Raw genomic sequence first — 227678 nt, forward strand, 5'->3', positions numbered from 1 at the left:
GCCAAAAAGTTGTATTTAACACTCTCCAGTCTGTTCCCCGCTGATTGATGGAGAAGGGGCTAGACAAAGGTAGCTTATATGCATGCCCAGTAAGGAGTGAGTGACATGGAAACAGGTCATTGGCCAGGATGGGCATGGCCACTGCAAGCTCAGGGTTACCTAAATATTTAAACTTCCAAACAAAGGAAGTTCGGCCCTTCTCTCTCTCAGGTGCCGGCCCTCTGGGGACTCCTGCTGCAGGGGGGCTTTGCTCCTTTGTGCCCGCATGATGCACTTGGCCGTGTTGGAGTCCACACATGGACTGATGGATTTGAATCTGGCCTGAATGTTGAACCACACCTGGTTGCAACATGGAACAGAAACTGATGCTGGCCTGTTTCTGACTCTGAACACCCAACTGCTCCTCTTCCAGGACTGGCATAGGGGGCTTTAGGACCCAAGAAATGTAACTTTACACAAATACAGCCTTCTTCCATATTCCATCCTCCCGTGCGAATCTCAGAAATTCATTTTCTGAAGACATCACAAGAGCCTCATTCCCACTCATGTTCTGGCATCAATTGTGATTTGATTTTTATTTTATTAGAAGAGTCTGGTTCTAACAGACTCTTTAAACGACTCTTAATTTTACCAAGACTCTGTAATGTTTGTTTTTGCAATGTTCTATAGGATTGTTTATTATTTCAACATTTTCTGCATGTTGGACCAAGGGGTTATAAAATACTGTCTTTCTTCCGCCCCCTCCCCTCCCTCCTCCCATCTCCCCCGCCCCCTGCCCCCCGCCCCGCAAGAAGCGCAGTCTCTTGGGTATACAGAAGAGTAAGTAAAAAGTTATGTTGTCAAATCTTTTAAGTGATATGCGTGCCCTGATAGAGGTATGCACAAAATTGCCTGAAAGAGGGCAGTTAGGAGGATGACACATGGACTTGTCACTCAAACCAAGATGTAAGGCTCTATAGGAATTAGCCAGAACAAGCTGCCATTGCTCCTTCTTGATCTTTCAGCTGTAAGAATGGTCCTTCAGTTTGCCCTGCGGGAAGATAAGGAGTCAGCCTTCTTTCACCCCTTACATATGCACTGTCCTTCCCATTCTGCCATCCCCACTGAGAGAACCACATCATCATTTGGTTAGATCAACTTATTTATTTACATTACAGTTACAATGCAAATGCTATTCATACTTGAACCATTAGGCATATCATGATAACTTTTCCTTTCTTTTCTTATTAAATATAATTTTCCTTTCATCTACTGGGTTTTAAGTCACAGATTCTCTAAGTCTCTAAATGTCTACTTTTTGATATATTAACTTTTGTATTGATTTATCTTCTTCATCTGTCCTAGAGCCTTATGGCCAGTGCCAAGTTCAAACTGGTAGCCCTTCATGCTGGTGCCATCAGCCTGCAATGCGGCAGACCAGGGGCTGGGTTTCTCTTCACTCTCCTGCCAAGCATGGCTCTTTCTTTTTTTTTTTTTCTTTTCTTTTTTTTTTTTTTAATAAATCTTTATTCAGATTATTACAATTATTTCTCCTTTTCCCCCCCATAGCTCCCCTCCACCCAGTTCCCACCCCACCTTCTGCCCTTACCTCCCCCCCACTGTCCTCATCCATAGGTGTATGATTTTTGTCCAGTCACTTCATGAACCCCCCCCATACCCCTTTCCCCCTGAGAATTATCAGTCCACTCCCTTTCTATGCCCCTGATTCTATTATATTCACCAGATTATTCTGCTCCTCAGGTTTTTAATTCACTTGATTTTTAGGTTCACTTGTTGATAGATATGTATTAGTTGTTCATAATTTTTCTCTTTACTTTTTTCTTTTTCCTCTTCTTTAAGAATACCTTTCAGCATTTCATATAATACTGGTTTGGTGGTGATGAACTCCTTTAGCTTTTTCTTATCTGTGAAGCTCTTTATCTTCCCTTCAATTCTGAATGATAGCTTTGCTGGGTAGAGTAATCTTGGTTGTAGGTTCTTGCTATTCATCACATTGAAAATTTCTTGCCACTCCCGTCTGGCCTGCATAGTTTCTATTGAGAAATCAGCTGACAGTCATATGGGTGCTCCCTTGTAGGTAATTATCTGTTTTTCTCTTGCTGCTTTTAATATTCTCTCTTTGTCTTTTGCTCTTGGCATTTTAATTATAATGTGTCTTGGTGTGGTCCTCTTTGGATTCCTTTTGTTTGGGGTTCTGTGCACTTCCTGGACTTGTAAGTCTATTTCTTTCACCTGGTGGGGGAAGTTTTCGGTCATTATTTCTTCAAATAGGTTTTCAGTATCTTGCTCTCTCTCTTCTTCTGGCACCCCCATAATTCTGATGTTGGTACGCTTGAAGTTGTCCCAGAGTCTTCTTACACTATCTTCAACTTTTTGTTTTGTTTTTTTTTGCTTTTTGCTTTTTCGGTTGAGTGTTTTTTGCTTCTTTGTGTTTCAATTCTTTGACTTGATTTTTGTGTTCCTCTTGTCTGTTTTTGGGTCTCTGTATAATATTTTTTATTTCAGTCAGTGTATGTTTAATTTCTAGTTGGTCCTTTTTCATATCTTCGAGGGTCTCGTTATATTTATCGGCCTTTTCTAGGATATTCTTAAAAAGCCTTATAACCGTGGTTTTGAATTCTATATCCAGTCGTTTGTTTTCCTCCATTTCTTTCGTTTGTGATCTGATTTTTTGACGCCACATTTTCACTGCTTCCCTGAGTTGGTAAGGTAGATTTGTGTGCTAGGTTTCCAATATGGCCCAGTGGGTCGGCCTCCCCAGTTAACCTGAGGTGGACACTCTTGGTGCACCCCTTTGTGGACTGTGTGTACAGCCTGTTGTAATTAAGTCTTGATTGTTGTTGGTATCACTGGGAAGAATCGACCTCCAGGCCAGTTGGCTGTAAGGATCAGCTGTGTCTATGCTGGGAGGAGTTCGGTGCTGGAGACAGCCTTATAGGATTAGACTTGCCAAATTGCAATAGCCTCTGTGCTCAGCTTGGATGGGGTGGAGTCTCAGTCTTGGCTTCCTGTCAGCCTTACCCTTGCGCGCATGTGCGCGCCTTCAGACCTCCACCTTCCCTGGCTCCTGAGTCTCTGCCCGAGAGTCCAGACTCCCCCCACAAGAGCGTGGGTCACCAGGGGCTCGCCTGGAACCGGGGTTCAGTGCAGTCAGGAACCTCCGACTCCCTTCCACTAGGGAAAGCCTGTGGCAACCTCCGCAGCCTTTGTGCACACTGGTGTGTGCGCGCGCACTTTCAGTCCTCCGCCTTCCCCAGCTCCGGAGTCTCCGCCCGAGAGTCCAGACTCCCCCCACAAGAGCGTGGGTCCCCAGGGGCTCGCCTGGAACTGGGGTTCACTGCAGTCAGAACTGGGGCTCAGTGCATTCAGGAGCCTCTGACTCCCTTCCACTAGGGAAAGCCTGTGGCAACCTCTGCAGCCTTTGTGTGCACTGGCGCGTGCGCACTTTCAGTCCTCCGCCTTCCCCGGCTCCCGAGTCTCCGCCCGAGAGTCCAGACTCCCCCCGTAAGAGCGTGGGTCCCCAGGGGCTCGCCTGGAACTGGGGTTCAGTGCAGTCAGAACTGGGGTTCAGTGCAGTCGGGGGCTTCCTTCCCCCTTCCGCCAGAGAAAGTCAGCCAGGCTCTCAGCCGCCCTTCCTCTCTGCGCGCACAAAGACCCTTTGCCGTACCTCCAATTCTCTGTGAGCTTTTCTCTTTCCTTCTAGTTGTAGAATTTTCACTCAGCCAGCTTTCCTGTGTTTCTGGATGGTGTCCGTTCTGTCTTTTAGTTGTAGTTTTGAAATTGTTGTGCGAGGCAGCAGTTTAGGTGCTTACCTATGCCGCCATCTTGGTTTCTCTCATGGCTCTTTCTCTCTCCTGGATTCACTATCCTGTTTTCTTTTCTCTTAATTAAAAAAAAATGTTTAATATGTTTCATTGATTTCAGAGAGAGGAAGGGGGAGAGAGAGAGAGAGAGAGAGAGAGGGATAGAAACATCAATGATGACAGAGAATTATCAATTAGCTGCCTCTTGTATGATCCTACTGGGGATTGAGCTTGCAACCTAGGCATGTGCCCTGACCTGGACTGGAACTGGAACTGTCTGGTTCATGGGTCAGTGCTCAACCACTGAGCAACACCAGCCAGGTCTTTCCTCTTAATTTTTTAAAAAATATATTTTATTGATTTCTTATAGAGAGGAAGGGAGAGGGATAGAAAGTTAGAAACATCAATGAAAGAGAAACATCAATCAGCTGTCTCCTGCACACCCCCTCCTGGGGATGTGCCCACAACCAAGGTACATGCTCTTGACCGGAATCGAACCTGGGACCCTTCAGTCTACAGGCTGACGCTCTATCCACTGAGCCAAACCAGTTAGGGCTCTTTCCTCTTAATTTACTCCCTCATGCTAGGTATCTCCTGATACCCCAAGAAAGTACAATTGTTGAAACCTCTCATGTTTGGAGATGGAATTAGAGAGGGAAAGTTAGGTTAGTTAAGGAGCACGAGGACACTCTGCGGTCAGAGGGATGTATTCGTTATCTTGATTGTAGAGATGGTTTCATAGTTGTATACATATGGCAAAACTCATCAAATTGTGTGCACTATATTGCATGTCAATTATATCTCAATTAAGCTGCAAGAAAATAAAAAGAGGAAAAAAAGATATGCATATAAAATTCAAAAGTTTATTAACTTATATTAGCAAATCTGTGGGTAAGCAGGTACTCATATACAGTGCTGGTGGGAATGCAAATTGTACAACCTGTATAGAAAGGAATTTGACAATATCTAGCCAAACAGCAAATGCACTTAACCTTTGGCCCAGCAATCCACCCCACTTCTAAGAATCTGTACCAAACATACATTGGCAGAAATACAAAATGATGTCTGTTCCACACACTTCGTTGAAGCACTATTTATAATAGCAAAAGATTGGAATCGATCTAAGTATCCATCAGCAGAATGCTGATAAATGAAGGTACAGCTGCAAAGTGAAGCACTACTCAGTTGAAAGGAAATAAGGAAGGTCCCAATATACTGCTATGGAGTGATCTTCAGGATGTATTGTTACATGAGAATATCAAGTTATGAAACATTGAGGATATTTGTACTTTTTGTTCCTGAAAATGCTCTATATCTTGATCTGAGTGGTATCCATATGGGGTGTATAAATATGTAAAATTCCATTGAATTACACATTAGCATATGTATGTTAAATCTCAATTTAAATTAGAAAAAAAATAAATGGGAGCAGATTAAATAAGAGTGGGAGAAGAGGAATGGAAACAGTGGGACTTGGCCATGAACAGGCAGCACTGGTTGGAACAGACTGTAATGCCACGGGATAGTTTTTCTCTCCCTCCTTTCTTCTTTCCTTTCTGCCTGCCTTTGTTCCTTCCTTGTTATAATGGGAAAGATTTAAGCATATGTAAAAGCTGATAGTTGATAAGAAAGACCAGTTGAAAAGTAAGGTTGACTCCATATAAGAAAAACAAAGAATAGTCTTTAGTGCAAGGTCCTTAGAAAGTTGGGATTGCCGAAACCGGTTTGGCTCAGTGGTAGAGCGTCGGCCTGAGGACTGAAAGGTCCCGGGTTCGATTCTGGTCAAGGGCATGTACCTTGGTTGCGGGCATGTCCCCAGTAGGGGGTGTGCAGGAGGCAGCTAATCGATGTTTCTCTCTCATCGATGTTTCTAACTCTCTATCCCTCTCCCTTCCTCTCTGTAAAAAATCAATAAAATATATTAAAAAAAAAAAAAAAGAAGAAAGTTGGGATTGCCCTTAGAAGAGAGACACCATCCCAATGGGAGGAAAAGAGGCTAGCATGGGCGCAACTATAGGAGAGTTGTAGGACTGGGAGCACCAGGCACACGGATGCTCTGTAAGGGAGCGAGCTAAGTAGGGCATGCAGTGGGAATGCATAAAGCTGATTGTAGAATCCAAGAAGTAGAAAGGGTTTGGAAGAGAAACCAAGATGGCGGCATAGGTAAGCACCTAAACTGCTGCCCCGCACAACAATTTCAAAACTACAACTAAAAGACAGAATGGACACCATCCAGAACCACAGGAAAGCTGGCTGAGTGGAAATTCTACAACTAGAAGGAAAGAGGAAAGCTCACGGAGAAGGAGCGGCAAAGAGCTGAGGTACGGAGACACGTGCACGCAGAGAGGAAGGGCATTGGAGTGCCTGGCTGGCTTTCTCTGGCGGGAGGGGGAAGGAAGCCCCCAACTGCACTGAACCCCAGTTCCGGGCGAAACCTTGTGGACCCAGGCTCATACAGGGGGAGTTTGGACTGTCAGGTAGAGAGAAAGGCACACGGAGACTCGGAGACTCAGGGGAGCCGTGGCGGCAGGGGTCTGGAGGCGCGAGTGTGCACAAAGACTGACTGCGGAGGTTGCCACAGGCTGTCCCTGGCGGAAGGGAGTCGGGGGCTCCTGACTGCACTGAACCGCAGTTCCGGGCGAGCCCCTGGGGACCCATGCTCTTACCGGGGAAGTCTGGACCCTAGGGCGGAAACTCGGGAACCGCAGAGGGCGGAGGTCTGAAGACTCGCGCAAGGGCAGGGCTGGCGGGAAGCCAAGACTGTCTGCCCCACCCTGAGACTCCACCCTTTCCAACCTGAGACAGAGGCTTTTGCAATCAGGCAAGGATAATCCTATAAGGCTGTCTCCATCACCGAAAATCTCTCAGTGTAGACACAGCTGATCCTCACAGCCAACTGGCCTGCAGGTCAATTCCTCCCAGTGATACCAACAATAATCAAGACTTAACTACAGCCCTAACTGGTTTGGCTCAGTGGATAGAGCATCGGCCTGTGGACTGGAAGGTCCCAGGTTCGATTCTGGTCAAGGGCATGTACCTTGGTTGCGGCACATCCCCAGTAGGAGGTGTGCAGAAGGCAGCTGAATCGGTGTCTCTCTCATCGATGTTTCTAACTCTCTGTCCTTCTCCCTTCCTCTCTGTAAAAACAATAAAATATATTTAAAAAAAAAAAAAAAAGACTTAACTACAACAAGGCTGTACACACAGTCCACAAAGGGGTGCACCAAGAGTGTCCACCTCAGGTTAACTGGGGAGGGCGACCCACTGGGCTATATAGGAAACCCTAGCACACAAAGCTACTCTACCAACTCAGCAAAGCAGTGAAAAATGGGGAGACGAAAAAACAGATCACAAACAAAAGAAATGGAGGAAAACAACCGACTGGATATAGAATTCAAAACCACGGTTATAAGGCTCTTCAAGAATATCCTAGAAAAGGCCGATAAATATAACGAGACCCTCGAAGATATGAAAAAGGACCAACTAGAAATTAAACATACACTGACTGAAATAAAAAATATTATACAGAGACCAAACAGCAGACTAGAGGAACGCAAGAATCAAGTCAAAGATTTGAAATACAAAGAAGCAAAAAACAACCAACCAGAAAAGCAAAAAAAAAGAACAAAGAATCCAAAAAGTTGAAGATAGTGTAAGAAGACTCTGGGACAACTTCAAGCGTACCAACATCAGAATTATGGGGGTGCCAGAAGAAGAGAGAGAGCAAGATACTGAAAACCTATTTGAAGAAATAATGACCGAAAACTTCCCCAACCTGATGAAAGAAATAGACTTACAAGTCCAGGAAGCGCACAGAACCCCAAACAAAAGGAATCCAAAGAGGACCACACCAAGACACATCATAATTAAAATGCCAACAACAAAAGACAAAGAGAGAATATTAAAAGCAGCAAGAGAAAAACAGATAATTACCTACAAGGGAGCACCCATATGATTGTCAGCTGATTTCTCAACAGAAACTATGCAGGCCAGATGGGAGTGGCAAGAAATATTCAAAGTGATGAATAGCAAGAACCTACAACCAAGACTACTCTACCCAGCAAAGCTATTATTCAGAATGGGAGGTCAGATAAAGAGCTTCACAGATAAGAAAAAGCTAAAGGAGTTCATCACCACCAAACAAGTGTTATATGAAATGCTGAAAGGTATTCTTTAAGAAGAAGAAGAAGAAAAAAGTAAAGATAAAAATTATGAACAACTAATACGTATCTATCAACAAGTGAACCTAAAAATCAAGTGAATTAAAAATCTGAGGAACAGAATAAACTGGTGAATATAATAGAATCAGGGGCATAGAAAGGGAGTGGACTGATAATTCTCAGGGGGAAAGGGGAATGGGGGGTGCAAGAAGAGACTGGACAAAAATCGTACACCTATGGATGAGGACAATGTGGGGGGAGGTAAGGGCAAAGGGTGGGGTGGGAACTGGGTGAAGGGGAGCTATGGGGGAAAAAGGAGAAACAATTGTAATAATCTGAACAATAAAGATTTATTAAAAAAACATTAAAAAAAATAAAGTATTACAAAAAAAAAAAAAAAAAGAAAGGGTTTGAAATAGTATCTCAGGGAGTGGGAGAGTCAGAAATGAGCTGGACAGGAAATGTCAGGTATTAAGGCGTGTCAGATATTAAGGGTCTATTTGAAGTTCATGAGCACATGGCTTTCTCCAGAAGGGTTCAGAGGAAGCAGAAAGTTGGATCCATCCAAAGTTGGATTTTGCCAGCTAGTTACAACTAAGACATAAGGGGGTTTATATAATTGGCCAAGCATGTTATTAAAATGATGAATCATTCAGTCTGAGGTGGATAAATGAGGAAGTAAAAAAAGTAGAGGGCTGATTGATGAGAAGTAAACAGAAGGCTGAGAAGATGGGCGTTCAGGTGAGGTTGGAAAGTGATTGCGGGAGCTGGGGGATTGAGCAAAAAGAGAGAGAGTCAGCATTTCTCAAAGTGTTTTCTGAAGAATATTGCCAGATAAATGGCTCATACGCTAATAATGCACCATTAAGATTCTGAGACATCTTGCATCACAGAGGCCTGTACTGTGTTTAACAGAGCACTTTCCGAATCCTGGAATTACTAAGCCTTTTCAGTGGAACATCTATTAACATTCTTCTTAACTAGTGTTCTTCCAAAATCTTTTAGCAACTCTGCTTTGTCACATGCTGAAACTCTTACATTAACAGGATGAAGTGAATAATTATCACAGCATGTGATCATTATTTTTATATCTGCTTTAATGTATGTCAATATGAAAAGGTTGTTTTTCTATTAAAAGCATGTATAAGAGTAGAACATATTTTTAAAGGTTAAAGGGGGTATGGTTCATGAAGTTAATACTGTTAGGCTTACCTCATTCTGCTATAAAGGTGAATAAAAGACAACACTATTGTGTTGGATAGAGTCCAGATTTAACCACTAAGATTATCTTCATCTGCATTAATAAACCTCATTGAACAGTAAGCGCCTCTCTTAAAACCAATTACATCATAGCTGCAGAAAGACTTTGAATATAATAAAGGCCCTATGTTAATCACATCAAATATGTATTTCTATTTTTTAAACTCTATAATAAGATTTCTACCATATATAGTAAAAAGAATAAAAAATAGCCATTACAACATATAAGTAGAAAAGGTCTCCATTTTCTTTCACTCCATTTCTGAGGCATTTAAAAACAATAAAAAAGTAGACACACAGAGAGAGAGAACGAGAACGCTGTGTAAAAAGAATGGAGCTATGCTGCCACAAGCCAAGGAACTAGCAGAAGCCAAGGAACTAGCAGTGCCCTTGACCGGAATCAAACCCGGGGCCCTTCAGTCCACAGTCCGGTACTCTATCCACTGAGCCAAACTGGAAGGGCAATAACTTCCTTTTATTTGCTGATAAAGGGAGAAAACAAATTGTTTCTATCAGAGCAATCACAGAATTCCTCCTCAGGCAGAGACTGTCTTTGTTAGAAATATCTTAAAAGGATGTTTTAGTTATTAGAATGGCTCTCTAGGCCAAGTCTGGATGGTTTGTGGAGAAAGGGAAATAGCTAAACTTTTGCTTTGGAAATGTGCAGTAATTGTTGGAGTTGTCACTGAAGGAACTGGGAGGAGTTAGGGAGAGCTAAGGAAGAGGGACAGGAGGTTCAACACCATGGCTGGAGGCTGGGTGAGAGACAACCCCAGGAATTCCCCTGGGGATGGAATGGCTGAGGGACTTCGAAATGAAATGCTTAAATATTCCGTTGCAAGTGTTTTGCCCTTCTATGCTTTCATGTGACATCCCTAACAGTAACACACATACCCACTTGTTATGGGCTGACCTGCAACCCTCCCCCCCCCCAAATATATATGTTGATGTCCCAATACCCCTCATACTTCAGAATGTGGCCTTATTTGGGAAAAAGGGCTGTTGCAGTTGTAATTAAGACATGGTCATAACTGGAGAAGGATGGACCCCTAATCCAATATAACAGTGTCCTTATAAAAAGAGGAAATTTGAACACAGACACACACACACACAGAGAGAGAGAGAGAGAGAGAGAGAGAGAGAGAGAGAGAGAGAGAGAGAGAGAGAGAGAGAACGCTGTGTAAAAAGAATGGAGCTATGCTGCCACAAGCCAAGGAACTAGCAGAAGCCAGGAGAAAGGCCTGGAACAGGTCCTGTCTTGGTGCCTTCCAAGGAAGCACAGCCCCACCAACACCTTGATCTCAGACTTCTAGCTTCTAGAACTGTGGGAAAATAATATTCTGTTCTTCAAGCCACTCTGTGCTACTTCGTTATAACAGCCCCAGGACACACCATAACACACACAAACGTGCGCGCACACACACACACACACACATACACACACACACACACTCTCTCTCTCTCTCCACTGCCCCAGTCTTTAGGAAAGTCTGCAGCATGCACACAACCGTGAATGGGTGAATGTTGGCACAGGGCATGCAGGAAGCAGAACACGAAGTGGAGACCAAGAAAGCAGTGGAAGCAGAAACGGTGGCAGAGGGAATACAGGCTCCTTCCGTTCATGCCGGCAAGAATTCTCAGAGCTATTGGGAAAGAATCTGGCCTACTTATGAGGGATAGAGATTTGAGGCATTTTTTACTAAATGATAAAGGGCCAGATGAGCTCAGCAAGCTGGGGAAGTTAGAAACACCTAGTGGCTGACATCTGGCCCACACGACTAATGATGTCAAGTGGGTGTCTCTGGTTCATACTGTCAGTGAGTAGTATGTAAGTCATGAGCAATTAAAGGGGAATGGCTCACTGCACCATCCCGGAAAAGAGCAGTCCCTGCCACAGCCCAGGCTGCTCTGTCCTTGGCCTAATACTCATTATCCCCTGCACTGCGATAATGAGTTTGCTGCTTTGTGGGCTTTAGAGCTGAGCTTGGTTTAATGCCTGCTGATTCATAAGACACAGGGGCCCTGGCCTGCCTGTGATGCGATGTGTGCATTTGAGTTGGGAAGGATTTCTATTTCATACTCTCCAGCAAAATGAGGTTGGGTTGCTAAAGAAGGCCAACTAAGCACCCAGAGACAGAGACCTGAGAACTCTACCGTGGGCAGGGGGGTGGGGATAAGGAAGGAGCAGGCACACTGCCTCTTAGCTCTCCCCCTTTTAGCTCCTCTGCAAGCAAGCTGTTGCCAAAAAGCATTAGAGCTGCTGCTGAATCCTATCAGATGGGAATGACTCTGAGCAGAGCGAGTGTTTGTGAAAGGCGGCCTATCCCACGTTAGGCACTAACTGGACACAAAGGTGATTCAACAGGAGTTGGTAATCCGGAAGGAAGTGTCAACAATGAAATACAGGACAAGTTTCAATGAAATATTGGCCAAACTGGGCAAACATGACATGGTATGGGTATGCAGAAGAAACACTGTCTTAGCTGTTCCTTGTGAGATCAGGGAGGGCTGCACGCAGAAGGTTGCATCTGCCTTCCAGGGGCAGGGAAGCTGGAAGAGACATTCCAAACGATGGGACTGCAGGAGTTCTGATAACTTAGTGCTTTTTCAGAGCCTGGAAGTGCAGTTTGGAAACTGTAGACGGAGAGGATTTATTATTTGTTGTTGTGTTAACTTTTCTTTTTTTAAATGCCATGTTCAGGAATTTGTACTTTATTCTAAACACAGTGGGGAATGCAGATTTTGCAAGGTGATCTGTGTTCCAGAAGTGTATCTGCAATTTACAGACTCAATAAAAAATGAACGCCCTTCTTGTAGGCCCAGCACTCTGCCGGGCACCACAGGGCCAAAAGGAAGACCACAGTCCTTACTCTAAGAGGATGCAGACAAAGAGAGAATGCACAGACCCAGAGTCCGAGAGAGAGCGGGGGAAGAGCTCCGGTAAGCGAGTGGGCTGCAGGAACCCAGAAAAGGAAAGCCAGTCAGGAGAGACTTAATGAAGGGAGTGAGCTGGGGCTGAGCCATGAACAAAGTTTAGGATTGGAACTGCAGAAAAAGGGGAGATGTGCATTCAGGGGTTGAGCAGGAGGAAGGTGGGACAAAAGCATCATGAACAAAGGCTGGTAGGGCAGTGGGCGTGGGGTCCTGGGGATATTGGCCTGCGGGAGGAAACTAGAGAATGTGAACGAAGCCCTAACCTCATAAGTTTTGCAGACAGTACCACCCAGGATTCTGTATCAGAGCCCTTGCCTTTCCCCAAACCAATGTAGTGATCAAGGCTACATAAGAGGACCCATGGTTGTCACTCTTTCAGTGCAACCAAACCTAGAGATGCAACCAGAAACTGCAAAATGCACCTTGACGCGAAAACACACTTTGTTCTTTTGGGAAACAGCACAAGTTCATCAGTCTGAAAAGTCCTCAAACATTCTTGAAGCTGATGCCCAGGAAGTTCTAGGTCAGTGCCTGGGCTCTAGCAGGGACCAGAGAATAAATGTTCATACAAAATCACGACACAAAGTAAAAAGCCAGCATGCACTAGGCCAGTGGTCGGCAAACCGCGGCTTGCGAACCACATGCAGCTCTTTGGCCCCTTGAGTGTGGCTCTTCCACAAAATACCACGTGCGGGTGCACACGTACAATGCTATTGAAACATCGTGGCCCATGCGCAGAAGTCGGTTTTCGACCTGGGCAAGTCTATTTTAAAGAAGTGGCGTTAGAACACTCAAGGGGCCAAAGAGCCGCATGTGGCTCGCGAGCCGCGGTTTGCTGACCACTGTTCTAAGGGATGAGGTTATCCTGCAAGCAGTGCTCAAAATCTAGACTCTGGGCCTGCAACTGGGGCAAAGCAGGCAGTAATATATGTACCAAGGTAATCAATTTTTTCCATAAAAACTCCATGAATTTTACACTAACTGATTCCCTCAGTTGCACACCTCATTCCCTCAGTTGATCATAATGGAAGTTGAGCAACCTTTTCTCGACTGGAAATACAATATAATGATTTAAACTGTTCTTTCCATTTAAATTTCAATAACTTTTTCCTGTTGCAAATTCACATAACTAGAACGTTTTCTGGCCTCTCCTTTGACTAGAAGGAGTAACATGGAGTCCCCAGTGGAGCCTTGATTAGCATTCAAGCTATATCTTAGACTTCCTTTCACTTATTGGTATTTATTTATTTATTATATTTTATTGATTTTTTACAGAGAGGAAGGGAGAGAGATAGAGAGTTAGAAACATCGATGAGAGAGAAACATCGATCAGCTGCCTCCTGCACACCTCCTACTGGGGATGTGCCCACAACCAAGGTGCATGCCCTTGACCGGAATCAAACCTGGGACCTTTCAGTCCGCAGGCCAACGCTCTATCCACTGAGCCAAACCAGTTAAGGCTGGTCTTCTATTTAAAATATGAATGTAAAATTAAAAAAATATTTAAATCAACTAAAGTTTATAATCAATTTGAGGGGTAGAGTTAATCTATTCTCTGCAAACTACACATAATCTACAGCAGTGGTCGGCAAACTGCAGCTCACGAGCCACATGCGGCTCTTTGGCCCCTTGAGTGTGGCTCTTCCACAAAATACCACGGCCTGGGCGAGTCTATTTTGAAGAAGTGGTGTTAGAAGAAGTTTAAGTTTCAAAAATTTGGCTCTCAAAAGAAATTTCAATCATTGTACTGTTGATATTTGGCTCTGTTGACTAATGAGTTTGCCGACCACTGCGCTAGGCAAATCCTGCACATATGCCAAAAACGGAATTCTTCCACCTTGGTAGTACTGAAAAAAAAAAAAAAAAATCTCTGATGCCCAGCCAGTGTAGCTCCATGGTTGAGCATCAACCTTTAAACCAGGAGGTCGCCGTTTTGATTCCCATTCAAGGCACATGCCTGGGTTGTGGGCTCGATCCCCAGTAATGGGGGTGCAGGAGGCAGCTGATCAATGATTCTCATCATTGATATTTCTATCTATCCCTCTCCCTTCCTCTCTCTGAAATCAATAATGATTTTCAAAATCTTCTATGTAGGAGGTGGTGTGGAATCTGGGAAAATCCCAAGGTTGAATCCTGGAAGCACTCCTCACCGTATGACCTCATTGTTTTCAGATTCAATTTCCTCATCTGTAAAATGTGGGTAACAGCACCTGCCTCACCGTTCTGCCATGAAGATGAAATGAGATGACATAGGCAAACACCTCGCAGGATAACTGGCATCGCCTAAGCCCTGGGTGAACCCTGGTTCCTCCTCTTTCCTCCCATTGGTCTTGGGTTATGAAGCCAGATCCAGAGAGTTGGTGTGACTTCTGAGAAACCAACCAAAGGATCGTGATGCTAATGAGGCTTGAAGCCTCAGACCACATTAAAGGTCTCGGGGGCATTGGTAATGTGCCACATCTGACATGGCTCTAAGATTTGCGTCTGTTCCAGATGCCACAGCTTCATCAATGCTGCCTCTCCATCACACTTTGGCATCGAATGACAAGATAGGATCTGTAACAGGACGCTGGAGTGAGGCCAGCCCAGCAACCCTGAAACCCTGCCCCCTGCCCCCAGCGCAGGCAGGACAGGAGCCAAGAAGAGGTGACTGGGGGTACTGAAACAGCCTCCAAAGGTTTAGCTCACGCAGGGGGGACGGGAGCAGGGAAGGCAAAAACAACGCTCCTGAAGATTAGTAAAGGAAAGTCCTCCGTGTAGAACACAGCCTGGCTGTCAGGAAGCCCAAGCAAGTTAATAATCCAACTTGATGGCAGCCAGAAGACTTAAGGAAGCTCAATCAAAGTGTGGGGGCGTTATGCAGCCCAGAAGACGAAGACACATAAACAACAGCAGGTAAAATGTGAATCAAGCGATTTAGCAAGTCAGATTGAGAATCTATCGCTTGCCACGTCTCAGATTCCTAATAGATAACTTTCCCTCTGTCCCTTCTCTTCATCCCCGCTGCCCTTGCCCTCATTCAGGCCCATATCACCTCCTGCCAGCTCAGGGACACCTTAATTTTCCATATATACAACTCTCACCAAGTTCCTGGTGGCTCACCAAATAAAAGCTAAATTTCCAAGCCTGACATTCAAAGCCCTCCATAAGATGACCCCCGTCTTACACAGCCCGTTTCCTTTCAGGGCCCTTACGTTTCAGCCCAACCAAAACAGACTCCCGCAGACCTCGATGTTTTTCGTTTCGGTGTCTTTGCTTGAGCTGTTGTTTCCCAGGGATTCTCACATGCCCTTGGTGCGCGTCCCCAGGCTGCCGTAACAAATGATCACAACGTGGGCGGCTTAAGACAACAGAGATCTATTCCCTCACAATCCTGGAACCCACAAGTCCGAAATCAAGGTATTAGCAGTGTTGGTTCTGGGGGAGAATTTGCTCCATGCCTCTCTCCTAGCTTCTGCCGCCTGCAAATAATCCTCGTCATTCTTCGACTTAGGTCTGCCAACCTCTGCCTGTGTCTTCAGATGGCCTTCGTCTCTCAGGCTATCTGGGTCTCAAACCGCCCTCTGCCTTTCTCTGAGAAGCACACCTCTCATTGGATTTGGGGCCCACCCTAACTCCAGGATTACCTCATCTCAAGAGCCTTAACGTAATTCCATCTGCACAGGCCCTTTTCAAAACCAGGTCACATTCACAGGGTTCTGGGTAGATAGATGTGTCTTTTGGACGGACCACAATTCAACCCCCTACATTCTTTTTGATAATTTAACTTTTTCCCATCACCATTTATCCGCTCTGTGCCCTCTTTCACCCTTCCCACTTGCAATCACCACACTGTGTCCATGTCTAGGAGTTCTCTCTTTTTTTTCTTTTTTGCTCAATCCCTCCACACACCCCTCCCCACCACCACCACCAGAGCTGCAGCCTGCTCTCGCTATATGAGCCTGTCTCTATTTTGCTTTGTTTGCTCATTAAATTCCACATATGAGTGAAATCGTATGGTACTCGTCATTCTCTGACTGGCGTATTTCACTTAGCATAATGTTCTCCAGGTCTATCCATGCTGTCACAAAGGGTAAAATTTCCTTCCTTTTTACGACAGAGTAGTATTTTATTGTGTAAATGGACCACAGCTTTTTTATCCACTCATCCACTGATGGACACTTGGGCAGCTTCCAAATCTTGGCTATTGTAAATAATGCTGCAATGAACACAGGGGTGCATATATTCTTTCATCAACCCCCCACACTGTTTAAGACTTGGCTCTATCGCTGCCTCCTCTGTGAAGTATGCCCTGATGCCTATCCTCAGGAAGTATAATCTTTCCCACCTATAACCTGCCAAGACATTTGATTGAATTCTACTTGGGGTCACTGTGTGTTTTCATGCAGGACTTTGAGTGAGTTGCCTAACTTCCACAGACCTCGGTTTCCTCATCTTTGAACTGAGGTGGTAATTACATCTACTTGTAGCATTGTTTTGATAAAAAGACATTTTTGGGGACTTAAGTGCTATATTATCATTACCTTGATTATTGCTGTTGTGTTATCTTCTCACCTACTATATTGTAAGTTCCTTAAAGACAGGCCTGAACCTCTGTGGAATTTAAGGAGTGTCTTGCACAAGTCACGGATGAGTGGCCATGTGAGGGGGAAAATGATGTGTACGTTATCTTGAAATAAAACAGTGCACACAGAGACATAGTGGGAAATGTTATGAGGAGAGGGAGCCCTCTAGCCAACTCTCCACCAGCAGTGAAGTGCCCGGGTCTTCCCCACCAATGCCGAGTCTCTTCTTAGTCACTCCTAAGATATTTCTGCCAGCAGTTACTCCCTTTGGCTTACAAGAAGCACAACTTGGAGATTTGCCACTCAGGGGCCCTTCTGAGCAAGTACAGCATATCTAAAGGAGAATTCATTTTCATAAAGAACCTCGTTTGTGGATTTGTCATCATGGCAATTATGTCTTGTTATTTCCATGGTTCCTCTTAGCACCGGCTTGACTAAGAAATAGAAAGGAGAACAGGGGAGGGGAGGAGGCTGACTCCTGGTTCAAGGGAAGAGTGACTCAGTGGCCCTAGGCCCTAGGGAGCCTTGTCTCAGGAACTGGGTAGGTGTGCTGACTCACCTTGGCCTCCTCCCAAGGGCTGCTCCCTCAAGGGCTCTCGGGAGGTGTGGCAGCCTGTGGTGGTGCTGCTGCCCTTCCCCACACAACCCCAGGGGCTATTTGGCAAAGTTGCCTTCTGAAGGGCCAAGACTCTTGATGGATGGTTCTGTGTTTTGTTGAAGGATACTCTGAAATGTTCTGAAAGATTTTCACTATTAGAAATGAGGGCTGGTCGTCATTCCCATCTGGCGGCAGATGGTACTCCCAGCCAGCCCACCACCACTGACCGGGCGCTTGTCGTGTGCCAGGCACTGTACTAAGCGCTCGAATGTTATCTCATGTGACCCTACCACAGCTCTAGGGCAGACCTATGATTAGCTCCATGTCACCGGGGAGAAAGTGAAGGCTTACGGATATGAAATCACTTGCCTAAAATCACGATCCTTGTGTGCAATTAAGCAAGTATTCAAAGTGAGGTCTAACTCTCATGCTCAGTCTCCCAGCCACTGTAGCCCACTGCCTCCTACCTGCATCCACACAGTGGGAAAGGCAGCTCTCTCCCAACAACTGCGAAAATGAGGTTCCCTGGATACTGAAGTAGTGAATGAAATTCATAGTCTTCTTCTGACATTTCCCAGGTTAGGAACATTGAGACAGACCCTTCGCAGATGGGTAAACAGCTGAACTCATAGAAGTTACACTTGATTTTGCATAATAAATGTAAACGTGTTTCAAGTTCCCACAGAATGTCTACCAGAATTCCATTTTTAAATGCTAACTCTTGGGGAGGAAAGATGGTGCTGGAGAGTCATTCCGGCCTGACTCTAATTACACAGCATGCAAGCGCAGACACGTAGGAAGATTCACATCATAGCGCACAAAGTGCAGTTCAGTGGGAAGACGGAAGCTGAAGTCCTTACATGTACTTCCCCAAACAAATACAGTAAAACCTCATCTGCTGAGTGTGGCAGGGGGCAGGGAGCCGTCATCCGAGATCAGACCTCCCTGGAGGTGTTCAGTGTGGGAAACGGCAAAGCCACTCTCTCCTGCCCAGAATCAGTGCTGACGGATTCGGTTCTGTTTCCACGGAGCAGTTGCCCAAACTGTGCTCATCAATAACACTTCCTATTTATAATATGCTTTTAAAAATAACGTATCCTTGCGTGTTGAAACTCTCTGATGGTAGATGTCCACCTGGAAAGAAAATAATAGGGATTAAGTCAAAAAGAGAAAAAAGGAACTTGCGAGGTTTTCATTCTTGTCTTTAATATTACATTAAATTGAGCCATGCTCCAAGGAAAATTAAAATACAGTAAGTCTTCTTTATATCCAGTGTACAGTGCCACCTGAGAAGGAAGGTGGTGGCATTATTGGGGAGGCTCTGTGGGGCCACTGCCATTCAAGCTTCTCAAAGGACTGCGGTTGGAGAGGCAAGGCTCCGGTGACTAAGGAGGTTATTTTTGACAGTGCTCCTGTGCCTTCTCGATTAAGCCATTACACAGGGTCCTTCCCAGATGCTGACGTCTATGCTCCACGGCCACTGAAAGGGGAAGGATGAGTTATTATGAGATCTTTTTTTTTTTTCAAATGATTACTGAAAGGACAAGCATTCATCAAATTTTGATCTAGACAAGACCTTCAAGCCATGCTCAAATCCACCTCCATAATCTTTTGTTTGAAATCCCTGTCAGGAAACTGACAGCTCAGTGTAGAGATTAATCACAATGAATGTCCATGGCTCCTAAGAGAAAGAGAAGGCTGCATCTAGCAACATTGCCACCAGATTTAAAAATGTTCTCTCCTAACGTGGCCTCAAGAAATCTAATCACGTTTACGCAAATTCTTGCCTTTCAGCTTTTCCCTAGGCAGCAAAATTGCCCTTCACATATAACACCAATCAAGGTAGTAACAAGGTGGATTACCATACAAACGCTTTCAGCTGGCTTACCCACTATAATTTGAATCTCTTTGTATAAATATGTACAAATGTATTTGCATGGATTGGTTCAGTGACTAATCCTATTTACTTTTGGAAGTACCTCCTGATCTCCAGTCACAGAGAAATTGCCGCTTTTTATTTTAACATCTGAAGGGTGCACAGACCCCTTTGTTCACCCGCTCCAAAAGCAGTTTGCTCCCCAACCCAGAAGATAATTTCCTTTATGGAGAGGAACGAGCGCCCCCTAGTGAAACAATGTTTCCCAACATTTCTTCAACACTGACTCCATCTCAGTGTTTCTTTTATTTTTATTTTTGAAACATATTAGGGTTTTATTATTATTTTTCAATATTATTCTGTATTAGTTTCAGGTATGCAACATAGTGGTTAGACAATCGTATACTTTACAAAGTGGTCCCCCTGAAATTTCAAGTACCCCCCTGGCCCATACATAGCTATTACAATATCATTCCCCCCCGCACCCCACGCCATTGACCTCTCCCCGGCCACTCCCACCCCCCAGCACATGCCCTCACCCCTCTAGTGTCTGTGTCCATTGGTAATGCTTATATCCACGCATACCAGACCTTTGATTGATCTCATCTCAGTTTTTCTTGCCAGAGAACCTCCTGGACCGACAGTGGTGCTGAGGCCCAGTGCCCAGGGCCTATGAGCTTTTCAAGGGCCAATAAAATTGAAAGCTGAGAAAAACCTACTGGCTCCAAGAAATGTTTTAGTTCCAAAACTGAAATTAGTAAATTTGATTAAAATGTGACATGTCAATTAGTCACAAACAATTCCACTTTTAAATAATTATATATAAATTACATTTGATGTGGGTTCATTTTAATATTTTCTTTGATGAGAGACAGGGCCTCTTAAAATAAGAGTAAAAACCTCTTTTCCATAGAGTTGACCTCTCTTATAGTAAAGACTTTATGACCATTAACACGGTCCAACTATGTCTTGATATTACTCTTTAAAGACATTAAAAACAATACTTTATATGTGCAAAGTGCCTGGTAGAAGTTTACATATACTACCATTCAACTCATTTAATCTTTTTAAAAAATGTATTGATTTGAGAGAGAAAAAATAACATAGATTGTTGTTTCATTTATTTATGCATTCATTGGTTGATTCTTTTTTAAAAAAAAATCATTTTAGAGAGAGTGAAGAAGGAAGAGAGAGACAGAGAGAAACACTGATTTGTTGTTCCACTTATTTATGCATTCATTGATTGCTTTTTTTAAAATAAATCTTTATTGTTCAGATTATTACAGGTGTTCCTCTTTTTTCCCCCCCCCACAAAGCTCTTCTCCACCTGATTCCCCACCCCACCCCATGCCCTTACCCCCCGCCACTGTCTTCATCCATAGGTGTAAGATTTTTGTCCAATCTCTTCCCGCACCCCTCACACCCTCTTCCCCCTGAGAATTGTCACCCCACTCCCTTTCTATGTCCCTGATTCTATTATATTCACCAGTCCATTCTGTTCTTCAGATTTTTTATTCACTTGATTTTTAGATTCACTTGTTGGTAGGTATGTATTTGATGTCATTTTGTTATTCATAATTTTTATCTTTACCTTTTTCTTCTTCTTCCTCTTCTTAAAGAATACCCTTCAGCATTTCATGTAATCCTGGTTTGGTGGTGATGAACTCCTTTAGCTTTTTCTTGTCTGTGAAGCTCTTTATCTGACCTTCAACTCTGAATGATAGCTTTGCTGGGTAGAGTAATCTTGGTTGTAGGTTCTTGCTGTTCATCACTTTGAATATTTCTTGCTACTCCCATCTGGCCTGCATAGTTTCTGTTGAGAAATCAGCTGACAGTCGTATGGGTGCTCCCTTGTAGGTAACTAACCGTTTTTCTCTTGCTGCTTTCAAGATTCTCTCTTTATCTTTTGCTCTTGGCATTTTAATTATGATGTGTCTTGGTGTGGTCCTCTTTGGATTCCTCTTGTATGGGGTTCTGTGAGCTTCCTGGACTTGTAAGTCTATTTCTTTCACCAGGTAGGGAAAGTTTTCTGTCATTATTTCTTCTAATAGGTTTTCAATATTTTGCTCTCTCTCTTCTTCTGGCACCCCAAAAATTCGGATGTTGGTACGCTTGAGGTTGTCCCAGAGGCTCCTTACACTATCTTTATATTTTTGTATTCTTTTTTCTTTTTGTTTTTCTGGTTGGGTGTTGTTTCCTCATATTTCAGATCTTTGGTTTGATTCTTGGGGTACGTTGATCTACAGTTGAGTTTCTGTATATTCTTTATTTTAGACAGTGTATGCTTAATTTCTGACTGGTCCTTTTCCATTTTTTTTGGTATTCTCATTAGGATCCTTAAAGGTATCACTAAGTTCCTCAGCGGTTTTTAGAAGATTTTTGAGTAACCTTATAAATGTGGTTCTGAACTCTATGTCGTCCAGTAGTTTGCTTTCCTCCATTTTTTTCATTTGTGACATGTTTCTTTGTCTTCGCATTTTGTTGCTTCCCTGTGTTGATGGAGTGGCTTTGTGTGGTAGGTGACCTATAGGGGCCAGTAGCTCAGCCTCCCCAATCACCTGAGGTGGACGCCTTTGGTACACCCCTTTGTGGGCTGAGTGCAAAGTCTTGGTGTAGTTAAACCTTGATTGCTGTTGGTACACTGGGAGGAATTGACCACCAAGCCAATTGGCTGTGAGGACCCGCTGTGTCTATAATGGAAGAACTGCTGCGCTGGAGACACAGTTAGGGGACAGGACTTGCTTCAGTGGGGCTTTGGTGCTCACTGAGTCTGCCTCTTGAATGTATCACTTATGGATGTGAGGCGTTGAAATCTGGTGTCCTATATAATAAAAGGCTAATATGCAAATCAACTGAACAGCAGAATGACTAGTCGCTATGACGTGCACTGACCACCAGGGGGCAGACGCTCAATGCAGGAGCTGACCCCTGGTGGTCAGTGTGCTCCCACAGGGGGAGCACCGCTCAGCCAGAAGTCGGGCTCACGGCTGGTGAGCGCAGCGGCGGTGGCAGGAGCCCCTCCCGCCTCCATGGCAGTGCTAAGGATATGTGACTGCCAGCTTAGGCCCACTCCCCATGATCCTAAGCCATCAGTCAGACATCCCCCAAGGGCTCCCAGACTGCGAGAGGGCGCAGGCCAGGCTGAGGGACCTCCCCCTCAAGTGCATGAATTTCGTGCACCAGGCCTCTAGTATATTAATAAACACTGACTTTATAATCATTCAAAGTATGTATACATTTTTTGGAACACCCTATATATGAAACACTCAGAACAGTGCTTGGCACATAGTAAGAGTTCAATAAATACTAGCAATTAATTATTGAATCAAGTCACATCAATTTTTTATTCTCAGAAGTAGAGTAATTTAAGATTTTAGATAAGTCAATTCTCACCAAAACAATGGAAAACATCCACAAAAACAGTCACTCATTGTTTATTTTGAAACCTATTTGTAAATAATTTCAAACTTAGAAAAAGTTGCAAAAATCAAAATAGTACAAGGAACACTCATGTACCCTTTACACAAATTTGCTTATTGTTAACATATTATTCATTTGCTTTGTCATTTGTACTACAGATCACTTCAAATCTGGTTGTTGGCCAAATTCAATACTTGCAGCTATCAGAATGAGGTCTCCATTTCCTTGCTGGTTGTCAAATGTGAGCCGTTCTCAGCTCCTACAGGTCACTCATTTTCCTTGAAACATGGCTTCATCCATTTCCAAAAGCAGTAATGAAAAATGACCACATGTTTCTGAATCTTCCTCCCAAGGAGGAGCCCCAGTTCCTTTTGAGAACTCACCTGATTAGGCCAGGCTCACCCAGGATAATCTATTCTCTTATTTTAATTTTTTTAATATATTATTTTTATTGATCTCAGAGAGGAAGGGAGAGGGAGAGGGAGAGAGAGAAACATCAATGATGGGAGAGAATCATTGATCAGCTGCCTCCTGCACTCCCCATACTGGGGATTGAGCTCCCAACCCAGGCATGTGCCCTGACCAGGAATCAAACCTTGACCTCCAGGTTCACAGGTTGATGCTCAACCACTGAGCCACAATGGCCAGGCTATTCTCTTTTCATAAATGTTTTTTGTTTGTTTGTTTGTTTGTTTGTTTGTTTTGTTGAGAGAGAGAGAGAGAGAGAAACATTGATTGTTGTTCCACTTATTTATACATTCATTGGTTGATTCTTGTATGTGCCCTAATCAGGGATCAAACCCACAAACTTGGGATAGCAACTAAGCTACCTGGCCAGGGCTATTCACTTTCTTCATGTTACCTAATTTTGGACCTAAATTTCTGCAAAATCTCTTCACAGCAGCATGTAGCTTAATGTTTGAATAACGGGGAGAAGGTGTATATGCATCACGGGGCAGGAATTTGGGGCCATTTCAGAATTCCACCTACCACATATGAGACACTTTATTAGTCTATGTGTTAGTTTGCTGGGAATAGCAAAATACCACAGACCGAGTCACTTGAACAACATAAACTTATTTTCTCACAGTTCTGGAGGCCAGAAGTCCAAGATCAAGGTATCAGCAGGTTTGTTTTTTCCTGAGGTCCTTCTCCTCATCTTGCAGATGTCCACCTTCTCACTGTGTCCTCACATGGCCCTTTTCTCTGTGTATGCACATCCCTGGTCTCTCTCTCTCTCTCTGTCTCTCTCTGTCTGTCTGTCTCTCTCTCTCTTTCTTCTTATTGGGACACCAGTCATATTGGATCAGGGCTTCAACATATAAATTTGGGGGGAGGGAGGCACAATTCAGTCCATAACAGTCTCATAACAAAACTAAAAGCTAATATTTGAGCTGCTAGGTAGATACTGTGCTAAACAATTTTTGTAGGCTATCTCATTTAACATAAATCATTAAATTATATATCATTATAAACATATAAAATTCCAGCTTTATCAAAATGTTTACTATTCTTGATTAGAAATTCTGTAAGATTTTTACTGTTATCTGATTCTTAGAGTGATGTGTCTATATTACTATCATGTGCTTCCCACGCTCCTTTCTGAGTACATTTTCATCCACCGATTAAGTTTTATCGATCATCTAAGAGCTTGGTACAAAGATACAAAGATGAGCAACCGAATTTCCTGCTCTCAGAGACGAAAGGCATGTTTTACATGTGTCTCCATGTACACTTTGAAATATCTCACATTAAAAATCAATTTTATTTATAGAACCATTCTGTGCTTTTAAGTTCTTATGGAAACTGAGGCACTGAAAATTAAAATAAGGATTTCAAGAAAGAGGAAATTCCTGTGTATATTTGGTTTTATTGAGCTGCCTCAACCCTAACTGTGCAGCGACATTCTTTTCTGTGGGACTTGCCTAAAGTCTCTGTGATTGGAAAACCACCTGGGATTTGAAGGTGAGAAACAATCATAACATAAAAGCAATACATCTGACTAGGTAAGATGCCTCAAATTCCTCTCACTCTGCTCAAGAGATGAAAAAAAAAAATCCTTAAAACAAAGAAAAAGAGAAATCCTTTATTTCCTTACAGTTCAACCCATTCACTTTTTTTAAATTTAATTTAATTTTGTTGTTTAAGGTATTACAAATAGTAGTACATATGTCTGCTCCCCCCCACCCACCTCCACTGACCTCCCTCTGGCCTCCCCTACCGCCCCCCGCCCCCCGCACTTGCCCTTGTTTCCCTGCCCCCAGTGTCTTGCGTCTGTTGGTTGTGCTTATATGCATGCATACAAGTCCTTCGGCTGATCTCTTGCCCTCCCCCAACCCTCCCTTACCTTCGTGCTGTAGTTTGACAGTCTGTTCGATACTTTTAACGCTACTAACACGGAGACCTCTCCTTCAGGAGGCAAAGGCATTTGCAGGTACTGAAGAAAATCTCCCCAGATTTGCAGGCCCAGTTGCTTCTCAGCTGTGGGCAGAGTGCGGTGATGGCACCTTGGCAAGGAGCCACTTCCAAGTCCCAGCCCCAGCCCTCCTCTGCCCGGTGGCCGTGGGCCAGGTGTAGGTTCTGCATCCCCTCCCTGGCTCATCATTCACTCACAAGCGCCGGCTGCGGGAGCGTGAACTGGGCGGGGCTGCATCCCGGCCCCACCCACGTCCCGGGCCCCGACCCCGGCCCCGCCTCCACGCGTGCGGCTGCGAGGCTAATAAATGGTTCGTGCGCCCAGCGCGCCTGGTCGAACTCCGCCGTAGTTCGACCGGCCCGGGCGCTTCCCCGCATCCGCTCCCTAACCCCACTCAAGAGTGGGACCTCCGCGCATGGAGAGGGAAGAGAGGTACCTGGAGCTGTACCTGGACCGGTGCACCGCCCAGGTGAGCCTGGAAGCTGCCGCACCGTCCCAGGGTCAGGGTCTGCATCCGCCCTATTGCTTGAGCGTCAAGTCCTGCGCTCTAAGGGCTTTGCCTTCTTTATCTCATAAAATACCTAGCGACTCTAAGAGATGGGCTTCATTATCTCCATCTTTCAGTTGAAAAATAGAAGCTTCGAGACGTGAAATCATTTGCCGAAGGTTGCTAACCAGACCTCGAACCTGGTCTACCGTGAATCCAAAATATGAATTGGAGGCACCTGTGGCTTCTTTCCGTTTGTGATTCCTAAGTGTTGTTTTCTTCAATTTAAAAAAAATCTTTAGAGTCAAGTATTGTGGAAGAGAGAGGGGAGTCTTCAAAAAAAGAAAAGAAACGAAGAGAAAAGAAAAGAGAGCAACTTATGGGGACGGGAGGGCCTGGTGAAAGGGGATTTTTAAAGTAGACAATGATAGGGCTGAGGTGCCATAATAGTGACGTGCCATAGCCTTTAGCATAGCAAAGGAGAGCCCACGCAGGAAAGGCTCTAAGAAAGATGAGTGAGTCATGGTTCTGCAAAAACCGTTTTAAAAGTAAGTTTCTTCAGATGTAAGGTCAAGGATGCAGTGAAGACACTATCAGTACATCCTCTGAGGTGTGTTCCCAGGTAAACTCATAAAACATCCCCCTTCAATATCTTCTTGCCATTGCCTTAAATTTCTTGTGGTTTTTAAACTTTTTTACTTGCATTTTCAATTAATTTATTTTTAATTGAATTTATTAGGGTGGCATTGGTCAATAACATTATGTAGATTTCAGGTGTCCAATTCTAGAATACATCATCTGTATATTGTATTGTGTGATCACCACCCCAAGTCAAGTCTCCTTCCATCCATTTTAATTTCCTTGTTGGAGCTTAGTTTCCTCGGGTGAGAGCTTTGCCCCCTGCTAAAATGCCACAGAGGGCAGAAGAGGAGGCACTGACTGTTGCAGACATTGGTGCTTTAGTGTAAATTGGCTGATGAGATCCTTTCCAGCCAGGACTGAAGAGGCGAAGGAAACCATGGAGAGGAATCAGGGCCATCATCCCCACCTCACTTTTCTTAGGGTCAGTCTGTGGGGTGGGGGTGGGGAGAGATCGGAGCTAATTATGCAATTCAAAATGTATTTCAAGAGAATGACCGCATTCGTCAAAGTGTTTTCTTTGGTCAATTAGTCACCCCTGCTGTCTGCTGTACTTGTAGAACCAGAGCAGTTGAATAGGATCTGGCAGACATTTTATCTTATGAGGTAGCTTTGTCACAGAGACCATAAAGATGAAGAGGCATTCCTGACTATTCTGTTGTCAGAAGTAAGATCTTCTAAGGCAGTGGTCGGCAAACTCATTAGTCAACAGAGCCAAATATCAACAAGTACAACGATTGACATTTCTTTGGAGAGCCAAATTTTTTAAAGTTAAACTTCTTCTAACGCCACTTCTTCAAAATAGACTCGCCCAGGCCATGGTATTTTGTGGAAGAGCCACACTCAATGGGCCAAAGAGCCGCATGTGGCTCGTGAGCCACAGTTTGCCGACCACGGGTCTAAGGGATGAGGTTATCCTGCAAGCAGTGCTCAAAATCTAGACTCTCGGCCTGCAACTGGGGCAAAGCAGGCGGTAATTTATGTACCAAGGTAATCAATTTTTTCCATAAAAACTCCATGAATTTTATACTAACTGATTCCCTCAGTTGCACACCTCATTCCCTCAGTTGATCATAATGGAAGTTGATCAACCTTCTCTCGACTGGAAATACAATATAATGATTTAAACTGTTCTTTCCATTTAAATTTCAATAACTTTTTCCTGTTGCAAATTCACATAACTAGAATGTTTTCTGGCCTCTCCTTTGACTAGAAGGAGTAACATGGAGTCCCCAGTGGAGCCTTGATTAGCACTCAAGCTATATCTTAGATTTCCTTTCACTTATTGGTTATTTATTTATTTATTTATTTATTTTTATATTTTATTGATTTTTTTACAGAGAGGAAGGGAGAGAGAGTTAGAAACACCAATGAGAGAGAAACATCGATCAGCTGCCTCCTGCACACGTCCTACTGGGGATGTGCCCACAACCAAGGTACATGCCCTTGACCGGAATTGAACCTGGGACCTTTCAGTCCGCAGGCCGACGCTGTATCCACTGAGCCAAACCGGTTAGGGCTTGTCTTCTATTTGAAATATGAATGTAAAATTCAAAAATATTTAAATCAACTAAAGTTTCTAATCAATTTGAGGGGTAGAGTAAATCTATTCTCTGCAAACTACACATAATCTAGAGCATGGTTGCTCAATTACAAAATTGGATTTAGAGTGGCAACTTACTACAGACCTCACTAAAGTAGGACAAGCATTTTATGAAAAAAAAATGCTTTTTCTGGACATTAAGACATACTTTTCTGTTTCTGTCAGGTGTGTTGTAACACTGTAATACAACTTCAGTGAGACTTTGTGGAGAGAGACAGGTCCGCTGCAATGCATTGCCTCTCATCCTGAATACATTGCCTGCTGGCCATGGCAGTAGCCTGTGGGTGTGACATCCTGTTCTGTTTGTTGTGTTTTGTCTGTCTGTTTGGGAACCACCTAGGATGACCTCGCCCCACCAGGGTTGCCCCTGCTCAGCCCAGTTGCACCTTATGATGTCTACATATATAATTCATCCAACCCAGAGGCTGTGTTTAATTCACATCTTGAAGAAGTCAAAGAAATACCTGGTGGTTTCTCATCTGTGGATCTTAGCTTCCTACCAGATGAACTTACCCAAGAAAATAAAGACCAGACTGTCATTAGAAGCAAGGGTGAGGATGAAGAAAATTGTAAAACTCAAAGTCCGCCAAGTGAACTGCCATTATCCAGCCAACAGGACGTTGGCCTGGGCTTAAACAGCAGCAGTTCGTCAAATTCCCACTCACACCTGCACCCTGGTGATGCTGACTCTGTTCAGCACTCTCCTGAGAAACCGGACTCCTTGCCTCTGGCGTGCATAGCTCCCATGACACCAATGACCCCTGTTTCAGAAGGTTCTGAGATTGTGCCTCAACTACAGTAAGTGGTTTGTTGGGGCTTTTTAAATGGGTGGTGTTTCTGGGCACATATTTTCTATTTCTGAATGCCATGACAACTAATTTCAGGATAGTAATGTAGGAAGAGAATTTTATTATTCTTGGTTTTATCGGTTCTTAATAGATTGTGGCTTTAGACGATTGGTTTTCTGTAAAATGAAGCACCAATTCATGATCTCCTAAGAGAGCGTTAAGAATATATACATCATTGAAAGATTGCATTTCTACTAAGACAACCGTAGTTGCTGAAAATTGTGGTTGGTTAAACATAAAAAATATAAAGATGTAAAACTGAATTCTATTTGCAAATTGATTTGAATTGTGCTATTTTGAGACATAGTTTTGAGAAAGATTTAGAACTTAATTTTAGTCAACCAGTCATAAAATTTTAGGAAAAACTATTTTACTTTAGTACCTCCTTTTGAAATTTTTACATTTTACCATGTTACTAAGTATAATTCTCCCTCTAACAGGGATGGGGAACCTTTTATCTGCCAAGGGCCATTTGGATATTTATAACATCATTTGAGGGCCATACAAAATTAACAACTTAAAAATCAGCCTTCTATATTTGGTCAAACATTTAATTAACTCACTCCTAATGACTTGGCCAGACCAAATGATTTCTCGGGTCTGCTCTACAAAGTCACTAATGTACAACCTATGAAGTGAGGAAGTTAGTTTCAATTCTTTTTCAATTTTTATATCTTATATAATTTTCTAAGTTGACTTATCCCTTTAGGAATATAGTTTCCACTGCAAACCTTGCCTGTAAATTGGATCTGAAGAAAATAGCTTTGCATGCAAAAAATGCAGAATATAACCCAAAGGTAAGCTTTCTCAGTATTCCTTTCAACAGTTAGCTTCCTCTTAAATTTACTTTCTTTCATATGATCAAGATATTGATTGATTTCTTTGTTTTATTTTTTAAAAAGAGAAAATGTGTTAGTGGAAACCTTTGGGTAACTCAAAGGTTAATTGCTTCATTCTCTGTTTTGAAGTTCTAAAAAGTAATCATTCTCTATTCCGAATAAAGCAGTAATTGAGCAATTCCTAAAAGTTAAGATCTTTCCATTTTCATCCAGAAAGTTTTTTTTTTTCATTTCAGTATGACTATTTTTAGCCTGACGATGGAGGTGTTAAGTTTCTTAAAATGATATCATATTTTTAGAAACAATTTTTTTCTAAATGTTGTCTCACCTAGCTGGCACTTGGGTATTTTTCCAGTTACAGCTTCTCTTCTTTGAGAAAGCTAAATTGTTTAAAGGGTAAAATTCAAGCTTCTACTTACTAATGTGAGATTCAAGGAATTCCCCCCCCCTTTCAAAGTTTAATAACATCTATTCTTTCTTGTGTCCAGCTAAGGCCAGGCATCCCATTTCAGTGGCCTATTTACCTAGGAAATGGATTTGTTAGTTTGATCTACATCTAATGATTTGGCTGGCTCTGTACTTAGGAGTACAAAGTTGAGTAAGACCTGGAAAAAGTTCACTGTCTTGGGTGGTGGGGGATTATGGAGTTAGATGAAAAAGACCACTTTGGTAGGAACCCAGAGGACCTTGCCAGCATCAACTCTTTATAGATTACTTGTTTTTTTGCTGTTGTGCTATTGTCATTGCTGACATCTGAATCCAAATGTTACCTGAATGTTACCCAAATGCAACATAGCTTTCCTTTTAATATTTCACATAGCTGGACAGAAACACAAGGCTCTTTTAGCTGCTGCAATGATTGACCACACTTTCGAGCAATCAGCACTTTAAGCATATTTTATTCTCAACCATTCTCGGCTTTCCCCTCATTTTATTTCAGGGTATAGGACCTGTCCAAACTTGGACTTGACAGCCAAAGAACTTGTCTTGCACTTAAGCTACCATTAGAATGTGACAAAACGGTACTGGGCGAGAGTGCTATCTGTTTTTGTTTGTTAATCCTCACCTGAGGATTTTTATTCCCCCGTTGATTTTTAGAGAGAGTGAAAGGGAGGAAAGGAGGGGGAGAGAGAGGAGGAAGAGACAGAGAGAAACATTGATGTGAGAGAGATACATTGATTGGTTACCTCGTGCATGTGCTCCGACCAAGGCCAGGGATTTAACCTGCATGAACCCTTAACTCCGAATCGAACCCAAGACCCTTTGGTGCGCAGGCCAACACTTTAACCACTGAGTCATACCAGCCAGGGCAAGAATGCTATCTTTTTAGTAAACACCATGAAATTGTTAATAGGACTTGATCAACTGTGTGTATTTCTGACTCAGGATTCTTTTACTATCTGCTAACACTTCAAATCTGAACTTGCCAGCTCCACCTTGGTCCTGTGGAGTAGCTCTGACCCATAGAACTTGAAGTCTTCTTGCTTAGTACCCAGGCCAGTTTCCTTCCCAATTTAAAGGGAGAGTGGGGGAGGGAGGGAGAGAAGGAGAAGGGAGTGTCTGTATAGGACCAGTAGGAAGAGCAGGCCACTAAGTGACATGTCAGTATGGCAGGCCAGTGGCCCTCAGCCCACCCCTGTATCCGCCCACCTGGAGGGCTTGCCTGTGTTCCTGGCCTGTGGACCACACTCTGAGAACTGCTGTGGCAGGCGAGAACTTGACAAACCAATTTTTGTCATTTGTCTTCAGCATGTCTATCAATATACATATTCTGTTCTTTGTTTTGGCTGCTATGTAGTACATTCTTTAGTCTGGCAAGTCTGCAACATTCCTTTCCAGTGTTTTTTCAAAGATTCTTTGAAATAAAAAAGGAAGTATTTTAAAATACTTTTACTTTGAAATACTTCGGTGGTTTTAGATCTCACCTTTAACATTGCCTGTGGAATGTTGGAAGTTAGATAACCACATAGTTTCCCTGTGTATGAAATGGGGATAATCATGGACTTACCTGAATCCTGTTATGAGGATAAATGAGAGAAACCCTGTACAGCTCTTCAAATAGGGCCTGGAACATATTGGGCCCTAAAATTTAGCTTTACTGTTGTTATTCTTACCTGTTTGTTCTAAGTACATTTTAGAATCATGGCCCTCTTTGTTATTTAGTCTGCATTGTGGGCAGAATAGACCCTGACATTGTTTAGTTTTCCCATCCAATCTCAGTTTATTCAAGACTGTTTTCATCCCAGCTCAGCTTTTCAACTGGAACAGTGTTGGCTCTAGCAGATGCTAACTGTCCTTTTGGCTTCTGTGTATAGAGGTTTGCTGCTGTCATAATGAGGATCCGAGAGCCCAGGACAACAGCCCTCATATTTAGCTCTGGGAAAATGGTCTGCACAGGAGCCAAAAGGTATGAGGAACACCGCCCGCCCCCCCACCCCTGCGCCCACCACCCCTACCAGAGGAAGAATTCAGTATGCAAAGTAAGGAAGGATAACATTATTGTCCTAAGACACATGGAGAAGCCAAATACTTGGCTAAATAAAGAGTTAAGTTCATGCAATGCCAAATTTTGGGTTAAAAACATTCACCCCATAATGCTGACTTCTATCCCACTTTATAGTCCCCTCTGAAACTACCGGGGCTTCACTAGGCTGTTACAGCTTGTTTTTAAGGAGCAGTAAAAAGAAAATAAGCTACCATAGGGATAAAGCCTGTTGTACACCGGGGATGTAGTTTTCGTGTATTTTCCACATTGCCGATAAATGGATAGGACTTTTTACAGGAGGGGAATTAGATGTTTCTTGACCATTAGCTTGAGCATTAGCTCAGGAGGCATCTCTTAAAAGGCTCGTCTTCCCAGGACCTCATGCAGAGGCAGCCCTGTGCTGCACTGATGTAGAGCCTGTCACCAGGAAAGTGTAGCGGGGAGCTGCTCTTCCTCCTGAGTATTTAAGATGAGTAGCAAATTGTCCTCCTGAAAGGCTGTGCCAATTTCCCCTCATTCTAGAGATGTACTGAGTGTTCATTTTCTCCAACGAACACTGGTGTTAATATGTTTTATATTTGCGAAATTGATTGGCAAAAAGCTTATGTTGTTTTAATGACATTTATTTGATTTACTAGTGAGACTAATTTTTCGTAAGCATATAAACTGCCTGTTGTATTCTGTCCAATATTCTTTGAAGATATTTGTCATTTGCCCAATATTCTATGAAGATATTTAAGTATTTTTCATCATTTTATACTGTAAATATTTTTCTCAGATTAATTTATGGTGTTTTATAACTTTTGGGTTTCATTTTTACACAATTAAAATATTTTTGTGCATAGTTAGTCTACCCAATTTTTTTCTTTTCAGTTTCAATGTTTGTCTTCATGCTTAGGAAGGCATTCTTCATGTACAACATTATATAAATACTAGAGGCCCGGTGCATGAAATTTGTGCACTGGGGGTGAGGGGGGTTCCCTCAGCCCAGCCTGCGCCCTCTCACAGTCCGGGATCCCTCACTCCTTACCGCCTGCCTGCTCACTGCTCCTTATTGCTCGGCTCACTGTGTCTGCCCCCTGGTGGGGAGGGACTGCAGGAGGGCTCCAGGGCACGTCTGGCCCGTCTCGCTCAGTCCCGATCCGCCAGACCACAGCAACAACCTAACCTACCTGTTGAGGATCTGCCCCCTGGTGGTCAGTGCATGTCATGGCAAGCAGTTGAGCGGCCTTAGTATATCATTAGCATATTATGCTTTGATTGATTGAACGGCCGACTGGATGACCAGACACTTAGCATATTAGGCTTTTATTATAGAGGATTGACCTCCATATATTTTTCTGGCCTTTTTCAGGTCCTGCTTTGTACTGAGGAAGGGAAGTGGATATTTTGATTCCTCTAGAGCAGTGGTTCTCAACCTTACTAATGCCGCGACCCTTTAATACAGTTCCTCAGGTTGTGGTGACCCCCAACCATAAAATTATTTTCGTTGCTACTTCATAACTGTAATTTTGCTACTGTTAATGAATCGTAATGTAAATATCTTTGTTTTCCGATGGTCTTAGGCTCTATGATTCATAACAGTAGCAAAATTACTGTTACGAAGTAGCAACGAAAATAATTTTATGGTTGGGGTCACCACAACATGAGGAACAGTATTAAAGGGTCACGGCATTAGTAAGGTTGAGAACCACTGCTCTAGAGCTTTCTCTAGATGATGGAATGTTCTATATCTGTTCTGTCCACTGTGGTAGCCCCTAGTCACATGTGCCTATTGAACACTTGAAATATAGTTAAAACAACAAACTGAATTTCTAATTTAATTTTAGTTAATTTAAATATCCATGTGTAGCCAGAGCTACCATATTAAGCAGAGCAGGTCTAGAATTTTATTTCAATGTAAGATAAATATTTTTTTCAAATGGCCAATCAGTGCCCAATACATTTATTGAAGAATCCATTCTTACTCCATTCCCCGCCCCAACCTATTTTTACTAGTTAAACTAGGCTTTTTCTTTTGTGGATCTGTGTATCCTTTGACCTAGAAGTTTCCATTGTTAAGTCATTATTGGACAACTCTGCAAGATTATCTGCAAGTATGTTCATTTCAGTATTGTCGAAAACAGGGGAGAAACAAATTAAACATGTAATGGAGGTTTGATTAGATCATAAAAGTAAAATTGTATTTAGCCATTAAAATACACGCACATATATTGAGTTGGAAGGATGGTCACATTGGGTTAAGTTTGGGGAGGGAAGAGCAGACAACTAAATTGTAGGTTTATTATCCAACTTTCACTTTAAAATATGCTCATGCATTCATTAATATCTTGCCCTACCTGAATTTATTTGGTTCCTAACATCTGATAGTGAAAGAGGATAGTGAATTCAGATAATAGAGATATCGTTACTCAAATCTATCTGGTTCTTGAGTTTTGGATAGAGAGTTGTGAACATTTGGTTCATATAAGAGATATCAGAATTATCTCCACAAATTTGCCAAACCTATTCTCTTCAGTTGTAATAATCAGAGTTTTCATGGTGAGGGAAAAGTGCAGAAGGATCAAATTTATCAGTGGCTTTCACCACTGGTGTGACATTTCAAGATTCTTAATCTATATTTTCTAATGTTTGTACGAAACATGTATGTAGTCTTTGTTAGTTGTTTTTTTTTAAGTGGAAATTTCTATGTGGCAGTCATAACTGATATCCCAAGAAACTGCATGGTAATGAAACCTTTGAAACTTGATCTTATAAACACATAGGAAATAAAGAGGTCAATTAGGCAAAATGTGGTTTTTCAAAATGAAAACATTTTGTTTCACTTCTAACTTGGGGACATGGCCTTGCTAGGGACATTCCGGGAGTTATAAGTGGGAGAGGAGAATCAACGTGAAGTGAGGCAAAGTAGGTGAAGTAATGAATACAATTAAGAGGGGGCAGTGTTGGGAAGAATCCAGATAGAAAGCGAATAGAACACTTGCTTTGGTCCAGCAAACACATTCAACCTGGCTTCTCTTTCAGATGCTTCTGAGTTTTAGCTTAAAGATGAGCCAACCCACAGGAGCGGGTAGAGTTCACATGATTCACCCACCAGGTGTTGCCCCTGTTTGGCAACCCCTGCTACTCATTCTTTTGTTTGGGCAGTGACCCTTGAAAAGTACCTAATGAAAACTAAAGCCTCAGGTCTCAGGATTTCACATGTGCTGACATGGGTTTAGGGTTGGAGTAGGACAAGCACTTAGAACAGAACCACAAAGTTGGATGAATTATATTATTTATTTATTTCTCATATTGGATGTGTTCAATGACAATTGTGTGAGAAAGCCTGAGCAGAATGGGGCAGGTTTTGAAGTATTTTCACGTTTCTGTTAAAATATAATTTGCCCCATAAAGACCCAAGTACTATATCATGGGTCATGTCTGTGCTGTTCAATTGGCATGAGTCTTCCTCATGCTGATTTTTTTTAATATATGCATTTGTCCTTATTTTTGTTGCTGCTGTTTCCATCTAAGTGGCACACACTTTTAGAGCAAATGGATGGTTCTAAAACTTCAGTGAGCATCACAGTCACGGAGGGCCCCACCCCCAGAGTGTCTGTAAGTCTGAGATGGGACCTGGGACTCTGCATTCTAACAAGTTCAGTGGTGGTGGTGCTGGTGCTGGTGCTGCTGCTGCTGCTGCTGCTGCTGCTGATGTTGATCTGAGGACACACTTTGAGAACCAGTGGAATAGTTAGGTTTTTTTTTTAATATATTTTATTGATTTCTCACAGAGAGGAAAGGGAGAGGATAGATAGTTAGAAACATCGATGAGAGAGAAACATCAATCAGCTGCCTCCCGCACACCTCCCATTGGGGACGTGCCCGCAACCCAGGCACACGCCCCCGACCCGAATCGAACCCGGGACCCCTCAGTCCGCAGGCCGACGTTCTATCCACTGAGCCAAACTGGTCAGGGCTGGAATAGTTAGTTTTAACTAAAAGCACTGACAACAAGAAAAAAAATACCTTATATGTGATAGATGACAAATTAAGACAAAAATCTGCTTATGATTCAGTTCAACAACTGTACTTGGTACCATACCTTTTACTAGGTGCCAGGGACAAGACTAGAGGATGTAGGTTCTCGTCCTGCAAGTCTACAGATTCATAGTGTACTTTGGAAGATAAACATGGTATAAAAGGTAGAAATACAATCAGAGGAGTGTGTGGATACAGCCCAAGTCATGTGGAGCACATGATGATTCGTCATCTTTAAACACATTTGCCCCTCCCCAGCGAAGAGCAGTCTCGACTTGCGGCGAGAAAGTATGCTCGTGTGGTGCAGAAGCTTGGGTTCCCCGCCAGATTCCTCGATTTTAAAATTCAGAACATGGTTGGAAGCTGTGATGTGAGATTTCCCATCAGGCTGGAAGGTTTGGTGCTAACCCATCAGCAGTTCAGTAGGTATGATTGTTATAAAACTTGACTTTGAGTTTGCCAGCATATTAAGTTATCTTATGGGCTGCTTTTACATTGGATCTTTTAGAAGAAGTATCCTTTTTTGTGTGTGTAAAGGCCCAGTATGTGAAAGGGTTAAGATGCTATGCCTAAATCCTCATTGGTTACCATATATGTTCAATCTTTTGAAGTAATAGTTCTTAAATTGAGTAGTAACCACCCGGATAGCTTAGAATTTGTAGTTCTAACAAGCTCACAGGCAATGCCAATGAGCTGCTGGACAGTGGCCCACAAAATACCTTCGATGTAGAGATTTCTAAAACTGTACATCTGGCTTGGAGGTGACAGCAGTGGAGGGTAGAGAAGGGTAAGGGATGGGGTAGGCTAGTTGGAAGGGGCTGACAGCTGGTGAGGGGAGAAAGGGTTGAAGAGAAGGTGAGAAAAGAATGGTCATAGCATGTTCTATGAAGACAGTCCCATCTCATGTTTGTCCTGTTGGGTCGTTTGAGGGTTGTTGTTGTTGTTGTTCGTGTGTGTGTGTGTGTGTGTGTGTGTGTGTGTGTGTGTGTCCGTCCGTGTCCCAGCACAATTTCTTCTGCAGTACTCATATTCCTAGGAGAGTATCTCCAGCCTGCCTGGCTTCTTTAAATGTAACTTTTCATCTCACCAGCAAATGCTGCTGCTGCTCCTCCACCTCCTCCCTCTCCTCCTCTCTTTTCTGCTCCTCCTCCCCCTCAAGCTACTTTGGTGCTTCTCCCATCCACCTCAGGCCCTTAGAGAACAGAGCTGGGGGTTGACTGGTCCAGTGGTCGCCAACCAGTGGTCCATGGACCACCGGTGGTCTGTGAGGTCCGAAAGGTTGACAACCACTGGACTGGTCAACACCAAATCTCACCTTCCCTTGGGATATATGGGCCCCGGGTACTTGCACTGGCCTGGAATCACAGATGCTCTTGATCTAGGAAAAGTGTTGGATGAAAGGACTTAAGTTCAAGCTATTGAACTTAAGTCCTTTCATCCAACACTTTTCCTTCTCTTTGCCTTTGGGCCATCCTCTGTTTAATGGAGGATGGGGATCATATAGCTGTGCTTTTTCTAGTATTTGTTAGCTTTCTTTTGAGATGAACAGAAGTTTAAAATTGTCTTGTTTCTTCCCTAACATTAAAAAAAAAATTAGTTCAGCCCTGGCTGGTTTGGCTCAGTGGATAGTGTCGGCCTGCAAACTGAAAGGTCCCAGGTTCGATTCTGGTCAAGGGCACATGCCCGGCTTGTGGGCTCGGTCCCCAGTGGGGAAGTTGCAGGAGGCAGCCGATCAATGATTCTCTCTCATCATGGATGTTTCTGTCTCTCTCCCCCTCTTCCTTCCTCTCTGAAATCAATAAAAATATATTTAAAAAAATAAATAAAAAATTAAAAAACATTTAGTCCATTCTGAGATTTAGATTTTATAATATTCTTCAGGCAATGTTCTTTTCCCCTTGATTGTATTTTCTTTTTTCATCTGCATGAACTTTTTTTCAACACATGCTTATTGAGTGCCCATGATGTACCCGCTGAGTTCACCGGGAAGTCCTGCCCTGCCCCACTTCAAGACATATCGCCTCTTTATGTATCTTTTTCTTTCTTCCTTCTTGTGATTATTTGTAGATTCATAGTAAAACCTCCATTGTTAAGAGTTTGTCAACACACAAACCATCTTATCTTCCAGATTCTCAACCATGGGCCTTCAGTCTGTCTTTCTCTGAACCAACTTTTTCTGAACATGTGAAAGGTCTCTGCTTGAAATCTAATTAGACTTAGCATTCCCCTTCCTGGCCAATTAGGGCTCTAAGATGATGTAGGCACTTCATTTCATCTCTTTTGCACTAACACTGCAGCTCAGATTTAAATCTAGAGCAGGAGTACTCCTTGCCATGACTACCTTCTGACAGATACAAGTGCCAGCAGGGCAAGAAGAGAATTCATCAGCTGCACTGCTTTTAGCCCCTTGGAGTGGGCCTGGCACTGTCTGTCTTCCTTCTGAGCCAGTTTTATGATCTCATCCATTATTTTATTTTAATTTGGCAAGGAAGCCTGCTTTGTATTCCCACAGCTACCTCATTCTAGTCTCATTCTTGCCTCTCCCAAATGTTCTCCATCAGCCTCTATCCTTAGATTATGGATTACAACTGCAGTGTATGTGTTTGTGACACTGGGCACTCTTATCAGCAGGTTTTATCTTTAAAATGATCTTTAATTGCCCGTCGCCCTGCAGGCAACCATGGCACACTCAGATCAAGTTTGCCTTATATTAAAACCTCAAGTTCATTTGATTCCCCAGGTTCCACAAATTTGTATGTATTAGCATTTGGTAATACAGATATCTACCTTGTTACTGGAATCTTCTCCATCAATCTTCCTATTCTATAATTGTTTTCTGTTTTCCCTGAGCTATTTTTCCCTTCTCTTTGATTTTAATGTCAAAGATATCCTGATAATAAACATTTCTTAAATGAGTAAAATCTAGGTGGCTTCCAGTTCGCAGATGCTCTGGTGACAGTGAACATCAGTGCAGCCATGATCCCTTGCCCTCATGGAGTTCACCGTCTAAAAGGGAAGACACACAACCCAAAGACAATAATGAAATATGATAACTGTGAAGGATGAACTCCCCCTCCACCTTGGAGTGCTCTGGTACCATCAAACAGGTTGATGTAATTGGGGAGGTGTGGAGGTCAAGGAAGACTTCTTTTTTTAAAAAATATATTTTATTGATTTTTTACAGAGAGGAAGAGAGGAAGGGAGAGGGATAGAGAGTTAGAAACATCGATGAGAGAGAAACATCGATCAGCTGCCTCTTGCACGCCCCCTACTGGGGATGTGCCCGCAACCAAGGTACATGCCCTTGACCGGAATCGAACCTGGGACCCTTGAGTCCGCAGGCCGAAGCTCTATCCACTGAGCCAAACCGGTTTTGGCAAGGAAGACTTCTTAAGGGAAGTGTCATTTAAGCTGAGACTTGAACAATAAGTCAAATTTGGGTTGGCCAAGAGATTGGCAGGTGTTTGTTATTCTCAGTCCTCATGAAGTGTTCTCCATCCCTAACCAAAGCCTCTTTTTCTTTTTTCTACCTCAACCTTCTCTTGAAATTGAGGCAGAGAATAAATACAATGAAGTAAGTCTTTAATCAGAAGATTCTTTTTCTGGCACCTTAAAACCATGGTTCTGAAAGCCAAATGCAGTACACCATCATTTACATGCTTTTGTTTTCTCTTTTCCCTCTTAGAGTTCTAAGATTCAGCTGGAAAATCAAATGAAAACATTCCTTCAGCCCTCAGCCTCCCTTTCTAGTTCCCATGGGGTTTTCCAAGGCTCCAGCTGGTCTCATTGTCTTCCTGGTGTCAGGAAGTGGTTAATGGGTAGACGTTTTGACAGAGTGATGTGGTAGGACCACCCACAGCAATCTTTGTGTACCTATGAAGGGCAGCCACTGTGATGTCTCTTCCTGGAGCCAATCAGAGAGTTCACATCTGCTGTTGAATGGGTCTATGCAGAATGGAATGGGGGTTTTTATGTCATCTGGATTTCCTTAGTGTATTCATGTGTATTCTAGTGTTCGTTTCTCAGATACCTTCTTTTTCTTATATCTGTTCTCCATTAGCAATTGTTTTAAGAATAGTTTTATTTTATCAGCTTCCTCTCCCTGACCTCTCTTTTATAGACTCCTCAAGCTTTTTCAATTCTCTCTCTTTTCTTTTTTGTTAATCCTAGCCCGAGGATATATCCCCCCCCCCCCCCCCCCCCGCCACCACCACTGATTTTTAGAGAGAGTGGAAGGCAGGGAGGGAGGGGGTATGGAGGGAGGGAGAGAGAGAAAGAAACATTAATGTAAGAGAGACACATCAATTGGTTGCCTCACACACACAAACCCCCGACCAGGACCAGGGATCAAACCTGCAACCCAGCTACGTGCCCTTGATTAGGAATCGAATCTGCGACCCTTCGGTGCTCAGGCTGACGCTCTAACAACTGAGCCACATTGGCCAGGGCAGCTCCTCTTCTTTGTGCTGGAGTGTGGAGAAGCAGTTCTTAGCCCTAACATCCTTTGCTCCATGGAGCAGCCAGCTTACTATTTATTTTTATAAATATTTTTTAATAAATCTTTATTCAGATTATTACAATTGTTCCTCTTTTCCCCCCCATAGCGCCCCTCCACCTGGTTCCCACCGCACCCTCTGCCCTTACCCCCACACACACTGTCCTCATCCATAGGTGTACGATTTTTGTCCGGTCTCTTCCCGCACCCCCCACACCCCTTTCCCCCCGAGAATTGTCAGTCCACTCCCTTTCTATGCCCCTGATTCTATTATATTCACCAGTTTATTCTGTTCATCAGATTTTTTATTCATTTGATTTTTAGATTCACTTGTTGATAGATATGTATTTGTTGTTCATAATTTTTATCTTTACCTTTTTCTTCTTCCTCCTCTTCTTAAAGAATACCTTTCAGCATTTCATATAATACTGGTATGACAGTAATGAACTCCTTTAGCTTTTTCTTATCTGTGAAGCTTTTTATCTGACCTTCAATTCTGAATGATAGCTTTGCTGGGTAGAGTAGTCTTGGTTGTAGGTTCTTGCTATTCATCACTTTGAATATTTCTTGCCACTCCCATCTGGCCTGCATAGTTTCTGTTGAGAAATCAGCTGACAGTCGTATGGGTGCTCCCTTGTAGGTAATTAACTGTTTTTCTCTTGCTGCTTTTAATATTCTCTCTTTGTCTTTTGCTCTTGGCATTTTAATTATGATGTGTCTTGGTGTGGTCCTCTTTGGATTCCTTTTGTTTGGGGTTCTGTGCGCTTCCTGGACTTGTAAGTCTATTTCTTTCACCAGGTGGGGGAAGTTTTCTGTCATTATTTCTTCAAATAGGTTTTCAGTATCTTGTTCTCTCTCTTCTTCTGGCACCCCCATAATTCGGATATTGGTACGCTTGAAATTGTCCCAGAGGCTCCTTACACTATCTTCATATTTTTGGATTCTTTTTTCTTTTTGCTTTTCCGGTTGGGTGTTTTTTGCTTCTTTGTATTTCAAATCTTTGACTTGATTCTTGGGATCCTCTAGTCTGCTGTTGGGTCTCTGTATATTATTTTTTATTTCAGTCAGTGTATGCTTAATTTCTAGTTGGTCCTTTTTCATATCCTCGAGGGTCTCACTAAACTTATCGGCCTTTTCTAGAAAATTCTTGAAAAACCTTATAACCGTGGTTTTGAACTCTATATCCAGTCGTTTGCTTTCCTCCATTTCTTTCATTTGTGACCTGTTTCTTTGTCTCCGCATTTTGGCTGCTTCCCTGAGTTGATAGAGTGGCTTTGTGTGCTAAGTGTCCTATAGGGCCCAGTGGCTCAGCCTCCCCAGTTACCTGAGGTGGACACTCTTGGTGCACCCCTTTGTGGGCTGTGTGCACAGTCTTGTTGTAGTTAAGCCTTGATTGTTGTTGGTATCACTGGGAGGAATTGACCTCCAGGCCATTTTGCTGTGAGAATCAGCTGTGTCTATGATGGGAGAATTTCCGTGCTGGAGACACCTTTATGAGACAAGACTTGCTTCAGTGGGGCTTTGGTGCTCACTGAGTCTGCCCCCTGAGTGTGTCCTTTATGGATCTGAGGAGTTGTAATCTGGATGGTCCCACTCTGACCACTGGGTACACTGGCTCTTGGATCTCCAAGGAGGTGCTAATTTAGCCTCTGCCTGAGGCCACCCAGCAGGAGCTACAGAGAGATCTGCAGATTCCTCTTCTTTGTTTGGGTTTTGGAGGTGCCCAGATGAGGTCCAGTTGTGAAGCAATGCAAGCTGCTGCGGGGCCTTGGGCCTTCTTTTGGATGTTCTGAGTCTCACTGACTCAGCTGCAGTTTGTTAGGTAAGTTTAGAATTCAAAGGACCAGTCCATTCATATGCAAAAGCCTCTGCGCTCAGCTTGGATGGGGCGGAGTCTCAGGGCAGAGCAAACAGCAATGGCTTCATGGGGCGGGATCTCAGAGCGGAGCAAACAGCCCGTCAGCCCTGCCCTAAGAGGCCCCTGGGTCTCAGTGTCCCGAGGTAATCGCTGCAAGCACCTCTGAGAGAAAGCTGCCCTCGAGTTTCACCCACTGCCAGACAGTCCAGTTTCTCCCTGTATGAGTCTGGGTCCTCAGACTCTCACCCGGAACTGGAGTTCAGAGCTGTCGGGAGCTTTTGTCTCCCTCCTGATTGAGAAAGCCAGCCGTGTACTCAGTTGCCAGCCCTCTCTGCACACGCGTCTCTGTACCTCTGCCTTCTGCAGCTCCTGTGAGTCTCAGTGTGCTTTTTTCTTTCCTTCTAGTTGTAGAATTTCCACTCAGCCAGCCTTCCTGTGGTTCTGGATGATGTCTGTTTTGTCTTTTAGTTGTAGTTTTGAAATGGTTGTGAGAGGCAGCAGTTCAGGTGTTTACCGATGCCGCCATCTTGGTTTCTCCCAGCTTACTATTTAGTAGTAAATAACAGTGAGTTACTATGTATAGGAACAAATCCTGAATTTTTAAAAGATGGAATAGCTTAGTTTTCTTTCTTTATACAGTACCTGTCAAAGACAAATAACAGTGGTTTAGAAAATTTTTTAGGTCTAGCTGCTAAAAATGATAACTTTATCAGTTCATAATGAACATACAAAATATGCTCATTATTGGGGGAACTTGGAAAATTTAGAAAACATGTTTATGTATTTTTATCAATAGACTTTTTTTGGAAAGATGGTGAACATTTATTTAACCAACAAGATTTTAATACATGAAATCTGATACCTTAAGTTACCTTAATTTCTAATAGCTTAGAAATGCACTTGAAAAAAATATTATGACCCAAAATAAATTTTGTTCTTGACTGGCACAAGAAATTACCTAGGATGCTCAGGACTACTTTATTAAGATGCCCAAAAGGTTTTTGGCAAAACAGCTTTTTAAAACTGCTTTAATATGCAGCTTTAATATATACTGGGTCTGGAATATTATGGGAAAGTAGTTATAGTGCTATTTTTAACTTTTTCCTTTTATATCTTAACAGTTATGAACCTGAACTGTTTCCTGGCCTTATTTATAGAATGGTAAAACCACGAATTGTGCTGCTTATCTTCGTATCTGGAAAAGTTGTGTTGACAGGTAAGTTCTAAAATTATTTTCCGACTTTTTAAAATTGAATAGCTATGCGTGTGCTTTGCTTTTCCTTTTAAATAGCTTTGTTCACCATTATAAAGTAATTCTATTATAGAATACTTGGAGGGGGGGGGAGTAGAAAGGAATATAACTTCATCCATCAGTCCCAATACCCAAAACAATGTAACTTGTTCGTGTTTATATGTCATTTTGACATAAAAATGTTCATATTTACATCCTGCCTTTTTATTAACCATTGTAACACATGTAAAGTGACTCCTTGTTACAAACTCTTTATGAAGGCTTTTAACCCACAACCAACATGTGCCCTGACCAGGAATAGAACCGTGACTTCCTGGTTCATAGGTCGATGCTCAACCACTGAGCCATGCCAGCCAGGTTAAACTGTTTTTGAAGGGATGTATAATATAGTTCTCCTATGTCATACCAGCAGTGTATAGAAATATCTTTTAAAAAGCCTCAGCAGCACTAAAAAACAAAAAAACATGAGAGCTTTCTTTTTACAAGTGGGAATTATCTCACTGCTTTAACCTCAATAGTAATCAGAAATAGAAATTCATCACTTTCACTATCTATATATATAAAAGCCTAAGCAACTGTTAAAACCGAACGACCGGTCGACCAGTTGCTATGACGCACACTGACCACCAGGGGGCAGATGCTCAATACAGGAGCTGCCCCCTGGTGGTCAGTGCGCTCCCACAGCCAACCTCCCACAGCCCCTACCCACCCCCCCCTGCCAGCCAGTCCTGATTGTCCCTGATCAGGACTGTGCAAGACGCCCTGATCAGCCCCAATAACCAGCCAGGCCGAGGGACCCCACCAGTGCACGAATTCATGCACCAGGCTCTAGTATCCAATAAAGATCATTTTAGCTTTTGTAAATAGTGGGTATGTAACTTACTCCTTTTGTCCACTTAGTTTTTATTAGTATTTTCCCCCTAAAGATTTGTATGCATTTAAAATAAGTACTCTTTGTTATATCTTTCCAGTTGACTTATCCTATATAATAAAAGACTAATATGCAAAAACAACCAGTCACTATGATGCACACTGACCACCAGGGGGCAGGCGCTCAACGCAGGAGCTTCCCCCTGGTGGTCAGTGCACTCCCACAAGGAGAGCGCCTCTCAGCCAGAAGCCCTGAGCTGGGCTCACGACTGGTGAGCGCAGCGGTGGTGGCAGGAGCCTCTCTCGCCTCCGCAACAGTGCTAAGCTGTCAGTTGGACATCCCCCGAGGGCTCCCGGACTGAGAGAGGGCACAGGCCGAGCTGAGGGACCCCTCTTCCAGTGCATGAATCTCATGCACTGGGCCTCTAGTGATTACATAAAGAAGGGTTTTTTAAATTCTCAAAGTAAATAGTTGAGACTCCTTTTTCCATATCATTCTACTGAAGTTTGCTATTTTTGTCTGACTTTTTACACATTTTACTCTTCTCTGCCAAAATGAATGCCACGTTTATATGGCATGAGCCAAATTGATCTCCACACTCCATCCCTAAATAGCTAGCTAATCATCTGAACATTACCTATTCTTCCCTCCTTATTCATTTGTGATGACTCCTCTGACCTTTATTGTTATACATGGGTCTGTTCTCCAGTTCTGCCTTTGTTCCAGAATTATGCTATGATAATCCTATTGTATTTATACTACTGTGCTGTAAATGTTCTTTAATTCTAGTGGTCTCTGCATCTGGTAGAGTCAGTTTTCTCTCATTGCTTCTCACTTTATATTTCTTACCTCCTCTTGGACAGTCTTCCAAATAAACTTTAGAATTTTATAAAGTCTAGCTCTAACTAAAAATAGTGAGACTTTTGCATTACCTGAATTAACTTGAGAAAAAAAATGATAAAACTATTACTCAGCATCCAGCAACTTGGAATATTTGTCCTTAAGCCTTCTTTTTAAGATTTTTTTAAAAATATGTTTTTATTGATTTCAGAGAGAGGAAGGGAGAGGGAGAGAGAGAGATAGAAACATCAATGAATAGAGAGAATCATTGATTGGCTGCCTCCTGCACACCACCTACTAGGGATCGAGCCTGCAACCCGGGCATGTGCCCTGACTGGGAATCAAACCATGACTTCCTGGTTCATGGGTCAATGCTCAACCACTGAGCCAAACTGGCCAGCACAGCCTCCTTTTATAATTCTCAGTACAGTTTCATAGTGTGCTTTTCTCTAAGAAATAATGAATATGTCTTCAAAGTGAAGAAAGCCTGTTTGGAATTCAAGAACTTTTTGAATACAACAAAGCTATAATTCCTCAGATGTCACCAATTTAGAATTTGAAATAATTAAGATCTTCTCTAGTGACTAAATTTACCTCTGTATATCCTAAAAGAAGGAGGGGAAGCCTGCCAAGTAAATTGAATACTATAGATATTGGAGATCAATATATGCCCTACATAGGAAATAAACTTTTCAAGACCTTTGGAAGAATACTTTCATATATGTGGTATGTGTCATTATGAATCAGTCTTATTAAAATAGCAAATTACCAAGTATAGGCAAAGTTCCTATTATAAGTACATAAGCAAGTTTCTTTAAATGTCCTTAATTCAGATCAGCCTTGCCCTGATGATAGGAATATGAAGTCTAAAGAGGCTTTAGTAAAATGCTTCACATTTACTTATTTCCCTTCAGCATAAAGGACTAAAACATTGGGTCATAGTTATTGAGTCAGCTAGATGTCAGCAGTTCTTGGAAATGACTAAGTCTGAGAGCACCATAAAAATGGCCAGACTGATTTGATTAGTGAGTAGGCCAGAGAGAAAACAGAATATCCCTGTCAATGGTTGCTGGTAATTTCCCAGTAATACACTGTTAAATGCATACCTTTAGGGGTTTAATGCTGTTTTTCTCCATTCGTAATATTTTCACTTGTGTGTATACACACCCACACCCACATACATACATACATACTAGAGGCCCAGTGCATGAAATTCGTGCCCTCAGGGAGGGTCCCTCAGCCCTGGTGCATGATTGGGGCTAGGGAAGGACACAGGAGGTTGGCCAGCTGGGGAGGGACTGCGGAAGGGCTCCAGGGCATGTCTAGCCCATCTCACTCAGTCCCGATTGGCTGGACCCCAGCAGCAAGCTAACCTACCAGTCGGAGCGTCTGCCCGCTGATGGTCAGTGCATGTCATAGTGAGCAGTTGAGCGGCCTTAGCATATCATTAGAATATTATTCTTTGATTGGTTGAATGGATGACCGGACGACTGAACACTTAGCATATTAGGCTTTTATTATATAGGATATATATACTTGTGTGTATATATACATACATCCTCCTATATAATAAAACCCTAATATGCAAATCAACAGAACGGCAGAATGACTGGTTGCTATGATGCTCACTGACCACCAGGGGGCAGACACTCGATTCAGGAGCTGCCCCCTGGTGGTCAGTGCGCTCTCACAAGGGGAGCACCTCTCAGCCAGAAGCCAGGCTCACAGCTGGCAAGCACAGTAGTGGTGGTGGGAAGCGGGCCTAAGCCATCAGTGGGACATCCCCTGAGGCGTCCCGGACTGTGAGAGGGCACAGACCAGGCTGAGGGACACCCCTCCCTCCAGTGCATGAATGTCATGCACCAGGCCTCTAGTGTGTGTGTGTGTGTGTGTGTGTGTATACACTGAGTGGCCAGATTATTATGATCTCTGAATGCATAATAATCTGGCCACTCAGAGTGTGTATGTATATATAATATATAATATATATATATTAGAGGCCCGGTGCATGAATTCGTGCATGGGTGGGGTCCGGCCAGCCTGGCCAGGGGGAGGGGACATGGGTGGTTGGCTGGCCTGCCTGCTGGTTGAACTCCTGGTTGAGGGGACAATTTGCATATTAGCCTTTTATTATATAGGATATACACTGAGTGGCCAGATTATTATGCGTTCAGAGATCATAATAATATGGCCACTATATATATATATATATATATATATATGAGATATCACTTGGGAAAATAAGATGTGGAGTAATGACTTGGTGTAAGAATATAATTTGAAAATCCAAGTAGAATTGGAAATTGATATTTGGGTTGCCTAAGGGGTAGGATAAGCTTACAAACTCTTATCGAGAGATGATAGACATTTAATAAACTTTGAGTGCTGACTAGAAAACATACATTTTAGCTGCTGAAGATATAAAAGTGAATATAACACACTCCCCATCTCTAGGACAACAAAATGGCTTAGATTTTTTAATAGCTTAGATTTTGTAAAATGTTAAGGACCGAAAAGGACTCTTTACAAGCCTTCCCTTACTTAACTCTTGATAACAATCCTACGAGAAAGACTATTGTCCTTATTTTATAAGTGAGGAAACTGAAACTCAGAAGGTAAACCATTTGCCTGTGATTTCAGAGCTAGTTAATGGTAGAGCTGGCTTTTGAGCTCATATCATTTGATCTCAAAGCCAGTTTTTTCTGCAGTGCACAAAGCACAGAATGTCCACCTCAGTCACGAAACTTAGGAATTCTGTTTACCCCCCAAAGTGATGGTCATTATAACTGAAAGAAAAGACTGGTAAGTTTTGCTGAAAAGGCAAGGATCATCTAATCGAAGTCTGGTGCTACAACTTGGGATGTTTGATTACCGATTGATTGATTATTAAAAGAAGTATGGGGCCAATTTAGGGTTCCTTAAAGTTTTTTTTGTTTGTTTGTTTTGTGGGTTTTTTTGCTGTTTACATACAGTATTTTTAAATGTATTTTTCAATTATAGTTGACAGTTTCTCTTATGAACATCTTTTCGTGTGTTGTTGGCCATCTGTATGTCCTCTTTGTAGAAATGTCTATTTATGTTCTCTGCCCATTTTCTAATATAATTGTTTACTTTTTTGATGTTGAGCTGTATGAGTTCTTTATATATATTGGATATTTACCCCTTATTAGATATATTATTTTCAAATATCTCTCCCATTCTGTAGGTTGCCTTTTGTCTTTTGATGTCTGTTCTTATTTGTTGTTCTTAGAAAATCTCATATGTAGTGATTTCAGAGAGGAAGGGAGAAGGAGAGAGAGAGATAGAAACATCAATGATGAGAGAGAATCATTGATCAGCTGCTTCCTGCATGCCCCCTACTGGGGATTGAGTCTGCAACCCCGGCATGTGCCTGATGGGGCATCCAACTGTGACCTCCTGAGTCATGCCTGGGTTGATGTTCAACCAGCAGGGCAGAAAATTTCATTTTTGACTGGACTCAGAGGTAGAAACCCTCAGAGAGGAGCATATGTCTCTTGGCAATACGTTCCTGGTTTGGGCTCCTTCATTCTCTTAGCAAAATGTTTAGAATACTCATTTTTCTTAGGATGCTGTTTCTTCAGAGCAATAGGCCAATGTTTGTGTTGCGGGACATGTGGAATAACTAGAAGCTGAATCTTGGGTGCTTTGGTCCTGGGATTCTTATCTTCTTTGTTTAGGGGCTTTCTCACAACATATTGGTGGACATCATGGTCTTTAGAGAGACTGAAAAGTTTGAGGATCCTGATAGCTCTTTTGAGCTCCAGGCAATGAGGCACAGTAGTATCAGTGAGACCAGAAAGATCTCTCTCTCCTTTGTTTACAATGACCAAGTTGAGAACACTGAGATTGGCATCCACAGTGCAGCCCCAGACAGATTTGCACTTTCTTTCTCCATTCCCCCTTGGTCTGAACAGGAGTGCCCCTTACTCAGAAGCAAGCCATTAGTCTGCCTCATGGGAATCCTTGTTTGTCTTTCCCACCACTGACTGGCACCACAAAACCCTTCCATTCTTCTCCCAGAGCGTCAGCGGCAACTTCTGTGGCCACACACTTCTCGTAAAAGGTATGGAGTGTGCATTCGTCTTCAATGAGCTTCTGGCAGCCAGTGGCTGGGAAAGAGATGTTTCAGTTTCATTCTGAAGCAGCCAACTGCTTATGAGGTGCCATGAAAATAGGGTGGCCTTTTTGTTTTGTTGGCATTCTTTCTCCTTTGTGGAGCCAAAATTTTATGGGTTGAGGTCTTACATTTAAGTCTTTAATCCACGTTGAGTTTATCTCTGTGTATGGTGTAAGAAAGTTGTCTATATTCATTTTTTTGCACATCTTTCCAGTTTTTTCAACACCATTTACTGAAGAGACTGTCTTTACCCCATTGTATATTCTTGCCTCTTTTGTCATAGATTAATTGAGTTTATTTCTGGGCTCTCTGGCCTGTTCCATTGATCTATGTGTTTGTTTTTATGCCAGTACCAGGCTTTTTTGATTTCTAGAGCCTTGTGGTATAGTTTGATATCAAATAGGGTGAAACCTCCAGTATTGCTCTTCTTTGTCAAGACTGCTGTGACTATTTGGGGTCTTTTGTGGTTCCATATAAATTGTAGGATTATTTGTTCTAGTTCTGTGAAAAGTGCCATTGATATTTTGATGGGGATTGCATTGAATCTGTAGTTTGCTTTGGGTTCCCTTAAAGTTTTGATGCCAGTAATTTCATTGAGGAAACATTTAACTAATTTGACCAAATCCGCTCATTTTAACACCCAGTTACAGCATTGCCAGTTACAAATCCTGGCAATGTTTTTTTGTTGACTTTGGTTGCAAAAGAAGGAACACTGGATACACAAGAACTTCTCCCATAGCTGCTAACATTCAAGGGAACTTCAACTTCTTGGGCCCCAGTATGAAGTGAAGTAATTGTACTAGATAATCTCCCTAAAGCCCTTTGTGTCTAAAGGTTTCCTATAATAGAACATAATGATCACCCTCAATGTCTGGTCTCTCTTGGCAATGAGTGTTTTCTGCTCGCCAGGGGCTAACAGAATGTTAGTCTTTGGGCTTGAATGCAATGCTCTTAGGTATGATTTTTTTTTTCTTTTAAGTGTTATGCTAAAACTGAATTGCATAATTATTCAAAATTCTGGACCTAGATACTCTATTCCTCAATGAAATGTAAAAGGAACCTTAGTTTTGGTATTTTGGGAGGGTGGGGGGAGGAGTGGGAGTGGGTTTGCTATACATACTTCACTGTCTCCTAACAAGAAAGCTATTCTATTCAAATGTGTTCAGAAACCCCAAACATCCATCAAACCAGAGGCAGGGAGTTTTGTTTTGTTTCTTTTTAAATATATATACTGGTGTTTTATTTCTTCTCCAACCCACTCCTTGGTTTCTACAAAACCATTCTCTTTAGAAACTAAAATTTTAGTGTTGTAACAAAAATCTGCTGAGACTTACAGGGTTTCTCATACCACAAAGGTTCAGAGCTTCTGTTATCTGTGTCAATAACACCCTCCTCCTTCCCCGACATGCTTGAGGGTGGAGATTGACACAGTAAACTCCTTGGCAATGAATAAGTAACTTTCCCCCCTTATCTCTCAAATAACTTAAGCTCATAAAAACTTCATCTTTGATTCTTTAAAAACATTTTAAAGAATTTATTGAAGTAGAATTCACATAACATAAAATTAACCATCTTAAAGTGAACAATTCAGTGATATTTAGTACATTCATAATGTACAACCGCCATTCTGTCTAGTTCCAAAACATTTCCATTACTTCAAAGTAAAATCCCTTTCATTAAGTAGTTTCTCCCTATTCCTCCCTCCCCACTAGCCCCTGATAACCACCAATGTGCATTCTGTTTCTGGAATTATCTTTTCTGGTTACTTCATATAAACAGACTCATACAATATGTAACCTTTTGAAACTGGCTTTCCTCAGGTAGTTTTTGAGGTTCATCTGCATTGTAGACTGTATCAGTACTTGATTCCTTTATAAGGCTGAATAATATTCGGTTATATATGTACACGACAGTTTTATATCCAGTCATCTGTTAATATACACTTAGGTTGTTTTCCTTCTTGGCTGTTTTGAATAGTGCTGCAATCAACAGGCATCTACAAGTGTGTTATTGAGTACCTGTTTTTAATTTGGGGGGATACATACCAAGAAGTGGAATTGCCAGGTCACGTGCTAATTCTTATTTTAACTTTTTTTTGAGGAAGCGCCAAACATTTCTATAGAGGCTGAACCATTTTACAGTCCCATCAGCAATATCTGAGGATTCCTATTTCTCCATAACCTTACCAACATTTGCCATTTTAAAATGATAGCTCATCTTTGGTTCTGAATCCTGATTTCTACCTTTTTCTCAAAACTGATGATCCTTCTTTTGGTAATTCCCTGTGATTAGTCCTGTAATTAAACCAGATAGCCACTTCCCACAGGTTATTTCTTTTTTTTAAATTATTTAACAAATCTTTATTGTTCAGATTATTACAATTGTTCCTCTTTTTTCCCCCATAGCTCCCCTCCACCTAGTTCCCACCACAACTTCTGCCCTTACCCCCACCCCACTGTCCTCATCCATAGGTGTACGATTTTTGTCTAGTCTCTTCCCGCACCCCCCACATCCCTTTCCCCCGAGAATTGTCAGTCCACTCTCTTTCTATGCCCCTGATTCTATTATATTCACCAGTTTATTCTGTTCCTCAGATTTTTTTTATTCACTTGATTTTTAGATTCACTTGTTGATAGATATGTATTTGTTGTTCATATTTTTATCTTTACCTTTTTCTTCTTCCTCCTCCTCTTAAAGAATACCTTTCAGCATCTCATACAATACTGGTTTGGTGGTGATAAACTCCTTTAGCTTTTTCTTATCTGTGAAGCTCTTTATCTGCCCTTCAATTCTGAATGATAGCTTTGCTGGGTAGAGTAGTCTTGGTTGTAGGTTCTTGCTATTCATCACTTTGAATATTTCTTGCCACTCCCATCTGGCCTGCATAGTTACAGTTGAGAAATCAGCTGACAGTCGTATGGGTGCTCCCTTGTAGGTAACTGTTTTTCTCTTGCTGCTTTTAATATTCTCTCTTTGTCTTTTGCTCTTGGCATTTTAATTATGATGTGTCTTGGTGTGGTCCTCTTTGGATTCCTTTTGTTTGGGGTTCTGTGCGCTTCCTGGACTTGTAAGTCTATTTCTTTCACCAGGTGGGGGAAGTTTTCTGTCATTATTTCTTCAAATAGGTTTTCAGTATCTTGCTCTCTCTTCTTCTGGCACCCCCATAATTCGGATGTTGGTACGCTTGAAGTTGTCCCAGAGGCTCCTTACATTATCTTCATATTTTTGGATTCTTTTTCTTTTTGCTTTTCTGGTTGAGTGTTTTTTTGCTTCTTTGTATTTCAAATCTTTGACTTGTTTCTTGCAATCCTCTAGTCTGCTGTTAGATCTCTGTATAATATTTTTTATTTCAGTCGTGTATGCTTAATTTTTAGTTGGTCCTTTTTCATATCCTCAAGGGTCTCGCTAAACTTATCGGCCTTTTCTAGAAAATTCTTGAAAAACCTTATAACCATGGTTTTGAACTCTATATCCAGTCATTTGCTTTCCTCCATTTCTTTCATTTGTGACCTGTTTCTTTGTCTCTGCATTTTGGTTGCTTCCCTGAGTTGATAGAGTGGCTTTGTGTGCTAGGTGTCCTATATGGCCCAGTGGCTCAGCCTCCCCAGTTACCTGAGGTAGACACTCTTGGTGAACCCCTCTGTGGGCTGTGTGCACAGTCTTGTTGTAGTTAAGCCTTGATTGTTGTTGGTATCACTGGGAGGAATTGACCTCCAGGCCAGTTGGCTGTGAGGATCAGCTGTGTCTATGCTGTGAGAACTTCTGTGCTGGAGACACCCTTATGAGAGAAGACTTGCAAAAGCCTCTATGCTCAGCTTGGATGGGGTGGAGTCTCAGGGTGGAGCAGACAGCACTTGTTTCCCATCAGCCCTGCCCTAATAGGCCCCTGTGTCTCAGTGTCCCATGGTAATCGCTACAAGCACCTCTGAGAGAAAGCCACCCTAAAGTTCCGCCCGCTGCCAGACAGTCCAGTTTCTCTCTGAATGAGTCTGGGTCCCCAGAGTCTTGCCCAGAACTGGAGTTCAGTGCAGTCGGGAGCTTTTGTCTCCCTCCCGCTTGAGAAAGCCAGCCGCGTACTCGGTTGCCCGCCCTCTCTGCACGCACCTTCTGCAGTTTCTCTGAGTCTCAGTGTGCTTTTCTCTTTCCTGACAGTCCAGTTTCACCCCATATGAATCTGGGTCCCCAGAGTCTCGTTCGGAACTGGAGTTCAGCGCAGTCGGGAGCTTTTGTCTCCCTCCCGATTGAGAAAGCCAGCCACGTACTCAGTTGCCTGCCCTCTCTGCACGCGTGCCTTGGTACCTTGCCCTCCTGCAGCTCCTCTGAGTCTCAGTGTGCTTTTCTCTCTCCTTCTAGTTATAGAATTTCCACTCAGCCAACCTTCCTGTGGTTCTGGATGATGTCCATTTTATCTTTTAGTTGTAGTTTTGAAATTGTTGTATGAGGCAGCAGTTTAGGTGTTTACCTATGCCGCCCTCTTGGTTTCTTCCCCCACAGTTTATTTATTTATTTATTTTTTTAATATATTTTATTGATTTTTTACAGAGAGGAATGGAGAGGGATAGAGAGCTAGAAACATCGATGAGAGAGAAACATCGATCAGCCGCCTCCCGCACACCCCCCACTGGGGATGCGCCCGCAACCAAGGTACATGCCCCTGACCGGAATCGAACCCGGGACCCTTCAGTCCGCAGGCCGACGCTCTATCCACTGAGCCAAACCGGTTTCGGCTCTTCCCCCACAGTTTATTTTTGATCTCTTACTGAGCCTTCCTCCTCTCCAACCTTATAGCTCCCAAGGAAGCCTTTATCAACTTAAGCTATTTTCCATTCCTCTTCATGCTAAGTTTTTATATTCCTTTCATTAATCTCCTTGCCCCCTTCCCACAATAATACCAGATAATTTCCTGATTAACTGACAGCTCCATATACATAAGTAATACCAGGCCACAACCCTTAGCTCAGTGTGCTTGCATAGCTTTGAAGGTGGAAGTAGTTAGTGATGGTAGGTGGTGAGAGATGAGTAGGGACTGAATAATATCTCTCAAGGGTGGGGACCATATCTAATTCATGTTTTTATCTCTTTAACTCCTAGAGCACTTTGTTATCATTAAAGATCTCTGGAAATTAAAAAAAAAAGATCTCTGGTAATTTAAGACTCTTGAGGGGTAATAGTGGTATAATTTTTCCCTCTAATAATCTTACATACACTGACATTTAAAACTTTTGCTCCACTTTATCTCACTCTGTTAGTCAACATTAGAGAATCAAAATGTTAACTAGGGTAAGTGGATCAAAAGAAGTCTCTTTTGCTGGTAGCTAAATGCCTACAGATACTGATGAAGGTCGTGTTCTGGGATTATATTCATGGCACACCTAGAGATAACATTCCATATATCATAGTGAGTCCTATGTGGCTAAAGATGATCTGATATGCCCACATACTGGAAGTACTAGAAAACTCTGGTCTGTGGTGTGTGTTTGTGGAAATGTGGATGTAATCACTAAATTCTTTTGTCTTCACCAGAAATAAATGCCACTTCTCAGGTACACCTAAAGAGATGTCATCATATTAAAGTAATTGGAGATGACAATGAAATTTTATTCTTAAGAAAATTTTGGGATTGTTCTTAAAGATGATATAAACTTGGATTTCTTTACAGGTGCCAAAGACCGTTCTGAGATCTATGAAGCATTTGAAAACATCTATCCCATTCTAAAGGGTTTTAAAAAAGCCTGAGTATATCACTCAACATCTCACAGTATATTGATGAGTATGTGCATAAGCCCAGGACAGAAACAACTGGATTTTTCTACCTTTAATTGTAGATGTTCCATGCACATTTTGACTTTACTTATTAAAAGGTGATTCCATGTGAAATGAAGAAAGCTTCTTCTTCAAAATGACTCTTGTATGTTATTTTTAAAACAAGTAAACTTATTTCAGAAAGTGAGAGATTTAAGGCCTTGCTAGAATGATTTTGTAGTATCATTAAAATTTAATGTTCTACTCTGGTTAAAGATGTAGAGCATAACATGTCCTCTGAAAATGCATGGTAATATATAGAAATTTCAAATAACTGCATAAAATAGATACTATCTGTAATATCTAGCAGGAGAAAAATCAATGTGTCTGTTTTTTGCCTTTTAAAATATTGATTAGATGATCCTAGCTATCAGGTATAGGCACTGTGAAGGATCCTGTCAGAACATAAATGAAACATGAAAGTCTGAAACCTTGAGGAAAATCACTTTTTTTTGTTTGTTTGAAATGATCAGAGAAAATTCTCTCACTTAAAAATAAATCTCAAACTTTCAGGAACTATTCAGATTTAGTGTAAGCTCTATTTTGAAACAGCATGGGGAATTTTTGCTTTCTGTGTGCCTTTATAATCCTACTAGAGGCCTGGTGCACGACATTGATGCAATGGGGGAGGGGGTCTCTCAGCCCAGCATGAGCCCTCTTGCAGTCCGAAACCCCTTGGATGTCCGCCTGTTGGCTTAGGGGAGCAGGCCTAAGCCGGCAGGCAGACATCCCCCAAGGGGTTCTTAGTGCTGCCACCACTGGGCTCGCCAGCTATGAGCCCGGCTTCTGGCTGAGTGGCGCTCTCCCTGTGGGAGCACACTGACCAACAGGGGGCAACTCATGCATTGAGCATCTGCCCCCTGGTGGTCAGTGTGCATCATAGCTACTGGTTGTTCCATGGTTCGGTCGATTTGCATATTAGGGTTTTATTATATAGGATTGTGTTAAAACAGGTTGGATAAGACGAAGAGGATGGAGCAAAGGGTTTAGATTCAAGACCTAATTAGTTTGTGAATTCATCAGTATTTGATGGAGATGTGGAGGTTAACAGGGAGGGAAAAGGCTAACATGACTCATAGCCCCAAGTGGTAGTGATTATGTCTTTCCCAAGAGGAGGAAACAGATTTGTGAGGAGAGCTCAGTGTCCAACATGCTGAGCTGGTGGCCATGGTACATCCCTTGCTGCGTAGTGGGCAGTTATGAATCTCTAGTTGTGGAACTTGGGATTGAAGTCCCTGCTAGAGAGAGAATTTAGGGCAGTTATCAGTTGACAACCTACTAAAATAATCCTTGGGAATCACTGGTCTAGATAATTTGACCTATAAGCCCACTTTTCTTTTTTCCTTCTGTGGTTTAGAAGCATATTCAAACACTAATTACTCTGTTAACAATCTTATGACCCACCTTATTTACCCCTCCCTGAAGAAACTGGGAGTAATCCTATTTAGGTTATTTTCTATCTAGTTCAAATTCTTTCTCAGAGTCTGGCCCAGACAGAGTAGGTAGGGGAGGAATGTTGGCCATTAATCAAAATTATCTTTTCAGAAAGATACAAAAGTGATTTCTACGTTCAGTAGTATGGTTGTTCCCACTGGTTAGCTATTCGTAAAATATCAGATTATTATTAAACGTGTTTGCTTAGTAATTCTCACGATGCTGGTTAGGTAGGTACTTCTCCATTAAACAGATGAGACCACCAAGAGGTTAGGAATTTGCCCCAAATCACACAGCCATTAAGGAAATGGGTGAGCCAAAATGAAACCTCATTCCAAGACCCAGCCCCTTCACCAACCTTGTTTGCTGTCGTTTTAGCCAAATTTTAAAGCATCAAGCGAATTAAATAAAGTCCCTTATTTTTGTTCCCAATCCGTTTACCCAGACTCCTTGGGGCATCGTATGACTATTTCTTGCACAAGTTAAGAGACCTAAATCTGTAGCCTTGGCATGATCCCGCCATGATGACATTGTGCTTGGCCGACTCGCCCCTCTAACATAACTTCTGCTTCGGGACACGCCGCCCCTCAGCGGACAGGAAAAGCAACAGCGCCCGGTCCTCGGGAGGCTGGGCCAGGGCCTCGCCGGGACCCCCGCCCGCGCTCCTGGCGCCTCCCAGGCCCCTCCCCCTCGCCCAGGATGCATCTGGTTGAAAACAAAATCCCACGTGACTGGCTCCGCTCTCAGGCTATCATGGCGTCTCCCAGTGGGAAGGCAGCCCGGGCGCCGGAGGCTCCCGGCTGCGGGCCCCGGCCGCTCGCCCGGGACCTGGAGGACTCGGTGGACGACGCGGAGGGGCTGTACGTGGCGGTGGAGCGGTGTCCGCTGTGCAACACCACCCGCCGGCGGCTGACCTGCGCCAAGTGCGTTCAGAACGGCGATTTCGTCTACTTCGACGGCCGCGACCGGGAGAGGTACGGCGGCCGCCACGGCCCTATTGTCTCTTCCCGGGGTGGCTCCTCAGCTCCGCGCTGGAGGCTAGAGCTCGAGGCCCAGGTCTGGACCCCGGACTCCCTCGAGAGGAGGGGGAGAGAGGAAGAGGAGCTGCTTTGCTCCCAGGGAACAGGGTCGGGGTCGGGGGCTAGATGAGGGAAGGTCGCCGTTTCCCCATAACCCACCCGAGAGGAGTCTGACCCCACTGTGCTCTGGAAAAGGGATAGACGGTGACTCTGGAGAGGTCTCCCCCTGTTGCTGCCTTAGGGTTGTAGTCTCAGCTCTTTGCTGCACTCCCATTCAAAGCTTGATTTAACCTTTTTCTGTCTTTGAAAATACACTCATCCTCTAGGAGAGACCAGGAGAGAATCAAGTAAGTAGTTCAGGAGGGATTCGAGCCCCGGAAGCCTGCGTCGCAGCTGGACCTTGTTATCAGACATGCTTACTCTGTGGGAACTGGGACTAGCAGTTACTCCCTGTTGTTTTGGATACCAAGGCGTTTGGGCATGTGTTTTGGCTTTGTTTTAAGGCATGAGTTAAGATAATTAAATTTAGGAACAAGTTTTGAAATCAAAACAGAGCTACAAGTCCTCGGTTAAGGTAATTGAAGAATTCGTGTGTTTAGTTGAAGGGTCTCTCTCCCAACTTTTATTTCACTAAGATAAGCTAACTTTTTTATTGCAGAAGTTCAGGTAGTAATTCACTCAATCCAAGAAGTTGTTATCCCCAACTTATTGCTGAGTAAACTGCATAGTAAGTGCCCTCCCCTAGGTCACATAGTTGAGTGTAGGGACCAGAATTAAGATCCAGACATCCTGAACTCTTATACTATGCATTTAACCACTAGTTTGTACAACCTTTATATTTGGAAATGTTTTGAATTCCTAGTTTTAACTCTGATCATGAATGGAGTTCTGTTCTTTTTTTCCTGTTTTGAGATTTGTAGGATGTAATCTTTTTAGTTCATTGCCGTTTGATGACATTAGAAACTGACCTAATAAGTGACAGCTTTAAAAATTAAAGCAGTTTTTTTAATTTTAAGAATACTAGGTATGAGACGGGAATGTCTAACTGATGGGGTTTTTCAAGGGTTTAGTTCTGAATCTTCTATCTGTATGTTTTCCTACATCCATTCTCATGACTTAAATACCATCTATATGCTGAAGACTGCCAGGCTAGATCCAAACCAGACCTCTCTGGAATCTAGAAAACAGCTGCCTGCCCAACATCTATATTTAAATTTGTAATAAGTATCTCTATCTTGGCAAACTGGAGCTGTTTTCCAATATAAATCTGTTCCTCCCATGCTCATGCCAAACTCAGTAAATGGTAACCTCATTCTTCTTTGGTACAGGACAAAAAACAGTCTTCCTTGACTCCTCTCTTAATGCTACCCCATCTAATCCCATCAACAGATTCTATCCACTCTTCAAAAGCTATCCTAAGCTTGACCCTTTCATCACCTACCCTGATCCACCAAACTTTGAGAACACAAGCCAAGAGGTTAGGGAATTTGCCCCAAATCACAATCCTGGTGACCAAAGGAACAATGCCTCACGAGCCTCTGCTTCCACCTTTGCTTCCTTATAGTGTTATTTCCATATTGCAACCAGGGTAACACCACTCCTCCATTCCTCTTTGAAATCTTTCAGGATTTCAAAGTAAAAAAGCTGAAGTCCTTAATCAGAGTTCTGCATAGCCTGTTCTCCTCTGATCTATTATTTTTCCCTTACCTACTCTGCTATACCACCTGGCTTCCTTGCCAGTCCTCAGACACACAAAAACACTCCTGGCTGGTGGCATTGCAGTCTTATTCACACTGCTGGGAGCTCTAGTCAGGGCTACCTTTGTTTCCTTTAGGCCTCTGCTCATTAGAGAAATTCTTTTTGACCACTCAATTAAAATAGTCACCTCCTTTCCCAGGTTACCTGCTTTATTGGCTTACATAGCAATTATCTCCATCTATGGCTTACATATTAATGTCTAACTGCCCTCCACTCCGAAGATGTAAGCTCTATGAGGGCAAGACTTTATCAGTTTTGTACTCTCCCATGTCCTCACATAGTCGAGGATAGGATTATAAGATTTGTTGAATGACTGAATGGATCTACTTCTCTTTCCCAAACTGTCTGATCCTGAATCATTTCCTTTTTATCCTTTGTTACCAAGCCAGAAGCCTGGGAATTATTTCATGTATCCAAATAATTGGCAAGTCTAATTTGATTTGCTCTAAAATAGATCTTGAATTTGTCTACTTCTAGTCCAGACTGCCTTCACTTCTCTCTTGGCTACTTATTGGTTTCCTTTTTTTTTTTTTTTAACTCTGCAGCGCCTCCCCACCCTCTCTGGCCAACACACAACAGCCACTGTAAAAAAGTAAATCAGGTAACGTTATTGTTTTGCTTAAACCCGCGGTCGGCAAACTGCGGCTCTCGAGCCACATGCGGCTCTTTGGCCCCTTGAGTGTGGCTCTTCTACAAAATACCACGGCCTGGGCAAGTCTATTTTGAAGAAGTGGCGTTAGAAGAAGTTTAAGTTTAAAAATTTGGCTCTTAAAAGAAATTTCAATCGTTGTACTGTTGAAATTTGGCTCTGTTGACTAATGAGTTTGCCGACCACTGGCTTAAACCTTTCAATGACTTCTCACTGAGTTTAAAATTCAAAAAAAGTAACCTGCTGAAACCGGTTTGGCTCAGTGGATAGAGCGTCGGCCTGTGGACTGAAAGGTCCCAGGTTCGATTCCGGTCAAGGGCACTTACCTTGGTTGCGGGCACATCCTCCGTAGGAGGTGTGCAGGAGGCAGCTGATCGATGTTTCTCTCTCATCGATGTTTCTAACTCTCTATCCCTCTCCCTCCCTCTCTGTATAATATCAATAAAAAATATATTAAAAAAACAAAAACAAAAAAGTAATCTAATTAATTAAGAAGTAAAGCCAAGCTCCTTACCATGGCATATAAAGTCCCATGTGATGTGGCTATTGCTTATCTTTAACTTTGGCTATAAGGTTGAGTTAAAAATGTAGGCTTTGGATTGATACTGATTTAATTGAATCCAAGCACCCCCACTTGCTATGTGATTTTGAGCAAGTTAACTTTGCCTATGCTTGTTTATTTCATTTTGAAAATGGCGGGGTTTCTGGTAGTGATTACATAAGAGGATGCATTAAGCTACTTAGCATAAAGTCTAGCATATATTAAGCAGTCAAATATTAACTCACGCTATTCATGCGCAAATAGTCTCTAACACATCGAAACGTTTTCACCACTGGGCTCTTCCCCTTGCTGTTTCCTCTGCCTGAAACACTTTACCTCCTGATTGGCATCTTGTCTTTCTGTCTTAACTTTAACGCTGCTTCCTTAGTGAGGCTTTCCCTGACCTTCACTAAGGTAGGTTCACATTTCCATCTCTCCCCATTATTCCCTATCACAGTACTCAATCCTGTCTGGTACTGAGCATGATGTGTAATATTTATTTGAGGAGGAGCTCTGCATCCACAATGTAGTTTCATGAGGACATGAATTCTGGTTTTGTTCAATCAGATCACCAGTACTTTGCACAGCGGCAGTGGAGCGCACAGTAGGCATATTGTTGAAGGAATGATAAAGTCAATAAACCTTTACAAATAATTTTTTTTTGCTAAATCTGAGCATTAAAGTGAATTTTCAGTAGAGAGGTGTGTTCTAGTGGTTTTCTTTTTCTGACCAAGAAAAATAAAGAGCCAATACCAGAACCATTCAAAATTGAGAGATAAAAAAGAAAATCTAGGGTTCAGGGACAAGAAGACTGCTAAAGCCGAAACCGGTTTGGCTCAGTGGATAGAGCGTCGGCCTGCGGACTGAAGGGTCCCGGGTTCGATTCCGGTCAAGGGCATGTACCTTGGTTGCGGGCACGTCCCCAGTGGGGGGTGTGCAGGAGGCAGCTGATCGATGTTTCTCTCTCATCGATGTTTCTAACTCTCTATCCCTCTCCCTTCCTCTCTGTAAAAAATCAATAAAATATATTAAAAAAAAAAAAAAAGAAGAAGACTGCTAAAGTGGTCTGCTCAGCCAGCTTCATGTCACTTTTCACTGTTCCCATTTCTGAACTGTGTATTCCTTAAGAAGTGGAGTTTGTTTTCATCATTCCCAGAACAATGCCAAATATCTTCTAAGATGAAACAATCTCTTGAGACCCAGGACCATGTGCTAAAAGCCAAATCATTTTTTATGAGCTCTCACTGGATGCAGTTATCTACATAAAACATTCTTGCAAGTTATAGAAGAGAAAGGCAGGTCTCTGCTCTCAAGGATTTACACTGATTACTTATAAGCCTCAAGTTTTGGGGGTGAGGTTGGTTGTGAGATATTTTTAGTATTTATGAAAGTTTTGTACTCTGTGTTTTGCTTTCAGACTCTATGAAAAACTCCTCGCTAACTCTGGGAAATCACTTGGAAATAAAATATGGAGATTTACAGCACATTTTAAAAACCCTTGCTTAACCTCTGATTCTTTTCAGTAAATTAGCCAAATTATCTGTGCTTACATGGATCTTGAATGTGATCATGCATATCAAAGTTCTTATAAATGTAAATGTATTTTTTTTTTTTAGTTTCATTGGTGGGCTACCTGAATATACAGGTTTTAATAGTTTAACAGGCCCAGCGGGCGTGGCTCAGTGGTTGAGCATCAATCTATGAACCAAGAGGTCATGGGTTTGATTCCCGGTCAGGGCCCATGCCCAGGTTGCAGGCTTGATCCCCAGTAGGCAGTGTGCAGGAGGCAGCCCATCAATGACTCCACTCTCTCATCATTGATGTTTCTATCACTCTCTCCCTCTCACTTTCTCTCTAAAATCAATAAAAATATATATAAAAAATAGTTCAATAATTCAAGGAAAATTAGATGTTAAAGACTATCTCATAATAGTTCCTTTTACAACTAAGAAGGAAGCATGTGTCTTTATATAATTTTGTGAAAAGTAAGAGTTGGTAGATAGATTGTTTGAAAAATATCTAAACACTACTTTTTTGTTGTTTAGTGGGAAGACTTCCTTATACCACGGTATTCTCACCAACACTATCCTTTCCTCATCTCTGACCTTGGCCCCAGTCCTAAGACAATACCCACTTTCTTCTCCACTTTTTCACCTGCCTTTTAACTTGTGTGCTTCTTTAAGAGATGAAGAGAAGTGATTTAAGCAGTACTCCCAACACAATCCTTGGATTGTACTGATGAATATTTTACAATTACAGCTCTTTTAACAGGAATGTAATTTTCTGGATTATTCATTTATCTGATAACAAAAATAGCACTGTTGCTCAATAGGGAACTGACAAGTTAAAGTCATCTTCCCAGACAAAACTGGAAAGAAGTCAGTTACTGGCTTATAATAGGGGTAGGGATGGGATGGGGAGCATAATGTGAGGATGCCTGCTGGTTTTAGGAACCAGTTATTTTAAAGTGTGGATTAAAAAGGCAGACATATTTTATGAGCATATGGATATTGCTTTTATAAGTACATTTTCAGGAATGATGCAGCATTACCTTCACTGATGAGTTTTAAGAATATATTACTACATTTTATCAGGAAACAGAAATATAGGCACTAAACAAACTGAAGTGGGATAAAGGATGAGCAAGAAATTTAGACATTACTGAAGATTTCAAGAGGAAGACACAACCAACATCCAAAAAATTATCTTTTAGATATTTCTGTTCTCCCTCTAGTATTCTTTTGGTTGTCAGTGACGATAGCCTGTCTATAAAAATGTATTGTCCTAAGAATTCAGTTCTGAGGCCACATTTGTATACCTCACTCAGCAGAACAAAAGCTCTACAGGTAGCTGGTCTCCCCACCTTTAGACAAGAGTTTACCACCCTTACTGCTGTTTAATTGTATCTGCTAAGAAAATATGTTTGGTTTTCAGTCAATATCACTGGCTGCGCTTCATCATTATACCTTTTAAAATTTATAAAAGGCTTTCACATTTATTTTTTTTAAAATATATTTTATTGATATTTCACAGAGAGGAAGGGAGAGGGATAGAGAGCTAGAAACATCGATCAGCTGCCTCCTGCACACCTCCCACTGGGGATGTGCCCGCAACCAAGGTACATGCCCTTGACCGGAATCGAACCTGGGACCTTTCAGTCTGCAGGCCGACGCTCTGTTCACTGAGCCAGACCGGTTTCGGCTAGGATTTCACATTTATTATCTGCCATTTATTTCCCACCACAAAGCCATGTGTTATTAACCTATCTTAAAAGTGAAGAAACAGAGGAGTTGTGCTTAAACTATGCTAATTTTTAAATTCACTTCCAGATCTGAACTGTATTTATATATATATATATATATATATATATATATATATAGAGAGAGAGAGAGAGAGAGAGAGAGAGAGAGTTCATTTTAATGCATTCATAAGTTTAAGTGCTAAAGCACTCATTATAATAAAGAAAAGGGAAACTAAAGTATATTTTGTGCTAAGTGCCTGTACTTGATGCTTTCACATTTATGTTATTTAATCCCTGTAACCAAGTCTTGTAAGCAGTATTCCCATTTTACAAGTGAGGAGATTAAATGGCACTTGGTTTCCATTTTCTACTAACTTAACCTTCATTCCTGCCAGTGGAGTGTTTTTACTGTCCTTTCTGAAATCCTAAATATTCTAACATAAAAAGCCATCCTGATGAGGACCATGTTTTTCCCCTATTGCATTTGTCCATAAACATTACACCCTTACTAGTATATGCCTAAAGCTAAGGAAGAAAAATTTGATGGCTAGTAATCCTTACTGTGTTCATATCCTAATTCAAGAAATATTTATTTCTTTAACTGCCTCCACTTAAACAAGGAGATTTCTGTGCTCTCTTCTCCCAGGAACCTCTGTGCTCTCACTTACCTGAGAAGCCTCACTGCCTTATTTCTATATCCAGAAATAGTCATTAATTCTTCTTCCACAATCTGGGCCCAAATCAGTGATGGGTAAAACTCCCCACAGTGACCTAAAAACAGTGTGCTCATTTCTCCCTTATATTTAAGGAACCCAAAGAATATAACCTGTCTCAAAGGACCTAAGAACTTTAGATACTTTAAGGAGATTATATATGTATTTTTGTGTAGATGTGATCCTCGGGGGGGTGAACATGAGAAATTTTCATTGACTATATACCTTTTTTCTGATTGTAAAAGTATATATGAGTATTGTAGAAAATTGTAAAGTACAGAAATACATAAAGAAGGAGACAGAATATTTTTTTTAGGCCTTCAGTTGCTTATTTGAAAGTTTTGGATTTTTTTTCCTTTCTACAATACATTAGTGGTTATAATACATTAAAGGTTTCTCAGATCTTTCTATTGCCATAGCCCTAGGCACAAAGTAAACATACACATACCCCTAGGATGAGGGAAAGGACTGGGCAGGCAGATGGAGGGATTGGTTATTTTGTGAAAGGTGCTGTGCTTGGGACGTCTAAGTGCTCAGTAGGTGGCTTAATAGTTGTAGGTGTTACAATGACGTTAATTATCTATCACCTAGCACAGAACTAATGTGGATCCCTAATAGAGAACCTGCCCCGGTGCTGTTTTTCTGGTAATATGGGATATTTATGAATGGTCTAACCTGTGTATAACTCTCAGTTGCCCATGATTGTCAGTGGCCAGGGCTCACACTCATTAGCAACACACTTCTATCCTCAGTATCCCACTTGGGAGTGTTGACGCTTTGGTGCAGAGATTAATTTTTTACCTTGTGAAACATAATTTCCTCTGCCCTTAATGACTTCCTTCCCTTGACAGGGCCAGCTTTAACTCATCCTAAGTCTTAGCCCAGATAGGCATAGCTCACACAAAGCTCCCTCGGAAGCCTGCACTGGGTGGTGTGCCGTCTCTTGTACCACCGGGGTGCTGGGTGATTACCGCTCTCATTCCCATCCACCTCTATTGAAGGGAGAATGATTTGAAGTCAACTTAAGGGAGTATTTTTTTAATGGAAAAGAAATGATTAATTGTAAAAGTATGGAAGAATTTAGGAAACAGTAATCCATTTAAGGAAGTACTTTTTTAGGGAAGAAAACAAATCTTATAAGTGGAGAAATTTGGTAAATAATGTAGAAGGCCTTTTTAAATTGGGAGAAAATATAGGAAACTTGTAAAAGCCATGGTGCACAGTACAGGTTCACTGGCAGAGTCCTTTCGGAAACCACAAAATACTGAAGTCATTGAACAAACCAACACAAAATTGATAAACGTATCTGCATAAAAGTTGGAAAATTCTGTAGAACAGAAACATGAGTAGTCAAAAGGAGATTGAGGTGGGAGATTTTTCAAGATGTATGAAAGAAAAATGGCTAATATCCCTAATAATCCTTAAAAAACTATAGAAAGATGGACAAAGGACATAGACAGGAATAACAAAAGAAAACTAAGTAGCTATTTATTTAGGGAAAGGGCATTCATTTCTAGTGAAATAAAGTATTTGAATTATGAACTATCTTTGGGGGAAAGGGGTGGGAAAGCCAGTCAGGTTAGCAAAGACTAAAATGTGCAGTGTTTGGGGAGAGTATGAAAAAATAGATTTTTTTACTGGTGGGGTTGTGAATTATATTACACTAGAGGCCCGGTGCACGAAATTCATGCATGGGTAGGGTCCCTAGGCCTGGCCAGCAATCAGGGCCAATTGGGGCCTTCCGGCTGGTGGCCGAGGCCTTCCTTTCGGCTCCCGACTGGGGCCTCCCTTCCCCAGCTGCCAGCTGCTGGCCAGGGCCTTCCTTCTTTCCATGCCACCCCCTGGTGGTCAATGCATGTCATAGCAAGTGATAGAACTCCCGATCTCTCGGTTGAACTCCTGCAGGGACACTTTGCGTGTTAGCCTTTTATATATATAGATGATCCAGAAGAAATTTAAAAATAACTGCCAGAATTTTGCTTGTACATATTTGACCTAGCAATTTATTTTACTTATTGGAATTTCTCATAGATAATCTTAAAAGCTTGTAAAGATTTATGCACTAAGATATTCATTCATAATATTGGTAAGAGTGAAAAATTGGCAGTGTTTAATAGGAGTTTATATAAGTAAATTATATGCCCTATCCTGTTTGGCTCAGTGGATAGAGCGTCGGCCTTTGGACTGAAGGGTCCCAGGTTTGATTCCGATCAAGGGCACGTACTTCAGTTGCAGATACATGGTAGGGCTGGTGCAGGAGGCAACCAAACTGTGTTTCTCCCTTATCGATATATCTCTCTGTCTTTCCCTCTCCCACGTTCTCTAAAAAATCAACAGAAAAAATATCCTCAGGTGAGGATTTTAAAAAAATAAATTATATGATGTCTATTGTATGAAATTCTGTGTATCTGTTCAAGAATGAGATACTTATATGTTCTGATATGGAAAAACATACATACAGAATATTTTATGTGATAAACCCAACTTGAAAGTACATATAATATGATTCCTTCCCCCCTCTTTTTTAAAAAAAATCCTCACAGAGGATATGCTTATTGATTTTAGAGGGAAGAGAAGGGTAGGGGGGAGATATGTGCCCTGACCAGGAATGGAACCCACAACCTTTTGGCATATGTGATGACACTCCAACCAACTGAGCCACACTAGCCAGGGCTCCTTTTTGAGTCAGGTTTGGTTTGAATATAATGACTATCTGTTAATCTTTCCATTTGTTTCAAACCATATTGAGAAAGCGCAGACTTACGGAATGAATTTATCTATTTCCATGAGTAGTGGGATGGAGAATGCAGAGAATGGATGAGTGTGTTGATGAGCAGTTGAAATGCTGACCCAGCCACATTCATTGATATCATCTGCTGTTTAGCTTTGTTAACACCATTTAGGTGTTTTTTTTAAAATATATTTTATTGATATTTTACAGAGAGGAAAGGAGAGGGATAGAAAGCCAGAAACATCGATGAGAGAGAAACATCGATCAGCTGCCTCCTGCACACCTCCCACTGGGGATGTGCCCGCAACCAAGGTACATGCCCTTGACCGGAATCGAACCCGGGACCCTTCAGTCCGCAGGCCGACGCTCTATCCACTGAGCCAAACCGGTTTCGGCAACACCATTTAGTTTTAATTTCCTTCATCAAAGATACCATGACTCATGAACTGTTGGGTACAGAAAGAATTATCTTTCGTTTATTATTCCTGCTGTCAACTGTGTATTTTGTTTTGTGTGTGTGTGTGTGTGTGTGTGTGTGTGTGTGTGTGGACAAAGCCCAAGAAAATCAACCAGCTTTTAAAGCTGAACAAAGTTGTTTGTCATCCCAGTTTGTTCTAGTGCAAAGTGGAGTGGCATTTTTATGACATCTGAAAGGAGAACTCCCATAACTTCTAAAAGCAAGATTTTATCTTCCTCTGTCAGTCCTTTTTTGCATGGTTTGATGAATCTTGTCAGTTTGTCATACCCTTCAGGTTACGGCACCATGAATCACCACATTGCCTTAGTGAGACAGAAATAAATACCACATTATTTTCTCTTTTTTTATATACAAGGAAATGGAAGCATAAAACAAGTAATATGTCCAAGAGTACACAGCTACAGAACATATCATTAGACTTCTTAATATTGTGGCAGATTCTTTGTTATAAGTTGCGGGCACATAATAAAAGACTGTTAAGTTAATTGATGAGTCTCTGGGTTTGTCTACATTTCACATTGGTTTCTGAGTTTTCTAGTGCTATTTCATGCACTAACCACCTGACTGGCCATTGCAGTGCTACCCAATCGAACTTTCTGCCATGGTGTTCTGTTTCTACGCTTTCCAATATGGTGGGAGCCAGCCATTTGGGCCTATTGAAATGTGGTTAGTGCAACTGAGGAACTGAATTTTTAAAAAATATATTTTTATTGATTTGAGTGAGAGAGAGAGAGTGACATCGACATGAGAGTGAACCCTTGATTGGTTTCAAGCGCCCCTGGCCCCCCACAGGTCCCAACCGGGGATTGAACCGTGACCTCCTGGTTCATGAGTTGATGCTCAACTACTGAGCAACACTGGCTGGGCTTGATTTGCTTTTTTGTTTAATATATTATGTATTGTACATTTTCAGTGGCTATTAAATGGTCATAATTAGACCATTTGGGTATGTTTCAAACATGGTGTTATCGAACTAGTGTTTTAGAGAGACTTGTAAGGAAGAGATTTTTAGGGCTGTTATTGTTCTGTTAAATGGTTTTCATTTAGGCTAGAAATTCAGGAGACAGGCAAAAGCCTGTCCTTAGACTGTATACCATGTTGCTGTAGCACCATTGTTTCCTTGAAAATAGTGAGCCACTGTTCACTCAGTTGAAAATCAGTTGCACAATGTTAGTCATGCAATTCTAAAATCAAATCCTTATTAAGCAACAAACCACATTTCAGGTGTTCAGTAGCCTCGTGTGACTAGTGTTTACCATATTGAACAGCACAGATCTAGAAGATCTGAATGACACTGTGAGACACCTTCAGCTAGTTGACATTATAGAGCACTGTACCCAGCAGCTGTGGAATACACGTTCTTTCAAGTGCCCGTGGAACTTTCACTGAGGCAAACCAAATTCAAGGCAGTCTCAAATCAAAAGATTGAAATCTCACACTTTATTCTATGACCACATCAGAATTAAGAAAATAATAACAATAAGTTACCTAAGAAAGCCCATTATATCTGGAAATTAAATAATATACTTGTAAATAACTTGTGAGTCAAAGGAATCTTAAGGAGAATTATAAATTTCAAACTAAATACACTGCATCAACATTTTTGGTGTAGCTAAAACAATACTTAGGGGGAAATTTATAACTTTAAATGGTTATATTAAAAAGAAGGTGGCATAAAATCAATGATTTGAGTTTTTACCATAAACTGCAAAAAAGGGGCAAACTAAACACCAAATAGGTAACAGGAAGAAAATAATAAGTATGAGAGTAGAATACTGACAGAGAAGATTCACTGCAATATGATACTCCTTCTTCTTGGTAACTTTTACTTATTAATTTTGTAACCTCCAATTCCTAGCAATAAAATAAGTGAGAAAAAATTGTACTTAAAATATAAGGAACAAATTGATAGGTGAGAGCAGGATTAAATTAAGCTTAATAATTAAAATTATTATTTTGTTGTTGTTGTTAATCTTCACCCAAGGATATTTTCTCCATTGCTTTTCAGAGAGAATGGAAGGAAGGGGGAGAGAGAGAGAGAGATACATCAGTTGGTTGCCTGCCCCAACCCGGGCCAGGGATCGAGCCTGCAACTGAGGTACATGCCCTTGATCAGAATTGAACCCAAGACCCTTTAGTCCGTGGGCTGATGCTCTATTCAATGAGCCAAACTGCCTAGGGTAAAAATAATCTATAATAATAAAAGCGTAATATGCAAATCGGCCGAATGGCCGTCTGGATGACCTTCTGGACGAAGCCAGGGCTGCAGCTGCAGGATTGAGGCAGGTGCTGCGGCTGCGAAGGTCTGCTCTTACACGAATTTTGTGCATTGGGTCTCTAGTTTTTATAATAGAAGCCTCAGTTTTTTTGAATTCAAATTCACATTAGTACTCTAATGTGCCTGTTTGGAAATAATTTAACCTAGGGGTGGAAACCTATAGGCATATTTTATAAACCCATGACAGAATTTTGAAGCTGAGAGTTTGAATTTAACTTTAACCAAGTGGTGAGCAGCCACTTGCATCCCATTGAGAAGTTGTGTACAGTACTTACTTTCAGTGACATTTCCAGGTGAGTCTGCAGACATGATTGGCTTCCAGAGAGTTCATATAATCTGATTGAACTGGAAAAAAAAAGAATATTTAAATAAAACATTAACTTTTTTTCTTACAGGTTTATAGACAAGAAGGAACGGTTAAGCCAACTTAAGAGCAAGCAGGAAGAATTTCAAAAAGAGTGAGTCTTCATTTGGCTTTTTAATTTGTGGAGGTTATCTAGTCACCATGTGGTTTAATTCAGTGCTGGGGTATGCAGATACATGGATTGCTAACTTACTAAATCTAGGATACAATCTGAAAGTACAAAAGAGCAGTGCATCTTGGAGAAGCAAAATAGGAGAGTTATCCAGTTTCTAGAAAATATTGGGATCAGACCCAGTGCCTGTGCACAGTAGGTACTAGTGATGGGATGGATGAATTAAGCCCCCAGCCTGATCATTGGTATGTGGCAGACGGGTCCAGGACAGTAGGCATGTTAGACTTAAGTTAGTGATGGTGGCTCCTATAGGATGTTACTGCTTCTGTTTAGCTTTCTTTATCAGTGTTTTTGCAAAGTTTGGTATGCAGATAATCTATATCAGAATTCATTAACTGAGGTAATGGATAAAAATGCAGATTCTTAAAATCCTATCCTCAGGTATTCTGATTCAGTAGGTCTGAGGGGAGGCAAACTATTTATTTGTATATTTAAATCTCCCCTGACGCCATGCTTATTCTTTTTTTTTTTTTTTTTTTTTAAGAAAGAGGGGAAGAGAAAGAGAAAGGGACAAATGGAAAGGGAAGAAACAGTGATCAGTTGCCTTCCTGCACACATCAGGACTGGGGTTCAAAACCTTTCAGTGTAAAGGATGATGCTCCAGCCAACTGAGCCACACTGGACAGGGCAGAAACTTCTATTTTTACAGAACACTCCATAAAACAAATATTTGCAGATATTGGCTTGTGCCTTTTCTTTGTGTAATGATCTTAGCATTTTTAATCATGAATTCTCTTGTAACTATCATTAATTATGACTGATGGGAATTATTAGCTATGACTGAGGACAAAGGCTCCGGCTGTTATGGAAGTTTATGATGAATGCCTACAGAAAGGCTCTGGGCTGTGTTAGAAGTGCAAAAAGAAGGAGGTGAGAAAAAATTGCAGAGAACAGAATTTGGAAAACACGTGCTTCAGTCCCATTTTGCTATTTCAAGCCATTTATAAGAAGTTATGTTTAAAAATTGTTGATTTTACATTTTTGAGCTTTATAAAATTTAATTTTTTAAGGGCTTATTTAGTATCTCTCTTCTCCATACAGAGTGTTAAAAGCTATGGAAGGAAAATGGATAACAGATCAGTTGGTAAGCTGTAAGAACTATTTAAATAATATTCTTTGTACTTGAGGTTACATGTTTTTAAGTTGGTGCTTAAAAAATCATTGTGAGTTTAAATTTGTTTTTGTTCATTTTTGAAAGTCCTCTCTTTGAATATATTTGTAGTGTGGGCTTCTCAGATATTTTATTGTTACCAAAAACGGGATATTGACAGTTCATTAGGGAGCTGTTGTAAAGGTTATGAAGTCTGACAGTGACATCTATACTAATAAAAGGGTAATATGCTAATTAGACCGGGTCGACCAGACATCTTCCGGTCGTCTGGTCCTCCTTCCGGACAAAGCCACGGTGGTGGGGGCTGAGGCAGAGGTAGTTAGGTGCAATCAGGCCAGAGGGAGGGCAGTTAGGGGTGATCAGGCAGGCAGGCAGAGGGGTTAGGGGTGGTCAGCAGGCAGGCAGGTGAGCAGTTAGGAGCCAGCGGTCCTGGACTGCGAGAGGGTGCAGGCCGGCTGACGAATTTTATGCACTGGGCCTCTAGTAGAAATATAAGAACAATGGACTATCCTTTTGGAGAAAACGTACTCATCATAAACACACACACACACATTTTAGATGGAGTAATGATTAAATGTGAAAAGTAAACTCATAAAAATGTGAAAAGAAAATAGGGGGAAGTTTTTTTGTAATCTAGGAGTGAGGACCTTGATAAGCCATAAAAAAAACCATTTTGTGTTCGTTTGTTTTGTTAACCCTCTGGGCACAAACAGAACTTTCTGTGATGATGCAAATGTTCTATATCTACGCATACCAATATGGATGGGAGCCATTAGCCACATGTGGTTTTGAGCATTGTTGAGCATAAGACATATGGGTAGTATAAGAAACTGAATTTTTAAAAATATGCTTTTATTGATTTTAGAGAGAGGAAGGGAGAGAGAGAGACAGAAACATCAATAATGAGAAATAGTCATTGATCAGTTGCCTCCTGCAAGCCCTTTTCTAGGGATTGAACCTGCTACTTGGGCATGTGCCCTGACTGGAAATCAAACCTTGACCTCCTAGTTCATGTGGCTCAACCACTGATCCACCCCAGCCAGGCTGAATTTTGTCATTTTATGAAATTTTAATTGACTTTTAAATAGCCACATGTGGCAGGTGGCTATATATTGGACAGAGCATGTTAAGAGAACATACTGCAACATTTTTCTCTGTGAATTTCTCTTTAATTTTCTAACAGCTTCTGCATTGAGCCATAATACACAATTTTTTTCTTTTTGGTAATCTGACATAGTTACAGAAGCTATAATAAATGTAACAGTTTTCATTATATTTTCTAAGATATACCTGAAAAATGGGTGGGGATACTGGGTAGATAATCATATTAATTATGAGGCCAAAATTTCTGATATTTATTGCATACTTTTTAAGAGATGGAAAATAATGTCCTGCAAGATGAGGATTGAACAGCTGAAACAAACAATATGTAAAGGAAATGAAGAAATGAAGAAAAGTAAGTAATTGGACCCCCTCCCTCCAGCCCTAATAAAGAGCTCATGTGGAATTTCATGGGATTAATAAACTAGAGAGGCAGAGAAAGAGAGAGGAGCTGGGGCAACAGCAACCTGGAAAAGTTACTGCTTACCTTCCTCTCCTTATGAAACATTTGTGTAAGGGATTCTTATATAAAGACCTTTAAATAACTTGCTACCTTTCTCACTTTAAAAAAAGTTAAGGAACATATGTTTCCAATTTGCCTTAGCTAAGAGGAGATTCAGAGTCTAACTTGGAATCCTATCTAATAAAAGAGCAATATGCAAATTGACCGTCACTCCAAGACACAAAGATGGCCGCCCCCATGTTGTCAAAGATGGCTGCCTCCATGTGGACACAAGATGGCATGCAGGGGAGGGCAGTTAGGGGTGACCAGGCCAGCAGAGGAGGGCAGTTGGGGGGGGATCAGGCCTGCACCGGAGGACAGTTGGGGGGACCCAGGCCTGCAGGGGAGGGCAGTTGTGGGCGATCAGGCCAGCAGGGAGGGCAGTTGGGGGGTGACCAGGTCTGCAGGAGAGGGCAGTTAGGGGCAATCGGGCCGGCCAGGGAGCAGTTAGGTGTCGATCAGGCTGGCAGGGGAGTGGTTAGGGGATGATCAGGCTGGCAGGCAGAAGCAGTTAGGGGCAGTCAGGCAGAGGCAGGTGAGCAGTTGGGAACCAGCAGTTCTGGATTGTGAGAGGGCTGTCCAACCGCCCGTTTAGGCCCGATCCCATTGGGATCGGGCCTAAACGGGCGGTTGGACAGCCCTCAAGGGGTCCCAGATTGGAGAGGGTGCAGGCTGGGCTGAGGAACAAATCCCCCTTCCCCCCCACCCCCGTGCACGAATTTTGTGTACCAGGCCTCTAGTCCATTTATAATTATTAGTTCCTACCAGAGGCATAGAATTTTTTTTTCTCCATTAGTGTATTTTATACATATTTTAATCTATATTAATCTTACATTATACTTTTACTGATATTCTCTATCAATAGGTAGTTATCAAAATTTAAGAGAGTTCTCTTAGAAATCCTACAACCTTGGAAATACTATGTGTATTTCTGAAGATCAGTATTTAAAGTTTAGAATGAGTCACCATCAGACCTTGTGAATCCCTCTCCTATTCATTGCTTTCAGAAGCAATATCTTGTAAGGGGTACATAGTGGAGTTAAAGCTTCCTTTGAAGACATTTTCCTCATACAGTTCTGTGGAGTTTCACAGGATTAACGAGAGAAGCAGGGCAGCATGATGAAGGGGCATCCAGGACTGCGGACAGCCAATTGCTCACTGGGTTTGGCACGCAGCCTCCAAAGCCTCTGGTTCAGCAGCAGTGTAGGGACTTGACATTTAACCTTGAACCTGGTGTACCTCTTGCCCCACACTTCTGTGATGTTCACCCCAGAGGTTGGCCACCAGGTATCTGAGAACCGCCTCAAATTGCTGAATTTACTGACCTTGTACATTTCTCTGGTGAGCAAGTTTAAAACTTTGATCAGCTCTCATAGATTCCTCACACCAAAATACAAAAGCAACAACCACAGAGAATAAAATGAATGGTTCTAAAGCAGTGAACTTAAAACAGTGGTTTCCATCCCTGGCAGAGAGATCTGGGAACCTTTTTAAAACCTAGAGAGAGAATCTTGGGACCCACCCTGGATTTAGGAAATACAATCTCATGCATGGGGACTGGGTCAGTGGTTCTGAAACTGTAGTAAAAGACCAGTAGTTTCTCTTTGATTTCCAATCTGTCGTAAACTGATACCAATATTTTTATAAAGTATAATAAATTACTAAAAAAATGATCATACGCTTGAATGTTATGGCAATGTCAAATTGCCATGTCAAATAAAACATTTTCTAAACTTAGTCTGTATTTCTGTACATCTCTTGTCTGATTGGGAAAAGTTTGCAGATGGACCCAGATGCATAGGCCACACTTTGAGTCCACTGCTGTGGGTGGTTCTGATGGTCTGCTGGGTCCCGAACCCTGACAGGGGTCCTCAAACTACGGCCTGCGGGCCACATGCGGCCCGCCGAGGACATTTATCCGGCCCGCCGGGTGCCGCTGCCTGTCCTGCTTAGCAGCCAACTCGTCCCGGGCCCGCAGTGAGCATAGGAATTTGTTCATAGTTGTTTCTTTTTAAACTATAGTCCAGCCCTCCAGCGGTCTGAGGGACAGTGAACTGGCCCCCTGTTTAAAAAGTTTGAGGACCCCTGCTTTAGAACATAATGCAGGGTAGTTGCCAAGCTCACAACCTAAGGGAGTTCATAGATTCCAGGAAATAATTGTAGAGATAATTGTTGAGTTTGATTTATTTTAGATTCTGAAGGCCTTCTCAAAACCAAGGAAAAGAATCAGAAGCTTTATACTCGAGCACAACGGCATCAAGAGAAAAAGGAGAAGATTCAGAGGCATAACCGCAAACTTGGGGACCTAGTAGAAAAAAAAACGATTGACTTAAAAAGTCATTATGAGCGTCTGGCAGATCTTCGGCGATCTCATATATTAGAGCTCACCTCTGTGATTTTTCCAATTGAGGAAGTGAAGACTGGTGCGAGGTACAGTAAGCAAGTCTTTTGACTCTAGATCAGGTTCCAAAATCAAGTATTTTTTAAGTGTGTCAGCACCTCATTTGACCTCATTCTGGGGCCATTGGCTTTCCTGGTAATTAAACTGAATGAAGTCTTATCTGCTTCAGCAAACACTGCACACTGCATGAAGTTGGGGAGGCAGCCAAGAGAAAGGGTGGTGGCCCTCGGAGGAGCTTGTGTACACTTACAGCTTCCCGATGAGGTGCTGACTCACCCTGATCAAAAAACCATCTGATGGCCAATGTCAGCTGCAATCCCAATCGGGTTGTTTATTAGTTATATGCTGTGAGGCAGGTTCTTGAACCTAAGTTAGGGATAATAAATGCTTACTTCACATAGGTTCAGGAACTAAAGTGGAAGAAAGCACCTAGTGCTTGGGGTTTCTTACATGGTGACAGCCTTTCACTGCTGACTAGCTGTTGTCAAGCACCGGGTATCTTCAGTCTACTCTTAGCAGTAGCACATGGTTACCCTCAAAAGACAACCAGTCAGGCCAAAGCGGGTAAAAAAGCTGACAAAACAGAAACATTTTGCCAAATTAAATTGCCTGCCTTGGGAACATGAAAGAGGCCACAGATTCCTTTTGGAGAGAGCTTTGAACTCAATGAGTAGACACATGAGCAAAGCTCACCCTCCCGAGTTAACAAAATTTATGGAAGTTATCCTTGAAATTAACTGGTGGCAGACATGTCCAAGGAATATTGCGGGGATTTGATTCCTTTATGAATCTTATGGTAGATGAATGTGTGCAGATGGCAACAATATTGGAATGGAGACTCACAATTGCATACAAAGTCACAGAAAACAGGGAGAAAAACTTTCTCCTTTCTACCTGTGCTGTTTAAGTTTTTCTGTTAGTATATATTAGTATACACAGTTAATTTTTTTTAAGCTGATGATTTTGAAGTTATCCCTATAATAAGATTTCGTGTTCATTCTTATTTCTCAAACTTCCTTGAGTGGGAGAAGGAGGAAGTAGCATTACAGCTTGGAACTGGCCTGGTCCCCCTCACCCCCGGCCTTAACCGTGATAGCCAGTAGGAGTTACTCTATGTGTTTTGTGGCAGAAGGAAAAAGGATCGAGAACCACTGGCCAGGAGAACAGAATCTAAACTTAGTGCAGTGCAAAAGGCCCTTCCCAGCTCCCATTTCCAACCCACCTTTCTAATACCGTCTCCTGGCACTTCCTTTGTGTATTCTACACAACCCCACTGATCATCTCTGCTCCCAAACCACCATGTTCTTCCCCTCCTGTGCATTTGTGCCTGCTGTGACTTCTCATTCCCATCACGCTTCAGACCAGCAGATCTCCAAGTGTGGTCTATGGGCTCTGTGGGTCCCTGTAACCCTTTCAGGGGGTCCATGCAGTCAAAACTGTTTTTATATAATAATACTAACACTTTATTTTCCTTTTTCACTCTGTTGACATTTGCACTGGTGGCTCAAAAGCCATGGTGGGTAAAACCTCTGGTGCCGCGACATTTCAAAGCAGTGACACCAAGCTGCAGTAATAGTCATTGTATTCTGCCATGTACTTGCAGTATTCAAACAAAAACAAAAACCAGTTTTGCAACAAGAATGTTCTTGATGAAGCAGTAGGAAATATTTTTGTTTAAATTTTATTGGCTTGCCCTGCAAACACACCTTTTTAAGATAGCATATGATGAAATGGGAAGTGTGCAGAAGCTGCTTTTGCTGCAGACCGAAGTGCCATGGTTGGCTCAAGGAAAAGCACTTGAATGAATTGCAAGCAGTAGTTGCTTTTTTCATGGACACTATTTTACTTGAAAGAACAACTGAAATACTGGGGTATTATAGAGGTTTTTTAAAAATCCTTATCAGTGCTGTATTATGTTATTTGACTCTTTACTAATGTTCTTGGTTTGAAAAATACAGATTTTTTTTTCATAAAGATATACTATGTTAACATGTAATAAGTATTATTTTGGAATGAATTAATAATTTAAAATGTTTTCATATTTCTTATGTAGTAAAGCTCAGTAGACCTAACCCACACACACAAAAGCTCTTTGGGACCCTCAGAAATTTTTAAGCATATAAAGGGATATTGCTACCAAATCTTGGAGAACCTGATATTTGAGGCCCTTGCTCATGGTGCCCCCTTATACCCATGTGGACTTCTGTGCCACAGCTGGTTTGATCTTCATCTCTGGTAGCATTCACTTACCTCTGCATGTTCCACGTCACTTCCTGTGCTCATGTGCTTCTTCCCAGTGTTCTGTATATCTGGCAAGTATGTTGCCTGCTCTTTATTTTTTTTTTAATATATTTTATTGATTTTTTACAGAGAGGAAGGGAGAGGGATAGAGAGTTAGAAACATCGATGAGAGAGAAATGTTGATCAGTTGCCTCTTACACACTCCCCACCGGGTATGTGCCCGCAACCAAGGTACATGCCCTTGACCAGAATCGAACCTGGGACCCTTGAGTCCGCAGGCCAATGCTCTATCCACTGAGCCAAACCGGTTAGGGCTGTTGCCTGCTCTTTAAAACCCAGTCCCTTGAAACCCTTATGCATCTTCTGGTTTTTAGAGATCCCGCGGATGTGTCTTCAGAGAGTGACAGTGCCATGACCTCCAGCACCGTGAGCAAGCTTGCTGAAGCCCGGAGGACGACTTACCACTCAGGGAGATGGGTCTGTGACGACCACAATGGGGACACCAGCATCAGCATCACAGGGCCTTGGATTAGCCTTCCCAACAACGGGGACTACTCTGCCTACTATAATTGGGTGGAAGAGAAGAAAACCACGCAGGGGCCTGGTGAGAAGCAAGATAGTGTTTGGAAACTTTTATAAACATGTGTTTTTTTAATCGAGGTAAAATTTATATAACAAAATGAACAGTTGTGAACAATTAAGTGGCATTTAGTACATTGACAGTGTTATAAAACCATCACCTCTGTCTAGTTCCAAACATTTTCATCACCCCAAAAGGAAACTCCAGGGCATGAAGCAGTCACTCCCAGCGCCCTCCTCGGAGCCGAGCCCTGGCAATCACTAATCTGCATCCTGTTTCTCTAGTTGTGTCTGTCCTAGGCATTTCATATAAATGGGATCATACAAAACATGGTCTTCTGTGTTTGGCTTTTATTACTTGGCATGTTTTCAGAGTTCATCCACATTGTTGCATGTATCAGCACTGTTGCATGTATCATTCTTTTTATGATTGAATGACATTCCATTGTATGGATATACCACATACTGTTTCTCCATCTGTGGATGTGCTGGAAACATATATTTTAGATATTTCACCTTTTGGGAGTTGATACTGCTTTATTTATATAAAAAGACCTAACTATTTAAAGAAGCGTAGTCAGCCTGAGTCCCATCCCATTTTGATAGTTTTTAACTTTGTAAAGAGCTTGTTTTAGCAGTCCTAAATGGAGATTGAGTACCACAATAGAGAAAGCCTTTAACCCCCTGTAGCTTTTCTTTGGTGAGAATTGTTCATTTAGTCATTCAGCACATATTTAGTGAGATGTGCTTTCTGTCATGTACTGGTGACACACAGGTGGTGTCACCCAGACAGGTGTGCCTTTCACTTTTTGTGGGGAGGACAGGTAGCAAGCAGTCGTCAAAAGCATTGTGCACTGAGTGTGTGCTGTGGGTGGGGACTTTCATTTCATTTATGCTGGGCCTACTTACTTAGGTTTTATTCAGAGAAAATCATAGCAATGGAACATGGACCTTTTATTAGGAAGGAGTAAAACTTTACCATAAGCATGTAATAAAATTAGAAATCATAAAATGTAGGTTCATTCGTATTTTTTGTTGAAATTAAGGTTGTTTTGTGTGTGGTGGTTGTTTTTACACTTTAGACATGGAGCATAACAACCCTGCTTACACCATCAGCGCTGCGCTGTGCTATGCGACTCAGCTGGCCAACATTTTGTCTCATATACTCGACATAAATCTTCCCAAAAAGCTGTGCAACAGGCAAGTAATTGAGTGATGTCTTCTTCGTTGTGGATCTCTTATGCTCTTTTTGTGTTCTCATTTGTTCTAATTAAACCAAAATCAATAATTTAAGTGTTATTCAGACAGAAATGACCATAGATACTGAGATTAATTCCATAAGCCTCGTGTGGTACAAACTGGTGTGATCTTACAATTGCATGTGAAGTGTTTGAGAAGACCACAGAGAATTCTCCCACTTGAAAAAAGAACTGAAGGAAAACCCAGGATATTCAGAGGGTGTGCTCATGTGCAAGAACTGGGTAAACACTTGACATGTTTTTGGTTTTTTTTTTTAAATGATTTGAGAGAGAGAGAAAACATCAATTTGTTGTTTCACTTGATTTATAAATTCATTGGGATCAAATCAGCAACCTTGGCATATTGGGACACGCTCTAAACAACTGAGCCACCTAGCTGGGGCTGTTTGATTTTTTAGAACAAAAACATGTGGTTTAAAAAAAAAAAAAAGGTAAAGGTTTACAGTCTACACAAATCCTACTAATACTTTCCTACCAACCTTTAGTTATCCTTGCATTTCAAGCAAATGTAAATATGGTTACCATCTTTTAAACACAGAAGGTATCATGCTGTACCAAGGTGTTTTAAACACCTTGCTTTTTAAGTTTTTATTAACAAATATTTATTGAGTGTCTGCTATGAGCCATGCACTGTTCTAGGTAGTAAGAAGGCACAATGGTGATGAAAGCATCATCCCTACCCTTTTGGCCCTTAACTTTAAGGAAGGGACAAAAACAGTATGTCAGATGGTGACAAGTGCCGCGGAGAACGTTCAAGCAGGGTGAGAGCAAGGGGATGTGGAGGCAGGGAAGGGCTTGCAGTGTTTGAGTGGGCAGGTGTGTGATCACGTGTGAACCTGAGGGAGGAAGGGAGGGAGCCAAGTGGACCCTGGGGAAAGAGGCTGTGAGCAGAGAGAGGCCTGCAAAGCCCTGGAAGAGAGCTGCAAGGAGCACAGTGGAGACCGAGTGCATCAAGGAAGGTAGGAGTGCAATGGTGTGGAGCCTGGGGGCCTGCAGCTCTCATTCTGCATAAAGTGGGCACCTGCAGAGGTTTCCTTTGCATAAGTGTCCCCGGATCTTACCAGTCCTCTATGGACACTTGTGGATAATCTTACACATTCATCATCCCATTCGTTTGCAAGTATTAGTGTAGAATAAATTTTCAGAAGTGGAATTGCTTAGTCAAAGGGTCAATGTATTTGTAATTGTTACAGATTCAGTGAAATTGTTCCATGAGGGGAATAGTTCATTCTTAGAAAGTTTTTAAATACATTTAAGAGGCAAAGGCCTCAGGGTAAGTTTTATACTGAACTGCAGTGTAAAGCACTCTCTTCAAAATGAACGTTTTAACATAGAATTTCCTCCAAAAAATACAACTTTACAAATTCTGTTTGTTTTACAGTGAATTTTGTGGGGAAAATCTCAGCAGACAGAAATTTACTCGAGCAGTAAAGAAACTGAATGCAAATATTCTTTACCTGTGCTTTTCTCAGGTATGGAAAAAGTGCTGTGAACTAATTTTTAATTTCTTAACATGGTTGAAAATAGTAATCAATTTTTTGTTTTTTTTCTAGCATGTAAATTTAGACCAATTACAACCACTGCATACCCTCAGGAATCTAATGTACTTGGTCAGCCCGAATTCTGAACACCTAGGCAGGTAAGAAGGGTGTTGGTTGCTTTTCTCTGAGTGGAATTGTTGTGACAACTTTTAAGTGGAGTTGTATGTGTTGGCAGTGTACAGAGGCCTGTTCCTCAGTCCCAAATCTCCAAACAGGACAAAAATAATGCAGTCCTATCTAGAAGGAAGCAGTGGCTAATCATATTCAAGCCATTATGGTTTTTACATAATCATTTCTCAGAGAAAATTAATAGCATTTTAACACCTAAAACAGAAGAACCCAAGGGTTCCTGGCCTTTCTTGTGCTGTCCCTGAAGATCAAACGCCGTCTCCTTTAATCCACATCTGTTTCTTCTCTAGCCTGTTGCTTGTGCATCTTTTGTGCCTGCTCATTCCTTCCCATAACAGTTCTTCACAATTCTCTCTTAGTCACTGAATCAATCTAGCCCTCATTTGTTGGATAAAGGGTATGAGATGTTTATAGGATGAAGAGTTTAAAATCCATTAGCTTAAAAACAGGCATCAGTAACAAAAAAGACCAACCAGGACTTGTCTATGGGGTCTTTTCAGTTTCTCAGCCCATAAAAAGCAGGGCATTCATGAGGCTTATCTTTGGGCGCATCCAAGAGCCCCTTCTCTAGGTGCTTATCTTTTTTCCTTGTTCTTAGAGGTCTGTCCATTCATTTCTGCAGATAAGGCTTGGCTATTGTATTTGCACTTTTGAAAGACAAATAAAAGGTGGGAAAACTCTTGTGGTGTCTCTTCCCATCATTCATTTGCTTTGACACAAACCAGGGCTCAAGGGGAGTCCCCTCCACTGACCGGGATGCCTGGCTTCCTTCACATTGCAGTAAACTTTCTGTGACAATCTGCCTTTAACCATTGTCTTATGTTTCTCCCCTCTTCCCTGCCCCTGGCTAAAACAGTAGTTAACTTTGGAAAGAGCTGTGGACTCTCTCCAGGAAACTGCACGTTCACCTTGAATGTTTTGCCATTGTATAGGGACTTCAAACCCCTTAGCCCAAATACCATTCATCATTTTAAGAGCCACAGAAAACCTTTAGAAATCCATCCCAATTTTAGTGGTTGATTTCCATCGGTTTGCTTGCCATCCTCTCTGTACCTTATTTGTAAATGGTTCAGTGTTAGGAAATTTATTATTAGTAATAAGGACTAATATTTATTGACCCTGGGCTAAACACTTTACATGTCTTAAATCTGTCTTTTTCAAAAAAATAAATGTTTTTATTGATTTTTCAGAGAGAGGAAGGGAGAGAGAAAAAACATCAGTGTGAGAGAAACATCGATTGGCTGCCTCCTACATGTCCCCCTGGGATTGAGGCCGCAGTGTGCCCTCCTGGGGAATCAAACTGGTGACCTTTTGGTGCATGGGGTGACTGACCCAACTGAGCCACAGCAGCCAGGGCAGGATTACTATCCTTACTTTTACACAAGGGGTAACAGGCTTATCAGCAGGCCAAGTAACTCGTGCCCATGGTCACAGAGCCAGTACAAGTGGTGGAGCCAGGTCCCAACACATCTGGCTGACGACTCCCAAGTATTAGGTACTCATGCTTTTAACCACGCACATTAACTTTATCACATTAACATACTAAAGAAGAAAAAACATAGGACTAACCTGATACAGATGCCAGAAAAGCAATGGATAAAATTCAGTTCCCCTTAATAAAGGAAACTATCAATTTAAGAAGATTATTAATAAAGAATACCTACCACAAGCATGGAGCGAAAGCGATGTTTAATGTCATATTGCTTACATAGATAGTTAGGGGCAGCTCCCTGTCATCAGGAAAAACAAGGGTGCCCTACTTGCACTGCTACGTTAACGTGGCTCTGGAGGCCCAGCCACGGCAGGACATTTTAAACAAGGAAAAAGTGCATTTATACTGGAAAGGAGGAAACTGAGCTGATCTACTGTAGATGGTATGATTAAACTGGATACCCAAAAGAACTACGAAGCTATTAGAAATGATACTTGTATGGTGTCTAAATATAAGATCAACATACATTAAAATAGTTGCTTATGTGCCAGGCACAACTTGTTAAAAAAAAGTAATGGGAAAAAAGATCCCTTTTACTTTAGCAACAAAAGTATAAACTATAGAGAAGTAATCCTTAAAAAGTACATGAAAATTTTGAAACTTTAAAAAAATATTCAAATTGTAGTTTTTGAATGTCTGCCCAGCACTGTATGGGGTGTGGCACTGAATGAAAGAAGGCCAGGGTGGTGATTTTCTGGGAGAGGAAGGCTCAGTATTGTAAAAGTGCTACTTCTCCCAAAAAGGAAACCTGATCAGAATTTTAGCAGATATTTCATGGAACTTTGACAGGCTGATTCTAATGTTTAACTAGATGCACAGTCTAGAATAATAAGGGATGGTCTTGGCCCCTTTTAAAACATAGTATAAAGGTAATTAAAACAAGACCCTGTTAGCATGCAAATCGGTGGAGCAATTAGAGGAATAGAAGAGAGTCCAGGAACAGACCCTTGTGTATGTGGGAATATAATATATGATAAGGGTGGCATGTTGAATCATAATAGCTCAGTGGTGGGCCAGTTGGGTATTCATCTGGGGAAAATGTTGGATTTATATGACATTCCACATACAAAAAATTAATTCCAGGTGAAATAAAAGACTTTAATTTTAAAAACTATAAATAGGAGAAAAGGCAGTGTTTATAATCATAGGGTGGGAAGGGGATTCCCAAGCAAGCCACAAAACCCAAAAACCATGAAGGAAAGGAGTTAGACATTTTCCTATGGAAAAACTCTAAATGTCTCTGGTAAAAGATACCATAAACAATGTTAAAAGACAAGCAATAGATATATTTTACAATCTCTATAAGAGACAATGGATTAAAATCTAGACTCCTTAAATCTTTCAGGTCAATAAAGAAAGGCAAGCAACCTCATAAAAAAAATAGAGAAAGTATTCAAGCAGGCAGTTCACACAAAAGAAATGCAAGTAGTCAGAATTCAGATGAAAAACATCGTTAGCCTCAATCAGGAATAGAGAAATGCAATTTAAAACAGGTTTCCATTTTTCATCTATCAGGTTAGCAGAAAGGAAAGGACATGATATCCAGTGTTGGTGGTGGTTTAGGAAAACTGGCAATCTTACGTTAGGGGTGGACTTCCCTGGGGATCCGAGTTTTCTCTGGGCTTGCCCTTGAGTCAGCCTCCATTTAGAGGGCTCTGTCCTAGAGACGTGCGCACACACAGCCAGGCTCTCATCACATCTGAGCTTTCCTGGTCTGTGAACCAGGAGGTCAGCGCTTCAGAACCCCCTTTCCACACCTCCTCAGTCAGGCTGAGAGAGACTGGTAATGGAACTTGGGTGGGACTTCCTGTTTCCATGGAGACCAGCTAAACTGAGGATTCCATCCTGAATCCAACATAACTTATTTTTCTTTGAAATAAATTCAGACTTACAGAAAAATTAAAAAACAGTACAAAGATGCATATACCCTTTACCCAGTTCACCTTTGTTAGTGTTTTACCCCATTTGCGTGGTCATTTGTGCACCCCCTCTCCCTCTCCTCCCTCCTCTCTCTCCATAAATACACACATTTTTTTTCTGAACTCTATGAGGATAAGTTACATATGTCATGGTTCTTGACCCCTAAATAGTTCAATGTGTATTTTCTAAAAATGGGGATATTTTCTTTCTTTCTTTGGGGGGTGGGGGAATTTTCTTAACCACAGTCCAGTTATCAACATCAGCACATTTAACATGGATATCATACTTTAATCTACTGCCCATATGCACGTTTTGTCAGTGCACCCGATAATGTCCTTATAGCATTTCCCCCTCCAGAATCCAGTCTAGAGTCGGGTGGTACATTTAATTGCTATGCCTCTAAATTTGGAACATTTTCACAGCCTCCTTTGTCTTTTATGACATTATTTTCATTTTGCGATTGGGTGTTTCCTTGCAATGAGATGCAGGCTATTCATTTTAGGCTGGGACACTTCCTAGGTGGGAGTGTCTCCACATATCACATTTGACGATCTGTCCTTCTTTATTGGTGATGTTAATTCACAGTCAAGATGCTTTCTAACTTCGCCGCTGTGTAATTCCTATTTGCTTCCTTCCTTGCAGTGTGGGACCATGTAGTTGTCCTCCTAATAAGAATTTGGATTTGTTATCTATTGACAGTCTTATCTGAGCCAGTCTTTACTATGATGGTGCCTACATTCACACCTTATCATCCAAAGTCTAGAGCAGCCGTGGGCAAACTACGGCCCAAGGGCCGGATCCGACTGTTCTATCCGGTTCTCTTGCTCTCCCCTCCGCTCCTTTACTTTGAATTTATATTAGTTCACACAAACACTCCATCCATGCTTTTGTTCCGGCCCTCTGGTCCAGTTTAAGAACCCATTGTGGCCCTCGAGTCAAAAAGTTTGCCCACCCCTGGTCTAGAGTTTACTCTTGGTGCTGTACATTCTATAATATTTTTGAAATAAGCTATTTGGCAAAAAAAGACTTTTAAAAAGCAAAAAAGGTCAATCATCTTGTTGCCTTAATCAGTAAGGATAACATCCTGTATCATGAGAAGATGAATACTCTGGCTCCAGGGTCATGAATAAAAAGATGTCAGTTATTCAGCTAAACTGAAAATTAGAAGAATTATTTTGTAATCTGTATTTCCCAAAGACATTAAGCAGAAAGACTTAATTCTTTTTCTAGTTAATTCTGTGTGATGTGTGTGTGGCCCAGGCAGGCTGGGCAGGTAATAGATTATGTTGTAAGTGATGGGAGAAGGGCATCGAGTAGAGAAATGTCCCAGCCGCCTCTGTAAGGATCTCTTCTGCTCTTGGTGGTGCTAAGAAATGTAGGCTAGTTGTTGGAACTAAAATTTTTCCTACTGACCGCTGTAGGAATCATCCACTAGTTTTTCATGTGAGATACTTAATTGGCACCTGCTCTGTGCCAAGTGGACTCTGCGCTATGGGGTTCCAAGCAGAGAACGGGTCCAGTGGCTCCAGTGAGGGACTCTGCCAGAAGGATGTGCCACTTCCCCCCTTGTATCACTCTGGCCTGTCTCCTGGAAAAACGCTTCAAGAGGGGATCTGGAGACAATAGCAGTCTCATGCCAAGAAGGACCCTAAGAGTAGATAAGGCAGCCTCAAGGCTAGCAGAAAGGAAGTAGTGATGGTGGAGAGCTGACCTGGACCTGTGAGGGAGCCTGGGGGAGTCAGGAGACTTAACCCCCAGACAGCACAACTGAACAGAACAGAATCCAAGAGCCTTGTGTTTGGGAAAGGAGGGAGAACAGCTAAGACACTTAAATTGTGAACTTCTTTTTAAATTGATTCTGAGAGAGAAAGAGAGAGGGATAGAGAGATAGAAACATTAATGAGAGAGAAACATCATTGATCACTGCCTCCTGCATGCCCCCTATTGGGAATAGAGCCTGAAACCCAAGCCTGTGCCCTGACTGGAAATCGAACCGTGACCTCTTGGTTCACGGGTTGACACTCAATCACTGAGACACACTGGCCTGGCGAATTGTGAACATTTTTAATAGGCAAACACCGTGAGAGGGACAGTTCTTCGGCAAGCTGAGGTGGGTGGTGGGTAGGGCTGGCTGGTGGTGGTAGCGATACAGGGAGGACTAGAGCTGGGGGACACGCTGAGGATGGGAAGGGGACTTATTTGGTGGTGTCAGGCAAGAGGGTGAGGGAGGAGGGAGGAATCCCAGCTGGCCGTGTTTTGAGACGGGTTGACTGGCTCAGATACCCGAGATGAGAGTACGTGCGGTTAGTAGCACTCAGTCGGGGAGCTCTGACAGACGGGTGTTTGGGATTGGAGCTTGGAGGAGAGGAATCTGAGGGGCGGGGAGGTGGAGTCTTTGGAGTAGACCTGTTTGCCAAGGAAAAGAAAAAAGGGAGACAATAAGTAAACTGTAAGGAGAACCATAGGAAACAGAAAAGGGGCACTCAGAGCTAAGATACAGGTTGCAGTGGTTACTGGATTATGGGAAAAGTTCAAGGGGAGGAAGGAAAGTTGTGGGGAGAACCCCCTCCCAATTCTTGTTCCCTTCAGCCCTTGCAAAATCAGGATTTCCAGGCAGGGTGGAGGCCTGGGAACCTTGGCAGTCCCTGGTCCGAGGGGCTTCTTGGAATGTAAATTGTTCACTAGAGACCAATGGGAAACCCTGTGGCACATCTTCCATTGAATGAAAACTTGTAAAGCCCTGAGAACAGTGCCTAGAACAAAAACATTAGCTACTGCTGTCCCAGCTGGGAAGCAGGGCTGTCGTGTAAGACTGAAGTCTAGTTGGCCCTGGAAGAACGGGTCGGAGGTGCAGGTCTGCGGAGGCGCGTGGAGGCCAACACTAGGCTTTTGGCCCCAGACTGAAGGGCAGGCTGCACTTTCCTAGGGTAGTTCTCATTTCTGTTATTTTGCTATCCTCTGTCATTTCTCCCTAAGCAATGACTAGTGAACCTCTTAAATGAACTGAGGCATTGGGCCTTCCTTGGGGGCAATGATGGAGAGCTAGGGGCTGCTGGAGTGACTTGTCCCACCCTATAGCTGGTTGCAGGAAGTCCCCTGGAGAAGATGCAGCCTGGCTTCCTGGAGGCAGGAGCGACAGGCACTGGGAAGGGACAAGGAGAAGCAGGCCTGGAGGGTTCTGTTCCTCACGGCAACACTGAGGGGCTGTCACAGGGAGTGCGGTCTGAGAAAGGTTGAAAGATCTGGAGGTGGAGACTTACTAGGGAACTTTGGGCAATAAAATGTTTTACTGAAAGACCATGCAGGAATATGCACTATTCTAGATGAATATATTTTAAATAATCACATCTCATTTTATGCCATAAACATGTCCCTAGAAAATTATGTGATGATCTTAAAATGTGTGTGGGAGCCGGCTGTTGACACCAGTCCCAGGAGGCTTTGCTAACATGTACACAGCCATATCATGGGTCTTGAGTTTAATAATTGAGGGCTTCCATAGGCAGAGAACATCTTAATTTCCTTTGTATACCATTTGATACTTGTTCCACTAACTAATTAATATACCCGAGTATATACATCATGTGACTGTTTTTGTCAAAACTATGTCATTGGAATGTACAGATAGTACAGTTATTTAAAACAAATCATGCTGTGGACCAGAATGGATGGTCTCAGGGGACGGGTTTTTTCTGTCCAGGGTCTTCACAAATAAAGTAGGTAGAATTGAGACGTGTGATGTTATTCATTAGTTGGATGGCAGTTATTTAGATAAAGAAAAACTGAATTATAGACCAACAGTGAGTGGACACGGTGCAGACTTAGGGAACGGATGCGGTGATAGCTCTGGGTCTCCTACGTGCCAGCAGGTCTTCTGTCACCTGTTATCACGTGTTGTGAGAATGGTGGTGTCTTAGAGACCCTTCACTGTCGGCACACAGGTCGGGACCCTTTGAAGTGCGAGCAGACCTCGAGGAGTCCATGGAATTTGTGGATCCCGGAGCTGCTGGAGAATCAGATGAGAGTGGAGACGAGCACATAAGTGATGAGGAAACCGACTTGGGCACAGACTGGGAGAACTTGCCAAGCCCCCGGTTTTGTGACATCCCTTCCCAGCCAGTGGAAGTCTCGCAGAGCCAGAGCACCCAGGCCTCCCCGCCCATCGCCAGCAGCAGTGCGGGCGGGATGATCTCCTCCGCTGCAGCCTCGGTGACCTCCTGGTTCAAAGCTTACACTGGACACCGTTAACGAGCATGGATCAAAACGTGCCAGATTTGCATCAGGAAAGTAAACTAGTAAACTGTGTATTTAGGTAAGATCATGCCTGGAACAAAAAGTTTTTTTAACTGTTTTTGGTTTTTTTTTGATGATGTTAATCCTCACCCGAGGATATTTTTCCATTGATTTTTGGAGTGGAAGAGAGGGAGAGAGACAGAAAGAAACATCAATGTGAGAAAGATATATTGATTGGTTGCCTCCTGCACTTGCCCCAGTCTGGGCCGGGGATCGAGCCTGCATCCCATGTATGTGCCCTTGACGGGAATTGAACCCGAGACCCTTCAGTCCACAGGCCAAACTGTCTAAGGCTAAACTATTTTTGTTGTTGTTTAAATCAGGGAGATAAGCATTTCTTTGTCAAATGGCCAATGGTGGTGACAGACATGCTGAGGATAGTAGAACAGAGGGGTCAAAGGTCCTTCTACCCAGACTATTGTTGGTGGAAGGAGGACCAGTGCACGAGGCCAGTTCTGTTGAGGCAGAAATTCATCTAGGCTCCCTCTGATCTCAGGCCAGAGGACCCAGGCGCGGCCGACATGTTGGTCCTCATGATGCTGATCACAGGCCAGAGGACCCAGACCAGGCCATGTCATTCCTCGTGATGCTGAGACTATTACTGTCACTTTATGTTGCAGAGATTGAATCTCAAGGAACTGATTCTTGATGATTAGGACTTGAAAGATAAAAAAAACTGTTTAATATGAGTTTGTTTTTATGCGATCATTTTTGTACAGAGAACCAGCAGGCAATTTGAGATACTTGATTTCTTTAAATTTGGTCACGTTTGGTTTTTAGGTCAAGGATTTTGGTTTTGTTTGGAAGGGTGGTATTTTTGGCGGGGTAGGGGGTGGAGGGTGGGGAGTAGTTTAAAAATTATTTCACTTGTGCTGCTCTGTCGTAGCTCGTCAGACATTCCTGTTTTTCTTTCTCCCCACACACCAAAGAAACTAAGCTCTTTTCTTTAGGACCCACATCCATGAACAGAAGAAATTCTAGCTGCAATAATGCCCTAGAGATTGTAAACCTATTTTCTTACATTCTGAGTGGAATTTAGTTCATTCTTAACTAGATTATTGAATTCCTACCATCTACACTATGTGCAGTTTGAAATGAAACTTATTTTCTATGAGTGAAAGATTAAGTCATTAAGGTTGTTTGCTAATGTAAGTTAAATGCCTGCCTGGGCACAGGTTAAAAGCCACACAAGTGGCCTTTAGTATTCTGGTGTCCAATTTGTTTCTAAGGGATTTAGTAGGCGGCAGGTTTTTCCAGGGAAAACTGTCCTGCTTGTTTCCTAGAAGTCTTTGTTGCTCTAAGGACACTACCTTCCTCAGAAATGCAGAGGAAATCACAGCTGGTACTGCTCTCTCCTGGGGGAAGCTCCAGGGAAGGGTGTTTCCTCACCAACAGACCATTTTCAGCTCGTTTTCTTGTCATTCTCTAGTGACAATCTTTTAAGAAAACCGTAGAGAGGCATTATGTACAAATATGTAAGTAGTTTATTTTTAATAACTGCAAAAAAATCCTATGTAACTACAAAAAGAAATCCTATGAAAAATTCCTAACAGGCATTATTACCATATCTTGTTAGTGTGATTAGCATGATAGTACCTCAGATAAATCACTTGGGGGTTTGCCCTGCCCTAGCTTCTTTTCTCCTTGTAATTATTAGAGATGATCTTTGCCTCCAAACCCGAGGTGCTATATAGCTTTTGCTGTTGGTATATTTAGTGTTTGGCAGAGTTTGGGGTAGAGTTGCAGAAGGGTTGTTTATTCCTACCCAGGAGTCCCAAGTTCCCCGAGTATGAATTTGCCACTTTAGGAGGAAACAGGTTCTCTTTTAACTGCTGAGCTTTATGTTGCTGGGCTTGTGTTGGACCATCCAGGCCTGTAATTCATAGAGTGGTTGACTTAACAAACACCAAGTGAACGTAAGATCCCATGAGGTAAGACTTACCAGGTACTTCCAACCCTCACAAAGAAGAGCTTAGTCTCAAGAGTTGAAAGACTGGGATTTGGGGCTTGAGGGTAGAGCTTGACTTCAGCTGAAAGATGCACAGTAGTCATGGTTGTTCTTAAGTAAGCTTCTTGGAAACCATGAATGTGAGATGAAGCTTAAGAACAGAATCCAGAGATCACAAACTCATAACTAGAGTAATTCAACAAACCGTGCAAGGATATGGGAAATGTAGGGATTGATAGGGTATATTTTGTTGTTGTTATCAACTAGAGGCACTTTACTTAGGGTTAAATGATCAAACCCTTTAGTGGTTATGAACACCAACATACTGGCTTACACTGCTGAGGTATTTTGGTTTTCATTATTTTGCACTGGATCCACCCTGTAAATATTAAGTATACATTTCAACCACTGTTTTTTCTATTCTTTTTGCTGCTCATTAAATTCTTTCATGTAGGTGCCAGAACCATATGTAAACAGCTTTTTTAAAAATTGAAGCTGGATTTTATTTTTAAACAAAAAGCCATAGACTTTGGTCCTTTATTCCACATTAAAATGATTTGTTGAAACAAAATAATACTAATAAAAATCCAGAGGCACCAATAGGCTGCTTAAAATGGTCTGCTAAAGACTTTTGTAATGGAGTATGACTAAGAAAAGTTTTGCACATCTGTACGTTAAGACGAAAAACATGTCAGCATTGGGTCTAGCAGACAGGATGCATTAAGGATTCGTGTGTTGGTAATTTGGAAAAAAGCATTTGGTGGCATGCTGTTAAAAGAACTACAGTGTCTGAGAATCTCTTCCGTGGTGTCATGTTGCAGGAATTTCCCATTGCTCTGCAACTTCCAAACCAGTTTGAGTCATACAAATGTTTTCTAAACTTTTATTGTATTATTATAATAAACCTTTTACCAGTATTTTGCTAATATGTATGTCTTTTTCAAACTAATTATTCGAATGAGATCTAGCCCTGGATAATTTTATATAAGTTATAGGATAATTTTTTTAAGGATTTTTTGCCAAGCAAGGAAAAATGCCTGCTAATACTTTAAAAAAAATTTTGATCATGGTGGTATTCATAACAGTACATCTTTAGGAAGCTGGGAAACTGGTTGCTTACCAGTTACATACTTTCTCTAAAGATGGATTTTTCTTTGGTAGCCATCACATGATGCTGCTGTTCTACGGTGACATGGTTACCTTTTAACAGTTCTCTAGGGAGGGATTAATTTATAGCATAAAAGGGGATAATTTGTGACAACAAGACATTAAAGGGGAGGAGAAAAAGGACTGAACTTGCACAGGTAAATAAAGATAAGATGCAATCAGAAGAAAAAGGACTATGTGTGAAAAATTTTTAACATAAACCTAATGAATCACATGGGCAAAAAACACACAACCAGAAACACAGGGCAACCAGAAAACAAAAGATAAAGTGGCTATAGTAAGTCCTCATATCAATAATCACCTTCGCCAAAACCGGTTTGGCTCAGTGGATAGAGCGTCGGCCTGCGGACTGAAGGGTCCCAGGTTCGATTCCGGTCAAGGGCATGTACCTTGGTTGTGGGCACATCCCCGGTGGGAGGTGTGCAGGAGGCAGCTGATCGATGTTTCTCTCTCATCGATGTTTCTAGCTCTCTATCCCTCTCTCTTCCTCTGTAAAATATCAATAAAATATATTTAAAAAAAAATAATCACCTTAAATGTAAATGGACAGAACTTACCAATCAAAAGGAAGAGTAGCCGGATGGATTAAAAACTACATGTTGCCTTCAGGAGACCCATCTCAGCTACAAAGACAAACATAGGCACAATAATTTTGAGAAAGAAAGTTGGAGGTATAATGCTGCATGATATCAAACTATATTACAAGGCTATAGTAATCAAAACAGCATGATACTGGCATAAAAACAGACATATATGTACATAGAACAAAATAGCCTGGAAACAAATCCATTCCTATATGGTCAATTAATATGTTAAAAAAGAGGCAAGAGCATACAGTGGAATAAAGACAGTCTATTTAATAAATGGTGTTGGGAAAATGGACATATATATGTCCAAAAAATGAAGCTAAACCACTTTCTTACATGATATACAAGAATAAACTAAAAATGGATTAAAAACTTAAATGTAAGACTCAAAACCATAAAACTCCTAGAAGAAAACATAAGCGGTAAAATCTCTTGACATTTCTCTTACCAGTATTTTTTTCTGATATATGTCCACAGGCAGGGGAAACAAAAGAAAAATTTTAAGAATGGGACTACATCAAACTAAAAAGCTTTTTCACAGCAAGGGAGTTTGCCAAGGATACATCCTATAAGGGTTAATATTCAAAATATAGAAAGATTTCAAAACCCAAACAATCCAATTAAAAAATGGGCAGAGGACCTAAATAGACACTTCTCCAAAGAAGACATACAGATGGCCAATAAACATATGGAAAGATGGTCAACATCACTAATCCTCAGAAAAATGCAAATTAAAACTACAATGAGATATCACCTTATACCTGTCAGAATGGCTGTCACCAATAAATCAACAAACAATTGTTGTTGAGGATGTGGAGAAAAGGGAACCCTTGTGCACCGTTGCTGGGAGTGCAGATTGGTGCAGCCACTATAGAAAACAGTAGGGAGATCCCTCACAAAATAAAAACTGGAACTGCCTTAGGAAACAGGGATTCCATTTTTGAGTATATATCCAAAGAAACCCAAAACAGTAATGCAAAAGAATATATGCACCTCCATGTTCATTGCAGCATCCTATATAATAAGAGAGGAATATGCTAATTACTGTTACGCTGTGAGGTGTAACGACCAACCATGTAACGGGATCACGGATCTGCAGGAGGGTGGGGAAGCGAACTACAAGCGGGCGGCGGAGAGCTACAGGAGGGGGCAGGGCAGCAAGCTATGAGGGGGGGCGGGATGGGGGAGATACAGGAGGGTGGGCAGCGGGCTACTGGTGCATGGATTCGTGCGTAGGGCTACTAGTTATTAATAATAGCCAAGGTATGGAAGCAACCCAGGTAACTTAACCAATAGATGAGAGGATAAAAATGGTGGTGCATATATACAAGGGAATATTACTTGGCCATAAGAATGAAATCTTAGCATTTGTGACAGCATGAGTAAATCCACGGCTGTGCTAAGTGAAATACATCAGAGAAAGACAAATACCATTTGATTTCACTTATATATGGAACCTAAAGAACAAAATAAATGAACACACAAACAGAAACAGACTCATAGGTACTGAGAACAAACAGGATTGCCAGATGGGAAGGTGGTTGAGGGGCTGGGTGAAAAAGGTGAAGGGATTAAGAAGTACAAATTGGTAGTCACAAAATAGTCACAGGGACATAAAGTACACCATAGGGAATATATTCCCTGAATGGTGACAGGTGGGTACTGGAAACATTGGGAGGTGACCCCTTTATAAAGTATATGATTGTCTAACCAGTATTTGGAACATAGGAAACCAATATAAAATAATACTGAATGTAAACTGTAATTGGAAAAAAAGAAATTAACGTAACTAAAATGTCCATATTACCAAAAGAAATCTACATACTCAATTCAATTCCTATCAGAATCCCCATAGCATTTTTCACATATATGGAACAGAAAATTCCAAAGTTTGTGTAGAGCCACAAAAGACCCCAAATAGCTAAAGCAATTTTTTAAAAAGAACAAAGCCGAAGTCAAAACACTATAGTATTGGCAGAAAAACAGATATATAGACCAATGGGACAAAATTGAGAGCCCAGAAATAAACCCACACATAAGAGCAACTACTTTTCAACAAAGGAGCCAAGATTACACAAGAGCAAAAGGAAAGTCTCTTCAATAAATGGTGTTGGAAAACTGGACAGCCATATTCAAAAGAATGAAACTAGACTACTATCTTATACCATATACAAAAATTTACTCGAAATGGATTAAAGTCTTGAATGTGAGACCTGAAACAATGAAATACATAGAAGAAAACACAGGCACTAAATTTATGGACCTTGGTTTCAGAGGTGTTCTGTGAACTTCAAGGCAAGAGAAAGGCGAAAATAAAAGACTTCTGCACAGCAAAAGAAACCATCAACAAAACAAAAAGTCAACCAATGAAATGGAAGAAGATATTTGTAAATGATATTTCCAATAAGAGGCTAATATCCAAATTATATAAAGGACTCATACAACTCTAGACCAATAACTTAAAATCCAATTGAGAACTGGGCAGAGGACCTGTATAGATATTTTTCCAAAGAAGATATACAGGCAGCCAACAGGTATATGAAAGGATGGTCAACATCACTAGTTACCAGGGAAATTCAAGTCAAAAAGCAAAATGAGATACCACCTCACACTTGTTAGAATGGCTATTATAAAAAAGACAAGAAGCCCTAGCCGGTTTGGCTCAGTGGATAGAGCGTCAGCCTGGAGACTGAAGGGTCCTGGGTTCGATTCTGGGCAAGGGTACATGTCCAGGTTGTGGGCTTGATCCCCAGTAGGGGGTGTGCAGGAGGCAGCCAATCAAGGATTCCCTCTCATCATTGATGTTTCTATTTCCCTCTCCCTTCCTCTCTGAAATCAATAAAAATATATTTTTAAAAACAAGTTTTTAAAAAAGACAAATAAGTGTTGGAGAGGAAGTGGAATAAAGGGAACCCTCATACACTGTTGGGAATATAAATTAGTGTAGCCACTATGGAAAACAATATGGAGATTCCTCTAAGGATCATAGACTGGAAGCAAGTTGAGGGGTCTAGGACCAAGACTATTGGTCATCGAAAAGGAAGAGGTCTTCTGAGAGGTCCCAGCTTGGGTGCTAGGGCAGCCAAGTCACCATCTCTGCTTAGGAGAGTCAGTCAGGGCTGGGATAGAACTGTTCATGGCAGGCCACACAGCCTGTAGTAGAATCATGCTCAACTGCCTTTGTAGAGGGTTCGGTGAGGAAGGCCCACAGCTCAGTCCCAGAAGTGGGAGGGCTGGGTGGGCCAGGCCTGGCTCCATCCATACCCTCCCACCAAACCTCAAGCACTCAGTTGTGCAAACTGGGTATCTAATCTCACAATGGGCAGGCACTGACATCAGTTTGAATACAACCTTGCTCTACATTTTACTGACCATCTGGCAACTAAGTTTGCATACTTTTTTAAAGAACTGCATCAGTCTCTTTATACTACTTAACAGACATCTGAAAATTCCAGTTTGTAAAACCACTGTTTGATTCTCTGATGGGGGTGGGTCAGATAGGAGGGAAATAATTTAAATAGCACAGGTGATTCTATGTCCGTTAACTGGCAGGTGGGATCTGTTGCTCCGAGGCAGTTTCTGCACACCGCTTGTCACTCCGCAGGAGTACCTCATCTTACACGGCTTACACATTTCCCACCACTGTCCCTGTCATCCTCTACTGGGTAATGAACACAAAGGATTTCCAAGAGTAATTTTAGTGGTATGTCATTCCCCCAAATTGCTAACCTTAGAACCTAATCCCTGCTGTGTTTTGTCATTCCAAAGAGAAAAGCAAAATTTAGTAGAACCATGTAATTTTTAACTTTCTTATAGTCCACCTTAATCCAAAAAATTTCAGACAAAGAGACCTAAAATTAATTGGTTCTGATGTCTGTTCCCTGCTAATTAAAGAGTGGGTGTGGGGCCTTTGAGGGGGTTGTTGCAGTGTATGTTTGCCATCACTCTGCTCCCAGCTGCCAACTCAAGAGGCTCTGTTCCTCTAAAATAACACTAAGGTCAAATAAGCCATCTAATATTGGGGTGCTGCCTAACTGGTCTCCCTTAAGCTAGTTAGCTATAAATACGCTGGATATCACCCAAGGGTGCATAACCACAGTGATATTTATTCTTCCCATGAGGTTGTGCAAACACCAGCTATGGCCACAAATTTAGGAATGGCGTGCACGTCAATACAAGGGCTTGCACATTTCCCACACAGGTACTTTCACCAACTCACGGAGATTGCAACACTAGCTTGTCTGAACCCAAAGGAAAACAGGGATAGAAGCTATCCGATTCCCAGAGTGTCATGTGGGGTGCTGAGCACAGCAGAGAATGCACTTAAAGGAATGTGGTCCCTTACAGACACTAAGAGCTAGAACTAGATAACACCAGCTCTTATTGGTGCAGTTTGCAGTATATGGCAAGAAGGGTTTTGGTGCAGAGTGGCTTTATTCTGTCATTTGTGGCAGGCTATGGGATGAAAGAGAGGATGAATAGCCAGTCAGCTGAGTGAAGAAGGAATGAAGGCAACTAAATGCCTGGGAATGCCCATGTAATAAAAAGTGTTAGAAGTCAATCCAAAAAAGTTGTCAGGGAGGCCCTGAAAAGTTCCAGTTAGAAGGGGAGCGGGGGCTAGATAGAGCCCAGGAAGGGAACTCCAACCCTCACCTTCTGCCGTTAGCCCAAAGCAGCCCGCCGCCAGAACCAGATCACACCGAATGCACACTGACTGTTACCCAGCAGAAGTCCTCAGGCTGCCGGGGAGCATCCCTAACTAAGAACGTTCCCATGGGCCAGCTGTGGCCCGAGGAGAGCTTCCTGGATCCCTTTATCCTTCCTTCAGGTTTCTCATACTAGATGGGAAACAGCACAGAGCAGTAAGAATCTGCCTGTACCCCTCATATTAAGATGGCCACTAGAGGGGAATATAAGCATGTTATGGAGCGTGTACTGGAGGCACTGGGAATGGCATGACCAAGCTGCCCTCTCTGGGCCCAGAGTGAAGTCCAGATACAAAAAGGGGAATGAAATGATAGATTCACAGGGTACACCCAGCCAAACCCAGTGGGCAGGCCAAGGTTGGAGGTGGGGTCCCAAAGAAGATACCTCCCGAGCAGAGCTATCAATGTGCTAAGGGGATGTGGTCAATTTGATCGATCCTGTCACATGGCTATTTTAAAGCCAGTCATTTTGACAAGGCCAGGGAATTCAATCTTAGCCCTTTGTCCATTTCCAACTCATTTCTTCCTTGGCTATCTCCTCCACTGGGCAAGGGACAAAGTCAAACTGCCCAGACATGGGGGAGATGCTCTGATTCTTCCAGATTTCTCTGAATCTTGTTTTTTCTTCCAAATGGTGAAGTGAGGGATAGGAGATAAAAACTAGGCCAAGTGGATCAGAGCCTCTGAGCAAAAGCTAAGAAGAAGTTTTCTTTATTTGAGTGGGGAAGGGAGAAGGGCTAGGATCCTGATGCCCACATTGTTTATTCTTTTTAAAAATATATATATTTTACTGATGTTTTTACAGAGAGGCAGGGAGAGGGAGAGAGAGAAACATTGACGAAAGAGAAACATCAATCACCTGCCTCCTGCACACACCCCATTGGGGATGTGCCCACAACCAAGGTACACGCCCTTGACTGGAATTGAACCTGGGACCCTTCAGTCCGCAGGCCAACACACTACCCACCGAGCCAAACCGGTCAGGGTTATTGTTTGGTCTTACAAGTCTAAGATCTACAGCAAAGTGGAGGAAGGAGGTAGCCTGGGTCTGTTGAAGAAAATAAAAAATGGGCTAGTTTCCCCAGCTTGGCACTAGGGGGCTCTGAAGCACAGCATCTTTCCTCAGGGGAGAAATGAAGACCAGGGAGGGGCTAACCTTTGATGCCACCTGCTAAAATCCTCTATGGTTCACACAGAGCACTGGGAACTGGGTCCTGCCACATCATTCAAAAGGGAGAAGGGCATGCCAAGATGGGGTTGGGCTATTCTTACCGTGTCCTCTGCTCCGGGTCAGTTCAGCTCCTCAGAGTCACAGCTTGTGTCCCATATGAAAACCAGATCTGGAACGGCTTGAGTCGGGAAAAACCAAGCAAGAGTGTTATTTATCCTATGTGTCCACCCTGAGACGACAATGATAGCTAACTTGCTGGGCACTTACCATACACTGAACTGTACTGTAAGTCCTGTATGTGTGGGTCTTCTTTAATCCTACATTTGGAATCACAACAAACCTAGTAGGAAGGTCCATTGAGATTGCCGGTTTAGAGCAAACCACAGGGAAGGAGGACAAACACTGGAAACTTCAGCCCAGGGAACTCTCAGGCTGAGAGACATTTCCAACATTCATAGCCATATAAATAAGTCATATATAACTTCATAAGCTATATAAATATCTAGTCACAATGTTTTATACGGGAAACTAATGTAATAAGTGTATATTAAGTGTAATTGAAATAAAAAAATTTTTAATTAAAAGAAAAAAAGCATTTCCAACATACCTCAGCTGGGGTGAGTCATGAGGAAGGACCCTCACCATTAACTTTACTAAAATCCAGTGGGAAAATGAAAACAGAAACAGCCACGTTTGCAAAGCTGTAACCTTGATAAGAGACTGGCCATGACACAGCATGGAGCTTATCAGCCCCAAATCCCCACATCTCTGCTGGAGGGGCTGGTTCCGTGGAGGTTCAGTTGGGTCAGACTAGGTTTCCTGATTCTTAAGAGCTGGTCCAATAATTGATCCCAAACACAAAATGACCCTACTCCAAACCAAGAAGGGTTCTGTGTCTTGCTTAGTTTTGTACTCTTGACCCTGACCTACCCCTGAAGTATCTTGGGTTCTGGGATTTGTAAAATTCTTCTCATTCTCACTGCTGATGCCCAAAGTCAGACTGTGGTGCCAGTGCAACAGCCCCTCCTGGTGTGTGGACATCAGCAGGAGCTTCTCATGGGGCAAGGACAGGGTGTCACAAGGGCCTCCTGAGTGGCCAAAGGCCAGAGAAGGAAAGTGTTCTCAGCCTCTCCTCAGTCCTGTCATAATCAGTGAGCCTGCAGGATCCAGCTTATCAGAAGTGTCATTATTACATGTCTAACAGGGAAGACCTGCTCAGCATCAAGAAACACTTGGTAGTTCAGGGAGGAACAGACACTGCCTAAGGATAGGGGCAGGAGAAACCAAGGGCCACCACTGCCTCAGCCATAGGTGACTCCTGCTCCACCTGGCTTCGGTGCTCCTTGGCAGACCAGGCCAACACCTACTCAACCTTCCCATCTTTCTCTTTTGGGACCATCACAGCACAGCCCTCACTCATCACTTCCTGATCAGCCCCTCCACTGGGTCATTTACCACCACTTCTCCACAGCCTGGAACTTACAGAGGTTGGAAGGTTTTTTTGGTGGGTATTTGATTTCAAGCCACCAGATTTTTAGATCCTCCACAGCAGCTTTCTGGGGCCCAAAACTTCCCAGCCCCAACTAGCAGTACATGATCACAGGCCTGAATACATCTGACTGACTTCTGAACAATTAACTAATTATGCCCAGACAAGTTGTAAGAATGTGATAACACCTCATCCAACAGGAAATACAGTGGTTGGGTTGCAAAAATGTAAGCTTGTTATGTTAAAACTAGAGGCCCAGTGCACGAATTCATGCATGGGTGGGGGCAGGTCAGCCTGGCCTCAAACAGGACGGATCAGGGCCAGACCTGTCGGGAGGAGGTGACAGTGGGAGGTTGGCCAGCTGGCCTGTCCTGATCGCCTGATCAGGGCTGGGCTGGCTGGGGAGAGGGGTTGCAGGTGATTGGCTGGCGGGCCCCGCCCGATTGGGGTGGGGGGCTGATTAGGGGTGGGGCTGGCCATGGGGAGGGGCTGTGGGCCGACTGGTCCCGTCCCTGAATGGGGTGGGGGGGCCAATCGGGGGTCAGTGGCCAGGGGAGGAGCCATGGGAGGTTGGCCAGCCAGCCCCACACCTGATTGGTGTCTGCGTGGGGGCCGATCGGGGGTGGAGCTGGCTGGGGTGAGGGGCCACAGGCTAAATGGGGTGGTAGGGGCTAATCAGGGGTGCGGCCAGCCGTAGGGAAGGGCTGTGGGCAGTGGGCCAGCTGGCCCCACCCCAGAATGGGGTGGGGGGGCCAATGGGGACCAGTGGCCTGGGCGAGGGGCCATGGGTGGTTGGCTGGCTGGCCCTGCCCCTGACTAGAGTGGGGGGGGGTGATCTGGGGTGGGGCCAGGTGGGGGGAGGGGCTGCAGGAGGTTGGCCGGCCAGCCCCGCCCCCTATTGGATTGGGGGGGCGATCAGGAGTGGGGCTGGCCAGGGGGAGCGGGCTGCAGGCTGATCAGGGGTGGGGCTGGCTAGGGGGAAGGGCCACGGGGGGAGGGGGGGTTGGCCCTCCATCGGGGTGGGAGAGTCCAATCAGGGGCAGGGCCGGCTGGGGGGGGAGGGGCCGAGGGAGGTTGGCCAGCCGGCTCCACCCCCCATCAGCCGGTTCGCTGGTTGCAGTGGGTGTCATAGTAACTGGTCGTTCCAGCATTATGGTCACTGGCTTTTTATATATAGATGGTCTCTTTTCAACAGCAGAAAAAAATTCTCTCCCCCTCCCCATAACAATTCAAAAATAATTTTTAATTCTTACAACTCAATTTACAATATCCTTCTTTGTTACTTGAAAAAAGGAGGGGGGAAAAAATCTGCAACTCAGGTCCCATTTAAGATGCATGTTTTTATTGAAATTAAAAAAAAATTTGTAACCAGACAGAATAAAGTAGACAAGAATGTTATAATCTGACTATATAATCTCTCAATCTTGTTGAATCACTAAAATATAACGTAGGATTGTTCTCTATGCTAATTTTAAGGTTGTCCAGTTAAACCATTATTTGGTATCTTTTCAACAGGTACTGTTAACTATTTAGAATTTCTTATCAGAAACATTCATATATTATACAGGAAACATTCATAGTTTATTTTCAAAACATTCATATTTTATACAGGATATACAAATTTGAAACAATAAAAAAAACACACACACAATTGTAGCCGCAACACTATCCTAGCTGCATTGTGGTGATGATATTCCGTCAGTGTCCACTATACACAAATGGATTTTAATCGTGTTATATACAGAGGGGCCAAAAGCACTCATCTAAGGTAAAGGCGCTCGGGTTTAATGTGCACTTTCACAGCCCTGTGAAAACACAACCATTATATACACTGTAAACACCACAGGGCATGAAATCCATCTCCATCCACAAACATCAATCTCACAGATCAAGCATACAAGGCCTAAGGTAAGGTGCCTGACTTCTCCTTCATAAGCATACTTTTCATCCATGACTGCTGCTCTTCTTTCCATAGGACACTACTCACTTATTTCAAATATGGTGTCTGCCAGTGCTCAGAAATTTCTGGAACCCCTTTTTGGGGACTGCCTGCACAATCTGCAGTGAACTTTTCTGTCCGTCCTTGATGATGGCAAGTCTTCGTCCTCTGAGGATGGATTTGATTTGGGAAAACAGGCATAATTATTCACAGCCAACTGAATCAAACTGGGCTTTCACCCTGGATCAAAGGGGAGGCGCCACTATAAAACAATGAGACCAGTTTTCTTGTACAGCTTGTAAATGAAAAAATGCCCGAGCAACAGCAGTCCTGAAGGAACAGGTACAGATTCTCCTCTTGACGGCTCTGAGAGGCAACACTCACTTGAACAGTGAGTCTAGGTGGTGTTCTGCAGTATTAAAAATCAGCCATTTGGTCGCCTCTCACATAGACTTTAGTATTCCTCTTCAGTTTCAGTCCCTTTTGCTTTCTTGTGGATTGCTCGATTAAAGCTGTGGCAAGCAGGGACCCAGTGATTGTCATGAAGCCCCAGCTTACAGCCAGGGAAGCCTTTCTGAGAGCGATGGCAACACATCCAGTATCCTGGCCCATAAGGCAATGCCTGGCAATAGGGCTTGGGATGCCACCGGCACAGGGACACATCCCCCTTAACATATTTTTTCTTGCACTGCTTACAAGGGTCCTCTCTATAGCGTGGGTCTCGAACCCAGCGAGAATCTGCTGGCCTGATGTTGTAGTACTCAATGATGAACTTGAAATAGCAGCAGGTACATTTTAGAGCCACTAAACTCTTGGTGGGAAGTAACCTGAAGATTTTCACCATAATGTGGTGAGGCAGGAAAGCCATGTACTGCTGAGGTTCTAAAAGCTGCTGGATTTTAAATCTGGTCTCCAGAAAGTCATGGGACACTTGCTTCTTCCAACTGGAGGCCTCGAGCACTGGTACTGTACTTTCCACAGGAGGGGCTGGTGCTGGGACGAGCGAATCAGCTGAAACAGTTTTTCCCTCAGATGCACTGCCACCCTCAGCAGCATCTTCAGGCTGGCTGGCCTCTGGAGACTCTTGGGTTGTGCTTTCATTCATCTGGGAACAGTCTGACTGCTGCTGACCAGGCAGCAAAAAGAACAGCCTCCCTGGAAGTGGGTCTCCACAGGACTTTAAACTAGAAGGCTGGTCTCTCTCCACCTTGGACACAGTGATGCTAATGCACACAGATTCTTTTCTTCGCTGATCAGGATTTTGTGGCACAAGCTCTTCTCGACTCATACAATCAACAGCATTTGTGGGCAACTCAGTGGCTTGGGGACAGGTTCGAGGAGGAAAAGGTGGCTCAGGTTCCTCTGTCATTTCTACATCATACCTACTGCTGTTTTTCACAGCAGGGTGCCGATCTGGCTCTGTTGCTGCACTATCCATGTGGAAACTCACACCTGCTGGCAATGAGGGACAGCCCGGAGGAGCCCCATCCCAGGCCTGCTTCCCCTCAACAGAACAATGGTCAGCTCTTGACGGGCCACAGTCCACAGACACAGGGGCCTCCAAAGCGCCTTTGTTTGCTTTGCCTTCATCAGCCTGAGTGCCGTTTGCAAGTAGCACCCGGCCTACATTTCGACGGAAGCTGTTATTCCTCGAGAGGCTCCCAGGCTCACTCTGGCTCTGCCGCTTCAGGCACTCAGACTCCAGCCGGGCTACCATGTCGAGGACGCGGACTGGCTCACTCTGGGGTTCACCAACTTCAGGATTTCCCCTTTCCATGGGTTCTTCACAAGCTCCTGGGGCAGAAAAGGGCTCAGAGGCTGGAGGCCCACCTCTGGATTGCCCAGAAATCCTCCCCACAGCAGGTGAGTTAGTGCAGTTTTTCGCACAACTGGCCAGCAGAGCAGCACTGGCTCTTTGCTCCAGGAAGGCAACCATTTGTATGACTGACAGAGGCCTCCCAGCACAGACACTGTCTCCACTGTCATTCACATAATGCACAGAACAGTGCTCAATGCCACACGCAAAAGGCTCAGGCTCATAGCACCTGCTGTTGATTTCCCTCATCCTTTCTAACTGTATCTTGGCTTCTTTAAGATCCCCTGATTTTTTCCTTCTTTTAGTAGCTCTCCCATCAATATCCCAGGAGCTTTTTATTTTCATAGATCCTATCCTATTGCTACACTGGTGGGCTGCAAAAAATGCTATTTTCTCCTTTGTATTTCCTGGTTTCACCACAGCCCAAATATCAAGCGGCCCTTCCCCTTCTTCGCCCTGGTGGATTGTTGCAGATGGTGCATTCTTCTTGGTTTTAACATTCAAGCTGCTCTCTACAGGACTCTTCCCACTCATGCTGCACAGAACATTTAGAGAAAGGACCCCAAAAGGCTCTCGAGATGATGCTTCACCAGGAGAGGTGGAAGGAAAGACACTTGATTTCATGTAATTAGCTTTGCATTTTTCGTCATTTATAGCCTCTTGGTGGCTCATGGAAGTTCTCAGTGTTTCCTTCCTAATTTGAAGAGGTTGTGCTTTCTTCTGCAGATTCCAATATGGTTTTAGGTGCATAACAGAGGCTCTACGGGAAAGAAATACACATTTGATTACGATACTCATTTTGTTTTTAGGCAATTTTTTTTTTTTTTTTACTTACACTCAGATAGTTCTGGCAAATAATAGAAACATTTTCTATCAGTTCACTAAATCTTTACCAACTCTCATTTCAGCTAGTTTTTAATGTACAGAACAAAAATAACAAAAGCTGCCCTAGCCGGTTTGGCTCAGTGGATAGAGCATTGGCCTGTGGACTGAAGGGTCCCGGGTTCAATTCCGGTCAAGGGCACATGCCCAGGTTGTGGGCTCAATCCCCAGTAGGGGGCGTGCAGGAGGCAGCCGATCAATGATTCTCTCTCATCATTGATGTTTCTCTCTCTCCCTTTCCCTTTCTCTCTGAAATCAATAAAAATATATTTTAAAAAAGAGTAACAAAAGCAAACTAACCATTTTCCATGGTGTATAGGCCAGAAAATAAGTTGGTGAATTTTAGAGTCAGTGGACAGACTGCGAGAATTTCAGAAAACTGACATTTAGTCAATATTCTATACATAAAATTAGTGCTTAAAATAAAGAAATCTGAACCTACCAAATATATTCTAGTAGGCAGAAGGCAGTATAGAAGAAAGAAAACTAGAAAAGGAACTCATCCAGAATTCCTAGTAGATAAACACTATTTCTAAGTCATTTGTAACTAGCATTTTATTGGTTGCAAAAGTCTATCAAAATTATTATATTGTTTTCTAAGCTATTCCCACACTTGAATATCCATATGTTTATAACTTTTCACTTGTTTGCTTATGTACTTTGCCCGTCTATTAGTCTTGATTTTCTAAATAATCTATTTGTATAAGCTCCTCACTGCCAATTTTTTCTGCAAATATTGTAAATCAAATCTAGAACCTCTAATCCTTATTAATTCTAAAGCCATTTGGAACCAATTCAGAAAAAGTGCCTTGTTTTTGTTCTCTAACCTGGGGTAGAGATGAGAGCCATTTTAAAAATTAGACAAAAAGATGATTACATGAAGAGATCTGAGTTCTAGTCCTTACCATATCACTAATTAACCACAAAGGATGATTTTTATTTTGGACAAGTCACTTATTCTCTGAGTCTGCACTGAAACATTAACTGAGAGGTCAGAATACCAGATTATCTATCCAAAGATCTCATCATTTAAATGTCAAAATAGCCCACTGCTATACAAGAAAGTGTTCTGTAGGGATGCCTGGTGTCCTACAAAATAAACCTACAGCCCAAAATAAACATCTGCAGTCTCAGGTTGGTGGAGTGAGGCAAGAGCAGTCTAAGAACATGGACTTTCACCTATTCTCACTCATGGGGACACCAGTCTAAGACATACATATTGGGCAATTCATCATATTCCTCTCATTCACCCCATAACTTTACTGAGTGCCTGCAATGTGGCAGCCTCTGGGGTAACTGCTTTCAGATATCAGCTTTAATAATCAAGAATGAAAGTGATCATCCAGAACAAGTTTACCTTTCATTTCAACTTAATTCCTAGAGTCCAGTCTCACCTAAAAGAAGAAATGTGGATATAAGTATCTTCCAGCTAGGTAAACAGAAATCTTGCATTTAAGACACACCAGGTATCTTTTAAAAGATATCCCTGAAATAGATCTTTGGCAATTTATATCCTAAATCTGTAAAGGTCTTCCCCTTTCTGCATGATAACATTTTAGTATTTTTCTATTATATATTCTGTAATTTGGTCTTATAAAAGAACCACCCATAACTCAAGAATAAGATGAAGATATATGAATAAAATAGATAAATTAATAAATGATAAATGAAAAAAAAAAGAGGCACATCTAGAGCTATTTCTGTGTCAACAATTTTCTGGTTTTTTTCCATATCCCTTCAACTCCTAAGTAAAATGAAAGACATGGAGTTTGCTAAAAAATCCAATAAATTCTCACATAATGATCTTATTACAGAATGTCTGTGGATAAATTTAAACTTCAGCAATGTGTGTACCATTCTGCATCGCACAATATGTTCTCTTTGCCTTCCTCCCCCACACATTATTTTAGGTGCTAAATTGATAGACAGGGACATTAAGAAGAAACGGAAGATTTTGTTTGCATTTATTAACCTGTAAAGTCAGCTCAAATGACACATTACTAATAGATAAGGTTTTATAGCAGATTAAATAGGAGATGATCCCAGGGAACAGAAGGGATGGGGGGAAAGGTACAATATGGAAGGAGAAAAGCTAACAAAACCATGTGATGCAATCAGGGTGAGTGTTGGAGGATGGGGGACAATTCTATGGGTCCCCTGGAGAAGACAGGACATTTAGGCTTGAGTTCCCAACTGGCTGAAGATTGCCTAGGATATTAACCTCTCCTCTCCTTTGCAAGCCTTGAAGACCCTGTCCTGGCAAGACTTAGAGAAAAAACAGCAGAACTCTGCGTTCTGGTTGAAATCACTGGTGGACCACACCATATGAGCAGGGCACCAATGGCATCTGCTGCAAAGATCCATGAAAAAAACTTTGCATCTCTAATAGATTACATCGGACGGTGGCGCTTTTCCCACCCCACCTAACTCCCTTAAACAGACACTGCAGAAAGCTCCAGCCAGGTTTCCATGGTTGCCAATCTCTTTATCACAATTGTATTTTTAAAGTTCTCTATAATAAAGTCCTGCTCTCTTGCAATTAAATAAATTGCAGAGATATAGCACCTACCTACACAAGACTGTTCCTGAGACACTCAGAAATGTCCTTGTAAAAAATTAAGATCCCTGGGCCCATTGTGTCAGAATTTCTGGGATTGGGTCCAGAATCTGTTTTTAACCTTAGATTAACTTTAATGGAACTTTAAAGGTCATGTGTTAGACCTGGTGTAAGAGTGTCATGGGTTCCAGATTTGGGCTGGGGTGCTGGACTGCCTCAATAGGGGTGAGGTGGAACTGCCCAACAAAAAGCCAAGCAGACAGTCCATACTGAAGCACTCATCCTGACAGGTAAAGACAGACCCATTTTCTTGTTATTCTCTTTAAAGCTGAAAAAATTTTATGACCTATCACCCAATTTCCTCTTCAACTTCAACTCCTCAGTTTGACATTGCTTTTTTCCAGATCTCTTCTTCTCCTGCCCTTAATCAGTGTTGCTCAGAGTTTTGTTTTTCTAGACCTGTGGTCGGCAAACTGTGGCTCGTGAGCCACATGCGGCTCTTTGGCCCCTTGAGTGTGGCTCTTCCACAAAATACCACAGCCCGGGCGAGTCTATTTTGAAGAAGTGGCGTTAGAAGAAGTTTAAAAAATTTGGCTCTCAAAAGAAATTTCAATCGTTGTACTGTTGAAATTTGGCTCTGTTGACTAATGAGTTTGCCGACCACTGTTCCAGACCATTGTCACGCAAGCCATGTATCTAAGTGATCTCTTCTAGTTTTAATGACCACAAACTGATGACTGCCTAGCAGACATACTCACCTGGATATCAAAAAGAATCTCAAAAACCAACAAAACTAGTTAATGATTACATCAAGTACCTAGTCCAGAAAGTTGAGTCACTTCTATTCCTCCACCCTGACCCCACATCCAATCACCAACTCACTAATATGCTCCCTCTTCTTCATCCCTAGCACAACTGCCCTAGTTTAAACAGCCTTCTCATCTCTGCTACACTGCTTTTACCACAGGAAAGCCTACCCTTCCCTGCAATGCCAGGTGGTGGAGCCCACCCCAGCCAGCCTATAATATCAGCTCCCAGCATATCAGCTCCCCTCCTGCTTTGCCTTACTACCATACTTCACACTCTAGAAGCTCGTCCACAGAACCATTACCATGGGAACAGGTGAACAAAGGCCAATCATATCACTTTAAGATACAATTTTTAAGGCATCCAGAACCATAAAACTAACGTAACAGCTTTAAAATTTTTTCATATTAACGGCCACCCATTTCCTTCTATCCATTTATTATGAAAAATTTACTACACACTCTGGGCTGGATACTACTGTACAATTATGAATAAGACCTAAAAGCTGTCTTTAAGGAAACAGAAAAGTAAATAGGCGATTACAACAGAATGTGATATGTGTTATAAGGGTATGAGAAGAGGAGAGGGGATTATCAGCACCAAGTTCAGTCTTGAGGGTGTAGAAAGAGGTCAGAGAAGCCCTGATTTTCAAAGCTAAGTAAGTGCTGAAGGGAGATAAATGAATTCCTAAGAGGTTTGAAGTAGATGGTGCTTTTGGAAAACTGAGGTAGGTGAGAAATAACCAGAGTCCAAACTAAGGTGTCATGAGTGGAAAAATGACAAGTAAATGAATTAGAAAGAACAGGCAAGATTTTAGCCACTAATTATAAATGGAGATTGAAGAGGAGGAGTAATAGTTGAGTCCTCATCTTATAGCTTCAGCAACTAGATGGAGAGTGGTACCTTTTAGTGAGACGGTAACAAGGGTAGCTGAGCAGACCTGGAGCAGGGGGAATCACTAATTATAAATGGAGATTGAAGGGGAGGAGTAATAGTTGAGTCCTCATCTTATAGCTTCAGCAACTAGATGGAGAGTGGTACCTTTTAGTGAGATGGTAACAAGGGTAGCTGAGCAGACCTGGAGCAGGGGGAATCAGAAGCTGCCTTTTTGGGATGATTTTTTTAAAAAAACATATTTTATTGATTTTTTACAGAGAGGAAGGGAGAGGGATAGTTAGAGAGTTACAAACATCAATCAGCTGCCTCCTGCACACCCCCTTCTGGGGATGTGCCCACAACCAAGGTACATGCCCTTGACCGGAATCGAACCAGGGACCTTTCAGTCCACAGACTTATGCTCTATCCACTCACCCAAACCAGTCAGGGCTTTGGGATGATTTTTAGTTGTTGCTACCTAGTAAAGAGATTAACACAAGAGAATAGGAGGAAAGGAATAAGACAGTTGTCATAGAAACATTTAAATGAGGAAAAGGTTTTCTGGATAGAAATTACAGATGTCTTTTTCCAAAAATTTCACAATGTATCACTGTTATAATCAGGGAAAAAATGTGCATAAAAGGGAGGCGCAGACACTTTTAGACCCTACAGCAAGGTCAAATAAAAAACTGTGTTCAGTTAGCTAGGGAAGGAGATCCCTGGTGACCCTGCCGTGAGGCACTGTATTGTGAGTAAGACAGACCCAGAGTTCTTGGTGGAAGAGTGACTAGAAGGTGAGAAAGTGAATCTTAGCAACTCTTTCACAAAACTTGGCGGTGGAGAAAGTCTTTGTATGCACCTATCACCTTAAATCCTTTCCAAGAATAAGGTGAGAAACAATAATGAATCAATTAATATTTGAACAACTTTCCTCCAAAATCCTGCTTTCAAATAATTCCAGCATTCCTTTTAGTCTGTAACTTCTGATCTCAACTCAAAAAAGCTGGAAAAACTCTTTAACTAAAATAGTATACAATCCCAACATGAAGACATGGGAGATAATTTAACTTTGCTTAGGAAAAAAAGTGCTTAGATAAATCCCAAAGCCTAAGGAGCCATACTAACTGTTGTCTGAGAAGGGATGAACTTGATCAACGAGCAATGGAAAAGACAGAATTGCTTTGAGCTAACAGGAAGCCTAACATGAAAGGCAGATAAGATGCCTGCTTTCTAATTTGTCACTCATAGTCTATGGTGCCTTGCCTATCAAAACAGTTTAGAAGATAAGGCACTTTGTTTCTTTCTACTACATTAAAAGTACAGGACTGTTAATTCCAAAAAAGGAGTCATCATTTATTAGCATTAACAGCTGCTCTTCATTTACAAAAAGTCAGAGTAATAAAAATAGAATAGTCCCTGAAAGACCCTTCCCATGATACCTTTAGAGGGGGGAAAAGCATACAGTAAATAAATCCACTATTTCTTTACAAATGTAAAAGCTGCTAGAGGACATCTTATGACTGCCTTCTTCACTGAACCATTACAGAAATGATGAGCAACTCCAGCAACATGTACATATAATAAAATTCTGGTTTTTGCAAATGAAGTAAATAACAGAGCTAAAATGACTTTTGAAGCCCCACAGCTAGTTAGTAGTGGAATTAAGATATGAATTAGATAAGAATCTCCTGGATCTATACTTCCCTTGCTACCAAAAAAACCCCACAAAAAAAATCACCACAAAACAGCATATAAAATCTTAGATTCGATTACGACACAAATAAAATTTATTAAATAAAATTAAATAACTCCGGTAGCATCTATTCGAAGAGCCTTTATCTTTCAAGTCGGGTCAATTTTTCTTAAATTGGGTCAAATTTTTAAGTGCCATGTAAAACCTCTACATAGAACTGTGAATTAAACCAGACATATCATAATCACATAGAAAGCAATACATATGTAAAAGTAGGTAGAAACTGCTTCCCCAGCTAGTAAAGTAGAAAAAAGTGCCAAGACCAGGAGGGTGTGAATACAGGCAGAGGCATTAAAAAGACTTCCCTCCACAGGCCTCTAAGCATTGACAGAATGCATCCAACCCCAACAAAGCACCTTAACAGAACAGCAGAACACAGCCTAAGTCAGAAAAGATGGTATTTCTCAAAGTGAGCTCCAAAATATTGGGGGCGGAATTTTTTCAGGGAGTTAGTTCACTCTTTTTTTTTTTTTTTTCGCACCCCCGCCCTTTCTTTCTTTTTAAGGAATATTCTCTAAAGCTATTTCATGGGAATTCTGAACTTTGCCTCAGGAGGTCTGGAAGGTTAGTAATATACAATTTAATGGGAAAATCCTTTATTGTCTGTTAATAGATACTGAGTAATACAGAGAATGGCCTTTGGAAACTCACACATGCAAGGTTTTCAAGAACTCAATGCTCACAGCTTTCATCGTTCTTAGAATTCACAATGGTATTGAAGTATAGCACATACCTGCTTCATGGTTATCTATAATACAGATTCTATATCATGATTAAAAAACAAACAAAGCTAACTTCCAGAAAATAAAGGTTATAATAACCTTGACGGGCAACAAAGTATATAAAACACACTGAAAAGGATTATTACAAGTTGGGAATGGTAGCCACTACTTTGTTATTCTCTTGTGATCACAACAGAAGTGATACCTAACACAATTAACAGTACTGCAAAATACTGAATTAGGGATATTATACTAGTTTACTCGGGTCTCCCCACTACCCTTTTCTTGGAGTAGGGAGAAGAAAGGAGAAAGGCCTGAAGGAAAGAACACTTGTTCAGGCTGTTACAAATTATCAAACAGCTGGGGAACAGAGACATACTGAAGTATTTCATTTTGGCTCAATTTACCATGTTTATCTATGTTAACCCAGTAGTTTACAAAGTTTTTCCTACTGTTCCTGTGACATAATTAATGCCAAATGCTCTAAAAAATGTGGCATATCACACTTTATTGCTACCTAAGCAGATGAGACATCTACAATTTGGCAGCCCTGGCTAAAATGAACATCAAAATCCAAATGAAACCCAATAAAAAAAGTTTAGAACCCCCAAAATCATTAATATATTTTGACAAGTATATTATTACCAAGAAAATTCTGCCTCCACAGATTTTGAGATATTCCGCATTCCTGATAAAACACTTGCTTGTTTTTCCTATCCTAAAATTGCTTAAAGAAAACAAAGAAAAATAAAAACTACCCTTTCACATAGGAAACTGTTACTTCCTTGAGTGAGCTGATGCTTTTTTCAACTTTGAAACCAATCATTCTTCCATACATATTTTATGCAAATTCATATATATTTAAAGCAATAGCAATTTTTTACATCACTTGTACATGACATGCAGTACTTTCAAAGAACTGATCAGAGCTTTAACATATGCCCTATTTGACCAAAATGTAACTCGGACATAAGGATGTCATCTCTCCCAGGGAATAAATGTTAAAGATTCTAATACTAGCTATCAGTTCAAACATCCATTAGGTGCCAAATAAAGACTGATATGAAAAATAAGAGAACAGTTACTAAACTCTACAGTGTCACTGCAATACCACACTGCTTGTCTGCCAACATACACACACCCTTGGGGTTGGATGCCTTGGTCTTTTTTTATTTATTTGATTTTTAGAGAGAGAAAGGGAGGGAGGGAGGGAGGAAGGAAGGGAGCAAGGAAGGGAGAGAGAGAATATATGCATTCATTGGGTGACTTTTGTATGTGCCCTGACTGGGGATCAAACCGACAACCTTGGTGTGTGGGGATGATGCTCTAACCCAGTGGTCGGCAAACTGCGGCTCGCGAGCCACATGCGGTTCACTGGCCTCTTGAGTGTGGCTCTTCCACAAAATACCACGGCCTGGGCGAGTCTATTTTGAAGAAGTGGCGTTAGAAGTTTAAGTTTAAAAAATTTGGCTCTCAAAAGAAATTTCAATCGTTGTACTGTTGATATTTGGCTCTGTTGACTAATGAGTTTGCCAACCACTGGCCTAGCCCATTAGCACCATTATAGGTACCTGAATTTTAAATGGCTTATCAAAGAAAAAAGGAGATAAAAAAGTCAAAATTCAGGTAACAAATATTAAGGCACCAAGCAAAACAGTTTGCTTGCAGTATCAATACAGACAAAAGATTGGACAAGTTAAGACTTTTGTCAGCAATCCTGGGTGGGGGTGGATGGGGTGGGAGAATTACTTCAGAAATAGGACTCACAATGTTTACCAAAGAAATAAAACCTAAACCACAGTCCTGACTGCACCCAGCTGTCAGTAATTAATTATTCTTCTACCACATTCCTCCAGCATCTGTTGAACCAAGACTGAAGTAGCAGTCCATGTACTTACTGGCTGGTCAAGGTGTACACTTTGTTAAGAATTGCCACTTGAGAAGAAATAAAGTGTCAACAGAAAGCAAAACAAAAAATTGCTGCTTTGGAACTTACCAAAGCCAATTTGAATATTAGAGTTAAAAAAGTAGTATATCCAAGGGATAAATGTGAAAAATCTATACTGCAGAAAACTAATTATTAGGCACTAAGAAACCCAAAGTGTCATGTTATTGGACAAAAAAGAAAAAAATCATATAGTGGGGGTTTGTGTACTTGCCTTCTCTCTCATATAAAACTACTCCATGAGTACACGAAAGGTTTACTAGTATCTTCATCTTTGTATCCCACAGCCATCCCATTCTACAGAATTTGACTGAATCTGGAGTTCCTAAAACCAAATAGGAAAGATCCTATTCCTACATAATAAAGAGGTAATATGCAAATTAACCTTCATGCCCTCACAAGATGGCTGCCTACGACCAGACCGGCAGGGGGGTTAATGAGGGACAACCAAACGACTGAACAAGCAGGCTGTGTGGGGCAACCAGGCCAGCATGGGGGGTGCAGTTGGGACCAGGCCGGCGGGGGGGGGGGGGCAGTTGGGGGCGATTAGGCTGGCAGGGGGGCAGTGAGGGGCAACTAGGCCAGTGCGGGGGGGGGGGCAGTTGGGAGTGACCAGGAGGGGGGGGCAGTTGGGGGCGACCAGGCCGGTAGGGGGGGGCAGTTAGGGGTGACCAGGCAGGCAGGCAGGTGAGCGATTAGGAGCCAGAGGTCCAGGATTGTGAGAGGGATGTCCGACTGCCGGTTTAGGCCCGATCCCTGGGATCGGGCCTAAACCGGCAGTCGGACATCCCCCAAGGGCTCCCTGATTGGAGAGGCTGCAGGCTGGGCTGAGCCCCCCCTCCCTACCATGTACAAATTTTGTGCACTGGGCCTCTATTATAATTATAACAAGATATAAAGAAATCTCAATTGGGGGTAAACTTTGGGCCTTTAGAACCAGCTTTGCACAAAACTAGAATCTAAAAAGAAGTCATGGGTTTAAGAGAGCCCTTATAAATCTTATCCCCTGGAAATTCCTAGAAGTATGTATTTACTTAACATGGTTATAATCATATTGTACATACAATGCTGTACTTTTCATAACAAGTAGTATTTTTCATATTATTACATGGTTTCCAAACCCACCAACCATGTAAGTGTAAATGCCAAAATTTATTAAACCATTCTCTCCAACCCTGGACATTATAATGTAACATCTTCATGGATATAATCTCTTATGTATTTAAGAGTATATCCTTAGAAATTTCCCAGAAGTGGAATTCCTGAGTCATAGTATTAAGTATTTTTATGACTGGATATATCTTGTCCAAGCACTCTCCAAAAGCATAGTGCTAACTTAACACGGCCACCACCAAGAAAATCATGTCAGTTTTATGGCAAAGGTTTTGTTCTTTAAAGAGAATTGTCTTATACCTAGGGAAAGAAACGAATGTAGAACTAGAGATAAAAGATACCAGATACAAACAAGTGAGAATAGAATAGCTATTTCCACACTAAAATAATAACAGCTTTAACAGTTCTAAGATGTTTACTATGTGCCAGGCACTGTTCTAAGCTTATAATCCTCCCCCCAAAAACAACTTAGAAGTTCATACTCTATCTCCAACTGTACATGAAGAAACCAAAGCAGAGGGAAGCTGAGGAACTTGTCAGGATCACACAGCAAGCACATCAAGACGCCTGAATGCACATGTGGTAGGAGCCAAAGGCCATCTCTTACCTACTATGCAATGAAGGAAGCAGATGAGGAAAAGGAAGAGGGTACTCCTTAGCAAGGTAATCCTCAATATCATAAAGGAACCTCAATGTGACAGGAAGCAGAATTTGGGCTATGTGCTCAATTTTGGATGCCTTGAATGATACCGTATTTAAAATTAACATAGTGTTTACCAAATATTTAATATCTTGCTGAGTGTCAGGTACTGACTGTGCTAGACCCCGGGGCTTCAGCATGAACAAAACTGGAATTCCTGCCCTCATGGCGAACTTGACAAACATACATTCATCTCTTAGCCTTTTATTCATTTTCCAATCTAAAAGTTTCCAGTTTACTGAATCAAGTTAGCAACAGAAATCATTAAAAACATTCAAATATTATTTTTGGCATAGAGAAACTTCAAAAACTAAATATACAGGCATATCTCGTTTTATTGCACTTTGCTATATTATGCTTCTTACAAATTGAAATCAAGCCCCTTCCCCACCATTTGATTACAACTCGCTTTATTGCAGTTGTTTGGAACCAAACCCACAATATCTCCAAGGAATGCTTGTAATGTCAAAAACTGACAGTCTGGAAGAGGCGTGAGGACAGATGACAGTACCAGAGAACCAGACTGGGCTGGAATGACTGTACAGAACACACATGGGAGAATACACAGAGACACTGTTCTGTTATTGATTTATAATGGACTTATTTATAAAAATCAGTCCCACAGAATAAGAAATGCTAGAGACTAGAAGACAAAATATAAGCATAGGCAAATGGGAAACTGTAAAATGATAAATAAATCAATAAACAAGACCAGTAAGAATAGGAATTAATTTCATGTGTCCAAATTTCATGGGTCAAACCATCTCTTTCAGGTACTAGATTAGTAAAGCTATACACAACGTTTTATCATATGACCCAGTACTGGGGGACAAAGAAAAATAGTTAAGTTACCTTGTTATACTCTTTTTTGTCACCCAACTGCTACTTTATCCTGAGTGTATTAGTTTGCTAGGGTGGCTTGAACAACAGGAAAGTTACTTCTCACAGTTCTGGAGACTAAAAGTCCATGATCATAGTGTTATCAAGTTTTGCTTTTTTCTGAGGTCTTTTTCCTGGACTTGTATGTGAGTGCCTTCTCACTGTATCCTCACTTTTTCCCTCTGTTCTAGTATGCCCCTTGTATCTTTAGTGTTCAAATTTTCTCTTCTACCAAGGGCACCAGTTAGATTAGATTAGGGCCCACCCTCTCTCTGTCCAAATGCAGTCACATTCCAAGGTACTAGGAGTTAGGCCTTCAATACATGAAGCAGAGAAGAGCACACAATTCAGCCCATAACAATGTAGTAAATGCAAGAACTTACAGGTTAAAGTTTGATGTTTGAAGATCACATAAAAAAACAATAAAGCACCCTAGCCAGTTTGGCTCAGTGGATAGAGCATCAGCCTGTGGACTGAAGGGTCCCAGGTTCGATTCCGGCCAAAGGCACATGCCTGGGTTGCGGGCTCGATCCCCAGTAGGGGGCGTGCAGGAGGCAGCTGATCAATGATTATCTCTCATCATTGATGTTTCTATCTCTCTCTATCCCTCTAGTTTCCTCTCTAAAAATCAATAAAAATAAATAATAATAATAATAATAATAATAATAATAATAATAATAAAGCGCCCTACCGGTTTGGCTCAATGGATAGAGCGTCGGCCTGCGGACTAAAAAGTCCCAGGTTTGATTCCGGTCAAGGGCATGTACCCTGGTTGCAGGCACATCCCCAGTAGGGGGTGTGCAGGAGGCAGGTGATCAATGTTTCTCTCTCATCGATGTTTCTAACTCTCTATCCCTCTCTCTTCCTCTCTGTAAAAAAAAAAAGAAATCAATAAAATATATTTAAAAAAAATTTTTTTTAAATAAAGCTATTGTGATTTGACCTCTATATAATCCAAGCTGGCTCAAGAGAACACTTCAAATAATGCAAGAGCTCACTACTCCAATAATAATAAACATCTGGACAATCTCCTAACTTCCTGCAAAATATGTCTGGAAGGGGCAAAAATGTTATTCCTATTCATTAAAATCCCATTTATACAGAAAACAGTGGTGATTAACTTTTTTTGGCAGTTGCCAAGCCCTTTGAAATTCTGATGAAAACAAATGAGGCTCTCCTGAGAAAAGGGCACGCATCTACATATCTACAAAGTTTGGCATTATCATTGCAGGGGATTGACAAACCACCTCCCTAAAGCTCATCAGAATCCATGGACTCAGGTTAAAGAGCACTGACCTAAAGGACCATTTATTATCTAAATTAAAAACTAAGTGTCAGAAATTTTAAGTTATCTCTGACCCTCTGGGTGGTCTTCCTTCACTGTGTCTCTTTAAACCTGACAAGCAACTCAGTATCTTGGAAAATGCCTCGTGGACTTTTAAGCAGAATGTGACTCTCTTCATTCGTAAAATAAAAACAGATTTGTAAACTCAAAAAACCCAGATGTCCACAAAATGGAACAAAATACTTGAAATTGAGATTATCTTGAAAAATAAAACAAAACAAATGAAAATAAAATAAAAATACAGAATATGTAGTAACCATGTTTACATTTAGCTACTTCCCAAAGGTCTGGAAGTAGCTAATGATCAACCAAATAATATAGGAATTTTAATCCTACCAGCCAACAATAAAAAGAGACAGAAGAAAAGAAATATTATTTCAGAAAATCTAAACTAAGAAAAACCTGCAATTCAGCACAAAATCTTAGGATAAAAAGAGAAAATAACAATAGGTAGAAATCACTAGTAGGTTCTTATTTACTGAAAAAAAGAACCATTATTTTCTACATACCAAACTCAAAGCCAACAAAGATAATGTTGTGTTGTAAAATTTTAAGACCGGCTTGTATTCTACTCCCTCTACTCAAAGGTAGTCTCTGATTTTCCTCAAAAAGCAGCTCTGGACAGCTGGTTAAAAGAGAACCTCAGGAATTCTGTGGATAATTTCAGCAATACGTAAGCTCTCAAGGATGGGGACATCTTGTCTGCCTGGTTTACTGCTGTTGCCCCAGAGCCTCACTCAAAAAACTGTTTGTTGAATTTGAGTAAATGATGTATTCTACATGAAGCAACCTGAATCAACAGGGCAAGAATGTAACATTCATTTCTACTGTACAAGCACCTCAACTGAATCACTCTAGCCTTGAGTTGGATCTAAAAAGTACAGGGTGGGCAAAAGTAGGTTTACAGTTGTTCATATAGAAAACAATACAATAATTAAGAAATAATAAGAATAAACTCTGTTTCGTGTACTCACCATTGCAAACCTACTTTTGCCCTGCTTGTATTAGCAGCAAGAAGAAGGCTCAGAAAACAAAACTGCTATTCATTTAAGAGATGTATTATACAATCGATTTCTAAAGAGTTAACCTAAAAGATAACTTGCTAAAAAAAACAACACAAAAAAACCCCAACAAAACTTGCTAAAGACTCATCTGGCAAAATGCTGAAACTTTTGAGTTTTATTTCCTGATCTAACACTTTAATTTCCCTTCTATGTCCATTTAAATGATCAAAGGTCTAAGTTCATCTGGAAGGCAGACTCTCAAAATCCCCCAAAGAAAAGCAAAAATCAGGTTTATTCCACTGCAGATGTACCTGAAGATTATATTCGACTATACTTATTAGCTTTGACTAAAGAGCACACTGAGCTTGAACAAGATTTGAAGAAAGTAAAGAAGAAAGGTAATAGTAAGAATATGAGGGGAAAGAAGTCAGTTATCTGGTCTCTTGAAGAAAATCTCCCATATTAACCCCACCACAGACATTCTTATTGAGCTCACCCAAGCTAGTCAAACCCTAGGCTTTAAAACACTTTACAGTGCTCCAACTTCAGCTGCTTGCTTTAAATGAAATACCAATGAGGTAAATGGGGTTTTTCTCCCTCAAACAAATAAATTATTTCAAAAAATAAAGATATTGTCATACTATAAATATTATAGAGAGCTATTTGGAAGGTCCTCAAAGACAACAAGTGGGCACCAGACCCTTTGGATAATACTCAAAAAGGCAAAAGTTATGTAATAGGACATACTATAAATTAGAAAACTGAAAAAAAAAAATCAAATTATCTTCCAAGCCTCTTGTATAATTTTACAAAAAAACTGCACAATTTTGAAACTCAGGTCTTCAAATAAGTAACACCAAAGGTAACTATACTAAAGAGACATATTTTAGACTTTATTACTAGTACTCCCAATTCCAAATCAAGCCTAGAACTGATTTTTAGAAAATCAAACACATAACTCATTTAAAAAATAATTTCCATAAGTGGGTAAGACTTTAAAACAGTACTTTATAATATTATGCAAGTAGAGAAGTTACATACTAATTAGAGTATATATTTATCCCTAATTAGTATTTCTAGCTGGAAAATAACCATCAGTAAGCACTCTATGACAACTTCCTAACTAGATGAACTATATGGTCTGAAGTCATTCTGCAGTAATCAACTACTTAATATAGTATATTGCACATCAACATCAAATCACGTACTATATTTTAATTACTGCTACAAAGCCATAGAGAAAGAATACTAATTGAAAATAAAGTAACTTAAACCCATTAAATGACTTAAATAAAATGTATTTCCTGATTAGTTTTGATTAAAAAATAAGTGGACGGAATGACAGAAATAGATACTACAATTTTCTAACTTTTAGTGAATTAACAGATCTAGGCATTCATCATCAGTAGCTGCTAACATCACAAAACTGACACACAACCAGACATTACATGCTTCTGATTGGGGGGTTAGGGGGGGAGGGGTGGGGGGAGGGGGAGGCACTTTTAAAAATCAATACTAATCTGGTCAATCCTTAATCAGCTACCAATTTACAGGAAACACAAGAGAGAGAAAAGTTGAACACCTAAGGGACAAAAAACAGCAAAATCTAGATTAGGGAGAAACTATAGAACAAAATAAGGCTAGTTTTGTCAAGCAAATTCCAAGAGAAACAGAAAGACAGAGATTGAGGGGAGCCTATACATCAAAAGAGACTTAAATTATGTGAATCCTGAATCAAACAGATATAATGTAAAAATTAATATCTGTGTATATATACATGTATGTCTAAATTTTTAAGTTCTCATCTCTTAAGATATACATCCTAAAATCTTTTTAGATTAAATTATATGTCTTTCCTTCAAAACAATATGGGGGAGAAGAAATGGTTGGGAGTATAGATCAAACAAAAATGGCCATGAAACTGGGTAATGGCTAAGAGGGGGCCTATCCTACTATTTCTGTATTTTCATACTTAACTAAATTTTTCCATAATTACCAATCTTTTAAAATGTCCATTATGCACACACAGTGTGGAGCTGCATACCATCTGATTTGAAGTGAAGAAACTGTGGAATAATTCAGTGGTTCCCTGGGCAGGGCAACTTTGCAGGGCTCATTGTAAGTCCCTGCCCACCAAGCCACAGGCTGTCTGATGCGTCCACTCCTTCCTGGTTCAGACACAGGGCACCAACCAACACAAGTTCTTGTCTTACTCCATACCCATTACTGAAAACTGGACAGGAAATAAATCAGAAAGCAACAAGGAAGATAAAAAGAAATGAAAGAGAAACAAACACAGGCAGTCAAATAAAATCATATATAATAAAAGCTTAATATGCTAAGTGTCTGGTTGATTGGTTGGCCCAACCACTTGCTATAACATGCACTGACCACCAGGGGGCAGACAGTCGACCGGTTTACCAGTTGCTATGACATGCACTGACCACCAGGGCACAAACTGTCGACCGGTCGACCAGTCGCTGTGATGTGCACTGACCACCAGGGGGCAGACGCTCTGACCGGTAGGTTAGCTTACTGCTGGGGTCCAGCCCATAAGGACTGAGTAAGATGGGACGGACACGCCCTGGAGCCCTCCTGCGGTCCCTACCTGACTGGCCAACCTCCCATGTCCCTCCCCAGCCCCAATCATGCACCAGTGGGGTCCCTTGGCCTGGCCTGTGCCCTCTCACAATCTGGGCTGAGGGAACCGCCCCCCCTCATGCACAAATTTTGTGCACCGGGCCTCTAGTCATTTTATAACAAGCCACTCCCCTCCACATTCACCCACAGGGAAGGGGAAAATGACAGCATTAATATTAAAATATTACTATGAATAATAATGTAGCTACTGATATTTATTGAACACAAACTTTACACTAGTCTAAAGAGCTTCATTATATATGTATATGTATTAATTTAATCTTCAGGAGAACTCTATGAAATCAATGCAATTATTATTATTCCCATTTCACAAGTGTGGAAATTGACCAATTAAAATGTAATAAATAATTTTAATGAATGATATATGTTTAATGAATATATAAATCATAACTATATTTACTAAATATACTTACATAGAATATTTTTATTTAATGAATATATTTGTGAACATAAATATTTTAATTTGTAGATCGAATATACAAGTGGCAGTTCATCTTAGAACTCTAAGTGCTGAGTCATTTTTTAAATGTGCTTTACAGTATTTTAAATGAAGCCTTGTGTGCATGTATACACACATATTTATATAACAAATGATTAATAGTCAGAAGAGTCAAATCTTGCCCAAAGGTCACCAAATCAGTGGTACAGAGGTTCCTAATTATAAGTACAGTATATTTATGACTTTATTTTCTAAACCCTCAAATCCCAGTAGTTATCTATTCTTTAAAAGGAAAAATAAGTCACAAATCAAAGTCACTTGAATTTCATTTTAGCAGAAATGTTTCTCTTTGCCCAGTAAATAGTTAAAGACCCAAAGATAACTGAACACACGTAGATCCAAGGAGAACAAAAAGTCCAAAGGAAAGCATTACAATACCATCAACTCATGAAGGGCAGGGGTCCCTGACTGATATTTTATAGATTCCCCCACAAGATCAAGCACAGAACACTTTACATATAAGAGGAGCTCCATGAAAAGTAAATGCCAGGAACTATTCTACAACAGCATCCTAATCCTCTACATCTTCATCAATCTGGCCTCCAAATAAGGGACGCCTTTGACTGAAGAAAACAACACCACCACCTGCCCTTCATTGTCATGCAGTCTATAATGGAGCTACCTAATATGATAGGTGAGAAACCCAGGCTGGTGAGGCAACCTGGCGCCCTCTGGAGAACACTGAGTAAGCTCAGTTCCCCAAATCCCACCCTACCTCCCACAAGGAAAAATCTGTTCTACATCACTTCTTTATTTCTCTACAAAGCCTCAAAAATCAACATCTCAGTCATCAAAGGTTGTTAACCTAGCACAGATAATTTTCAACCTTTTTCATCTCATGGCACACAAAAACTAGTACTAAAATTCTGTGGCACACCAATATATATATATTAGTTTTTATTTTTGCTGATTTGACAAAATAGGTATAATTTTGATTCATACACCGGACACAACCATTGTTGTGTCAGTTTTTTACTTGAAAATCTAAAGGAAAAGAGGTCAGTGCCCCTAACTATATAGTCAGGTATTGCATGTTTTAAAAATTCTTGCAGCACACTCGTTAAAAATTGCTGACTTAGCACAACGGTTCTCAACCTTTTTTGGGGCCCTGGCCCTTTTCAGAAACTGAGAAAAGGTCTGAATTCTCTGCCCCAGAAAAATGCCAGAGTACACACATAAACAATTCTGCACAGAATTTGGGGAAAATCTCAAGACCTTATGATTAAGAGTTGCCTTAGTTTCTCCTATTTTTCCTTTCACCTTCACAATGGCTATTTGACCCTTTTCCCCTACCTTTAACATCTCTGTCATTCTTTACCCACTGAGCCTATGAAACTGTTTTCCCAGCTGGACCCCTCCCTGCCCAGGTCTCATTCACTGTCCCATCACCACCCACCCACCCATCAATAGTACAGAATGGATTTTACATGCCTCTTTTGGAGTCCCAAAACTCTGCCTCTCATTGAACACTACTTACCATGGTCTATCTTGTCTTCCCCTCCCCTACTACACTGTAAACTCCTGAAAGGTATGAGTAATTCGTTTTGTATCTCTCAGAGAGCACACAGCACAGTGCCTTATACATGGCAAACATTCATTAGAGTGAAATCAATGTCAAACCTAAGGACTTAAAAGAAACCAGCCAATCAGCAAGTATCATCTTGAGTGAAACATTATGAGTGTCTGACTAATCAATACTTGGGCAACCTAGGAAGTTGATGCAATTAAGCAACTCCACCCACCCAAGGTTTCCTGGTCTTAGCACCCTGCTCTCTCAGAGATGGGAGGTGGAGAAGGTGACAGAGGACACTGTGGTCACCTTTAATCTTGTTTACTTTTCTTGGAAGTAAAAAAGTAGTTTGGCTTGCGTAATAGCTGCCCCCCGCCTCCCCAGGCATTTCCGTTACCTAAGTCATTCCTATGCAATATCAGATTTTAAAGAAAATCCTATTCACTAGCCATGTGCAAACAAACACTTCCGTAACAAAGTTATTTAACTTAATACTTAATACTGTTTTTACTCTAGTCAGCTTAACTAGAGTAAAAACAACGTTCATATTACTTAGTAACATCCAGGCCAGAACAGTCTACATATGCAGCCATTCAGCTATGCAACCTCTCTCTCATTTTCAGTTCCAAACCACATCCTTTAAATACTAAAATACATAGATACTAAGTCCTAACAAGAAAAGTCTCCCCATGGCTCTTTACTGTATTAAACACAGCTGTCTAGGGTCATGTTTACAAAGATAAAAAAAAAAAAAAGTCAGCACTACCAAAATTTCTGATAAACAGATTCCTACACACCCAAACTAGAAAGGAGGAACACACCAAGAAGTTTAAAAATACTTCCATCCTTCCATCCTTAAGGGTTATAGAAACAAACTATGTCTTATTATCAAGTTTTGGTTATTCCTGTAAATTTTCTACATATATAAAATTTTCTTTTCAAGTGACAATGCTTCATTAATTACTTCAACAGAAAATCCTAACTTCCCTGGCTCTAAATTATTTATAACGCATGCAGAATTCACACCCAGAACCCTTAAATACTTCAAATGTTAATAAACTAAACCACAAAAGAAAACCTGATACCAAAGATCAGAATTCAGTGCTAGATTTATAGATGGCAAAACTGTACATACCAAACAGCAAAGCCAAACATGGTAAGAGTTAGAAATTATATAAAACTCCCTCACCCAAAATTTCTAGTCAATAAGTCTATTCCTCTTTCCTATGCCAACCTTATAGAAAAAGACCATTAGTACAACTGAAGGAACAGTAATCATAATGCACAAACTGCTGGAATTGGTGAGTCGTGGGTCCTACTCTTCCTTTTCATCCTCAAAGCAGGATCATACTCCCTACGCAAGGTGGCCTTGTAGCTAATGAACCACAGCTCAGTGGAAAAAGAAAACAAACACATCTTCCCTAACCCTAACAGCACCTGAGCTGTAAAGGAATGTTTCATATCTACAAAGTATTTATAAACATCTCATTTGGCCCTCTTTCTGTTCCTAAGCTCATTGGCATCTTGGGCCTTTGTACCAGCTGCTACTCCTTTCTCCCCAGTCTCTGCATACTTATCCCCTTGTGGTCCTCATGTCACCATAAACCTCATATTCCTCAATGTTCTTGGACCTCACAATCTGTAACCATTGTGCTGAAAAGGAGATAAAAGCCCAGAAACTGAAATTTGCTCAAGATCACAGAAGTGATTGTAGCCATTGCTTCAAACGCTGACATTTTCTGACATACTAAAAATTTAAAACATAACACATTTTAAGTTATAAAAGGTTTAAATAGATTCACCAAGTTCTCTCTATGGAAACATTTTGCAGTATGTCTTACTTCAGGAATTGACTTGTATTTATGTAGACTCCCATTCCCCCCAAAAAAACTTAAAAGGGAGGCTGAGACAATATAGGAAAAGGAGGAATACCCAGAAATCAGGTTTTAAATCGGTAGATTACTCTTGAGGTCACTTCACTGTTATCAATGTGTACAGTATTTAAGTTTTTAGTACTCAAACTAAATTTGGATGGAAAGAGAAAAGGGGATGTCTTAGCTATCTGATGCCATTCAGCTCTATTTCCTGCATGGCTACAGGAAACACACAAATCAAAACTATAGATAAATGCCTATGACACGCTCTCATTTGGAAAGATGGGGAAGGAGAGGGAGGAACATTAGTAGAGGTACATAACCAGACAAGTCAAACAGGAAAAAAAATTATCTTCGATTGAACTTAACATGAAAACAAATGCTAGCCCATAAGGTAAAGAAAAACAATACTGAAGTTATCATTTTTCCTAGCATAGAACAAGGAATAAAGGAAATGGAAATCTCCTTAAATATTAGGCAAATTTTTATCAGAAAAAAGTCAAATTACTGTGGAATTTTCTTTTTGGTCTTAAAAAAGGATGTATCCCAAAATGCCTTTTTAAAAAAAAGTTTGGTGTCCTAAATAGGACATTTCCTTACTGTTGGAATTATCTTGAGAAGCATAAAGAAATCATACGATGACCATCTAGCCATGATTTCATATACTAATGCAGAACCAGAAACCCACTTTTATCACTGCACCCAAAGCTAGCTCATACAATGGTGTGCCTATGTAAGTCATAATAGGGATCAAAATTCCAAACTCAGAAATTAGAATACCTGTATCTTCCATTCATATTATCCCCTTTCCTGGTATTAAAATTATTAAACCAGAAGATTTAGGTTATGCAAGGAAAGAATCATCTATGGAAGAATTCAAGCAAGTTATAATGAATCTTGAAATACAGTTTTGACCCACAATTGATTATCCCCACCCCACAAGAACCAGAATAATCAATACAATAAAGAAACAGCTTCTTCCATCCATCCCCTCCCTTCTAAAGGCAGAACAAACATGGCCTGAAATGTTTGTTTTTAAGCTCCTCCTAAAGGCCTAATCTTCATTTTATTACATATTTTCTTCAGTTGATATAACTAAATGGAATTAACTTCCTAGGTGTTCATACACTTCTGAATTTGAACTAATTCCCTTGACCACTCTACTAGTAAATCTCTCTAGCGCTTATTTACTATATAATGTTCTTTCTAAAGATGTCTGATCTCATGCATTATTACCCAAATCTCCCAAGTTTTCTGAGTCATCTTATCTCAAAGTTGAGTAGGACACTTACTTTAAGGAAAGCAGCCTACTTACCCATTAATTCTTGCAACAACAAATGATAATCCATGGTATTAATTTTAAACATTTTAAGGTTTAAGAATGAAATATTAAAGAATTCAAAACATGCATGAATTTTAGCAATAAACTGTCTTTTTAAAAGACTTTTTGCACAAATCGCCATCAGCCCTCTCCTGGGCTTATACGTAGCAGTTCTCTAGTTTTCAGAGCAGATTCTCTACCCTACCCGAGTCTAGGAACTTCTAATTAAAGTACAATCAGTTTTGCTATATGGGATCGATTGATATACTGGGTAATAATTTGAATGAAATGTGAATTTTGTGTTTGCTTGAGTATGATTTTTTTCTGTGAAAAAATAGGTACATATATAAAACTGCATGTAGCTGATCCCAGCTGCATAGGAACATACAAAACACACACATGCTCACATCTCAAACATGGTTTTAAAAACTTTTAAAAAACACATGACAACCATGGATACCATTCATGCTGTTTTCCTGGAAATTTTGTTGTTAATCCTCACCTGAGGATATTTTCCCATTGATTTTAGATAGAATGGAAGGGAGGGGAGGGAGAAATAGAAGTAGAGAGAAGGGGGAGAGAGAAACATAGATGTGAGAGGGGACACATCAATTGGTTGCTTCCTTCATGCACCCTGACCAGGAATTGAACCAAGACCCTTCAAGTGCGTGGGCTGATGTTCTAACCACTGAGCAACGGGACAGTTTTCCAGGGGAGGGAGAATTTTAAATATATTTTTATTGATTTCAGAGAGGAAGGGAGAGGGAGAGAGAGATAGAAACAGCAATGATGAGAATCACTAATTGGCAGCCTCCTGCTCACCCCTACTAGGGATGGAGCCTACAACCGGGGCATATGCCCTGACCGAGAATCAAACCATGACCTCCTGGTTCATAGACTGACGCTCAACCATTGAGTCACACCAGCCGGGCCTGGAAATTTTTAAATATCCTGCAGCAACCCTTGTGAGTACACCAGATGCCCCAGGGCTCCTCACATAGTTTGGGAAATGGCACCTTCAGTCCCACACACTCTATAGTCTAACTAACGGCTCTAAATACAGCCTACATGCTATGTCAAGTGGCCAGTCCTGTGAAACTGAATAAAGGAAACTTTATTTAAAATGGAGTGGGAAGTTCTGAAGGGGAAATCCTCATGCACTACCACTCACCACACCTTGCAGACTCCAACAGGAGGAAGGGAGATTTTCTCCTTGCCCTAGTAACAGACCCAGGCATTGAAAAACGGTCCTGGCTCAGCCAGTATAAAATCACTACATTTGAACTCTCGGTTTCCTCCAAAGCAGCGGTTGCCAACCGGTAGTCCTTGGACCACTGGTGGTCCGTGAGGTCCAAAAGGTTGGCAACCGCTGCTCCAAAGGACATTTTGTTTATCACAGCCTCTCCCAACTCGCTCCTTTTTTCTCGATAATGTTCCTCTGCTTGGTTCTCTCCCAACTTGTCTATGGTTTGCCATAGCTTGAATTTCCCAAATTGTAATTCCTTGCCACTCCCAAATAAACTCATTTTTACTGGTAAAATAACTGGCTGCTTGATTTTTAAGGTTGGCAATATTGACTATTCAAACTTTCCACTTTGATGTTTAATGAGCCTCTCAAACTCAACATGTCCAATATAAAAATCCTGATTCCTTGTGCACTTCGCCTCACCGCTCTCCCAGAATCTTCCCCATTTTAATAAACAACAACTCTACTTTTCCAATTACTAAAAAACAAACAAACAAAAAAAACACCTTAAATCCTCCATGATCCCCTTTTTTCTCTCACAAAGCACATCACTATATCCCACTGGCTCTACCTTAAAAAATATATTCAGAATCCATTTACCACCATCACTACTACTACTCTGTTCTAAGCCACTATTGTTTCTCACCGGCATTAAGTCTCCTACCAGTCTCTCAATTCTACTCTTGCTCCCAATATGGCCTACTCTCAAATTCAGCAGCCAGAATAGTCCTTTAAGAAAAACGGGAAGTTCTGTGCCACACCCTCATTTGTTTCTCCTAAGATGAGCCCCCTATATTTCTCATTTTCTGTCATTCTTCCCTTTGCTTACTAGTTACTCTGCTCCAAAGAGACTGGTTTCTTAACCTTCCTCAAACATACAGAACACAATCTCACCTCTGAGCCTTTACACTTTCTTCTGTTTCCTTTGCTTCTTCCTCCAGATACTTACCTGTGTCACTCTGACTTTCTTCCACATTTCTGCTCAAATGTCATAGTTTTATAGAGGCACTCCTTGATTGCGCACTTAAAGGAGTCCCATTCCCCAAATTCCCTATTCCCTTCTTTACATTCTCTGCAGCACTGCCTCCCTGCCTCCTGACATGTATCCATGTTGGTGCATCTTTGTCTGCTAGAGCATAGCTCTAGAAGAAGACTATGTTTTGTTCATTGCTGTATCTACCGGGCCCAAAACACTATATTTAATACACAATATTTGTTGAATAAAAATTATACTGATTGTTTAAGGAGGTCTCAGATTTCTAATTAGTATCAAAATGCCCCCAGTTTGTATTATTGGGTATTTTTCTATCCTGCATCTCAAACTCTCTTGTTTTCCTGATAAGAATTAAATTTAGCTTTTTAAATCATCATTATCCATAAAGAAAACTATTTGGCTAGTCCAAAATGAATTATACTTTGACTTTCCTAAGCTCTTTAATTCTATTACTAAACTAAAAATTAGATAGCCCTCTATATTTTATTAGCTACCTGAAATTTTAGTCTTATTTTTGACATCCTACAAAAATCAGGGAAGATGTTCCAGGCAAAAAATCTCAAATCCTGGTCTATTTCTTTCTCCACCAACCATCTCCTCAGGTCTTAGCTTTAAACACAACTGTTAAGGAAAATCTCTAAGATTTAGGTTCCAAACAACCTTTTCTCAGAGCAAGATCTAAGACAAAGCACTTCAAAATGTAACCACAATTTATTTAAAGCAAAGATTACCTGTGGTCCTATGTAATCTGACCCAAATGTAAAATCACTTTTTACCTTTGCCTCATTTAATTCTCTACTTCCCCAGACCATTTGTCTTCAATGTGGATTTGGGGGGAAGGGGACTGTTAAATGAGTCTTAATAGGAAGCTACTCGATTATCCTCAGGCAGAAAGTAAAAAACATCTGAATATGTTTTGGAGTCTCTGTAATGTGATGAAACCTCAACTCAGGGGATTTTACTTCCTCTACAAACCATCTCAGCTTTATCGTGTGCATGCTGAGGATGTTAAGACACACCTTTTGCAGGCATGTTTGTCCAATCTATAAAAGGGTATGTGGACTGTGTTAGGTCCTTTAGAAAAGCAATGGACGAGCATTTTGCCCCGATTCAAGGTTATGAGTTGGCTCCTTGTTACTATGGTGATGAGCACCCTATGAACAAAGATAATTTGCTACTTCACTGAAGCTTTCATTTTTATCAGGAATAAGATGGGAGGTGCAGTACCAATTATGGAATATATCTATAAACATTTAAAGGAGTGTGTTTCTTGAATCTGAATAGCAAGCGTTTAAATTGTTGAGCTTACAGGGAAAAAAGAAGGGAATGAGAGGACTGAAGTAAATAAACATGCTGGACTATATTCTAACATGTCCAGCTCTACACCATCACTGAACTCATTACAGGTGTAGAACATCGGTTCTTAGATTGGTTTTCAGATTTTGTGTATGTGTGACCAACAGTCTGGATGGGAAGAAAATCCACTGAAGTAACTAGGAAAAAAACAAGACAAACAGTAGTGCAAGCCCAATACTCCTGAAATATTAACAATTTAAAGAAAAGATGCATATCTCAAATTTTTAAAAAGAAATATTTAGCATGTACTCTTGATTTCTTTAAAAAAATTCCTTGCAAACTATTGAAGACATTACTAAATTAGAGCCAAGAATAAAGATGCCAGTGATCATATTACAAAAAATTAACATATTGAAAGGGAAGAAACAAAAATCTGTCATCATTTGCAAACTACATGTTATCTGGGATTTTCAAGTTAAACAATCAAAATTATTTGATATAATAGAAAAATTTACCAGACAAAAGATGAAAATTAAAGATAAAACAAAAACCATTAAACAGAATTAACACATGACTCAACAGTTCTTCTCCAATGTATACACCCAAAAGAACTGAAAACAGCTATTCAAATATTTGTACACAAAAATTTATAACAGTACTATTTAAAATAGCCAAAAGGTGAAAACAAACCAGATATCCACCAATGGGTGAATGGATAAATTGTGGTATGTACATACAATGAGTTATTATTTAGCTATAAAAAGAAATGAAGTATGGATATACAATACAATATGGATAGATCCTTGAAAACACCATCTTAAGAGAAAAAAAAAATCTAGACACAAAAGATCACATACTGTTATGATTACATCTGTAGGAAAACGTTCAGAACAGGCAAACCTATAGTGACGTAAAGGAAAGTGGATTTGTGGTTGCCTAGGGCCAATGTGTATGTGGGTGGGGAGGGGTAGACATGGGATTGTAGACTGGGACTGGAATCAGGACAGGACGAGTGGGGAGAGAGAGGAATGACTGCTAATGGGTATGGAGTTTCTTTTTGGGTGATAAAAATGTCCTAGAATTATGGGTGATAGTTGCACAACCTTTAAACACAAGTAAACTATACACTTTTAAAAGGTGAATATTATGGTACTAGAGGCCCAGTGCACGAAATTCAAACGGGGCGGGGAGGGGCCTCAGCCTGTGCCCTCTCGCAGTCCGGGAACCCTTGAGGGATGTTCTACTGCCCCACCACTGTTGCACTTGCCAGTAGTGAGCCCAGCTTCTGGCTGAGCAGCGCTCCCCCTGTGGAAGTGAACTGACCACCGGGGGCAGCTCCTGCATTGAGCGCCTGCCCCCTGGTGGTCAGTGCACATCATAGCGACCAGTCATTTTACTGTTTGGTGGATTTGCATATTAGCCTTTTATTATACAGGAGGATGTGATTTATATCATAATTAAAAGGTAAATGGGAGAGACTAGTCAATACAGTATATGCCCAGCAAACTAAATATTTGGGAAGGAGTGTTAGGAGCATATATATTTTTTGGCATCTATTTTAAATGTTGTTTGAGTTTCTGACCACAGTATATGTTAATTTTATAATATAAAAAACTAATTTAGAAGAAAAATGTCTGAGAGGCAGAACTTTAAGTAGCTGAGGACCATTAAAGGATTTTTAAAGGGAAGTAGGGAAGTAGTATGGTTGGGTCATATTTTTGACAGATTCCTGGGAGCACCTTTACAGAGAAGGGACTTGAGAGGCATCAGTTTGGAAACAGGTATTGATCCATTTCTCCATTTAACAAATGCTGAATGCCTACTGGGGCCGGGCACTGAGCTAAGCACTGGGATCTGTTAGACATGCTCCAAGTTGTGTTGGCAAAAGGTCACGTATACCTACTTTAGGCAATGGTTCAAGGGATGTAAGGAAAGACGCCTATTCTTTTTTTCTTTAAGGGAGTGGGTATGAGGGGATGTATGTTAAAGCTCTTGCAATTTTAAGGCATCTGTGGATAGTACCCTTCTGATAATCCTTCTATTACAAGAGGACCAGGTATTCTCGAGAGTTATCATCCATTTTTGTCAATTCAGTGAATAGAAACAGCAAAAACCCATATCGGCCTTGCTCTTTCAAGTTAGTCGTATTTTCAAGATTCTTTGACTTTGAAAAGTTCATTTCTCAAAAACCTCTGAATGAGTAAATTTCAAAGCCACTTTGGTCATTTGCTCTGTGTCCATTTTTTTATTCTTTGGCTTTGTCAAAGCTGAATAAAAACACACAGTATTAATAGCTAACCCAAAGGAAAAACATTTTAGTGAATCATATTAGAGATATCTAAAATTATGATTTCATCTGCATTCGTTTCTTTTTCACAGTTCACACGTTCCCATTTTATCACAGCCATCTGCTATTTCAACAGTAAGCCAGTTTTAACAAAAGTTGTAATAAAGACCATGACTGTACATATAATTTTTAACTTTCTCACCTTAAAACTTTTTTTTTAAACAAAAGCCCCCTAACTGCCTTGATAGAAAAAAGGAACTGCTGATAAGTTAGGCAAAAAATTCACCCTATCATTTAGTTTAGGGCATTTTAGAAATGTGAGGGGCATGGCAGCAGCTCCTTAGGGCTATACACTACCTTAGGGCTAACTGCTTTACCATCCAGGACTGAGAAAAGGAGCTCCTCTGAGGTTGCTGGTCAAACTAGCAGGCATTCACTGTCTCCTTGACAGTCACCTGCCAGGGTGGGCTTTTTTTTTTTAACCCTACCGTAACACTACCTTAATTCTCCACAAACCATGCCAGCAAGGCCCCTCATTTATAGAGCTCCCATTTCAAATGCATAGTGTGGGTAAATGCAGGTCAGTTTCTGAGGAAGAGATTATGGCAAGCATGACAGTGACAGGATTTAGATATCCAGATAGTCCCAATTTTGAATTTTTTTTAAAAAACGTAAGGTGATTTGTTAAATATGTGATGCAAGATGATTTAATATAGTTGTACTTGAAAGATTTTTTTATGAATAAAGTTCAAAACCCAGAAAAAAATCTTTCCAGACTCTCTACACAATATTGCTCCTGAGCATATAGCAATATGGAAAAAACCTGGCCTAACTACCCCCCACATATATCCTGAAAAAAAGCATTTCTTTCCAGGCAGGAGATCAGCAGAAATTACAAAGGATTAAAAAAACAAACAAACAAAAACAAACAGCCATTAGCACATACAAAGAGTCTAATCTGGATTTCACCCTATAAAATGTGTGTGGGTGTGCGTATGTTGGGGGCGGGGGGGCGGGGAGAGGATGACACCTTTACTTGAAACACAAAAGTTGGTGAGGGAAGGAGAGACTGTTAAAGAGGAGCAATAAGCAGGAGTTGCCAGAAGCCCTTTTCGTAGAAATGTTTACTTTAGTAATTAAATATTCCTGTACACTAGGTCTTTAGAAATAATTATCATCTTTACAACTTTGAACAAGAAGGTTCAACTTGTCATCTATTTCACATGTACAGTGTCAAATAGAACTTGATCAAATATCTACAGTATTTCTATTTCATTGTCTTCAATCACAAAAATCTTTTATAAAAATGTATGTAAAATACATACATTACTCAATTGAGGGATCCAGGAGTTTCTTAAGTGTCTGAAGGGACCACATCCCCCTCTGAGAGACAGCAATTTCTTCTACTTAAGTTGCCACCTTGTTATCCTATGACCTTTCTACTCCGGCCTTAATCAGAAGGTAACCATCAATTCTCAAAGGAAAACGTAGTGGACTATGAGGTGGCCTGTTGTGAAATTAAGGATAATGAGAGTCTAAACAACCCAATCTAATGGAGGTGGGCCACTGAATTTGAGCAGAAGAGGTTAAGAGCAGAGACAAAGTCACAAGATTGGAAGATGCACTAGTCCTGCTTCATAAAAGATAAGGTGAACAGGTCACCAGATCAAGTCATTGATGGACAACTGGAATTGCTATAGATCTGGTACAAGTAGCTACTATTGTTCCAATTGTCCTCAAGACCAAACTATGTGGCCTAAAACTGTTTTATGTGTTTGCTTATGTGCCTACACATCCATATGTAAAACTACAGTGGGTCATGCGTTCAATACCTGCTTATATAAAGGGTTACTCCTTTATAAGATGAAAAATGTACTAGAATCAGTAGAATTTTTTCCTGACTGCACTTATATATGACTTGTAAACCAACAGGGGATTGGCTAAGCCTATTTAGAACACCCTTAAGTTGTTGAGGCTATTTACCTATTTTTTTCAAGAATTATATTCCAGACTTCTAAGTAAGGATGGTAGACTTAAACACCAAGGGATTTTTTTTAAAGATACAAACCCACAAGGATGAAGAGAAATTAAGATTACAGCTACAAATTTTCAAAAGCTGGAAAATAAATGGACAAGAGGTAAAGAAGTCAAATACCCCCAAAAACTGAATCCTAAGGTAAGCATCTGGGAACACTCCCCCAAAAGATTCAGCAGGGATAAAATGGGAAGGATTAACAATCTTTCTGAAATGCAATTCCCAGATCCCCTCTCTCACTCTTTCTCTGGCAGGCAGACAAATGTCCTTTCCTCATCCTTGCAAAAGCTGAAGGTAATCTAAGGAGGGTTAAAACAGAGGGTTATCTAGACTAGAGACCACCAGGTAAGGTGAAGGCAAAAGAGGATAAAGGGGGGGATAAATGGTGATTGAAGATGACTTGACTTGGGGTGGTAAATACATAACACAACATACAGATGATGTATTGCAGAACTGTATACCTGAAACTGAAGCATGGTGGTCCCTCCTTTGGAAAACTGCTGTTTGAACTACTCTGTTATTTTTAGATAGTCTCTTATTCTGTAAAATAACTTTGTTTTTTAGCTTAAATAATAGAAAAGATAAACCTAACTGTCTGACCTTGCAAGCTAGCCATCTAAAGGGGCTGATATGCTGATACTGATAAATAATACCCATATTCTTATGCCAAGTGTCAGTTCATTATGTATCCAACGTTACAGGTGTCTATATAGACATGATATGTACTCAAGGTTACAAGTTGTCTGTATAGATATGACAGATGTTTATTAGATATGATATATACTCAAGGTTACAAGCTGTCTGCAAAAATAACTTACACAGCCGAAACCGGTTTGGCTCAGTGGATAGAGCGTCGGCCTGCGGACTGAAAGGTCCCAGGTTCGATTCCGGTCAAGGGCATGTACCTTGGTTGCGGGCACGTCCCCAGTAGGGGGTGTGCAGGAGGCAGCTGATCGATGTTTCTCTCTCATCGATGTTTCTAACTCTCTATTCCTCTCCCTTCCTCTCTGTAAAAAAATCAATAAAATATATTAAAAAAAAAAAAGGGACAATTCCTGTGTGTCTGCTTAACCTTCTTTAAAAAAAAAAAAATAAAAAAATAACTTACACAAAGAACTGGAAGGATATAAAAAGGGAATACTCCTTCCTGTGTTTGTTCAGAATTTGAGAGAGGTAATATGCTCTGAACCTGTGTGCAATAAATATGACTCCTAACTAATTGGCTCATTAAGGTGTTTTGTCTAGCTCGCTGATTTGCGATACAACAAAACTTATATAATTTTATTAACTGACATCACCCCAATACATTTAATTAAAAATAAATTAATTACAAAAAAAAAAGCACAGTAAGATCTGAGTCCACAGTATGCTGATAAATAAATGTTTAACTTCCAGAGGGGCAGACAAGGGTAGTTATTTATAATTGCTGATTCTTGTGGTATAAATACTCTTTTCTTGGCTGCTTCAAGCTACCAAATGATGTCACTGAATGCAGAGTTCAGAAAAAATGCACAGTAGCCTATTACTATGTAGTATTTCCTCCATATAGAGAAATGTAAATAATCTCAAGAGCATCCAAAATAAAATAACTAGGAAGTGGTAAGTTATTAGTATTTATTACACCTTGATTTTTAATATAACATTTAATTATACGTTTGTATAACTTTTAATGGTTACTGAATTTAGCAAGTGGCTCACAAAGTTCCTGAAAATTTAACAATTGGCTCAGATGTACCAGTACAAGCCACCTGACCCCAGCCTCTTCTATCAATACTCTTCCCAAAAGGCTTCACTTCCAAGCAGAGAAGATTAGAAGAGACTTCTCTGGGGAACTTGATCAGTGATTAGTCTAAGGGGAAAAAGATAAAAATACTGACAAATTCCCTAACTAAATTTGTCCAGCCAGGTCATCTTACACTTGATAAGTGTAGCTCACACTTGATAAGCCCTACTTGCATTTTCAGAGTTTCAAATCAGCATTTCGGAATCTCACTTTTAAATATTAGCAAATGGCCAAGAATTGTTAGACATCTTTAGTATACAAGACAGTGATAAAAACGGAAAAAGCAAGTTGGAAGAGAGAGCAGGGTTAGCTTCCTAAGCTGACCTGGGCAGTCATGTAGTACTGTGCACTTAAGAGAGCTCCATGTTAGAGTTAACACTGCGGCTGTAGTGTTGGAATTCTTTAATAAATGTTGAAATAGAAGCCCCACATTCTCACTCTGTACTAGGCCCTGAAAATTATGTAACTAGTTCTGATAAAGACTATGCAGGCAGAAAAACTCTGGGGAAAAACACACATTAATGTTTTCAGAAACATAAAATACTACAAACATGAAGCAAGAACACTACGCTAAAATATATATATGTATATGTATATGTATATGTATATGTATATGTAAATGTATGTATGTATATATATATATATATATATATATATATATATATATATATATATATATTAGAAAGAGCATCAGAAAGTAAAAATGAGCACAGGCATGCTTTCCTGGTAATTAAAAATGTAAAGCAGAACCCTGGCCAGTGTGGCTCAGTTGGCTGGGCATCCTCCTATGCACCAAGTCAAAGGCATATGCCCAAGTTGCAGGCTCAATCCCCTATAGGGGGCATGCAGGAGGCACTCTCACATTGATGTTTCTCTCTCTCTTTCCCCCTTCCTCTCTAAAAAACAAAAACAAAACAATAAACTATTTTTAAAAATGTAAAGCAGAAATGAAACATTCAATAGACTAGCATAAGAACATTGGAAGATCAGTCCAGGAAGTTCAAGAGAAAACTAAGAAGGGAAAAAAAGAAAAAAGGAGCAGAGAAAATCATCAACAAAATAGTTCCTAGATTAAAAGGGTTCATCAAGTACTCAGTACAATGAATGAAACCAAACTCACATTAAAGCATATTGTTGTGAATTTCAAATATCCAAGAAACAAAGATAAAAATTGATCACATAAATAATCAGGAACCTAATGGCTTTGGGCTTCAAGAGCAATGAAGTAAGCACAGAGGAAAACTAGAAAACACTGAAGCCATGCCTTTAAAATTCCAATGGAAAAATTTCAAGCTAGATTTCTACACCCAACCAATCAATCAATCAACAGTAAGCACAGAATATGGAATTTTCATCCATTCAAGGTCTAAAAGTTTAACTCCCATGAACTTTCTCAGCCACCCACTAGAGAATATATTCTACTAAAATAAAAGGGTAAACTGAGAAACAGGAAAATATAAGATCTAGAAACAAGAAATCCAACACAAAGAGGCAAAGAATTTTCCCAAGATGCTGGTGAAGGGCAGTTCCAGGATAAGTGCTGTGGATAAAAACAATGGGCAACCAGTCAAGATGGGAGCACATCTTCAGGAATACAAGGCGCTAATAGAAGGCCTGAAGTGTCAGAACTTCCTGAAAGGAAATTTGGACAAGTTACTATTTGAACTGTATAGCATGTCCACTCTTAACATCATAAATAGCTTCTCAGAAATTGCTAAACAATGTATAAGGAAACCAATTTACCATAAGCTAAATCAGAAGTGGGGAACCTTTATTAGGCCAAGGGCCATTTGGATATTTATAGTATCATTCACGGACCATACAAAATTATCAACTTAAGAATTAGCCTGCTATATTTGGTCAAACATTTAATTAACTCACCCATACTGCCCTGGCAGGGCCAGACCAAATGATTTCTCGGGCTTTATATGCAGGCCGTTTCTTCCCTACCCCTGGGCTAAATGATATAAAAAAGAGTTAAGTTGCAGGAGACGGCCAGTAGATACTTCTCTCTCATTGGTGTTTCTGTCTCTCTATCCCTGTCCCTCCCCCTTCCTCTCTCTCTCAAAATCAATAAACACATACTAAAACAAACAAACAAACAAAAAACCCACAACACTTCTAATACTAAACATTACAATAAAATGCGAGCTATCATACATTTAAGAAAGATTAATAAAAACAAGTCACATAATCAGGTGGCAGGAGCCCATCTGGCAGCTCAAGGCCCAAGGTGGGGACTCTACCCTGGACAGAATGCCCTTCTATAACAGGGCACACTCACACTCACCCACACTGACTCATGCTGTGACAATTTAGACACTCCAGTTCACCTTATGTGTACCTCTTCGGGATGTGAGAGGAAACCAGAGTACCTGGAGAAAACCTATGCAGACATGGAGAGACCATGTAAACTCCACATGGACAGTTGCCCCAGCCGGGAAATAATTCCCCCCCCTCATCAACATTATAACAGAACTAGGGGCCTGGTGCACGAAATTCGTGCACTGGGGGGGGGGGAGGGTGTCCCTCAGCCCAAACTGCACCCTCTCCAATCTAGGACCCCTCGGACATCCCTTTCACAATCCTGGACTGCTGGCTCCCAACTGCTCGCCTGCCTGCCTGATTGCCCCTAACTGCTTCTGCCTGCCAGCCTGATCACCCCCTAACCACTCCCCTGACAGCCTGATCGATGCCTAACTGTTCCCCTGCCAGCCCGATCATCCCCAACTGCCCTCCCCTGACAGCCCGGTCACCCCCAAATGCCCTCCCCTGCATATTCCCTCTTTATTAGATAGGGTTTTTTCTTAACATATTGGACAGTGTACCTGCCATGGTCTCGACAAACCAGTAAAAATGTAAACCCAAACTAAAAGTGTCATAAAATAAACTCCTTAAACAGGAATTTCATGAGACCTTGGAAAGGTGATATCATGTGGTTGTTTCTTCCTTTTTTCCTTCTCTTTCTTTTTCTTGATGTTTCATCTTTTGCCCTTTCTTTCTTTTCTCCTTTTATGTCCTCTCTTTCTCTTAACTTTTCCATTGGTAGAATCGTCAGTACTTGAATCTGTCTTGCTTCCAGAAGACGAAGAAGAGGGAAACACACCGTCATCTGAAGAAAAAGATGATCTATGTTGGGATCCGTGGTGTTTCTGGTTTTGTTCTTTTCCCGGTTTGTCATTTCTGCCGGCCCCGGCATCTTCAGGACTTGTGTGTGGGCACTTCTTATTCATGTCTACAAAACCTCCCTGCCTTGGTGAAAACTATAGGGGAAAAGGCCTTCCTGGGTGGGCTCAAGCCCTGCCCAAGGTGCCGAGGAACCAGGGTGGGAGCACCCACCACCGCCCTTGCAGAGCCAACCTCCAGACCTCAGGGTACTCTCCAGTAATGTAACTGCAATGTCCCCGTTTGCCTTCAGAAATTAGTTGTAAGTTACTTCCGATGTGAAACCCTACCTCAGACATTTCCTTTGCGGTTTCTAAAGATTTTAAACAAAACCCATTTACCTCCCTAACCTGGTCAGAAGTTTCTACCCAATGGGAGAGGTTTGCTGGGCAGCATCCCCCAGATATCACCCCCCATTTCCAATCACTTGGCTAGGGGCAAGGGAAGTTCCAAGGCTATAGGTGTGTGGGGGATCACTCCATGGGGGCACAGGCCCTTTGGAGGCTGACACCCCAGGCTGCTGCTGAGAGGGATAGCTCTGGTGGGGGCGGGGGGCGGCTGCCTCCCAGGCCTACACCCCACGGCTGCAGATGGGAGCTGATTGCTGGGGGGGAAGGGGAGGGGGGAGGCAGGAGGGGACACGGGCGCCTTCCAGACCAACGGCCCGGGCCACGGCTGGGAGCGGATCGCACCGGGGGGTGTGGGCGCCTCTAAGGCTGATGGCCCAGGCCGCGGCTGGGAGATCACGCCGGGGGTGCGCGGGCGCCTCCCAGGCCGACAGCCTGGGCCGCACGCTGCTTGCTCTCAGTGGCAGCCCTCCCTGGGACTGGAGGACTCCAGCGGGCCTGAGAGGACTGGGCGCCACCATCGTGTCTATGGGCGCCGCCATTTTGTCGTGGAGTGATAGTTAATTTGCATATTACTCTTTTATTAGATAGGATGATGTTGAATGAAATGAAGTTGAAGGAAACGACTTTATTCAAGGATCTGCTGAATTAGTGAGAAGTTAAACAACAACAAAAATATATATATATAAAATTCAGGAAAATACAAAAGTTGTATAGAAGTGTTCACAGATTACTACATGGCTTAACTATAAATAGCACTTTCAGTCTTAACTGTGTATACAATGAATACCGATTTAAGCCAAGTTATAAACACCTACACTGGGATAGTAGAACAAAAAGGGTACTTGGGGATGTGGGAAAAAGCCTAAATTCTCACCTGCCATAATGGGAAATCAAAGGATAAGACCTGAAGCTGAGAAATCAAGAAATCAGAATACAAAAATGCTGTTAAAAATGACAGTGTTCAGAACTTGCTACCCCAAAGTATGATGCCTTGGCATATTGAATATTTTAAGCTGAAGAAATTTGAGAAAGGAAGGACTCTGACCCTTCCTTCTCCCCTGAAGCAGGTCCTAAGACCCTCAAGTGAGAAGTGCCCTACCTATACTCACAGGAAAGGAGCATCCTTATCTCTGAAGATGGAGGGACACAGAAAAATTAAAAGGAACTGGTTTTGCTATGTTTCCCAATTCACTACTCCTCACTCATACTCTCTTGTCCTATCACAATTTTACATGCCCTTTCACTCTTCACAGAATCTAGCATAAAAATGCTCAGCCATTACCGCTTCTTCAGGTATTCATTTCCTTATAAAGGTTCCCATGTCAAATAAAAGTTTCATTAAATTTGTATGTTAATCCATCTTTTGTCTGTCCAATTTATAGGGCACCAGCTGGAGAACCCAGAAAGGTAGTAGGAAAAAAAATAATCTTCCTCCCCTACAAAAACAGAGATAAATGCAAAAAAGAATCAGCTGTAAGAAATTAGTGTTCACACCTAGGGAGGGAAAGTGGGGGATGAAGTGGGAAAACTGTTGCCTTTCAAAACAAGTCTTATAGAGCTACTGAATCTTTAAATTATGCACATTCAACACTTTGGTAACAAATACAGAATAAGCCCAGCCGGTGTTGCCCAGTAGTTAGTTGAGTGTGGACCCATGAACCAAGGGGTCACTGGTTCAATTCCCGGTCAGGGCACATGGCTAGGTTGTGGGCTCCATCCCTGTTGGGGGCGGGGCGGGGGGAGCATGCAGGAAGCAGCCAATCAGTGATTCCCTCTCATCACTGATGTTTCTATCCCTCTCCCTTCCGTCTAAAAAATAAATAAAAACATTAAAAAATAAAAACTAGCAGAAAAAGTTCAGAATGTTCTAGTTCATGATTCCTTTTTCAGATTACACACATTCCCAATAAATTTGTTCATTTATTGTATTTTCCAATTTTTCTTCAGCACATATTTATTGCTTCCTCATTTTCCTACTAATCAATCATCTTACTACTATCTGATATTCAAAATTATCTGTAACTCCAACTATTATTTAGGAATTCTCTTACGTCATATGATACCAACTCTGACCCAGCTCAGGAAAAGGCCGTGGCTTACCCTCCAGGAGTTCCCTCAGCAGTTTAGAACAAAATGTCACACTGGGTTTCCTTCTGCTAGCCTACATTCTTTCAAATTAGTATATAGAGACTGTGGATGAAAAATGGGCTCAACATCACAGGGCAATCTGATCATCAGTTCCTATCTGGGCAGGTCATGGTGGGTGCAGGAATATACCTTCTCTAGTAAAAGGTTTATATCTTTACCTTAAGCAAGCCCTGTCCATTATTTCTGTACAATTAGGTTAACGAACCTCTGAAATGCCTTTTTCAAAGTAACTACCCTCAAGATGAAGGTAGATAAAAGTTGCATAAAAGATGCTGCAAACTCTCAGTATGCTGAGATCTTGCTTCCAGGCACAGGGTCAGTTTGGCTCAAATAAATTCTTACAAAAATTTTCTACAGGTTTAGACTTTTCTTATATCAGCAAGACTTTCCATTTAACCCCGTAAGAAAATCTAATAAATAAACACAATAAACTCTACAATGTTCCTTTAAGGGAGCAACAACTTCAATTTCTTTCATACCTTTATGATTCCCAACACTATATTAAAATCCTTCAGTATACACTGAGTGGCCAGATTATTATGATCTCTGAACACATAATAATCTGGCCACTCGGTGTACTTCTCTTGAGTACCTCATTTATTTGATATCAACGATACTATAAATCGTGCACCTGATCAGTTTTCCCCTTTGCACTGGCTCCGTGGTCGGCAAACTGTGGCTCGCGAGCCACATGCAGCTCTTTGGCCCCTTGAGTGTGGCTCTTCCACAAAATACCACGGCCTGGGCGAGTCTATTTTGAAGAAGTGGCATTAGAAGAAGTTTAACTTTAAAAAATTTGGCTCTCAAAAGAAATTTCAATCGTTGTACTGTTGATATTTGGCTCTGTTGACTAATGAGTTTGCTGACCACTGCACTGGCTGATGGAAAGCTCAGGGCAAATAGGTGGTTGATCTCCAGCAAAAGTCTAGAATAGTTTTGGTACCCATTTGAGATACAAATACACTGAGCGGCCAGATTATTATGCATTCAGAGATCGTAATAATCTGGCCACTCAGTGTATATAAACTGCAATGTGCAATATATTATTTTAACACAATTGTGTAGAATTTGTTTTTATTCTGTCTTTAAATAGCTCTCACATTGACTCTTACCTAGCTAGAAAAGTAGTTATGGTCAAAGTTTACAAAAATGTTCAGATAAATAAATGTCATATCCTTGTTCACCTCCAGATTGGATGATGCTGATGGTCACCATAGGATGGTTAAGAGGAATGTACGCACAGAGAACTGAGCCAGTCTGCAGAGAGATGTAGTCCAACCATGGTATTTACTAACACATATTTTCACTTATTCCCTCACGAGTGATTTGAGCCCTGGCCGGTATGGCTCAGTCAGTTGGAGTGTAGTCCCATGCACAAAAGGGCATGGGTTCAATTCCTGGTCAGGGCACATGCCCAGGCTGCGGGTTCAGTCCCCAGTCAGGGTGCGTGCAAGAGACAACCGATGAATGTTTCTCTCTCTCTCTTTCTCCCTTCCTCTCTCTCTAATATCAATTTGATTTCTTTGGATTTGGTACAGAATCATTTCTGAATTTAAGGAAAACTAAACAAAGTTTTACAGCTTGCTATATTGGCAGGCAGGCAAACAGGCAGCCATGAAGAAACCCTAATCTTAAGAAACCCTAATCTTAAAGATTCCTTTTGCACTTAAAATTGAGATGAGATGGGACAGACATACATAAAGGCATGATCTACATTTCTCATCTTCACTCTGCTTAGTCATGGCAAAGATGATTTTGTCTTCATTATTAGTGAATTCCAGCATGGTAATTTGGCCTGTTTGATCATGAACACTCCTCATACACGCACCTAATACCAGTGAAATATCCTTTTGGCATAGAGAACATACCTCCAGATTAGTGGCTGCTAACCAATTTAATCTTACCACACTCAAAACTTCATGTTCACACTAGAGCGCTTTAGGTAAATAATACTAATCTCTTCCGGCTTCTACATAGCTTGCAGACTTCACGGAAGTTCTTCTGGTTTCTTGCCATCTCCATCCATCCCATATCTCATCCTCCCCCAAAAAAAGCAGCCTGAGTTTTTTGTTTTGTTTTTGAAACAGCTTGCTTTTTCCATCCTGAGCTTTCCCAAACTATTTCAGGGTTCTGACAATTCTGCCAGTGACTAAATCTCCTCCTGGGAATAGCTACCTCATTATCACTACTAAAAACAGTCACTCCTAATACTAACTGATAACGATCTGGAAACTCATTGTAACTTGGGGAATGCAAATCCCTCCCTACCCAAAGATAAATGCATTACAAATGGAATAACAGACTCAGGGCTGGACCAGGACTCCAGCAGTCTTTGTGTTCCAATTAAGCTATGAGTTCTGTGTATACTCCTACTTCTCACTAATATGAAGAATTTGTTACTATAGTATTTCTTTCCTCATACTCAATTAGTACACATATTAGATATTAAGAACCCAAGAACCCAGCAAGCAAAAAGGAATAAAGGCAAACACACACACACATACACAACAACAGCAGCAGCAGCAACTGCCCTAATATTTTTAAGATAATATAGCCTTCCAACTGATCTTCTGTTTCAGAAATATTTTGTAGTGTGTGTGTGTGTGTGTGTGTGTGTGTGTGTGTGTGTGTATAATTTTTGTTCCTGGCAAGCTAGTCCTCCTGCTTAGAAAATCAACAGCAGATAACCTTAAATAAGAGGGTCTTCCCTATATCCCTCAAATAAAACAACTACTTAGAAACTTAATTCTTTCAAAAAGGATATGCAAAATAGAGGTGATCATAAATCTATTTCTATCATCACTAATTGGCTTCTACTGAGCTTGCTCAGTATTAGTGGAAAGCCACGTAATCAAAGTCCATCATACTGGAAACCTGAGAGAGAGGGATATAGAGGCAACTCCTCAATCCACACACAGCTCCACACCAACCCCAAGTGTCCCGAAAGTTCTTTCACATCAACTAGAATCACCTTGGGCCATTTTGTAGTTACTGCTCAAGGGTATTTTACCTTTTTATACCATAACCTCCTTTGGCAGTATATGAAGACTATATACAGTCTCTTTCTCAGAATATTTTTAAAGCAGATACCCACGCACAAAGAAAACCAATTACATTAAAATATAATTGTCAAATATTTTTAAAGTTATATTAAATACACTTATTTCTTTAATATATAAAGTTCTAATAACAAGTCTATTAACTACCATAATTTCCAAATTGTGACCAACATAAATGGTATTTTCAAAACATCGGCAACAACTGCTATGTGATATAAAAATATTTGTGATTTCAAATAATGATAAAGTCCCAGGGACAGCTGATTTGCAGAAAATGATAAATTTCAAAGTGAAAACAAGTATCTAATATTTTTTCATTTAAGTTCATGGACCCCTGAAGCTTTTTAAGCATTACCACTTTGGAACATGTAAAGAGGCATTTAGAAATCACTTGGTTCAACCTCTTCATTTTAAAGATAAGAAAACTAAGGAGGAATTGATGATGCTGTTTGCCTGAAGTATCTTGATTCTAAATCATTTGGTTCTTCTGAACTAATTTACAGTAAACCACTGTTTTCTTCTGAAAACCCGGATCTCACAACTAACAATAGTTAACACTTCGAGCTTCCACTTCAATTTCATCATCTGTAAAATGAAGATAATAACCCAATTATGGAAGAACCTTAATGTGAAAGTAAAATTTAAAAAATCCATGTTAAGGTATTAGAGCAGTATCTTTAAAGGTAAGACTATTATCAATTAATTCCCTGAGAAATTAAAGACAAGTTATTCTTATTCTATTTATACTTTAAATATCATCAAATTCTGATTTATTTAATACACTAGAGGCCCAGTGCATGAAAACTCATGCACTGGAGCGGGGGTCCCTCAGCCTGGCCTGCTCCCTCTCACAGTCCGGGAGCCCTCAGGGGTGGGAGGCGACCTGGCGATCAGGGGAAGGCGACACCCATCACACACCTCTGTTGCTGCCACTGCTGGCAATGCAAGCCTTGTCCAACCCTGGTTACCTGAACCTCAGGCAGCCCTGGGTGGCTGGGCAGCCGCATCCAAGGCTTGCCTTAGCCTCAGGCTGGCCCTAGGCGGCTGAGGGGCTGAGGGGACTGGGGGACTCTGAAGGCAGGCGTGCAGAGCGGCCGGATCTGCCTGGGGGTGGGCCCAGCTGTGCCACACACCAGCCGCCCCGACAGGGCTGAGGGGACTGGGCACCGCCATCTTTGAGGGCATGGCAGCAATTAGCATATTCCCTCATTAGCTGTGGGTGCCACCATCTTTGTGATGGCATGAGGGTCAATTAGCACATTCCCTCTTTATTAGATAGGATTAAATATTTTATGCTATCAAGTGGTTCTTCCCAAAGTACAAACTGACCCTAGAATAAGCCACTTCAAGTGGAAAATTACTCGTTTAGAACAAAAAGTATTGGCTTTAGTCAGTCTGTTACAAGCTATGTGCTTGCAATTCTAGGCAAAATGCTTGTTTTCTCTGATCCTCCATTTCTGAATCAGTAAAATGCCATGAAGATCATTATCAGTCCCCTTCTCTTAAAGAGGTTGATGAGGAATACATGACTCAAAGATAATCTCACAAAGCAATAAGGAAGCTTTTCTGATTTCTGCATTGTGAGTATTTACTTCCTCTTCTTACATCACTTGATAGTTATTTAAAATAGAATAAAGTATGGCCCAAATAATATTCTTCCCTCATTGTCAGTACAGAATCTCTGAGCAATCTAAAACAGAGCCATTAAATAGCCAGCAAGTTTTTTCTATAGAAACTCCTTGTTTAAAAGAAATCACGCAGTAAAGTATTACTACTGTGCACTAAAAAAGGGAAGGGATTTAAAACCAAAGGCCATTCCCAAATATCTAAACCAGACCGAAGTAAACAAATGTTTGGAGGACAAGAGTCATACAAATAATTTAAGCACATAAGTATTAAAACATGCAAGTGGGAAAAAATGCCAATAGAGGCAAAGCTACTCAACTTTTCCCCACATACTTTGTTTTGCTTGCCTCCATGAAAAAAAAAAATGAAAGGGGTCAACTGTAGACATGTCAAAGTGATGTGATAGTGACAAATACGCAAACGTATTAGTTGACTAGGAACAATATACATAAAATACAGTAGGTCCTGTGGGGAACACAAAAGACTCGTAGTACAAAGAGATCTTTTAAACACAAGCGGTGGAAAAAAAGAACCATTATCTGTCATGCCCTCCTGTCACACCCTTTATTTGTAGTTATAACTGCAAGCTATTTTAAAGACAATGGTAATGTTATTAAGGGCACCTTCATACTGTGCCAAAGCACATACACACAGCAATTCAGAACAATCAGTCTTACTTTCATGAGAGCAAAGGTTGCAGCCAAATGAAATGGGTGGATACCATATTAAACAATCTTGGAATTAGCTAATAGGATATAGGAAAAAATTATCCTAATGTAAATGCTAAATTCTCTTCCTCCTTAACACAATACAAATTTTTACTATTTGAAAAGCACTAGACAAGAAAGGTTCCATTTGCTAAAACCTAAATATGGCCTGTTTTAAAGCACAAAGATGCTTATTATCTCCTTGTATATTCTGTAAACTTAAAATATATGCACTGGATACTAGATTTGACAACATGTAATTTTCAAAAGGATGCTGTGTAGAAACAACTATGTGAAAACCTTTAAATACTGGCGCTGCAACTCTAGAGAAAAACCAAGTATTTCACAAACATTTAATAAAGGTGAAAATTGAATAAAGGCAACAAGTAACACCATAAAGATTAATGCTTGGTTTGTTGTGGGTATTCTACTGCTCTTATTCCTGAAGAAACAAATTATTCTCCTTTATGGTCCCTGATCATAATGAAGTCCAAAACATTAAGCAGTTGTTTTTCAAAGTATGTTGATAACATAATTCAACTTTATGACTTACTCTCAAGCATATTATAACTCTACTAGAAGCCCAGTGCACGAAATTCGTGCATGGGTAGGGCCCCTAGCGGCTGCTAGCTGTTGGCCAGGGCCTTCCTACCCTGGCTGCCGGCTGCCACCTGGGGCTTTCCTGCATTCCACGCCTTCCCCTGGTGGTCAGCACATGTCATAGCAAGCAATAGAAGCCCAGTTGGTCGAACTCCTGAGGGGACACTTTGCATATTAGGCTTTTATATATATAGATTTTGTCTTTTAAATGATTAGGGAAAGAGAACTATAAACTATACAAATGCCCACATATTTAAGTAGGTTTTTCAGCTGAAATATAAAGTTTATTTGATAAAACACTACAGCTATTGTACTGCTAGACCACACAGGTTTAAAATGTGGCATTTTATCTGTCCTTGTAGCACGTCAATATTTTATCCAATGCATTCAGTCTATATTACTAACTTTGTTGACTGGCTTAAAGGCAAAAATCAGAGAGGGGATGAAAAAGCTTTAACAATGATAAAAAATGGCTTTATAATCACAGCAATGCAAACTTATAAATAAATATAGCACTTAGTAGTAAATGGAGAAAAATGGAAAATAAAGTTCAGGTCTTAGAGAAATTCCATTACTGAATTGATATTCAGTAAAAAAAATTATGAGACAATTTCAACAACTTGCTTTCAGACTCATTTTTTAAACATTTTTTTTTCAGATGCAATGAGAACTTATATCTTAGGTTAGTTCACTGCGAATGTGAGAGAAAATCTATTGCTCAAGCAGAAATGAAAGGGAGTGTCTTCTCAGATTGGCTATTTTTAATAGAACCCCAAAGAGTCTTTAAGTTCTTCAATAGGTTCAGCATCCACTGCCCCAGTTTGCTCTAAGAATAGAAACCATTTATGATAATTTCCACCAAAAATCATGAAGTACATAAAAAATATTTTAACTATTTTTCAAAAAATATTTTTTTAAAACAATGATAAAAAATGACTTTATAAAAATATTTTGAAAAACCAACCAGTCCTACACAGAGCTCCAACCCTAGAAAAATGGGTTGGCCACCTAAATTACTTGCTACTTACAGTGACTTTAGACAAAATCATTTATCATTATTTAAGACTGTAGCCATAATTTCCAACTTATTGGGCAGATTAGGTGACAATGATGCAAGAAGTTTAGCACTTGTTCAAAGCACTGCAAAAAGCAAAACAGAGGTTTATCTTGTGTCAAAATGGCATTTCCAAAAAACTGCCCAAAGCTAGTTTTTGTATATTGGCTTCTATTTTCCTCTTCAACTCTAAAAAATGGACTATGTAACCCTTTTCTTTTTTGGTGGGTGGGGTGGAGTGATTTTATTGTAAGGAGGATAGGAAGAATATGGTCATACATAATAAAGAAAAACATGTTGAATGCTGCAAACCTTTTCTGAATTATATACTGAGGGAGGCAATTATTTTTAAAACAAAATAAGAAAATATGAGAAAATCCAATCTATATTATGTATTTGGAACCAACTTAAAGGTCAAAAGAAGAAAAGAGCTTGATTAAACAGAACATAGAAGACTAATAAATGATTCATTTCAATCAAACCCACACCTCACCTTCACTACTTTGAAGTGCAGGAGCTCTGTCTCTTGATATTTGTGGAAAGAGCAATTTGGGGTATTTTGTTTTGTTGCTTTTGCTTTGCAATTAACTGACTGCTATGATCACAGAAAAAAAAAATCATACAAAAACAAAATTATTCAAGTTCATAATAAAATTAAGTGGTAAGTATAGGAATACAGAAATAGAGAAGAATTCATTCAAAGATTGTATCCCCTCAAAAATGACTTAATATTATGTCAACTGAGTACCCAAATTTATACATTCTGAAGGATATTTTCATGGATGAGAATGACAGTGACGGTGTTAATGATACAGGGGGCTGGTGTTTCAAATGTTAGAGATAATCTGCTGTTCTTAAAATAAAAAATACAGCACTCAATGCTGGCAGATTTTTTAAAAAGTTTTTAATGACAAAATGAGAGGTTACCATAGTAAAAGCTAAAATCACAAGCATAAATATAGACCTAGAGCCAATTTCATTAGGATTGAGACATACATTAACTCAGATTAAACAATTTCATCACTTTAGCAGTAAACATATGTCATTGTAACTAAGCAATAAATCCAAATACTATTCTTTCCCTTGGGTATCCTTACAAGGTATCAGATTGCTTGATTTATTTTCTGATGTAAAATCCTAAATTTGTTTAATACATACAATTACATATACATTTCTAATAAACACCCATTACTGAGGCTGTTTTAAACCCAGATTATTTTTTAAAATGCTAAATGAGGTAGTACATCCCTCCATGATTTAGTTTAACCCTAAGAATTTTCTACCATGATTCTTTTTTAAGTACATCTAGCAATGTATTTACATTTAGTTAAAGCACTACACTAGATTATGATATTTCTCATATTTTTTAAATATGTTTTTTTAATTGATTTCAGAAAGAGGAAGGGAGAGAGATAGAAACATCAATAATGAGAAAGTATCATTGACTGCCTGCCTACTGCACTCTCCCTACTGGGGATTGAGCCCACAACCCAGGAATTGAACCTCCACCTCCTGGTTCATGAGTCAATGTTCAACCACTGATTGTTTTGTTGTTGTTAATCCTCGCTTGAGGTATTTTTTCATTGATTTTTTTTTTTTTTAAGAGAGAGTGGAAAGGAGAGGGCAGGGAAGAGAGGGAGACAGACAGACAAACATCAATGTGAGAGACACACATAGATTGTTTGCCTCCTGCTCATGCCCCATCTGGGGCTGGGGATCGAACCTGAAACCCAGGTACATGCCCTTGACCAGCTTGATATAGTGCTGACATTTTTACAGAGAAGACAAAAATAGTTAAATAAGAAGAAGAACTATAAAACTCTTAGAAGAAATGTAGGCAAAATCTTCATGATCTTGGATTAGGCAATGGTTTCTTAAATATGACAATAAAAGTTTAAACAAGAAACAATAATTAGACGCCACCAAAATTAAAAAGTTTTAATTTTAACAATAAAGTAAAAAAAGAAAAGAAAAGCAACCTCCCAGGATGAGAGAAAATGCCTGCAATTCAAATATATATTCAAATATATCTCATAAGGGATTGTATCTGAAATATATAATAAACTCTCATAACTCAATAATACGAAGACAAATAGCCCAAATAAAAATAGGGAAAGGATTTGAATAGACATTTCACCAAAACAATACTATACATGAAAAGCGGCTCAACATCATTAGCCATCAAAGAAATGCAAATCAAAACCACAATGAAATACCACTTCACAGCCACTAGGATGACTACAATCAAAAGGATAATAAATGTTGGCAAGGATATGGATAATTGTAACCCTCATACACTGGAGTTGGAAGATGTGCAGCACAGCTTTGGAAAACAGTTTGGCAATTCCCTCAAGAGTTAAACATAGAGTTAGCATATATAATCCAGTAATTCCACTCCTAGGTATGTTCTCATAAGAATGAAAACATGTGTCCACACAAAACTTGTAAACAGATGTTCATAACAGCATTATTCATAAAAGCCAAAAAATAGGAACCTAAATGTCCATCAATTGATGAATGAATAAACAAATTATGATATATACATACAATGGATTATTCAGCCATAAAAAAGAAAGAAGTTATTTATACATGCTGCAACATGGATGAACCTTAAAAACATTATGCTAGGTGACACATAATGTATGATTCCACTTATATGAAATGTCCACAATAAGCAAATCTATAGAGACAGAAAGTACATTTAGTGGTTGCAGTGGCTGGGAGGGTTGGGGGGAATGTGGAGTGACTGCTAATAAGCACAGGAATTCTCTCTGGTACTCTCATGATTTGAATCAAATGTTCTAAAATTGATTTTGGTGATGGCTGTACAACTCTGTATATCACTGAACAGTACACTTTACATAGGTTAACTGTGTGGTATGTAAAATTATATTCCAATAAGCCTGTTACTGAAAAATAATAATAATGTTTACAAAGCACTGTGAAGAAGTACAGGGTATTAAGAAAACATAAAAAAGGAACTCTAACAGAATCTGGGGAATCGGAGGAGAGTTAAGTGAAGACCTGATGTATATGCATTTTAAAGCAAAAAAGGGCACAGCATGTGTGAATAACTACTAGTAGCTAAAAGAATTCAAGAATGGCTAGAGTTGAGTGATGAGGTGGAAGAGGAAGTAATAACATAGCTCAAGTTTATGAGCTATGTGCCAGGCACTGCTTACTCCAAACCCTAAAATATATGATTATATTTAATCCTAATAACTCTTTAAAGTATAGATGGTTATTATCCATTTAAAGAAACTGAGGCACTGTAAAGGAAAGTAACCTGCCCAAGGTCACAGCAAGTGGTGCTATCATTGCTTAAACCAAAGCATTCTGACCCCAAAGTCCCACAATCCTTAAACACTTTATCGCCCACCTTTTCCTGGAAATTGCCTACCAATTACAACAGATAAAGTTTTGTACATTCATCCTCTACAGTAACCAGATACACCATACAATTATACACAAGTTTATTTCGTTAAGCAAATAAAGTACTTAACTTGGGTTTAGAGACCATGTTTTATAATACTTAACGTTTATTCTCTGGAATCACACTCAACAAGGCAGTTGATCACTTAGCAGCACTGAGAACTGAAACTTCCTGAAAGGTATTTCCTGTCTCACACTTAACTGGGAGGTGGGGAGTGGAAGCATTTACTCATTATATTATTAAAATTATAACTGTGTGTGTGTATCCCCTGAACCCATACAGTGGAATGTGCTTAAAACTTACCGGTATTTGTGTAACAATGCGGGTCAAGCTTAGGTTTCTAGTGTGAACATCTGCGTAGATGACAGTGCCTGAACGTATGTTTGGGAGAACAATTCTGAGCTCAGTTTTGGACAAGCTGAGCTAGAAGAACTATAAGACATCAAAATCAAGATGACTAAAAGGCAGTTAGATCTGTGGACCTGGTCCTCAGAAGAACAGGACCAAGGAGGTAAATTTGGAAGTTTGGGCATAGCATGATAACAGACTAAATGCCTAAAGAGAAAGTATAGCCGAAACCGGTTTGGCTCAGTGGATAGAGCGTCGGCCTGCGGACTGAGGGGTCCCGGGTTCGGTTCCGGTCAAGGGCATGTACATTGGTTGCGGGCACATCCCCAGTGGGGGGTGTGCAGGAGGCAGCTGATCGATGTTTCTCTCTCATCGATGTTTCTAGCTCTCTATCCCTCTCCCTTCCTCTCTGTGAAATATCAATAAAATATGTTTTAAAAAAAAAAAAAAAGAGAAAGCATAGACAGAGAAAGGTCTTAAAACATTGGGTTTCAAATTTTAGCAAGTATCAAAATTACCTGGAGGGTTTGTTAAAAACCATCCACAAAGTTTCTGATTCAGTAGTATGAGTGGGCCTAAGGACTAACAAGCTCCAAGGTAATGTTGCTAATGCTGGTCTGGGGAACCACACTGGGAGAACCAAAGGCCTGTAGCAAAACCCTACAGAACTCTAAGTTAAAGCAGAAGATAAGGTACTTAAAAGGGAGACCAGGAGGAGCCCAGACTAAAGTAGGAGAAATACTACTTCAGTTAAATTATTTTTACCAAGGTCACGAGCAACTTCCTAAACTGATATTCTAGTGGAAACGATGACTCCTTAAAAACTCACAAAATTCTACTTGCAACAAGTACTTATTGAGTACCTACCATATGCCACGCAGATCTGTCCCCTGGAACCTATCTTCTTCCTTGGCTTGCTACTGCTAATAATGTTTTGAACACTGATCTCTGTTCTCTCCTTCCACCTACTCAAAACATTTCAAGTTTCCCCACGATTTGGAGTCTTCATCATACAAGCTCTACCAGGACAATTTCACCTACTAATCTAAAACTTAAAGAGTACCATCTATCTGCCAAGAATTCCCCACATCTCATTTCTAGTACCAACTTTGCTGCTGAGCTTCAGATCCTAGTTCCAACTGCCAACCCCAAGCAGACATAAGCACACTAAGCCTTTTTCCAAAGTTTCTCTCCAAAAAGCACAACCATCCATCAACCCAGAGACCCAAACCAAAAATCTGTGACTCTTCCTAAAGCAACTGTTCTCAACCTTACATATTGGAACATCCCAAGGGCTTGGGGGAAAAAAAGAACATGCCATGGCCAGGTAGAACTTCGTCCCGCTACACCAAGGTTGCAAGTGTAGTCCCCAGCCAGGGCACATACAAGAAACAACCAATGAATGCATAAACAAGTGGAACAACAAATTGATGTTTCTCTCTCTCTTCCTTTCTCTCTCTACTATCAATGAATAAAAATTTCAAAAAATAAACAATGAGTTTTAGGGAAAAAAAAAAGAATAACACCTCATTCATGAGTCTAATAATATGACAACAATGATCCTGTTCTACCTTTAACAAACATGACTGTAAAGTGCTTAGCAAAAATGCTATGAGCACTCAATAAAGGGTGCTATCTTTATAACCACTTCAATTTTCAGCTCTTCTGAGGTCTTTTCTGAAGTTTCTGATTAATCAACACTTCTTTAAAAGCTATTCCATAAAAAAAGAAACAAAAACAAAAAACATATTTATAAGTCCTTCTAAGGTAAACTTACAAAACTTAGGTTCAAATTCCTATTCCAACTTTTTCCAAATTTCCTTTGGTATAGCCACTTATAGTTTATTTATAAAGGGATAAGTAAAAGTTGTTCAATAGATACATCACTGGAATCATGAACTTCTGGCTGAAATCTGGCCCATGAATAAGAACACAAACCAGTGAGTAAAGTCTTGTTCACAGAGCCATTCACAGAGACACTGATGAGCCATAAATGTAAAAAAAAAAAAAAAAAAAAAGAGAGAGAGAGAGAGAGAGAGACCAATACATTCCAACAAGTTAATAGGAGAAACCCATTATACAATACAACATTACTTGAAAGTGTTTGCAAATGAGACATTCAACTCTATAGTGATATCAAAGCACCCTTGCACCTGTCTCTTAGGTGCTATTTTGTATTTTGATTATTTTCAAAGGAGAGTGACAAATATTTAAAACAGCCACTATCTTCCAAAGTAAAATGTTTTGTTTGTGCCCCTTGCCCAATGATGTTAGCAAAGCTATCTACTTTTTCCTAAAAAGATTTGCAGAGATCAGAAAATGTTAAGTGAGTTCATTTAAAGCTGTACAATTCTGCCATTTTTCACCAAAGATGGCCAGTTTCTTATAACTTTAGCACAACAGCATAACTCATAAATAGCCAGAAATATGTCAGAAAACAAAAGAATAAAAGCTACCAAAAATTGAGAATGGCATAAAAGATAAGGGATGGTTTTATCTGACTATTGTGTTTGCCTTTACGTAAATAATTAATAGTACATCTGTGTTACAAATGAATTAGAATTAAGTTATATATTTTAAAAACAAAATGTATATGCAAATACCACTCAAGTATGCAAAAACCATCCTTTTTTAAAAAAATTACTATCTGGTAAATGGAGAGGGGCTTACAGTGGTTAGCTGAAATGGACTCTATGGAAGTAAGCTTTATTTATGTTACAGTACAGTTAATAAAGGTATGTGGATGGTGGAAAAGAGAGGATTGCTCCCTTTTTTAAAGTACTCTGTATGTATACATGAAGTAACCATGTTTCCAAATGGATATAAATTAGAACTATGAATACCGAACAATGAGGACAAGCAGTGAGAAGAAATTTAAAGGTATTTTTCAGTTTTGTTTTTCTAGATATGGAAAGTCTTTAATTTTTAAATGAACAGAATATGCATATAATCTGAAGTTTCCCTATTTCCAATATGATATTTGAGTCCTTTTTATAACCCATCCCCAAGAGGTCACACAGTCTGAACCTCTCTACCATCATTATTTGCTCCTACTGGTAGAGAAGTCATTCAACAAATAAAAACTGTTCAATCTCAGAGAGCTGGGCCAAAGGATTAGTAGCATGCTTTTCAAACTTTAAAACCTAATGCAAAAGGAAGTTCATTTAATACCATTATAGCACCAAACCCTGGTATATTCAGGGTCCCAAGTTTATGGGGGTATATTAGGTACATCTCAAGTGTTTTTAAGCAGATTGCCAAGCCAGTTGACATAGCCAAGACCCTTCCTCAAGAGTCTACCTATATTCCCAGTAGGGAAAAGAACCATGAGAACTGCAACAGCAACCAAGCAAAAACTCGCTAGTTCAATTCACTTATAAATATATTTACTATTATAAATGTATCTCCAAACAAACTGCTGAAATTTAAGGAGCTAAGAATTGTTTCATTTTTGTTTTTCTCCTATGTCACATCCTAAGAGTGGTTTCTATTGTATAGGATACCTTCTACTCCAGGCAATGAATGCACAATGTCTTTGACTATTTCTTATACTACTCTATTCCGCTCCAATATGCTCAACATACTATTTGTTTTCAGTTTATTCCAGAACGGGAACATGAAACTACGCTGCTTAAATTAAGGAACAGTAGGAGCAAATATTGATGGCAAGATTTTGACTCAGAATTAATTCACAAGCTCTGACAACTCTTAACTTCTTTACCACTTCCATTATTCATCAGAAAAAGAAAATGGATCTAGTTCAAATCACAGGCAAATCCCTTATACTTGGACGTATTTGCCCAGAGTGGTTAGACTGGATTTAGAAAGAACCTTACTAAGAAAAAAAACAAAAACAAATTCTTAGCCTATAATCAATTCGTCTCTAAACCACAGAAACACCGTAAAATGTGTGTCTCATATCTAATAAGTAACCAGTTAGCACTACTTTCTAATTATAAAGTCTATTTTAGTATTCAGACTGTTACCTATGAGAAAAATAACTACTAAAGGGAGTTTCCTTGAGAAGACTCCTTTATCCCTACACTTAATGTCCTCAATAGGTTCTTTTACCATATGCTAATTAATATAAACAAGAGTTAAGTTCCTATGGCATCTCATCACAAAATGACACTAAACAAAATATCATTATTCAAGGGCCAGCTATACCTTCTCCCAAACAAATACTACCAAATCACTTGATGTGAGCAAAGGCATTTTAATTTCTATCCTACTAACTAGCCTAACATCATACAAACTTCCTATTGCACCAAGCAGAGGCAAACTAGCATACAGCCATTTTCCAGGTCCAAACTTCTGATTCCAGATGATGAAGGAATTCCAAAAGTCATCTCCATTTGATATCCTGTTATTCAAACCTAAAGGTTTGGTTGGAATACTCCTACCAATAAACCATTTTGAGGCCTCATGAAAGAAACTATCACTTAAAAAATTAAAAATTACTCCTTTACATTTTTTTTAATTGTCTAAAGTTTTGCATATGTCTCCTTTTTCCCTGTTTAACCCCCCACCCCCAGCCATTCCCACCCTGGGCAAGCCCCCACAGCCCCAGTGTCTGTGTCCATTGGTTATGCTAATATGCATACATAGAAGTCCTTTGGTTGTTCTCTAACACCCCCCTCCTCAGCCCCCCGCCATTTGTCTCTGGATTTTATTAGATTTTCTGCATGCAACTTTGCAACCAGCTTGCCCTTCCTTGCTGCTGGAGCTACATCTACATCTTTTAGCCTAGTTCCTTTGCTTGGTCTCTAGCTCCCCATGGTGCCCCCTGCTGCTCTGTCTTCCTGTACCCCTAGAACTGATCCAGTGCTTATGTTATGAACTGTACTATCTACCAGACAGCAACCAGAGGTGGGGAACAAGAAATGGTGAACTATGAGTACTTGTGACATGACTCACCTGTTGTAACCAGCTGTTTCATAACCTGCCCTGCCCAAGTGGCTCAAATTGTACACCCTGCCTCCCTCAAACAGACCTGTTCTTGACCCAACCTAACTCTTTAGAATGGCTATGGTTTCCCTGGCCACCTGCCTTTACCTAAAACTTCCTACTGAAGACAGAAGAGTAACATTAATAGATTTCAAGGACTTCCTCCACTCATGTAAGAGAGGGGGGGGGAGAAACAAGGTAAGTAATCTAAACTAAAACCCCCAGTTCCAAAAAGGGTCAAGTTTTGGGGAACAGGGGGAGTGTAGGAACCACTAAAGAGTTTTACTCTTTAACTCACCTAAATTTTACAAATACGCAACAGAGAGTGTGGCAAGGAAAGGCTCACATGTTCCACCATAATGGGGCATACCAAAGCAAAAAAATAATAAAAATGTTTAAGAAATAATTTCCTCCTGCCAGTCCTTCCTTAAACATCCATTTATAAAGAAACTTTTACCATTTCTGAAGTCCAAAAACTAGGACTGTCAGTGTGTTTTATATGGGAACAAAACTTCCCTAACATCCTGAGCACATATGATTATGAGTGTGTTTCTGGCCATGAAAACAGTACTTTTCATTCCTAGTTTTCTGGCTGTGCTCCAAGACTACTTTTCTTATCAAGTTATCTTTACTGAGATCCTTTTTGACAGTGGGGGAAGAAGAGGACCTTTCACAACTTTTATGAAAACATTTGCACATATACATTTCAGCACTTACCAAGTGTTCTTTTGAGGTTTCAAAGAGAAAACCACAGTCTAAAACGACCTAACCCTGCCCTGGCCGAGTGGCTCAGTTGGTTGGAAGCACCGTTCCGATGCGTCAGGGTTGCAGGTTTGATCCCTGGTCAGGGCACATATAAGAATCAACCAATGAACCCTAGCTGGTTTGGTTCAGTTGATAGAGCGGTGGCCTGCAGACTGAAGAGTCCCCAGTTGCAGGCTTAATCCCCAATAGGGGGGGTGCAGGAGGCAGCGAATCAGTAATTCTCTCTCATCATTGATGTTTCTACCTCTCTCTCCCTTTCCCTTCCTCTCCGAAATCAATAAAAATATATTTGGGGGCGGGGGGGAATCAACCAATGAACACATAAATAAGTGGAACAAATGAATCTTTCTCTTCTCTCCCCACCCCTCTCTTCCTCTTCTTCTCTCTCTCAAAAAACAATAAGTAAGAAAAAAAGACAACTGCCTACCAAAATTTCTGCTGTGGGCAATCACCGCCATATCCAAATCACATAGTTGTTATTATTAGCAGGGAGAAAAGGAAAAAATTAACACCTGAGAATTTACTATATGCCAGGCATTTAATATATGTATTTTTAACTAAATTCTCATAACCACCCTGATAGGTAGCTATTATTATTGTCCAAATATTACAGATGAGAAAAGGGGTGATAAGAGGTTCAGTAACTTAAGTAACTTACGTGTAACTAAGTGGCAAAACCAGATTTGAACCCAAGCAGTTGGCTCCAATGTCTGGGCTGCTTTCTGCTAGACCAGTGGTCGGCAAACTGCGGCTCGCACTCTGTTGACTAATGAGTTTGCCGACCACTGTGCTAGATTGTACCCTACCCTAAAACTTCACTCTGAAATACAGGAAAGATATTTGAACATTTCTAGACCCTAGATCATTAAAGCTCTTCACAAACCCAGTTATATTTGAGACTTCACATTATTTAGGGAAAAAACCTGGTGGGTCCTGCTTTAACGAAATTAAACTATCTGGAGAGAATTAACAGACTTATTATGGGCACTACTCATCAAGAATAATGGGGTCCCCTAGCTGCTTATCCTAATGCAAAGCTCACCAGTTGAGAGACCCTATCTAGGTACAGAGGTCCCAATCAGTTTTATATTGCTTCATTCTTCCATTGGATTAGTTAAATCAGAATCAAACATCTGTAATATGAAAGAGACAAGAATCTGGAGAAACCAAGATGGCGGCATAGGTAAACACCTAAACTGCTGCCTCGTACAACAATTTCAAAACTACAACTAAAAGACAAAACGGACATCATCCAGAACCACAGGAAGGCTGGCTGAGTGGAAATTCTACAACTAGAAGGAAAGAGAAAAGCACACTGAGACTCAGAGGAGCTGCAGGAGGCAGAGGTACTGAGACGCGCACGCACAGAGAGGACTGGCAACTGAGTGCGCAGCTGGCTTTCTCAAGCGGGAGGAAGACAAAAGCTCCCGACTACACTGAACTCCAGTTCCAAGTGAGACTCTGGGGACCCAGACTCATTCGGGGAGAAACTAGACTGTCTGGCAGCGGGCGAAACTCAAGGGCAGCTTTCTCTCACGAGGTGCTTGCAGCGATTACCACGGGACACTGAGACACAGGGGCCTATTAGGGCAGGGTTGATGGGAAACCAATGTTGTCTGCTCCGCCCTGAGATTCCGCCCCATCCAAGCTGAGCACAGAGGCTTTTGCAAGTCTTCTCCCATAAGGGTGTCTCCAGCACAGAAGTTCTCCCAGTGTAGATACAGCTGATTCTCACAGCCAATTGGCCTGGAGGTCAATTCCTCCCAGTGATACCAACAACAATCAAGGCTTAACTACAACAAGACTGTGCACACAGCCCACAAAGGGGTGCACCAAGAGTGTCCACCTCAGGTAACTGGGGAGGCTGAGACACTGGGCCCTATAAGGACACCTAGCACACAAAGCCACTCTATCAACTCAGGGAAGCAGCCAAAATGCGGAGACAAAGAAACAGGTCACAAATGAGAGAAATGGAGGAAAGCAAATGACTTGATATAGAGTTCAAAACCACGGTTATAACGTTTTTCTAGAATTTTCTAGAAAAGGCTGATAAATTTAGCGAGACCCTCGAGGATATGAAAAAGACCTACTAAAAATTAAGCATACACTGACTGAAATAAAAAAGAATATTACACAGAGATCTAACAGCAGACTAGAGGATCGCAAGAATCAAGTCAAAGATTTGAAATACAAAGAAGCAAAAAACACTCAACCGGAAAAGCAAAAAGAAAATAGTGTAAGGAGCCTCTGGGACAACTTCAAGCGTACCAATATCCGAATTATGGGGGTGCCACAGAAGAGAGAGAGCAAGATACTGAAAACCTATTTGAAGAAATGATGACCGAAAACTTCCCCCACCTGGTGAAAGAAATAGACTTACAAGTCCAGGAAGCGCACAGAACCCCAAACAAAAGAAATCCAAAGAGGACCACACCAAGACACATCATAATTAAAATGCCAAGAGCAAAAGAAAATGAGAGAATATTAAAAGCAGCAAGAGAAAGACAGTTACCTACAAGGGAGCACTCACACAACTGTCAGCGGATTTCTCAACAGAAACTATGCAGGCCAGATGGGAGTGGCAAGAAATATTCAAAGTGATGAATAGCAAGAACCTACAACCAAGATTACTCTACCCAGCAAAGCTATCATTCAGAATTGAAGGGCAGATAAAGAGCTTCACAGATAAGAAAAAGCTAAAGGAGTTCATCACCACCAAATGAGTATTATATGAAATGCTGAAAGGTATTCTTTAAGACAAAGAAGAAGAAGAAAAAGGTAAAGATAAAAATTATGAACAACAAATACATATCTATCAACAAGTGAATCTAAAAATCAAGTGAATAAAAAACCTGAGGAACAGAATAATCTGGTGAATATAATAGAATCAGGGGCATAGAAAGGGAGTGGACTGACAATTCTCGGGAGGAAGGGGTGTGGGGGTTGCGGGAAGAGACTGGACAAAAAACGTACACCTATGGATGAGGACAGTGGGGGGGAGGGGGTTGTAAGGGCAGAGGGTGGGGTGGGAACCGGGTGGAGGGGAGCTATGGGGGGGGGGGGAAAGAGGAACACTTTTAATAATCTGAACAATAAAGATTAAATTAAAAAAAAGAAAGAGACAAGAATCTGACAAAGGAAGAAACAACAGAACAGAACTTGTTAAAAGCCTTCTAATTGAGATCCTCAGAGTAAAGATACTGCATCCATAAAGCAAGATAGGAAGCTGTGAAAAGGCAAAAGAATGAAAAAAGACTCTTAGAAAAACAAATTTTTTTAAGGCAGTATAAGATTTGAAGTTGTGGAGACAAATCAAGAAAACAGACCAAAACCAAGAAAAAAAATTATCAAAGGAGACACATTAGTCCAGGAGGTAGGCATTTGACTAACAAGAACTCTAGAACAAAAAGAAAAACAGAAATCAAAGAGAGGAAATTTTCAAAGAAATATTAATTTTCCACAACTAAAAGATTAATAAGTTAATAGAAGAAGACTTACAGAAGTCTGCTAATTAGTAGGGACCACTCAGTGTTCAAATAAATAGAGGCCCAAACCAAGACATATAATTTTGAGTTTTAAACAAAGATAACCTTTCAGAGAAAAGGCAGCTTATCTACAAAGGAACAAGAATCAAAATAGCCTAAGACAGTGGTCAGCAAACTCATTAGTCAACAGAGCAGCAAACCGCGGCTCGCGAGCCGCATGTGACTCGCGAGCTGCAGTTTGCCAACCACTGGCCTAAGACATCTCATCAATAAGGATACTACCTGTGAAGTTCTGACAGAAAATTATGTTCAATCTAGAATTCTATTCCCAGTTTAAGAATAGAATAAAAATATTTTCGTCTTACCTTAGTAAGTACCCTAGCAAAACAAAGCAAAAAAAAAAAAAAAGAGAGGAATATATGGGAAATAGGAGCATAATGAAGGCAAATGACAGAATATCAGCTGAGTAGCAGTTCTCCATAAAGCACAGGTTAACAGAGGGCATCAAGAGGAGGGTAAGTATGAAAACAGGAGATACTAGAACTTTTACACTACCTTTAAAAAAATGGAATATCTGCCCTGGATGGTTTGAGCATCATCCCAGTATGCCAAGGTTGGGGGTTCAGTCCCCAGTCAAAGCTCATACAAGAGGCAACCAATGAATGTATAAATAAGTGGAGCAACACACTGATCTTTCTCTCTCATCAATTAAAAATTTTTTAAATAAAATGGAAAAATTAAGCAAGTTTTAAAAACAAATCCTACAACTGAGAACTCTGACATGGGGAGATAATGGCATCCTGTTTTAACTTTGGAGAACTACCTTCTCCCCATCCCCAGTACACGTGATTCAAATGGGGCTGATCCCACATCCATCCCCAAGGGTAGGCATATTACCAGGACCTATTCTAATCTAATTATCTCCACCTTGCAATAGTCACTTGTTCAGAAATAAACACATAGCCTAGAATCAGTACTGGTGGGAGAAAGGGTAAAGGAGAGGTTCCTGAAAATAAAGCTAAAAGAAGGAAAGCAGACATAGTAAAAGACCAATTCTTTAAAGCAAGGTTTGAGCACCTGGATCCAATCCTACTCCATCCTCCTGAACTCTAAGTTCTGGGGGAAATTTTCCTTTTTCACTTAAATTATGATTGAGTTGGTTTTCTAACACTCCAAAGTATCCCTTACTAAAATACTCCTTTTTCAAAGCAGGAAGTCAAAAGATATCATCTATTGTTAGTGAAATAAAATAAATACACAGTACTTACCAAGGTAATCAGAGAGCTAAAAATAATGATGTATCAGAAAGAAGGTGGAGAATAGGATAGTGGTGGTGGGAAATAATTGTTGGTGGGTCTCTATGTCTCGCAAGCAAGGCACTGTCTGATCTTTGTTCTGGACTATATTTTTATGGATGCTCATATAGCAAACAGTGTTGGAGGATAGAAAGTGCCTTCCTCCAGAGCAAATAACCAGCATACTTACTGTCTCTCCCTCTGGAGCTGGAGCAAAAGATGGCATTATAAAATATTTGAAATCCCTTAACTCAGAGGGTTTTCTCCAATAATAAAACCTACTAGTTGAACCAGTGTTATCCGTCTGGCTCTCTGCGGTGCCCTGTGGGAACTGAGTCTCGGGACACTGACACAAATGAATGCTGATACTCTGGCTACTGCTATTGCTCTGAGTAAAACTGCACTTCATCTCTGCCTCTGGGCCTTCCACCAACACAAGATCTGTGTCTTCTATCAGCATCCATAAAGCTGTGACAGGCTAACTCATTACCTTTAATTAGACAGTAAAATCTCAGATTCTTTACCATTCTTGACAGGTAGTAAATGGGAGCTAAATCTTTACTATCATTGCAGAAAGCCAACAGATAATGTTTAAAACTGACAAATCAAGAAATGGAAGTATAAGCATATTAATATGGGGGATTATCACTAGAAGAATCAAACTCAGAAACAACTGAACTTGTTTCCCTGGGAGAGGAAATTGAGGTGGGGAGGTGTGAGTGGGAGAAGGGGATTATTGCTTTCATTCTACACCATTACATCCCCCCTACTCTGCCCCCACCATGAACATGTATTTGAGAAAGAAGTGTTTGCTGGCTACTTCAAAGGCAAAAATAAATAAGTGCACAAGAAAAAATATTTTTCAGTATTTTCATCCCATTGTATTTGGATGTATCAAGAAAAGTACCTAATTTAGTATGATGTTCTCATCACAGTTCTAGAAACCTAGAAGGGAAACTCTCTCACCAATGATCAACTCAAGCCAGAAAACAGTCTCAATATATCACCAAAAACGTTCCTCATACCTTGCTTTGGAGATTTTTCTTTTTTAATAAAATGATTCTAATAGCCATGTACAGAATAGTGTCCTATACCTTTCCTACGCAAAGCACATTTCTGGCTTCAACATGTAAATACGTATCCTTACACATAATTTCCTACAATTGTAGATTCTAATTTACTCCTCTAAATCACATTGTTTTAAAACCAAAATTAAAATTAATTTATGACACTGAAGATAAATCAGGTATTGTCTGTGGTTCTTTACAACAGAGCAGAATATTTTTTATGGCAAGGGAAAAATATGCCATTTTGCAAGAAAAAAATGGACAAATAGCTCATTAAGGTTCAAAAATTAATTCACATTATGAATCAGAATTTTCTAATCGAAATTTGAAACTAAATTATTTTGTGTGGTAGGCAGTGAATAATTATTTCTGTTAATATAATTTTATACAATTCATAGGGAAGTTTTTCTCTTAAAAAATCTAGAAAAACAGCAAAACCAACCTACTGTCTACCTCTACTCCTCCACTAAATTATACTTCCTATACAGCCACATTATAACTTTTGCTCTCCTGCTGAATCTAATTTTTAGGGAAGATGAAGGAAGAACATACACATTCTGCCCCAGAGTTAATAAGCTAAATTGGTCTTGAGCTAAACTAAGTCTGAGTAAGAAGATCTGGTTAAGAGCCAGTTCTAGTTTTATTTAAAATATACTTTATTTAATTGAGCATTGATTAACTTTAACATAATATTACTACTTCAATCACAGTGGCCTCATTCAGTCTACTTAAGTCATGGGAAACTGGAGCAAATAAAAGATAAAAGGTCTCTTTGTGACATTAGAGTTCCAATAAGTTGTTTCTGATTTCTTTTTCTCTTCTATGTGCTCTTCTAGGTGCTCTCCTAAGAAGGCATTTTGTAGGGAAGTTCCTCTACAGGTCAAATTGCTTTGGTTGGCATTCCACCTCCAACACACTTACTGGATAGGCAAGCTGCTTAACCTCTAAGACTCAGTTTTCTGCAAAAAAAAAAAAAAAAAAAAAAGGTGGGAGGACAAGAATACTTGCCTCAATTGGTTGTTATAAAGATTAAAAATTAGCCCTGGCTGGTGTTTCTCAATGGTTAGAGCATCGGCCCGAGCACCGAAGTATCTCTGGTTCAATTCCAGTCAAGGGCAGGTACCTGGGTTGCAGGTTCTATCCCCAGCCTGGACAGTGCACATGCAGGAGGCAACCAATTGATGTGTATCACATCAATGTTTCTCTCTCTCCCTCTCTTCCCCTCCCTCCCCCTCCCTTTCGCTCTTTCTAAAAATCAATGGGGGAAAAATATCCTCAGTTGAGGATTAACAAAAAGATTAAAAATGATAATGCACATAAAATAGGCAAGGAAGAAAGGAAGGAGGGAAGGGAGGGAGGGAGAATTTCCTTCAACCATAGAGACTCTTTCTTATTAACTAAACCACCACTGAAGGCTATGAGAAGCAACTTCACGGGGGGGGGGGGGGGGGGGGGATGTTAGGGGCTTGAGGCAGATGATGTAGTTCATCAAGCCAAAACTCAGTTCCTTTTCCACCAAGAGAATATAGAGTCCCTAAACTTCGAACGGCTTTGTTTGCCTTGGTATCATTATGGAACACAGTGGTCTTCAAAAGGAAAACTTCAAAAATAATAGAAATAATATTTTAAAATATATTTTTAAATGTAAATTATTTTACAGCTAACTTTCTCACATGTTACTTTCCTACCTTCATTCATTCAACAAATGTTTGTTGAGCACCTATGAGGCACTTGAATAAAGTGAATAAATAGTTCAAGCCCTCAAGGAACTAATAATAATAACACTCTGGCAGTGAAAGAGAAAATCCTATATAATAAGAGAGGAATATGCTAATTATCCGTTATGCCCTGAGGTGTAACGACCAACCTTAACCAGATCAGGTCAGCAGGAGGGTGGGGCATCAAGCTACAAGCAGGGGGCGGAGAGCTACAGGAGGGGGCAGGGCAGTAAGCAAGTGGGAGGCAGAGAACAGCAAGCTCTGGGGGGGAGGGGGGGGAGGGGGGGAACTCCAGGAAGGCAGGGCAGCGAGCTATGAGCAGCGGAGAGCTACCAATGGCAGCGGGAGGGTAAGAGGCAAGCGGCAGCAAGCTATTCGCGCACGGATTCGTGCACAGGGCTACTAGTAAATAATAATCATAAATAAATGACAGTATATGTTTCAAGGAGGCAACTGCTATGGGGTTAAAAATAGACTAGGGTAAGGGAACTTAGAAGTTGGGGGGCAGAGGAGCAGTTGCCATTAAAAAAAATTTTTTTAATTAATTTATTTTTTAGGAGCAGAGAAACCAAGATGGCGGCATAGGTAAACACCTAAACTGCTGCCTCGCACAACAATTTCAAAACTACAACTAAAAGACAGAACGGACACCATCCAGAACCACAGGAAAGCAGGCTGAGTGAAAATTCTACAACTAGAAGGAAGGAGAAAAGCTCACAGAGAATTGGAGGTACGGCAAAGGGGCTTTGTGCGCGCAGAGAGGAAGGGCGGCTGAGAGCTTGGCTGACTTCCTCTGGCGGAAGGGGGTTAGGAAGCCTTGGACCGCGAGCTGGGAAAGGCAGAAGTCTGAAGGCGCACACGGGCCAGTGCGCACAAAGGCTGCGGAGGTAGCCATAGGCTTTCCCTAGTGAAAGGGAGTCAGAGGATCCTGACTGAGCCCCAGTTCTGACTGCAGTGAACCCCGGTTCCAGGCGAGCCCCTGGGGACCCACGCTCTTGTAGGGGGAGTCTGGACTCTCGGGCGGAGACTCAGGAGCCGGGGAAGGCGGAGGACTGAAAGTGCGCACGCGCGCCGCGCCGGTGCGCACAAAGGCTGCGGGGGTTGCCACAGGCTTTCCCTAGTGGAGGGGAGTCAGAGGATTCTGACTGCACCGAGCCCCAGTTCTGACTGCAGTGAACCCCAGTTCCAGGCGAGCCCCTGGGGACCCATGCTCTTGTGGGGGGAGTCTGGACTCTCAGGCGGAGACTCGAGCTGGGGAAGGCGGAGGACTGAAAGCGCACATGCGCGCAGGGGCGGGGCTGACAGGAAGCCAAGACTGAGACTCCACCCCATCCAAGCTGAGCACAGAGGCTATTGCAATTTGGCAAGTCTAATCCTATAAGGCTGTCTCCAGCACCGGGCTTCTCCCAGCATAGACACAGCTGATCCTTACAGCCAACTGGCCCGGAGGTCAATTCTTCCCAGTGATACCAACAACAATAAAGACTTAATTACAACAAGGCTGTACACACAGTCCACAAAGGGGTGCACCAAGAGTGTCCACCTCAGGTTAACTGGGAAGCAGACCCACTGGGCCATATTGGAAACCTAGCACAAATATCTACCTTACCAACTCAGGGATCCAGTGAAAATGCGGGGTCAAAGAATCAGATCACAAACGAAAGAAATGGAGGAAAACAAACGACTGGATATAGAATTCAAAACCACCGTTATAAGACTTTTTAAGAATATCCTAGAAAAGGCCGATAAATATAACGAGACCCTCGAAGATATGAAAAAGGACCAACTAGAAATTAAACATACACTGACTGAAATAAAAAATATTATACAGAGACCCAGAAACAGAATAGAGGAACACAAGAATCAAGTCAAAGAATTGAAATACAAAGAAGCAAAAAACACTCAACCAAAAAAGCAAAAAGCAAAAAAAAAAAATCCAAAAAGTTGAAGATAATGTAAGAAGACTCTGGGACAACTTCAAGCGTACCAACATCAGAATTATGGGGGTGCCAGAAGAAGAGAGAGAGCAAGATACTGAAAACCTATTTAAAGAAATAATGACCGAAAACTTCCCCCACCTGGTGAAAGAAATAGACTTACAAGTCCAGGAAGCCCACAGAACCCCAAACAAAAGGAATCCAAAGAGGACCACACCAAGACACATCATAATTAAAATGCCAAGAGCAAAAGACAAAGAGAGAATATTAAAAGCAGCAAGAGAAAAACAGTTAATTACCTACAAGGGAGCACCCATACGACTGTCAGCTGACTTCTCAACAGAAACTATGCAGGCCAGACGGGAGTGGCAAGAAATTTTCAATGTGATGAATAGCAAGAACCTACAACCAAGATTACTCTACCCAGCAAAGCTATCATTCAGAATTGAAGGGCAGATAAAGAGCTTCACAGATAAGAAAAAGCTGAAGGAGTTCATCACCACCAAACCAGTACTATATGAAATGCTGAAAGGTATTCTTAAAGAAGAGGAAGAAGAAAAAAGTAAAGAGAAAAAATTATGAACAACAAATACATATCTATCAACAAGCCAACCTAAAAATCAAGTGAATTAAAAACCTGAGGAGCAGAATAATCTGGTGAATATAATAGAATCAGGGGCATAGAAAGGGAGTGGGCTGATAATTCTCAGGGGGAAAGGGGTATGGGGGGGGTTCATGAAGAGAATGGACAAAAATCATACACCTATGGATGAGGACAGTGGGGGGGAGGTAAGGGCAGAAGGTGGGGTGGGAAAGGGGTGGAGGGGAGCTATGGGGGGAAAAAGGAGAAATAATTGTAATAATCTGAATAAAGATTTAAAAAAAAAAATTAATTTATTTTTTAGAGGGAAAGCGAGAAGGGGGGAGAGAGACAGAGACAAAGACATTTATTTGTTCTTCCACTTATTTAAGCATTAATTAGTTGATTCTTGCATGTGTCCTGAGCGGCGATCAAACCCACAACCCTGGTGCATCAGGACAATGCTCCAACCCAGTAGTCGGCAAACTCATTAGTCAACAGAGCGGCAAACCGCGGCTCACAAGCTGCGTGTGGCTCGCGAGCCGCAGTTTGCCGACCACTGCTCCAACCAACTGAGCCGTCAGGGCAGCAGTTGCCATTTTTTTTTTTTAAATATATTTTATTGATATTTTACAGAGAGGAAGGAAGAGGGATAGATAGTCAGAAACATCGATGAGAGAAACATCGATCAGCTGCCTCCTGCACACCTCCCACTGGGGATGTGCCCGCAACCAAGTTACATGCCCTTGACCGGAATCGAACCCGGGACCCTTCAGTCCGCAGGCTGACGCTCTATCCACTGAGCCAAACCGGTTTTGGCAGCAGTTGCCATTTTTAACAGGGGCTCAACATAGGCTTCCTTGAGGTGATATATAAGAAGAGATTTGGAGGAGGTGAGGAAATGAGGCATGAAAATTTATCTAAGAGAATAGTGTTCTAGGCACAGGGAACAGCCAATGTAAATCCTAAGGCAAATGCATTTCTAGCTGATTAACAATGCCAACACTACCTAACAAATAAGCAAAACATCAGCTATTGTTATTATTCTCTTAACCATATCTCCTTATCCTCCCCAAAATATCTGTGCTAGCAAAACAAAAACGAAGAAGAGAAATTTATAAATATTCATGCAACAAATATGTATTGAACACCAACCATGCACTAGGCACCATCTCCTATTCTAAACCAGAAAGACCTCAGGAAGGGGCCTGAGGTTGACTTCAAAGCCCATTTATTAAGTACAAGAAATACGTACTAGTATATCCTGTTCTTTGGCCTACATGGGAAACTGGCTTTAAAAAACAAAAACAGCTGAAACCGGTTTGGCTCAGTGGATAGAGCGTCGGCCTGCAGACTGAAGGGTTCCGGGTTCGATTCCGGTCAAGGGCATGTACCTTGGTTGCGGGCACATCCCCAGTGGGAGGTGTGCAGGAGGCAGCTGATCGATGTTTCTCTCTCATCGATGTTTCTAGCTCTCTATCCTTCTCCCTTCCTCTCTGTAAAATATCAATAAAATATATTTTTAAAAAAATAAAAAACAAAAACAAATAAAAAAACAAAACAGAGATTTACAGAAATCTGACTTCCAGATAAAGTAGGATGATACTGCACTAAAAGTATCTTAAAGTCTCTATCTGTAGAGCACAGATATTGGCCCCTTATTAAGTTTCTTTACCTAAATAGGCGATCATTTCAAAAGTACTCCCCCATGCCCTTGAAGGTAGTCTACTAATTTTTCTACTACCTTCCAAAGATTCACTTCAATTAGAGGAAAAAGGTGATTTACCAAGTACTAGGTAGGTGCTATGCCATGTGCTATGGTAGCAGTGTCTGTATGTAGTTATTGCCATTTTATCGTTTTCTGATTGTTTTTATAGTTCTCTATTCCTTTCTGATTCTCTTGCTCTCATGTGGTATGGAAAAACATATGCATATACATCCTTTTTTTATGCTATTTCCCACTTCAAAATTAACCATTTGTGCGCCATAAGCGTCTATAAACGACGCAAACGGCAGAACTTTTTAAACTAAATTCAAAATATCGTGGCAGTTAACTGGTTAAGTACAGCTCATAATAATACCTGGTTGCATAGGAAATTACTATGAATTTTTCTGCAAGTCCCAACCAAAAGCTTATAAAGTTTAAAACACATTTTAAAAACATTTATTCTATAAAAATTACAACTTTAGCAGAATATACTTTATATAATTTATCTGAGTCCCCTTATCAACTGAAGTAAAAGGTTAGAAAGTTGAGAACCACAAGAAATATTTTATAAAAAGAACCAAATGTCCAGACAAGAAAAAGCTGAAGTTCATCACCACAAAACCATGGGACTTCTTTAAGAAGAATGAAAAAAAAAACCTAAAAATATGAATAAGAAAATATTGCAAAGAAAAAAATTTTCACTGACAAAAGCAAACATGTAATAAAAACACTGGATCAATAAACACTAAAGTGAGTACAAAGGTTTAAAGGCAAAAGTAGGCAGATCATGTGTAATTGCAACAGTAAATTAAGAGATACGCATAACCACACAAAAGAAGTAAAAAATAATGACAAAAACATAAATGTAGAGGGGGTAAAAATGGTAGTGATTTTAAAATGTGTTCAAACTTAAGCGACCATCTATTTAAAACAGACCGCTATCAACATGGCTTAGTATATATGAAGAACATAGTAAACACAAATCAAAAATCTACAAGAGATATACAAGAAATAAAGAGAAAGAAATAAAAAACACAACACTACAGAAAGTCATCAACACACAAGAGAAGAGAGCAAGAGAATCAGAAGGGAACAGAGAACTACAAAAACCATCAGGAAACAATAAAATGGCAATAACTACATACCTATAAATAACTGTTAAATGTAAATGGATTAAATGCTCCAATCCAAAGACAAATGGATAAAGAAGATTTGCTACATATATACAATGGACCATTCAAAAGAATGAAATCTTGTCGTGAGACATTATGTATGGACCTAGAGGGTATTATGTTAGGTGAAATAAGTCATAAAAAGACAAATACCACATGAATTCACTATTATGTGGAATCTGAGAAAACAAAATAAACAAAACTCATAGATACAGAGAACAAACTGGATCTGTATCCAGAAGGGCGGAGGTTGGGGACTGGGTGAAAAAGATGAAGGGATTAAGAAATACAAATTGGCAGTTATAAAATAGTCACAGGGTTGTAAAGTACAGCTATGGAATACAGTCAAGAATCTACCCTAATAAAAGAGAAAGATACAGCCGAAACCGGTTTGGCTCAGTGGATAGAGCATCGGCCTGCAGACTGAAGGGTCCCGGGTTCAATTCCGGTCAAGGGCATGTACCTTGGTTGCGGGCACATCCCTAGTGGGAGGTGTGCAGGAGGCAGCTGATCGATGTTTCTCTCTCATCGATGTTTCTAGTTCTCTATATCTCTCCCTTCCTCTCTGTAAAATATCAATAAAATATATATTTTTTTAAAAAAAGAGAAAGATGCAAATTGACCATCACTCCACTATGCTACCAGCCAATAGGAGTGAGTATGCAAATTACTCAACAAAGATGGCAATGCCCATAGCAGCCAGGCAGCCGGCACCAGCAGCCCCAAGCTGCCATGGCGGCGCTGGGGCGGAGGGGGGCCAGATCGGGACACAAACCCGCAGGGAGGCCGGCATCCCGCAGCCCCAAGCCCAGCCATGGCAGTGCTGTGGGGGGCCAGATCCGGGACACAGACCCGCAGGGAGGCTGGCACCCAGCAGCCCCAAGGCCCGCAGCCGAGGCACTGGGGCTGCTGGGGGGTTGCGGGGGGGGGGGGGGCGCAGCGGTGACACAAACCCGCAAGAAACCTGTGGAAAGGGAGATAAACTATCATAACTTTATCTCCCTTTCCACAAGATGAGAAAACTGCCCCTGGTTTATTTAGTGATGTGGCCCACACCTTTCTACAAGCACAGGGTATGTTATGACCACTCCCAGGAAGGTCTGGTCAGAATACTGACTCCAGGGAATAACCTACTGTGGCAAATCATCTAAGAGAGGAAACAAGCTTTTGTTGGGTTTATTCTGAAGGTCAGAGAACATGCCACCCCAACATATGCTGTGTTGTTATATTGATGATCTTGACCTACAGATGCTTGAAAAATAGCAAATGCATGCAGAGGCTTTCACTGAAGTCTCCTTATCTGCCTAAAATCGGACCCCCCTAAAGGAGCTTAAATGTCATAGGTCCCCTTGACGGGAGAAGTGTCATCAGGTAGAGAAGACTGACTCCTATCATGGGACAGGAGAGTAGAAGTTGACATCATACCCAAACTTTGTTACAAACTATTTCCCTCCACCCCCATTCATCCTAAAAACCATTTACTCTCCTGTAAGAGGCCTATATCTCCCGTCCCCTTTCCCTAGGAAGAAGGTATTTAAATCTGCATTCTAAGCCACCTTGAGGAGTTATTCATTTTTCCCTGGGATCTCCCACATATACACAAGGTACACGTGTTAATGAACTTTTGTTTTTCTCTTGGTGATCTGTCTTTCATTACAAGGGACTCCACCAAGAACGCAGAAAGGTAGAGGAAAACTATTTTTCCTCCTTCATAATTCTATCTCGGGAAATCAAGTCCCCAGCTGAACAATGAGGTTTGCTCAAGTACCAAGCAGTCCCAGCTGACAAGAGGGAAGCTTCTAGGGAGAAATCAAGTAATTGAAACCAAAAAAAAATTTTTTTAAGGAACCAAATGGAATATCTGTTGATTAGTTTCTTTTTCTCCAAGAAAGAAATTTAAAGGGTACTTAAAGGGTTTCTTAAGTTAAATGGTACTTAAAGATTAGTTGAAAACATGGGTTCAAAAGGTAAAGAAATTAAGATGTACAAATTGCCAGTTATAAAAATAGTCACAGGGGTCTGAAGTACAGCATAGAGAATATAGTCAATAATACTATAATAATTATATATGGTGTCAGATGGGTACTAGATTTATTGGGGTGGTCAGTTTGTAAGTACACATAAATGTATAATTACTATGTTATACACCTGAAACTAATTTAATATCATACATCAATTGTAATTGAAAAAAATTTAATTAAAGATCAGTTGAAAACATGTTTCTAAGGAATGTACAAGATAAAGAATATATGTGAAGAAAACAGAGGACAAAAAAAAATTAATGCATTTTAACCTTCTGCCTTAAATCTACTTTTTAATTGCGAGAGCAACTCCTAAAAAACACATTACTTGCTTGTCTTCCTGTCAGTTTACTGTGAAGTATTTATGGATAGATGGGTTTGTCTTTAACCATAATCATCAATCTCCTCCTCTTAGGATTGACCAAAATAAAATGAAAATATGCTGTAATATGCTTCACCCAACTGCATTAGCTGGCTGTATACTACATGTTTTCAAGGCATCTTAAGCTAGAATAGAAGTACTTGCTCTTCTCTCTCTACTTAAATGCCTTATCAGGCATATTAGAGCTACCCTATATCATCATGTTTTACCTATGAAATTAGCAAATACAAAAACAATGTCAACAAAGTTGTTCAATAATAGGTGTACTCTCAAACTCCAAATACTCTATGACCCAACAGTTCCATTTCTAGAAATTTATTCCACAAGACAACCTATAACAATGTTATTCAATGCAGCATTGCTTCTAATAGAAAAAGATAGTAAAGACTCCACTTCTCAACGTACCTTGCATTCAGATGGGACACTAAGTTCTGGCTAACACAACATAATTGGAAGTATTATAAAGTGGCAGCTTCTAGAAATCTTCCTATAAAAATAAAAACAGGCTGGCATGTAACCTTTGCCCCTTCTTGCATCTTGGAATAGGTTGCAAAAGCTGAAGATCCAGCTAGGTCAATGAGGATGCAAGAATAGTACAGAAAGAGTCCAGGCAATTGGGGGGAGTGGTGGGGTGGAAGGGGGAAAGTGGAGGGTTGGCAGGAAAACAGACTAGAGAGCTCTCTCTCGACTGCATGCAGCCTTTGTTTTGTACCACTGTCAGAATCCATCAAACTCCTTATTTCTGTGCATTTTATTGTATTCATTATGCCTCAAAACAAAAAAAGAGAAAGCAACACCTCCAGTGCTATACCAGTCCTAGACCACCTATCTGAACTTAAAACTTCATTGTTTAATCCACTGTTGGTTTAGGTTTTCTAACACTAAAAAACTCTTCATATACAAAAATGTAAAGATGACAATCAATTGAAAAAAGCAAGATAAGAATATGCAGAATATGCTACCACTTACGGTGGTGTTGTTTTTAAGGTATAGAGAATAGAATTGGTTGCCTCCAATAAGAGGAAAAGTGTGCCTGATAAACAGAACAAACTGAGGACATGCTTAGAGAGGAGGAGGAAGAAGGAGAGGGGGAGGGAGAGGAAGAGAGAGAGACAGAAAACATTGTTGTTCAGTTGCCTTCCATATACTTCCTACCTCGGGATTAAATCTGCAACCCAGGTATGTATCTTCACCAGGAATCAACAGGCAACCTCTTGGTGCACTGGAGGACACTCCAACAGAGCCACTGCCACTGGGCGAGAAAACTCACTTTTTGCACTTTTACATTTTGAAAACACTACCTATTCAAAAGAATAAATGTCTATTAATCCTATTAAATATTCCATTTAATTTTTTCCAATTTTTGGTATATGAATATTTTAATGACTTGACGACTTATACTGACTTTAGTTTCAAGATGATCCCACATTGAACTAATTCCCCCAAGAACCACTAGACACAGGTATGACAAAAGAATTTAAAAAATGCCGAAAGGGGGCAGCGGGGGGATGAAGAAGAGTACTGAGAACTCTTCTTTTAAGGGAAAAAGGCAAGAAAACATTTTAATTAAAAAGAGAAGCACTGAGGTTATTCTACGGCTAGAAATATATATCATACATCTCTTATCAGCTTTAGTGAAGAACAAACGAGCAGCTAGCTAAACCAAAAATGGCCAACAAGGCTTTTCTTTGATTAGCTGAAGGAATCATACCTAAGGTTCCTTTTCTCATTAGAAGAGTGTAGGTTATGAAGAGTTAAAAAAAAAAAAAGTAACATGAAAGTGTGGATCAGATTAGAAATTGAAATAAAATGAGACTTTCTTAGAAATTTATGAAATTGACCTTAGGTGGTTTTCTTTTCTTAACACTATTTTAAAATCTGCATATATAAACCCTGTTACCTTTTTTCATGGTATAAGCAATATAACAAGAGTTACTCAAAATCTGCTGCACTCTTCAATAGACCGTTTAATTTTGTATTGGTTGCCCAAGTCTTGGCCTGCACATACATATACCTTTACATATGATTCGTATAATTTTTGTGTATGATTTGTATGTTTTTGCCTATGATTAGTGTATATATGTTATATTCCAGTTTCTAATACTTATTCCTATGTAACAATTAAATTGCACAGAATGAAAAATGTTCACTTTAGAAATCCATAAAATTTTGGATTAAGAAAGCCCTTTCTCACAACAATGCCAGATGATGACTAACTAGGGCTTAAATATCTATGTATATCCTATCTAATCAAAGAGCAATATGCAAATTGACCATCACTCCAACACACAAGATGGCTGCCCCCATGTGGTCAAAGATGGCTGCCCCCATGTGGACACAAGATGGCCAGCAGGGGAGGGCAGTTGGGAGGGACCAGGCCTGCAAGGGAGGGCAGCTATGGGTGATCAGGCCAGGAGGAGAGAGCAGTTAGGGGTGACCAGGCCGGCAGAGGAGGGAAGTGGGGGGCGACTGGGCCTGCAGGGAAGGGCAGTTGAGGGGGACCCAGGCCTGCAGGGAAGGGCAGTTGGGGGGGACAGGCCTGCAGGGGAGGGAAGTTAGGGGTGACCAGGCCTCCAGGGGAGGGCAGTTAGGGGTGACCATGCCTGCAGAGGAGGGCAGTTAGGGGTGACCAGGCCTTCAGGGGAGGGCAGTTAGGGGCAATCAGGCTGGCAGGGGAGCAGTTATGCATCCATCAGGCTGGCAGGGGAGTGGTTAGGGGGTGATCAGGCTGGCAGGCAGAAGCAGTTAGGGGCAATCAGGAAGGCAGGCAGGCGAGCAGTTGGGAGCCAGCAGTCCTGGATTGTGAGAGGGATCCCAGATTGGAGAGGGTGCAGGCTGGGCTGAGGGACACGCCCCTCCCCCCCGGTGCACGAAATTCGTGCACCGGGCCTCTAGTAAAAGCATAATATGCAAATCAACCAGACAGCAGAACGACTGGTTGGCTATGACACGCACTGACCACCAGGGGGCAGACGCTCAATGCAGGAGTTTCCCCCAGCCCGCAGGCCCTGATTGCCTGATCGGGGCCTGCCAGCCAACCTCTCAGTCCCTCCCCTCAGCAGGCAGGCTCTGATCACCTGATGGGGAACCAAGAACCAGGGGTGGGTGGCAGCTGATGCAGGCTGCGCTGGGGGCCCTCATAGCCCTGCCCATCGCCCCACACACAAAGGGCAACCAAGGCAGTAGCGGCAGGGGATGGGGCCGGCTGCGGGCAGCAGGGGAAGATGGGCCCTGATCACAGGCCAGGCCTAGGGACCATACCTGTGCATGAATTTCGTACGCCAGGCCTCTAGTATTTTTATGAGGAAGACAGAGAGAGAGAGAGAGAAACATCAATGATGAGAGAAAATAATCATTGATCGGCTGCCTCCTGCATCCCTACTCCCCTCCATCGAGCCCACAACCTGGGCATATGCCCTGACTGGAATTGAACCGTGACCTCCTGGTTCATAGGTAAACGCTCAACCACTGAGCACAGTAGCCAGGCCATGCTCCCCTTCTTATGTTCCTTAACAGGAGGGGAAATCCATGAGACTTCCATAAAGAAACAATTCTTATAAGAAGCTTTACAACTCCTAATTTAATTCTCTACTAAAATAAGATAATTAAAATTCAAGCAGGATAGAAAAGGTAGATTCACAAAGTAAAACAAGATAACAACTACAATAAGAATCAAACAATTTTTTTTGGTAATAAACCCAAGAATATTTTAAGTGACTGAGAAAATCTGGAATACAGAGTCTAAGCCATTGGATCAAATAAAGAAGAAAATAAAATCATTCATTTTTTAGATTCAGAAATAAAATGGTAACACGTTCAGTACTTCTAAAATGTCTTATACTATAATTTTTAAGTGTAAGAATATTTTATACTATAGTCTTATAAATAAGTGAAACTAGAATGTAAAGTTGTTTTAATTTATTTGGACTAATAATAATCAATTAATGATATTTTCTAAAAAGGGAGAAAACCCCCACAAGGTGTTAAATTAGACAAAAAGTAAATTCTTAAATAAAGGCTACTACTTACCAAAGACTATATAAAGGTTCTGTAAAAAGGTGCAAAGATAAAAAGTGACAGAGGTCAGCATAGTGCCTGGCATATGAAATATACTGCACTTCTTAAAGTAAATGAATAATAAACAGGCCTTGAAATTCCACAAGTTAAAAATGTTAGTGTATAACTAGTTTACTAAGCTAACCATATAACATGTTAAATAAAACACAGGCATCAAAAATGTCAAGTGAAAGATAGGATCCCTAAAGCATAAAGCCTATGACCTTCTCTAGACTTATTTTCAGGATCCATTTTCATACTCCTATTTGCGGTATCCCAAATAAGCTAAAGCACTGTCATGGTGGTAGACATCTTCATCAAAGCAAAGACTGCCTGAACTACAGACTAAAGTGACTGGTGGGTAGAAAGTACAGAGAATAATTCTGATGACTGAACTTGAAATAAAATCTCTTGCCCTACTTGGGAAACAAGTTTACCTCTCCTGGTTCCCAGACAATAGAGCAAATGTGTCCTTTCAGACTTCCTTGTTAAACTCAAATTTCACCTTCAGAAACTCCAGATAATCAATACTTTTGTTCCAAGAGTGATTTTACCACTACAAATACTTCATAAACAATATTAATATTTTTAATTTTCAAGAAGCAAATGAACATTTTAATACACAAACTCCTACAACTGAATCTGCTAGAAGGTGTCTAAGTTAACCAACAGAGTAGAAAACAAAACAGAATTTTTAAAAAAAACACAACTTAAAGCTACAAATTTAAATCCAGGGATAGTCCAGGTATGTCCCTAAAGATAAGGAAAAAAAGTTAAGCCTTTAAATGTCTACAATTTGGGGACAAAAGATACAAAGCTTAGAATTTAGTAAATTTAGTAGGGAGATAAGACTAATACACATGAAGCAATTAGCAATAAACAACAATATACTGTATAATGAAGTGCTAATTGGCTGAGTACTCAATATACACCACAGGAGTTCAGGAAATGGAAAGACTGCAGAGGGGCTGGAGAGTCCAAAGAGGTTTTACTGTAACAGGCTTTTTATAATGGACTAGGGGCCCGGTGCACGAAATTCGTGCACTGGGGGTGGGGGGTCCCTCAGCTCAACCTGTCCCCTCTCACATACTGGGAGCCCTCAGGGGATGTCCTACTGTCGGATGTCCTAAGCCGCAGTCTGGCTTCCCTTTGTGGGAGGCGACCAGGCTGATCAGGGGAAGGCACCAGCCCCATCACCCGGCTGCTGCAGTCACTGCCAGTCACCACAGCCACCAAGATGTTTTCATCAACACGACTCCAGTCACTTCACCATGAAAAAATGACAACTTTCTTTAGGCATTTTCAAGATGTGTCTTTCATAGGATATGACATTTCTTTTTTTTTTTTTTTTTTTTATCCTCACCTGAGGATATGTTTCCATTGACTTTTAGAGAATGTGGAAGAGAAAGGGAAAGACAGAGAGAAACATCAAAGTGAGAGGAACACTTTGATTGGTTGCCTCCTGAATGAGCCCTGACCTGGGCCCTGGCCAGGGAGGAGCCTGCAACCTAGGTCCATGCCCTTGATCAGAATTGAACCCAGACCCTGCTGTCGGCAGGATGAGGCATTACCCACTGAGCCAAACTGGCTAGGGCAGGATATGACATTTCTTAGCCCTCCAGCAGTGGACCTTCGTTTTTTTCTCCAGAAGTGTGGTGGAAAAACGCTAGATCACCTTTTTGGATTCTTATTACCCAAGTTCTAAGACTATTACCAGTGGCATACAGGAAGCTTAGCCAATGAGCAGTCAGAAAAGGTGTTTCCTCTGTAGTTCACACTAATCACCGGCTGGGTCCTGCCCAGGCCTAAAGCCTCTGGCCAAAGTTTTAGGCCTGGGCAGGGGACCCCCAGCTCCCTCTGATCGCCGGCTCCGCTTTCAGCCTGGGCAGGGGACACCCAGCTCCCTCCGATCGCCAGCTCCGCCCCTGCCCCCTCGGCTCTGATCGCAGGCTTGGCCCTGCCCAGGAGCCCCCCTGGCTCAGGCCCTTCCCAGGCTGCTCAGGGTCCACGCAGGGCTTACCTCAGAGTGACCTGGGTGCCAGGATGTTCCCGGGACCCAGGCGCTGGGCACCTATGTATGCAAATTAACTTCCATCTTTGCTGGGTTAATTTGCATACTCACTCTGATTGGCTATGGGCGTAACAGAGGTACGGTCAATTTACATGTTTGTCTATTATTAGGTAAGATGATTACACTTAGAGAAATGGAAAGGGGAAAGCAAGGCTCAGGAAACTGCCTAATTGAGCACCAGATTTGTCACAGGCAATCCCAGAGACATGTGATAGAGTATAGGATGCACTATCTTACAAAAAGTCTTAAGAGCTACTTTTAAATGTGATGCCACGGCCCGAATGGTGTGGCTCAATGGTTGAGCGTCTACCTATGAACCAGGTGAACCAAGAGGTCACAGTTTGATTCCTGGTCGGGGCAGATGTCCAGGTTGCAGGCTCCATCTCCAGCAGAAAGTGTGCAGGAGATAGGCAATCAATGATTCTCTCTCATTATTGATGTTTCTATCTCTCTCCCCCTCTCTGAAATAAATATTATATATATATATATATGTGTGTGTGTGTGTGTGTGTATATATATATATATATACACACACACATACATACATACACTAGTATGTACACACATATACATATATATATACTGTATATACACACATATACATAATACCACAGAAACCTAGTGCAGGGGAGTAACATCCCAGTGGAATTTTTGATCAATTTACCTGGCAACTGTAGAAAAAGACTAAAGAGGGCAAGTAATGGATTTATGAAAACTATTAACAGAGACAACTACAGAAATCTAAATTCAGAATGATCAAATAGTAGCTACTGGATGCTGAGTAGCTACTATTTGCTACTCAGCATCCAGAAACCCCTGGATGTGAATTCACTTCTCTCCCAACATGCTGCTTAGGTAGCAATGACCCCATCCCCAGCTCCAGGGGTAGGCCCATGCTTACTAAACCAAATAGATATTCATATTCTCAGTGACTGGTTCAAAAATGCCAGAAATGTAATCCAAAGTCAATGAGATACAAGACATTTGCTGGGGCTTCTGGAGAGATAAACTACCTTCCAGCAGTGGTTCTTAAGCAGTGGCTCACAGAATCCCCACAAGGGGTTTGGGTATAGAATTCTGGGTTATCTATAAACTCAGATGAAGGGGAAAAATATCTTTACCAACCTCCAACTGAAATTCAGCATTTCCTTCCACTGTGAATTCAGTCACCAGACCACAATATTAGGAATACCTGTCACTGTCACCAGTAGAAATCAGATATTTTCCTATCACATGATCTCCAGTTATACCTCCAAACAATGTTCATCACTACTTGGGATTTATTAGACTTATTTGGACTAATTTATTATTTAATAAAGAATATTATTTAATATTATTTGGACTAAAATATTATTTAATAAAGAAGCACATATTAATCTTATAATTTAAAAAATAATTTGGTTAACTATATATTATTTTTTCCTTTTTTTTTTTACTATAAATCCAGGATTTTTTTATTTAAAAATTTCAAAACACCCAAAAATGGTAAATACCATGACAAATCAAAGGTAGTTCAATCATTAGGAATTTTCTCAAATGTTTTGTATACTAATAAGTCAAAGAAGAAAAACAATATAGTTAAGGATGGCTCTCAGGTACTTTCTTCCTGTAATAGACATGCAACTCACTGGCTCAGAAGAGGTCAGCCATGATAAGATCATGGGAAATCACGTCACACAGCAGGAGCCATCCTCCATGTCCCAGATCTGCTTCTTGATTGCCTATCCTAGAAATTATCAGTGAAGCCTGACACTGGGCAAGAGTTCTAATTCATGATTGATCTGACATTCTGATCCTTTGTGTTATATTGGAGTATGGATTGGGATTTTTTTTTAATCATTTTTTATTTTTCAATTATAGTTGACATACAATATTATATTAGTTTCAGGTATATACTCCAGTAATTATATAATTTACTAAGTGATCATCCCAATAAATCACATATCATCTAACACCATACATAGTTATTAGAATATGGACTATATTCCCTATGCTGTACTTTATATTCCCATGACTATTCTGTAACTACCAATTTGTACTTCTTAATACCTTCAACTTTTTCACCCATCCCAACCCCCCTCCCATATGGCAACCATCAAAATGTTCTCTGTATCTATGAGTCTGTTTCTATTCTGCTTGGTCATTTATTTTTTTAGATTCAATTGCTTATAGGTATGTATTTATTGCCATTTTATTGTTCAGATTTTTTATCTTCTTTATTCTTCTTCTTAAAAAAGACCCTACATTTAATGTAATACTGGTTTGATAGTGATAAACTCCTTCAACTTTTTCTTGTCTGGGAAGCTCTTTATCTGTCCTTCAATTCTAAATGATTGTCTTGGTGTGGGCCTGTTGGGTTCATGTTGTTTGGAACACACTGCGCTTCCTGGACTTGTTAGGGAAGTTTTCCGTCATTATTTTTTCAAATAGATTTTCAACTTCTTGCTCTCTCTCTTCTCCTTCTGGTACTCCCATGATATGAATGTTGGTACACTTGAAGTTGTCCCAGAAGCTCCTTACACGATCCTCATTCTTCTGGATTCTTTTTCCTTTTTGCTCTTCTCATTGTGTGTTTTTTGTTTCCCATATTCCAAATCACTGATTTGATTCTTGGCCTCAGCTATTCTACTGTTGATTCCCTATAAAATACTAATTTCAGTTAGTGTAGCCTTCATTTCTGATTGGCTCTTTTTTATGGTTTCCATGTCCTTTTCTAAGGTCAGCCACAACGCTGTTTTGCCTGGGGCCACCTAGCATGAGTTAGAAAGTAAGCTGCAGATGCCTGCCACTTGTGCTGGGCTTGGAGGTGCCCAGGTGAAGCAAAGCTTCCAACCAACGGGGGCTGCCACTAATACTGTGCCTGGGACCACTTAGTGAGAGGTACAGGGCACACTGAGGCCAGGTGCTGCTTGTTTGAGAGAATTTAGGAAAATCTGAAGCATGAGCCAAGACAGGCCATTCATATGGAAAAGCCATTGGAAATGGCGTGGATGGACCCACAAACTGGGTGGGGGTGGGGGTCTCAAGGAATCACCAGTGTGGGGCAAACAGTGATAGGCTGATTGAGACTCAGATGTGGTACCTGCCTGCTGGCTCTGTGGGGGAAGGGCTCAAAAGGAACAATGGCCTCTGCCAGCACTTCTGTCTAGGAGAAAGCTGCTCCCAGCTCTCGCTCTGATACCAGACAGTTCTTCTCCATATGTCCCCAAGGCCTTGACATGTTGTCCCAGTGCTGGAACTCAGAGGGAGTGAGCCCAAGTTAAGTTTGTGCTCAGACCCTTTAAAACTGCCTGGGACTCCAGCAGCTTGCCATCTCACTCAGCCACAATCCCTGCTGGATTTTACAGCCAGAAGTTATGGGGACTTCTTTTCCTGGCATTGGAACTCTGGGCTGGGGGACCTGGTGTGGGGCTAGGACCCTTTGCTCCTTACAAGGGACCTCCGCAGCCAAGATACTCCTCCTGGTTTTTATCTGCCACATATGGGTGTTGGACCAGCCTGTTCCATATCCCCCTGCCACCCTCTGCTCCCTGTACCAGTTTCAGTGTGGCTTCTTCTTTAATTTTTATTCCTTTCTAAACACCCTTTTTTTTTTCCTCATCACCATTTATCCCCCGTACCCTCTTCCACCTCCACCCACCCACCCTCCACAATCACCACGCCGTATTCCATGTCCATGAGGTGTTTTTTTTGTGGGTTTTTTTTTTTTTTTTTTTTGCTATCCCTCCACCAACCTTTCCCAGAGCCTCCCTCCACCAGAGCTGTCAGACTGCTATCTATGAGTCTGTCTCTATTTTGCTTGTTAGTTCAGTTTGTTCATTAAATTCCACATGAGTGAAATCATATGGTACTTGCCTTTCTCTGACTGGCTTCACTTAGCATAATGTTCTGCAGGTCCATCCATGCTTTCATAAAGGGTAAAATATTCTCCGTTTTTATGGCCGAGTAGTATTCCACTGTGTATATGTACCATAGCTGTTTCATCCACTCATCTACTGATGGGCACTTGGGCTGCTTCCAAATCTCAGCTATTGTAAATAATGCTACAATGAACATAGGGATGCATATATTCTTTTAAATTAGTGTTTCAGTTTCTTGAGGAAAATTCCCAGAAACAGAATTGCTGGGTCATAAGACAGTTCCATTCTTAATTTTTTGAGGTAACTCCATACTGCTTTCCAACATGACTGAACCAATCTGCATTTCCATCAACAATGCATGAGGGTTCCCTTTTCTCCACATCCTTGCCAACACTTGTTCACCCATTCAGTGCGTTATCTTTTCATTCTGTTGATGGTTTTCTTTGCTATGCAAAAACTTTTTAGTTTGATGCAGTCCCCTTTTTTTTCCTTTTGTTTCCCTTGTTGAGGAGATATATATTTTTAAAAAGTATTTCTACGAGGAATGTCCAATGTGGCTTCTTCTTTACATCCTTAGTGGTAGGTCTTTCCGTTCAGCTAGATTTCAGACAGTTTTGAATGATGGCTGTTCTGTAGATTGGTTTTAATTTTGATGCAGTTGTGGGAGGACTCAAGTACCACATTTACTTACACCACCATCTCGATGGGAAGCCAAATATACTTTTAATATAACTGTCTTCTTTGTAGTCCTGTGTTTTTCATTTTTTAAAAAATGTAACTCAGAAAGGAGGTCCTATAAGCCAAAGGGGTCTCTGGAGCAAAATAATCAAGAGACCTGCCCTACATCTTCTGTAGAAGCACTCTTCTTCCCCTCCTCTGAAATTCATGGCATGAGGATGTGGGGCTTGAGCTGCAGACAAACATGCTGTAACCACAAAGGGACCAACACCCCATAGAAGCAGACTTCATTTCAAAAAAGAAAGAAGAGGAAGATGAGGTTCTGATCACATAAGTACAAGTGGATCAAGCTTCACCTTTGGACTTTTCAGCCAGTAAGTTGAGTTGGGGTTTTTTTTTATTATCACAATATAAAAAATCTAAATGGTACAGTTAATTTCAGTTGTTTCTATCTTAACACACTGCGGACCAGTAGTTTTATTGCTAGCTTTACCCAGTGGCCAGTTAAGTTTCTATTGAATGAGAAAAAAAAAAAAACATTTTACATAAATGCCTGTGTTTCTCAGTGGTTAGAGCATCGGCTCTTGCACTGAATGGTCCCAAGTTCAATTCCTAGTCAAGGACACATACCTGGGTTGCAGGTTCGATCCCCAGCCCTGGTTGGGGTACATGCGGGAAGCAACCAATTGATGTCTCTCTCTCTCTCACATTAATGTTTGTTTCTCTCTCTCTCTCTCTCTCTCTCTCTCTCTCTCTCTCTCTCTTTTTGTTAATCCTCACTGGAGGATATTTTTCCACTGATTTATTAGGAAGATTAGGAGAGGGAAAGACAGAGAGAAACATCGGTGTTGCCTCCTGCGCATGCCCCAACCAGGGCCTGGGCCAGGGATGAGCCTGCAACCAAGGTTCGTGCCCTTGATGGGAATCAAACCCGGGACACTTTTGTCCACAGGCCAATGCTCTATCCACTGAGCCAAACCAGCTACGGCTTCTCTCCCTCTCTCTCTCTCTCCCCCCAACTCTCTCTATAAATAAATGGGAAAAATATCCTTGGATGAGTAGTAATGAGAGGAGAGAGAGAGAGAGAGAGAGAGAGAGAGAGAGAGAGAGAGAGAGAGAGAGAGAGAAACGAACAGGGCCTGTATTCTTGATTTATATTCTGATTACCTAACAAAATGTCACCCAAATGTGCTAACAAAGCAGGCCCTTTGAGCAGGTAGTTTCAGAAGATACTGGTGGAAGTGAGACTGCAGATTAAAAAGTTAAACTGACTTGGTCGTGCATGAAGGAACTTTCTATAGTAATGGTAATGGTCCTATAGCATGACAAGGTTATGGGTTACACAGATGTATGAACCTATCCCAACTAAGGGAATGCTTCCCAGAAGACCTGTACTTTTACTGCAGTATATAAATTTTACCTAAAAAAACTAGTAAACAAATAGTTTATGATAGGCATTCTGAATTATTTAGGCATAAAGTATACTTACTTAGAAATATAACAAAAATGAGAAGCATTAATGAGTGGATAGAAGAAGAGAGGGAAGATAGGATGGATACAGAAAAGCAAATCTATAAAATATGAATTGCAGAATCTAGGTTGTGGGTATTTAGGTATTCAATATTCAAACAATTCTTACAACTTTCCTATGAAAGTTTTCATTATAAAATGTTAAGAAAGCAAATAGTGGAAATGAAGGCTGTGAGAGGCTCACATATTTCAGAAGTTTGTCAATTAAAGAAAAGGACTGACAAAGAAGAAAATATATACATGCCTCTGAGATTGGGATGTCTAGACTGTTCCTCTTCTACCTCCAATTTTAGACTGCATATATAGACTAGTTCTGGCCTTAAGTGCTTATTCTTGCCTCAAAGAAAGAGCTCACTCACTTAAACTCCATTTATTCTAAGATAATTCAAATTCATGGATTCTAGACCCTTTGATAATCTGTTAGCTATTCTATTTACCTGAGCTTTTAATACATCCTTAAACCAGCCTTTAGACAAGACCTCTGGCCAACCTGGTATAACATAAATGGTTTATCCTCTTGGTCCAATTCTGACCCCTTAGAATCATGGTCCTCCATAGCAAAGAAATGTTAAAACAAAATGCCCTTGCAGTAAGGACAATTCATCTGAGTGAATTGTACCTGGCATAGAGGTACTCAAAAAATGTTTTGTTAGATGAATGAACCCCATGCCTGATAATATAAAACACATATGTAGCTTAGTTTCACATTTATACCTACATTGTATTGAGGATAGTAAATGTATGTGCTAGGATTCTGAAGGTAAAGATTTTCAAAGAAAAGATCTGGAGCCTCTTCAGTGGAGCTAAATAGAAGATGGAGCTGGAAATGAAAGTTTGATAAACTCAACTATCACTAAGAAACACCTACATTTTAGATAACAGAGTAAGTTCATCAGCTTCAAAATACCGTAAGTATGAACTAAAGGAGAAGATAAATTATGCAAAGATAAGGATTGACAGGAATTCAATTTCCAAATGACCTAAATGCATTTGGAGCGAATCTGTTCTTTTTGTTGTTGTTTCCAAAGGACTGCAGATTATGCACTTGTTGAATTTTGCCTTTGTCACACATGACCTAACAAGGAAGGCATTCATTATACCCTAGTAGCTTCCCTCAAGTATCTGTTTCTGAACAGCTGCAAATTTTGGAAGACAACACCAAATGATGTCTCTAACGATTAGTACATTCTCTCATTCTCTCCCCCAAAAATATTAAAACAAGTTAATTGTTGTTGTTAATATGTTTACTAGAATATCAAAACCATATTAAACTGGCTTAGTATAAACTTTAAGCTTAGAAAATAAAGTAGGAAGTTTATATAAGAATTTCAATTCTACGTGTTAATAGAATAATTGATCCAATAAGCAAATCCTAAAGAATTTCTAAAATTTAGCACTTCATTCTGCATGTTTGTTTTTATCTGTCAGAAAAATGCTGTATCACTAATGACTATTTGATTTAGTCCCTTCAAATGCTGTAAACTGGATAATGACAAAGTATTTTAAAATAATAATATGCCCGATCATAAATAAATTTCCATTTATAAGTAAAAGCTGCTTCATAGACCTAAAACAGCAAGGCCTGGGTGAAAAACATCCTTCGGAAAAATGTTTCAGAAGAATTATGACTTGTTAAAAGGTTATGCAACTATATGCATAATCTGGCTTTTTTTTTATAACTGTCATTGTTCCTCAGTCACATAGAATACACAGACATTCATTCTCTACCTATTAACTCGTTTTCCATGAGGAAAAATAAGTTTCTCCTCCTTGGCAGTGCATTTTCCCCCTCTATTTGAAATGCACTGCCAGGGAAGAGCTATTTTATTATCATCACGAGGCCCGGTGCATGAAATTCGTGCACGAGGGTGTGTGTCCCTCAGCCCAGACTGCACCCTCTCCAATCTGGGACCCCTCGAGGGATGTCCTAAACGGGCAGTCGGACATCCCTCTCACAATCCAGGACTGCTGGCTCCCAACTGCTCACCTGCCTGCCTTCCTGATTGCCCCTAACCGCTTCTGCCTGCCAGCCTGATCACCCTCTAACCACTCCCCTGCCAGCCTGACTGATGCCTAACTGCTCCCCTGCCAACCTGTTTGCCTCTAACTGCCCTCCTCTGTAGGTCTGGTCACCCCTAACTGCCCTCCCCTGCAGGCCTGGTCCCCCCAACTGCTCTCCCCTGCAGGCCTGGGTCCCCCCTAACTGCCCTCCCTGCTGGCCTGATCGCCCCCAACTGCCCTCCCCTGCAGGTCTGGTCCCCCCCAACTGCCCTCCCCTGCAGGCCTGGGTCCCCCTCCAACTGCCCTCCCTTGCTGGCCTGGTCTGCCCCAACTGCCCTCCTCTGCTGGCCTGGTCACCCCCAACTGCCCTCCTCTGCTGGCCTGATCACCCCTAACTGCCCACAACTGCCCTTCCCTGCATGCCATCTTGTGGCGGCCATCTTGTGTCAACATGGGAGCAGCCATCTTTGACCACATGGGGGAAGCCATCTTGTGTGTTGGAGTGATGGTCAATTTGCATATTACTCTTTTATTAGATAGGATAGAGGCCTGGTGCACAGGTGGGGGCCACTGGTTTGCCCTGAAGGGTGTCCCGGATCAGGGTAGGGGTTCCCTTGGGGCGTGGGGTGGCCTGGGCGAGGGGCCTGTGGTGGTTTGCAGGCCGGCCACGGCCCCCGGTGACCCAAGCGGAGGCCCTGGTATCTGAGATTTATTTATCTTCTATAATTGAAACCTTGGAACCTTGAGCAGAACCAAGCCACCTGCTTGCTCTGCAGCCGCAGCCATTTTTGTTGGGATTTACTTATCGTCTATAATTGAAACTTTGTAGCCTTGACTGGAGGCTTAGGCCTGCCAGGGTGTGCAGAAAGCTTGGCTTCCTCCATTGCCAGGGAAATCCAAGCATCCTGCTCACTCCGCGGCCGCAGCCATCTTGATTGGGTTAATTTGCATACTCACTCCTGATTGGCTGGAGGGTGTGGCTTGTGGGTGTAGCTGAGTGATGGTTAATTTGCATATTACTCTTTTGTTAATAGGCTTTATTTACCTTTCAACTCGCATTTAGTTTGACTTCGTCCCTTCCCATTTACACCAGTACACTTAATTTACAGAGCCATGTAGCCTGGCACAGAAAGGCCACCCAGAAAAGACACATGCAAGGGTCTTTTTGTACCTCTTTCAACTTCATTATATAATATCTTGCCATGATCCTTTCATCATAAAGAATAGATTAACACCCTCAATATCAGCAGTACCTATCAGTCCCGAGGATCCAAACAAATATTGTCTTCAGAACCTTCGCTCACCATATTGTGTTGGTGTATTGTCACCATACAATTCCCAATTTCTTTAAAAAATAATAATAATAATAATAACTCTCTGGAGTACACACAATGCTGCTGAATTTCCAAGGTATGGTGAGAATCAAAATGAGATTTACAAGAAAGTTTTGTTTTGTGAACTTCCAGTCAAATCTAATAGTAATTAATGAGGGTCAAATTTTGTTCTCATTTCCTGAGTTAATAGGTATAGCATAACTTTCCTCTACATGTTGATGCAAAATCCTGAGAGACAATACATTATCAATAATTTATAAAGAGCCTGGAAGGAATATTAACCACAACAACAAAAAACCTACCTTACAAGTCAAGGTCAGTGAAAAAGGATTGCGGATTCCTATCCAAGCTTCCTATTGAAAACACCAAATTGTAATTACGCTTTAATTTTAAGCCATCTACCTTTCAAACTAGATTCTAATGATTCTACAGAGAGGAAGACAGGATGAAAGTATTGATAAGCTGAACCTGGAGTGAGTCAGTAATGGCAAATGACTAGCCTCTCTTCCACTCTGATCTCTTTTGAAAGCTCTGGAAGAAAACCAAGAAACTTTTTAAAAATTCTATAGTTTCATATTTGAAAGCACCACTGAGAAAAAGTTACATGTCCAGACAAGCAGGCCTGGGATATTATTATGTATATTGTTATGGCCCAGCCTTAGTAAGAAAGCAAGAAAAAGGCTTGTTGCTGAGCTCTAACCAAAGGAAACCCTCAATTATCCATGGTAGCATGGGGCAAGGACAAGCTGGATGAATTAAATCTTCAGGTAATTATTATTTAAGAATACTGGATTAATTCAAACACCCTCCTCCTCACAATAGGAAACGTTCATTTAAGATCTACTCTCAAGCAAAATAAACCAGTCAGAGAAAGACAAGTATCACATGATCTCACTCATATGTGGAATCTAAAGAACAAAATAAACTGATGAACAAAATGGATCCAGAGACATAGAAACATGTAACAGACTGCCGAATTTCAGAGGGAAGGCGGGGGTGGGTTGGTAGGAAGAGATTAACCAAAGAACTTAGGCTGGAAGGGATCAATCGGGGGGAGGGGGAGGAGGGGGGGGGCCGGGAATGGTACAACTGTATTACTTTCAACAAAAAAGATAAATGTCAAAAATAAAAACAGTAATAAAAAGACCTGCTCTCCCTCTTCCAGGCCATTCTCTAACAAAAATTACAACTAGCAGATAGATGATCTCCAAACTGTCTAGCAAAAGAGTAAGGCAACTGAATCACCAGCACTCAAATTAGTTCTATTCCCACCCCCCACAATTCCTATCAAACTATGAGTTTAGATTCCTGAAAGGCATTTACATTAAATGCTCACACCCCAAAAGTCCTTCTGAAGCTGTTTCTAAATCAAATGTGTCTTATACCGAAGTTAAAGAACTTGACAACTATTACATTAAAATTGGAAAATGCTGGTATCGAACAACTTTCGATTCAAATCCACTGCGATTCCCGGCCACAGCAGACTGAACTTCCTTTCTCTCCCCTCCGGAACCACCCGGCCCTCCCGCGTCAAGGTCCCGGCCAGGGCCTGCGTTGACATCACAGTCCACCTCCCGGACGTCACAGGCACGCGGACCCACAGCACTATGACTTCATCGCCGACTGGAGCCGGCCCGCAGCCGACTTCCGCCAGCCCGGAGGCGAACGAGCTTGAAAGGTTAAGGCCAGGCGCCAGCTCACCTGCGCTGGAACAGGAAGGGCAGGGTGGCCGAGCCCAAGCGGGCGCGACCGCGCGAGGCGACCCCCACCCAGGGCCCGACTTCCTCACCGGCCGCTGGTCCCGGCGGTGGGCGAGCCGGTCCGCTCGCTGCCTCCTCACGGCCTATCCGTAATCTCCTCGGCTTCAGCCCGGACCTGGACCCCGCTCCCGCCCGCCGGTCTGCCCGACCTCCGTGGCCCGCGGGGGCGCTCAGCGCCGGGCCCGCGTGCGGGTGGAGGCCGGCCCGGGAAGAGGTGCGGGCCGCCGACTCCGACCCCAGACGCGCCTACAGCGCCGCGCGCCCCGGACCCGCGGGCGCGCCCCCGTCCCCACCCGCCCCGCGCCCTGGGAGCGCAGGCGAGCGGCGGGAGGGGGCGGGGAACGGCCACGGTGGCCGTCGCTGAACCCCGACCGCGCTGCCCTAGCGCCACGCCACCCGGCCCCGACCCACCTGCGCTCCTGCCCCGGCCCGGGCCTGGCCCGGGGCTGCACACCCCGATGCGGCGGCGGCGGCAGGAGGCCTGGCTCGCTCCCCACCGCTGAGGCGGACCGAGCGCCCAGCGCGGCGCGGCGAAGCCCAACGCTCGCCCCGAATCCTATTTGTTTGGCTAAAACGGCGTGACGTCACGCGCCGGCCCAATCGACGGTTGGCCAAGGGAGGGGCTGTGGGGCCAGGTGATCGCAGCGCCCCCTGCCGGGCATTGTGTGGTACTTCGGCCGGTGGGGCGTGAGGAGTGGGGCGAAGCATCTGCGGGCCCCCAAGTGGTGGCGAAGCGTGAAAGCTCCAGCACGACCTGCAGGGAAAGCAATCAGACCTTGGGGCTAACCGGAATGGCAGTAATGCCAGTGTTTAGTCAATAACATGACAAGTTTATTAATACTCATGGATGCACCTGGAGCTATAAATGGTATTAGATTACCACGTATTATAAATCCTATTGACGTGGGTTCCAATTTTGGTTCTGCTACTAGCCTGGATGACTGGGCTTCTGACTTCTCGTTTGTAAAATGAAGGAGTTGGGAGAGTCCCTCTGTCATTCTTTTCTATGCAAACCATAGCAGAAACACCTACCAGTACATATGTAAACTTTGAGATTGACAATAGACTTGCTCTACAGCTGGCCAGCAGGTCACACTTAGAATAGCACTAGTCTTCGAGAAAGAAGGTAACACTACAAGGCAGTAGAAACCACTTTAGGCAAGTCCTTCCCTTGATTCTATTTCTCCATTCATACATTGGGAATGATCCCAAGAAATGATGCCAGTAGGACCCATGCAGTGTGCATCAGGCCACAGGCCCTCAGGAGGGAGTCCTGGGTGGGGATGGTGTGGCACAGTGAGACCATAAGACTCTAAGGCAGGCGTCCTCAAACTACGGCCCGCGAGCCACATGTGGCCCGCCCAGGACATTTATCCGGCCCGCCAGGTGCTGCTGCCTGTCCTGCTTAGCAGCCGACTCGTCCCGGGCCCGCAGTGCGCATAGGAATTTGTTCATAGTTTTTTTTTTAACTATAGTCCGGCCCTCCAATGGTCTGAGGGACAGTGAACTGGCCCCCTGTTTAAAAAGTTTGAGGACCGCCAAAACCGGTTTGGCTCAGTGGACAGAGCGTCAGCCTGCGGACTGAGGGGTCCCAGGTTCGATTCCGGTCAAGGGCACGTAACTTGGTTGCGGGCACATCCCCAATGGGAGGTGTGCAAGAGGCAGCTGATCGATGTTTCTCTCTCATCGATGTTTCTAACTCTCTATCCCTCTTCCTTCCTCTCTGTAAAAAATCAATAAAATATATATTTATAAAAAAGAAAAAAAAAAAGTCTGAGGACCCCTGCAAGGAGCTGGAAGAGGGACGAGATTAAGGTGGCCTGTCCTAGAAGAAGAGTCTTTCTAGTGGGATTTTCTCCAGGAGATGTTTTCTCCATGGTCAGTGGAGTAAGACCAAATGTGACAGTTCCGATGAGGCCACAGACCCTGTAGCCTGAAGCCACTCATGTGGGAGCACAAGGTCTAAGCTAGAGGTTGCAGCTTCTTAGAGGACTAGGAGGGCTAAGAGCTGTGCTTAAGAGACTGGAAGCCAAGACAGCAATAATACCTTAAGAAACAAGGGGGTGGGGGTGGATCACAAAAGGGGAATGCGGGTTTGCATACCCCACTAACTGTTATAGCACAAAAGGAATTAAATCCAGCTGAGAATCTTACTGCATTCCAAGTACTAAAATATAACAGGCAAAGGAAAGCAGCTCATCACACACCATCCCCAAGCCCATCAATCCTTCTTGTTCTTACCATAAAATCAGAACTCTTTACTATGACCCATTATAATCAGACATGTCCTCTTCTTTAATTTCTCCATTCTCCCCCTTGTCTTGGCCAAAATGTTACCTCCTCAGAGAGCTTTCTGCAACTCTCCAATGTAGTATTTCAGCCTTGTCACTTTCCTTAGTCACCTAATTGGCACCCAATAAATACCTATTGAATTAAAAATATTCATACCTTTTCTCGCCAGACAATTTAATCCAGGATGCAAGTGTTCATCACCAGTGAATTGCTAATAAAAGTGACAAGAATAGAATGTATATATTAGTATATTAGAAATAGGACATGAATAATGGGGGAATCTAAGGTATTGCTGCAAGAATATGACCAAAAGTAGGAACATCTGAACTCAACCATTCAGTCATGATTTTGGTGCTTCAACACAAATTACCCTTGATTAAATGTTCTAAATTACCAACTGGTTATAAGGATACTTATACTATCCATTTGGCATTTAGACAGGAATTAGATTTCACTGAGTAATACTAGGTAACTCATTCTTATATATTTTATATTTTTAATAAAGCCCTGGTCTGTTAGTTGAAAAATGGCAAGAAAGAAAATGAAGTGGGGGTGTTACTACCCACTGGCTGTACATCAAATAGCAATTTCATGGAGTAAATGAATAATGACTTAAGCCAGTGGTTCTCAAAAGGGTGATTGGTTGGTTTTGTCCCCAAGGGGTAAGTGCTATTGGCATCAAATAAGGAGAGGCCAGGGATACTGCTCAATATCCTACAAGGTACATTTCAGTCCCCACAGCAAAAAATTATCCCTCCCCAAATGCCAATAGTGCTGAGGTTCAGACACCTGGCTAATCAGTGTGGTCTTAATCTCCTCATCAGTGATTGGTTAGGCACAGGAGTGTGACGTAAATCTAGCCAATAAAATGCAATGGAAGTCTACTGAGATACTTCTCGGGAAAGGTTTTTTCTACCCTAAAGCATGAAATTCATTTTCTGTTAAAATGCAGCACTTTTCTAAATAAAATATTTACCAACAATGAGAAAGAAACACACAAGAAGAGACAGTCCCACATCTGCTGCTAGATGTCAGTGTGTTTGTGTGTGGTGTCTGGTGCTGCGACTGTCATCTTGGGACATGAGAGTTGTTAGCTGAAGAGAGCATAAAAGGATGGTTAAGCGGAGAGATGGAAGTAACCTGCATCTTTGATGATATCATCAAACCTCTGATTTAACCAATCCATGAGATTTCTTTTATATGGGATAATAAATTATATTTCTATTTAAGTCATTTATAGGACTTTAAAAAATTAGTAACTAAAAACATCCTGGTGTGTGTGTGTGTGTGTGTGTGTGTGTGTGTGTGTTTGGGAGGCTGTTGAATAGGAAATAAAATGGGAGGGCAGATACTAACCTACTCTGATGGAGGCAAGCTCTATAATAGTTTAAATAATAAAATAATTTTGTTTTGCTATGATTCCAGAATAATCTTTAACTAATGATACAGAAGCTGATAAAATCAGTGGGAAAAGAATCGTTGTCTATAAATGCATAAATGAGTAGGAACTCATGTGACACTTAAAATATTTCAGGAAATGACATTTTCCAGCCATTAAAATTTAATGTGAGGGAGCCTGCAGCATTAGACTGAGACTAGCAAGTCTACCCTATTCTTCCTAAGTTCTAGCACACCTAATTCACAGGCACTTGCTATAGCAAAGGAGAGGCTGCATGGCTAAAATAACCTAGTTACAACATCTTGCTAAAATAGTCCAGGGGGATAGGTTTTGCTCAGAACTGAGTTCTGTTAAAAAAAAAAAAAAAAAAAAAGCCACCCACGTATTCTACAGTTTTAGGATTTGCTGACATTTTCTACAAGGCATAACTAGGCTTTTTAATGCCAAATCCAGCTTGGAAATACCAAAATCACTTTTGAAAAAAGTACAGAGCTTAATTACCAGCATTTCCTTGCAAAAATCACTTGTTTTATTGAATAACGATGTACCCAAACGATATTTTCCTTGGGAGAGGGAACAATAAAAGTGTTTAGGACGCAGCACCATCTGGACACTCACGCCACTGTATTAGTTTAATGTTACTCTGGCAGAGAGTCCCAGGGCTCTTTCACCACACCTCACCTCTTGCCCCTTCCTACGACTGCTCAGCTACATGTAATTTTTGTGTGCCTTCAGCAAGAAAACATCTGTGTATTAGCAAAGTAAATTGAGCCTGTTTTGCTCTTTCTCTAGACCAGCGATTTTCAACTGGTGTGCCGCAAGAAGTTTAGAACATGCAATACCTATTTACTAATAGTCAGGGACACGGATCTCTTTTCCCTTAAGATTGTCAAATAAAAATATGGCAACAGCCAACACAATAGCCGTATGACATGAACTAATCAAAGTTATATCCCCCCCATTTTTTTTGGCAGATTGACAAAAATTTTTTTCCCAGTGTGCTGCCGAATTTTAGTAATTACTTTATGTGTGCCATGAGATGAAAAAGATTGAAAATGGCTGCTCTAAGATGCTCACTCCTCAACAAAGCCAAGGTGTGCCTCCAAAGTGGCAGAACAATGAACTTGTAAAAGGGTAAGGGCATCTGATTGCCTCTCCTTGTTTAGAGCTACTCTGGTTTCCTTATATCTCAGAGCCAACATCTGCACACATTATATGCTCCTTAGCCTCATGATTCCTGTGGCTTTGCGGTCTGTAACTTTTACTGTAGTTGCACTTTTCTAGCTTTCTGTATGTTTTCCTTCTCTCTTTGGGTTCTGTCCCTACTATATCTACCATATTTATTTTTAAAAATATATTTTTTAATATGTTTGAACCCTGACCTGGGATCAAACCCAAATCTTTGGTATGTGCCCTGTCGGGAATCGTACCTTCCACCCTCAGTACACTGGATGACTCTCAACCAACTGAGCCATACCAGCCAGAGCTCTCATATCTCTTGACTTTCTTGACAAATGGCTTGAATTTCATAGCCAAGAAGAAGACTCATTTTGGTCCATTCATGGCATCCCTGGAGTCTCCACAGATGAGTGTATGGTTTGAATCCTCTCCTCTTCTCAGTATTTCCTTCATTCCCTGCTACTGTAGGGCTACTTTTGCATGCCTGCACGCATTTTCTTTTTTTACATTTCCAGTATTAGAAAAACTCTAGAGCTCCACTCTCTGAATAAAACCAATGTGTAATTAACATGTGTGGTAAAAGCCCCACATGTTAAATTCATTAAGTACTTCTTTAAATTGTCCTAAATATGTTTTCACATATGTGTTATTTTATATATTGGCACATCTGATTCCTAATTTCCTGCTTTGAGGAGGAAGTTGTGTTCTGATCATTAAAGCCCTATTAAAATATCACACACACAAAAAAACCACCCATATTTTTCAAGCTCCAAAATTACTGGCTAAACCACTCTTCCTTCAAAAGGCTATGTAAAGCATGAGATGATTAAATTAGCATTCTTCATTTTTTACCCTTTGCCATTGCTCTTACATTTGGGTGGCGATCAAGCTGCCCAGAAAAGAGACAAGAACTGTCGTACACACACACGTTATCTACCTACCGTAATATCTTTGTCCTTGAATCCCTATACAAAGTGAGTCATCCCCATGATCTATGATCTCATGGTACTTTGTCCCACATTGGCTATTTCACTTACAACATTTCAATATAATTTATCTATGCCTTGTCCCTTTGAGAGCTCTTTAAGGACATATACTACTGATTTGTTGAACCAGTGAATGGATGAATGATTTATGAGAACAATTTCATTGAATACATCAAAATATTCAGTGGAAAAAATACCTTTCTATTAAGTGCAATATTTAAATTGCCAGATTTGTTGATTTTACATAAGTGGAACTATGGGCAAAGTTTTGTGTTTCTTCCCTGGGTAGTTAACTAGTTTTCATGACTGGAATGCTGCTGGAGTGAATCGTGTTGGCCTTTCCAAAGGCCCATGTTTTCTTTAGTGCTTCCTCAAGGGTAAAATGACTGACATGCTCTCTCAGAGAGTTTGATGCCATCAGGTAACCGATTGGGCCTTATCCTGGATGGGACCACAATTTGTACATTGTTGTCAAAGGTAAATAATGTCAATCTCCCTAAAAATTATTAAATTACATTTAAATAAGTTTGTAGCAATGGTTGTTTTATTTGTTGTTAAAGTACAATTTAATTGATTTAGGGAGCAATTGAACCAGCAAATTTAAAATTTTATTTCCCCTCCCTCTTTTCCCTGTCATTCTCATAAAACTGTCAGTCAAGTTTAAATCCATTGCAGAACTGGAAAGTACCTAATGAAGAAGAAGGAGGAGGAGGAGGAGGAGGAGGAGGAGGAGGAGGAGGAGGAGGAGGAGAAAAAGAAGAAGAAGAAGAAGAAGAAGAAGAAGAAGAAGAAGAAGAAGAAGACGACATTGGAGGAAGAGGAGGGAGGGAGATGGGGAAAAGGAGGATCTGGACAAATAGGGGATAGATGACTACATGGAGATATATTTGTACAATGGAATAAGAAATAGCATTTAAAATGAATCATCTAGATCCATGAACAACATGGATAATCTCAGAAAATATTTGGTTCACTGTAAAAGAAAGTTGTAGGTGGATACACACTATGTTACCATTTACACAAGTGTTAACATGCAAACAAAATAGACATGCAACAATGCCAGGTCTTGCTTATGGACAGCCTCAATGACAATAAATATAATGAAGACATGGGTGAGCAGGGTCCAAAGCAACTTCAGAGTAACAGTTAACTTCTGGGGAGAAAGGGAGAATACTTGAGTAGAAAAAGGCACAGAGAAGAACTTCAATCATATTGGTAACATTTTATTTATTTAAGAAGGAAATATCTGAACCAAATAGGGCTGGTTCACTGTTAACATGTTTTAAAACCTAAGTGGTGAATACATAGGTATTTGTAAAATTACTCTGAAATTTTTTTGCATCTTGGTTGTATTTCATAAATGTAACAATTTCAATTCACTTGAAAATTTTAGAAGCAGTTGTGATGTGAAGAATACCCTTGGGAAGAAAACCAATTATTATTATTTATTAATAATTTAATAATGTAGGAAGTGGGCCTCTGTGATCCATCTTCAGCATATTCTACTTTTAATGGAAATGGTTACTGAATTTCCCCAGGGCAAACAGAATGTAGGGAGGAGGGAAGAGGATATAAGAACAAAGAACTGTGCCCTAGCCAATTTGGCTCCGTGGATAGAGCATTGGCCTGTGGACTGAAAAGTCCTGGGTTTGGTTCCGGACAAGGGCACATGCCCAGGTTGTGGGCTCGATCCCCAGTAGGGAGCATGCAGGAGACAACCGATCAATCATTCTCTCTCATCATTGATGTTTCTTTCTCTCTCTTCCTCTCTGAAATCAATAAAAAAAAAAAAAAATTTTTTTAGAAGAACAAAGAACTGAGCAGTATCTTGGTGGAAACCCCTCCCCCCCAGGAACTTGCCTCAACTAGACTGGAGAAAATGGAGACAACTAGAAAAGGCCTCAGCCCATTTTTTAAATGGCCCAATAGGAGACAAGACCTAGACAACATATGAGGAAACTATTAACCCCATAGTACTCAGCCAATGAGGAACCGGAAGAGGGACTCTCATACCTAGAGGGATAAATAGGCTGTGATCCCTACTCCATGTATGCCTATACAACCGGACACCCACTCTCAAGAACATATTAAAAGTCTCATTTTTGCCATACTTCTGTCTCTGAGTTTGATATTTGAATTTGGACAGGTTAGCCTTTCTCACAAATAATTAAGCTTATTACCTGTAAGAAATATTGATGCAAAGCAAAAAACAAACAAACAAAACCACCTTAGTTTCTATATTCTCCTCTTATCCCAAAACATTTAGGAGACATACTCTATTAGCTAATCATGTGAAAGTCTTACTGTACAAAAATGATACTTCTTTGTGAGTGGAGGAAGTGAAGCTAAAATTTCTCTCTTTGTCTGGAATTACTGCTCTAATTTTTCCAGTGAGAAGACAATAACAAATCCCAGGCATTTATAAGCCACCTGGAATTTGAACTCTAGGGGCAAATGCTTCCATAATGCTGTTAAATGCATAGACAGAACTGGCAGGGAGACAATATCAAAGTTCTCATCCCTAAATCATCCTCCTATCAGATTTTTTTCTCTGGTTGGTTCCATACCCTCCAGTGCTATACACAAAGAAAGCACAGGAATATCTGGCTAACCTAGTACAAAGCAGGACCACTCAACGGCTAAGCACAGTGAAAGATGTGTCTATGGCCACCACCACCCCATCCAAGTGCCCAAATCTACTCCCGTGCTTCATGCAAAATACATTTCCAATATATTGTTAAGGATAATGACCCCTCTGCAAACTCTAAACAGAAAGCTGAATAATCATTAAACCTTTTACTTTTGCCTAAAAGTCTTTTGAACAAAAGGAAAAGGCTCCAGTTACTTAAAATGTGTGAGTGCCAGAGACCTATGTGAAAAGCAGCATAAAGAAACCATTTTGTGATAATGTTAGATAGCTGGTGGGAAGGAGAGCTAGCAACACCCAAGTATTCTCAGGAGGGATTTCCAGCCGAGAAGAGCCTTAGGCTCTTCACAAACCATTCTTTACATGCTTCAGGGGAGAGAGGTCCCAGTGGATGAGAACTCAGAACTTGAAAAGATAGATTTGTTTTTCCTTAAAGAAGTATTAGGGAAACATCTAAAGGTCTCCTTCACAATAAACAGATCAAAGACTGGTTGAAAGTCTGCATCTACACACAGTGTTTCTGAACCTTGCTACACATTAAAGTCATCTAGGGAGCTTTTGAAAAGTAGGATGTCAAAATGTCATCCCAGAACTATAGAATCAGAATCTCTGGGAGAAGGAGCCCAGGCATTTGTGATTCTGATGCACAGTGTTGGTTAACAATTACTGCCTTGCCCTGGCCAGTGTTTCTCCATGGTTAGAGCATTGGACTGCACACCAAAGGGTCAATTCCCGGTCAAGGGCATGTACCTGGGTTATGGGTTCACTCCCCATCCCTGGTCAGGGTGCCTGTGGGTGGCAACCAATTGAATGTGTCTCCCTCACATTGGAGTTTCTCTCTTTCTCTCTCCCCCTCCCTCCCTCCCTCCCTCCTTTCCACTCTCTGTGAAGCAACAGAAAAAAAGATCCTCAGGTGATATTTGGCCAGAGATATGCTGGTAAACGGGTTCTCATGTATGGGAGTTAATTATTCCTGGGAGCTCTGATTTATAGTGTGTGACTATTTCTTGGTGTAAATACTCCCACCATGGTCAAGTTTAAGCTACTGATGTGCAGACACTGAATGAGGGATTAGCAAGAGACGTGCATAAGCAGCACTCACGAGCTTCTAAGGGCTAACTCCAGCACCCCACCTTTAGGGCCCTTTGATGATGAAGTTATAGTAAGGTGCAAGAAAGCAATGTATTGTTTGTTTGGTCCTTTTTACATAACACAGAACTTTGTCAGAGTTCAAGTTCTCTCAGTTTAAAGAATATAAGGAGAAGCTAGCATTAGATGAAACAATGATATAGTGACCATACCATTTGCTTGTTCCACTCTATTTTTAAAGCCAAAACATATTTGAAAATATTACTGCTATAAACACAATTATTTTTCCCACTTTACCAATAATTAATATTTGAAATTAGCTTAGTTATGCATTCATTGGTTACTTCTTTTATGTATCCTGGCTGGGAATAGAACCCACAACCTTGGTGTATTGGGAACTGAGCTAGCTGGCCAGGGCCTGAAAGTCAATTTTAAATAAACTACAGTTATAAAACATTATCCTGTGAATTATAATCCTATCAAGCTTATATGTTAGCAATTGTATAATCACTTAACTAAAAGAGAGTATTCAAAATCACTTCATAAAAGTGATTTAAAAATGCTGTTTCTAGATCAATAGAAGAGACTTGTTAAATAGCAATACAAAAACATGATACACTATCTAGAAATTAAATAAGATGGGAACAACTTACTAATAGGATTCACATTATGTAGGGTACAGTTAGAAAACCTATCTAAGAATTATAGTCCTAGTAAGTTTCCATTTGAGCTATTGTATAATCAGTTAAACAATAAAACCAAAAGAGAAAAAAATTATTTTAGAAGACAAAACATGTGTTTCTGAATTATTTTGATAAACTTATTAACAAAAATACTCTTATTATACTATCTACAAATAAAATGGAAGCAATTAGTTTTCAAGGTTCACATTTTAAAAATCTACTATTGGAAAATTGGACAGATACATGCAAAAAAATGAGACCACCAACTTACACCATACACAAGAATAAACTCAAAATGACTAAAAGACTTAAATGTAAGTCATGACACCAAAAAAACCTAGATGAAACCATAGGCAGCATAATCTCAGACATCTCTCGTAGCAATATGTTTATGGATACATCTCCTAGGACAAAGGAAACTAAGGAGAAAATAAACAAATGTGACTACATCAAAATAAAAAGCTTCTGCACAGCAAAAGGAACCATCAACAAAATGAAAGGGAGCCCACTCTATGGAGAACATATTTGGCAGTGATACATCTGATAAAGGGTTAATATCCAAAATATATAAGGAACTCATACAACTTAACAAAAGGAAGACAAATAATCCAATTAAAAATGGGCAAAGGACCTAAATAGACGCTTCTCTAAAGAGGACATTCAGATGGCCGAGATACATATGAAAAAATGCTCAAAGTCACTGATTATCAGAGAGATGCAAATTAAAGTGACAATGAAGTATCACCTCACACCTGTCAGAATGGCTACCATCAACAAATGAACAAATGACAAGTCCTGGTGAGGATGTGGAGAAAAGGGAACCCTAGTACACAGCTGGTGGGAATGCAGACTGCTGCAACCATTATGGAAAACAGTATAGAGTTTCCTCAAAAAATTAAATATGGAATTCCCATTTGACCCAGTGATCCCACTTCTAGGAATATATCTTAAGAAACCCAAAGCACCAATCATAAAGAATGTATGCACCCCTATGTTCATAGCAGCACACTTTACAATAGCTAAGATCTGGAAACAGCCCAAGTACCCATCAGTTGATGAGTGGATAAAAAAGCTGTGGTACATTTATACCATGGAATACTATGCAGCAGTAAAAAAGAAGAATCTCTTACCCTTTGAGACAGCATGGAGGGACCTGGAGAGTATCATGCTAAGTGGAATAAGCCAGTTAGAGGAAGACAAATATCACATGATTGCACTCATATGTGGAATCTAATTAACAAAATAAACTGATGAACAGAGTGGATCCAGAGACCTAGAAGCATGGAACAGAGTGCAGAATCTCAGAGGGAAGGCAGGGGAGGGTGGGTGGGTGAGAGGTAATCAACCAAAGACCTTGTATGTATATATGCATAACCCATGGACACAGACACTACGATGCTGAAGGCCTGAGGTGGGAGGGAGTCGGCGGGGAGAGACGGGCTGGAGGGGATCAATGGGGGGGTGGGGGGGGAAAGGGGACATGCTAGTACGTAATACTTTCAGCAATAAAGAATTATAAAAAAATTAAAAAGAAAAAAATCTACTGTTGTAAAACATTATCCTAAAAGTTTATAATCCTATCAAGCTTCCATTTGAGCCATTGTATAATCACTTAGTAGCAATAAAACTAAAAGCAAAAAAATCTAATTTACTGTAGTAGCGAAGGAAAAATCATAACCTGCTGTGGTCTTGGATCTTCAGAAATAGAATCATTGAAAGGAGAGATAAACTGGGAAAGTAATACACTGTTTTTAGGCCGTGTGGACAGGGACAGAGTCTAGCCTTGGGGTGCAGATACTTTTTGTTGCCAGTGGAAGATGTGTGGGGGTCAAGGAAGTGTTCCAAGGAAGGATGGAAAGGACTCCTGGGAGCTTCAGCCTCCCTTTCCAGAGTAATGGAAGACTTGAGGGACCTACTTCTCAGAAACTGTTCTCTGTCTCCTCTGCAACATCTCACCCCTGACAGGACAATGAGAGAGGAATTGCTTGGGTCAGAGGCTCCCAGTTCATGTGGGAAGTTGAACCAAAAAAGATCCTAAGTGCTGGTCAGTGTGAGAAGCAGCAGGACAAACTTTGTGTTGCTCATGTAGAGAAGGTCCACATCAAGATGGAATTAGCCTGTTGGAGGGACCTTTTTCTGGGATCCCATACCTGTGGAAATGGCACCTAGTCCATATGGGACATTGGACCCTAGGTCTCCATGACATCTTAGGCTTCTGTCAAATATCCCATCTGGAATGTCAGGAGCACGAGGATCTTTTCCTAAAACCTCCCAATGCATGTATTTTTTTAAATTATTAAAGTTTCTCTCAATCTATTATCATGAGCCTTTCTTTCAATGGGAATGAACTAGCTTTGATAATAACCAGCAGTTCTTTTGAATTTTTCTGAAAGAATTTAGGTTTCTGTCTTAGAGGTGGGTGTTCAGTTCTTCACATGCATGGCTAATCTTCATATCTGCTCTGGACAGGTCTCCTCTATCTTCACAGGGTAAATTCTCTCCAAAGTGGTTATTAGGTGAAAATTCATTTTTTTATTGCAATTCAGAAAGAAGTTGAAGTTTCTGCCAGAACTCTGACCTCTCGCTTTATGTGTCTTTTTCTAACTGCAATGACAATCATTTGGACACTTTTATTATGGTCTATAAGTGTGTCAATTACCTTCTTCAGTTACTTTACTGGGCATTTGATTTCTTTTTCTTTGAGAGGTTTTAGGTAAGTATTTAACTCAACTGTATCAATCCGTTTCTTTAAAATTCCTGTAATTCATTTTCTAAGAGATGGCCTTTTTCTAAAGCATTTGTTATATCCACTTCCAAGTTCCCACCTTCTTTGTTGTCTTCTCCCAGAATAGCAACCTGATCTCTTATCTTTAGCTCATGCTCACCTGAGGCTTGAACTGACTTTATCATTTACCAGTAGAACTTGTTCCATGTGTGCTTTAGCATCTCTTAACTTTTTTTTTTCTGTTGGATTTATTTGGTCACTCTTGTACAGTTTCTTGTGAGTACAGCTTTACATTTCCCTAAAAATCAGAATTCTCATTCAAAGTATTGTTTAGTGCTTCTGAAGTTGGTTTTCATTCTTGCCATGTATTTTGAAGGCTGTTTGGGTTGTAGCTACTTGAAATATTATGTGTTTTGATGTTTCTTCTAAAGACTGAATCTTTTTTAGACTGTCAATCATCAACTCAAGTTGTTTTAATGTTTAGCTTTCTCTATTTTCAGTCCTTTCCTCAAACTTTTTATTTTAAACCCATGAAAAGAGTTGGAAGTTTCCAGCTCTTCATTAATGGCTTCCAGTGTTTATCTGATCATTTGTTCTCAATTGTGGCATCCATTAAAGATGGTTCAAGTCTCTAAATTATTTTCCTCTTCCTGAATTGTATCCATTATTTTGCTATAAATGATATTACTGGGACAATTAAATTTAATGGTGCCTCAGGACTAGGTAGTATTATCAATGTTAATTTCCTGGTCTTGGTGATTATATTGCAATCATGTAGGAGAATATCCTACATACAACCTCTAAAGTATTTGGGGGTGTTTGGGGCATCAGGTTGGTAACTTACTCTCAAATGTGTTCACGATTAATGTTATCTGTACTGTACTTGCAACTTTTCTGTACCTTTCAGATTGTTTTTCTTAATTAATAAACTTTATATTTAGAGCAATGTTATTTTATTTTTTAATAAGATGAGCTTACTTATTTATTTTTATGTATTTATTTCAGAGAGGAAGAAAGAGGGAGATATCGAAACATCAATGATGAGAGAGAATCATTGATTAGCTGCCTCCTGCATGCCCCCCAATAGGGACCAAACCCACAACCAGGGCATGTGCCATGACCAGGAATCAAACCACGATCTCCTGGTTCATAAGTCAATGCTCAACCAGTGAACCATGCTGGCCAGGCTATTTTTTAGAGCAATTTTAGGTTCACAGCCAAACTGAGCAGAAGATACAGAAAGTTCCTATATATCCCCTGTTCTCTCACACACATAAACCACCTCCCACTCATTATCAACCACCCTCACCAAAGTGGTACGTTAGTTATAATTGATGAATCTACATCGACACATCATTATCACCAGAGTCCAGAGTTTACATTAGGGTTCACTCTTGGTGTTATGCATTCTATAGGTTTGGACAAATGGGTAATGACACGTATCCACCATTGTAGTATCATACAGAATAGTTTCATAGCTTTAAAAATCCTCTGTGCTCCACTGATTCATCCCTTCTTCTCCCCACCCTGGCAACCACAGTCTATCGTATCCATAGTTTTGCCTTTTCCAGAATGTCATGTGTTTGGAAGCATACAGCATGTAGTCTTTTCTAAATTATTTTCCAACCAGGTAAAGCTTGTAAAAAACTTGATGTCTTTCTCCAGAACGGCAGTTCCCTATGTACATAAAGTAGGCTTTTAATAATTAAAAATACGACTATGGATATAATTACATCATTTTCCCAACAATCTATAAGGATCTGGCTCTGGCTTGCTCTCTGCTGTCTGTGCCTCTACCACCTGGCAGTGTCTCCAGGACAGATGTGACACAGAGCATCACAGCCATCACTTTGAACCCTTCACGTTGCCAGGGCTCTCTATGCTGCCCAGCTGTGTATGCGTTGGGCTCTGCCCTGTCTCTCATCTTCCTCCTAGAAGAGCAGGAAAGCCCAGTCATGTCTTCCCTTGGCAAAGGCAGAGGCACAAGCAAGCCTTTGCATGTTATAGTTCCCCTCAGCTGCGAGGCATTAACAATTGTGTTTTTCAAAATATATTTTTATTGATTTCAGAGAGGAAGGAAGAGGGAGAGAGAGATTGAAACATCAATGATGAGAGAGAATCATTGATTAGCTGTCTCCTGCATGCCCCCCACTAGGGACCAAACCTGCAACCCGGGCATGTGCCCTTGACCAGAATTGAACTCAGGACCCTTCAGTTCCCAGGCCAACGCTCTATCCACTGAGCCAAATCGGCTAGGGCATTAACAACTGTTTTTGATGGCCTTTTCTTTCCTTTCCATAAAGTCCTCATCCTCAGGAAGACTATAGGCTGTTTGGGCCTGGGAGATAGAGAAAGAGCAATGTGGATGCCCTGTGAATGCTATGGTTCACTTCACCAGCTCCAGAACCACCCCATCACTTTGTTTGCCAGCAAAATGCATCCCCTGCACTCTCCTCTTTCCCCATATGACTCCATTCTGAAACAAAGTCTTGAATTTGATTAGCAGAATCTACATTACATGTCTGCACCCTACCAAGAAGGGAAGCTGGAAAAGGGAAATGGTTCAGAAGACTTGAGGCAGCCATGAATGGCAGATGCTCACCTCTACTTGTATCATGTGACCTGGCTTCTTAAGACATAACTTTTCATCTATAGACTAACCATAAGGGAAATATTTACCCTTTGAGGTGGCTTGTGGGAGAACTCTATCTAATAAGAACAGAGAAGAACAAACTGACCCAATTGAACCCTCTCTCAGGACATCTGAGAGACATACATAGAGGCAGCAGTTAGCAGACAGCGAAAAGTGGGGTTACAAGGATGGAGAGAGACAAGAGCAGGAAGCAGAAAGCCACAATCACCAGATTTCTTCATCTTGTAAAAGCCACTGTGGTGTCACTAGATTTACCACAGTGTCTGGACTAACATCTTACTTTTATATGGAGCCTGACATAGAACTCACATGGCAAGAGAGGATCCGAACATATCTGCTCCTGCTGCACCCACCAAAAGTACAGCAAACTCCGAGTGTCCAGTGGTGGACCACTGGATTTGAGCTCACAAAGGGACCAGTGTTTAATCAACTTATGTATCATTCCAAAGCATCTAGTACTTACAAAAACACTCAGGAATCGTCTGTTGAAATGGAAGTGAGAGTATGCGCAGTAAGAGCTATGGGATTCAGAATAGAGAACAATCGCTGTTACAACCCCAGTACGCTAGGTGCTCTGGGTTTGCCCCCTCACCACAGACTCACTGTCTCTCTTCTCTGCCTTGCTCTGTGTCTTGGGAGGATGACCTCCAAGGACTGCATGACCTATGCTCCCTTATCTTGTGGCTTTACCCTGGGGATGGCCAAAGAGAAGTTCTGCTCCTGAGAATGGATGGGAGGGAGACAGATGGGAATTTATTCCCTACCACCCTATGTGTTCTCGCAAGGGCTGTGGTACCACACTATGGCCACGGCTACTGCCAGGCGTCTCTCTCCCACCGTTTCAGCTCTCCGGTCTTTGGTGGCAATGTTCACTTCCCTTGCCTCTTCAGGCCTTTGTTGTGTTCCTAAACGCTGCTCACACCTCTGAAAATAGTCCCTTTTTAAACCCTTCATATTCTAAAAAGATATTCATATTCTAGAAAAAGGAGATAGTATTGTCCTTGTCCCCAAGTAGTCTTACCACTTGGAGACAGGTCAAGTTCACAAAGTCAGAAACAATATACAAAACAGTCTTTTACTTCTAGCATTGAAGATACAGGAGTGACTCCTCTGTTTTCTTCTATCAGTTCTACTCCCCAAATTCTCTCACTGGGCCCAGATATCAACCTCTCTCTCCCTCACCCCCATAATCAGGGAAGCCTCCTTCTCTGTAGCTACAGATTTCTTTGTTTAGTTTTTAATCTCCCTTTCTCCTGGCTCCTGGAACCCATTGCTTCTTCTTCAGTTTGTCAGTCTTTTGACCTAGTCAAGTTCTTTGCCAGATGGTGTTGGGATTTCTGACCCTGGAGGCTCAAGATCGAAAGAGAGAGAGAGAGAAAAAGGCCTTTTTAATCGTCTGCCCTCACGTTGTGCTATCTGTAAAATATCATATTGCTCACGAATAAGGTAAACTCTCCTACTATCTTATAGTGTTTCCTGCACTTGCTGGGAGGTTTGCTAGAAGGCTAGACATCTTCTTGTAGGCTGGCCTGACATGGATCTGACTCTACAGTAAAATCAAATTTTCAAAATCATAATAAATTACATAAAGCAGTCCAAATTTCAAATATATTGTTTTGCATAAAGAACGGAATAAGTTAAAAAGAAAATATCTCATCTGCTTTATGTTGTTTCCTTCTGTTTTGTACTGGAATTCAGTATCAACAGCTGCGAACATTAAAAATAAAAAACAGTGAAAACCAGACTTTCTTTAAAAAGAACACAAAGGGATTGAATCTGAGCCTGATGAAGCCTCTGGATTCAGCTGCCAGTTTCTAGGAAACGCGGAGGGCTCGTGGACATGCTGAACCAGATCAGGAGTGTGCAGTCGGCAAAGTACACACTGCAAGGTACTCTGTGTGCCAACCAGATTGAGTTCCACAACAGATGAAGTACAAGAAAGGGTGGGGGAGACCCTACATTAAAAGACATAACAAGGTTTGCTTTTTTTTAAACAGGCAAGAGGAAACTATAGTGTAAAGCAGCAATTTTGGACCTTTTTCATCTCATGGCACACATAAACTAATTACTAGAATTCTGCGACACTCCGAAAGAGATTCGTTTTGCTAATCTGACAAAATCCTATACAATAAATGGCTAATATGCAAATCTACCAAATGGCTGAACAACCGGTTGCTATGACATGCACTGACCACCAGGGGGCAGATGCTCAGTGCAGGAGCTACCCCCTGGTGGTCAGTGTGCTCCCCCTGTGGTTCATGGCTGGTGAGCACAGCGGCGGTGGCAGGAGCCTCTCCCTCCTCCTCTGCAGTGCTAAGAACCCCTTGGGGGATGTTTGACTGCTGGCTTAGGCTGGCAGTCGGACATCCCCCAAGGGGTCCCAGACTGCGAGAGGGCGCAGGCCAGGCTGAGGGACCCCCCCTCCCCCCGCCACCACTGCATGAATGTCATGCACCGGGCCTCTATTAATAGATATAATGTTGATTCATTTACATCAGACAGTTGTTGTTGTGTTGGCTATTGTGTTTCTTTTTTGTTTTTTTTGATTAATAAGAAAACATCAGAGGACACCTTTTTCATTGATTTTCAGAGTGGAAAGAGGGGGGTGGGGAGGAGAGAGAGGAAGAAGAGAGAGAGACACACCTATTGGTTGCCTGCAGCACATGCCCCGACAGAGGCCGAGAATTGAACCAAGACCCTTTGATGCAAGGCCCAAGCTTCAACCACTGAGCAACACCAGCCAGGGCACTGTTGTCATTTTTTTTCATTTGACCGTCTAAGGCAGCCATGGGCAAACTACGGCCCGCGGGCCGGATCCGGCCCGTTTGGCTGTTCTATCCGGCCCGCGGAGCCAAAAGAGCAGAGAGTTCTCTTGCTCTCCCCTCCGCTCCTTTACTTTGAATTTATATTAGTTCACACAAACACTCCATCCATGCTTTTGTTCCGGCCCTCCGGTCCAGTTTAAGAACCCATTGTGGCCCTCGAGTCAAAAAGTTTGCCTACCCCTGGGAAAAGAGGTCAGTGCGCTGACTAAACAATCAGATATTGCATGTTTTAAAATTTTCAATGGGGCACACCCATTGAAAATCGCTGGTCTAAACATTTGCCTTTGACCTCACACATCTGGGGAGGCAGTTAACTCATAATTAAGATCACAGGCTTTGGGGTTAGGCAGTGTCACCCCATTCTCCTCATTTCCTTCTATTCTTATAAGAGGAAAATCTTTTTTTAAAAAACAGAAAAAATTTTAACTAAATTTTATTGCTTTATCAAGAACACTCTTTTTTTTAAAAAAATATATACTTTTATGGATTTCAAAGAGGAAGGGAGAGAGAGAGATAGAAATAACAATGATGAGAGAGAATCATTGATCGGCTGCCTCCTGCACACCTCACGCTGGGAATCGAGCTCACAATCCAGGCATATGCCCTGACTGGGAACCTGGTTCATAGGTTGATGCTTAACCACTGAGCCACACCGGCCAGGCCAGGAGGAAATTTTAATACCACAACACACTATGACATCATATTAGAAAAAGAAACAGAGAATGTCAGTTGAGTTAGCATGTGAACCAGAGACTCTCCCACAGGGACTGTATTTCCATGGTGTCTCATTTTTCTATTTATTTCAGTTTGACATTTTAACAGAAATTGTGATCTTGTGCCTGGGTGGTATGGCTCAGGAGTTGAGTGTTGATCCATGAACCAAGAGGTCACATTCAATTCCAGGTCAGGGCACATGACCGGGTTGCAGGCTTGATCCCCAGTAGGGAGCATGCAGGAGGCAGCCAATGGATGATTCTCTCTCAATATTGATGTTTCTATCTTTCTCTCTCCCTCTCCCTTCCTCTCTCTAAAATCAATTTTAAAAAATCTTTTAAAAAAGTGATCTCATGAGTACAGCCTTGAACTAAAATTAGGGTACTATTTTTCATTTCCAGTACAACCTCTGATAAGCCCTATTACCACAGGCAAACTATTTAACTTAAATGCACTTATTTCTTCATCTATAGCAACAGCAAAATTCTGATTTTCAAGGAAGCAGATACAATGATAAAAATAGCATAATAGGCTATTTTTATCTCAGCATATGAAGGAAGCAGCAGGGTGTGGAGGAAAGTGCAGTAGGCTAAAAGAAAATTTGTATTCTAGTTCTGATACATCACTAGATGACTGGGTAGTCTTGTACACATTACTTAACCTCTGTGGGTGAGAATATAGCTGCTAAATAATCTCTAGGATCCTTTCCAACTTTCAAAAAAGTCTAAGATTCTAATCATTACTCTGTGAATGACTATTGTGCATGTCTAAAACTTTTCTCTAAATTGTTTATTTTATTGCCTCATGCTGGGGCCTTTGAGGGGGCCAATAACTATCACCCATCTTCCCTGCCCTAATCCTGAACCAAATGAGATGTATTATAGAGTATAAGCCAGTAGGGGCTAGGAAAAGGCAAAATATCACCTTTTTTCCTATATAATAAAAGCCTAATATGCAACTTGTCCCCTTGACTGGGAGTTTGACCAGGAGTTTGACCAACTGCCCGCAGCCCCTTCCCCCAGCCGGCCCAGCCCGATCAGCCACAATTGGGGCAGGCCAGCCGGACCTCACCCATGCACAAATTCGTGCACTGGGCCTCTAGTTAATAATAAAGACTAGAGTGAAAAATATGGCATACACCTGTGAGCAAGTGGACTTCTTAAAACTGAACCCCACACTTAGAAGACAGTCTCACGCATCCAGGCTCCAGGCAGTGGACTATCCCAGACTGCCCTACATGGAATCAGTTATAAACAAAATTTTTGGAATGGAAGAACAAAGGAAAGTATGGGCTCCCCAGAGAAAGTTTTTGTAAGATGTCCTTTCCTAGGTTGAGGAAGTTCCCTTCCATTCCTGGTTTATTGATTGTTTTTATCATAAAAGGGTGTTGAATATTATCAAATGCTTTCTCTGCATCTATTGAAATAATTATGTGGGTTTCATCCTTTATTCTATTGATATAGTGTGTTACATTCGTTCATTTCAGGTAATAAACCAACCTTGCATTTGGGATAAATTTCTCTTGGTTATAGTGTACTAGAAACCTGGTGCAGGAATTTGTGCACCAATGGGGTCCCTCAGCCTGGCCTGCGGGATCAGGCTGAAACCGGCTCTCTGACATTTCCTGAGGGGTCCGGATTGCAAGAGGGCGCAGGCCAGGCTGAGGGACCCCACTGGTGCACAAATTCCTGCACCGGGTCTCTGGTACACTATAACCAAGAGAAGGATGTGGGAGGGATGTGGGAGGTTGGCCAGCTGGAGAGGGGCTGCAGGAGGGCTCCAGGGTGTGTCTGGCCCATCTAGCTCAGTCCTGATCAGCAGGATCCCAGCGGCAAGCTAACCTACCGGTTGGAGCATCTGCCCCCTGGTGATCAGTGCATGGCATAGCGAGCGGTTGAGCGGCCTTACCATATCATTAGCATATTACATTTTGACTGGTTGAATTGATGACTGGACACTTAGCATATTAGGCTTTTATTATATAAGATAATCCTTTTTACATGCAGCTGGATTCAGTTTGCCAATATTTTGTTGAAAATTTTTATGTCTATATTCGTAAGAGATATATTCTCTAATTTTCTTTTTTTCTGTTGTCTTCAATTTTGGCATGGCCATATAGAATAAGTTGAGAATTGTTCACTCCTCTTCTATATTTTAGAAGAGTTTGTGAAGAATTGGTATTAATTCTTCTTTAAATGTTTGATAGAATTCACCAGTGAAGGCAGCTGGGCCTGGACTAAGCCCTCTTTTAAAAGTCTTCCAATTGATTAAGTCAGGGCCACCCAGGATAATCTCCCTTTTGATTAACTTACAGTAAACTGTTGAGACACCTTAATTACAACTATAAAATCTTTACATAAGCCTAGCTGGTGTGGCTAAGTGATTGAACATCGACTTATGAACCAGAAGGTCATGGTTCAATTCCCGGTCTGGGCATATGCCCGGGTTGTAGGCTCAATCCCCAGTGTGGGGCATGCAGGAGGCAGCCAATGAATGATTCTCTCTCATCATTGATGTTTCTATCTCTCTCCTCCTTCTTCCTTTCTCTCTGAAATCAATAAAAAATATTTTAAAAAAATATATATTTATTTAAAAATCTTTACACAGTAACAACTAAATTGTTTGATTAAATAACTAGGAAAAGGTGTGTGCATGCTATAACATGCCTGCTGCATCCTTTTTCTTTTCTTTTTTTATTAGTTTTTTTCTTTATTGATTAAGGTATTACATATGTGTCCTTATCCCCACATTCCCCCGCCCTCCCCGCCGCTCCACTCATGCCCTCACCTCCCCCCCCCCGCCCCCCGTGTCTGTGTCCGTGTCCATTGGTTAGGCTTATATGCATGCATACAAGTCCTTTGGTTGATCTCTCCCCCTTACCTTCACCCTCCCCTCCCCTACCTTCCCTCTGAGATTTGATGGTCTAATTGATGCTTCTCTGTCTCTGGATCTGTTTTTGTTCATCAGTTTATGTTGTTCATTATATTCCACAAATGAGTGATTTATCTTTCTCTGACTGGCTTATTTTGCTTAGCATAATGCTCTCCAGTTCCATCCATGCTGTTGCAAATGGTAAGAATTCCTTCTTTTTTACTGCAGTGTAGTATTTCATTGAGTAGATGTACCACAGTTTTTTAATCCACTCATCTGCTGATGAGCATTTAGGCTGTTTCCAAATCTTAGCTATGGTGAATTGTGCCGCAATGAACATAGAGGTGTATATATCCTTTCTGATTGGTGTTTCTAGTTTCTTGGGATATATTCCTAGAAGTGGGATTACTGGATCAAATGCGAATTCCATTTTTAGTTTTTTGAGGAAACTCCATACTGTTCTCCACAGTGGCTGCACCAGTCTGCATTCCCACCAGCAGTGCACAAGGGTTCCTTTTTCCCCCGCATCCTCGCCAGCACTTGTCATTTATTTGCCAATGTTATCACCAATAAGGGTTTAATCTCCAACATTTACAGGGAACTCATACAACTTAACAAAAGGAAGATAAACAACCCAATCAAAAAATGGGCAACTGACCTAAATAGATACTTTTCAAAAAAAGACAGAAGGAAAGCCAGGAGACATATGAAAACATGCTCAAAGTCACTAATCATCCTAGAGATGCAAATCAAAACGACAATGAGGTACCATCTCACACCTGACAGAATGCCTCCTTTTTCTTCTCCAATAATAACAAGAGAAGATCTCTTGTCTTCCATCCTAACAGGAAGCATACTGGAAAGGAAATACTGGGGACTAGCCAAGTTGACTAGCCATCAGTTTCCAAACTTATAACTGCATCATTATCATGATTTCTCCCTCACATCGATGTTTCTCTCTCTCTCCCTCTCTCCCTCTTTCTCCCTCTCTCTGTCACTCTCTCTCTCATCTATAATAATAAAAGCATAATATGACTGAACAGCTGAACAGCGGAACAACTGTCCAGACGACCACGCTATAGGCGCCAGGCCAGCCAAGGCGGGTGCGATGCAATTGGTTGGGGCCTGGCCATTGCCCCATGACCACTCTGCAGAGGGAGGCCCAGGCAATGGGCCAGCGGGGCAATCAATCATGGGGCTCCATGATCACCCCAAAGAGGGAGGCCCCGGCTACCTGGCTGGAGGCACTGCGGCTGGAGGGTGGGGCCTCCTTTTGCAGGTCGATCAATCACAGGGCTCCCAGACTGTGAGAGGTCACAGGCCAGGCTGAGGGACCTCCCCGACCCTCTGCCAATGCACAATTTTTGTGCACCGGGCCTCTAGTCAATAATAAATCAAAATACATACCAGCCAAATGCTATGTGTAGACCTTATTTAGATCTTGAGTCAAACAAAATAATTACAAAAAATTTTATGACACACTCCAGAGGATAGAGCATTAGCCCATAGGTGGACTGAAGGGTCCTGGGTTTGATTCCAGTCAAGGCCATATGCCTAGGTTGTGGGCTCGATCCCCAGTTGGGGGAATTTAGGAGGCAGCTAATCAATGATTCTCTCACACTGTCGATGTTTCTGTCTCTCTCCCTCTCCCTTCCCCTCTGAAATAAATAAAAATATATTTTAAAAAAATTTTATGGGACAATTGGGGATATGAACACTGACTGGATACTTATTAAATTTTTTAAGTATGATCATGGTTTTACCAGAGGCCCGGTGCATGAAATTCATGCACGGGGGTGGAGGGGGGTCCCTCAGCCCAGCCTGCACCCTCTCCAATCTGGGACCCCTAGAGGGATGTCCGACTGCCCGTTTAAGCCCGATCCCATTGGGATCGGGCTTAAACGGGCAGTCGGACATCCCTCTCACAATCCAGGACTACTGGTTCCCAACTGCTTGCCTGCCTGCCTTCCTGATTGCCCCTAACCGCTTCTGCCTGCCAGCCTGATCACCCCCTAACCACTCCCCTGCCAGCCTGACTGATGCCTAACTGCTCCCCTGCCAACCTGTTTGCCTCTAACTGCCCTCCTCTGTAGGTCTGGTCACCCCTAACTGCCCTCCCCTGCAGGCCTGGTCCCCCCAACTGCTCTCCCCTGCAGGCCTGGGTCCCCCCTAATTGCCCTCCCTGCTGGCCTGGTCTGCCCCAACTGCCCTCCTCTGCTGGCCTGGTCACCCCCAACTGCCCTCCCCTGCAGGCCTGGTCACCCCTAACTGCCCTCCCCTGCAGGCCTGGTCACCTCTAACTGCCCTCCCCTGCAGGCCTGGTCACCTCTAACTGCCCTCCCCTGCAGGCCTGGGTCCCTCCCAACTGCCTTTTCCTGCAGGCCTGGTTGCCCCCAACTTCCCTCCTCTGCCAGCTTGGTCACCCCTAACTGCCCTTCCCTGCAGGCTTGATCGCCCCCAACTGCCCTCCCTTGCAGGCCTGGTCCCTCCCAACTGCCCTCCCCTGCTGGCCTGATGGCTCACAACTGCCCTCCCTTGCAGGCCTAGTCCCTCCCAACTGCCCTCCCTTGCTGGCCATCTTGTGGTGGCCATCTTGTGTCCACATGGGGGCAGGATCTTTGACCAATGGGGGCAGCCATCTTGTGTGTTGGAGTGATGGTCAATCTGCATATTACTCTTTTATTAGATAGGATAGAGGCCTGGTGCACGGGTGGGGGCCAGCTGGTTTGCCCTGAAGGGTGTCCCGGATCAGGGTGGCGGTTCCTTTGGGGCATGGGGCAGCCTGGGCGAGGGGCCTGTGGTGGTTTGCAGGCCGGCCACGCCCCCTGGCGACCCAAGCGGAGGCTCTGGTATCTGGGGTTTATTTATTTTCTACAATTGAAACTTAGTAGCCTGGAGCGGAGCCAAGCCTTCTGCTTGCTCCATGGCGGCAGCCATTTCTGTTGGGATTTATGTATCTTCTATCATTGAAACTTTGTAGCCTTAAGTGGAGGCCTGGGCCGGCCAGGGTGTGTGGAAAGCTTGGCTTCCTCCATCACCAGGGGCAACCCTAGCCTCCTGCTCTTTCCAGCTCCATGGCTGCAGCCATTTCTGTTTGGATTTATGTATCTTCTATCACTGAAACTTGGTAGCCTTGAGTGGAGGCCTAGGCCGGCAAGGGCAGGCAGAAAGCTTGGCTTCCTCCATTGCCAGGAAAACCCAAGCCTCCCTCCTGCTCTCTGTGGCTGTAGCCATCTTGGTTGGGTTTATTTGCATATTTGCTCCTGATTGGCTGTTGGGCGTGGCTTGTGGGTGTAGTGGAGTGATGGTTAATTTGCATATTACTTTTTTATTAGTTAGGATAGTTATTCTTTTAAAATATATTTTACTTTTAGAGATACATACTAAAATAATTAAGGATGAGAACTACATAATATCTGGAATTGGTTTTATAGTATTTCTTTTGGAGGAAGAGGGGACACTGAATGAAGTGTAGTGAACATCACTGACCATGAGTGGATGATTGTTGAAGGTAGGTAACAGGTACATAGAATATTACCAGGAATTGAACCAACTTCAGAATATGATTGAAATTTTCAATAATTAAAAGTTTTAAAAAAGTATTTGTGTAATGCTATTCCCATGTATTATCTCATTTAATCATCATAACTGTCTTGTGAGGTAACTGGAATGACTCTGTTTTACAGATGAAGAATTTGAGGCTCAGAGAGATTAGGTAACATGCCTGACACAGCTAATTAGAGGCCTGGATCCAAATCCAAGCAGTATATCTTCAAATCCATTGTTATGCTATCACCCCAAACTCTGTATGAAAAACTGAATAGTCATTATGGGTTGTTTGATGAACAATAAAGCGAGAAGGAGCAGAGAAAGAGATTAAACACCATTACTCTTATTCAGAATGATGAATTTGTAGCATGTTCTTCTCTAATTAGGGGAGAGATTAATAACAACCATCAGCTGCTATGAGTTTATTAGTGAGCGCAAAGAGATGCAAGCTACTAAAGAGGATTGATTTATAGTTCCAGATGTGAAAGAGAGGATCTATTAACTTTTTTTTTTTTTACAAACCATCAAAGATGATAATAAAAGCAATTTAAGACATTAAATACATGAACTGACACTGCTCTTCTCAGGACTCAAAGGTTATATTATGCTCCTTTTCCTTCAAAATATGGTCAATATGTGCTGAGAAAAACAAAATTTCTCAGGGTAATATCTGAAACGGGGACAAGTAATTAAATCATATTTGGATCTTGTTAATGCATCTATTGTCATATTAAATGATTTTTGTCTTTGATCTCTCACAACTTTCTAGAAGGCCAGGTGCCTATTGGCATATGATGGTATGTTTACATATATAAAATTTTTACAGCAGGGGTACAGCTCAGCCAATGTTTTTATTTTTAAATATATTTTTATTGATTTCAGAGAGGAAGGGAGAGGAAGAGAGAGAGAGAGAGATAGAAACATCAATGATGAGAGAGAATCACTGATCAACTATCTCCTGCACACCCCCTACTGGGGATGGAGCCCACAACCCAGACATGTACCCTGACCAGGAATTGAACCCTGACCTCCTAGTTCATAGGTCAATGCTCAACCACTGAGCCATGCTGGCCGGGCTCAGCCAATGCTTTTAGCCAATATTTTCACTTCTTGACAATTTACAATACAGTGAAGTATCTTTCTTAAGCTAATAAATTGACCACTTCATATCTAGTAGGAACCACAAAAAGAGGTACTAACATACGAATTGCTACTCTGTATCTAAATGCTTCACTACATATAGATTGATCTTATGATAGTAGTGACTCACCAATGAATAATTTCATGTAGCTTCATCCCCTCTAGAAAGATTTGCACACCTTTGACTAATGCTGTCAAAATGTCCTAAAAGGAACAAAAAAACAATGGGTTAATAGTGATGGGATTTAAACATTCAGCAAAAAAGAGTTATGGAGTCAATCTTGAAAGAATTAAACTAAGTGTCCTATAGACGCTTATTTCTGGGTTGTGTGACGACCTTGACGAACTTTAGACTTCTTGCTCAGATAAATGCCTGCTTCCCAAGCAGCTGTTCTAAATCCAACACCTCTATCATCTACAGCAGCAGTCACTTCCCCCTTCAGGTCTGAACTTACCCATTTCACCTGAGAGCTGAAGGCAATGAAAGGTAGAAGTGAGGAGGAACCAGGAATATGGTTCCACAGGGAATATGTTCCAACACCTCTAGTGCATGCCTGAAACTGTAGATGGTGCTGAATCCTATATACTGGCATACTATGTTTTTTCTTATACATACATAACTATGATGAAGTTTAATTTATAAATTAGGCACAGTAAGAAATGAACAACAATAACTAATAATAAAATAGAGTAATTGTAACAGTATACTGTAATAAAAGTTACGTGAATGTGGCCACTCATTACAGAGGACCCTTGCTGAAAAGATCATTTTCATGTAGGCTCAGTGCTTTTGGCGCAACACATTGCCCTCATTCAGAGCACGTTTTCTGTTCATGTCTCCCACCCACAAACTTAGTGCCTTTTCCCTCTTAAGTTAGCCCTTACCGCACCCTGTGGCTGCAAACTTTGCCGTTTGAGGTGCAACAGCAACACTAGCATGGGTCTCTTTTCTTTTTTCTTTTCTCTTCTTTTTTCTTTTCTTTTCTTTCCTTTTTTCTTGTCTTGCCTTTTCCTTTCCTTTCTTTTCTTTTTAATATATTTTTATTGATTTCAGAGAGGAAAGGAGGAGAGAGAGAAACATCAGTGATGAGAGAGAATCATTGATTGGCTGCCTCCTGCACACCCACCACAGGGGATTGAACCCACAACCGGGCATGTGCCCTTGACCAGAATCCAACCAGGACCCTTCAGTACACAGGCCAACGCTCTATCCACTGAGCCAAACCAGCTAGAGCTAGCATGGGTTTCTTTTTCCTTCTTCACAGTTTTATGGGTAGAAGATTCATTCTTACTGTAGATCTTAGCAGCCTCAATATATGATTTTTATTCTTTCCCTGTTAAGGCAAGAACTCTTGCCTTTTCACTTAAAGGAAGAACTTTAATGGCTTCTCTTCTACATATTCAGATTGCCAGCATCACCACGCTGCACTTTGGGGCCATTACTAAGTAAAATAAGGGTGACTTGGACACAAGCACTACAATACCGTGACAGTCAATCTGATAAACGAGATGGCTACTGAGTGACTAACAGGCAGGTAGCGTGTACAGTGTGGACACGCAGGACAAAGGGATGATTCACGTAAGAGAGGGGCAGAGCGGGGCAGCATGAGATTTCATCAAGCTGCTCAGGACAGCGCACAATTTAAAACTTACAAATTACTTACTTCTTGAATTTTCTATTTAATATTTTCATACCATCAGGGTCTGAGAAGGCTTGTAAATTAGTGATATCTTTCCATGTGTCTTGAGCAAAGACTTATTTGTTTTCTTTAAATTAAAAAAAAAAAAAACACAACAACGCAGGTCTGGCCAAAAAGGGTGTAAAGACTTTGTCACCTTCTAAAAATCATGAATATTGAAAAACAACATGACTTTCCATATGCAGGTTTTAAACTTTTCTGAAGTAATTGGGCTCTCTTCAAGGGAGGTTTCCCACATACTTTGAAGGAATGCACATCTTGGGGCAAAAAATTCTTCATTTAGGGACATTTAGGTGGTGAAAGAAAGCACCCCCCCCCACACACACACACACAGATAATGTAATAAACAGTTGCTAGATTTAATACTATCGTAAAACAATATGTTTCACACAAAAAGATTGGACATATATTAAAAAAGAAAATACTCCTGATTGTTCTGCATGAAGTAAAAATTATCAGTTCATGTCAAAAAGCCATTCCTGATTACCATTCCTGCTCCATGCCTTGCTCACTCTGTAATGTATTGCTTATTTTTACAGGACAGCTCAGCAGATGTCACATCTGGTTATCCTGCAGGTTTGGAGCTTAGTTTATTTTTAGTTGGGTTGGCATGAGAAAGTTTAATACCTTGGGGAAGCTTACACTGCAAAAAATTTTAGCTTGAACTTTGTTACATCTAGGACTTTCCTGAATCTTTAAGATTGACCTGATAAGAAAGAGAAAGTGAGCACTATTCAATAGAAGTAGGACAAGGAAGATAGGGGGAAAGAAAGGTCAGTACTGAACCCCTCCAGATGCACTCACTATTCACCCTGGACCCGATACAGTTATTAATGCTGCATCAGATAACCCAGTTATGAGCAGTGAGCAAAAACCTTTCAATGAAAAATGTCTGGCTATTCCATGCAGTGTTTGGCCCAGTTTTCTGAGTTTAATTTAACTTTATTGTTAGTCCTTCTTACTCTTTGGCAGGCAAAGTGCTGTCCAACCCAATAGAATCCTGCTGCGGCATTACCAGACTTCTGGACTATTAGCACTGTTCTCTTTTCATTTCACCTTTGCAAAACAAAATGAGCAACAAAACTTTATTTGCACATTAAGCTGCAATAACTATTTACTACCAAAACTAAACATGACAAAACCCTCTAAACATGACAACACACACACACACACACACACATACATACACATACATACACATATATAACACACACAGGCTAGAAGCCAGAAGACAATGGTTTGGTAAATTATATACTATCAAAATCATACAACTCCAAAACAAAAATACTAGAGACAGAAAGGATATGGCTAAACAGGAACCCTCCTTTACTGCTGGGAAAAGTATAAGTTGTATGATACAATCATTTTGAAGAGCAATTTGGCAATATCCAGTAAAGAAGTGTGCAGGAATCACAACATGCAGTCTTATTGTACATAGATACACCAGAGAAATTCTCAGACGTGTGCACAAGGAGATATCTTGATGCAGCATTATTTTGACTGAAAGGAGAAAGGGGAATAATCTAATGTTTATTAATTTTCAAATAGAGTTTCCAAAAAGGAATACTATTCAGTAGTTAAAATGACACTCAACTTACATGTATCAACATGGATAAATTTTGAAGTCATGCTGAATAACCATGATGAATTGCAGAATGATATTGTATTGCAGAATTAAATTATATTACACACATTTTTTTGTTAATCCTCACCAGAGGATATTTTTCTATTGATTTTTAGAGAGGGTGGAAGGGAGGGGAAGAGACGAAGAGAGAGAAACATCGATATGAGAGAGAGACATTGATTGGTTGCCTCCTGCACACACTCCAACCCAGGCCAGGATCGAGCCTGCAACTGAGGTACATGCCCTTAACTAGAATTAAACCTATGGGTTGATGCTCTATCCACTTAGTCAAACCAGCTAGGGCATTATACACATTTTAAAGACACCTAGGTTGGTGAAAAAGTATGAAGACATAGAAGTATACTGTTTAAGATGCTTGTCAAAAATCACAAGGGACTCCCTTGTTTAGACTAAGTCTAATTTGGGTTCTTTAAAAAATGAGGAATGAGCCCTGGCCACTGTGGCTCAGTTGGTTGGGCGTCCTCTCATGCACCAAAAGGTTGTCGGTTCAATTCCTGGTCAGGGAATGTGCCCGGGTTGCAGGTTCGATCCCTGGTAGGGGCTGTGCAGGAGGCATTCCATTGATGTTTCACTCTCACATCCATGGTTCTCTCTCTCTCTCCCTCTTTCTCTAAAAGCCAATAAAATTTTTAAAAAATTAAATTAAAATAAGCAATGAGGTAGAAGTTTCAGAATATCAAAAGACTAGAGATTACTCAAAGATTTTCGTGTCTTTTAATTCTTTCTGCAAAAATGTTCAGGCATGACCACACTGGTTTCATCACTCTGCTTATGAAATTTCTTCATTTTTAATATGTCCAAGCATATCTGAACATCCCCAACCCCCATGGCCATAACCTTTTATAAAGGCAGCCACGAGAGTTTTGACCCCAAGTAATGTATGCTTCAAAGTACAGAAAAAGGTATTATGGCCTTATAAAAATTAACTTCCCCTGGGGTCAAAAGAAATTATAGTATAATATCTAATACAGATCTGATTATAACTCAGTGACCTCATTTGAAGCAAGTTTGATGGGCAGATTTTTCTCTGTCCTTCATTAGAAAAATTAATCTGAAGGCTGACACCATTTGTGAATAGCTTCTCACGGGAACTTTACAAGCCTTACTATTGCAATAACCTGAAATTAATCTCTCTTAGAAAGATGCTTGCGGATCCTGGTGAGACTCCCTCAGGAACAACTGTTGACAGTCAATTTGTTATTGCTGTCTTTTCTTTTCCTCTGAAAGACATAGGAAAATATTTAAACCTTTGGCTGGAGGGGGTTTCCAGGGATATAGAAAGGTCTCCAAAAAGAGATGCACATCCACCTTCAAGGTGGTGTTCACCTAGAGAGAGATGGAGACCAATGGGACCAGTGAAACCATAAAAGAAGCTTCAATTGTATCTTTAACATTGTAGTCTTCTTAAATTAAAAATGTGAAGCAAATATTGAGAAATGGTAATATTTTTAAAACCAGATGGCAGACATATACTGGTATGTCCTCATTACATAATTATCTCCTGTTTTCTGTATTCTTGAATGTTTTAAAAGAAAAGAAATAAAACAATGCTGTCAGTGTGGCTCAGTGGTTGAGCGTTGACTGTGAACCAGGAGGTCATGGTTCGATTCCCAATCAGGGCACATGCCCAGGTTGTGGGCTTGATCCCCAGTAGGGGGCATGCACGAGGCAGCCAATCAATGATTCTCTATCAGCAGCATTGATGTTTCTATGTCTCTCTCTCTCTCCTTCTCCCTATCTCTCTGAAATCAATAAAAATATATTTAAAAAAATAAAGAGCAATTCCATTTCTAAGATGTTTTCTGTTGGATAGAGTTGCATAAACGCACAAAAATATTTGTATAAAAGTATTGCTAATCATAGTAAAAAATGAAGAAAGATCATTTCTATCTATGAAAGACAGATTAAACTGACGATGCTATGTCCAATTTACAGAATACTATGCATCAACAAATGAAGATGATCACAATATAACCTAAGTTCAAAAATGAGCCAGTGGTGTAACCTCATATACAATACAATTCTATTTGCACAAAAAGGCATGCATTATGCCTATATGTGCAAACAAGTGTCTGAAAGAAATGTACAGTTATTATCTCTAGGAGATGAGAATGGAGCCTGGGAATGGGAAAGAAACATGTTATTTCTTCTGTGAGTTTTATTACATCAGCTAGGACTCTGCTGCCAATGACAGAAAACGGAAACTCTAACTGCCCTAAGAAACGAGTGAATTCATTGCCTCAATTTAACGGAAAAATCTGTGCGGGGTTTCAGGTTAATCAGTTTATTTCCTGTTGCTACCTACAAGGTAGCCCTGTGCCTAAATTTTTGGACACATGCCTCATATAGCTAGCTCTACATGATACTGGTTTTGGGGCTTTTGGCTGCCACCATGTGGCGAATATGCTGTACTGCTACTAGGTTCCCTTAAAGAAGGACTCAAGTAATTCGATTTCCAAAATGAAAAGTGGTAATACTACAGATTCTGATGCGACTAACAAAGTAGATGAATTAATGTTTCTATTCAAAGATAAAAAAAGATTTCTCTTCCAAAAGGAGGGTTTAAGATCAGGTATATAATGACTTCATATACATTTATAGTTAAATTGAATATATTACTTTCTCCTTGTATGTTTAGCATACAAAGAAAAAATGACATTGCAAATATTATGAGCCACTAACTGTAAAATGCCTTGAAGCTGGTAATTCATAGAAAGTATATGAATAAAATTACATGCCAGCGATTTATTCAAACCTTTAAACCTACTAATATATTTTTTATTATTGTACTTTATTCTGAGTACAAATTGCTGTAATTTTCTTTGGAACTATGCCATTCTACAATGGCTACATAACAGTAATATCCCCTAAATTACACTGAAATTTTGAATGCTTGGCAGAGATACATCATTCAAATAGGTCTTACCAGCATTTTAAATTTGGGGAATGGGGAGAAAGGAGAACACGAGCACTGAGCACTTTAATGAAAATTAGAGGGAAAGTGTAAATTAATGAGGAATTAAATTATTTTGTGTGTACACGCAATGCACACAAAAGAGAGGGGAGCAGAAAAATGGATGGACTCTAAACAATGTTTTATTCCACTAAATGTAAAGCTTATTATTAAGAATATCTTATAGGAAAGGCTTCAGATCAAGGTGTAGAGTATGACACATAACTAATTCCACACCCTCCCACTGACATTCCAACACAGATATTTTTTTGAAAGTATAAACACTTTTAGAGTATCACCAGTGTACCAGAAATTTTGAAGACTACCTGGGAAATAGAAAGCAAATGGGGTTGAATTTCCTGAGAAAAATAAAAAGAGGAGAAATTGCATCTCAGGACACAAAGGCTACATAGGTTTTTTCTAAGAAGTCTCAGATAAGCTCCAGGCTCTCAGCAAAATCAAGAGAGCAGCTGACTGTGGAGCAACCATCAATGTAGTTCATTAAAGATGCTTCCTGGTGAGAGTGTTGGGGCCTGAGAGAAAAATCAAAGCCAGACTTTAGTAACTTCAGAATTTGTCCCCCTCCAAAAAAAATTAAATAAGCGACTTTGTAATATTAAAAGCAGAATTCACAATGAAGACATAAAATCTATGCACCAAATAACATAGCATCAATATTAATAAAGCAAAAACTCTAGACGATACAAGGAAAATCAGAAACACAATAGAGAAAGCGACCTCAATTCACTTCCCTTAATCTATGTTGGAGCAAGTAAAAAACAAGAATATAGAAGAAAAGGGAGTCATGTCTTCAAAGGCTTAAGAAAAAATTGTTGAGCTTAGCTTTATTATTAACTAATCAAGAAGACAAAACAAAGGCATCTGGGAATTTAAAAGTTTACCTACATGAAAAAAACTACCTGAAGAGTTCAGCACAAAAAAAAAAAAGAAATCCAAGGCATCACGTTTTACAATAATGGTGTCAACTAAGTGAACCAGAACAAGTAAAGGAAAGATTTAAGCAGCACAGTTTTAATGTCATAGGATTCCGTTTCCTTCTAAATCCAATCATAATATTTGGTTACAGTGACTAACCCTTATCTATATATATAAAAGCCCAGCGACCGAACAGCAGAATGACCAGTCACTATGATGCACAGTGACCACCAGGTGGCAGACGCTCAACACAGGAGCTGCCTCGGGGTGGTGAGTGTGCTCCCACAGTGGGAGCGCCACTTGCTGACCAGGATGACGGGAGCAGCTGTTCAGAGGCTGGGTTCACAGCCACTCAGCTGACCGGGATGAGTGGTGCTCCCACAGCAGGCAGATCCCACAGGCCACGCCCCCACCAGTGTACGAATCCAGGCCTCTATTATAATTATAATAACTACCATACATTTGGTTTTCACCTTTAAGTGTCAAATAATGCCCAAAGCATAGGAGAGTTAATAATTGTATTACAGGGTAGCACGTAAATGTCACAAACCTTGAGAATTAAAAAAAATTACGTGGCAGGGTATAAATGTCAGCCAACAAACTGAAGTGTAGAAGAAATATCACTTTGTTTTCTACACTTCAATTTAATTTCTGCCTCTGATAAATGTCCCCTATCTCCTTCCACCTCCCCCATATAATCTGCTGGATGGGAAATATAACCACAGACATTCTTGGGGTTTCTCCCCTCTCCCTGGGTCCCATCAAGGTACACAATTGCCAAAGCTTCAGAGAGAAGGGGGACCCTCCAGGTAACAGAGAGACTCGACAAATGATTGTTCCCAATGCAGCAGATCTCTGCTCTTTTGGGGTCCCATGAAGCAGGGGAGTCTTAGCCAAGGTTGGAAATCCTGTGCTAGGGTCCCCCTTTCCCAGGTATCTGACACTGCTCTCTCTTCTGAGGCTTGCTCCCTTCTCAGGGCTTCTCCATGGAGCAGTGTCTGGGTCCCATGTAGCTTCTCACCACCACCCAACCCTCATGGAATCTCTGGAGGAGAAGGCTCTCCCCAACTTCTGCTTCTCCTGGTCACCATGCTTCCCTCCCTCAAATCCTGTGCTCCGCAATGAGTTTAGCTATGGAAAGCAAAAGCCAAGAAAAATTTTACAGGCTAGTTTTGTGTTCCTCCCCATCCCGAGGTGATAAAATTCAGAGCCTGTTACTTGCTTGAATGGAGAAATGAAACAGAAAAGTAAAAATCAATATCATACAATGTTATTCCAACACATAGTAATGTAATTAAGGAAAAATTGGGATGTAGATAGAAGTAGAAAGATTAGTATTCTCATTTTTCGTTGTGGGTACTTAGTCCATATTAAATTGGATAAATCAAGAATTAAACATTTAAATGTATTATTTAAAGTCAATAAGGCAACCATTAGAAAATAATTAGATATTAGTAATAAAGATAAATATAATAAAATAAAATGTAAGCAGAGATGGGAGGATAGTTCACAACAATCCTTAATCTTTCACAGTGGGATATTAATAGATTCTGTATTAAATTGATAAAACTTGAAATGAAAGAATATGATATTAAACTAAAAGCAGAAACTGTTAACAGGGTGATTTCTGGGAAATGAATTAGGACTGGGGAGAAACGGAGAGTTAGGAAGGGGAGGGAGAATTTTATTTTTCATTTTAAGCGTTCTTATTCTAATTTTTTATTATGTGCATGGAATTTATTTCTTTTGTTTGTTTGTTTGTTTGTTCTTCAGATTTTTTATTCACTTGATTTTTAGATTCACTTGTTGGTAGGTATGTATTTGATGTCATTTTGTTGTTCATAATTTTTATCTTTACCTGTTTCTTCTTCTTCCTCTTCTTAAAGAACACCTTTCAGCATTTCATGTAATCCTGGTTTGGTGGTGATGAACTCCTTTAGCTTTTTCTTGTCTGTGAAGCTCTTTATCTGACCTTCAACTCTGAATGATAGCTTTGCTGGGTAATCTTGGTTGTAGGTTCTTGCTGTTCATCACTTTGAATATTTCTTGCTACTCCCTTCTGGCCTGCATAGTTTCTGCCGAGAAATCAGCTGACAGTCGTATGGGTGCTCCCTTGTAGGTAACTAACCGTTTTTCTCTTGCTGCTTTCAAGATTCTCTCTTTGTCTTTTGCCCTTGGCATTTTAATTATGATGTGTCTTGGTGTGGTCCTCTTTGGATTCCTCTTGTATGGGGTTCTGTGTGCTTCCTGAACTTGTAAGTCTATTTCTTTCACCAGGTAGGGAAAGTTTTCTGTCATTATTTCTTCTAATAGGTTTTCAATATTTTGCTCTTTCTCTTCTTCTGGCACCCCAAAAATTCGGATGTTGGTACGCTTAAAGTTGTCCCAGAGGCTCCTTACACTATCTTCATATTTTTGGATTTTTTCTTTTTGTTTTTCTGGTTGGGTGTTTTTTGTTTCCTCATATTTCAGATCTTTGGTTTGATTCTTGGGGTACGTTGATCTACAGTTGAGTTTCTGTATATTCTTTATTTCAGACAGTGTATGCTTAATTTCTGACTGGTCCTTTTCCATTTTTTTGGCATTCTCATTAAGGTCCTTGAAGGTCTCACTAAGCTCCTCGGATGTCTCATCAAGTTTCTCGGCAGTTTTTAGAAGATCCTTGAGTAACCTTATAAATGTGGTTCTGAACTCTATGTCGTCCATTAGTTTGCTTTCCTCCATTTCTCTCTTTCGTGACATGTTTCTTTGTCTCCGCATTTTG

The 227678-nt window shown here is 41.1% G+C and overlaps 3 protein-coding genes and 1 pseudogene across 8 annotated transcripts; 2 read left to right on the forward strand and 2 right to left on the reverse strand.

Annotated features, from left to right (window-relative positions):
* Positions 1-25447: 25447 nt before the first annotated feature.
* On the forward strand, positions 25448-55146 carry TBPL2 (TATA-box binding protein like 2; the record flags this gene model as incomplete). The annotated part of the gene is made up of 7 exons (XM_080643285.1): positions 25448-25501; positions 28102-28559; positions 29319-29406; positions 31764-31855; positions 36215-36382; positions 43431-43525; positions 55070-55146. 7 exons carry the CDS (start codon positions 25448-25450, stop codon positions 55144-55146), a joined length of 1032 nt encoding a protein of 343 aa, XP_080499411.1.
* Positions 48735-49412, reverse strand: LOC308243387 (small ribosomal subunit protein eS6-like; annotated as a pseudogene). The gene has a single exon. The product of its transcript is annotated as a small ribosomal subunit protein eS6-like (transcript).
* A 2232-nt stretch (positions 55147-57378) lies between the features above and the next one.
* Positions 57379-92024, forward strand: ATG14 (autophagy related 14). The gene is made up of 10 exons (XM_080643274.1): positions 57379-57620; positions 70450-70512; positions 71632-71674; positions 73076-73157; positions 75497-75734; positions 78321-78550; positions 79608-79725; positions 81166-81256; positions 81338-81423; positions 88808-92024. Exons 1-10 carry the CDS (start codon positions 57400-57402, stop codon positions 89112-89114), a joined length of 1479 nt encoding a protein of 492 aa, XP_080499400.1. The 5' UTR covers positions 57379-57399; the 3' UTR covers positions 89115-92024.
* Positions 92025-101553: 9529 nt separating this feature from the next.
* Positions 101554-191518, reverse strand: FBXO34 (F-box protein 34). Of its 5 annotated transcripts, none has more exons than XM_080643242.1 (3): positions 191340-191518; positions 120610-120798; positions 101554-104742 (listed from the first exon to the last, which is right to left on the reverse strand). In XM_080643242.1, exon 3 carries the CDS (start codon positions 104730-104732, stop codon positions 102621-102623), a length of 2112 nt encoding a protein of 703 aa, XP_080499368.1. In that variant the 5' UTR covers positions 104733-104742; positions 120610-120798; positions 191340-191518; the 3' UTR covers positions 101554-102620. The 5 variants fall into 5 exon arrangements, with proteins under 5 accessions (XP_080499368.1, XP_080499365.1, XP_080499366.1 ...); XM_080643239.1 differs by lacking the exon at positions 120610-120798 and adding an exon at positions 106222-106258 and having other exon boundaries at positions 191340-191499; XM_080643240.1 differs by lacking the exon at positions 191340-191518 and adding an exon at positions 106222-106258 and having other exon boundaries at positions 120610-120693.
* Positions 191519-227678: the final 36160 nt, after the last annotated feature.

Source organism: Plecotus auritus, assembly GCF_963455305.1.
Source record: "Plecotus auritus genome assembly, chromosome: 1".
Lineage (NCBI taxonomy): Eukaryota > Metazoa > Chordata > Mammalia > Chiroptera > Vespertilionidae > Plecotus > Plecotus auritus.

Bases quoted from the DNA above. Each gene is read 5' to 3' on its own strand.
- FBXO34 (XM_080643242.1), bottom strand. From the start codon at position 104,732: ATGCACCTAAAACCATATTGGAATCTGCAGAAGAAAGCACAACCTCTT.
- ATG14 (XM_080643274.1), top strand. From the start codon at position 57,400: ATGGCGTCTCCCAGTGGGAAGGCAGCCCGGGCGCCGGAGGCTCCCGGC. The intron at 57,621-70,449 runs GTACGGCGGCCG...TTTTTCTTACAG, and splicing joins GACGGCCGCGACCGGGAGAG to GTTTATAGACAAGAAGGAAC. The intron at 79,726-81,165 runs GCAAGTAATTGA...TTTGTTTTACAG, and splicing joins CCCAAAAAGCTGTGCAACAG to TGAATTTTGTGGGGAAAATC.